We start from the raw sequence: 288358 nt of genomic DNA, 5'->3' as shown, positions 1-288358 counted from the left end.
GTTGTAGTCACCCAACGCCAATCCTGAGCATTGGATCCCAAGTGACAGAAGTGTCCATGTGTACTTTATGAAATTAGTTCTTTCTGTGTGGTTAAAATTGTGGGCCCTCTAATGTACTAGCCAAGATCAGAGGCCTCTTCTGCTCTGGCTTAAGGAAGATACTGATTGAAGTATATATGGGATACCTTAAAGGCAAATAAGAGACTTATTCAAGACTTTGTGGAAAAAAGAAACATTCATAATTGTTTCTTAGAAGGAGTAAAACTTCAGATGAGCTTTGGAGAGTGGGTAGAGAAGTATCTGTGGATCTACACAAGTACTTAGGCACAGGGCATAGGTAAACAAGACCTTGTGTGTCATGCTAACCAGCTTGGACTTTAATCCTTAAGTTTGCAGGAAGTTGTGTTATTATTTTTAGTGGCAAAAGAGCAATAATTAAAAGGATGATTGCCAGTCATGAAAGACTGGAGAGAAGCAAATCTGGGTGCAGGAGAAGAGCTAAGGAGCAGTTGCAAAAGTTTTGGTGAGAAAGATAAAGACTTGAGCTAAAGCAAGGTCAGTGGTGTTGGACAAGGAGGCATTTAAAGAAATACATGAAGCAGTTACTAGACTTTTTCTGTGGTGAGATCTCATTAGTTCTTTTCAGAGCCACATTATACTGTATATTTTGATAATCGATCTTACAGTAAACTAAACTTTAAATTTATTATACATGTAAGAGATTAAAAATGCCTTATTTAAATTGCAGCATATATAATGATACACACTAATAATTTTCTGAGGGAAAGTGCCTTAGAACATAAGCACTCAGAATCTAATATTTAAAGACGAAAGGAAAAGTAAAAATCTAGTACATCCTTCTCAGTTTAAAGATGAGCACATTGAATATCAGAGAGGTGAATAGATTCATCCCAGATTCTGCAGAAAAATAATGCCACAGTCATGACAAAATCCTGGTTCCCCTCAGTCTAAGTCCCAGACGTCTATTCAATTCACAATAATATTTTCTATAAATAGCATCAAAATCTGGGAAAGCTAATTTTATAGACAGAATATTTAACATTCTACAAATACTAAGTATGTATAATTTATTAAATATTTACCTAATTTTCCAGTAATTCAGTATATGGTTTATAATTTATTATACAGTACATTAATCTTGGTCAAATGTTTTAAAGAACAATAAGAAGAACTAACAACAACAACAACAAAAAAGGCACAATAAGGCAAAACTGCTGAAATCAGCCCTATAAGCAGTTCCCATAAGAAACCAAACCTTGAATTAAATCAAAATCAGAACAAAGAAATTTGAAGAGCTAGAAATACCTCAATACCAAGAGAAAATGTTGTGATAACCTTGGGGAGATATGATTTCTTAAAAAGTGTGCCCTTGAAAATATATGCTGCATTATAAAGATGAATATGTATATTTCTGAAGAAAATACAAAGTTAAAATTTTAAACTAATTCCCAGTTTCCTTAAATTCCCATGTCAAAAATATCAGATTATCAAAGCTAAGGTAAAACAAAACTAGGATCAAACTCTGCCATTTTTAACACTGCAGTTAAAAATGAAAGAGTAAAATAGTTGCTAGTAGAGATTGGCAGGGGAAGGAGGAAGGTAGCATGGGTAGAAGGTGATCAGTGTATATAAAATGACAGAGAGCTAGGGAGAATGGAATCTAGGGTTCTATAGTAATATAGGGAGACTGCAATTAACGACAAAATACAGGGTATCTTTGAATAGCTAGTTGAGATGATGTTGAATGCTCCTAACACAAAGAAGCAACAAATGTTTGAGGTGATGGATATACTAAGCACTTTGGTATGATCATTGCATGAAGTATGAACATACCCAATTATCATATTTTACTGCATAAAATACATCTATAATGGGTCAATTAAGAAAAATAAATTAAAAAGAGAGAAAAAAGAGGGAGAAATAGAGAGTAGAATAGTGGTTACCAGAAGCAGGGAAAAGGAGGGGTGGAGGGGAGAACAGGGAAAGGTTGGTGACTGGTACAAAGTTACAAAGTTACAGATAGATAGGAAGAATAAGTTCTGGTGCTCTGGGGTGACAATAGCTAATAATATTGCATTGCATATCTCAAGATAGCCAGAAAAGAGGATCTTGAATGTTATAACCACAAAGAAATGATAAATATTTAGGTGATAGATATGCTAACTATTCTAATAGGATCACTATACAATATGTGCATGTGCTGAAACAACAAACTGTACCTCATAAACATGTACAATAAAAAAATTAAAATTTTAAAAAAATTTAAATAAATGAAAGAAAGTAATTTATCAACACCATGTAAATTCATGTAACAGTAACAGAATGTGATTCCAGGCAATTATGGTTATTTTTCAAAATATGTTATACCACGAGACATTTATATTGACCAAACATTGAGTAAATTTCTATAGATGAGAAAAAAATATATGTACAATATTGGTTTCTGTGACTTTATTAATGAGGATAATAACAACTGTTACTAAAACTATTCCATATCATGCAAGGTCCTATTGCCTTGAGTTTAAATCACATTTAACAACCTTTTCCAACCGTGAAAATGTTGCCTTAGGAGAAATAAGTTAAAATGAATATGCTTTTATGATTCAAAATGTAAACTGCTAAAAAAAAAAAAACCTCAAATTCAGAGATGTGTTTGAAAATTTTATGTTATCAAGTATGTTTATCACATGTTCCCTGGTATTTTTATTAATAGGAATGTTACCAAAATCCCAAGGGTCCATTTGCTCGCCACTCAATAGGCAATAATTGAGAGACAAGTGTTTGTGTAAGGAAAGGTAGCCTTTAATCAGGAAACTGGCAGCCTGAGGAAATGGTGGACTCACGTTTCAAAGACCATCTCCACTTTTCCCAGATTTGCCAAAGGGTTTTACAGAGACAGGTGGTAGGGGGCTGATTCATGTGACCATCCTCCATGAAATCAAGGCACGGATTCAGTTCCTGTTTACCCCAGAAAGATCTAGTTAGTAAGCTAGTGAAGAATGGCCACCTGGGTTAATAATTTCTTGTATAATTATTCTGTGTACAATGTGAGCAAAAGTCATCATGTTATAGCAATCATATGAACAAGAATCATTGTACTCTAATGTCTGGCTGCTGCAGGCTATGAGGTTCAGATTACAAAGTAAGAAAAAAATTTTTTTAATTTAGAAGTTTAACAAAATGGAGTCATTTCTGTTCAGCCTGTTACAGGAACATTGCAACTACTCTACTAGTATGATCTATGAATACATAATGTTTTAAGAATTAAAAGTGTTAGATGATAAGCAAGTAATACCTGCTTTGTCTTAAAAACTAGGAAATACTAACTGCACTTTACCTATCATCTTAGACAAAGATCTTCATTTCTAAAACTTTAATATAAAGTCAGAACAGGGCCTCAAAAGAAGAGTACTAACAAATTAGTTCTTTGATGGTTACATATTGCTCATATTAACAGTGACTTTTTCAGTTCCTATATGAGCCACTTATATTCTGCTGTGGTACAGATACTAATAACAGAAATCATGTTGAAAAAAACAAATGCTCCACTGAGTAAGCCGTTCCGTTCATGTAGTATATGGTGTACACTACAGAAGCTATTACAACATTGCACCATCAGAACAGGAAGGACCTTAGGGACCAACCAGCCCAAACCCCTCGTTTTACCTATGCAGCTGTTGGACCTCAGGGAGGCCCAGTGACTTGCCAGAGGTGACAGGTAGTGCCTAAACAAGAATCAGGGCTCTGTATCCCAGTGTCATGTCAGTAGTCTCTTTGTTAATGTTTTTTTAACAAATTTTCCTGCCTCCAGTCATGCCCATAACCCATCCATTCTCCACACTGCTGCCAGAATGAGCTTTCATAAGTACAAATCTGACCAACTTATTCCCTTGCTTAAAAGCCTTTAATCGGCCCTATTACTCACAAGACAGAATTCAAATTTCTTAGCATTGATTACAGGGCTCTAGTGCCTGCTTTATTTTCTAGTTCTTTTGTCACTAATTCTTAGAATCTAGAACCTAACTCATCTGCATAAACTTTAGCAAATGCATTATGCTTTCTATGTCTAGAAAAGACTTAATTTCTCTGAGGGAAAAATCCAAACTGTCTTTGTCCTTCTGTGTTATCACACAGTCACCCAACACTTCTGACACCAGGTATGTGGGTATTTTCCCCACACAGTAAGCAATTCTGTGGCAGATTCTCCAGAGGACACTAGCTAGGAATCCTCTAATTCAATTCAATTCTGACTTTATTTACCTGGAGATAAAGTCAGATCCCACAGGTTGGGGGCTCAGGTCCACAAGACTGCCCCTCACTTCAGATGCCAATTGGTGAAAGCACCAGGTTGTGACCTGTGCTTCTGACTGACTGGCTATAAGCTGGGGTTCCTCTGGTCCCCTTCTTGGGTTTGATAATTTGCTAGAGTGGCACACAAAACTCAAGAAAATACTTACAATTATTTGTTTAATTATAAATAAATTATGAAGGATGCAGATGTACAGCCAGATGGAAGAGATGCATAAGGGCAGAGTATATGGGAGGGGACACAGAGCTTCCATTCTCTTCCCAGGTGTGCCAAGGCACCTCCACCTACCAAGCTATCTGCCTTCTCTAGGAACTGCATCCTTTTGTGGTTTTATGAAGGCTTCATTAAGTAGGCATGATAGATTAAATCATTGGCATTGGAGAACAACTTAACCTGCAGCTCCTCTCCCCTCCCCAAAGGTTGGGGGGCGGTTGAGCTGAAAGTCTCAATCAGTCATACCTTGGTCTTTCTGGTGACTAGCTCCCATACTGAAGCTATTAGGAGCCCCCAGCCACCAGTCATCTCATTGTCATACAAAAGATAAAAGATATTCTTACTTCCTAGATTCCAAGTATTTTAAGAGCTGTTTGTAAGGAAAAGGGGCAGAGGGATGAGGAGAAGACCAAATATATATTTGACAATATCGCCAATTTCAATGTGACATTTTCTTGTTATCTTAATTATCACATAGCAAGCTTCAGAAGCAAATTGTTATTTTATTTTATTTTATTTTATTTTTTCTAAAAGAGAAGATATCTCTCTTCCCTAAATGTGTATTCCTGGTTGTTGACTGATTTAAAGCAACAACCAACATGATTTTGGGTTTGGCATCTTTACCATGATCATAATAACCATGAACAGAAAAATCAAAGATATAATAATCTATTATCTTGGAAGACAAATTTGCCAAGATCAGCATGAGCAGTTTAATATAATTTATAAAAAGGAAATGTTAATCAGTTGTTCAATTTATTATCTGATTTGATTTTTTTTCAGATAGTGAGAGAGTTTAGTATTATTTATTCTGTTTTAAAAAATAAGGATTCAATATTAATGTAAAGAACTTTGAATTTTTTGTAGAGTAGTTTGCCCAAATTTAGATTTCACTCCAAACTTAATGTTTAAGTAAAATCACTGTATATCCTTTTTTACTTTTAAATTGGGAATATGAAACAACAGGATAAAGCATCACAAAAACAAAAACAAAAACAAAACAAAACAGTAATTTGAATGGATTCTGACCACATTTAGAGGAAGAACTGTAGGTATTTTTAAAAGAATATATTTAGAAAACCAATTTGAGGACAATTATGTGAGAAGGTTTACATTAAAATTTTAATAAGAAAGCTAAGAAAATTACTTATTAAATAAATTGGCAATTATGTAAGTTTGATAATCATTTGGTATCTTATGTATGTATATATGTGAAATTTTTTTACAAACAGCCTAATTTCTCTAATGAGTTCTGTTTAGCGCTCTAGTAATAAAATAACTAAAAAAAATTGAAAAGCATGGATTCATCAAATACTTTAGAAAGTAAACAAGTAATAAATATGTGATTTTGTTAAGTGATGTAGTAAATGATACATTTTGTATATTTTTAAAAAGCATAAATCTGTGAAAAATCAAATAAATACATTATTTTGTTTATGAAATAAATGTTTAAAGCAATCTTTGACTTGTAAATAGCCTAATGATATAATTAAAAATATATAAAAAGACAGTTTTGAAATCTATTTATGATAAACATAAGCTACATAAAATGTAAAAGATGAATCTACAAAAGGCTCTTTAAAATAGCATAGTTGTTTACATTGTGTGATATTACCTTATTTTTATTTTATTTATAATTGTATTTATTACAAAAATTTGTTGGGTCGTTTCAAATAAATATTTTTTTACTAAACTCCTAACTAAGCAAGGTGAGGTAAACTTACACAAAGCAATGATTCTATTGACTACACCCTGGCCAACATCAGAGGGAAGTTATGAAACAAATTATCTCTTGGGTCTCATGATAGAGGTACAGCTATCATATAAAAGAGAATGAAAAATTATTTTTAAAATGATAAGTGAGCTTTTGAATTCAGAATGTTTTAATAATTTAAGTGAAAATTAAAATTTGATCTTTAGCATTTCATCAGTGTATGTGTAAATATTTTTCCAATGAATTTAAAAATATTTAAGGTGCTGGCCTAAGTTTGTATTAGGTTACTACTTTTAACCTAAGTGAAAAATGCTGAATAAAAAAGTTTCTCAATTAAAATATCTGCCTTGAAATAATGACATTTACATCCCAAAGTGTGATATTTTAATATTTATTTTGTATATGAGGTACTTATCCCATACGTTACATATGTAACAGGTATTTACAGTAAATAATGAAGATTGGTTCCTTCAAGTTTGTCCTACTGTATGAAAATCTACTACTCAAAAATTCAAACTTCTAAAATAATGTTGTATGTCCTTCAGGTTCCTCATTATACATTGCATACCGTACATGTATTTATATTACAGAGGAAGGAAATGAAATGTATATGAAAAAATACACCAACAGAACTCAGAAACATGAGATTCTAAATCTGATATTTGTGACTTTTGGAAAGTCTAAGTTTCTTAGTTTCTCTTATTACTTTCTTGTAACCTCAAATATTTAGAGCAAATTACTTGTAAGGCCATTTACCAGCTTCATTATTCCACAATTCTACAATTATTCTTTAACAGAAGGATTTTCTCCACAATTCCCACTGGTAATGCTGTTATTAACTGTTGATTTAGAGATGTTTAACTGTTTGACAAAATGATTATTGAAGGTTCTTGCTTTTAAATGTTGTTAGCAGTCTTTTTCAATGAAATATTAATAAAACTTCAAAGAGAAATATTATTAACATTAAAAGTCATTAACAGCAAAACCATTCATTTTACAAAAATCAATTTGTAAACATATTAACACTTTCAGTATATAAAGCAAAATATAATTTTAAAATCCTTATTTCTTTAATGAAAATACAAGCTTTTGTTAATAAAATATTTTTAATAATTGTCTAAAATATTTTGGTTTAATTTATTTCTGTAATGTTGGATAACATTGAAATGGGATAAAATTGATGTACATTTGAAGAAAATATACATATAACTTGGAAATCTATAAATATATTTCCAAAATTATTCTTTCTTGTAGTTTCTTAATATAGTAAAAGAGCATGCCTTTTATGGAAATTCATGGAAGTGCTTCCTTGATAGTCATGGCAGTGGCTGGCTCTGTTGACTGGAGCATGGTCCTATGACTCCCAGGGCCCACAGTGTCCTTGCTTGTGAAAAAGGGCCAATGATACTCACCCGTGATGTGTTTTTTCTGTTTCTTTATCAGAAATTAGAAAAAAAGGAAACATTTGGCCTATTTCCATTCCCATTTTTCTTATTTTAGTGACAACTCCAATCGTGTGTGCCTGGACTATTGAAATATCACATACCTAGTACTTCCTCTTTTAATATCCTACTTTTTCTAGTAATTAATTTTGTAGACTAGTACCAAATTATTATCGCACAAACCCAGGTTTGACTAAGACAGGTTTTTTGGTTTTTAATTAATTAATTTATTTTGGGGACATAGTTGTTTGTACACGTCTATGGGGTACAGCATTGAATATCAATTCCTGTGTGCAAAATGTGTTTGTCAAATCAAGATAATTAGTATATTCTTCATTATACAATGTAATCAATTTTCATAATTCTCTTCCCACCCTCCCTCCCACTTTCTTACCTCTGGTAACTGACTAAGACATGTTTTGATCAAATATTGATATCTCACTACCCTCAGAAATAAATAAAAAAATCTTATCCTGAGAGTAAAGGTCCTCCACAATCTAAAGTTACTTTATTGTTAGTTTACTGTTTACAGTTAATTTACTATTAGTTTTCTTTAGTCACCATTGCTGCAACAAAATTCAACAGCATATTGCACCTTTACTCTTCACCAGTCTTTGTTCACGTCTTTTCTCTGCTTAAAATAACTTCTGCCAACTTTGTATGGCATATTCATTGAGGCTTGCCTCAAAAATGTCCTATATTGGTGTAAAGACTTTCCACTTAAGTAACCCATTACCCTAAAATATTTTCTGCACACAATTTAAAAAATCACGAGAGAGTATTTAATTCAACCTTATACTTTCTTCTTTTTTCATGACCCAATGCAATGATAATATAGTTGTCTTAAATCTTGCATGAGTTTAATTAAAAACCAGTGTATAGAATATGATAACACATAAATGTACCAAAAAAATGACTTTGACATGGTAGGAAATTTTTATAGGTGAATTATTTTATTTAAAAAGAGTTACTTCCAAATATGAGTTATGTGAGAAAATACACAAATTCTTTGACCAAATACATATACTTTAAATAATATAATTCTATGCATCAAATATTTCTACTATTAATGCACTTCCTACCATAAATCTTAAACACTGAATTTCACCTTCACTTTCAGTTCCTGAAAAAAAAATGTTTATAATGAAATTGTCTAAAGACCTTAACCAAGAGTGCAAAATTTGCAGGAACAAGAAGTTTGGCTATTTACTCTGTAAGTGTGCCACCAAGTACATTTTCCAAAATCATTGTTGATTTGAAAGCCTTTCAAATTGTTAAGTTCTATACACAAAGGAAATTGTATATGATGTAAAATGTCCTAAAAATGTTTGTACCTCACCTCTGCAAGTTTCGGTATACAACGTGGGGTTACAGTTTCTGCTGAATGCATTTTGCTTTCACACTATGGTTAAGTCCAGAAGTTGTAAGTTAGGGACCATCTGCTGTGTTACCAGCATTAAGTGCATTTTGAACTTACAATATTTTCAACTTATGGTGAGTTTATGGGTTACCCCATTGTAAGTTGAGAAGCATCTGTATTAGTTTCTTGACTCTGGGTTTTGGAGGTACTCGTTCTAATGCTCTAGGAATGACTGTGATGCCCAGTCAAGAATTAGTCATTAAATTCTACCTCTAATGATTGTAACCTCAATTGATAAAGCCACCTTTTTTCTTACCAAAATGATTTGTTCTTGATTCAATCATTTATCTTCCATCCTAAAGATCATTTATCAATTGTAAAAAGAGGGAAGATTTACACATCAATCTAGTCCATGGTGAAACTAATCCCTTCTATTATAAATATCTAAAAGTAATAGTAGGTTTGTTCATTTGTTTTAATAAAAGCAGGATTACATTTGAAAACTAGGAAAGGAAAACTCTTAAGTAAGAGAAAGAAGAGTAAAAGAGAAACTATGGTGAGTAAAATTGCATCTCTAAGGATTCAGGTAGAACTGAAATGGAATTAAAAGTTTGGGTAAAGGACTGGGATCTTACCATCAGCAGTCAAGGTCCAGAGCAATGTTGACAACCCTGAAATAGTATAACTACATTAATTGTATTAATATATATATATATATATATTATATTAAAGGATAAGATAAATTTAAAGAAAAATATTTAAATTATAAATTAAGAATGTTACTACACATTATTAAATGTTAAAAGTTTCAATTAGCCAGGAAGATGTAACTCTTTCATATATATGTGCTCCATATGAAAATAAATAGCATCAAAATGTTAAAATATGAAATATTAGAATATTTTATGCAAATATAATATTTTAATAAAATATGAAATATAAAAATAAAAGATAATTAATATAACTATGGAGAAAAATAAAATCCATAAAGTAAGATTTTTTATGTGCATCTCTTGATTTTTGATAGGAGGAAGAGATTAAATATTAACAATAATGTAGGAGAAATAAATAATGCAATTAACAAGTTTGCCTTTTGGACACAAAGGGAGTTCTAATCATAATTTAGATAGTGCATACTTTTCTTAAGTACACATAAATAATATGAAAAGTCATAAATTAGACTTAAAAAAAAGCCTCAGCAAATTTCAAAAATAGGCATCACATATATCATATCTAATAACAATAAAATAAAGTTGGAAACAAATAACAGCAATTTAAAAATCCTTTTACTTGGAAATGAAAGGATATGAATGCACAAAGACTCATGCTGATATACATCTTGTGGTTTAAGGAGAAACCATAATGAAAATTTTAAAATCAGTAGATCTGAATGGCTAAAGAAAAAATAAGAAGAAAATCTCAGGAAAAAAATAGAAGTTATAAAAAATAACTAATTGATATATACTACTGAAAACTCAAGTAAAATACCTCACTGGATGAACTCAATAGTAGAGTGAAAACAACAGAAGATAAAATTGGCAAACATGAAGACAGATCAATGGAATTTACCCATGCAAAACAAAAGAGAGAAAATAGATTTTAAAAAAAAGTGAACAAACCCTCAGGAAACTGCGAGACAATAGCAGACAAGTTAATATTTGAATCACCATTGTCCCAGAAAGGAGAGACAGAGTGGGGCTGAAAGACTGCCATAGTCCCCCAACACCCCCAACACCCCATCCACTGTTTCATACAATAAGATATTTTGAGAGTGAATGAGTGAGAGAGAGAGAGAGAGAGAGCATTCACATAGTTTTTATTACAGAATATTGTTATACTTGATTTATTTTAAGGTTAATTATTGTTAACCTCTAACTGTGCTAATTTATAAATTAAACTTTATCATAGGTATGTTTGTATAGAAAAAACATAGTACATATAGGCTTTCAGGCTATTTATATAGCTTACTATCAGTATGGTGATATATAGTATATATCAGTACATACAGGCTTACCATACAAGCTTTCAGGCATACACTCGGCGTCTTGGAACACATCCCCCACAGATGAGGGGATTACAGTATCTAAAGAAAATAAAATATTTCCCAAATTTGTTGAAAGACCTATACTAGGCTTACGAAGCCTAGCAAACCCCAAATAAGATAGAACCAAAGAATTCTACCTCAAAAAAAAAATCATAGTTAAATCCTGAAAACAAATGATGAAGAAAAAACTTAAAAGCAGTCAGAGAGAAATGAAGTACTTACTAAGTTGAGACCAATGTGAAAATCAGTGGATTTTTCATCTGAAACCATGGGGGCCAGAAGCAAGTAGCACACATAATATTCTTTAAGTACTGAAAGAAAAGATTTGCAAACCATGAATTCTATAACCAGCAAAAGTATTCTTCAAGAACGAAAGCAACATAAAGAGAATCTCAGAAATATGGAGATTTTAACTGACCCTTCACCTCATGTGAGAACTTGTTGTTAACAAACTTATCCTTAACGAATGGCTAAAGAAGCCATTTCTTTCTTAAGAAGAAAGAAAATGATAATGCGAGAGGATTGGGACCACAGAAAGGAAAGGAGAACATCAGAAAGAGAAAAATAAGGGTAAATGCAATAGATTATTTACTTCTCATGAGTATTGTAAATTATATTTGATGACTGAAATAATGTTGCAGCACCATTTGATTCAATATTCAACATACAGAGAGAAAATACATAAGACGATTATATTTTTAAAAATGTAAAATTATGTAGGATGCATGGGTTTTATTCATATAATCAGTTGTTCCAGTATATCTACTGAACAGTACATTTGTTCCATTAAAGTGAACTACTGCTTTATCATATATTAGCTTCTCTTCTACATGAGGAACTAATCTGGCTTCTCTATTCTATGATTCTGATCTATTTCAAAATTATACTTATGGCATTTAAGTGTGCACTGATACATGTAAGTCTTTTATTATTACTGTTTTATACTTATCATCTCGAATATTTATTCTTCATTTGAACTTTAAATTCACCTTGTCCAAATTAAAAAAAAAAAATCTGCTCAGATTCTAATAGGATTTGCATTAAATGTGTATATTAGTATGAGGATAATCAAATGCTTAAATGCTTATTATATTAAATCTTACATCTAGAACATTTTAAATATTTATTCAGCTCCTCTATCAAATGACTTGAAATGGGTGTATCCTGGTTACAGACCATATAACCAGATTGTGATTATACAATATTGTATGGAATTTGACAATTGTGAGAATTGTGGTGCCATGAACTGAACTGGGTAATGTAGTGGAAATGAAGGTTTTATTTCAGCTTCAGAGATAAAACTTGTCTCAGTAATAGAAATGGTGCATGACACAAGGGGAATTGATGGGTCATTTTCCAAATGTTTTAAATAATAAAATAGCATTTGGGAAATTTAAATGATTCGACATCAATTAATGTAAAGTCTTTGCATATAAATTAAAGATGTCATTAAATGGGATGGAGGACATTTTGTTTGACAGCAGTTTGTATAAAATATGGGGATTTTAATTGACCTTTAGCACCTTAGGAGATACTTAGAGTTTGCTATGCTGTTGTCTGCTGATATAATCAGAGCATATTAGCACAGAGTATCCCAGTCAAGTCAAGAAATAATCAAGTCAAGAAATAAGCCTATGAAGGCTTGATGATATCTGGAAAATCGCTTTCAGTTATGTGCGTATTAGAGTGTCTCAGTCATAATAGAGTAGAATACTTTCAGAGGGAGGGAAAGGATGAAGAGGGATGTGAAAGCCCTGCATTCGGGGGAGTGTCAAGAAACAGAGATGTCAAATGGGAGAAGAGAATCTACATCGGAGAAGTAGGGGTATGAAAAACTTGGAAGCTACTGTTACATATTTGAAAAACTATTATGAGATACAAACTTTCTTACTTTTCCTGTAGATTTAGATTTTGAAGGGAACATTTCAGCTGAATAAAAAATAAAAAGAAAAAAGAAAGAAAGAATTGCCATTGTTTCCCATCTTGGTGTAGAGCTGAATTTTCTCTAGAAAAGCTAGTCTTAAATACACTTTTAAAATTTTTTATTGTATTACTTGAAAAACGTTAAAAGTGATCCAGTTCATAATTCTGATTAATGCTCAAAATTCCTTTTTCTCTAATTTCCAATTGCTTACACCTAGCAGCTGCTCTGGAGATTCTCACTCTTTACTATCCCGGCATGTTGTGGGGCAGTGCTAGCTACTTTTCCTCCTCTTGGCTTAGTTCTTCATTAGGTAGATAAGTTTATTTACTTTTCTTTTAGTTATTCTCTAAGAAATAGGACATCCCAAGAGTCGATCAAGCAAATGAGAAACTTTCTCCATGTTTGCAGGGGGAGGTGGTTGTAGGGAAGGGTTATGTTTGATAGTACTCATACACCATTGTGCATGGAACGTGAAATATCCAACTCTCTATGAAAGATATAGGCTCTTTATGATGCATTGCATCTTTTGTTATTCTAAGTTACCAAGAAATATTCCAGAGGAACAATTATTGGCAATAGTGTCGAAAAGATTATTTCTGGGCACAATAAATGATAAAATTCTTTCAAACATTTTCCTCTACAGGAAGTATGATAATTACTATTTATATATGTTTACTTTAGAAATTGGGGGAACATTTTTTCCTATTTACTTGAAAGCAGAGTTAGTGCAATGAAGGCCTTATGAGTTATTTACTTTTTTGAAAAGTTAATAAAATGCCTCAATATTATTTTATTTCTCTGTTTATAAAAACCTAGGCATAGATTTTAAATTATTTTAATTCCATAGTACCCTGGATTTGTTCTGACATATATTTCAAGATAAATACAATATATAAAGTACGATGGTATTTATTTGATAATTAGCATAAGCATAGCAAACACATTTTTTGTTTTGTTTTTATTTTTTAAATAGATAAGTCATTTCATTGTTTTATTTTAAGACTTTGGTAAAGCTGGGTTTTGATTCTAATTTTTCTGGATAATTGCTTTATCTTTGTGGCATATATAAACCAGTAATGTGTATACACACACACACACACACATACACACACACACACACATACACACAAGTACACACACTGTGTGTGTATTTACTTATGCAGGATGAAGGTATTAATTCTATAGTTAATACATTGATGTTTAGAAACTATAATTGAACAGTTCATTGCCAAGCTAATTATTTCTAATGTCTTGTCAACTGAACCTGATAGTGATAAGTTCCATTCCATGCTAACATATACAAATATTGGTAACAGTGATTGAGATATACAAGTGCTACTCTGGCAATTTTAAATTCAAAGTTCAGGGACTTTGTTATATACATGAAGTCAGGAATATACTGCAATCTGTTGAAACTAACAGTATATTTGATTCATGTGAAAAAGTCAATCAAGAGAACTTGAATTTTTAAAATATTTTACTTTATTTTGAAAGGTTTTTTAAACTAAAGTATTAGTTATTAATATTTCTATTTCATTTTATCTTATTTCAGCTAATGAAGTCAGAAACTTAGAAATATATCACATTTTTAAAAATGTTACACTTGAAATCACTTTAAGTTAGGCATTTTGTTAATTTTGTGCAAAAAAACTTCTTGAAATAATTCAAATGAAACCTAAGATCTCTTTTATTTTTCAATTTATACTTTATTTTATTCCATAAAGAAATTAAGATAGCAAGGTCAATTCTTACCATGTAGTTTTGCAATACCAAATATATGAAACCGCATGAAGTTTTGAAATTATGCAAGTTCTATCTTTAGGTCTATCTTTTTAGTTTAACTTACACTTTTACAAAATGTTCTTTGGGAAGGCAAAAATCAAATGAAAGCTGACATGAGGAAAATATCTCAATGTGTCATAAAAATAAAGCATATTTAGCACTAGTGGGAGAATATACACCTATTTATAGATCCCCTCCAATCATTTAACAAGGAAAATAGATGATAAGCATTGGCCTATAAAGTTTTCCAAAGAGAAAATAGTTTTCTTTAGCGATTAAGCTTATTCTGTCAAATTATGATATCAGTGTAACTCAATCTGCTTTAAAAATACATATCCCATTCCTCCTACACTTCTCTAATTTTAAGCAGGTGATTTTCCAACCTTATAAAATAGCAGATCATTTGAGGCATGGTTAATATGTATATGTACACATTTTGTAAGAATTTAACATGTAAATAAGTGATTTCTTCATATAGAATTTGCACTTTTAGAGGATAATTCCAGTTGGTAGTGGGGAGGAGAGGAAGCTGTCTAATAAGAACAAACTAAATTCAGAAATATGTAGCATTGTCTTCTCTTATTCAATCTGGAGGCTCTGATATAGCCACAGGCAGGATTCAGCGTCTGGCTCAGAGGTCAGAGGTGGCTGTCTCTCCAAAGTCGCTGTTTCTCAAATTAGTCTCCCTCATGGGGAACCCAAGTGCTTTTCCAGGGGCTCATCTTGAATTCTAAGTTTTGGTAATTAAAGCATAAGTTCAACTTAAACAGAAAGGAAAATTTTAAAAGATATTTGAGAAAATTTTTATGTTTTATGGATAACATGTAAGACTGTTCTCACTATATGTCCATACCACCATATTTAAAGATACTGTTATTAAAGACCATAGAGTTTATAAGCCAAATAGATAAAAATATTATGTGTGAGATAAAAGATTGGAATGTCAGGATTGTATATACCTGTAACAACAGATTATCTTTTGCTTTAAATTTCTCATCAGTGGAGCACTTTAAATGAGATGATAGAAAAAAAAAATGCATGTGTACCTAGTGCATGCATTTATCTCAGGGGTGTGTGTGTGTGTGTGTGTGTGTGTGTGTGTGTGTGTGTGTGTGTGTGTGTGTGTGTGTGTGTGTGTGTGTGTGTGTGTGAATGTACTTTCAGGCTGGTTGTACTGTGGTCCCTAATTCAGCAGTTTTTGTTATAGCTTCCCTAGTGAAGTCAAAGGGCCAGACACACTCAGTCAAGGTACTTTCAGTGAATGCATGTGTGTGAGTTGGGCTAATCTCAAACCTATTCAGTAGGCCACAACAACCAGCTGAATCTGAAATCATCTTGTGGCCTATCCCAGGGATGAGAAGGCAGAAAGCACATTCCAGGAATCTCAGGGGAGGGTAATTTTAGATGTTTATAATACTGTTGCTTAATTAATGAATTCAACCATTTTTTGGCCTTTCCTTCTTGTCAGTTCTCTACTCCTTTGAAATCATTTTCCCTTGCTTTTATTCTGTATAGCTTATCTATTCCATAGCATTTTCTAAACCATTGATTCTGTCATTTTAAACTTTGATTTAATCATGGCCCATATCTAAATTATGTTCTCAATCATTATTTAGTAATTACATAATTTTCTTATATTTCCTAATACAGTGTTCTGAAAACTGAGATTCAAACCAATTTAAGAATAGGTTTTTATGGTACACCCTCCAGTGACTTCTGCCAAGCCTATTGAATGGTATTTGTAGTGGATTGAATTATGTACCCCCAAAACTCATGGAAGCTTGAATTGTATCCTCCACTTTTTATGTATTAGAACTTAGATTCCACGGTGACTGTTAACAGGGTGTGAAATCCTATTATAGTAATTGAAAGGTTGAGCCTTGAAGAGACGATTGAATTGTAGGACTGTGCAGTAGTGAATGGATTAAAAATGGTGGTCAGGGGCATGGTTCTTAGGGCTTTAAAAGAAGAGGAGAGTCTGTCTTTCTCTCTCTCTGCTTCCACCATCTTGCAATGTGAGACCCCTGGTCACTGCTACCACCACCAGATGGACTTTGGACTTCCCGGCCTCAAAAACTGTAAGCCAAATAAACATCTGTTCTTTATAAATTACCCAGTATCAGGTATTCTGTTATAGCAACACAAAATGGACTAATATAGTATCTTTACCTCGGATACACACCACTGATTCAGTTTTCTTCACCTGGGGTATCAGAGTGAAGAATTTACAAGCAAATTTGGTTTGTAGAGCTACCCGTCCTCAGTAAGCACTACAAACATGTATTCGTCATAAGAGATTGAAGCACAGCAGGCTCAGTGAGTATCCTGAAATTAGAAGATTAAAGCTTGTGTTCTCTCACTGAACAAAACAGAAAGGCAAATATCCGCATTGGCTTTCTCTTAAGAGAAGTTATAGAGGTTTGAAAATAAATTTGCTAATACTTAAGCCATTTGCTAAGACTTGCCAAAGAGCCTTGACACACTCTGCTACTATCGGTGGGCAGGAGTTAAAGAGAGGTTGCTGTCACAATGTAAAGGATGAAATGCTCTGACAGATGCAGAAAAAGAACATCGGGCATAGTAATTCTGAGCAACAACAATGAACAAAACAAATGTATTCACAAATACTACTGAAAATTTACCTGAACACTCAAGATAAACCTCTGTGGGACTGGCCAGTTAGCTCAGTTGGTTAGAGCACCACCTAGTGACACCAAGATCAAGGGTTTGGATCCTTGTAACCTCCCCCCCCAAAAAAACCCAGAAAACTTGAACCTTTGTAAAACTTCAATTACCATACAGCATGAAAAAAGGATATCTTTAAAAAAAAAAGAACTTGCATCAGAATTGATACCACCAGAAAATAACTGAAAAAAATATTTTTACACTTAAAAGAAAAATTAACCAAGCTATATGAACTAATTTTGTTATTTAAGAGAATTCAGCTAGACGGAATAATTATAAAAGGAGTAGTTAAGAGTCCAGCAGCCCACACAGGCTGATAAACAGCGAGAGTTCATCCAGGTTGGTGGCATAAAGCTTGAGTGAGTGCAGGCAGAATGGGCAAAACAAATACCTGTTGAGGCCATTATTTTGGACAGTGGAAACTCCAGCCTAGCATTTATCTGCTCGACAGAAAACAGAAGAATCCTCTGAGGACACAGAATTGCTTAAAAGAAAGCACATACTGATAATGACATTTGTGGGACAGGTAAATCCAGTACTATAACCAAGGCAGGGAAGAATAAAAACAGTGTTAAGAGGAAGGTTTAAGTTATAAAAATAAAAGAGGCAGGGTGAAACTTAAAGATAAGTTATATAAGATTACAGGTGAGCAAAAAGAGTAATGCTGATAGTGTTATTAACCAAGCCCCAATATTATACAGAGATACTGATGCAAATGGCAAATCAGAAGCAAGTTTACTAGTTTTCCATATTTGTGTCATTAGAAAAGACTTTGTATGTATAAACAATAGTTCAGGACCATCCCTCAATCATATCTGAGGTTTTAAAATAACAGACAATATTGGGAAAAGCTATGCAGAGATTAAGAGGTTAAAGTTTCTATAACTAAAAATAATAACTTTTAAAAGCTTAGTTAGCATTCTGTATTATATTTCTCAGATAGCACTAAATCTGTATTAATGCACCTGTACTATCACTCCCTCTATGTTTCCTATGCATTCAGCCCTAATAAAGAAATCACAGATTTTCAAAACAGCAACATCGAATCTATTGCATTTAGCCTTGAAGATTGCCCCCTCCCTGCCCCCATCTATGCAATGTGTTGGGAACCAGGATAGGGTGAAGAGGAAGAAAGAAAGAAAGATAAAGAAGAAATCTAAATTGCAAATGCTTACTTTACCTATAGGTGATGATGTATATTATTAATCTATTATTACATGTCGGTACAGAATGATCAAACGTATATTAAGAAAAAATATAAAATAGGGTTGAAGATAACCATTGATCTGGATTCAGACTGTGGTTTCAAATCCTGACTCTTGCTAGCTTGTGTGAGCTACTTATCCTGTGTTCTCCATCTTTAAAGGAAGATAATAATGTTACTATTGCATAGTGTTTTTGTGAAAATTAAATGAATGTTTGTAAGGCTCTTAGAAGAGTGTTTGGCACATAGCTAGCACTATGTGTTTGTTAAAGAAATAAATATTTTAAAATTAAATGTATGTCAAATTAAACATGAAATATAAAATGGTAGAATTATTTGCAGGTATAATTCCACATAATTATATGTGCATGCAAATTTTCTTCTATCTCCATATAAAATATGACATTACTCTGTCAATAATAAACAGATAATGACATTTAAATCAGCGTAGAGAGTTTTGCTGATGTTTGTATTGTTTGAAATCAATTATTCTACACTAAAATGCATGGAATATACAAAAAGGTTAATTTTTAAATCGTTAATATTTGTTATAGGGTATTTGCATGTACAAGAACACTTAACAAAGTTTGTGGGAAAATATAGTTAAAAGAGAATATAAATCTTTCCATGAACTTTTTGAAGACCCCCTCATACTTTGCAGTATGTGATAAATCTATAACTTCCAACACTTAAAAGTCAAATTTTGTGCTTTGACAATCTTATATAATACACAATAAAATAAATACGTAATAAAATGTCTTCTTGTCATTTGTGATATTTATAGCTGAGACTGAAATTTAAAGTGGATCATTACATTTCCTAAAACTTGTACATTAGCTAAAAGTCATTATAGTATTTCAATTACTTTCCCTCTTTATCTTATTGGATTTAAACAATTTTCAAATTATATGCTTTTGTGTAATTAAAGTCTCCAAATACATTTTAATCATTCTAATCATGCATAAAAATTTTCAAAAATTAAATATGCTTGTAATGATCTGTGAGCTCATATTCCAACAATCTATTTTACATGTTTCTCATCATTATTTATGATAAACAATCATTAAGAGTTGAAATGTCTTTATTTTGTACCCGTAAATCAAAAGCACATATGAGAAAAGATACTAAGGAAATATATTAATGAAATTATCATCTATCTGAATACTTTTAGATATCCATAAAATGGCATTTTTTTGGTGCAATAATAATGAATAAGTACTAATATTAGTATAAAACTTCCAGAGATATTTTCAAATAAAGATCAGGAAAGGCTACTTCACCTTATTATTACTTCCATTTATAGGGAGCCCCTTTTGAAATCTTAAGTATAATAAAATTTACAATGTTAAATTTATACATCTAACATAAAAATAATTGAAAATATCTTTCTATTAAGTGTTTAAGGTATACATTCACTTTGGTCAAATAGTAGGGAAGAATATTTATATTTGAACAAAATAAAGTTCAGGATATACTTACACTGTATTTTAAATTATTGTCAGCATTTTTTTTTTTTCTCTTCTGAGGTCTTTGGTTATCCATGCTAACTGGCAATTACAGAGCCTAATATACATATCAAATTTAACAGCGTTAGAGTCACATTATGTTTCAAATTGTCACCAAACATCACCTTGGTCTTTTCAATCACATTATTTGTGACTCTACCGTCCTCTCTCTGGAATGCTTAGGCAACAGCACCACCTTCTTCAAGTCCAGGCTTATAGTATTCTCCCTCTGCTTTCCGTAACATCTCCAGGAATTTAGCTTTTTCATCCTAGGAGCTCCTAGAACACTTGATTCAAACGTCTGTCATATGGTATTTTATATTTCTGCCAATCCTCACTAGATTGTATGCTCTAAATTGGGGATAGACACATGAGTTATTTACCTCTATATTCCCAGCAGTTATCACAGCTTTTTTTCACATGACAAGCACTTGATAATTTTCGATAAATAAATACTACACATGGCAATTTAAATCAGTACCATCTTTTACACTGATATAAGTAATTGGCTGTGAGTCTGTTTTAATGTATATAGAGAAAAACTAAGCATTCTAACAATACCATCAAATGAATTTAATAATGCTATATTATCTGTATTATAACAGTGAATCAAAATCTTGTGTGGTCCCATAGCATAAAATAATTCTCTGTAGAACTTGACTGAAGGATAAATATGTTTATTTTCAAGAGAGAAGCCACAACATACTTTGATATATTCTATTTTAAAAGATACTGTACAAAATAAACAAATACAAAGCCTTGCCAACTTACAATCCTCTTAAAGTATTTAATTTCTTACAGTGAGTGGCAGTCAACAATAGAGGGGAGATCACTATAGTATGTATCTTTTGCCAATAGCAACAACAAATAAAATCATCCTAAAAATGTGAACTATCAAAGTTAACACTTTTAATTTCTTTTTTAATTCATTTTTACTATTATTAGCACATTCATTATTACAAATCATGATTTTTCTTTATGCCCTTTACCCAACCTGTCCCTCCCCAAATGCTGTCCCTCCCTCCCCCCATGTCCAGCAACCTTAGGTTTCTTCTCTCCTTCTGGAAGTTCAATGAATTGTGATCTTTCTTTCTTTCTTTCTTTCTTTCTTTCTTTCTTTCTTTCTTTCTTTCTTTCTTTCTTTCTTTCTTTCTTTCCTTCCTTCCTTCCTTCCTTCCTTCCTTCCTTCCTTCCTTCCTTCCTTCCTTCCTTCCTTCCTTCCTTCCTTCCTTCCTTCCTTCCTTCCTTCCTTTCTTTCTTTCTTTCTTTCTTCCCTCTCTCCCCCCCCTTTCTTCCTTTCTTTGCACCCAGTTATAAGTAAGAATGTGGTATTTCTCATTCCTAGTTTGGCTTATTTCACTTAACATAATTTTCTCCATGTTGCTGAAGATGGCAGGATTTCATTCTCTTTTATGGCTGGATAGTATTTCATTGTTTATATATACCACATTTTCTGTATCAAGTTGTGCATTGATGGACATTTAGGTTGATTGCATATTTTGGCTGTTGTAAAAAGAGCTGCAATGAACAGGGGAGTGCAGGTATCCGTTCGACATGATGATCTCCATTCCTTTCAATATATGCCCAGTAGTGGGATTACTGGATCATATGGTAGCTTTATCTGTGTAGTTGTTTGAGAAACCTCCATAACATTTTCCATAATGGCTGTGCTAATTTACAGTCCCACCAACAGTGTAGAAGAGTTCTTCTCGGTCTTTTTAATAATGGTGAGTCTAACTGGAGTGCGATGATATCTCAGTGTGGTTTGATTTGCATTTCTCTGATGGCTAGTGATGCTGAGTATTTTTCATGTACCTTTTGGCCATTTGTATGTCTTCTTTTGAAAAGTGTCTATTCATCTCCTTTGCCCGTTTTTTAAATGTGTTATTTGTGTTTTTCTACAGTACAGTTGTTTGACTTTGTTGTATATTCTGCATATTAAATGCTTGTTGGATGTATAGTGTGCAAATGTTTTCTTTCATTCTGTAGGTTGTCTTTCCATTCTGTTCATTGTTTCCTTCACTGTGCAAAAGCTTTTCAGTTTGATATAATTCCACTTTTTTTATGTTTTTCTTTTGTTGCTTGGGCTTTTGGTGTCCTATTCATAAAGTCTTTGCCCAGTCCTATTACCTGGAGTGTTTCCCCCATATTTTCCTTTAGTAATTTTATGGTTTCAGGTGTTATATTTAAGTCTTTAATCCATTTTTAGTTGATTTTGGTATACAGTGAGAGGTACAGGTTCTGTTTCATTTTCTGCATATGGATATCCAATTTTCCCAGCACTATTTATTAAAGATGCAGACTTTCCCCCAATGTATGTTCTTGCTGCCTTTGTCAAAGATCAGTTGGCTGTAAGTATGTGGGTTGATTGCAGGGTTTTCTATTCTGTTCCATTGGTTCAAATGTCTGTTTTTATTCCAGTACCATGCCATTTTGTTTACAACAGCTTTGTAATATAATTTGAGGCTGGGTTTGATGTAGAAAATGCCTTTGTCAAAATTCAGCATCCCTTCATGATTAAGACTGTCAAGAAATTAGGTAGAAGGAAATGATTTCAATACAATAAAAGCCATTAATGACAAATCAATCACCAATATCATCCTGAATGGGATAAGAACAGGAGCAAGACAAGGATGCCCTCTCTCACCACTCCTATTTAACATAGTATCTGAAGTACTAGCCAAGGCAATCAGGCAAGAGAAGGAAATAAAAAGCATCCAGAGTAGAGAGGATTAAGTCAAACTGTCCTTATTTGCTGATGACAAGATCTTATACAAAGAAAAACCTATAGACTCTACCAAAAAACTCTTACAGCTGATTAACAATTTTGGTAATGTTGTGGGATACAAAATTAACACCCCCAAATCAATAACGTTTTAATACTCCAATAACAAACTAGCAGAAAATGAAATCAAGAAAGCAAACCCATATACAATACTCACCAAAAAAATAAAATACCTAGGTAACAATTTAACCAAGAAAGTGAAGGATCTCTACAATGAGAACTACAAAACACTACTGAAAGAAATTAAAGAGGACACAAAAAGTGGAAAGACATACCATGCTCTTGGATTGGAAGAATTAACATCATGAAAATGTCCATTCTATCCAAAGTAATCTACATATTCAATGCAATTCCTATCAAAATAACAATGACGCTCTTCACAGAAATAGAAAAAGTAATCCAAACACTCATATGGAACAATAAGACCCCAAATAGCCAAAGGCAATTCTAAGAAAAAAAAAAAGAAAGAAAAGAAACTTTTAATTTCTTGCATAATGTGTCCACGCTTGGCTACTTCCAAAAATTACCTTTCCCTTCTAGACTAAAAAATAATGGAATGTTGTGAGATGAAATACAAAATTATTGAGATACCTGAAGACATATTTGCTTTAGGAAATTTTTTGTTATGTAATTTATAAATCTTAAATACAAAAAGATGACTTCACTGTGCGTCACCATGATCTAAGCAGAAAATAAGCTGTGCTGTTAAGGAAGATTCCTCACTCCACCATTTACTGGTTGTGAAACCTTAGGCAATACATTAAATCTCTTTGTCTCATTTTAGCTCTCTTTGTAAAATTAAAATACTAGTACTTATGCTGTCATTATGATGTAAATGAAATAGAATAACTACCACAAAACTCTCCCTTGCACATGTCCAACTGGAATAGATTTCAATAAACAAAATAAAAATTTAAAACAATTTTGTGTTCAAGTCATATCTTACTACAATTTCTACTATCCACGTTGTGCATCTTTGTTCATTTTAAGACAACATACTTATTTGGGTTTATACTTGCTTGCCATGAAATTATTAATGATTTGGATGATGTCTTTATTGAAGATGTCTCAGATTACTATTATTCACTTTAACATCATTGTGTATACCCCCAAAGCTTCCCAAATAATTTTATAATCTGTATTTATTTTTAAAGATTTGTCTATCTGTAATTCTCTAACATTGTCTTTGAAATCCATGAGCCTACAGAAATTAGGACATACTTTCTCAAAAATGGCACTAAACACACAATGCAATAGTTTGGTATTAAAGCACTTCCCATTTCTAAAACAGTTGCCTCTTTCATCTTCTCTGTAAGAGTTTTGAAATTTTTAAATCATAGCCTATATCTCAAGCCTTAAATGTTTTTCTCAGAGATTGCCTTGTTTCTGGGCCTTATAAAAGTTAATTTTTAATCTTACTAAGACAGCAGACAAATAAAGTTTACTTTTTCATAATCCAAGAAAATAAGTGTTGTATGTAAATTGTATGAGCATTATTCAAAATATATAACAGGAAACATAAGTTGGCATTTATTTTTACACAAAGGGAGCAAAGTTAAATTATAATTATTCATTCATTAGAGCACATCTGATAGATTCATCTGTTATCTGTTTGTCTAAACTTTCAACCATTTCTCCTCATTTATTTGTTTTTTGGTAATAGCTCACAGTCCTTCTTTCCAAATTGGATTCCAAAGTCCATGTTAATGCTCCATACAACATCTTGACTTTTTGATTTCCAACCTTTCTTGTCCTCTTCATTGCTAGTGAACTTTTCCAATCAACGTCTAGCACTAGCCATCAAGTTTATACTCTGAGGCATTACAACTGCCTTATCTCCAAAGTGACAATCTCAAGCACCCCTTCTCTTTGAATATTTACTAAGAAAATTTGTGCATTGGCTCAAAAAGGAAGCCAATATCACTTCAGTTTTCCTAAAAAAGCCTGGTGATCTGATAAATAATACTTAAACTATGTTTTACTACTTATAGGGTTTTAATTTTTCATTTATAAAAAATTCCAAGCCTGATAGTGTACATGCAAACCTTACACTTAATTAACAAAATATTCCTGATTATAATCACAAGTTTTTCATCAAAAATGAATTAAAAATATGTATATACATCCAAAGTTGTGAAAATAGCCACATGCCAGTAAATAATAAAACTTTATTAATATGTCTCTTTGAATTTAAGATATGTTTTATGCTGCAAACCATGACTAACTTTTTGAAATATCCATCAAAAAACTTTAAATAATAAAAAATGTATAACCATATGGCAAACACCAATCTAATCTTATCATTTGAATATATAATATTTTTCCTCTGTTACATTTTCATGTGTAATAAATATGCATTTTATGCTATGGTGTATCTCATTCATGAGAATTTGTTTGACAAAAGTGATTCAATCTGCATTAGGAAGGATTTGAAGCTCCTTTCACTATCATTGAATGTGTTAATATATGTTTCTCACAATCCTGCAGTTACTTACCAAGCTATCATCTATGTATACAACACTTAAATAAGAATAATTCAAGTAAGAATTCATATGGCCTGATTTGTAAATCTGATTGATACAAATAAAAAGAAACTATCTTCCCTTATACTCTAACAGGATAATATCTATGTCAATAACATCATTCGAAATTATGTATAATTTAGGTTAACTTGCTTGGATTTTATGTAAAATTATGTTCTCATATTTGGAACTTGGGAATTGTCTTTAACTCCTTTTTTTTTTGTAACATAATTGGTGTTAGCCTTTGCACAATTATCAAACCGGAAACTTCTAATTATTCTCCACATTTTTCTTTCTTTTTCTCATCTACCATAGCTATTCCTTTACTAGATTCTTAATTTCTACATTCTGATTTCTTATGCATCTTTTCTTTTTGACCCATCCCTAATCCATCCCTACTACCACAGTCTACAGTATACATCCCCATCTCATCTCATCTATTTCAATGGTTTTTAATTGCCCTATATTTGATCAATAGACATACAGCATGAACAGTTACCTTTCTATGAAACAAATCACTTACTATAAAAATATTTTAAATTTCTTATTCTGGCATTAAATAGTTTTAATAATCAGGCCTCATCCTAATTTTGCCTCCCAACTTTCTCTCTCTGCTTTTACTAATTTCTTATTTCAATAAAAGTAATATCACACAGTCCTTTGATAAGTCATTATGTCTCACAATTGCAATAGCCTTTAGATGTGATCACCTCATCTGTATTCTATTTTGTCTGGTAAACTTCATCTTTATATCATTAGTTCTTCATACTGTATTCAAATTACAATATTTACTCATAATTTTTTAAAAATAAAATGTAATTTTATTAATATATATTTTTTACATTTTAGCATGTTGTTGCAGAGCAGTTGGGAGGGAGGGGGAGAAGGGAAAGGGGAAGGAAATGGGATGGATGAAGGAGGAAGGAGGAAGGGGGAGATTGAGGCCTGCGGCAGACCCCTCATTCCCACAGGGGGCTTCCAGCAGTGTTTCGGTCATTGCCAGCCTGGATGCAGATGTCGGGGGGGGTGGCAAAAGCTCTCGCCCCCCCCACCACCCCAGCTCAGGAACGTAGGGCCCTTCTTGCTTCAGCTTGGTAGTCACCACTGGGCTGGTTGCACATGTCAGGGGAGCATTGCCAAGGCCCTCAGTCCCCCGCTACCCCAGCTCGGGAGAGCTCAGGCACTTCCTGTGGTGGCTTGGTGCTTTCTGCAGCACTGGGCTGGCTGCAAGTGTCAGGGGGACATTCCCAAGGCCTGAGGCCCCACACTGCTCCAGCTTGGGAGAGCCTGGAGTGCTTCCTGCTGCAGCTTGGTGGTTGTCACGGGGGTGGTTGTGCACACCAGGGAGATGTGGCCAGGCCCTCAACCTACACCCTTGGGACTGGTTGCAGGTGTCAGGGGGCATTGCTGAGGCCCCTGGCCCTCCCCTCTTTCTGGCTTGATAGCCCAGAGAACTTCTGGTCCTTCTAGGTGTTATAGGTGTTCCTTCTTGAAATAAGACCTTTACTAGTTAATATCAAACTTTGCCTCTTGTTGGGGGTACTTTGTTTTTTACTTTCAGTTCTGTGTTGGATTATTTGCTGTTCCCACCACTTAAACTCTGTGCTGGAACTAATCTATTGTCCTTTGCTTCCTTCTAAAATGGGGGAACTTCCTGTGGGGAACAGTATTTGAACTGTGTGATTGAGCTAAATTCCTGCTTTGCTGCTGATTCCCTGGGGAAGGCTTTTTGTGCAGCTCAGATTTTAATGGTTGATTTTACAGGTACTTCCAGGTCTAGTGAAATCTGGTACACCTGGGTTGTGTAGAAACTCTGTTCTGGGCCTGAGTCTTTCCATCACGTTGCACCCCATGCAATTCGATATTCCTGACCAGTCTCCTCTGAGTGGTCCTGAACTGATTGCTGGGCAGATCAGCTGTCCTTGCTATGCCCTTGTATTCCTCTAGTGGGCCCATCTCCCCCACTGCCTGTGCTGCAAGGGATAAGCTGTGTGCCAGTCCCTTGTGATGACTCACCGGCCTCTGAGTGGCTCCTTTTTTTTTCAGTTGTTGTGGCTCCTTGCTCCTATGTGGGTCCACGGGAACCAATTCATGGTATTGCTGGACTGGGGGCCACCGAGGCCCTCTTCTACCCTGCTGCCTCTAAGCAACTCCCTCTGAAGGGCACAGCTGCGGCTTTTGCCAACTCCTGCTCCGTGTGCTCACCAGGACCAGCCCTGAAGTGGCCAGGGCTCAAAACGGTCGGAGTGGTTTTTTCTTTCTCTCTTCATGGCTTCTCCTGCCTTCATGCACTTCATAGGTCTCTCCTTCTCTTCCCCTGAGCTCTAGCAGCCCCAGCTTGGGTGTCATTGCTTTTTTATAGTTGTAAATTGGTTGATTTGTTGAAGAGAGTGACTCCGGGGACCATCTATTCTGCTGTATTGACTGGAAGTTCCCTCATGTATTTTTAAATATATTTTTAATTAGATAATGTCAAGGTTTCTACCTAAAACCTCATTAGATTTTAGTTTACAGCTATTCCTATATCTCCCAGAATTACATTGGCTATTTCTCTTGCTTTTTTAGTTTGTTTGCTGGTTGGCTTGTTTGTTCTTAAGGTTATGTTTTTCAACAAAGAAATACATGTAAGTTGCCAAAACTAAATAGTATTAAAGTGCCTCTAGTGAAGTGTGACATACCTCACATCTAATCTGCAGAAACAATCATTTGAACTGTTTCTGGTGAGGGAGATTTGATGGTTACATACAGACTTCTAAATCGTGTTTATACCACCCGTAATTTTTTAATTTAGCAGCTATAGACATTAGCTATTGACTCTCACTCAAAAAGGTGGGAATCAGCTAAAATTATGCATCTCCTCTTCCTCTTTTATTTCTTCCATTTTTGTAAAGTTAAATTAATCATCTGTTTTGTACAGAAATCTACTTCTTCATTAGTTCTGGAAACTTAATTCTGATGCATAACAATTTATTTGCAATGTAATCTTTTATTTAGATGTTAAGGCATTGAAACACCCAGTTATCTGTAATAGTATGCTAGGTATCATGGAATTGAAATACTAAAAGTTTTAACTTTGGCCTCTGAGAGCTTCCTATCCATAATACAAACTCTTCTGGTGATAGCAGTAAAAACAAACAACAAAACAACAATTAGAATTTATATAGCCTACATATTGAATGACTATAAGCTATAGATTTGTGTATGATTCTGAGGCTATGATATTTATAATTGTTGGAATTTACAAGGTGTTAGAAGTTACTTCCGTAAAGCACAATACAATATAGTTGATATTTTCAGTAATTCTGACTTACTGACAATGACTTTTACATCCCAAAATAAGTTTAGTTTTCATCAATTTTGTTTTGTCAATTTATTGGTTTTTGATTGTTTGTTTTCCATTTTTATTTACAAGTCAATAAAATTGTCTGAATTCTAAACTAGTAAAATGTTAAAAATTTAACAAAGTTGTCTTTACAGACAATTCTTTTTACCCAGCTTACCAAATACATTTTTATTCTCGTATGCTCTATCTTTTCTCTATCTTTGCCTCATGCGATCATTGTGATTGGCAACCTGGTAAAAGAGGATTGTGGTAGAAGAAGAAGACAATTTTTAATCCTGTCAACTTAATTCATCTTCGCAAACCTAATGTTCAAATACTTTCTCTCTCTCTCTCTCTCTCTCTCTCTCTCTCTTTCTCTCTCTCTCTCTCAGCCTTTCTGGCCTCAGTGCCTAGCTCTGTCTTTTTCTTTATAAATGTTCAGGCTAAAGTAAATTTAGTCCTATATATTCTATATATTGGTAATATTTTTCGAAGTTTTCTTTGTTGGCTTTTGAACTCTTTAAATTTATAATTTATTTCAAAGCACTATTTGAAACATATTATAAATTACTTATTTATTTATTTTTGCAGTAGAAATTCAGTTAAAAATAATACAGTATAAGCCCTAGTGGAAGATAAGATTATGCTAAAAGCTTCATTTTTAAAGTTGGCTTTCTTTTCTTTTACACAGCATGACCATAGCTTTCAAATGCATTTTGCTCTTGGCAATGCCAACTTTTACCTATCACTTCTGATTAAAAATCATGTGTCCCTTGTGTGCATTCATGTGCAAACCTTATTGGAATAGTAAAGAAGCATGGTTCCTATTTATATTTTATTTGATCATTTTCTCTTTCCTGAATAATTTTGTTGGAAATTCGAGAGAGATAAAACTTAACAGAGAAATAAATTTCCCATTTATTTTATATATTTCCATAAATGCATTTCAGATCTGAATTATTCTTTTCTGTTTTTGATAATTGAATGTGTAGATTTTTTTAAATAAATGCCTTCATTCACTAATAACAATATCTGTATTTGTGCTTTCGAATGAATTTTGTTTTATAAAAAATTATCTCAGTGTTCCCAATAATATACAGATGACTTCCCTCATCATTGTCCAAATGCAAAAATAACAAATAGTGAGAAGAGCAAAGGTTATTCTATTGCATATTTTATTATCTTAATTAATTTATAAATATATTTCTGGTCTTAAATATCTCCCCTCATCTACTTAAGGAGAATACTGGAAAATTTTTAAAGCTGGAGGCATTTTATTAAATTAATGATATGTTATTTAATCAAACAAATATTTTTCAAGCAAAGTATTTATAACCTTGGTAATGTAATCATGAATAAATATAAATTTTTATGGACAATGGCCCACATAGAACTAATTTTAAGCAGATGTAGAATGTAAATCTTTAATTCCTTTACTGCAATTAAAAAAACTTGGATTTTGCTTATTATAAAGCTTACTGTAAAAACTTTCCCTAGCTTAGTGCTTCAGGTTTTCAAAAGGGTTAGAATCTCCCTCTTTGGTTACTCTCAGGCAAAAGGAAAATTATAAACAATTATCATTAACCACTAAACAAAGGTACATAGTATCTCTCTTGAGATTGCTCATTTCAATTTAGAATCCCCTAAAAATGTGATAATCTAGTAAATTCTGAATTTATTATTCATAATTTTTACACCTGTCTCTTTGGTGCCATCTTAGATCTCTTAGGGAACTGGATGTGAAGAATCCCTGACTTAATAGATCCTCATTTTCTGTATCACTGATTTACAGTATCATCCTTTGGAGTTTGACATCAGGCACATAAAACAACATCCAAAAAAAAAAAAAAAAAAAAAAGGAAGAAGAAGAAGTAAAAGAAGAAGAAAAACAGCACATGCTTTCTAAATTAAAAAAAAAAACACATTAGTGATTTTCTTTGGGAAAAAAAAAATCCTTAGCACAGAGTAGAGTAAGGGGATGCAAGTTAGGTAAGGACACATTTGATGGAGAAACTTCTCTTAAAGCAGACAGCACTCTTTTCCACTCCCCATTACAAAGTATTGAAATAAATGTCAAACCCACTCATTTTTACTCTGATTTATGCCACCTACTTGACAGGGAGCTCCAATAGTCAAATTGAGATATATCAGTCAGAATGACTTTTGACAAATTAATACTAATCTAAAGTGGTTTTATTATATATAATGTAGAATTTTATAAAAAAATGAATTTTTAAAGCAATATGATTTTTATGATCATACGTCAATGCAACTAGAAATGACAAAGTTCACTCTACACGGTCGTGTTTGTTAAAAGAAAAAAATTAGGGTACAAATTGTTTCTGGCTTTTTGGAAAATATACTCATATACTTTAAAGTGGTTAAGTCTTTAAATATTTTGAAGGTAAAGAGCTGAAAGTACTTTTAGGATGGTTTGTTATCTTTAGAAATTTAGCTTTTACCTACCCCATTGAGAAAAATATGGTGGAATCAAAAGTAAAATATCATTTACATGATACGTTATGCTATAAACTGAATGTGCCCCCCCCAAATTCATATATTTGGAGGTAGAACCTCTCAGAGGTGATTCAGTCATCAGGGCTGAGCTCTCCTGAGTGGGATTAGCACCCTTATAAAAAGAACACCAGAGAGACCCTCATTCCTTCTGTCATGTGAGGACACAGCAAGCAGGTGCCATCTATGATCCAGAAAATAAGCCCTCACTAGACATCAAATCTGCTAATACGTTAATCTTGAACTTCCCAGCCTCCAGAGCTGTGAGATATAAATGTCTATCATTTATAAGCCACTAGATTTTTGGTACTTTGGTTACAGCACCCCAAACAGACTAAGATATGGGATATGATAATAAATTCACCAGAGAAAACAACCCCGTGACTAACTCTTCACCAGGATCTTAGAATCCATATGTGGCAAGAAAAGTATCTCCTGATCTAAGCACAATTCTTCACTGTTTTTCTTTTCAAGAATATTATTCTATTTTTTCAGATCTAAGATATTATCCAACAAAAAATCATTCTGAGTTTATACCTATTAAAATGTGAATAAATGTAAATAAATTTTAGGAATGATTAAAGATAGTAGAAAAGGCGCTACTACAAGACTTTAGTAGAAACAAACAGCAATGTCAACAACACAAGAATTTATGTACTTAATGTGGTAAATAGCCACCAAAAAAGAGAAAAAGAGAAACCAGTGGCAGCATGTATTCACTGTATTTTTCATCATGGAATTGTAACTCTCCCCTCAAAACCCATAGTTTTCACATAACCATTTGTGTTTTTAGAAGATTGTGGTAGTTCAAGGCACAGAGTAAAAATATATCTCCTGAACATTTTAGACAATAAAAAGTTGAAAGACATATTTTAACGAGCACACCCACAGCTGTCACAGTTTCGAAGAAAATGTGATTCCTGCAGCAAGTATCATTACATTTGCTTTTTGTTTATAGAAAATACATTTAGAGCAGTTGCTTGAAATATCTAACTTACTCCTACTTTTGTAATTTCTCATATATTAATTTTTCATCTATTAAGAAAGGAAAATAATAGTAAATCTGATATGAAAGATTTGTCATTTAGCCTGTTAGTTTTACTTAATATGAATAAAAGACAGATGTTATTTCTGGTTGTTAGAAGCTAGCTTTAAAAAGGAATTTCCTATAATATATTGCTTTCTTGAGTAATATATAATATATTGCTTCAAGACCACTGATCATAGACCAGTTTTGTTTGCATATTTAGGATAATTATTGAGAAGTAAATTAACAAGAATGTTTTGTCATCTTTCATAAAATATTATTAAATATTATTAACTAGATCCCCTGGTGTTTCTTTTCATATGAAGTTTGAAAAAAGATAAGGCAAAACTACTCCGATGGGTGTTTGACTTAAGGACTTCCCAGCAGCCTAGCCAAAATATCCTATTAACTGCATTGTGGTCTGAGCCTCTACCTATGCAACACTTTTGTTCCCTCCACCCTCCACAAAGTTCAGAACTGCATCTCAGCTGGCTCTCCTTGTCTCCTGTTCCCCTCTTCACACTCAGAAGAATTATTTTCTGATAACCCTCCTACACATCTCATGTCATCTTGGTGTCTGCCTCGCAGAGGACTGGAACTAATGCAATAACATATTTAAAAACAGAACAACAACAAAAGTACATATTGTATGATTCCATGTATATGAAATATCCAGAATAGGCAAGTAGAATCAGCAAGCATTTAATGGTTTCCCTAGGGTTGGTGAAGGAGGAAATGGGAAACGCCTGACTACTTAATGGGGACAGGGTTTCCTTTTGGAGTAACGGAAGTGTTCTTGAACTAGATAATGGTGATGGTTGAACAACAATTGTGAATGTGCTACATCTTACTATTGGAAATGTTATGGGGTGTATATTTTACCACAATGAAAAATGCATTAAATTGAAAAAGGTTGTTCCTCATGGTATATGTGTGGATTCCATTTCCATTATATATTTTAATGATTTCTTGTTAAAAGGGATGATATAATCAGACAATAACAAAAAAACCTTAGTTCAATAAAGTTAAATAGGTATTTAGTTTTAAAATAGCAATGACAAACAAAAAAAGTGGGTATGCCATGACCTTCTCACACCTTCAGATTTTCTTATTTTAAAATAATTCTAATGTATTGTTTGATAGTGAATCATAGAGTATAAATTGTATCATAATTTTTCATATTTTTTAGCAAATTATAACGATTCCTTCTTCACACTTAATAAGTTTGATTCTTATGCTATGATATTTGTATGACAGTCTACAAGTTCAAATTAATTATTCTAACAATTTGTATTATTTTTATACAATGCAATCAGATGATATGCAATAAACAGCATGTGTTCTTTATTTTATGTGAAATAACTGTGCGATCTTTAAAAAATAAACGGCAGGCTATGTTTCCTGTTTATTTTTCATTTCACTATGAAATTTGCTAGAGATTCCTCAGGAGAGTCTACATACTGGCAATCAAGTCTCAGATGGCCTGCAGTCTTACATAGGACAGAAATTTTTGAACATTTCTCAGTAGAAAATCTGGTCTATTTGTTGTTTCTGTTATTCAGTGAAAATTTTTATTATTTAGTATTCATTCGGCACACTTTTGATGATGCTAGCATATACATAACAGGCACCTAGTCTCTTCTAGTCTGCAACTGATAGGACCTTAATTGTTTTGTTTTAAAGCCTCTTATTTTCTGTACAAATTTGAAAAGGGAGAAAAATGTTTGAGAAAAGACTTGGTTCATCACCTTTGAAATGTTTTTCTAATAGGCATTTGTAATTATGGAAATAAATGTTAACCTGAGTGTAATAATTGTCTTGTTCAGATATCACTTTCAAAGTGCAGATTAAAGCCAAATCGTGACAATTTTTTTTTTTAAATAGATGTCTCTGGAATTCTGATTCAGTCACATCAATTGGTCCTACAGAGCAATGTTGATATATACAATTCTCCAACTTAATTTCTTTCTTGTGACATTTGTAACTATGAGCTTTACATAAAACAATTTCTATTTTGTACCAGGACAACATAAGAAATCACAATCTCATAAAGTAACTATTTAGTAAGTAAATATGATTATATCGTCATAACCTTATACCATCATAACCCTTATATAGAAAAAAAACAAGAAAACTGAGGATTAATATTACAAAAAGAATATACAATTATTTTTTAAAATATGGAAATTCTGAAATCCATAAAAAAAAAGATGAGGGGAAGAATGTCAATGGAAGAAAGAATACATTTCTGGAGACTAAAAGATTATGCAAAATGTTGATAGATTTAAGAGAACATATGGTCCAGATGAAAGAGAAAAGAGGAATAAAATCTACCCTGCAGAAACTTAGAGAAAATCTGTTTTTAGAGCAGATTGGGCCAACTTTGGTTGGTTATATTAGATGAAGCATATAGCTGAGGTTTAACTGAAGTTTGACTTATACAGCAGTCATCCACTGTGCTTCTCTCAAAGTATCACATAATTTTTTATCAGTGACTCTACCAAAAAAGAAAAAAAAGCCCCCTGAAAAAATTGAGCAAATATCTTGGAGAAAATTGGAAGAGATCATGTGGATATTGAATTCAGAATAAAATTCTCTTCCTTTTAGCATTTCTAGAAGCACCAAACAAAACAAAACAAACAAAATAAGACACACATATGATTATCCTAAAAGTAGCCTACTACTGACAAAAATTTCAAGGCTTCCTGTTTCTTGTCTGATATTTGAAGAAAATATGAGTGGGTCTTCAAAAAGTTCGTGGAAAGTGAGTACTATGAAAAAAGCTATGCATGGATTGCAATTTTTTTTGCATCAATATAAAGTTGTATTAACTTGTTATATCATGTCTATACAGAATCTGGTTTGAGGCACCAATAAGGATTAGACCTGAGTTTGAAAAAGCCCCTATCAGAGCAACATGAATTCTGCTATAACAGAGTCTAAAATAAACACCAAATTTATGAGGAAGCTTGAGTGGAAGAAGGAGGAGATCACTGATGCTTTACGAAAAGTTTATGAAGAAAAGGTCCCCAATAAATCAGCAGTTTACAAATGGATAACTCATTTTAGGAAGGGACAAGATGATGTTGAAGATGAAGGCTACAGTAGCAGACCGTCCACATCAATTTGTGGGGAAAAAATTAGTCTTGATTGTGCCCTATTTGAAGAGGACAGATGATTAACAACAGAAACAATAGCCCACACCATAGACACATAAATCAGTTTACCTTACACAATTCTGACTGTAAAATTATAGTTCAGTAAATTTTCTGCTTGATGGGTGCCAAAACTGTTGCACACAGATCAGCTATAGACAAGAGTAGAACTTCCAATGGAAATTTTAAGAGTGAGATCAAGATCCAGAAACATTTCTTCCAAGAATTCCAACAGGAAATAAAACATGGCTTTACCAGTACAATCCCGCAGACAAAGTACGATCAGAGTAATGGCTTCCAAGAGGTGGAAGTGGTCCAGTAAAAGCAAAAGCAGACTGGTCAAGAGCAAAAAGTCATGGCAACAGTTTTTTGTGACATTCAAGGCATTTTTCTTGTTGAATTTCTGGAGGCCAAAGAACAATAACATCTGCTAATTATGAGAGTGTTTTGAGAAAGTTTGTCAAAGCTTTCTCAGAAAAACACCTAGGAAAACTTTACCATAGAGTTCTTTTTCACCAAAACAATGTTTCTGCTCATTCTTTTCATAACACAAGGGCAATTTTGCAAGAGTTTTGATGGGAAATTGTTAGGCATCCACTTTGCAGTCCTGTTTTGGCTCCTTCTGACTTATTTTTGTATCCTAACCTTAAAAATATTTTTAAAAGGCACCCATTTTTCTTCAGTTAGTAACACAAAAAAAGACTGCATTGGCATGGTTAAATTCTCAGGACCCTCATTTTTTAAGCAATGGACTAAATGGCTGATATCATTGCTTGCAAAAGTGTCTTGAACTTGATAGATCTTGTGTTGAGAAATAAAGTTTATATTTTTTATTTTTATCTTTTAATTCTATTTTTCCATGAACTTTTTATAAGTCCCTTTATAACAGCATGGACAAAGAAGGCCAGGATATAGACACAAAAATCAAACAAAAACCAAAGAGGAAGTAATAACTTAAGAAACAGAGAAAATAGTGAATTAAAAAGAAAACAACACCACCACCCATAGAACATTGAGGAGACAATATTTCAATGAAACAAGGAGGGGATGCTAATTTTAAAATAAATATAAAATGTAAAAATCAATGAAATTAAGGAAAGGTAAATTTGAGGAACACAACTGTTAAATGACAAAAATATATAAAATATCAAAGGTATACATTACAGTTCCAGAAATGTCAGCTCTCAGACTGTACTCGACTTCCACAAAGAAAAGATATAAATATATATATATATAGAGAGAGAGAGAGAGAGAGAGTGTGTATGTGTGTGTGTGTGTGTGTGTGTGTGTGTGAGAGAGAGAGAGAGAGAGAGAATGTTTTAGTCCAAATGGTCTACCATGGATGGACTAAAGTGAGTAAAATATTAATTGACCATAGGCATATCATTATGAAAATTTAAAAATATATGCATCCTTATTGAGATGTAATTAACATGTCATGCAATTCACCCATTTAAAGTGTAGCATTTAATGGTCTTTAGTATATTTGCACACCTGTGCAATCATCATAGCACTCAATTTTAGGCATTTTTATCACCCTACAAGAAAAACTTATATCCATTGATATAGTTTGGATATGTTTGTTTTCCCAACCTTTGTTCCCCAAAGCTCGTGTTGAAATTTGATCTCCAATGGGGCAGTGTTGGGAGGTGTTTGTTGCCTTCCTCTCATTGTTGTGGCTGTTAGCACCAGGCTGCCTCATAGCCATGCTAATGTCTTTAGCAACCAGTCTATCTGCTCCACTCTTGAATTCTTCCCCGGAAAATGCTGTCTCATTATCTGCCACAGGGCCAGGCTGCAGTAGATTTTTCAATGTTTACGCTCTGCTTCTCTTTTAATTATAAATTCTGGCTTTATATCATGGCTTTGCCTCTGTAACTGGGCATGGGCTGTTAGAAGTAGCCATGCAGCTGTCTGAATGCTCTGCTGCTTAGAAATTTCTTCCGCCAAATATTCTTGTTCACAACTCTTAAGTCCTGCCTTCCAAAAAGTGCTAGGGCATGGACAAAATGCAGCCAAGTTCCTCGCTATGGTGTAGCAAGTCTGATCTTTTGTCCAATTCCCAATAAGTTCTTCATTTGTATCTGAGACCCCATTAGAATGCCTTTTACTGTTCACATTTCTATCAACATTCTGATCATAACCATCTGACCAATCTCTAAGAAGTTCCAAACATTCCCTCATCTTTTTGTCTTCTGAGTCCTCCAAATTCCTGCAATCTTTGACCATTACCCAGTTCCAAAGCTGCTGCCTCATTGTGTATCTGTATAGCAACACCCCACTCCTCAGTACCACTTTTCTGTATTAGTCCATTTTTGTGTTGCTATAACAGAATACCAGAAATAAGGTAATTCATGAGGAAACAAGGTTTATTTGGCTCACAGTTCTGGGACATCTGCATCTGGTGCAGGCCTCAGTTTGCTTCTACTCATGGTGGAAAGTGGCAGGGCTGCCAGGGGGTGCAAGGAGATTGAGAACTGAAGCAGGGCCTGAGACCAGGAGAGCCACAGGAGCAGAGCTGCCAGAGATCACATAATGAGAGGGAGGAGAAGCGCCAGGTTCCTTCTAACAAACAGCTCTTAGGGTGACTCACTGAGTACCCCTCCCAGGGTGGGCATAAATATATTTATAAGGGATGCATCCCACCATGACCCGAACAGCCCCTAGCACTTCCACATTAAGGACCAGATTTCAACATGAGCTTTGGGGTGACAAAGGTTGGGGGAACAAACACATATAAATGTGGAGTATGCTAACATTTATAAAGCAAATGCATTTCACAGGGCCTAGTTTCCAAAGCTCTGTAGTTTCACGTATAGCCTAACCTTTTAAAACTACATATAGAAATGTTAACCTTGCAAAAGAAAGGAAACTTTCCCCGGGCTAAAGTCTCTGTTGTGGATATAGAAATGTAACACAGCAAGGTTGCTGACTCCAAGGGCAGATGTCCTTGAGAGCAGGCTAATCTACTGATTAATATGTTAAAAGAGTTGCTCATCATTACGTAAAAATACTGAGGAAACTGCTACAGGAAAACACAGTATTTGCTAAGGAAAAGCTTTTGTTGGTGGATCGACTTAACCTTTTGCAAATTGCATTATGGAATGTCACTTTGCTTATTTCGTTGATGTTACTAGTTTTCCATTTGTTAGCCATAATTCTGCCCATATCCTTGTGTCTTTGTAATGGTTAAATCAACTGAATTTTCTTGTAAAACATCCTTGTCTTTTTAAGGGTGAGGCTAACTTTTGGAGGGGGCTGACACATTCAGTTTTGCTCCTCCTAAAGGGGAAATTACTGAAGTGCAGTCCATCCGGGCCTCAATGCATACATAGTGCTTGAGTAATCACATAATTCTTTTTTTCATCTCCGTTACACAGGGGAGAGAGGTGTAACATACAAACCGTATCACCCATTAACAGTTACTCCTAATACCCCCCGCTCTGCAACCAATCCCACAGCCGTAGGCAAGCACTAGTTTACTCTCTGTCTCTATAGATTTGCTGCTCTGAACATTTTAAATAAATGGAATCATACAATATATTGTCTTTTGGAATGGCTTTCTTCACTTAGGGTAATATTTTCAAGGTTTATTTATGCTGCAATGTATTATCAGTACTTCATTTCCTTTTTTTGCCAATTAACATTTCATTGTATGTATATCCCACATTTTATTTTTCATTTCAACAGTTTGGTGGTTATTTGTGTGGTTTCCACTTTCTGACTAGTAATGCAACTTTAAAGACTTATGTATAAGATTTTTTTTGTGTTTGTGGTTGTATGTTTTCATGCCAGTTGGGTGTATACCTAAAAGTACAATTTCTGGATTACATAGTTACTCTATGCTTAGTATTTTGAGAAAATGTCAGAACATTTTCCTAGATGACTACATTATTTTACATCCTGATCAGCAATATCTTGAGTTCCCTTTTCTTTACATCATCACAAGCACTTGATACTCAATGCCTTTTTATTATAGCCATCCTAATGAATGTTAGATGATATCTCATTCTAGTTTTGATTTGCATTTCCCTGATGACTAGTAATCTTAAACATTTTGTGCATGTGTTTATTAACCACTTTTATATCATTTTTAGAAAAAGAGTCTATTCAGATGCATTGCCAATTTTTTCTTGTAACATAATTGACTATACATATTTGTGGGGTGCAGAGTTGACTGTCAGTATTTCTGTACAATATGTGATCATCAAACCAGGATAATTAGCATATTCATCATTACAAAACATACTTATACTTTGTGTCCATTAGTCAATTTCTCCCTAATCCTCCTCCACCTTTCCCCTCTCTAATAAGCACAGTTCTGTTTTCTCCTTCTGAAAGTTCAGCATTTTACTGTTGTTGCTTCTTCCTTTGTTTCTTCTTTCTTTTCTCTTTCCTTCCCTTCTTCCTTCCTTCCTCTCTTTCTTTTCTCAGCTCCCACTTGTGACTGAGGACATGTTATATTTCTCTTTCTGTACCAGCCTTATTTCCTGAACATGATTTTCTCCAAGCTCTTCCATTTTGCTGAGAATGGCATAATTTCATTCTTTTTATGGCTGAGTAATATTTCATTGTGTACATATACCATGTTTTCTTTATCCAGTCATCCATTGATGGACATTTAGGTTGGTTCCATATCTTGGTTATTGTAAATAGTGGTATGATAAACATGAGAGTAAATATTTTCCTTTGACACGACGATTTCTAGTCTTTGGGGTATATACTCAGAAGTGGGATTGCTGGATTATATGGTAGTTCTATCTGTAGTAGTTTAAGAAGCCTCCATGCTCTTTTCCATAGTGGCTGTACTAATTTACAATCCCACCAATAGTGTAGAAAGGTTCTCCTTTTTCTAAATCCTCAACAACATTTGTCATTCTCTGCCTTTTTGATAATAGCCAGTCTAGCTGGGTGAGATGAAATGTTGCTGTTGTTTTGACTTGCATTTCCCTGATGCTTAGTGATGTTGAACAATTTTTATGTACCTTTTATCCATTTGTATGTCTTCCTTTGAGAAATATATACTCAGCTCCTTTGCCCATTTTTTAATCCATTTTGTTGTTGTTGTTGTTGCTTTAATGTTATATTGTTTGAATTCCTTGTATATTCTGGTTATTAATCCCAAGTCAGATGCATAGTTTGCAAATGTTTTCTCCCATTCTTAGGTTGCCTTTTCATTTGGTTGATTGTTTCTTTTACTGTGCAGAACTTTTTAATTTGATATAATCCTACTTTTTAAAATTTTATTTTGTTGCCTTTGCCTTTGGGGTGTTATTTACAAAGTCTTTGCTCAGTCCTACATTCTGAAATGTTTTCACTATGTTTCTATCAAGTAGTTTTATTGTTTCAGGTCTTGTATGTAAGTCTTTCATCCATTTTTGAGTTGATTTTGGTATATGGTGAGAGGTACCAGCCTAATTTCATTATTCTACATATGTCAATCCAATTTTCCCAGAACCATGTATTGAAGAATCTGTCCTTTCCCTAATGTATGTTCTTGGTGTTTTGTCAAAGATCAGTTGGCTGTAAGTAAGTTGATTGATCTTTAGGTTCTCTATTCTGTTCCATTGGTCCATGTGTCTATTTTTTTGCCATTTCCATGCTGTTTTGATTACTATAGCTTTGTAGTGTAATTTGAAGTCAGGTAGTATAATGCCTTGGCTTTATATTTTTTTGCTTAGGATTGCTTTTGCTATTCAGGATCTTTTGTTGTTCCATATGAAAGTTAGGATGGCTTTTCTGTTTCTATGAAGAATGCCATTGGTATTTTGACAGGGATTGCATTGAATCTGCAGATCACTTTGGGTAGTATCGACATTTTCACATTGTTAATTCTCCCAATCCATGAAAATATATGTCTTTTCATCTTTTTTGTCCTCTTTAATTTCTTTCAGCAGTGATTAGTAGTTCTTGTAGAGATCTTTCACCTCGTTGGTTACAATTATTCCTATTTTTAAAAATTTTTTTGGTAACTACTGTAAATGGGCTTGCTTTCTTGATTTCTTTTTCTGCTAGTTCAATTTTGGAGGTAACAAATACAACTGACTTTTGTATATTGATGTGGAATTCTGTAATTTTACTGAAATAATTTGTCAACTCTAGGAGTTTTTGGGTAGCATCTTTACGTTTGTCTATATTCAGGATCATGACATCATCAAACAGGGACAGTTTGACTTTGTCTTTTCTAACTTGATGCCCTTTATTTCTTTCTCTTGCCTGATTGCTCTGGCTAGTACTTCCAATATAATGTTAAATACGAGTGGCAAGAGTGGGCATCCTTGTCTTGTTCTTGATTTTAAAGAAAAAATATTTGGCTTTTCCCGACTCAGGATGATATTGGCGGTGTTTTTGTCATATATGGCATCTGTTATGTTGAGATACCTTCCTTCTATACCTGATTGGTTGAGATTATCACAAAGGGATGTGAATTGTGTCAAATGCTTATTCTGTGGTCATTGAGATGATCGTATGGTTTTTGTTCTTGATACTGTTATTATGGTGTTTCACATTTATTGATTTTGTGTATGCTGAGCCATCTTTGCTTCCCTGGGATGAATCCTATTTCATCATGATGTATAATCTTTTTGAAGTGCTGCTGTATTCCGGTTGCTAAATTTTATTTGAGTTGTCCATCAATCTATTTGTATTAGTCCATTTTTGTTGCTTATAACAAAGTACACTGAACTGGGTGATTTATAAAGAAAATGAAATTTATTGCTTACAGTTTCTGAGGCTGAGAAGTCCGAAGTCCATCTGGTGGTGGCGACAGTGACCCAGGGGTCTCATATTGCAAGATGGTGGAAGCAGAGAATGCAGAGACAGAGAGAGACAGACAGACTTTCCTCTTCTTTTAAATCCATCCAAACCACAGCCCTGACCATCATTGTTAATCCATTTGCTACTGCATGGTCCTACGATCCAATCACTTCTTCAGGGCTCCACCTTTCAATTACCATAATAGGATTTCCCACCCTTTTAACAATCATAGTGGGGGCTAAGTTTCTAATACATAAAACTTTGGGAACACAGTTCAAGCTCCAGTGAATTCTGGGGGGACATAATTCAATCCACTACACTATTATTAAGTTTTAAATGTTTGTTATGTATTCTAGATATAAGCCCCTTATCATATGGATGATTTGCTAATAGTTTCTCTTATTTTGTAAATTGTCTTTTCAATTTCTTGTTGATGGTCTCTGGAACACAAAGCTGTTTAATTTTGATAGTTACAATTTATCTTTTTTGTTTGTTTGTTTTTTGTTATTTGTACTTTTGGTGTGATATTTAAGAAGGGTTTGACTAACCCAAATTCATGAAGATTTACTCTTATATTTTTCTCTAAAAGTTGTATTTTTTAGCTGTACATTTAGACCTATGAACTGTTTTGAGATAATTGTTGTGTATGCTTTTGCTAGGTGCCAATTTAATTTAATTCTTAAACATATGGGTATTCACTTATCCTAGCACTATTGGTTTGAAATACTATTTTTCCCATTGAGTTGTCCTGTCATGTTTATCAAAATTCAGTTGACAATAAATGTGTGAGTTTAGTTCTGGAATTTCAATTTCACTCCATTAAATTATATGTCTGTCCTTGTACTAGGACCACATTCTCTTTATTACTGAAGCTTTGGGGTATGTTTTGAAATTGGAAAATGTGAGTACTCACAATTTTTTTTCTTTTTTTTCCCAAGATGATTTGGTTATTTTTAGTCCCTTATAATTCCATATAAATTTTAGGATCAGCTTGCCACTTGCTTCAAAAAAGCCAGCTGGGACCTTGGTAGGGAAAGCATTAAATTTGTAGATAGATTATGGAGTATTGTCACCTTAACAGTATTAAGTGTTCTGATCCACAAACAGGTAATATCTTTCTGTTTACTTAGACATTCTTTTCATTCTTTCAACATTTTTTTTCAACATTTTCAGGGTATGTTTTACTTTTCTTTTGTTACATTTCCTAAGTATTAATTCTTTTGATACTGTTATAAATGGAATTGATTTTAAGTTTATTTATGGTTTGTCCCTTGTTAGTAGTTAATTGCTCTTGATTCAATTAATATTTTATATTGATCTTATGTACTGCAATCTTGCTAAAGTCATTTATTAGTTGGAAATTCTTCTGATGAATTCATTAGGATTTTTTTTATATGCAAGATTCGGTTATCTATGTGAATAGCAGTTATTTCAATTATTCCTTTCCCATTTGGATGCTTTTATTCTTTTTTCTTGAGCAATTGCCATGGCTATATTCTCCAGTACAATGTTGTAAGAATTAGTGAAAGTGGGCATCCTTCTTTTGTTCACTATGTTAGGAAGAAAGCATTCAGCCTTTCACTGTTAAATACATTTTACTTATGGATTTTATATAGATGTTCTATATCAGTTTGAGAAAATTTCTTTTTATTCTTAGTTGTTTAATGTTTTCTATCATTAAGGAGTAATAAGTTTTGTCATTCTTTTTTTACATCTATTGAGATGGACATTTTTTGTCCTTTATTCTCCTGATATGATGTATTACATGAACTGACTTATAGACATTAAACCAACTTTGCCAAATCCCACTTAGCTATCATAATTATTTTAATATTTAATATATTGCTGATATCATTGTATGACTATGTTGTTGAGATTTTTTTGTGTGTGACTATATTCAAAGTGATATTGGTGGGTAATTTTTGATGTGAAAGCTTTTTCTAGTTTTGATATTGAAATAATACAGTCTTCATAAATTGAGTTGAGGAGAGTTCTTTCCTCTTCTAATTTTTTACAATTTTTATTATTTATATCAGCATATTAACTCTTAAAAATTGTGATATTTATTTATGCCCTTTACCCAGCCTATCACTTCCCAAAGCCCCCCCCACAACTCTAGTATCCTTAGGTTGGTTCTCACCTTCTGAGAGTTCAACATATTGTTGCTGTCTTTCTTTTTTTCCTTCCTTTCCTCCCTCCTTCCACTCCTTCATAGCAGCCAGTTATGAGTGAGAGTATATGATATTTCTTTCTTTGTCTGGCTTATTTCACTTAACATAACTTTCTCCAGACTCATCCATGTTGCTGCAAATGGTAGAATTTCATTCTTTTTTTTATGGCTGAGTAGTATCCCATTGTGTATATGTGCCACATTTTCTTTATCCAGTCATCCATCGATGGTCACTTAGGTTGGTTACATATTTTGGCTATTGTAAATAAAGCTGCAATGAACATGGGAATGCAGGTATCCCTTTGACATGATGATTTCCATTCCTTTAGGTAAATATCCAGTAGTGGGATTGCTGGATCATATGGTAGTTCTATCTGTAGTTGTTTAAGGAAACTCCATACTGTTTTCCATAATGGCTGTGTTAATTTACAGTCCTACCAAGTGTTGAAATGTTCCCCTTTCCCTGCATCCTTGCTAGCATTTGTTATTCTCTGCCTTTTTAAAAATGACCAGTCTCACTGGGATAAGATTGTATCTCAATGTGATTTTGATTTGCATTTCTTTCATAACTAGTGATGCTGAGCACTTTTTCACATACCTGTTGGCCATTTGTATGTCTTCCTTAGAAAAATGTCTATTAATCTCCTTTGATCTTTGGTAACAGTTTTTCTTAAATGTTTGGTAAAATTTCCCAGTGAAGCCATTTTGATGGGCTTCTTTTTCTTTTTCTTTTTTTTTTTTTTTTGGTTGTATTTTTTTTTTGAGTCAGTTTAATAGTTTGTAGCTTTTAGGAATGTGCTTGTTGTGATTTGAGTGCTTCCCCTTCAAAATTCAGTTGTTAAAACTTAATGGCCAATGTGAGAGTATTAATAGGTAGAACCATTAAGAGGTGATTAGGCCATAAGGGTTCCTCCTTTTGTGAATGGGATTAAGACCCTTAAAAAATAAACTTCATGAAGCATTTGGCTTCTTTTTACTTTCCCTTCTGCCATTGACATTAAGGCACCATGTTGGAAGAGGAAAGAAGCCCGTAACAAACAACAATTCTGCTGAAGCCTGGTTCTTGAAACTCCCAGCCTCCAGAACTGTGAGAAAATAAATTATTGTTCTATATAAATTACCTAGTCTCAAGCACTTTGTTATATCATCAGAGACAAATTAAGACAGTGTCCATTTCATTTAAGTTATAAAGTTTGTTGTCATGCAGTAATTCATATTATTTTATTTCTGTAATGTCTGTAGTAAAGTCCTGTCTTTTATCTATAACTTAAGTTACTGAGTTTTTGGAGTTTTTTCCTTGGCAAATGAAGATAATGTTTTGTCAAATTGGTTGATCTTCTAAAACACCCAAATTTGGCTTAGTAGATTGTTATAATTGTTCAATTCTCTATTTTATTTAACTCTTTTTTGATCTCTCCCCTCTGCTTATTTTATGTTTAGTTTATTCTTTTTTGAGTTACCTAGTTGGATGATTAGGGTATGACACAAGCTGTTTCTTCTTTTTTAATATTGATGTTTACAGGTATGTTTCCCTCTAACTACTGCTTTAGCTGTACATCATAAATTTGTGTGTGTGTGTTGTACTCATTTTCATTTATCCAGAGTATTTCCAATTTATATGGCTTATTCTTGACAATGTTTTATGTGAACTAGAGAAAAATGTTTATTCTGCTGTTATTCAGTAGATAGTTCTACACATGTATATTAGATCTAGTTGATTTATAGTCTTGTTCAATTCTTCTATTTTCTTCTTGATCTTCTGCCTAGTACTATTTATTATTAAAAGTGAGTTACTTAGATATATATCAATGTTAAATTGTCTTTTTCTCTTTAATTCTGTCATTTTTTGCTTTATGTATTGTGGGACATAGTTGCTAAGTCAGTACACATTCATTACAACCTTTGTCAGTACTTATTTTGTGTTTCTGATTTGAATTACTACCTGGGGTCCGTTTATTTCAGTATGAAGCTTGGAGTTGCTAGCAACAACTTATCTCAGATTTTGTTTATCTGGGAATTCTTTTATTGTTCCTTCAATTTTGAAAGATAGATTTGGTGAAATAAGATTACTGATTGACTCTCTGTTGTTTCAGCACTTTGAATATATCATCTCACTGCACTCATCTTTCATTGTCTTTGATGAGAAATCAGCTGTTAATCTTAATGTGGCTCCCTTGTACACAGTGTTCTTGTTTCTTTTAAGATTTTTCTCTTTATCTTTGGCTTACTGCAATTTTACTATAGTGCTCTGGATATTAATATTTGAGTTTATTCTACATTGACTTCATTGAGCATTTTAAATATGTACATTAATGTTTCTCAACAAATTGGGGAAGATTTCAAGCATTATTTCTTTGATTGTTTTTCTCCCCATTTCTTTTTATTTATTTATTTATTTATTAAGAATACTCATGAGATACAAAGCTAATTGTCACCCCTCCTGCCCAAGGTGTGAGGGCCAGATTCACACTGGGGCACACCCACCACCAGAAATAACGCTTGCAACCCTAGCCCCCCTCAATTATCTCCCAACCTCCCTTTCCTCTCCCTCTCCCCTGACACCTCTTTGTAGCCCCAGGAATGTTCCCTCCCTCTGTTAGACCATGGCACTACTGTGGTCTTTCTTTCCTTCCTTCCTTTCTCTCTTAGCTCACACATATGAGTGAGCACATGTGGTATTTATCTCTCTGTGCTTTATTTATTTCACTCAACAGAAGTTTCTCCAGTTTCATCCATGTTGCTGCAAATGGGAATATTTCATTATTTTTTATGGCAGAGTAGTATTTCATAGGGTATACATACAATAGTTTCCTTATCCAGTCATTCATTGATGGATATTTAGGTTGGTTCCATAACTTGGCTATTGTAAACAGAGCTTCGCTGAACATGGGATTGCAGGTATCTCTTCGACATGATGATTTCCATTCCTCTAGATATATACCCAGAAGAGGGATTGTTGGATCATATGGAAGATCTATCTGTAGTTGTTTGAGAAAACTCCTTATTGTTTTCCATAGTGGTTGTACTAATTTATAGTCCCACTGGCAGTGCAGTAGTGTTCCTGCCTCTCCACACCCTTGCCAGCATTTGTTAGTCACTAACTTTTTGATTATAGCCAGTCTAACTGGCATGAGATGGTATCTCAATGTGGCTTTAATTTGCATTTCCCTGATGACTACTGATGTTGAGCATTTTTTCATGCATCTGTTGGCCATTCATATGTCTTCCTTTGAAAACTGGCAATTCAGCTCCTTTGACCATATTTTAATTGGGTCATCCTCTTTTTTTTTTTTTTTTTTTTACTGTTTAATTGTTTGAGTTCTATGTATATTCTGAATATTAATCCCTTGTCAGATGCATAGTTATCAAAATTTTTTTCCCACTCTATAGGTTGTCATTTTACTCTGTTGATTGTTTCTTTTGCTGTGCAGAAACTTTTTAGTTTGATATAGTCCCATTTGTTTATTTTTTCTTTTGCTGCTTGTGCTTTCAGGCTCATGCTCATAAAGCCTGTGCCCTGACCTAACTTCTGAAGTGTTTCACCTATATTTTCACTTAGTAATTTTACAGTTTCAGGTCTTATACCTGGGTATTTAATCCATTTTGAGTTAATTTTAGTGTATGGTGAGAGATGCATTTCTAGTTTCATTTGTCTGCATATGGATATCCAGTTTTCCCAGCACCACTTGTTGAAGAGGCAATCTTTTCCCAATCTTTTTGTTGCCTTTGTCTAATATCAGATGGCTATAAGCCTGAGGAGTGATTTCTGGGTTCTCTATTCTATTCCAGTGGTCTGAATGTCTATTTTATACCAGTACCATGCAGTATTGGTTACAACAGCTTTGTAGTATAAATTGAAGTAAGGCAGAGTTATGCCTCCAGCTTTGGTTTTTTTTTTTTTTTTTTTTTTTTTTGTTGTTGTTGTTGTTGTTGTTTTTTGCTCAGGATTGCTTTGGCTATGCAGGGTCTTTTATTTTTCCATATGTAGGGTAAAATTGTTTTTTCCATTTCTATGAAGAATGTCATTGGTACTTTGATGGGGATTGCGTTGAATCTGTAGATCGCTTTGGGTAGTATAGACATTTTCACAGTGTTAATTGTTCCAACCTAAGAACATGGAATATCTTTCCATCTTTTTGTGTCTTCTTTAATTTCTTTCACAAGTGGTTTGTCATTCTCATTGTAGAGGTCTTTCACCTCCTTGGTTAAATTGACCCCTAGATATCTTATTTTTTCATGACATTTGTAAATCATATTTATTGACTTTTGTATGTTAAACCATCCTTGCATCTCTGGAAAGAATCCCATGTTATCATAGTGTATAATTTTTTTAATATATTGCTCTATTCTGATTGCTAGTATTTTGTTGAGGATTTTAGCATCTAGGTTCATCAAGGATATTGGCCTATAATTTTCTTTTTATGTTGTGTCTTTATCTGTTTTTGGTATCAGAGTCATGTTGGCCTCATAGAAGGAGTTTGGGAGAGTAGTCTGTTTCAGTTGTTTGGAATAGTTAGAGAAGAATTGGTATTAACTCCTCTTTAAAAGTTTGATAAAATTCAGCTGTAAAGCCATCCCGACCCATACTTTTTTTTGTTGGAATATTGCTAATTACTGCTTCAATCTCCTTGCTTGTTATTGGTCTGTTTAGGCTTTCTCTCTCTTCTTGGTTCAGTCTTGATAATTTACGTGGGTCTAGAAACTTACCCATATCTTCCAGATTTTGAAATTTGTTGTCATACAGTTGTTTATAATAGTCTCTAGTGATTCTTTGTATTTCTGTGGTATCAGTTGTAATGTCTCCCTTCTTGTTTCCAATTTTTGTTATTTGGGTCTTCTCTCTACTTTTTTTTTTGTTAATCCAGCTAATGATATGTCTATTTTGTTTATCTTCTCAAAAAAACAACTTTTAGTTTTGTTGATCTTTTCTATTGTTTTTTGGGTGTCTATTTCATTTTGATCTGCTTTATCTTAATTATTTTTCTCCATCTGCCTTTAGGTTTGGATTGTTGTTGTTTTTCAAATTCTTTGAGGCATAATGTTAGGTCATTTATATGAAGTCTTTCCATTTTTTTAATATAAGAATTTACTGCAATAAATTTGCCTCTTAGTACTGCTTTTGCAGTATACCAGAGGTTTTGGTATGATGTATCTTTATTTTCATTAGTTTCTAGGAATTTTTGATTTCCTGTTTAATTTCTTCTTGGACCCATAGGTTATTCAGGAGCCTATTATTTATTTTCTATGTATTTGTATATATTCCAGCAATTTGCTTATTGTTTATGTCCAGTTTTAGTCCATTGTGGTCTGAAAAAATTGTTGGCATGATTTCAATTTTTTTAAATTTGCTGAGACTAGATTTGTGATCTAATATGTGGTCTATCCTAGAGAATGTACCATGAGCTGATGAGAAGAAAGTATATTCTTTAGCTGTTGTGTGAAATGTTCTGTATATATCTGCCATGTCCAGTTGATCTAGGTTGTAGATTAAATCCTGTGTCTCTTTGTTGACTTGTTGCCTAGAAGTCCTGTCCCACACAGAGAGGGGTGTTCAGATCACCCACTATTAATGTATTAAGTCCTATCTTTTTCTGTAGGTCTAAGAGTGTTTGCTTAATATATCTGGGTGCTCCTGTATTGGGCGCATGCATGTTTATGATTCTTATGTCTTCTAGCCGGATAGTTCCCTTTATCATTATATAGTGGCCTTCTTTGTCTTTTCTTTATGTTTTTTTATTTAAAGTCTATTTTGTCCAATATAAGAATAGCTATTCCTGCTCGTTTTTGGTTTCCATTTGTATGTTATATCTTTTTCCATCCTTTCACTTTTAGTCTATGTGTGTCTCTACAGGTGAAATGGGTCTCTTGAAGACAGCATATACTTGTGTCTAGCTTTTAAATCTACTCATTCAGTCTGTGTCTTTTGAGTGGGGAATTTAGTCCATTCACATTTAGAGTAGTTATTGACAAGTGTTGCTTAATTTCTGTCACTTAATTGCTTCTCGTTTAGATCATTTAAATATCTTTTGATAATTATTTCCCCTTTTATTTCTCTTCTTCAATTTTAGTTGGGAATTTATCATGGAATAATTTAGCTTCCTTCTCTTTCTTGCTGGCATTTTTGTTTTAACTGTGGGTTTTACTCTTTCTTGTGTATTTGTGTTAGTGGTCACCTTTATTCAGATTCCAGATGAATGATTCTTTTGAGAATTTCTTGCAGGGCTGGTCATGTGTTGGTGAACTCCCACAACTTTGGTTTATCTGGGAAGTATACTATTTCTCCCTCATTTCTGAAGGAGAGCCTTTCTAGGTAAAGAATTCTTGGCTGGCAATTTTTTTCTCTTAGTATTTTGATTATATCATTCTATTTTCTTCTGGCCTGTAGGGTTTCAGTTGAGAAGTCTGCTGTTAGTTTAATGGGGGTTCCCCTGTAAGTGACCTGATGCTTTTCTCTTGCTGCTTGTAGTATTCATTCTTTGTCTTTGAGCTTTGCAAATTTAACTATAATATGTCTTGGGGAGGATCTTTTGGGGTTGAATATGTTGGTGGACCTTTGAGCTTTCTGTGTCTGAAGGTCTGTATCCTGTCCTACACCTGGGAAGTTTTCTGTTACTATTTCCTTCAGCAGGTTTTCAATACCTTTTCCTTTCTCCTTCCCTTTAAGAATACCCACAATTGGGGTCTTACAGCCCTGAGGTTGTCTTCTATCTCTCTTAGATTTTCCTCATTTTTTCAAAATCTTTTTTCCCTTTTTTTGTCTGCCTGAGTTATTTCAAATAGACGATCTTCAAGCTCTGATATTCTTTCTTCTGCTTGCTCTACCCTCCTCCTCAAGCTCTCAGTTGCATTTTTTATTTCATTGAGTGAGTCTTTCATTTCTAGAAGTTCTGCTACACTCTTTTTTTAAGTATTAATCACTTTGTAGATTTCCTCCTTCATATTCTGGATTTTTTGTTTGTTTGTTTCATTGTGTTCTCTAATTGAGTCTTCCTTTATTTCTTCAAGTTTTCTTAAAATCATTGCTTGAAATTCTTTTTCAGACATTTCAAGGATTCCCTGTTCCATGGAGTCTGACTTTGGAGCATTACTATATTATTTTGGTGGTGTCTTTTCTTCCTGATTGTTTGTACTTCTAGTATTTTTTCACTGATGCTTGGTCATTTGGTAAAGGTTTTGCTTCTTCTGTTACATTGAGCTTGGCTGTGGATTGCCACTGGTTGCTACTGTGGAGGTGAATTATCTTTGATTGACAGTAGGTGTGGTGGTGGTTATGTTAAACCACCTTGGTTCCTGTTCCAGACTCTGTAGTCATAGAATGAGCTGCTAGTGTCATTTGGTTCTGCTGGGCCAAGCTAGGCAGGTTGAACCTGTAGGCTGGTGGTGCTCCCTCTTGGATTTGAGGAAGGGTGAGTGCTGTGTCCAACCACACAGTTCCTCTAGTTGCTGCTGCCGCCGCCGCTGCCACCACTGCCAGGAGGCTCAGCTGGGCAGCACCAGTTTGGGGCATGGGAGCAGGGCCTGGTGCTCACCCCTGCCAGAGTCTGAGGTGGGCTGAGGGGCTGTGTCCTGCCACATGGTTCCACTGGCTGCTGCTGTCCCCAATTTCTTTCTCTTCTTTTGTTCTGGTAATTTTTTCACATGTACATTAATGTACTTAATGGTGTTCCACATTTTTTGAGGTTCTGGTTATTTTTCTTCATTTCTTACTCTGTTCTTCAGATTGCATAGTCTCTGTTGAACTATATTTAAGTTTGCTGATCATTTTTGCCTACCACTTCAAATTTATCATTGAATCACTCTAGTAAAGTTTTAATTTTGTTTATTATATTTTTGAACTGAAGAATTTCATTTTGATTTCCTTTTCTACTCTCTATATTTTTATAGATAGACTTTATTTGGTGAGACATTGTCATTTCACTTTATTTGTAATGGTTGTTTTGAAGTTTTTGTGTGTTAAATCCTGCATCTTAGCTCTCTCATTTAGTTTCTGCTGTCTGCTTTGTTTTTTCATGTGTGTGTGTATTGGTAGGTTTTGTATTTCTTTGCATGTCTTTTTGTTGTTGTTGAAGCAGGACATTTTAAATAATATATTGTAGTAATTTTTGATACTCATTACACCAGGGTTTATTGTTTTTTGTTGTTTGCTTGTTTGTTTATTTAGTGACTTGACTGGACAATTTTAGCAGAGTTTATTTCTCACAAAGTGAAGTCTCAGATATTGTTCTTCAGGGGGCATTGCTTCAGGTGTGTACACAGTTACCTCAGAATGGCAGTGGTTTTAGCAGGGTTCTCTTTGTCTTTTTCTGTGATTTCTCTGTTAAGCTGTTTGCCTCCAGTAATATCATACCAAGGAGTTAGGCTCCTCCCACAATGACCCACTTATCTTGGAGTGATACATCTACCTTGCAACTATGTTTTTGGACAAGAGTGGTAGCCGCAGTCTCCTTAGCTTGCTTCTCTTACTGTAGGACCTCTTCTCTTTGAGTGAGCTAACAAAGGTAATCCAGGACACAATATCACTGACATAACATACCTAAGATAGAGCTCTATGAATGGGACTACCTGAAGGAAAGAATCCCCTGACCTCTAAGTCACATTTACCTACAACTTATCCTTTGTGACACGGAAATAAGAAAGATAAGATCTGTTGAAAATTACTGGGGAGAAACAATAACCCTTAATTGAAAGCTGGCAGAAGAGGGAGCCCTATATTTTGATCATACTTGTCCAGAATGCAAATCCTGTTATACTGAGATGTGGTAGTGAAGTGGAGAACTGAGTTAAGGCTTAAGTATCACAGACTTGGTAAAAAGTCTTTACCAAGATTTATTAGATTTTCTTAAATAAATGTGTTTTTATTTGCTCTATGCCCTTGGGTCAATTTCCAGGGATTTAAATTTCTTTTGCTATTATTATTAAAATTTATTTTTACTGGGTTGCTGGTGAATGTGTTCATGGAGCTCTTCATGCAGAGTCCATTCCAACAGTCTTCCCCCATTACAAAATTTTAATTCTCTAAATATATATAACATATTTTAAAATCCTTTAGAAACATTTTTTTAAGTGGACAATTACAAAAGACTGAAAATTTAGTCTGTCATCCATATTTTTCATGAATTGTCGTAGACATAAAAAGTTCTTCACATTTCTTAGAATGAACTATTTTAATTCTTGAACTTTTCCCAAACCAATTATCCATCAGTCATAAAAGCAGTGTAGAGCCATTTTCAGACATACCAGGACTCAGATATTCTCCCACTCACCATTTTGAGTAGGTGACTTAACCAGGAATATAAAGAAAACTAACAAATAGAGATGTGTGGTATACAAATAGGGGTGAAGATATATCTACCAGAATAATAGTTAAGCAGTAGGCCCAGAGAGCATTTGGTCCAGAAGTTATCAAAAAGTTCCAATATTTCTAGAAGTAAGTTAAATGGATGTTATCCAGTAGATAAAATGAAGAAAAGCAAGCTAATGATGCTTCCCCTTCAATTAAACAAAGATATTCAGAAACTATAAAAACATAAAATTTTAACCTGCTTCTTATAATTGATTAGAAATTATAAAAAGATTTGCCATTTAAACTGAATGCTGGGGACAACATCTTTAAATAAACCAAATGTAACAGCTTTGTAGTAAGCTGTTTAAGTATTTATTGCATTGTAATGAAAGTCTTGTTGTCATTGTCATTTTCAACATTTAACATTAATACTCAAAGTATGATACAGTTATGGTTATGGAGCAGAATTCACATAATAAAAAATGACTATAAGAAAGGTAGAGTTGATTGAAATTGTCAGTGAATACAGTGAGGATCAAAAATGTAATTTTGCCTATGTAAATTTTTGATCATATTAAATATGAAATTAGAGAAGCAAATCAATAATGAAATTAAATTATAATTTATTTATTCAAACTATACTCTGTAAATCTACCCCAGATATCTACTGGATACTGAGATCACTTTTGGAGAGCAAAATCACATGTGCTTTTTTAGAGAAAACATGAGAAGGGAAATCTGAGCTTTTATGGAAATCTTCCAGTCACGAGCATTCCAAAGGTGTAACGTGTCCCTACTGCTCACTTATGGAACATGGAGATTCCAAGTCCCAGACTATCCATGGAATATTGGTTACTTGTAGAGCAACAGGGGAAGAGAGAGTGGTTAGGATCATCTGGTATTATGGAGTTACACAGATTTGCTTTCCTAAAACAAGCATGGTCTTTGACAAAACTCCTTAGATGTGCATTTTTTAACAAAATGCTCTTGTTTTTAAGCTAATTGATGTAAAGAATTTTACAGATACCAAAACAATATAAGCTCTCTATGCATCTAATTATTATCCATATATGTTTAATAAAGCATTTAGAATTGTGATGATTCCAGGAATATAACTTTGGTAGTTTGAACTGGAAAACATTTGAGGAGCCCTAAAAGTGCCAACAAAATAATAGTTGATTCTCACCACTAGCAGAGATCATTGCAATACTTGGTTAAGTTTGCTGATTAGATAAACTTATCCTTGATAAGAGAAGATAACAGAAGTAAAAAAAGAAAAAAGAATTCAAAAGGAAAAACTTTAAGAATGTTATTTCATAGCAATGCCAAGACTGACTATTGTGGCTCTTGCAATTGGAAGTGGCAGATAAACTACAGTTGAAGTGAATTTGACTGCTTAGAGACTCCAGTTGTCATATGTTATTAAGAAAAAAGGAGGAGGGTGAGGAAGAGGAGGAGGGAAAAGAGGAGAGAAAGAAGAAAAAGAAGAAGCCAGGGACAGAGCTATGGACACAGCTACGGACAGAGCTGTGTTAAAAAAAAAGTCTATCAGGAGAGATCAAAGCTGGTGACAATTGAGAGTGACAATAATATTAGTGATGGTGACAATAATATTAGTATAGGAGACTAAAGGAAAAAAAACACACAAAAATTGGAATTGAAATTGTAAAAGGGAGTAGAGCCATTGTCAGGAATTGGCACAGGCAAGAAGAAACCAAGAATACATAGAGAGATTTTAAATGGGCTTCATCCATTTTTTTTTCTTTTTTTTACTCTTAAAGTTTCAAGTTTGGTACTTTCCCATTTGTAGTGTTATCTAAATTATAAGAATAATCTCAAAGCTAAAACAATTTCTTCCATCATAACTCCGAGGTGAGTTATTTTGGCAGGACAGTGTACTCACTCACTTGCCATCATTTGCAATCTTGGCATAGAATGAGCAAATGTTAGGCACTGCTATTTTCACCTGTTTCCTACTAGAAGGATTAGTGGTAATAGTAATAGTATTATTTAATCTTGGGGAAATATATATTTTTTTCCCCATAGAAATAAAATTCTTGCTTGCTAAGAATTTCATTTTTCAATTTAGGGTTACTATGGTAATTTTACATCTTCCTACAGTTTCCAACTTAATTTTAGTTTAAAATTGACATGAAGTAATTTAAAGGAAGATTTTAAAACTAATTACATGAGAAAGATTGTTTTGAATTTCACACTCTTTTTAAGTTCATATAAAGTGTATAATGGAAAACTGGAGTTTTTTTTTATTCAAAAGAGTAACTTTTTATTGTTTTCATATACATTTATTTTCCCTTTTTAATTTTTTCTGTTTTTTTATGTACAGTTGCTAGAGGTTATGTTAGGATACCAGTATCATGTGAACATAAAAGTATATAAAATATTATTAAAACAAATATATTCAGGAAATATTAGTTTGTCAAATTTCTGAAAGAAATTATCCTTTCTTTTAGATAGAGAATCAACCTCTCTACTCAATTTTCTTCCTTTATGTGTGAGGTAGGCATGCTTGTACAAAAATATCCACCTATTGACATTTCTATTTGTGTAAAATTCTACTTCAATGATTAATTACATATTAAAAATATTAAGCAACTCACAAATCGATTTTTAAATCCTATACACATACACAAATGCTCCCCACAAATAAAAAGGCAGAGCTTTTTGTTAGTCATTGCCACAAGTATTTCTGTCACATACAGCAAATTGTTATATGTAAATATGCATTTAAATGTATGTAGAGTATATCTATGTATTTAAAGATTGAAAAATTGTTTCATCAGAGACAAAATGGCTGAGTCACAAAATGGAGGTAGAGCAGGAATGCAGGATTTTCAACTCATAATTTAATATTTTCTTTTTTTTTCACCAGTGGTTTTCAGAAATATTTTAGCCACATCACTTTTTTTTTTCAAAAGAATACTAACATATAAGCCTCATGAATAAGAATAGAACTATGCTAGTTGAAATCACAATAACCTATCAGTCTACCTATTTTTTTTCGCATATCCACCACACTGTTTTGTGGTATCTGGGGATGGTTAGTGCTCCTTGGAGAACTTTGAAAACATTTTATTGTGCCAAGCTGACAACGCAGATAGGATGGGTTTTCAGTATATGTTCATTGTAAAAGTAATATTTTCAAAATTATCACAATTAATGCATATAAATAAGTGAATTCAGGAATCAGAAATATTTCAGCAGCAAATAACACAAAACCAGACATATTGCTTTTTTTAAAAATAGAGTCTTTTTTCTCTCATAGAATAGGAGAACTGCAAGGAGTTAGATATTGACATTAATTCAGCAGCTCAGAATTTCAGGTGATTCTCTTAGCTGTCTCTCACGGTCACAAAAAGGTGCTTACAGGCCTTGTGTCCTCACTTAAAACAGGAAGAAAGTTCTTTTATTAGGAAGATCCCTCTCCAGGAAGCACCCTAACAGATTTCTGTGTATACAATATAATTCTTATCTGTGATGCATGGCAAATTCTACTGAAAATGGCGACTGACAATGTGCGCATACTTAGCTTTTTCATTCCACATAGTGGAGGTGAGAAAAAGATGAGAAAATCGACATTTTAAAATAACCAATCAATGATGTCTAACAAAGTGACATTCAGAATATTTAAACTAAAGTAGAATTTATTAGGTGACATAGTCTTTTGTACTTAGGAAGTAATTTTTTTTTCTAGTCTGATGGTGATAAGGATGCTGTTGTTGATTCAATACTCTATATTAATTTACAATTATTTAGATTCTGAGATTTCTGAAAATAAACTTTAAAATCTTAGAATATTTATTTTATGGGTAACTTTTAGTTCTTGGATTTTAAAAAATCCAGAATTTTATGTCTGAAAACTAAACATAACCCTTATTTTTGTATTAGGTGTATTTTTATAGTCCATCTGCATTTGGGAAGATGTCCTTCTGCACTGTTTACAATTCTCTACAGACAGATTTGTCATACCCTGAAGGTTCCAAGTCTCTACGAATCTATTTTTCTTTAGTTATTTTCCCCTTAGGTTGTTATGCAGCTTTCAAATCTGATAAGTGATAATGTCTCATAAGATATGTATATCTGAGCCATATATACAAATCCGAATGACTGTGCTGAAGTAAATGATTAAGCCAACAGACAACTCCAGATGTCAGCCTAGTTTAATATTTTAAAATTGCATTACCTCTCCAACACAAGATGTTCTATAATCCCTTCTCCTAGTCCTGATTTGTCTGATTAATATGGATTAAATGATATAACTGTGACATACACTTTTACATAGAAGGCACCACGCACTTCTGAAATACAGAAAACTCTAAGTAACAATTTGGATAATATTAATTTTTTGGTAGATTGAAAAAGTAATACTCTGATAATTTCTTAGGTTGAGAAATGGTTTCAAAAAGACATAAAGCCGTATCTACATTATCAGTCATGATGAGTTGCATGGATCGCATGTCAAACAACCATCCAGTGGTCAATCTCAGCAAGGCGTAAAATCATTGAGAGCTGCAAAGGGTGGTCCAGATGTGCTGTGTTGCTCCTGTTGCATTTAATGATGCATTCAATGGAGTAGTTGACACTGATCCATTGCTGAGAACTCACTTGTTATGACAGTGGGTGTGTCCAAGTGTGTTTGTTGGGGTTGGGGGTGAAACTTCTTGCCTTCATAAAACTGAGAGTCCTTTTATGCTCACAGCATATAGCAGTGGAGCGGTGAGCACTAGATTAGGGGACAAAAGGCTGCTCTGAAAGATATTTTAGTTGCAAATTTTAATTTCTAGCTTGCATAATCAGAATTATTTTATAAACCATAATTATCACTAAGATTTCTATTTCTGTTTTTTTGGCATAATGGCATGGTGATAAAATATGTGTACACCTCAACTCATGCATGCTCAGACTTAAAATACCTACACTTACACAAACAGATCAATCAGAAATTGATCACCAACTCTACAACTGATTCATGACAGAGTTCTCGGCCTCATATGCTTATGCCTTTTTAACTTTATGTAGACAAACATTTAACAAAAGGTTAGTGCCCTGCAACTTGGTAGATTGTAGTGGCTAAGGGAATGTGCCAAAAATATGGGACTATGAAAAAATTACCTTCCTCTTTTTCTGTCTTAATATTTGTTGAATACCTATTAGGTATATACAATTTCATTTATAGTATCTAATAGAATCCTCACAGCAATCCCAGGTATTTTGGAATTGCTATAATCACATAATAAAGGAGTACATTAAGGGCCAGATATTTTAAGGGACTTGCCAAATGGCATGCAGCTTGTAAGTAGCAGAACTGGGACTGGAGCCTGTGTTCATCAGCTGCCAGACCTGCAACTATTTTCATAGATGCCAAGGAAGTGAGTATCAGAAGCCAAATAAGCATTGACCTTTTGCAAAATACAATAACCAGAAAACCAAATAAGATGGGATGAGCAAAGTATATGTCATCTTCTCTCCTTCCCAAAACTCATACAGGCAATTTAGCAAAGACAGCAGATTTCAACTGGTAAGAAAACCAGAAGTTTCACTTGAAACAAAAAGATAGTATAGAACAGGCAAGTGTATGCAGCTCAGCTTCAAAAGCAGATACTTAATGTAAAAGCATTTTAGCACCATGAGTACTTTTTGCTTGTCTCACCATTCAAGCACCAGCTGATCTTGACAAAATAGCTCATTGCTGATGATACTTGCAAATAACTGGATGTGAGTGTAAGGATGAGGAGACAGATATTTTTATAATGCTACAAAAGAGACAAAGTAATACCTTAAATATCACTTAATTCAAAAATATGTATAAATAAAAAAATCTCCTCCAAAGGTAACAGAAAAGGAATATTTTACAAAGTTTAAGAAAAAAAAGACCTACTGGTCAAGATGATAGAATAGGCAGTACCCAGCATTACTCTCTTCCACAGTCAACTGATTTACAACTATTTAAAAGCAATGACTACCGAGCTAGGGCTGCTAGAGCTCCGGGGAAGAGGAGGAGAGACCTACAAAGTTCATGAAGGTGGGAGAAGTTGCAATGAGAGAAAGAAAGAACTGCTCCAACTGTTTCAAGCCCCAGCCACTTCAAGCCTAGCCCTGGTGAGCACACAGAGAAAGAGTTGGCAAAAGCCACTGCTGTGCCATTCATATGAAATTGCTTGGAGGCTGTAGTGGAGAAGAGGTCCTTAGTGGCCCCCAGACCAGCTAGAAACTGATAGAGTTCCCATGGACCCACATAGGAGTGAGGGGCCACAGAAAACTGAAACAAGGAGCCACTCAGAGGCAGCTGAGTCATTGCAAGGATCAGCACGTGGCCTGTCCTATGGGAAATGTTTGGAGTGTGGGCAGTGAGGGAGACAGGCCCACTGGGGGAATATTGGGGCACAGCAAGGACAGCTGATCTGCCCTCCTATCAGCACAAGACCACTCAGTGGAGACTGGTCAGGAATATAGAACAGCAGAGGTGCAGTTTGCTGAAAAGTCTCAGTCCCAGACCAGAGTTTCCACACAACCCAGGTACACCAGACCCCCGGAAGTGCTTACAAGGTCAACAATTAAAACCTGAGCTGCACAAAAAGCCTTCCCCAGAAAATCAGCAGCAAAACAACAATTTAACTCAACCACAGAGCTCAAGTGCTGGTCCCCACAGGAATTTCCCCCATTTTAGAGGTAAGCAAAGGACAGCAAATTATTTCCAGTGAAGAGTTTAAGTGGTGGAAATAGTGAATAATCCAAGACAGAACTGAAAGAAAACACAGAACACCCACAGATCAGAGATAAAGTTCTGATATCAACCAGTCAAGATCTAACACTACCAAAGAACAACTATAAAATTCAGAAGTATGGATGTTGGGAAGAGGGCTGAGGGCCTTAGACATGCCCTGCCAATGTCCACATCCAGCCCAGTGATGACCACCAGGCCATGCCAGAAGAGCCCCAGGCTCACAAGCTGGGGTGGAGGGGGACAAGGGCCTCAGCCACACACCTCCGTCATCTGTACCCAGCCCAGCGACAAACACCAGGCTGCCACCAGGAGTGCCCTGGGCTCCTAAGCAGGGGTGAGAGGGGCTGAGGGCCTCATTTACATCCCCCTGACATCTACATCCAGCCCAGCCATGACCAAGCTGCTGCTGGAAGCCCCTTGGGCTCCTCTGATAGAATGAGGGGGTGCCATGGGCCTTGACTATGTCCTCTCTCCCCACTTCCTCATCCTCCCACCCTCTACTCCTCTTCCCTCCCCTGTTCCCCTCTACTTCAGCTGTTCCAGCCACAATATCTTAGAATGCTAAAAAAAATAATAATAAATGAATTAATTAAAAGCAAACAAACAAAATTATAGAAACGGACAGTAGAAAGGTGGTTGTCAAAGGCTGGGAGAAAGCATAGGAAAAGTTAATGTTTAATGCGTATAATAGAGTTTAAGCTTTGTAAAATGGAAAGTTCTGGAAGTTTTTTTGTGCAGCAATGTACTAAACAGTACTGAACTGAACACCTAAAGATGTTCAAGTTAGTAAAATTCATGCTATGTGTTTGTTACCGCAGTTAAAATAGAAATTAAATTCAAAAGTTGAATCTAAAAAGAGTGTAAAAATGTTAGACAAAAGGATACTTTTATTTTTTTTTATTTTTTTTTTATTTTTTATTTTTTTTAATTAATTAATTAATTTTTTTTATTTTTATTTTTTTTTTATTTTATTTTGTCGATATACATTGTGGCTGATTATTGCTCCCCATCACCAAAACCTCCCTCCCTCCCTTCTCCCTCCCCCCCTCCCCCAACAACGTCCTTTCTGTTTGCTTGTCATATCAACTTCAAGAAGTTGTGGTTGTTATATCTTCTTCCCCCCGCCCCGGTTTGTTTGTGTGTGTGTGTGTGTGTGTGTGTGTGTGTGTGTGTGTGTGTGTGTGAATTTATGTATTAATTTTTAGCTCCCGCCAATAAGTGAGAACATGTGGTATTTCTCTTTCTGTGCCTGACTTGTTTCACTTAATATAATTCTCTCAAGGTCCATCCATGTTGTTGCAAATGGCAGTATTTCATTTGTTTTTATAGCTGAGTAGTATTCCATTGTGTAGATATACCACATTTTCCGTATCCACTCGTCTGATGATGGACATTTGGGCTGGTTCCAACTCTTGGCTATTGTAAAGAGGGCTGCGATGAACATTGGGGAACAGGTATACCTTCGACTTGATGATTTCCATTCCTCTGGGTATATTCCCAACAGTGGGATAGCTGGGTAGTATAGTAGATCTATCTGCAATTGTTTGAGGAACCTCCATACCATTTTCCATAGAGGCTGCACCATTTTGCAGTCCCACGAACAATGTATGAGAGTTCCTTTTTCTCCGCAACCTCGCCAGCATTTATCGTTCAGAGTCTTTTGGATTTTAGCCATCCTAACTGGGGTTAGATGGTATCTCAGTGTGGTTTTGATTTGCATTTCCCAGATGCTGAGTGATGTTGAGCATTTTTTCATATGTCTGTTGGCCATTTGTATATATTCCTTAGAGAAATGCCTACTTAGCTCTTTTGCCCATTTTTTAATTGGGTTGCTTGTTTTCTTCTTGTAAAGTTGTTTGAGTTCCTTATATATTCTGGATAGGGATGTATATTTTGCAAATATTTTCTCCCACTCTGTTGGTTGTCTTTTAACTCTGTTAATTGTTTCTTTTGCTGTGCAGAAGCTTTTTAGTTTGATATAATCCCATTTGTTTATTTTTCCTTTGGTTGCCCGTGCTTTTGGGGTCGTATTCATGAAGTCTGTGCCCAGTCCTATTTCCTGAAGTGTTTCTCCTATGTTTTCTTTCAGAAGTTTTATTGTTTCAGGGTGTATATTTAAATCCTTAATCCATTTTCAGTTGATTTTAGTATACGGTGAGAGGTATGGATCTAGTTTCATTCTCCTGCATATGAATATCCAGTTATCCCAGCACCATTTGCTGAAGAGGCAGTCCCTTCCCCAGTGAATAGGCTTGGTGCTTTTGTCAAAGATCAGCTGGCAGTAAGTGTGTGGGTTGATTTCTGGATTCTCTATTCTATTCCATTGGTCGGTGTGTCTGTTTTTATGCCAGTACCATACTGTTTTGGTTATTATAGCCTTGTAGTATAGCTTAAAGTCCGGTAGTGTTATGCCTCCAGCTTTATTTTTTTTGCTCAGCATTGCTTTGGCTATGCGTGGTCTTTTATTGTTCCATATAAATGTCTGGATAGTTTTTTCCATTTCTGAGAAAAATGTTTTTGGAATTTTGATGGGGATTACATTGAATTTGTATATCACTTTGGGTAGTATGGACATTTTCACTCTGTTGATTCTTCCAATCCAAGAGCATGGGATATCTTTCCATCTTCTTGTATCCTCTCTAATTTCTCTCAGCAGTGGTTTGTAGTTCTCATTATAGAGATTTTTCACCTCCTTGGTTAACTCAAATCCTACGTATTTTATTTTTTTGGTGGCTATTGTAAATGGGTAGGCTTTCTTAATTTCTCGTTCTGCATGTTCATTATTGGAGAAAAGAAATGCAACTGATTTTTGTCCGTTGATTTTGTATCCTGCTACTGTGTTGAAATCATTTATCAATTCCAACAGTTTTTTTGTAGAGGTTTTAGGCTGTTCGATATATAGGATCATGTCATCTGCAAACAGGGACAGTTTGACTTCATCTTTTCCAATCTGGATGCCCTTTATTTCCTTCTCTTCTCTGATGGCTCTGGCTAGTACTTCCAACACTATGTTGAATAGGAGTGGTGAGAGTGGGCATCCTTGTCTAGTTCCTGTTCTTAAAGGAAAAGCTTTCAGCTTTTCCCCATTCAGGATGATATTGGCAGTGGGTTTGGCATATATGGCTTTGATTATGTTGAGATAGTTTCCCTCTATACCTAACTTATAGAGGGTCTTTGTCATGAATGAGTGCTGAACTTTATCAAATGCTTTTTCAGCATCTATAGAGATGATCATATGGTCCTTGTCTTTGAGTTTATTAATATGGTGTATCACATTTATTGATTTGCGTATGTTGAACTAACCTTGCATCCCTGGGATGAATCCCACTTGGTCGTGATGAATAATTTTACGTATGTGTTGCTGTATTCTGTTTGCTAGTATTTTAGTGAGGATTTTTGCATCTATATTCATCAAGGATATCGGCCTGTAGTTTTCTTTTTTGGTTATATCTTTACCTGGTTTTGGTATCAGGATGATGTTTGCTTCATAGAATGAGTTTGGGAGATTTGCGTCCGTTTCAATCTTTTGGAATAGTTTGTAAAGAATCGGTGTCAATTCCTCTTTGAATGTTTGGTAAAATTCGGCTGTGAATCCATCTGGTCTTGGGCTTTTCTTTGTTGGGAGCCTTCTGATAACAGCTTCAATCTCCTTTATTGTTATTGGTCTGTTCAAATTTTCTACGTCTTCATGGTTCAGTTTTGGGAGCTTGTGTGTGTCCAGAAATTTATCCATTTCCTCCAGATTTTCAAATTTGTTGGCGTATAGTTGTTTATAGTAGTCTCGAATGATTCCTTGTATTTCAGATGAATCAGTTGTAATATCGCCATTTTCATTGCTAATTTTTGTTATTTGAGTCTTCTCTCTTCTTTTTTTTTTGTTAGCCATGCTAATGGTTTGTCAATTTTATTTATCTTTTCAAAAAAACAACTTTTTGATTCATTGATCTTTTGAATTGTTTCTTGGTTTTCCATTTCATTCAGTTCTGCTCTGATCTTAATGATTTCTTTCCTTCTACTAACTTTAGGTTTGGATTGTTCTTGTTTTTCTAGTTCTTTAAGGTGAAGTGTTAGGTTGTTCACTTGCCATCTTTCCATTCTTCTGAAGTGAGCGTTTAATGCAATAAATTTCCCCCTCAATACTGCTTTTGCAGTATCCCACAGGTTTTGGTATGATGTATCATTGTTTTCATTAGTTTCAATAAATTTTTTGATTTTCTGCTTGATTTCTTCTTGGACCCATATGTCATGAAGTAGAATGCTGTTTAATTTCCATGTGTTTGTATAGTTTCCAGAGTTTCGTTTGTTATTAATTTCTAGTTTTAATCCATTGTGGTCTGAGAAAATACATGGGATAATTCCAATTTTTTTGAATTTATTGAGACTTGATTTGTGACCTAATATGTGATCTGTCCTGGAGAATGATCCATGTGCTGCTGAGAAGAATGAATATTCTGAGGTTGTTGGGTGGAATGTTCTGTAGATATCTGCCAATTCCAATTGGTCTAGAGTCTTGTTTAGATCTTGTGTTTCTCTGCTGATTCTTTGCCTAGATGATCTGTCTAATATTGACAGTGGGGTGTTCAGGTCCCCTGCTATTATGGTATTAGTGTCTATTTCCTTCTTTAGGTCTAATAGCATTTGTTTTATAAATCTGGCTGCTCCAACATTGGGTGTGTACATATTTATGATTGTTATGTCTTCTTGATGGATCAGTCCTTTTATCATTAAGTAGTGTCCCTCATTGTCTCTTTTTATGGTTTTCAGTTTAAAGTCTATTTTGTCAGATATAAGACTAGCTACTCCAGCTCGTTTTTCTTTTCTGTTTGCATGGTAAATCTTTTTCCATCCTTTCACTCTTAGTCTGTGTGAATCTTTATGGGTGAGGTGGGTCTCTTGAAGGCAGCATATAGTTGGGTCCTCCTTTTTGATCCAGTCAGCCAGTCTGTGTCTTTTGGTTGGGGAATTTAAGCCTTTTACATTAAGAGTTTTTATTGAAAGGTATTGATTTATTCCTAGCATTTTCTTGGTTGTTTGGTTGTCTTAGGTGTCTTTTGTTCCTTGCTTTCTGATTTACTGTTTGGTTTCTGTGTTTGTTGGTTCCTTAGGTTGTAGATAGTGTTTTTGTTTGCTTTTTTTCTCTTCATCGATGCCATTTTATTATACTAATGGGTATTGATTTTTTTTGGGTTTTTATGGCAGTGGTAGTTATTTTTCAGGAACCAAACCCAGTACTCCCTTGAGGATTTCTTGTAAGGGTGGTCGTGTGGTAGTGAACTCCCACAGTTTTTGTTTGTCTGAGAAATATACTATTTGTCCTTCATTTCGGAAGGATAGCCTTGCAGGGTAGAGTATTCTTGGCTGGCAATCTTTGTCTTTTAGTATTTTGAAAATATCATTCCATTCCTTTCTAGCTTTTAGGGTTTGTGATGAGAAGTCTGATGTTAGCCTGATTGGGGCTCCCTTATAGGTGATTTGACGCCTCTCTCTTGCAGCTTTTAAGATTCTCTCTTTGTCTCTGAGTTTTGCCAATTTGACTATGACATGTCTTGGAGAAGGCCTTTTTGGGTTGAATACGTTTGGAGATCGTTGAGCTTCCTGGATCTGAAGATTTGTGATTTTTCCTATACCTGGGAAGTTTTCTGCCACTATTTTGTTGAATATGTTTTCAATGGAATCTCCATTTTCCTCCCCTTCTGGAATACCCATGACTCGGATATTTGAGTGCTTAAGGTTGTCTGATATCTCTCTCAGATTTTCTTCAATGTCCTTGATTCTTTTTTCTTTCTTTTTGTCTGCTTGTGTTATTTCAAACAGCCCATCTTCAAGTTGAGAGGTTCTCTCTTCAACTTTGACAAGCCTGCTGGTTAAACTCTCCGTTGTGTTTTTTATTTCGCTGAATAACTTCTTCAGTTCAGCAAGTTCTGCTACATTTTTATTCAGGACATTGATTTCCTTGTACATTTCCTCTTTCAGATCCTGTATAGTTTTCCTCGTTTCATCATGATGTCTAGCTGAGTTTTCTTGTATCTCATTCAGTTTCCTTAGTATTATCACTCGAAATTCCTTGTCAGTTATTTCAGTGGCTTCTTGTTCTATAGGATCTAGAGTTTGAAATTTATTAACTTTTGGTGGTGTACTTTCTTGATTTTTTGTATTTCTGGTATCTTTTTTTTGGTGTTTATTCATTGTGGCAGGGGGTTTCACAGACCACCAGTTTGAGACTAATGACTAACTAGGATGTTGCTGTGGTTGCCAATTTCGTATGGCTCCCTCTGTGACTGCTCAGTTGGTCTCTAGTGCCTTGTGTGTGTGGTTGCCTCGGGTCTTGGGCTTTTCCGGGGAGCCACCTTTCTGGTCAGCTTGGACTCTGCTGGGCTGGTGGATCACGTACCACAGGGTGTGTGATCTCTGTTGAGCTTTCACTTCCTGTGCAGGACTTCTCCCTGTTCCGTGTGCTCTGGCCCAGGCTGTTGGATCGTGCAGTGGCGACCCCACCAGGTGTGTGGTTTCTGTCGAGTCTCCGCCTCCCAGGTTGCACGTCTCCCCACTCTGTGCGCACTGTGGTGGGCTGGGGCGTGTCTTCTGCGCCCCTGTTCTATCAGCTGGGCCTTCAAGACCCTGCTCGGCACCGCCTCGCCCAGGAAGTCTACCAGGTTTCTGCTAGGCACAGATGACCGGTCTCTCTGGGTGCCTTTGTAGCACTGTGTAGATCTTTCTCGGGTCTTGTTCACCTTTGTATAACCCCAGCATAGACCGAATCTAGCGCCCACCTGCAGCCTGGTCTCCGGCAGGTTCAAGTGGACCTGGGAACTCTCCTACCCCGCTATTCCCACCCAGACATTGGTTAGGCTTTTTTCCAAACTGGTGGCTGCAGAGATGGTATCTGCCTCCCAGTAACAGGAAGTTTACTGCGGGCCGGAGTCCAGGGTGTGGGGGAGTGACAGACGGCCCGCCCGTACTTCCTTGCTCTCCCGACACTGGCCGGGGACGCCCCACGCCACCAACCCGCCAGAGAACCGCGGAGTGAGTGGGAGGGGAGGCCGGCGCGCAGGCTCCGCAAAGCCCCCGCGCCGGGCCAGGCAAGTGGGAAGGCTCAGTGAGGGCGGAGCCAGGCGGAGCTGCCCGCTCCTGGGAAAATGGAGGCCGCCCTGGGGCGGTGAGTGGCCTGGTGGTGCAGGCGGGAGCCGGGTGGGCGTAATCCCCCCGAACAGAGCTGGACCAAGGGTCACTCACAGGGCTGTGCCAGGTCGGGTGTTCACTCTCTGTCTCTGGTTTGTTGCCTTCCCTGTTCTCGGCCACTGCCTACTTTTAAATGTCTTTCAAAATTTCTACAAGCTATATAGTCTTGTTGGAATAAGACATACATGGCATAGAAAAAATAGCACAAATTCAACTTACTTCTTTTAGAAATAACTAGAAGAAATTTAATTAATTATCCCAAATCAGACTAACAAATATCACAATATGAAAGTAAGTATTTAATACTTCCAATAACTATCTTTCAAAAGGCACAGTGTATCTAAAGAGATTGTAATTAGTTTTAGTTGTATAAAAATCTTTAAAATAGCAAATTTGTCTCCCTACAATAGAACTTGACATTTATCCATCTTTTATGGCTGCATCCAATAAGATTTGATCTCTAATGCACTAGGTTGGTGAGAAATTTACAAGTAACTCATTTTAATTAACATAAATGTACATGCATCATAATATTAAAACAATGGGATTTGCAAGCCATCAGCAAATAAATGTGGTAAATATAATTGGACTAAAAACCAAAAAAAAATTTTAAAAATGACCTTTAAAAATTTTAAAAAGTGATCCTTTTAAAAATATTTATTAATCATGCTAAACATGCAATGTATATTACATATATCTTATGGATTATGTGTTGACTTTAAACATCAAATAGCCCCTTATTTGCTTCACATATAAATATTATATAGGAACATCTGTTATTTAGTTCATCAATTAATTCCTCAATTCAATTACAGCTACATTCTCTAGACTTACAGTGAAAGTGTGGATCATATTACCAATCATACTGTAGGGGAAAAAAATTCTGAAAATCCCTAAAATCATTTTCCTGCATTTTGACAATGAATAATGCTATATTTAAGCAACCAATCAAATCATTTAGAAACAGTCTGCAAACTTACATATTAAACAATTTAAACACTTTATAAAGATGCATAAACTATTTTATATTACAAGAATATAAATAATAGTTTCATAATATAATTAATACACTATGCTTCCCTGAGGTTTCCATTAGAGAAGTACCAAAATCTTAGTGACTTAAAACAACAGAAATTTATCACCTCATAGTTCTGTAGACTAGAAGTCTGAAATCAAGTTGTCAGCAGGGCCATGCTCTTTCCGATGGATGGCTCTAGGGGTCAATCCTTTCCTGTCTCTTAAAGCTTGTGGTTCTTTCCAACAATCCTTGTCATTCCTTAGCTTGCAAATGCATCGGTCTAGTCATATGGCTGTCTTCTCACTGTATGTTTTCACATTTTCTTCCTTCTGTGTATGTCTGTGTTTAAATTTCTCTTTTTATGATGCTAGTTATATTGGATTATGGATCACCATAATTACCTCATTTTAACTTGGTTACTCTGTTACACCTTACTTCCAAATAAAGTCACATTCTGTGGTACTGGGTGTTAGGACTTCAACATGTATCTTCTGGGGGGGGACACAATTCACTAAAAACATAGTTTGCAACTAAAACACTAGATTATAGTTCAAGGGCTTTCAACATTAAACTTATTTTTAAAAGCTATGATAAAAATAGCTTGATTGAAGAAATTGTATCAATGCAGCTAAATGCAGCCTAAATTTGTATGAATAATGATGAAATAATTTATATTCTATATTTGTTTAAAATACAGAAATCCATTTGGAAAAATAAAATGTCTAAAATTTGTCTTTTGAAACTCTAAATTGTGTTTGTCATAGAGACAGGGATACATATTATTAATGATTAAATGATTAATTTAGCACATTGTTGTGGTTTACATAGTTCCTCCCTAAAATTCATGTCTATCCTTAACCTCCAAATACGATTATATTTAGTTATAAAGTCTTTGAAGAGGTCGTACGGTAAGGATTGAGAGGAGATCATATTGGGTTAGAGTGGGTCCTAAGTCCAAGGAAAGTGTACTCATAACAGACGGAAAAGGATACACAGGTTCATAGAGAAAACGGTCATGTGAAGATAGAGGTAGAGATTAGAATTACACCTTCACAAACCTAGGGCACCAGGAGCCATCAGAAGCTAGAAAAGTCAAGGAAGAATCCTCTCCTACAGTATCTGCAGAAAGAGTGGCAATGCCAACACCTTGATTTTGGATTTCTATCTTTGAGAACTGTAAGAGAATAAATTTCTGTTGTTTTAAGCACCAGGTTTGTGGTAATTTGTTATAGCAGCCACAGAAAACTAATACATACCTCTTATGTTCTAATGTACAAATGTATACAACATGACAAATAGTGAAATTTTTGTCAAGCAGATTTATAATAAAATAAAGCAAAACTAATGAGTATATAAATATTGGCCAGCCAAACTGTCTAAAACTTCTGGGCAGTTCATGAACATCCATCCTTCAGTCCATCTTTTCCTTCACACAGGAGGGTAACCAAATGTAGTATTCCTCGCTCTGGCCACTGGAATATTTTCCCTTTCACATTTTTGTTCAAGGCCTTGCTTGTTTGGGCAGTATCAAGGCAGCAGTTCATTTTCAATCAACCAAAGTAGTGAGCCAAACCATCTGTAAACCATATTCAATTTATTTCTCCTTTGTTAATTGATCATAAGTAAACCCTCCTGTTGCCATGGGAGTTAGCTGATAAAAAGGTTTCTATAAGAGATATGTGACCAAGGAATCTGGACCACCATTCATGTAACTTACTTGTGCCCTCTGTATCTGCTCAGGCGCAGTGCTGAGTGTAGCACTTCTGTTAAGTCCAGCTTTAGAACTTGATGCAACTCATGATGAGAATTTTCAGCCACTTACACACTCGCTGAATAGTTGGGCATTCTGTTTCTACCACAGGCTACTCCTATACCAGAGCTGCTTCTCAAAGACTGAGTGATTTATTTTTCCCCACGGAAGACACAGTCTTGTCTAGAACCTTAAATATCTATAATGACCAAGAATCTCCTATGGGACTTACCAGAGATGGCACATCAGTAACATATTAGAACATTCAGATCTGCTGAGTAGTAAGACTTAAGCACAAAGGTCAGTTTGCACTACAGTCTTAAGAGGTTGCAGTGTCCTAACTTACTCTGGTCCCCACTCTAAACTGACAGAATTTTGAGTCACCCAACAAATAAGTGAGCAGTATTTTTAAGCAGTGTATATAGGTTGTGTTCAGAATTTAAAATGTCTCATCCAGCACAGTGCCTCTTTTTTAATGGTTGAGGATGTAAAATATAATATCTTGCCTTTTGAGTAGAGAAGAAGTTCCTGAAAACCGTCCCTCATTTGTCTTCTAAAAAGTTTAAAGTTTACTGATATGGTAGGCCACCAAATCTATGTAAGGTTTATCTCCCACTGTGTAACACATAATGTAAATATATCTTATAAGGGATCTAGGATACTTGTCACTTTCTTAATAAATTATCCAATTAGCATGATGTCATTAATATAGAGTGGACCAATATTATGTTCTCTGGAATATCAAGAAGTTCAAAGCCCCTGCAGGCTATATTGTGACAGAGAACAGAAGAGACTGCACAACCTAGGAAAAGAGGGTCAATCTGTTCCACTGACCTTTTAATGAATGTGCAAATAACTTATGATGTTCTCTACTGACAGGAATTGAAAAGAATGCATTCACCAGATCAATAATACTATGGCAAATGCCAGAGGCAGTGTTGATATGTTCTTGTAAATATGTATCACCTGTCATAACACCTGCTGTGATAAAAACACCACCTTATGTTTACAGTAGCCCATTATCATCCACCATAATCTGTGGATTTTTAGGCACCAGAAAGAGAAATTGAATGGGGTTAATATGAGGACCACCGCTCTTGTGTCTTTTCAGTCTTTGATGTCATGTGTTCCCTTGGAGATGACACATTTGCTTCTGATTTACCATCGTGGCTGGCGAAGTGCGCAGATGCAAGAGTTCCTCTTAATTTCTCTTAGTATAATAGTTCTTACTCATGATTCCTATTGTTATCCATACTAATTCTCAATTCCTATTGTTATCCATACTAATAATGCACTAGTAGCTGCAAAAATGATTCTATAGTAGGTCAGTAAATACTGTGGGCTGGTTGTGAGATCAGCTGAGACAGAACTCTATTAAACATCTAGGTTCTTTTACCCCTGCTCTAAGAGGAGAGCTATGGTGACCTTATAGGTCCTTTCACTTAATATATGCCCTAGACATGTCTGAATATGTTCCTTTCCTCAAAGTAAAATTAGTCAATTGGCGACAAGCTACTTTACAAAATATGAATAAAATATTTGTAAAAATACTTATGGTGCTGTTGTACAGTCCCTTTTCAAGGAAACGTACTTTCTCATCAATCAATGAACTGTAGCCCTAAGAACTTACTCATATCTAAAAACTGGATAAAGAATTATAATTTTATACTGTATCAAAGGACATCAACTTTTCACTCTCCAGGTGTAGACTATTTTTGGTAATACAAATCAAGTAATACACCTCCTTTAACCTTCTTATTTCCTCCATGATTCACTGCTAAGGCAATTCTGGAATCTCTATTTCTTAAATTTTACTTTAACATTTACTTGTACATATTTGTGGGGTGCAGTGTGTTGTTTCAATACATGAATATACTGTGCAACAATTCACTTAGGGTAGACAGCATAGTTTTGTACCTGTTAGTCCACCACTTCTCCTCCTCCCCCTACCCCCTTCCTCCACCCCCTTCTCCCTGGCCTCTGGTAACCATTGTTCCATTATCGTATGCTGTATTTCTATGAGAACCACTTTTCACTTTTTTTTTTATTTTAGATTTTACATATGAGTGAGATCATGCAGTATTTATCTTTTTGTGCCAAACTTACTTTGCTTAACATGATGGTTTCCATTTCCATCCATGTTGCTGCAAATGGCATCTCTATTTCATTTACCATTAGCCATCATCACATTCAGGCTTTAACTGGACATCCCAACAGCATATTAAAATCAGTACCTGTTCCTTGCCAGGACATAAAATCCTGAGTCACAAAGGAGTCAATAATACTCCCCTATCCAGCCTTATATTCTACATTTTCATGTTCAGTAACTTCAATATCAGCTCACATATGTGTTCACTTAGGTCCTGCCAGGCACATATTGGGCAGTTCTTAAAATTCTCTGGGTATACATACTATTACCTCCCACAACTGGAATTGTGTTATGCTTCAGGCTGTGCGATGATTTGACCCTGTTATTGATCTGGAGGCAATGAATAGAAGTAGAGGAGAATCTTGATGAGGGCAAGCAGGAACTTGTGAGCCCTTACAGGATTTCTAGGCAAGGGAATTGTGTGTGAGAGAAGAGTCTCCTTCTGTCTCAATGGGTGGCAGCTTATATCAGCACGGAGATTCAAGGCAAAATATTGATTTATGAATCTGAGGTCTCTCACTCAAATATCCTCATCCTAGAAAGGTCTCAGAGTCCTAGACTTTTCTGATTGGGGACCTGAATTAAATAAGAGATCTGCATGTGCTATGAATTCAGTATCCTCCACTACCCTTACAATTAATTCCTGAGCCCAATTCTCAGCTTAGTTAACTCTGTAGAATACAATGTCTTTAAAACTTTGCTGTGGAGGCCTTTTGACTTTTACAGTATGGCTTGCATTTTAAGTTTCACAATCTAAATGTGTCCTTTTCTTTTTTCAAGGCTTTCAAGCCATCAACCAAAAAATCATCTAAATTTACATCCTTATAATTACCATTACCCCCATTTTTTTCAATGGCCAACTATCACGTAAGCCTACACTTCAACTTACACCTGCCTCAAAAACTAAATCACTTCCAGAGAAAATACTAATTGTAATTCTACTGCATTCGAGGGGTTATCACCTCTCTAATTATCACTAGTAATATGGTTCTTAACATCATCGTCTGACAGATGAGTGACCCAATTCTAGCATACCAACTCAGGATGGGACTTAAGTGCATCCTCTGTTTCTAAATCTCTTAACTTCTGTTATTCATGAAAAGCAGAGCCGGAAGATTTTATGAAGCTAGATTATTTGGGGAAATAATTTCAGGGAAGGGAAATGGGCATCTAGAAAGAATATAAAGAAAAGAGAGAAATCTAATCCAATGGTTCATTATTGAACTAGTCTTTATTGTTGCCAATAAGGGTTCAATCCTGCTATCTCCCTCTGAAGAATTTTTAAAATGTTCCTGTGAATTGTGCAATTAAAGTACTAAAAGGGGAATAGTTTTCTGCTAGTTACTTTTCCTCATTTTTAGAGTGCTGTCCCAGGAAGTAATAACCCTCCTGGAACTCTCAGGTTTGTATATGAGAGAGCAAGCATTCTCCATAGAGGCAGATAATCCTTAAACAGAAAGTTAAACATATGAGGTACAGCTCATCTAAGGTATTTCAAGTTTTGCCTATACACAAATAGTAGAAATGGCAACTTCTAAAATGAAATAAGTTCTAGAGCATTGGTTTTCATACTTTATTGCACATCAGAGTCACTAGGAAGACTTGCTTGTTAAAACACATAGTTCTGGGCTCTACCCTCATATTTTCTATTTAGTTGGCCTGTGGAATGGCAGGATAATTTGAATTTCTTACAAGTTTCCTGGAGATACTGATGATGCTGGGACCACATTTTGACAACTGTCCTAGAGTACATATAAAGTGGAAAACAAGAGTTGCCCAATTTTCAAATGTATAATTTATTTAAGCAATATCATTAATGAACACAAAATTAATTGAGTAAATATACTGAGATTTAGAATATGCACATAATCTCAAAATACCACTTCACAAATTGTATACTAATTGAAAAGGGACCATACATATTTGAGAGACTTGGTGGAAACCATTTAGCCAAATAAACAGATTTTGCATCACTGATAATGGGCATACTAATATTGTATGTAATCTAGTGTGATGAATAGGCAGTTTTGTTACCAAATGTCTAATTTGAATCTTAAAATGAGGAAGACAACAGACATAGATTTTGCAAAAAATACATATATAAATATGTATCTCAGATAAGGCAAAGATGGGAAGGCACTGCTATGGAAAAAGACACCAAAGAAACATAACAATAAATTCAACGTATAAACCTTAATAAAATCCTGGGGAGAAGTACAGATGTAAAAGATACCATTGGTACAAATAGGCAAATTTTTAAAAAGATTGTATTTTAGTTAATATTATTGTGCCAATGCTAAATTTTGGAGGTATGATAATGGTACTGTTATGATATAGAAAAATAACCTTGTTCTAGGCAGTGCGTACAGAAGTATTTATGGAGAAATGCCATGACACCTTCAATTTACTTTTAGATACTCAGCACAAAAATAATAGAAAATGTCTATAATAGACAAGACAAAGTACTAACAATTACTGAATCTAAGTGAAGGGTGCATAGGCATTCATTATACCATTCCTTCAATTTTCTGTAGATTTCAAATATTTGAAGATAAAATAAATCTGTTAAAATACAAAATATAACATAATGAGCACCATCAAATAAACCTTAGGAACTTTCTAAACGTATTCGAAGAAATAAGAGACAATTCCTAGAATGAGAAATTGGAAGAAGTTTTAACAAGACTGACACATTTGTATTGGGTCTTGCAAATTGTAGATTTTTTGACAGGCAAACATGGAAGAGAAAGACACTCTTGGTAGGATAATGATATGAGCAAAACATAAAAAGTTAATGCTCAGTATTATTATTATTGCTATTGACAGTAAAAGCTACAAATCATAACTAATATGTTCAAGACACTAAAGGATTCAAAGAAAATTGAGATAAATTAGCTAGTGCTTTCAAAGAATTAGGAATAGTTTTGCTCAGTTGCATTAGGTGGGAGCAATATATTATTTATATACAGAGAAATAATTTATACATCATCCAGAGCTATGACTAGACCTCAAAGAAAAGCAAATGAAATTAGAAATGGCATTGAATGAGTTAATTAATATTGTCCCAATTCTAATATAGCCATGCCAAGCACAGAATCTTACTTTCTATTAATATCTATCATATAAACACAGTAGGTAATATGTCACCTTAGGGCATAATTTTGTAAATAAAATAAATAAATTAATTAATTAATATTAGAAAAATTTGCTGGAGAATCTCAACTAGTGTATTTAATGCATTAGTTCAAAATACCATCAAAAAATTTTGACCATCAATGAAACACAATTACTCTATTTATTTTAAAACAAAAGCATTCCACCAAAGATGTATACAATCAAATAATGTTACCATCTAAGGTATTAGTGAAAAGATTGTGAAGTTCTTGAACCTTAGTTTTGAAGTCAAAGATGTATTGTTAAGCTGATTTTTAAGGACAGAAAAGCATAGTGAATAAGAGTTCAGGTTCTAGTGTCAGACAACCTGGGTTTAAATTCTAGTTCTGCAAGAGTTTTGTTGGATATTCTATAACACATTTCCCATCTCTAAGATAGAGATAATAGCACCAAACTCATAAAGTTGTGTAAAGATTGAGTGAAGCACAGCAGAGTTGTCAGCACAGAGTAAATACCCAATAGACATTTTTATCATGTATTTGAGCTAGTGATTGTATTGGGTATTAAATAAATAAATAAATAAATAAATAAATAAATAAATAAACAAACAAACGCAATGCTAGATTCAATGGCCTAAGAAATAATTGTTTGTTATTATAGCTCTCATAGCTTGTTAGTGATGAGGCTGGAAATTGGCTAATCTCAACTGGGTTTGGCTTATATCATATAGGCTCACCTAAATAAATTGAATAGACTCTGATATTCACCACTTATCCTTCCCCTGTAACCAATGAGATATCCTAGAAATGTTTTTTTTTAATGAAGATAAAAATTCAAAGAAGAGAAGTCCAATTGCACAAGCATTTTCAAGGCTGCATTTGAATCATGCTTGCTAGCATCCCATTGACCAAAGCAGAGTACATGACTGAGCCTACAGTCTAAGTTACAAGGCAAAGGATCTGAATGTAGGGAAAGTTTGGGAATTGAGGATATTTTTACAATCTACCTAAGGAAACGGAGATTTATTTACCTTGAGAAAGCAGACAATTTTATAATAGATTTGGTATTTTCAAGCAGCTCTCCTTTCAATAAGATTCTTGAGAGTTAAGTATAAGACACATAATCATGGAAAACTGATATACCTGTTTTTTCTTAGCTATTTTATCACACTTCTACCAACATAGTACACACTCTCAGAACTCTTTTGAAAAGTGTCCACAGGTACAGAAGAAATGATCTTATATTGTATAAGGAAGCTGCCTTTGTAATGCATGAGTCCTGCCTCTGAGTGTGGAGTGAGTGGAGTCATTCTCTACTTCCCAGCAGTTACCATCTTGGTGGTGGAATTGATCAACTCCTAAAGCTTCCAAAGAAAATAAAATGCATAATTGTGAAAAGTGAGCAAAAACAATCTCACTAAATTGAGAGATAATAAAGTACTAGACAATTCTCAAAAATATAAAATCAGGTAGATCTACATAAGAGTCAGCAAACTAAATCTATCAGCTTTTTTTTTTTTTTTTTGTATAGCCTTCATTATAAGATTGGTTTTTACATTTTTTAATTTTTCTAAAAATTCAGAGAAAGTATACTATTTTGTGATGTGAAAATTATATAAAATTCAGGTTTTAATATTCATAAATAAAGTTATGTGTTTGGTATCATAATAGAGTAGGCTGTTTTGGCATTACATCAGGGTGAGTAGTTGCAAAAGAGAACATATTTGCTGTTCTTCTCTATTTATATTAGTGTTCAGTTTACTACAAATTTCAGTGACACAGTTATAAATTGATAATTTCAAGGGACATGAGTAGCCAATCAATACCACATCCTATTTATTTATTTATTTTTTACCAGTGTATGCTCATTCATTCCAAAACAAGGAAAGAAGAAAATGCGTACTTTGAATGTTAAACTTTTAAGACACTTTTAAGAATGCACTATTTCGTTATTAAATTAGGTGGCAAAGTACTGTGTTTATTATACAATGATTCTACAGCAGTGCTAAAGACAATTACCAAACTAAGCGTTCATCACAATATTGGCAGTAGAAAAGCAATGGTCAGATAAATTAGAAAATTTAAAATGCAGTAGCTTAGCACTGCAAAATTCCCTCGCAAAAAAATAAAAAGAAATATAGAATGAAAGAAAAGAAAATAGAGAGAGGAAGAAAGAGGGAAAATGACAAAAAAAAAGAAAGGAAATGAAAAGAAAGCAAGAAAAGAAAGAAAGAGGAAAGAAGGAAGGAAATAAAGCTGCAAGCTAAAATTCAAAGTGGTTCTCATAAATAGGTTTGAGCCAGTTCCAACAACATACATCATTTCTAATCCCATTAGACATTATCAGCAGCAAAATGCTGAGTTGCAAATTATCTTTGAATTGGTAAGATGGGATTATAACTGATTATTTTCTATTTTTAAATTTAACTAGAAGCATCTATTTCTTTTAGAGTCTAAAAAGAAAATGTTAATATATTACCAAAATTATCCCTTTTAAAAAGAGTAGCTAACAGCAAATAAGTCTTTCACATATTAGGTGTCTTAGCTTCAAGGCATAAACCAGTATATTACATGTTCAAGTGAAGTCTTTGTAATTCTTGTTATATATACTGTATTTCTAAGCTTTTTAAAAATTATCTATTATATTTAGCCATAGTTCTTTCCCCAGAAATTAATAAATTATATATTGAGTGAATATTAAAAAATGGATGTGTTGATAATCTCTGTAGATTGGCTATGGTTGTGCGGAGAGTTGAATACATTCCCTAGATATATTCAATTTTGTTTTTGCAAATGTTTTCTTCCATTGCTAAGTGTGCTGTTTACAGAGAAAAGCACTTTGCATTCGGTCATTAGCTATTATAGGTGCTATCAAATGTGATTCCTAGGTATTTGGTTTGGGGTACAAGGAATGAAGTAAAGACAAGCACTATTTTTGACAGGATGATATAATTAACATAAATTTAGGACAAGGATAAATTAATGAAATCTTAGGCTTTAGGGTCTGAATCAACATCTGCCCCCGTAGGTAGACTATTTTGCCCAGGTTGATAGAAGATTGCAATTAAACAAAAGGTGTGGAAAGTCTTGAGTCTGACTTTATAAGGGTTTCTAATGAAGATAAGAGTTACTCTCAGATGGTCAGAAAGCAATTAGAACTAGTCAAATGTTCTCTGAAGGTTGTTTGCTGTATATGGATGACAAGGTCACAGAAAGAGATGCACAGAGTAGAATCTCTAAGGAACCAAGACACAGGGCAAAACACAAAGCAAACTCAAGCAGCTTCCCTTACAAAAGACAATAAAAAAACAAAAGTCTTTTTGTTCACTTTCTGGACACTTAAAAGCATTGTTTTCAAAACTTCCATGTGGTCACTTACTATTTAAATGTCCTGCAGGACTATTTACTATCTCATTCACTTGTATTTAAAATTTGTGAGTGTAATTTCATTAACATCGGCGTTCCAGATCTTAGCATGGCGCCTAACACAAAATAGCATCTAATAAATATGTTTAATTCATTCATTCTTTCAACAAATACTTGATAGCTTACTGTGATCCAGGTGCCGATAGAGCAGTGAACAAGGAGACAAGATTTATGAAGCTTATATTCTACTGGGAGAAAATAGATAAATAATCAAACATGTGAATACACGATGTCTCTACATCTTGTCATAAGTGCTATGAAGGTGATATGATAGAGAATATTGCTGGAGAGGCTAAAGGACTTGATGTAGTATTAGAAGTACAGTCTTTACACTGATTCCTGAAGGGCTAGAATAATCTATACAAGATAAGTAAGTAGGTATTATTAAGCCAGTTTTGATCTGCAATTCACACCCAGATCATACTTTTTTTTTTATTTATTGGGAACAATTTGGGAGGCCTTCTTTAAGAAAAGTGACTCAAAATTATAAATATAAGACCACTAGATGCCTTCCCAGGGTCTTGGAAGAATTTTTTCAAAATTGGGGGATCAAAGCACATGTTTTATTTGCTTCATGGATAATAATTAAGGTTGCCAGATTTAGCAAATAAAATACATAAAAACCGGTTAAATTTTAATTTCAGACAAAGAGTAATTTTTAGCTTAAGTATGTCCTAAATAATGCATAAGACATACTTACACTAAAAAGAAAAAGTGTTGTTCATCTGAAATTCAAGTTTAAATAGCTGGCTGGTATTTAACTGTCAACATAATGGAGAGTTGGTGAATCTCCTCCTTATTGCAGGCATGGGGAAGGTGCGAACTCCACAGAGAAACAGCATCTAAACCAGATTAGTGGGAGAAGGAGATTTTAGAAAAGAACCTTGTTTTAAGTGACTATTTTCCATGGGTCTCTTACATTTCTGCACATCTAGGCATTACTGCCTAGCTCGTTCTGGACAATTTTTTCACAGATTTCATATTAACAAATAATCTTGAAAGATAGAGCTGATTTTCTTACATTCTGAGTTAATAAACATAATGTGCTTCTCCAGATGGGGATATTATGTTTTAACAGGGTCCTCTTATGTAATATTGGGACTTCCTAATATTAGTGTTCTCCTATAACACACGCCTACTCACAAGCTACCTGTTGCTAGAGTACTGAATGGATACTGCTTGGCATGCCATGAAACATCTTCCCCAAGCTCCACCCATTAAAATTCCCCTTAACATATAATTTGTGCTCTAATAAAGCAAACTCTGCGTACACACGTACACCCCACCCTCCCCCCACACACACTACTGGTGCTGCTGCTGCTGCTAAGAAACGTCTTGGCTTTGCAGAAGTTGCTTTCACTTCCTTTCATTAAGCAGCCTAGAACAGTAAAATGCCCTCACCTCACAGCATTGATTTCAGGAAGTGACAGCTGGCAGATGCTTTAGATTATTTTGGATTTTTATAGGCTTTTTGGGTATAAGTCCTGCGTCACATACTAGATAAATAGCACAAGGTCAGATATGTATTATAACTTGTCGAAGTCCCAGAACTAGCATTGTAAATTATATATGACAAATGTTTATTGCTCAAATATTTGAATGCACCCTTTTAGTCTACTATAACACTTGGAAAGATGCTATAGAGTTGAAAACTGGTTTTCTTCCTTCCTAAACTGGCTTGTCTCAAGCACTGCAACACAAAAAGCATATACATAGGAGAAGAAACTCCTTCGTAAGCTTGATTGTCTTTTGAGTTTCTCTCCATTCTCCATGTCCAGGCAACTCTGAGCACACTCCTTTTAAGAAAGGGTTGGTTCTCTTGGAAGTGATGCAGAAAGACCTTTCTTTACCTACTCTTTTTCGTAAGTGGCACAAAACAGGCTTTTAACCTCTGAAGAGTATAATACTAAGTGTCCTGTTCCGATAAATTTACTTCATTACAGTGGATCATAAATTTCCCTAGACCTCCAAAAGGTAAACCACCCAAAGACCAAGTCTCCTTCTCTCTCTCTCTTGCGTTTGTCTACCAAAGACTCCTTCAAACATTGTCTGTTAACTTTCTTCTCTGAAGGAAAGAGCACACTGAAAAATCACGCTGAGCACATCAGCAGCAGAGAGCACAGCTACCTTATCGGTGCCTCCTATGACCCAGTGTTTTTGCTCTACCAAGACCCCATAGTTTCTATCACTCCATCAATTTGTTTATCTCTGAAGTTCGCAGTTTTAGATTTGTCTTCACTATTATCATTGCTATTGTCCTCAGGGAATGTCATACTTTCCAAAGCAGATATTATTACACTTTGATGAACTGTCACTGCTTCCCGCATTTGAAAAATATAGAGACACTCTTTACTCCAGCTCTTTTAAATTAACCCTTGAGGAAGTCCCTGATTTACTGATTCAGCATTGTTCACCAGACTAAAATTTCATAGTCATGATATTTAATAACACTATCAAATGCATTAAACTGTTTAATGATCATAAATCATGCATGTATTTTTCCATAATCTTTATGGTGCACACTTACAATGAGTCCTATTCAAATATATTTCTCAGAAGCTTTCTTATACTGCATTCCTTTCTTTCACTTAATCACAATTGCTAAATCAAGAAAAAGAGCAAGATGTTTGACTTAACTCATCTCAATGCAAAGCTCAAACCTGGACAGAAAAGAACTCAATTTGACCCATGTGGCAGCATACTGTCTTCCACACTGTAGACTGTGTTGCTCTTTACATTATTCAAAGTATTCATTCTGTAGCATCATTGCCCAAGGATTTACGTACTCTGTCATAAAACACACATGAACAGGACTGCCTAGGGACCATCTCTTAACCATGCCAAAGGATTTAAATAAATAAGCAAGCAAATGAATAAATAAGTAGTTGCATTTATTATTCCAACTCTGTTTGCAAATGCACAGGGAATATTCACTAGCTTACAGAGCTGATGTAAGAAGTAGGACACCAAGAGGTCAAAAACCAACTTCATGTAGAGTAGAATTTGCCAAAGGCCAGTATTCCTCATGCTTAACAGACATGGACCTAAGATAATTAAAAAAAAAAAAAAAAGTCTGCAAACTGAATTTCTCTTTCATTGTAGTTGAAACAAGAACAATAATACATGATTCCTAAAAAACGATCATATGGGTCATTAGTTTCACCTCATGCTGATGCATACTAGAATTCATTCTTTAAGTTTAAATCATACATTTTCTTTCAGAATTTTAAAACTGTGGTGCATGAAAACTGAGTGACATGTATTGTCTCTAGTGCAATTGTCCAGTTGTGGTTCTCTATTTTTGAAACCATGCATCAACTATTTTTTAAATATTTTTTGTTACTAGATTCCGATAGGATTAAACGATCCAGGATAATATATCTTTTTGCTTTGAAAATATTTTTTTTTCAACCTTTAAGTTTATAGTACATGGAAAGGGTTATATGTCTACTTACTTTCTAAGTATTTGTATGTGTTCCAATTATTTCAAAAACTTCTGGTAGAAACGTGGTTGCTCAGTTGAATATCTTTCTCCTTATTCTCCCAGAAAATATTTTTTTAAAAATGACGGAGAGAATAAGAAAAATAGCAACCCCATCAAAAAAATAAAAATAAATTAAAAAACATAAATGAATTTAAGAAACATTAAGAGAACAGTTAAAATTTTTAGATTCCAAAACAAGCAAAAGGGCTACCAAAAACATGATATGTGGTTCAAATCTTGAAGAAGGAAGTAAAATAAAGAATTAGGGAAAGTAATGAGACAGTCCAGCTGTATAACATCTTACAAATATTTTCTGAAGGAAAGGACTTCATTTAGCAGTGCAAAAACATGTCTTTCATTTGTAATAATAGATACAGAAACCAAATGGGAAGGACTGACAGTAGAAGCATTTTTGGACCAAATTTACATTAGAAGAAAAAAATTAGTGGACTTCCCCCAAAAAACATAGAGAATGCAAATCCACTTGTGGAAGCAAAGAAGTAGCGAGCAAGGCCACTGTGACCTCAGTACACACATACGAACACAGAAACTTCTTGAAAACCACTACTTTGTAAAATCTTTCAACTACGTGTAAGAATAAAACTAACATGAACATAATCAACCAAAGTATGATGAGAAAAAATATGTGTGAATATGAATGAGCATTAAATCTTACCATCAGATGAAGAGCACTTACTAGAAATCTGTTGCCAAGCAGCAAGTGAAACTAATAGAACATTTACCATTAAATAAGCAACCAAACAAATAAGTGAGGCTTTACCTGTGTAAAGACTGAAATTCAGAAATATAAATTTCGTAGGAGAGAGGGTAATAATGACAATAATTATAGAAAAAGAGGAAATAGAAGAAGCATTCAATAAAGAAAGAAGAGAAAAATCACTAACATAAAGATTGAACTTGAAGGAGCACAAGAAAGAGAAACAAGTATAGGAAGCAGACAAAAGCCATAATAACTGTAAATGGTTACATAAATACAAAATAAACACCAAAAATGGTAGGAGAAATTATTCAACTCAAAAAGATTAAAAATTCATACAAAATAATTTACGCAATTGAAATGAAAAACTAAGCTAAAACCCCAAACCACTAATATTCGTTATAGAAAATCTTAAAATTAATGGATACAAACAAAAGCTGATCCTTGGGGTAAATATATATGTATGTATGTGTATGTATATATATCATTTTATATATATCCTGGAAAGGCTATATATAAAAAGATGTGATGATTCACTATTCACCCTAATGAAGGAAAACCTGGAGTAAGATCAAAAAACAAAAATCATTTGAAGAAAATAATTGAAAATAAGAAACTTTGCAAAAATCTGCTTTCTCAATTATACAAATATGCTTCTTCATAAATATCAGTGGAAAATATATCAAAATGTACCACATATAAGATAGTAAAGATAAACATCAAGTTTTTGGACATACACTTCTTATAAAGTCCAAGCAGTTTCACAGAATGATATTATTCTTTTCAATTACAGAAATTCAATGCTATAAAAACTGTCAAGGTATATGAAAAGAAGAAACATTTCTAAATGATTTTTAAGAACAAAATTTAATAAATCATTGATTTTATATCTCACAAAGATTATACTAAAAAGAAAACTACATACTGTCAATAGTTTTTTTTTAATTCTTAAATAAATTATAGTATAGAAATTTAATAGCACGTTAAAATATAATGCATTATGAAAAACGTGGATTTTCCAGGAATGAAAGCATAGTTCAATGCCAGGAAATGTATTAATATAATGTTCATTATGATAGATGCATGGAGACAGATTGTACAAGCATCTCCATAAATGCTGTTATAATACAAAGTGTTGAACTAACAAACATGGACTATTCAAATCATATACGAATGTTGATGTTTCAAAACTCACATGCAATTGCTATGCTCAGGAGTTAAAAACATACCTGTTTTGGAGAAATATGAGGCTATCAGACATAGTTCCATAGAATGCCCCTTTTCTTCCATAAGGATGTATTTTCATTGTAGATTAACAGACAAGATTTTATTGAGCAAAGTACGTAGAGACATACATCACACAAAAGCAGCCATTTCCATTTAAAAAATGATCGATTTTATATTTCATTAATTGCACAGCATTACAGAACTTTAAAACTAACAATGCTCTATACATCCATATATCCCAGCGTTATTTACAATAAGCAATCTAGAAAAATGTGGTGTGTCCTACTAGAAACATTTCCCTGAAAAGTATTCTCCATTCTCTTTTTACTAGTAAATACCATTAGAATGCTCACCAGGAAGATTGTTCTGTGGTCATTAGCTTGTTTATGAGGGTATTTGACTGAGATCATTTATACCTCTATGGTGTCCTAGTAGAGAAGGAGGGGGTGAAGAATGGCAGACCTTTCACCAGATTCATGAATATTGTGCAATAATTACGTTTTTTCTCTCTAAATATACATTTACATTTTTTCCCTAAAACATTTGAAAGAAAGTCACAAACATCAAGACCCTCACACCTAGTACTTTAGGACATATCTTTTAGAACAAAATAAATAGGAGAGCAAACCAGAAAATTTTTCTTTCCTTTTTTTTTTTTTTTTTTGTCCTTTTTGTGACTGGTAAGAGGATCGCAACCCTTGGCTTGGTGCCGCCTGCACTACGGTCAGCCAGTGAGCGCACCGGCCATCCCTATATGGGATCCAAACCCGCGGCGGGAGCGTCGCTGCGCTCCCAGCGCCACAATCTCCCAAGTGCGCCACGGCTAGGCCCAAAATTTTTATTTTCTAATAGCCACATTAAAAGAAGCAGAAACATAAAGGACATGGGACAGTTCATAGTGTGAATAAAACAGTTTCCAATGACTCTTTAATTTTTTTGCCCCTCCTAATGTTCTTGATAGTAGAGATTTGGAGGATGATGTTGAAGCTACCCTTGCTGCAGACTTTGAAACTGTTCACTTTTTATGTGAACATAGAATCCCAAGATCACTGTTATACTTTACTGGAGAAGATATTGAAGAAGAAGATGATGATTATGATAATGGTGAATTAGCAGATGGGGAAGGGGAAGATGAAGGAGAGAGATGAGGAAAATGATCCAGACTATGACATGAAGAGGGATCAAAACCCAGCAGGGGACAGGCAGCAGTAAGGCAGGATGTTTGTGGCCTTGAGGATAACCTGCACCCTGATAGCCTAAACACAACTATTTATTTACTGCTTATGTTTTTGTATTTTCTTGGTGGGCTTAGCAATTATTTTAAAGGAAAGGAACTGGTATTTTAAAGACCAATTTGTTTTACCTAGAATTTTAAGTATAGTTTTTCTGCCTGATATGTTGAAACATAGAAATTCTCTCATGCCTGTTCATTTACTGCTACACAGTTTGGTTCTTCTGGAATATTTTTATCATGTAGCTATAAGGGTACATCTATGAAAATTAACAACTGTTGAAACACATTTTTTGTTTTGCTAATTTTTTTCCTGAAGAATCAAAGTATTTTTTTCAGCTGGTAGTTGGATGGGTTTAAGTTTGCTTGCATTAGCTGTGCTTTTCATTAATTTGTTAAAGACATGCAGCAATTTATACTAATTTATTGGTTAAAAAAAATGAACTTGACAAGACAACTATATGGCTAAAAATTTTCAGTAAGACCACACTTAATAACTGTTAGATTATTCATAGATTTTGTATTTTAGGCGACAAAGTTAATTATAAAGAAACCTTATTCATAATATGGTTATTGGTCCAACAGGGAGGTGAATAAAACCTAGGATTTTCAGAATTTAGCCTGATATTATTTAACTGTACTTTTAAATTTAACCTTCGTTAACTAAGCTTTTTTTCCTTGTGGTAGGGTCTACCTTATGCTTCCCTGGAAAGGATGAATTTACACCATTTGACAAGGCTATTTCAAGTTTTTTTGTTTTGTTTTGTTTGGTTTTTTTGCTTGTTTTTGTTTTTGCCTAAAATAAAAATGTCAAATACAAAAAAAAAAGGGTAAAAATAAACTAATAAAATTAACTTGGATAATATATTTTATTTAACCCATTATGTACCTAAGAGGTCATAATTTCAATTTGTAGTCCATATGAAAAAATATTAATGAGATACTTCACATTATTTTTTAAACTAATTCCAGTATGGAATTTTGCACTCAGAGGATGTTTCAATTTGGACTTAACCATGTTTCAAGTGCTCAACAGCCATGTGTGGCTAGTGTCTACCAAATTGAATAGTATAGTTCTTGAGTCGTGCTATGGTCAAAGCAGAGAATGGCAAAATAAATTGCTTTCCAATTTTCTGCCAAACATTTTCACCTGTGAGACAAGAGAGTGTAGCCTATAGTGTTTGACCCAAGTGTTTTAAAACATCTCTTGAAATGGTGGCCCTCACCATGCCTACTGAAATTATTAATTAATACATAAAATAAGAATATTAATTTATAAGCCATCCTGCAACCAGAGAAGGTCAGTTCAGTCCAGAGAGGCAGACAGTAATTATGTGTCCTTATCTGTCTTTTATTGTCCACATCTTCACATACTCAACATTTTTTCTCCCAGAGCAACCCAAAATGCCCAAATACATCATTTACTTTCTTGGTACCATATCTTCTTCTTTTTTTTTTTTTTTTTTCTTTTTTTAAGCAGTAAATGTTCTCTTTGCTTATGCACAACTAAAACTGTTACTAATGAGATTGTTTTCCTAGCCTGAGTTCCCTGAAAGTAGGTCCCTGAAAGAAAAAAACTTGTCTGCAAATGTTAACATTTGCAAATGTTATCCCAGGGAGCAGGAATATAGGGCAGAGGAAGTAAACAGAGATTGAGAGAAAGTCAGTACAATGATGTGATATTGAGCTGGCATTCCATTGGCAAATGATTTTCCATCCTGCCAGAGCCTAACAATCAGTTTTATGAAACTGCCTATTCAGGAAAGAAAGGAGGGAAGCATTTATTCATCAGTTCTTGATGCCCATTCATCAAGGGTGTTAACATGCCTGCAGGGGTTCACTGATCTTGGCTTTCAGGCTACACATGCCTACATGAGTGCAGAGCAGATTCCCTTGACATCCTATTATAGCAGAGAAGCCCAAAAGGGAAAGTGGCCTGGGTGAAGCAAGGGTTGTCCAATTTTATTTGCACTAAACTGAGCAAAGCTTGTATAAAACTAGTCACCATACAGCACAGCAGGCTAGAAGAATTAGGCAGGAGGATTTTGAAATAGTGCACAAATGTTTTTGTTTTTCTCTTTCACTTTTCTTCTGTTTTTTCTGGAACAAGGAATGTTTTCAAAATGAATTCAGGTTTCAAGCCCTTATAAAAAAAAAGAGAGATAATAGATTATTTGGAATACGTTTTCTGATTTTTGACCTCCCTATGAATGTCTTATGATATTAGTATACAATTTATTCAGTTTCCTGGTTTCCCCCACCCCACTTCTTCATATCCTGTTCAAGTCCCACAAGCACATATGAATATTTGACAAACCCATCACTCCAAAGATGTGAAGCTGTGAGAACAGGGCAGTCAATGGTGTGCGTCTCGTGGTTCTTGGTATTAAAAAAAAAAAAAAAAAGGAAAGAAAACAATCTTGGTCTTGATTATAATATACAACGATGGACTATTACTGCCTTAGCTAATTCAGAGGGCTTGAGGTATATATACTTCAATCCTCATTTCCATTCACAGTATATTTTCTGGAGAACTGATCTAAATGAAATACTTCTTAGTCACTTTCAGCATCTCAACTATTATGACTTAAAAGTTAAATTCACACACACACACACACACACACACACACACACACACACACACACACACACACACACACAAAACCGGGGGGCGGGGGAAGAAGATATAACAACCACAATTACTTGAAGTTGATACGACAAGCAAACAGAAAGGACATTGTTGGGGGGGAGGGGGGAGGGAGAAGAGAGGGAGGTTTTGGTGATGGGGAGCAATAATCAGCCACAATGTATATCGACAAAATAAAATTAAAAAAATAAATAAATAAAAATAAAAATAAAATGAAAAAATAAAATAAAATAAAATACAGCTTTCCTATTTAAAAAAAATGAATAAAATAGGTGGTTAAATAAAAAAAAAAAGTTAACTCTTAGTAATATACTTATTTTGAAGTCCATTAGTGCAAAATTTAACTTTCATTAAAACTGTGCCCACCTTTTTCATATCCTAATGGAGGTATCTGTTGTCAAAGAAGTTTAGGATCCTAGAACTTCACAAATAGAATGTAATATTGTTATCAAATCTACCTAACTGCTTATGTATCCTATTTTACTCTGTTTTTTCTGTCATATTGGAATGAGCCTGGGCCCATGCTATTTTGCATTCTTGGTTTATAAGTTTAAATGATTATTAGAGATAGAAAAATGCTGAAATTATGCTCATGCTATGTATTTCTCATGTAAAAATGATATTCTTGCTTCAATGTATCCTTCAATTCAAATTTAATACTTGAATAATAGAAACTGAAGTTTTACTTCAATAGTGCCACCCCCAGCCTTCTGCCAACAGATCAACATTAAAACCTTATTCTACTTATGTCAGGTTCTATCCTGATTGAGGAGGCAGGCATTGCTCATCGTAAGCACAAAGCTTTTGACATTTAAAGTAATTGGAGCAAATGAATGTGACTTTTTTCAAATGCTTCATATATATTATCTTTACTTTAAAACCGAAACTGCTTATGCCTTAAGGAGGCTAAATCTTTTTCAACTATCAGTGAAAGAATACAATAGGAGTATTAACAAGTAGAGAAAGAAAATAAAATTGACTGAAAGTTTCCTGCCTTTGAATTACTCAAAAAATATTAAGTGGCACTTAAATTTTAGGCCAAGATAAAACTTTTGTATGTATTTTTTCCCTTCAGCTATCTTATTTTATCTGAGCTATTAACTCAAAACAAATGAAAAAGTGACGGATTTCTAGCGGTATAACTCTGAATATTTGACTGTGTGTCTATATGCTTGTGCACTGTGTGTCTATGACCTTGTATATTTTCAAGGTTAAACCAGGACAACTCCTAGAAAGTGAGCCCTAAGAGAGCAAGGATATTCAGTTGTACATGAGGTTTGGAGTCAGTGAGAAAACTATTGTCTACAAGTTCTATATATAAGATCCTTCTTGGTCTTATGCACCACTATGAGGGGTCTTCAAAAAGCTCGTGGAAAGGTTCATATTATCTTTTAATTCTACTTTTACACAAACTTTGTGAAGTACCTGTGTATATGCACGGGACCTACAACAATGCAGTGAGATAGGCATTGTGCAGATATTTACTGAATAAATTAGTAGATTACTTTCTCATTGTATTATTAAAACATTAATCCATTGATTCACATACAGACACAGTGAAGTGTTTTTGTGACTTTGATACCGAGGAAGACCCTAAAATACAAAGATGAAAAAATTCTCTAGGCTCTGTTGTGAATAATCACACAGTTTTGAAAAGGCATTGTTATATACATAACTATTAGAATTATGCCCAAGAAGCCATTCTTTAAGCTTCTTGAATATACTCAGGGTAAGTATTAATAAAAAGAAAATGCTTGAACTATTTTATCATATTGCAGTTATAAAGAAATTTATTCCACCAGGGCATTGGCCAAATTGGTAAAGCAGTAGAATGGGGAGAAGTGGGAGTTTGAGGACATTAAAAGAACTCCCAGCCACCTGCCAGCCTTGACAGTAGTGCAGAGACTCTAAAGAAGAAAATGCAGATCAGTAGATGTGGTCAATCAGCTAATCAACTTTCTGACACTGACACTATCGAAAGGATTTTGTTAAAATTATATGTACTATAAATGATGTGAATTTGAAGTGGCCAGTTCATAGAAATTCTAGTTGTTTCTTACTAACTGCATTTCTCAACACTTTCCTCTAATCAAGGTTACTAGTGTCTACTGATAAAACGGGTACTGAAATCTGTTTATTTTCTAAAATATTTATTTGAAATAGACTCATTATTTATGGCCGTATATGTCATATTAAAATAACATATGAGGAAACATTAGTAATTAGATATCTTTTACAAAAAACTTCTGATGTGCCTCAGAACTCTAAGAGGGCAAAAATGTTTTGAATTTGTGCAAACATATTGCTTGCGAATTTTATTGTAAATCGCATCATTCAGTTAAATTCATAATGACCAGAGACAGGAATATAAATTTGGTTTATTCCTACACTTTTCTTTACAGCTTTTATCACGTTATTTATTTTGCTTTATTATAACAATTTGAAAATTACTTGTCTTTGTATTGTTTCTTTTTTCCTTTTAAATAAATTCTGTTTGTTGCAAGAAACTTAAAAATCCAGTCCCTAGTACTGCATTTTATAATTCTTATTTCTTCTTTGCTAAATCCCTCATTATTTTACTTTAATGCTTCTTTTGCTATTGTCTTTTTCTCAATGAAAAGCACAATGCAGTCTTTTTATTTTTTCTTTCCTTTTCCCAAAGGCTGGGTTTACAATATAAAGTCTTAGAAATATTCCGTGTTGACAATTTGACAATGCATATCTTGCTAAAGAGAAAACTTTTCTCACTAATAAATGCATATAAACTAAGTTAACATTAAAGCCCTTAACGCTATGTCCCAATTATGTCAATGACTATTTATTGTTGTTTGCCAACCTGCTGTATGATTTATAGTGCATAAAGTTATTAAATCCATTTACGTAAGGATATTATCCATTTCACAGGTGATATCTGAGGCACATATAGATTAAATAACTTGTTCATGGGAGTAACAAGCCAAGGAAATAGAGCAGGATTTGAACTTAGACATTGTGGTCCCAGAAACTAAATACTAATGATTATGCTCTGAAAATGCAAAATAGTTTTTTAGAATAAAGTGAAATAAAAGTATTATTTTGTAAAAACTCATGTTGTTTCCAGAAATCAATTCTTTTTTGTATTAGCTATACCTAAGATATTTTAATCTTTTTTGTCATCTAATATGTTTATATTCCAATTTATCCTTAAACCTTGGTACCATAATTCATATTTGCCTTAAATTCATAAATAAGCAAATACTGGCACGTCAGTGGCCATGCTGTATGGTGAAAAGCAGAATGCCTTCTATGGATGCTAGTGTTGAGACTTCTGAGGCTAAGAATCAGTAGTCAGGGAAATCTACTGGAATCAGAAGATGGATTTGTGCTAAAAGCCAGCATTTATAGCACATGAACAGTCGGCAGGACAAATACAAATACCAGGGCTTGGGATAGACTAAGAATCAGAATTTGAGTAATATGGGCAGTTAAGAAGGTAAGTCTCCCTTACTAATATAAAGTGAAGGGATATGTTTAATTAGAATAAAACAGGACAAATTATTAGTACAAACTTAATATCCTACCAGGACTTGTACTCTATATGAGAAAATTACTCCTCTGCAGGTAGAAGAAAACCAATTTGTTTTCTTTTATTTTAAAAATATTACATATAGATTTTATTGTGTATATGCTTGAAAATTCACCCAGAAGCAATTTTTAAATGAAACTCAAAATTAATATTTTAGGACAAAGTTCTAAATGAAATGGTATAATTAGTACAAAATAAACTACCAATTGTAACGCAGAGCATTTAGTGGATATAGCTACTGGATTGTAGGTCAAGGTCATACCTCTGGGATTTTAATTTGTCAGCAGTCAACACGAGAGAGTGCTTAAGAAAACCAATATATTCTTCACATTTAGGAAATTGATTTGCTGATTTGTCTTGATCTTCATTTTTCACAGGCATTATGAGATTTTTTTTTTTTTTACTTTGTTATAACCTTTGCACACAGATTCTAAAGTGAACTTTTACTGATACGTGTTAGAAAATGAAGTATATATGAACATTAACCGGTAAAGAAATTAGATTTACTTGATCTTCTGTTTGTATCTACCGATTAAAGAGAACTTGGAGAAATGCTCCATAAGGAATAAAATCTATTTATATACTGAATAGCTTGAAAAAGGTAGTTATAGTTATACATGAAATAAAAATTTCTAGGAAACTTGTAGACGTGGAATTTTCTTTTCAGAAGGATGTAACACAAAAGCTTATAGGAAAATAGCATCATATTTTGAACAATATTTCAATATCACATAATTGAAATGTCATTATTGGATATACTTGTATTTGATGAAAATTTAGTAGTTGATCATCTCTTCTGAATGGTAAACTTTGTTTTATATTCCTAAAATGAACAAATTGTTAATGTAAAAAGCATCACATGGTTTTGTCTGTATTGAAATATTATGAAACAGTTTATCACCACCGTAATATTAGATATTAAAAAGAGATGTGCTAACACATTCAACTGTGAAGTTAAATTTATAAATTCAGTTCTTATAATTAAATTTACATTGAAATTTCAATGAGGATTTCATATTTTTACAATAATATATTTCCTATAATATGTGATGTTGATATCAAAATTCTTACAGTAGGATAATTTATATTTTATTAAATTACTAAAAAAAATAAAAATCTTACGAATTTTCCCCTCTGAATTCCTTTGTCTGTTATCTACTTTTCCTTTTTGCGGGGGAGGGGAGTAGCATTAAACATTTAAGTTTCACCATAACGCTATGCAAATACGTCTTACTGGAAAAGGTGGAAGCACAAACGAATGACTGTTTTTTAATTGAAAGTGAGTTTAAAAAGCTTAAGTAACCTTTTTGTAGTGATCTAGTGCTTCCTTTTTCAGTGCCCTAATTCATTACAGTGATTATTAAACACCTCCTTTAAAAAATTTTGCCATCATTAACTTTAGATTGTTATATTTCATATCTTTAATTGAGTAGAAGACCATTCAATGAAGACTAAACATCAAGTGCAGTGTGATCCAAAACTGAATTATGCTGCAATTCCTCAAGTGCAGAAATCCCCCAGGAATATCTTTAAATGGTGGATTAACATATTTGGATCCTGTTCCGGTAATGAATTTTGTAAATTTGGGTTCATGATAAGATTAAAAAAAAATAATGAAATGTTCTTCAGTGTCTCACTTTTACTTACAAGAAACTTCCCATAAGAAGAATGTTTCTATAAAATTCTTAAACAGTAAAAAAAAAAAAAAAAAAATTGAACTTTGACAACTTTTTACCAAATTAAAAGGTCAAATAAAAGGAGTTAATTATGCATGGAAGTTAAATAAAAATAATCTAACATTTAGCAAGTGTGTACAATATGCCCCAGACTGTTCTAAAGGGCTTTAGGTTTATTATTATTATTTTTAGTTATCAAATTGATTTCTTTAAATTGGTATGAGTATTATCTCCAAGTTACAGGTGATGCTTCTGAGGCACAGAGTAAAGAAACTTGTCAGAGACTGTCAAATTTATAGGTGGCAGAGCCAGATTTTGAATCATGACAGTTTGGCTCCAGAGCTTATACATATTAACAGTACATAACAGAAATAAAATTCTTAAACAAAAAACAGACTAAAAAGGAGGACCAAGAAGTAATATCAGAAGTAAATGTAATAATTTTGTTAGATTTAAAAGATAATATTAAGCATGAGTAAAAGATAAAAATATGTATCATGGGTACATAAGCCAATGAATAATACTGAGTACTAGAATACAATTATTCACAAAACTGTATTATTTACGAGTGATATAAATATAATACATGTTAGCTTATATATGTTAGGGAACAGATTGGCTACAGTTTGATATAATAATCTATTACAGTTACAAAATGAAAAAAATGGCCCTTAACAAATAAATGACTCATCTATTTTTGTTTCCTGGATAGTAGATATCTTATTTAATCTTTTAGCAGAAGAGAAAACACATTTGATTAAAAAGCAGAGTGAGAAAATCTATCTCATGTCACATTAGGCTCTTTTGACAAATGAGGATTATAAACTAAAGGATATACTTTCCTCTAGATATGCCTTTAATGTAGATTCAGTCCTTGGTCTTTTTCTCCTTTACCTCGTTACGCTTTAGGGAGCTTAAACTTCTCATATAATTTCACTTTATATCATAAGAATTCTAAATCTCTTCCATTTTTCTTTGTACTAACACTAATTCTTTATCTCTGTGTGTCTATAACATAGTGTCGATTTTCTTAAGAATTTATAGTAATTTTCAGGTAGTTACAATCAGTCTCTGATTCATCAGGTGGAAATTAAGGGCTTTCTAAATAATCAAAATCAATTTGAATATATTGTATCCCCAATGTTGCTATCAAGTATTTTAAAGATGGATTGCTTCAAATGGGCTTACAAAATATTATGCTGCTATTAAAACTTATTTAAAAATCAATTTCTGATACATACGTTTTATATAAAGACATACACAAAACACACACATGCATATAATAGAAAATATTTGTGTTATATTTTAGCTAGTTTTGTCATCTTTAGACATTTAAAGAATGAAAAACCTGAAGTCGAGATCAAAACATAGCAAATGAACTTATCTAATATGTCTGATAACAACTATAATCAATTTTTATTAAATCTTTATTATAAAACTGTTACTAGAATGGAATGTAAGCTTTCTCTAGCACGTGGTAAGAATTCATTAACAGTTGTTGAATAAACAAATGAGAGCATCAATCAATGTGAAAGTTACATATTTTTACACTTTCATTCTTAAAAAAAAACCTCAATGTTTCATTATTTCTAGTATCAATTGTAAAATTATAACAAATGACAGTTTTGGGATTTTATATGGGGTTCCCATACATTAAAATAACAAAAACAAGAATGATTTGAGTGAAGCATGGTATTTTGCTCAAAATCATACTAAGCATTTGGTCCTAGGGAACATTTACACTGAGATGTAATTTTAGATAAAATAATGCCTTAAGAGATGTTTATTGTTGTTTAACAACTATTTTGTCATGGATCATATTCAGGTGAAATTTTATTGACTAGCACTTTCAATAAAGAAAATGGCACTTTATTTATATATGTTTTATAAATATTTTAGATATATTTATTTCATATATAGAGTGTATTTTACCAATTCAAAAAATTTTACTTTGTACGTTTGCTTTTACTGAAGTTTGAAGTTCAGTTTCACGTCTTAAAATCTAGGACAAGGAATAGCCAATCTGTAAAATGAACCTCTAGGGCATCACCTCTTTTAACTGCTCATTTTTATTCTTGTAATCAGGGACACAACCGAATCAGCACATGCTGACAACTGTGCTTATTTACACACGCTTCATAGACACTGTCCAGAGCTAGACTGGGAGAGTAATTCTGACATAAAACATGTAGGCTTTTTCTCTAACTAGTTTTCTCCATGTTTGTCACTTTTGCCTTTCTTGTTTGATCATTAGTCTTTGTTCAAGGATGCTAGATAATCAATGAAGGCAGAAGAGCCAGGAGCCCATAGTTAGTTAGTCAAGAAAAATACTGTATCACAGAGTGCAAGCACAAATTGGCATTTTAAATAGGCTTTCTGAAATTGTTCACTGGAAAAATAATGATCATCAGTGCTAGAACTGGACTTTATACACAGTAGGTACCTGATAACTATGCATACATAGTGAGGTGGAAAGTCATCATAAGATGTCCCAAGAAATGAAATTTATTTCTGTCAGTTGAACTGGACACTCAGAAAACTTTGTCAATATATAATGGCTCTGAGGCCAAAGAAAAGTTATATCATTTTAACATATTTCACATTTAAAGATATATGAACAGTTAAACGTGAGAAAATGTTCATCTTTTGCAACCTCTTGTTTCAAGATGCCAACTATTCTGACTTGTAATACCATAGATTGACTTTTTCTCTTTTTGATTTTTATATAAATAGAAACATGAACTTTAATTCTTTTATGTTGTGCTACTTTTGTGTGACAGCTCATATATGAGATTCACCCTTATTGTTGTAGCAGTAGCTGCTTTATTTCTTTATCCATTCTGTTGCTTATATGCATTTAGACTGTTTGCAATTTGGAACTACAAAAATTATATCACTTTGAAAGGTTTTGCACATGTATTTTAGTGTACATATGTACACATATCTGTTTGGTACATACCTACAAGTGTAATGCTGGTTCATGGGGCATATGCACTTTAACATTTAGTAAACATTGCAAAAGTTTCCTAATGTAGTTGCAGCAGTTAACTACTCAGGCAGTTAAGAAAGTTATAAAACTTTCAGTGTATTTTCTGGATTACTGATCTAGAGAAAATGCTTCTCAATCACTTGAGATTATTCACTCTTTAGAATTTTATCCTTTTAGGTGGGTATAAAGTAGTACTCTATATGGTATTAATTTGTATTTTTCTTATACTAAGGAGGCTGAGAAACTTTCATATACTTATAGGTTGTTACATATCGTCAGTTTTGAAGTTCCTGCTCAAATATTTTACTCATTTTAAACTTGAATATTGTGGGGTTTTTTTGTGGGTTTTTTTGCTGTTTAGTCACAATGTTACATAACAATGCCCCACTATCATAGTGGATTTGTTTCATTTTTCCTTTTAATTTTGACATTTTGTTCTTTATGTATTTGGGGGTTAAATTATTAAGTTTAGGATTTCTATATCTTCTTGGTAGAATCATTATTTTATCATCAGGAAATGTCCCTTTTTTCTGTAGACTCTGGTGAAAATGGGGATCATTGTATTTTTCCTGACTGTAATATAAATTCTTCTTGCATCATCAATTGCTATGATGCTGACTTTTCTGTTAATATTATGAAAATATCAATCTATTCTTATTCTGATCTCATTTCTAAAAAGAAGTAAATACTGAAATTTACCATACATATTTTTAACATCTATTTAGATTTTTTTATTCACTTATTAAATTGGTTAGTATATGGGTAATTTAACTAATATTGGATTAACTTTTCATTCCTACATTGAAACATTTGTCAATGTTTTATTATTCTTGAAATTTGGTGATGGATTCTTATTAGTATTTTATTCAATTTTTCTGCATTCATTTACGAGTGATATCATTTGGTAGTTTTTTAAATATTGGTTTGTCAATAAAGTTATAAAACATATTTAAAAACTTTTATATTTTTTCATATTGACATAATGGTCAAATGTTAGCTTAATAAAAAATAAATTGGTCCAGGAAAAGAAAATTTTAAGAATAAATAAATAATAGTACATTTTAAAAGTATTTCTACCTAAATAAGCTAAAATCAATCAAAACTGTGAAAACAACTTAAACAGAATACTAGAATTTAAATGTGAATCTTTTATCTGGAAGGCTACCTATACTAAATGTGCTAGAAAATATTTTACTTTTATGTAATTTTATCCATAAAAGGATACAAAAGAACTTGAAAGAAAATAATAACTAAATTATACTGCTTTTTTACTTATACTATAGGATAACACTACCAAGGCACTATTATATGTATGTTGAGATTTTATGGTTATTTTAAACTTTTCTCCCAGTTGTTGGGGTAAAATCACACTTACCCATTATGCGGTAAGGTAAACTACAGATGAGATTAGGATTGCAAATTGAAAAACAGAGAAACTTGAATGAACTGCCATTAGTAAACAATTTAGCCATCAACATGTAAACATATATATTTATGATTTTTATTCTGATAATATTTTATGAGATATTAACATTTTAGTAAAACAATTACAATAGTTACCCAAACCATTGTTTACTACTTTTTACACTTACTTATATATACACAAGAAAGATACAAATTATTTCCAAACTCAATTAACCATTTAGTAACCTTTTATTATGTATGTTAAAAGCTCATCAAGAGGTTATAAGAATCATAAAGCTAAAAAAATCTTTTATCTACTGACATCGTAAAGCAATTCTATGGTATGCAGATACATTTAATTATAAGCCAAAATTCAGATAACTGACCAGAACAGACATAGTCACATATCCATGTCATGTATGTAAGAAAAGTCTTGAGATATCTATCTCACCAAGGATCATATATAAGCATTCCTCAAAGCTGTATTCTTGCATCATCTCAAAGTAATGCTCCTTCAGAGAGTTTTGTGATTATTCTCAAGATGTAGCTAGAATTTGTTCAAAGAAGTATACAGTTTTCAGAAATGGATTTCTTAATTTTCTTTATGAATTCTATGTTTTCTCTCAGTTCCAAAACCTTTCTGCCATAAAAGAGGTATTTGAGATGTTATCTATAAAACCAACTCCCAGCAGCCTAGGTTAGAAAAGCAAAAAAAAAAAAAAAAAAAAAGAACAAGTACTCAGAATAATTTAAGGTAAAATCTATTGTGTGTAACTTGAAGTTTCATTATGTGCTTACAATAATTTGAGAAAACTAAAGATGAAGCTATATAACTTTCCTTTTATTGATTCTTCCCTGGTACATTTGGCTACTTCGTCCTTGGTTTAACCTATCACCATGGAATTCTTGCTTAATAACACAATTATCTTTAAGTGTCTCTGATGGCCATTATTGAACCATAGTTAAAATGTTAATTTTCTGTTTTATAAACCAGCACATATTTTCATTTATATTAGAATATTCTGCTTATCTTACTTGGTTTTCTCTTTCACACTTTTTTCATATTAGACAGTGAATAAGAGTGTTGTTTCTCTTCTCTAAATTTTATAGAGTGTACTCAGAATTGCTACCACCGTCAATGTTAAACTAAAAATGAGACTAAATGTTCTACTTGGCCATCCAAAATTGTCACTGCTAGCCTAGTTAGCTGATTTTTTTCATTTTTAAATTCTCGCTCCTGGGTGAATTTTACCTTTTGGTGTTTAGACTATTTCTTTTACAAACCAGCTGAAGATAATATCTAATCCTATTGCATGCTATTAAGTATCAATTATGTCTTAACAAACATATGTCACTAAATTTCATTGTTTATTTCATTACATTTTTCAACTGAACAATAGATCACAAATTAACACAGTCAAAGCTAGCATATTTAGCAAAACACAATGCAAATTAAAATTTTCACATAACATTAAACTAGCACATTATTTATTTACCCACAATAAATTTTCCACTTACTCTAAAACTCTATCTATCTATTCATTATTTAAATTTTCTTACTGGTCCTAAGAAAGAATATCAACTGTATGACTAACTAGAGATTAGTAATAGCAATTATATAGTATGATATCACTTTCTCAAATTATTAACTAGAATTACATATATTACAAGAAAAACATTATGTATTACATAGTTCTTAGCTAAATGTCATAAATAGCTCAATAGTTACTATCTGGCTAAATTAATGATTAAGTAGATTTATAGAAACTGAAATGTAGCTTGTACATATAAGCTCTCTTGTTATTTAGCTGAGCATATTCTTGTGAGCTGTAAACTAAACACAAAACTGCCTTGAAATTCTTGAATAAAGTAGGAGAAATGAATTCAAAACTGTGTTCATGGTTACCAGATTTGATGATATACCACATGAGGGCATTAATCTATATCTATGTGATTTAATTTGTGTACAAATAACTCCCTATTACATACAGAATAAAGTAAAACTCCTAAACCTAAAATACAACTTCTCTATAACTTGGAACAATAAATCATGCCATTAATTTCCTCTAACTTCCTTTATTTTCTGCCACACCACAATACAAAAATACAATACATACACACATAGACACACTATTTTTTCTAAAATCCAGATAAATTGAGTATAATCTCTAGATCTTGATGCTATTTCATTTAGCCACGCTATTCCCAGATTATGCTTTTCTATCATTTACCTCAGAAAAAATTCTACCTGCTCTTATAAAATTTATCTCACATAAAGTTATCTTTAAATACTTAACAAAAAATTGATTTCATTATTCTCTGTATCTCTATAAGGTTTTATGATGTCTAGGATGTAGTTTGTATCTAATAGTTTATTTTAAGACTAGATTTACAAATACATACATGTGCACACATATACACACATTCAATTTCTTACAGTAAAACAATCCAGATCATCAGTTCTCATATATCTTATAATTAATCATGGTGGGAGTTCTTTAAGAATATTAATGCTGGTGTTTAAATCCCAGAGATTCTTATTTAATTTCAGTGGCAGAACCAAGATGCCAGTAGTTTTAAAAATCAATCTGGCTGTTCCTAATGTACATCAGGGCATGACCCACTGCAGTAGACATGTTTTTTTTTGTGAAAATTAAAGTACTTGAATAATTAGGAGAAGCTATTCTCTTTTTATCCTTCGTAGAGACTTGCATAGAGACTTGCACAGGGTATTTGCTCTATTAATATGTGCATTAGTGCAAGTGTTGTAGTTACCTAAGTGGTAAGTACTTGAGGAGAATATGGTCTCTTTGGTTCCTCTAACTATCAAGGTTACTGGCTCAACATAGATCATACCAACATCTATCTCAGGTAACAGAAATAGAAAAATAATTTTAAAAAAGAAAGATACAAACAAAAACATAAAGACTTATGCTTCTAGCCAAGATGGAGTATCAGAGATTTACTTTTCTGCCTGAAACAAAACACATGAGCTCACAATCACAAGAACTTCTTGCTTGAAGAAAGTTTGCAGGCCATGGCCAAAGAAGAGGAAATCAATGCAGAATGCAGAGGTCTCTCTGAATTGAGGATATGGAGCATGTGGTGCAGTGTGGGCAGAGTGGTGTAGCTCACAGAACAGAGTAGTGGAGAAGAAACAGCTGCACAGAGAGATAGCTCTGGGCATCTTCAGAGGTCCTCAAGTTGTCAGGTGAGTACTGATCACTGCATAAATGTTAGAAAGGCCAGAAGAAAAAAAATCACCCCCCAAAGCAAAAGGGAACAATCACAGATGTTCACATGTGGCCAGAAATAGTTCCTCTTCCCATCAGCTAAAAAAGAAAAACTCATAATTCATGGGGACTCTGATAGATTGCTCAGTATTTTACCTCAGTAGTAGGGCAAAAGTAACCCTAGACTAAATATTTTTTCCATGCTTCTTAACAAAACTTAAAAGCAAGATCCACCTCTCTAGCACTAATGGTGGAAATGTAAAATGGTACAGAAACGTTATGGAAAAAAATTTGGCAGTTTTTTAAACATTATCCAGTGGTTCTACTTCTCACTTTTTATCAGGAGAAATTAAACATTATATTTATACAAAGTCTTCTATAAGAATGTTTATAGAAGTTTTATTTCTATTAGCCATAAACTGTAGAGAACCTAAATGTCTATCAACAGATTAATAAACAAATTTATTATGTCATATCCATATAGTGAAACACCACTCATCAATAAGAAGAAACAAGCTATTTATCTGTGAAGCAACATGGAAGAAATTTATATTAATAATTCTGTGTGAAGGAAACCAGACAAAAATGGTTATATAGTTGTATTAGTCAGGGTTCTCCAGAGAAACAGAATCAATAGATGTGTGTGTGTGTGTGTGTGTGTGTGTGTGTGTGTGTGTGTGTGTGTGTGTGTGAGAGAGAGAGAGAGAGAGATTAAAGGTACTGATTTGTTCACATTAACTATGGAGGCTGAGGAGTTTTACAATCTTTTCTCTGAAACGTGGACCCAGGAAGTCTGATGGTATAGTTCAAAGTCCTGAGAGATGGAGAGCTAAGCGTGTAGATACCAGTTCAAGTCTGAAAGCCCAAGAACCAGAACTGAGGGTAGAAGATCAATGTCTCAGCTCAAGCAGTCAGGCAGAGGCAGTGAGTGAATCCTCACTTTCTCCAACATTTAGTTCTATTCAGTCCCTTCAATTGATTAGATGATGCCCACCAAAATTGGAGAAGACAATCTGCTCTACTGAGTCTACCAATTCAAATGTTAATCTGTTCCAGAAACACCTTCATAGATACATGTAGAAGTAATGTTTAACCAGATATCTGGGCAACCTGTGATCCAGCTGACATGTAAAATTAACGTGCCTGCCCACCTCTTGTCAACTTGGTACTTACATTCATCTCCTTAAACCTTACCTAATCACCAAATAAAGATAATAACAAGATCATGATTCTGCTAACATGATACAACTATCCTGTGTACAACTGAAAATGCACTAACCCCTTCCCATTAAAGAAGAGGTAAAGTCCTTGAGTGATGTTCACTCTTCTTGACATCCCATAACTTAAATACTATGATGTAAAATTAAGAGTACTTAAATATTATGATATAATGTTATATGATAAAAAAGAGGGAAGAAAAATATGTATACACACAAACACACAAATACACATATGCAAACATGTTCATGAAAATACAAGGAGAAATACTCATGAAAATTGCAATCCTTATTTTTGAAACTGGTCACATGGTTATAGCTGGTATGCGTAACTCTCTTCTTTCGCTATCCATTCTGCAAACCCCTTGACTTCAGCAAGCACCTCAGCTGGTTTGTTTTTTTATCTGGTGATATAATCCAAGCCTTCATTCCTAAAGGTGTCCAAAGGAGCCAAGTGACAATTTTAACTTTCAATTCAATGGACTCATTGTTCTGTCTCTTGATGGAAACATTTCTCTCTTTAAAACAAAAGCCTCTATACCTCTTCTAAAATAGAAAGAAAGAATTTTGATAGCAGGTCCCTAGCGGTAATAATGACTAGTGCCACTCTTATTTCCACTCCCTGATTCCTGGACTTGTGAATCCTGGCTATCAGAGAAATAGCACCATATATTGGATGCTGAGTCAGAGCATACAGCCTCTTATAGAAACTTGTTTCAGCCCTGCAAGATATTGCCACCTAACTGGAGCTTTAAAAGAGTCTTCAAAAGGCCATTCCATTATTCTGAGATAGGAGGTGCTCAGTTTCCATAGGGTCAGGTTTTGGGACACACCTCTGGGTTTCAGGCCACGCCCCAAGGTCAGAGGTCCCTCCTCTAGGCCCACCCCTAAAGGAAAGTTACTGTTGCTAGTTGGGCCTATTTTTGGCACCAATAGGAGACCTCAGGGGGCTGACTTATGCTAATCCAGCAGTGGGGCATGCTCAGTAGAAATGGGTTATATAACCATGATAGCCAAGCATGCTCAGTAAAGTGGAATTTATATTCATTAGATAGCATGCATATGTATCAGATAGCAAAACTATAAAAGTTGAAGCCCAGCAGAAGGCGGGTTGTTGATCACCTTCCTGGAGCCAACCTGCACTTCACTGTCTGAGGTATGTATGATTTCTTTTGTATCATACTTACTTTTGGCAAGTGGCTGCTCACTGTCTTGAGCAAGCCTGCACTCTGTAGTAAAAGCATGTATTTCTTATTTTATATTAAACCTGATGTGGGCACTGCTCGGTATCTAGAGGTAGGCCACGCTCTCTCTCAGAAATCTGTACCTCATACTTGTTGCATTAAACCTGTTCTCATGTTCTACTGTGACTCTGCCCTTGAATCCTTTCCTGTAGAAAAGTCAAGAACATGACAAGAAGACTGGGTGGGTTGGGACTGACTATCATACCTTCCCAGACCCCTTCTCCTCTAGCATCAATTTTATCAAGGCAGCTGCTTGAGAATGGTAGGTGACATGGAAAGACCAGTGACTTTTATGAACATGATCCCACAGCTGTGCTTCTTTGGCTGTGAAATGAGTTTCTTGCTCAGATGTAATGCTGTGTGGAATATAATGGTGGATTCGTCATTCTCTAAGTTCACAGCTGGTAGTTCCTGCAGAAGCATTGCATGCTGGGAACACAAATTCAAGCCAGAGTAAATGTCTATTTTAATGAGAAGAAAATGATCTCTTTTCCATGACATAAGCTATTCAATGTAATCAACCTGCCACCAAGTAGCTGGCCTATCACCCCGGAAAATAGTGCCATATCTGTGACTCACAGTTGGTCTTAGCTTCTAGCAGTTTGGAGACTCAGCAGTACCGATATCCAGGTCAGCCTTGGTGAGTAGAAATCCATGTTGCTAAGTGTATGCTTAATCTCCATACTTGCCACCATGGCCACTTGGTTCATGAGCAAATGGGTGATGACAGGGATGGCTAGAGAAAAAGGTTGACTGGTATCTACAGAATGAGTCATCCTGTCCATTTGTTACTAAAATACTACTCTGCTGAGGTCACCCTTTAGTAAGCACGCACATAGGACACTAATATCTTCATGTGTTTAGCCCATTCAGAGAGGTCTATTCACATGTGTCTTTCCATAATTTCCTTGTCACTAATTTTCTAATGTTTCTTCCAAGTCCCTGACCATGTAGCCAAACCATTGGCAACAGTCCATGAGTCAGTGTATAATTATATATCTTGCCATTTCTCCTTCCAAGTAAAGTGAACAACTAGGAAAACTGCTTAAAATTCTGCCCACTGGGAGGATTTCCACACACCACCATCCTTCAGGGATGTCCCAGAAATGAGCTGTAATGCTGCAGTGGTCCTCTTTGTGATGGTGCTACATGTCATCCAGAACCATCTGTAAGCCAGGCCAGAGTCTTCTCTTTCCCTGTCAACTAGTCTCAGGAACTTCCCTGAGGCCAAAGATGCAGATAGTGTAGGAGGAGTGGGGACCATGGGCATTTGGGCCAGTTTTTCATGTAACTCACTGGTGCCTTCAGGGTATATGTTGCCCAATCCCATATATACCACTTCCACTTGATGATGAAGGCTGCTGTGCATACCTGATTTATGGCTTGGTAGGTCAGTAACAACTAGTTTAAAATTGGCAGCTTAGTTCATGTGGTAACTCGGTGACCTATAGCTAATCAAGTGAGCTCTACTGAGTTCTGGTAACAGGTCAAGAACTGTTTCCCCAAAGGAGAGCAGTTACCTGCAGAGGATGGCAGGGCTTTGCTGAAAAGTCTTAAGGACCGATGCTGTGATTTACCTATAGGGGCCTGTCAAAAGTTCTAAAAAGCATTTCTATCTCCCACTGCCATTTCAAACACGATTTAACTTTCACTATAGTTTATGATTCCACTTATATAAAATTATAGAAAACTGGAACTAATCTACATAAGAGAAAGAAAATTGGTATTGTCTGTACTTGGGGGGAGGGAGACAGGGTGCGTTGAAAGGAAAGGATTACAAAGGGGCAAGAGAAGTTTTTGGGATAAAAAATCCCTTAAGAAATCTAAGTCATCCTAAGAATGGCATATGTGAAAGGAAAGTTTTTTTCCTGGATTGAAATGTAGTCTAACATTTCAATGGAAATCAGTCTTATGTGCCATTTTAAACCCCCTTTCATGAGTTGTACTTCAATTACACTGATTTGAATCCTAAACCAGAAATAGGCATCATATATTAAGTGAGATTATTTTTTTCTAAAGCACCCATTACTTGTTAATTTTTTCTAAACAATGTAATCTCTGTTCTTTTTTCCTAACAAAGTAACATAAACAAATGTATAACACAACAAAGTTTCCGTTATTATTCTGCAAAAATTCAAAAACGTCTTTTAAATCCACAGCCTTCTCTTTTGCACCTTGCTGCTGCCTTTATTTAAAAGTTTTTCATCATTACTAGGTCAGGTTATCTTTCAATGCCCAGTAGAGCTTTTATTCCACACAAAACCTCACCTTCAAATGACATACCGTGAGTTTTATTACCCATAATTGCTGCTACCTCTCAAAATAAAATTAAGAGGTTTAATAAATCTTTAATGATTGCATAAAATACAAACAACCAGACTGCACATAATTTTTTCTTTGACCCTCTGTTGAGTCCTTTCACTTGAGGATTTGTTTGTATTTATATTATGCTTACGTTTATATTTATTTGAGGTGGAAATTTCCTTCAAGAAAGAAAAAGATAAATCAACAGAGAACTAAATGTCTTCTCAGTCGGTACTTACAATGATTCTCATAATTATCAGGTAAATTAACTGGAAGATATAATGATTTTTAATTATGACAAAAATTAGTTATGAACTGTTTTAAAAAATCTTATTTTATAACTAAGTTAATAAAAATAAACATTATAAAACAAAATATAAGATTGAATTTTAAAATGTATGTATTACTTATATTTCAAAGCATGATTTCATATTATAATACAAATTTAAAAACCACTTCCCTCAAATGATTTTAAAAAACTTAGAATTTATAAAAAAGTCAAATAAATTTGGGGCAAATAGATGTAGGTGAGTTTTGACAGTAATTTTGAAAATGCTAGAAGAAATGAAAACAGAAATTAGTGGACTTACAGTCAAAAGCCCTAGGTCAGTGAAAGAATATACACTTCTTTATCATTTGAGTGTTTTCTCTATTATGTCATATGATTTTTTCATATCTGGGAATAAAATAAAATAAATGAGATAGCTAATAATTATATATCGTTTTTGTAGATGATAAGTGTTTTCATTTAGATTGTATACTTTTAGTATACTAGGAATATAGTACTTGATTATTAGAATTACCTTACAGCTAATAAAAACGAAGCTTAGAAACATGAAATAAATAGCTCAATACCACCGCACTGATAAGATTAACATCAGATTTCAGGCCTATATTTGCAAATGACAAAAGGTACGCGCAGGAAGATTGGGGAGTGGTGTTGTGAAGCACAGGAGGGAGACGAAATAGGCGCTGCCCTGACACACCAGGCACAGTATTGACACATTGATTTCTGCTAGTGTTGAACGGAGCCTAGGTACATTCTTTCCCATACTTCTTAAATAGTTGCAATTTAATACTTAAAAGGGAGAGAGAGAGAGAGGTGGGGGTGAGTATTGCCTGAAATGTTTTGACAAATTAAGGGAAATCAGCCAAATGTTTCCATATTATTAGATCACAGGTGAGTATCAAAAACAAAACAGTCCGAAAAGCGGATTTTAGTGGGAAGTAGTACTTATGTCCTATACCCTTGTACATATTTAGCAGTATTGAAGTGTAACTTCTTTTAATTTGCCTCACCACAATTAAGAGGCAAAATATCAATCAAACATTTATAATCTTACAAAGAGTTTTTACTTAGGTAGAAAGCCGTAATGGGCAGAGTTATTCAAAAATTACAGTAAAATTACGGTATCATTTCTTCTGTTTCATAATACTGTTATGAAACTGAAGGTGTAGTTATTTTTTCATCCATTGCTTTCCAAATCCTGTAGGTTAAGACCTGTAAGTCAATGAAGTCATGAGGCTAAAATTTATTTTTGGCATGCGTTGTCACTGTATCCTGGAAGGATACAGAAGCTGACTATTTGAAAACAAATGAATAGGGACTATTTAGTACCATGGAGGCTGGATATAGTGACCAACAAGAAATGTTGAGGGACATAGGCACTGGCAATAGTAGAAAGTCATTACCTCCATAACCCTGAAGGAGCAAGCAGAAGAAATGGTGTCCTGAGAGCCCAGTGAGTCCTGGTATATTGGAAGGAAGACAACTTGATAGGAGCTATGGTCAATGTGTATCTTGGACATTGTTAAAAACCCAAAACTGAGTGAGTAAATAAGAACCTTTGCTTTCTTCCAACCCCCTAAGCTCCTGCCACTACTGTTCTTTGGTCAAATCTATCTGGAAGGAAGAAGGCAAGGGCACTGTGATGTTGCAGTCCATAATAGTCTCCCAAGACACAGAGCAGGGCAGAGCATGTCAGGAAGGTTAACTAGACGGTTCTAGACCACCACCACTATGTATCATGATGCAAGATCATCCACAGAAGGCCAATAGGGAAAGGAAGTGATTGATGCAGTGTTCACATGCTTGTGTACAGAGTACTTGAGTTCAATAAGTACACATTCCCATTAGGTCATTTATTTTTAGTAAATTTCAGAAAAAGGAGACTTGACACGAGGAACCAAATGACAGGAAACAGCTCTTACTCTCTCTGGAACTATTTTGAAGTAAGGCTTTAAAGAGAAGAGTGAATGTGTTTCTTGTTAACCTGTAACCACATTTCATCAAATGCTCATATTACTCTTTTTCCTGACTGCCGAGAAGAAACCAACTCCAGTGCTCTGAAGTAGCCCACTGTTTAGTTGTATTTTAAGCCTTCAGACGTATTATGAATTGCTGCTCCCACATGGTATTGATGGCTATATTTGGAGGACAACTTTTACTCTTGCCATTAGTCCAACAGTTCATGGCTTTAAGGTTATATTGGTTATTACTTCTGCCTCCACTGCAGAAGCAGTCTACTTTATACTTTATCTTCCTAGATTTATCATAAAACAACTAAATTATTTTTATATTACTCAAAACTAAAAACAACTTCTAAATTAGATGTCAGCTTCGCCAATTAAATGTAAATCATTTTATCTCATCTTATTTAGTTAGTTATTGAGAGAGAGTCAGGGGATGAGAATGCTAAAAACCTCCACATGTCTTCCAAAATTTAAGCAAAGAGCAGTTAGCCATGATGGGTGTACCCAGAATATAGTACTCACCCAGAAGATAGTATGTTTAAGTAAGAAATATTTGAGATTAATTCTGCAGCTTTGGTCTTTCCAATTAAAGAATTTGTTCCCACATCTTTTATTTCTTCCTAACCACCAAGGCCATTTCCTTTCAGTTTTATTCTCTTCTAAAAGTTCTCCCGTTTAACATTCCTATTTCTTTCTGTCCTTATTTTCTGATCTTTTTTTGCACAATCCTTCTTTCCTTCTTTCCTATTTTTCTTCTTCTTTTGTACCTTCTTTTTCTTTCTTGTCATCTTAGTATCACCTTTCTTTTTTTCACCTTTCTTTTTTTCTCCTTAATTTCCTGATTTATAAAATAATATTTTATGTAGCATCCAAAAATAATAATAGAAACATTTATTAAATATGTGTGGGCATTAAAACATAAAAAAATAAGGATAATGACCTTCTAAAGACCAAAATGTATTCAAATAGTGCTATAAATTTGCTGAATATGGAACAAGTATTTGACCTTCAGCCTCTTAGTTGTCCGAAGAAGAGATCATTTTATAATACCCATAGTGTCTGTGATGTATACTAAAAAATCAGTTGAGATCCAAGAAGATATTTTATTGACACATTCATTCTTTGTACAGATGTATATTGAGCATTCATCATGTGCCAGAAATTGGTCTAGGGTCCAGAATATACAATTAATTTGTAATAGTAAACAAAATCCATGCCTTCATGATGCTTAATTTTTAGAGCGACAGAAAACAACAAATGTAATAAATAAAAATAAAGTATGATAGAATGTGATAAATGACATAGAGAAAAACATAAAGGGTAAAAATCATTTGACTTAATTAAGAATAAGATGCAGTTTCTCTAGAGAATTCGTGAACAGCATGTCCTTCAAGAATTCATGCCAAATACTTTTTTTCAAACTGTTAATCACTAACAATTGAACTTAAGGCCTAAAATGCCAACATTATTTGCTGCTAATTAAGAAAAACAACAATTCTGGAAATATGGCATGGCTCTTTTTATGAAAAATTAAGAATTTTAACCAAGTTCCAGGCCTACATTAATGATCACTCCATTGGCTTTCTGTTCTGAAGATTTATCCAGATTTTATGAATCGCAGAAATTAATACACTTAACTGTTCAATTCTTTTTATGGCAAATTTGTAACATTTCTTCTGACATTTACCATTTTACAAAGACAAGAAAGCAACATCAAATACACTTAAAGTAAAATGTGTTGCAATCTCTTCCAATCATTCAATGAAATGTAAATTTTTTATAGGTTTACAGTACTGATTTTTTTTCAGACAATGAAGCTAATGCTTTTTTTAGTTTTCTATTTTAAAAATGTAGATTTATCCACATTAATAAAAGCACATTTATGTAGAAATATATACATATTTAAATTTATATATGTTGAATTTCTGGCATTCAAAAGATAGAGAACAAATGCACATGAGGCTTTTTGTGCCAGTCCCTACTGATTGCTGAAAAGGAAACAGGAATCACAAAACATACACCCTTTTGTAATACACTTTTTAATTTTTGTAGTGGTGGTGGTCACATTTTTCTTTATTTTCCAATTTGAAGGTGAAGTTTGAGGAGTGTGTTATCACTTTCAAAACTGAATACATAATTAATAATGAATAGCACATTGTGTATTACTATACTCCAACAAAGAATTATCGTACGTGCTTGTGGCAAGGAGAAAAAAGCTTCTGACTTCTTCCCTGGCTCTCTTCCAATTTAGATCCTACATACAGCTCTATTAGGCTGTCATTTCCACCTACACACCATCACGATTCTAGTAAAAGAACATCAAAAATATAGGCATTAATGTACAGAAAAGTTTCCTCGTACTCTCATTAGTCTTATTATATTCTAAATTGCCTAATTTCATATACACCACAATGTAGACACACTGACTGTGCTGGAAAACCTCACTAGAAGAAGTCACTTGACACTGAGAGTTGAAGGGGAAAGGCAGTAAGAATTGCAGGATCTGAGACAAAGGCAGAGCACAGCATTAGCCACACTCTGTTCTTACAGTGGAAATTATCCACACTGAGCACCAAGTTTAATTGCCGCAAACAGCTCCAGAAGGCTGCACTTTCATCCCCACAATAGGTCAATGAGCATATTTGCATGGTAGAAATTATTAGAAACTAGACCTGTCCCCAGGAGAGTATACATGATGCTATTCACAGACCATTAACAGCAGAGTTCACCCATGACCAGCAGAGGAGGTGAAGAAATGTTCTTTCCCTAGAAACGAACATTAGTGGGTGAACACCTTTCTCTTTAGATATATTTCTTATATACTTGTGCGACCCTTACAGATTTTTAATAAAAATTTGTAATAAACTATTCATGAACAGGTGTGTTACTGGACTATTAGTTGTTTTTTTCGTTTGTTTGTTTTTAAATAAAGCCATTTCATAACGCTTACGATATAGAAAAATGTTTAGATCTCTGTTTCATTTTTCTTTGTTTCCATTTTCTTTTTATTTTATTTATTTTTATTTATTTTAAAGGTAGAATCACCGAGTGAAAGCATTTAACGAATTTGAGCAAATCTGGAAATGAATTGTCCTTTAATAAGGATATTTCTTTGTTTTATTTTTTCACCAAATGTCAACATTTATTTACTTTCCTTAACAAATACTTATTATTGTTACCATCTACCAAGTACTGTGTTCTTCACCACTGATACAGTGGTAAACACGACGGGCCTGGAACATGCCTTCCTGAAGCTTATGCACTAGTTACTACATTCATGTCTCTGGCTGACAGAACTGCAGTGTGATTATTTTTTCTTTCTTTTTAATTATATTTTATTGTGATAAGAACACTTAACATGAGATCTACTCTCTTAACAAAATGTTAAGTGTGCAAGACAATACTGTTGACTACAGGTACGATGTTGTGCAGCAGCTCTCTGCAGCTTATTCGTCTTGCTTAACTGAAACTCTATGCCGATTGATAAGTAACTGCCCCTTTCTCCCTCCCCACAGCTTCTGGCAACCACCACTTCCTTCCTGACACCAACAGTATAAGTCTCCCTAAACAGATTGAAATGAAACAAAGTTAGTACCCTGAGAAAAAATGTTGATCAATACCCAATATCCAGAATGTAGCACACTGGCTTATGACATACAATTCCCGAATTGGTTCAGTGCAAAGGAATGGAATGCCTCCTTCAATTCAAATATTACAAATAAGTGTAGGGCTCATAATCTATGTCATTCAATATTACATTTATATTTGGAATAGAAATATGTTCAGTAGGAATGTTGTTCCTTTAGTCAAAGTTTTTTACATACAAACAGAAAAAGAGTAGAATGAAAGTTACCTGGAGAAAAAAAAAAGGGAGTGACTTTGCTCATCTATATCAGACAAATAAATTGTTTGAATAAATACTCACTTATGCTTTAAGGTAGACATAACAGAGAAACTTTTCTTGTTGTTGTTGTTGTTTTTCTGGAAATCTTCTGATGGGCCAGGAAAAGGTGAATTGAATCACTCCCCAAACCTGTCCTACCCACTCCAGGAAGAAGTCTGAAAGGAAAAGGGAAAACAAGAAGTGTACATTGTTTTGTATAAAAATGTAACAATAGTCATATTTGGGAATTGTTACTCACAATAGCTGCAGCTTTGGGTACATTAGGCTTGAAGGGTTATTTCTGGTAGGTAAGACATTTATCAGGATAAAGAGAGGAAAGAAAATCATTCAGCAAGAAAACAGAGGGACAATTGAGATAATTTCTGTGATGAGAAAATAAAAATACGTTTCTAGGATGTGAAGAATTTAAAGTTGCGTTATGTCCTGTGTTGGATTTATACTCTGCCATCCGGAAACATTTAGCATGTTTCATACATACAAGGAAACTATGGAGGAAGGAAAGAAAGAGATGCTCATATATCCTGAGCATAAAGAAAGAGGTAAGAAGCATTAGCAGATGGTGGTCACTGGACAGGATCACTGAAACTAGAGTAACAGTGATTATTGGCATCAGAGGAGAAAGTGGCTAAATGGACCAATTCAGGATAAATTTTAGTCACTCATCTGTATTTTATCACCACAAGAACTCTTCAGAAATATGGAAATATTTGCAACTTCACCAATGATATAGAATGAGGTTTTGTGATATTCTGTCTGAAATTTGAAAGAAAATGTATCTTTAAAAACTAGAAGTTTGGTGACATGTATGTCTCTCTATGTACATGGGTTTATGGTTCATGTGTGTGTGTGGAAAGGTGTTTTTCACTCAAAGCCATTTATGATTAGATCATCTCTTTAACATTCATATTTGAGTCCACACATACTATTTTGAATTAAAGATGTTCTAGGGGAATTTGTGACAGGAGAAGTGATGGTAGAGAACTATTGAAAGATTTTTAAAAGCTGGATTATCATATGCATTTTCTGATTTAGTTCAGAAACCTAAATTTTTATACTCTTCTACAAAAACTTAGACCAGATAGCAGTACCATTTTTAAAAAAAAAACATTTATTGCCATAATAATGTTTTTATTGGAAAAATGCCTCAGTGGCATACAATAATAATATTCACTGGTCATTAATCTAGGGATGTTGGTTATATGGGTCTGTTGATATAGACTAGACTTGCTCACATCCAATAAGCAACTAGCTGTTGGTTAATCTTGCAGGCCTCAGCTGGGGTGATGAGGGCAATTTGACGGCTCAATGTGGATCACATTCTTTACTAATCTAGTTGGTATGTCCTTCTCATAGTAATGGCAGAGGAAAAAGCACAAACGGAAATATTCAAATATTTTAAGCCTCTGCTTGTAGCCTAACTTCTACAATTTCATTAACAAAAATAAATCATGTGACCAAGACCAGAGTCAGAATGGGAGAGCATTGCAAAGTTACATGACAAAAGGCAAGAGTCCAGGGAGGTATGAAAAGAAGAGCCTTTAATGAAATTACTCTACCACTTTATACAATATTTTTATTTCTTTTTATTCCAATATATATCTAGTCTAGAAAAGAGAAATACTGTATAAGGGAAGAGTATATATCACCCATGTTTTTTGAAAAATCTCTGTCCTTCACAACGTAAAGAACAATAGTAAAAACACAGTAGGCATATAGTCATATATATAGTATATTATTGATATTTTTGGAATTCAGAGCTTTTTATAAAATTTACTTGAGTCTCAGAAAGTGGAGGCAGATGCAGCCAGACTTCTTCTGGTACTGTTGAATGCAGTGGTTCAGATTTAGCTGCTTCTGGTTCTCACAGTCATACATTCTAAGGTGGAGAATTAACAGGAAAAAAAAAAAAAAAAAAAAAAAAAAGGTTGAATATCACCAAACTGATCTCTTGCTACATCAGCATCAAAAGGACTGAGCAAAAAATATCTAAATTTAGAAAGCCTAGTTCAGCAAGTGACTTCTCAACTCTGTCACCTACAGGTCATGTTATTATTCTCATTCATTTTACTAAGAACTAGACCATTAAAAATGGGGCAGAGCTCCTTAGAAGTCTAACCATGCAGGAATCTTGATCCAGTATACAACGCATTCTTGTGATAAATTGAGGAAAGTCAGGAGGCCTGTTTTAGGGTTCTGCTTTCTACCTTAACAACAGTAAATTATGTCTTTTTATGTCACTCATCTTTAAAAAAGGATAGGGTCAAAACATTTTTTTAATATATATTTCTACTGATACAGCATTCGTCATTTAAATGGGAAATGGAAAGAGAAACGATCAATTTAAATTACACTTTGAATATTTCAGCACCTACTTATCTCATTTGAAGGCATTAAAAATATCAGAAATGGAAATAGCTCATGCTTTTTTACTATTAAATTTAACACAATAAATTATACCTGAATTCACCTTTACTGTTTTTGTATATGTTTAACAGGTGCCAGAGGGTAATTAATTAAGGAAAAAAAATAAAATTAAAGCATACAACATATCTTTAATCTTAATATGATATTAGTCATAGGGAAAATAAAATAGACTAATCAGGACAAAAGAATTAACTGTTAAATCTGGTAAAATTGTGAATAGGAGGTCATAAGGAACAGGAACTTCTAGAACAATTGTGGAAGATTTCCTGGAAAACAAAACTTGTTGCAAAATTGAGATCAATCGTCAAAGCAATCTAGAATTCTCATCTTTTTAAGCTAGGGAGGGGGAAATAAGCTATGTTTTGTAAGAACAAAATCTAGGATTGATAAATTTGACTAAAGAGAAACAAACATTTAGGGAAAGAACAACACATATCTTAAAGTGTTTGAGTATTATATGCAGAAAGTTAGTGCTTTATTATGCTGTTCTTCCTGACCTTTTCAGTACAAATATTAAATATATCTCTTCTGAGACATTACTTCTCAAAACAGAAGGAATAACTGTTATCCACCAATAGTGTTAGTAGAGGTTTCTCACCACTAAATTTGATGAGAAATTATGTGGGGGAAAAAAAACAACTATGAATACTTTCTACATTTTGTGTAACTTTATGTTTTTTAGTTCTCTGATGCTCTCTTTGCGGACTAATCCAGCATGAAGAACTAGTTAACCAGCCATTTGATATTCGGCCCTAGTGTGTTCAAAAGCAAGAAGTATATCATGGGTTTATTCACACTACAAGACTTAGAACACAGTACCATTCTTGCTACTTCACTCTTTAGTTCAGGATGCGGTATACTACAAGACTGTGTCAATTTTCACCCATTCTAAGTTTTCTAATATCATATCTTCCTATCAACCTAAGAACGAACTGCCTTTCTACCTTACTGCAACATGATCATTCCACAGTTTCCCTGTGCTATGCCATTTCATTCAATTTCTACCTCAGGAATAAAGCATTATTCTAAACTCCAGACAAAGGGTGAAGCACTGGCATCCTGGAGAATCTCCCTCTCTTGGATGGATCTTGCCTGATTACTAATACAGAACCTAAAATGCATAGAAAGTTTTCTTAGGATGATTTTTGCCATCTTCTCGCCACTCCTCAATAATTTCATTGATGGGTAGGAGAATCAAGATGGCAGAATAGACAATCCCCAGCATCACTCTCTCCCACAACTGACCAATTTACAACTATTAAAAGGCAAAGACTGCAAAGCTAGGGCTGTTTGAGTTCAGGGGAAGAGGAAGAGAGACCTACAGAATTTATCAAGGTGAGAGGAGCTATGATGAGAGAAAGAAGGGATTGCTCTGACCATTTTGAGCCCTAGCCATTTCAAGGCTGGCCCTGGTGGCACATGAAGCAAGAGCTGGCAAAAGCTACAGCTGTGCCTTTTGTGTGAAGTTTCTTGGAGACTACAGGGGAGAGGAGGGCCTGGGTGCCCTCAGGCTAGCAAAACCACTGACAGCATTAGTGTGGAACCACATAGGAGTGAGGGTCCACAGATAACTGAAAAAGGAGTCACTCAGAGGCCAGTGAGTCATCACAAGGGACCAGTGCATGGCCCATCCCATGGGAAGTGTTTTGCATGTAGGGGTTGGGGGAGACAGGCCCACTAGGGGAAAATTGGGGTATAGCATGGACAGTTGATCTGTCCTCCAATCAGCACATGTCCACTCAGTGGAGACTGGACAAGAATATAGAACTACAGGGTGTGCAGTTTGTTGGAAAGACTGAAGCCCAGACCAGATTTTCCACACAACCCAGCTATACCAGACCTCGCAAGACCTGGAAGTGCTTAAAAGGTCAACTGTTAAAACCTGAGCTTCACAAAAACCTTTCCCCAGAGAGTCAGCAGTAAAACAGCAATTTAGCTCAACCACAGAGCTCAAGTGCTGGTCCCCACAGGAAGTTCCTCCATTTTAGAAGTAAGCAAAGGACAACAAGTCAGTTTCAGTGCAGAGTTTAAGTGGTGGACATAGCTAATGATCCAACACAGAATCAAAAGAAAACACAAAAAATCCACAGATCAGAGACAAAGTTCTGATGTTAACCAGTAAAAGTCTAACACCACCAAAGAACACCTATAAAACCTAGAAGAGCCGAAAGCTGCCCAGGATCCCTAGCCAGGTTGAGGGGGGCCCAAGGACCTCAACCAAGCCCCCTGATGTTCATATCCAACCCAGGGATGACTATGTTGCTGCTAGAAGCCCCCAGGCTCCCCAGTCAGAGTGGGGGAAGATGAAGGCCTCAGCCACACCCCCGTACCTTCCACAACCGGGCCTGCAAAGGAGCAGGCAGTGGGCTAGCCCTGCACTCCCAACCCTATCTCTGCCCCCCTCCCCTCTCTCCCTCTCCATCTGCTCCACAACAAAATCTTAGGATGTAAAATAATAATAATATATATTTTTTAAATTGCATGTCAAAAACAATATTCTTACACCTTTAAGATCCCTCAGGGAATTTGAGACACCACCACCAACTTTCAGAGGTCTTAGCAGAGGGTTTTATAGTCACAGTTTTGGCTTCCACTTTAGACCATGCTTTTCTGGCAGCACCCTGGATTCGATCTTTTCTCGCAGCCATTTATTAACATTATTTGACTATTTGACATGTGGTGAGACTGCTAATAACAAACAGATATGTGAACCCAGAAAGTCCGTTTCCTTTTTATTTAAGAGTCTTTATTTAGGTTCTCTCTCACATCTGTTTTATTTTTGGCTTCTTTAAAGTAAGAGTCACTTTCCTCCAGGCTTCAGTATCATCTTCTTCATGGCCTTGAAGCCCTGCCTGTCAGCTTCTTCAAGGGCCATCAGGCTCCCACAAACAGTCTTTTTAAAGCCCTTTTGATTTCCATTCTTACTCTTCTCTAGGTCCTTTCAGCTTCCAGGAACTCCTGGTCCTATATATATCTATATAGATATAGATTATAGATAGATATAGATATAGATATAGATATAGATATAGATATAGATGTATAGATATGCTTTGTAGAATGACTTGGACCTCTAGTAGTTATTAGGAGTATCTAGACCAAAAGTGGAAGAGCAAATCTCAAAGGCAGAATTAAAAAAAAAAAAAAAAAAAATGCCTGTGATGAAGTGACAGTGCTGGTGCCATGACCTAGATTGGTTCTGGAAGTTGTGAGAAAAAGAAAAAGGATTAAAGAGTAGTCAGAGATAATTGGAAAGAAATAAACCTGCCTCAAACTGGAGGGGTAAATTGAGAATATAAGAAATAAGCCAAGAATGTCAGAGCCAAATTATCAAAGAGGTAATAACAACCAAGACTATTGACTTGGTTAGACCAAGGAATTATAGATGGAATATAGAAGTATCAAAGTTAAAAAAAAATTAAGGTGACATCATCAGCATGTTTGATTATAATTTATTTCATAAAAAGCCTAATATATTTTGTCAAGTGAGGGTATTTTATTAGTGGCAAATGACAGAGATACCTGGCAGGTCTCGTTCAAACTCTGAGTCTGAACACTTATTCCACTAGTACTGCCACCAGGATAGACTGGACTAAGCAAAATTAGAGTTGGGGTCTCTGAAGGAGAGATTATTTAAGGTAAGTTTTAAGTTTTTGATTAAGAAATAAATTGTTTGAAAAATGGATACAATTGTATATGTGAGCTGAATAAAATAAGGGATGATAGTACCACCCTCATTTCTGCACAATGGTCTGTACAATAACACCTTCAGCAAAAAAAATAAGGTATATTTGGACCTCACCGCTACTGTACATTTCAGGAGCTGAAAATTATTTATCCTTATCTAGATACTGGATTACTATGATCCAATAGAGCCAAATATAGGAAACATTGTCATGGAGACAATTCTACGAGATCTTCAAAAATGTATCCTTCAACCACAGTCATATGTTAAGTCAATACAGCTGAGTTTACTCTGAATAATAAAAAAAAGGATTTACTCTGTTTAAAAAAATAAAAAATCAACTACAGTCTAATACTTTAAAAATACCCCTCTTTGCTCGGAACACATGCATTAAGTAAGAATGTGGAAAAATTGGTCTCAAAGAAGAACATGGATCCAAGGACCTTGTTGAAGCCCAGACCACAGGAGGAGCTAGTTAGCCAGTAGAGAAAATCTCTAAATTTTGTCCCAGCTAGTGAAATGACCTACTACAGATTTTTTCCAGATAAACATCAAGGGAACAGTCTGTCACTTAAGCTATATTCCCAAGAGGTAGAGGAGGCCTCCCAAGAGGCAGAGGAGGCTGCCCAATCTTAATTAGCTTATGCTTCAAACAAACAAACAAACAAACAAATAAATAAAATAAGTGTGTACATTGTTATGAATGTACATACTCAGGGGGTCTGTGGAGGGGGCCTATTCTACCATAGGAATAAGCTAAGAATGAGTTGTACTGGAGGAAGTTAATGTACAGGACTATGTTTCCAACATGGCAGAGCTATGATGGGCCACAGAGCTGATAAACAAACCACACAGACTGATGTCCCAATCCTTTCATTTCCAAAAATGGTATGCTTTCCTATTCTTGATAAAGAATATAGTATTTTACTGAATCCCAAATCATTACAAAAATGTACCATTCTATTTATCATGGAATCTTCCAGTATCCACATAGTATTCACTCATCTTTTGTCTAATTATGCATGCAGTTCTTTTCCTTTGCTTCTCTTTCCTTCTTACCCTGCCCTTTATCTTCTCTCACTCTTTTGTTTTCTTTCCTTCTATTCTTTCTTCAGAATACTTATTTAGCACATACTGGGGTTCACCTACCAGTCTGGTCAATTGTGTCATATCTCTAAACATATATTTCTTTTTCTAAATCTTATTTTTGCCATTACATTAGTTGCTCAAATAACTGTTCTTGATTGAATGTGTGTATGTGTGTGTGTATAGAAATACAATATATACAGACACATTTATTTATATTATATTTATATTTACTATAGAAATATTTACCATTTATACATTTATACACATTTTGCTATATATGTATATACATATATACACTATGTGTATGTGTATATATGTATATAAACATAAACACATAGTATAAATACATATATTCACATATGCACACACACTTGTACATACACATAAAGCCAGAACTTATTGTCTAGTTAAGATCCAAGCCACTGCCTGTTTCTGTAAATAAATCTTTATTGGACCTCATTCACACCCATTATTTTGGTAATGTTTGTCTATGACTTCTTTTGTGTTACAATGACAGAGTTGAGTAGTTGTGACAAATAGTTAATAGCCTTCTAAACCCAAAACATTTACTACTTATTCCTTTCCTTTAAAAGTTTGCCCACCACTGGTCTAGTTATTTCTAAGAGAAGCAGTATTTTCATATACAATATGTTCTTCGTTCATTTACTAATTTAATTGCAAAAAATATTAATGGCAAACTAGATTCCATCAGATATTAAAAAGTTGAATTGGCAATGATCCTTGCCTTCAATCAATATATCCTGGCTGAATATAGAGACACTAAAGACAGGCTGAAAACTGCACACAGGGTAACCTGCCAAGGCACTCCCTGAATTGAATCAGTCATACTGAAACATTCTACTTTAATGTTGGCCCCAATATGTGTATTTCCATTACATATGTGCATATATGATGTATATACAAATATACATATACCCGCTTATATAATAGAAAAACATATTAGAAAGATATGTGTATGCATATATACACATATATTTTGTTTTCAGTTTTCTTCAAAACAATTTAAGAAGATTGTGCTTTTATCTCCAGAAGGGCAACTTTGTAAGCCTCGTGTACCAGGGATTTTGAAATCTACTTAGTCCCTTAGGAAGATATCACTTTAAGACTAACAATGGAAAGGAAACTCAAAACTTTCATCAGACATTTCTCCTTATAAATTCAAAATAATATTTTTTCTTCCTGATATGACTCAAAGATAAAAATAGACTCTAAAATCTCATTTGAGTCTGCAAAGTATAAGGTACAGATTTTAATGCAATGAGCTAAGGTATTAGAATGAGAATTTACTTAATTTAGAACACAAGAACCATGGTTACTGTTTTTTATCAGGATCAGTCCTGATAGAAGTGCTTTCACTGGTATTAGGGCAGAAATAATTTTCGTAATTTAGGTTCTTCGCAAAACTTGATTCTTGTGTTTTTACGTATAGAAGTAGTTGTAGGAAAAATCTCATAACTTTACTAGGATTTCCTACTTGTCTCCCTCAGGGAAGAAGCAGAAAGCAAGTAGGTAATATTTTGGTTAATGTTTTTGGTTTCTGCCAAACATAAGTGTATTCCTGAGTTTTCTTCCTGTGTCAAACATTTTGTAAATCCAGTGAAGCAAAGTGTTATTGCAACATTATTCATTGTTTCTACATAGGTGACAAAGACCTCCTAGATACACTACCTTCTAGGCAAAATATTTAAATTTGTTGTTTTCATCTGTTAGGGATCAGAGAATTAGGAGAATAAAATAAGGATTTAATTTTTAAAAAGTTAGGTTTTGTAGGAGATCACTCAGTAAATAGATCTACCTGTTTTTTGCCTTGTTGAAACAATTTGTGACTGCTGCAAAGCTATCGATCCTATTTCCTAATTTACATAGTGATTGTTGAATTTCATGTGATTTTGACCATTCTGTTGTTTCCGCTTTGCAATACCAAATTTTTGTAACAGGATTTAGCATGGGGAGAGGGTGGGTCTCAAGTGAACTGGTGTTTGGACACATACATACTCTCATTATCTGCTATGAATATTTCCAGTATTATATAGATTTTAAAATGGCCTTATTTTTTAACATCTAGAAGAGACATAATCAAGAATTTCTAAACAACTACTATGTACTAAGTACCCCAGGTAAAGTAAGTGAAAATCTCTATTACTGCTTTTGAAGCTAAGACTGAGTGGCTATCAAAGATTTGTGTATTTAAAGACATAGACTAGAAGGCTTCTATAGGCATTTATGGTAGCAAATTCTTTAATTTCAATTACATACTGTTGGTTTACTTTAGATCAGCAAATGTAGTATTAAGTACACATTTATTTATGTAACACTTGTAATAGCATGTTTTATGTGGTTATGTAATGTGTTAAACACTTTCATGTGTTTTAACTCTCATTTCATTTGAGTCTCCCATGCATGCTAGAGTTTAATGTAGAGAATATGCTGTTACTATTCTGTCATATTGATGAGGAAACAAAGGCTCAGATATGTTAACTAACATGATCAAGGCTCTATAGTAACACTGAAGATAAAATAACATATGGTATATTAAAACTATTTTTAAACTACATATATAATGAGTTAGAGCTAGAACTCTAATCACCTTTTGTATATAGACTTCTCTATCGCAAAGTTTTAAGTGAATAATTCTATGTATTGTGTATTATATAATTCTGTGTATTCTATATATTTAGCAGACATGATGCTTTCCTGATAAACATTTTAGCCAGTACCAGGAGTCTCTTTTTGATTTAAAAAATGTGCCCAGATATTGAACTTAACAGTGATCAATCTAAATAACACACTTTGAAATAAATAAATAAATAACACACTTTGAGCAATTTATCCTGAAAGCAAATAAACTAGTGCATTTTTTAAATTATAGTTTCACTAATTTCACCTTGGTAAGAATTCTCCGTTGTCCTCCCACTAGCTTCCTTTTCCTCTAAAATAATTAAAGTTTAGACATCTCAATTTCCAGAAGGTCTGTTGCTCCCATGCATAAAAAAGTGCTTGTCAATAGAGCCAGAATAAATTTTCTAATTATGATACCTCAAACATCTTCACTATACTCCTTCCTTATTAAAAAAATTAAAAAATGACACCATTGACAGTGATTACACGTTTCCATTCCATCTCGAACTTCACGGTAGACATCTTTGAAAGAATACCTAGTACAACAATGTTTGCATTTCCCTCTATCATCAGGCATTAGCAAATACTTTACATCTCATCAAATATTTTACTGAGTAATGTGTATTTTTGAAAATGGACATCAGTCACCAGATTACACTAAAACTGAAAAAGCTACAAGAAAGCAACAGGCTGCCAGCTACTGGTCATACACAGAAATGGAGATTTGAGAAACAATATATTATCCTTGATTAACAAAAAATATGTTAATCAAAACTTTGCATTTGGTGATAGACATCATTTACATCTGTTGAAGAAACTGGCTACAAATGGCAAGAAATTTCTAGTCTATGCAGACAGTGAATAAAAGAAATAGCTTCAGACCGTGATTCCAGTTCAAAATTCTCCAAAACAATAAAAAAAAGAAACCTGTCAAAAGGTAATTAAACACTGTTACTAAATTTGAATAACACAGAAACAATACTGAAAACAAATGCTGTCATTAGCAGAAAGACATTTTATAAATACTACATAATCTTGTGATGACATGAAAATTTGAAGACCATATACAATGTGCAATAGGGGTAATACAAATTCCTTCACAAATTCAAGAGTTAAATTGAATCAGTATCAAAAAGGTACAATTTGAATAATTTTTTTTAAACGAAAAATTTTACTATGAAAGATCTGAAAGCTTACCTATCTATAGATGGCATATTCCTATCTAAGAAATGATACAACCAAAAGTTTATGGTTCTCATCTCTCAGAAGACATTGATCCAACTATTTCCAGACTAATGTAAACAAATGAAATAGGCATTCTTCAAAGTTTGTTATCTGAGGCTTAACTCTCCAATATATGGGATCTATGACTTTGGGCATGTTCATAACATGTCTGTGCCTGAGCATTGCTCTGATAAGTGTGGATAGTAACCAATTTCACATACTGGTAGATGTGAATTTTATATAACATAATATATATAAAAAAATTTATAGAGCTCTAAACTACCATACGTATCTGTGCTGATTCTTTTTATTTTTTTCAGTTTTCCTTTGTAGTTAACGTTGAGCGTGTTGATACTGACAATTTCTTTCTGTTGTTATGGAAGATTATTTACTTTGTTCTGTTTTTGTGGAGATGGATAGCTTCCAATATTAAGTTTAAATGATTCTGTTTAAATACTTTGTCACTAAACTAGAAATCCAGTTGTTTTGAGAGAAAGGAAAACAGTACTCAAAGAGGATAGATAAAATAATTGATGATAATGATTCTAAATTACACATTTTTTTGGTAAAATTATTCCTGTACTGCATATATAGCCAACAGTAATATTTTTTATTTCTTTCAGTTTATTGCACTTTTAGAGGTATTGTTATATGAAAATGTTCTGAAAATATTAGCTCTTAACCAGAAAGTAATTTTGTTGTAATGTAGTCTATCGAATGGCATAAAGATTGCAAAAGTCTGAGAACTTTTACTCCAAAGAAAAGACTAAGATTAAACATACATACATAAAATGTAGCTGATATTACATGTATTTCAAAATATAAATAATAATGTATGTATCAATATTTCATTTTATATAGTTAACATATATAATATCTCTCATAATAATGAATAGGAGTTTTAATTACAAACCTACTTATTTCATTACTAATTTTTTCAATTCCCCTGAAAGTATTTTAGATAAGGTCTAGGACTAACTTTTGTTTCTACTGATTCTCTAAATATGCCTGTTAATTTTAATGTTTCATGGTTTTATTTGTTTTCCTGCTAGTATTATTCCAATCCTTAGCCTGTCTGTAGTTTTCAAAACGATGTCCTATTGTGACTTTATATGTTATTAACTTAGTAGGGACATGCTTAAGTCTCTTTCTTCCTAATACATTACTGTATTAGATTTTATATTTTAGAATAATTCCTTTCTACATACCAAATTCATTAATAATTTATCAGTTTTTGATGGCCACCAATAAAAGTATGTTAATCTTCTCTTCAGAATTTTATTTTAAATTTTTGTAATTTAATTTCTTTATTGAAACATAATTAATTATATATATTTGTGGGACTATCAATACTTGTGTACAATATTTGATGATCAAAACAGGATAATTAACATATCCATCATGAAAAAACATAATTATTCCTAATGTCCATTAACCAATTTCTCACTAAAAAATTTAGGTAAGTGTTACATTTAATGAAATTTTTGCATAACATTTCCAAAAGAGATGCTTTTTCTTAATACCATAGTAGTATGCTATTTATGTCTTCCATGTGTTGTGCAAAATACAGTACTGATGGGCCCAAACAAGAGAATTATTTTATCAGGTTTAACCCTCTCTATAAGATATCCTTGGGCATCTGAAATAATGCAATGCAATAAAACAAATTAGCAACTTTTCTGGGCATAAGATGACATAGGTTGACATACGGTTGAATATTTTGGGAGGTGTCAAGAATTAACTCAGGTTCATTGTTCTTAGATTTTAATAGTTTAATTAGAGGAGTTTGGCTACTTACACGTCACAATTAAGTAACAGTCAAAAACAGACACTGTAGGAAATAATGCCTACATGATGTTTGCAGGCCAGTATCTTTACCTGAAAAAAGTAACTGTAATTTTCTTTTGGAAATTGCTTCTCCCCAAAATCTCATCCATGTGCTTTACATGGAATGTATGCCATTCCCCATTACAGTGGTCAGCCATAGTTAACTTAAGGCAATAAGGGTAATCCTTCCTTGGCCATGATGGTAATTGATTCATGAGTGAATATATAACATAAGTTGATTCAATAAAGTGAATGCCTTGACTTTTTCTGGGAATGCTTGCACATAATTCTGTTTTTTCATGAAAAACCAATGCCAAAGTAGTTAGAGCTAACTGCCACTGGCAGTAATCTTAGAACTGGTAGAACAATTTTTTTAAAAGAAAAAATTAAAGTTAGAAGGTGATGTTAACTTAGCAGGAACGGGTCAAGAGATAAATTTTGGTAACAATGATGGAGTATTTCATCAAACTATACCTGAACTACATATGTCTCTATGTTTTTCAGTTATGCTATATGAGCCAATTAACTTCTCTTTTTAATTTAAGCTAGCTTGAGTTGAATAACTTGCACCCAAAATAATCTTAATATATAAGACTAGAACTTATTTTGGCAGAACAGGTTTGAGGACAGAACTCTTCTAAACTTGGAATGCCTAGAGAAGTTATTCTAAAACAAACAATGAGAAAATATTGAAGAATTATAAAAAAGATACTTAAAATTAAAATAAATTGTGATTTCTCTAGCAGTATTTTGCAAAATAAATTAAATAGGAATTATACTATGGAAAAAAGAAAATTATTCATGTTTGAAATTCTGAGAGATTGAGATAAAGTTGGAAAGGAAGGGATTAATGTGAGATATAATTTGAAAATATGATAAGAAATATATACTGCAATGCTTATAAGAACCTAAAATTAAATGAATTAAAATATTACAATTGTTTTAAAATGTATGTATATTTTTGTACTATATTCTTTTATTTTGCTAATTGAGAAATTTATAGGGCTTGTCATTTAAGTATATTTGTGTAATCCTAAAACTATGTATAATACATGGTTTGTATTTGCCAAAAAACATTTCAACAATTAGATGAATTTACTGTTTTAGTATCTGCTAATGTTGATGAATCTTAGTATCACATTTTAAATAACTAAACTCTATTTATCTAGCTAAATATATCATTGGAGGTTGTACACACAGGAAAACAGGACTGTCTGATACCTCCTCAAATATATGTGGCATAAGCTGCATAGTTAAAGATGGTAAATAAAGAGCAAGCACAGGTACTGTATTGCAATGAGTGGATAATTTCATAACCCCAGAATTTGAATGATTCTTTATCACCTAAGCATGAAAAAACCTTCATCTACAATACTTTTTTCCTTTTTCCTTCTCTTTGGTAGTTGTTTTTTGTGGTGGTGGTTTTCATCTTTCCACTTCTGTTAGGTAATGAAAAGATGAAGGACAGCTCTCTAGTGGTCTTGTTTGATGACAACAGATATAAAGAAGTCAGATGGAAAGGAAAAAACAAAACAAAACAAAACAGAGATGAAGACAAAAAGAGTGCATTAAGAAATAACTTGAGACAGGGGAAAACAATACTTTCTCTAGACTCTAAAATGAAAATGACAAATTGCAGTCACATATAATCAGAATAGCTAAATTACAAAAGTTTATGAAGTATATTTTGTTATATTGATGTATGCCATATAGCACACAATGTGTGCCTATGATGAAGTATATCCTCCTTATGAAAAGGAAAACAAAAGTGAACCTAGGCATACCAAATTTTAATATGGCTACATTTAAGAGATAAAATTGTCTCTAAATAAATAAAAGATGATTAAATAATTAAAAAGAAAAGAAATGAAAGAATGTTATATGCAACAGATTATCAAAAAGATCTGCACATTAATATTGTATTTGTATATGTATAAGTGGATGCTGAAAACAGAGTGTTGATTAAAGCTAAGAAACAGTATAGGCACTTGACCAGAAGAATAAAGTAGTTTTGTGAGTGTGAATGTCACAGCCCTATTTGGTGGAAGAAAGCCCAGGTTTGAATGTTTGCAGGCTTGAACTCGTGGACTCCTGCCAATCTCATGCCATGTGGCTTTGGGTGAGTAACACAAGACTTGAAAGTTTATCCTCATCTCTAGTATAAAGTAATTAAGTGATATAGCTATTGAGACCAACCTAACAGCAAAGATCTAACTATCAATCTGTCTGCTGTCTATCTATCAATCTGAATACCTAGCCATCCACTTGTAATCCTTGCCTCAAACATACCTGTTTATCCAGAGTCTGAGTGTTACAGGCTAGCTTCCCCAGAAAGCAAAAACTAAGGTAGAGTTTAACACTCTGGGGAACGATATTCTTGGGGAGAAGAAAGTGTAGCAAGATTGAGCAGAGAGATGGTTTTGTAGTGCAGATACAACCAGACCTTAGTTGACCTCACAGAGATGGCTGATGCTGGGGTAGCTCTTTAACGTGTTTCCCACCTACAGTGAGGGGGCCTGGACTCCAGAGCATATGTCTGGAAGTCAATGAACACAGATTGCCAGGGCAGAGGACATGTCTTTGGAAAAAGTAATCTCGAGCTGAGGCAATTCCTGTAGAGGACTGATATTTGAGGATTGTTAGACAAGAACCTTCATTTCTACAAGTTCTTTAGTTCTGAGGAAGAGATCTGTGCAGTGCAGCACAGTGACACAATATAGTAATGTTGAGGTTTCCCAGATTTTCAGATAAATCTACCTATCTTCCTGAATATTTAGGGTATGAGGAGCAATAACTGGGGTGTTCAAAGCCCTTTAACAAATCATTTTAAGTTTGGTTTTAGTATAAATTCCTCAGAATTTATAAAGTCTATGAGTCAGAACCGTCCAGTGTCCTTCTAGAAAGATTCCTCTATTATATTAAGTAGTTTTTGCAGACCCAACACATTTTTTCATTAAAAAAATAATAATTTTAATGCCTTTTTTATTACCATGCAATGAAATTCATAGATATTATAGCCTACATGTAAATGTAATTTCAAAAGATCAATATAATGCCATAGCTATAATATAAAGGAGAAATAAGAGAAAAGTCATTTATAATAAAATAACATACATTTTACTATGTAAATTTTCAGATATGACAAAATTAGAATACATGATAAAGTAGTTAGATGCATGCACTATAAATTAACAGCTACATGGAGAAAATTATGTTAAGTGAAATAAGCCAGGCATGGAAAAAGAAATACTACATGCTCTCACTCACATGTGGGAGCTAAAAAAGAATAATAAATAATAATAATAAGTTGAACTTTCTGTAGTAGAGAGTAGAACTGTGATTACGAGAGGCAAGAATGGGGAAGGGGAGGGAGAATGATGAGATCGGTTAATGGACACAAAATTGCAGCTAGAAAAGAAGAGTAAGTTCTAGTGGTGTACAGTAGTGCTAGGCATCTATAATTAACAATAATTTATTGTATGTTGTCAAATGGCTAAAAGAGGGGATTGAATGTTCTCATCACAAAGAAATGATAAATTTTTATGGCGGTGAATTTGCTAACTACGTTGATTTGATCAGTATGCATTGTATACATGTTAAAATATAACTCTGTACCCCCAAATATGTACGATCAATATGTTTCAATTAAATAAAAAGTAAAATAAAATATAATATAATTAATTAATTAATTAACAGTTACAAACACAGCCTTATACAAGTATCTTGTACTGGAAAATCAAATAGCACTAGGACAGTTGCTATCAGTGACCTAGCACTCAAAACCGAGGACAATTCTAAGTAAAATCCTGAACCAAACAAATTAAAATTTTCTTTCTATTTTACTAATATTTGCATTTCCTGAAAATTTATTGTATATTGCAACTGTAAAAATATGAATTTATACGTAAAGACAGTTAAATTCTAAATCAGTTGATTATGAACTTTTTCATCTTTATAAATATCTAGTAGGACATAAAAAGCATATATGAGTCAAAGGATAGTTCTTCCTTATGTGAGAATGATTGTAAACTGCATTACTCACCGGCTGCTAGTATCCCACAATGGCTGGGATAAAACAAAACACTCCTTGTATGTGCTTCGTTTCTCCAAGGGTGATCACCTCCCCAGTTAAGCATTACTCCAGAGTGTCTGTTCTTCCTATATAGCAGGCAGGAACTGCTGAACATGGGTTCTATTTCTGGTTTGTACATATGAAATTTCAGCCAAGACTTCATATCTTACCTCTCTCTCTTAAAGGGATGAGCACACTGATACCTTATTTGTTAAGGTGTTTACAAAGTATCCCCTTAATTTATTCTCATTGAACGTAAAGACAATCAAATTGCTTGTGCTTCTTGTGATGACATGAGTGCTGTTCATATAGAGTGGAAATCTAGGTTTAAACCTCAACTTTCTGCTTAAGATTGCTACAATCAGTAGGTCGATTAAACATTCTGAATGCCAATTGTCTGATCTTTTAATAAAAATGTTACTGCCATCCAAAGTTATTCTGAGAATTAGAAGAAATAATGTGTAGAATATGTGGAAATTTGCTTAGGGTATGAACAGCACATAGTTACTGATGCTAGAATATTGAACTCCAACATAAAAGAAGATATAACAAATGATAAACAAATAGTAAAGTACCTAAATAGACAAGAGTGTTAGATTTACCTTTAGACAGATCCTTATATTGATGGGATTCATAGATAGACATTGATAGAAGGGAAAACGTGAGGAGAGAGAATTAGATTCTAGCATTAATGTGTGATGATGTCTAATTATCTCCCTGATCCAAACTCTGACATATCGCTAGGATGTCTGATAGTTGAGGAGACCATATGATTTATCATCCAACCTGGGATAGTTTGGAGGGAAAGAGGATGCTATTAACAATTGCATTAGGAAAAAAGGCATACCCTAAGAGGGGACTATGCAAATCAGGACCTATTGTCACCTTGATCATGTCTTACCATCTGACTACATTGATGCCTGGGGGGTTAAAATTACCTAGACATATTTGTCATTCTTCTATTTTAGTTTTTTAAAAATTTTTTCAGCTACTTAACTGATCAGATTTAATTTATTTATATCTGTTTCTTTTTAGTTTAACTTTTATGTATTAGTGTCATTTTTATATTTTATGTTATGTTATACTCTTTGATCCAAAATTGAATAACTTGGAAAATTTGAATAGGCATATTTTATTGTTGTCTTTTGTATGTGTAACATATAAACCATTACCTTCAAAAATTGCAATCAGGTACTATATTTAATTTTTTAGACTCAAGAACTAGGTAAAATTTTATTTTTGTTAATTCATTATTTCCTAACAGCTTTGTCTTAATAAAGATTAAGGTAATTAATTATGTACTCAAAATACTGTAAGCTTTAAAGTCATATTGACTTAGTTAAAATGTCTGCCCCTCTACTTTCTTACTAGCTGCACAACCTTGTCAAATCGATTGTGCTCAACTAATTTTAATTTCTTAGTTGGAAAATGGGGATCATAACATCTACCTTCTAAAGCTGTTGAAAAGAATATTAAGATATTTATCTATAGATGATTTCTTTAAACACACAATGGCTTCATTCTTTATATTTAAACTGTGAGTGTAAATGGGGTTTGTAAAATCATTGCAATTTAGGTCTGATATCTTTTCATGCTTATATACTTGCAGAATCATTGCATCTACTCCCATGAATTCAGCTACCATTTCTATACCAATAGATTAAAAACATTTATCTTCCACAAACTTCACCTATTACCGAATTCCTGTGTAACATATCCAACTCTACACCTCAGAGTTCTTTCTATTGTATATTGTACTACCACCATAAATTCAACATGTGCAGAGTTGAACTCACTATCTGTCTCTCAACACTACCCTGCAGGCATTCCAAAGCTCAGTAAATGGCATCATTACTTTCTCTGTTGCCCAAACAAGAAATCTAGAAGAGTTTCTTTATTTTCCCCTCATCTTTACTGCTCTACATCTACTTGGTAAATGAAGCCAGCAAATTTATATTTCTGTAATAAATTAAAGCCTGTTTTCTTCTTTCTGTACTCCTCTAAGACCACTTTTCACATTTCTGCACATAACGATTTTGTTTGTTTGTGTTTTATGTTTCAGGCTCATAACTGACCACTCTATTTTCAATTACACCCTCCTAATTCCTTTGTCCTTGTTGTTGCCAGAATAATTTTCCAAAATGCCAGCATGTCTGTGCTCTGATTTCTTAATTCCATACAGTCAACAAAATGTTCAGACTTCTTTCCACATCATACAGAATCTACACCTCATTTGGTCTCCACCATCATAATTTCCTGCTCCCCCAATTCTATATTTTGCTGTCTACTATGAATAAATTCAATGATATAATTTTTATGTTTTACTTTTATTATGAAATAATGTGGCCTCACATCTCATTTAATTTATTTCTGCAAAGTTTGACTACTGACTCACCTCCTCAGTAGGAAAACCAGAAAATAATACAAGATTCTCTGTGAAATTTGAATTTCAGATGAAGAACAATAATACATTAGTATAAGTATGTCTTATGCAATATTTGGAAAATGATTATACCAAAAAAATTATCCATACTGTATTTTTATTTGTTAAATCTGGCAACACTTCTCTTCGAGGAAGTCTTTTCTGAGAAAACTTCAAGGTTACTTGTCATAACTGTGCAGTAAAAGCACATCTATCCTTTATTTATTTATTTTTAGCTCCCACAAATAAGTGAGAACATGTGATATTTCTCTTTCTGTACCTGACTTGTTTCACTTAATATAATTCTCTCTAGGTCCATCCATGTTGTTGCCAATGGCAGTATTTCATTCTTTTTTATAGCAGAGTAGTATTCCATTGTGTAGATATACCACAGTTTCCTTATCCACTCATCTGATGATGGACATTTGGGCTGGTTCACAAATAAACTGTGGGGGGGAAGGAGGGAAGAAGACACAACAATTACAACTCCTTGAAGTTGTTACAACAAACAAACAGATATGAGGTTGTTGGGGGGGAGGGGAGAGAGGGAGGGGGGAGGGAGGTTTCGGTGATTGGCCACAGTAATCAACCACATCGTATATTGACAAAATAAAATAATTTTTTTTTTAAAAAGCACATCTATCCTATCATATATTTGACTGCGTTGATGTATTTAAATGTTTTTACCTGCCAATGAACTTTCTAGAGGAAGCACCCTAAATTGTGAAATTTATGCATCTCTGTTAAGCTTCCTGAATGAAAAGGGAACTTTAATCTGGAAAAGATGAATTGAATTGTAAATGCAACTTTGCTATTCTATACTGATACTTATTTCTCATGATTAATATTTTAAACAATTTGGTTTTGCATGACCTTCATTATTTTTCCTCTAAAAGCATAGAAACTATGAATATTAATCCTGATTTATTTTTTATAAGTATCTTCAAGGCTTGTAAGACATTATAAATGATTTTTCTGAAACACTGTAATGTCTTTAGGACACAAAGACAAATGTCAAAACTATAAGTCAATTTATGTACAAATGAGTACTCTTTAAAGATAGTAGTTTGAAGGTGGGTGGGGAGGATGGGATTGGGTAAGGAGCATAAAGAATAAGTATGATTTATAACAATGAACATGCTAATTAAAAAAAGAAAAAAGAAAAGAATATCTTTCATAATTAAAAAAATAAAGATAGTGGTTTATTGTTATGAATAAAATATTATGGGTAATATGATTAAATGGAGGATATAAGCTATGAATACTAGTATATACAATTAAATGTGGTTTCAGAAAATAAGTCTTTACAGGAGGCAGTTCTAAACTAGCATGGTTGGATATTTGCTACCAAATACTCTTTGTCCTATGTGTATCATGACCCACTTGTACCAGCCTTCTCAGCATGATTACTGAGAATCTCTGTATGATTACTGCGGGATCTCAGTGCACAAGCGTAAAACATATCCTTCATGGAACTAAAATTATGGCCTTGCTATTTTGGGATTTTTATGGTCCAACAGAGAAAGGAGGACATCTGTCCTGGCCAGAGTGATTGATACTAATAATCAAGGAAGACAAGGTTGATATTAAACCACAGAAACAAGGCACACTATATTTGGAATCTAGAAGATTCACTGGAAGAGGTCTTGGCACTCCCTTGTTCAATTATTCTGGTCAATACACTGACCCAATAAAAACAAGACAATCAAGGATTCTGATCCTAAAGGAAAGAAGATGAGGGTTGGCAAAACAGGTAAAGATCCCTGTTCACCAACATGATGCCAAAGGATAAGAAAAACTAAGAATTAAAAATATTAAAAGGGTGGCAGGCAGGTTAGCTCAGTTGGTTAGCACATGGTGTTGATAACACCAAGGTCAAGAGTTTGGATCCCCATACTGTCCAGCCACCCCAAACCTCCCCCTCCCAAAAAACTCCCTCTCTCTATATATGTGCTTTTTCCTAGTTTTTTTTTTTACATATATGCATATGTAAAGGCAGCTATGACTTCATTTTTATCGTCTATGAAGTGAAAACTGTAACTGCTATATTCTATAAAGTATTTCTCCCCTACACATTAACAATGGTAGATAGTATTTTAGAATTCAAGTGAAAATGTAACAAATTTAATATTTCTGTCCCATTGTGTTGAGTACCCATATTTTAAACCAGACAGAAGGTGAGTGCAAAATGAGGAGCTAAAAATTGGTAGATTTTATGGGATATTTTCAATTTGCTGTGAGAGGTTGACATATATACATATATACATACACACGTACACACACATATCATATATTCATACAGCAACTGACTATGTTGCTCTCTGGATGCTGCTTGGGTTTGGTCACTGGGCAGTACCAGAAGGATATTAGAAAAATGAAAGAATCAGATCAGGTCTTTATGCCTCCTACTTACTTTTCATAAGTGTCTTTTCTTGCCTCTGAGAAGTTTCATTCAGTTATTTGAGTCTCTTAACCTAAGATCTCCCTCTGTCAGGTGTCCAATTCCACTCAAGCTTCTCTATGTCAAAGTTCTGGAAATTGTCCCCTCCATATTGCCTTTATCTGTAGCTGTGCTAGTAGAGCCCCAGCCTTGCTATTACTTGCTCCTGTACTGCAGTATTCCTTTTTATTCCCTTATGTATCACATAACCCATTGTAGATACTTTATTAAACTATCTTCATATTATCTCAATATGAGTGTATTATATATATATATATTCTATTGAAATAAATAATAAAATTTCTATCCCCAAGAGACTTCCTTTTGCTAAAAGGAAGTCTTGAGTAAAATCTGCCAAAATTAGCATAATCATATAATTTACCTTTTGAACAGAGGTATAGTCAAGAATGAAAGGGAGACACTATTAATTATCACATTAGGACACCAGATGTCCACAGAGACTGTCTGTCCTAAGCAAACCAGGGTGTGTGGGAAATCTAGTCAGAACCCTTTGCATTTACATAAACAGTGTCAACAAAATCTCAAATGTGTATTATGTAAAAAGAAATGATCCTGATTTGAATATATCATCTGACCATTACTAGCTCTGGTTTGGTCAGGATCTGGAACACAGATAATCAGAAGTTCTGAATTCAACATCAACACTATGGATCTATAATATAAAGACCTCCTTTCAATCTGCCATTATTAACTAATAATTCTAGTGATCTGTAGGAAATAAATTCATGCACTTTGGCTATATAAGTCTGTATTAAAAACATGTTAACAGGTGTTATGATGCAGTACTTTATTTCAATTGGGATGAAAAGTTTGGGGAGGAGTTAGGGTGAGGAGAAAGGAGTTAGGGTGATGGATAAAGCAGAACAACAAAAAGGAATAGTTGATTTGAAAGTACGTTTTTGGCATAATGTGGAATTAATGATATAAATTTATTCTAAATCCTTTATTTTTCCCACTCAGAGATTTTCTGATATATTTTAATGAACTTAAGATTCCACTTATCAAAACCATATATCTTATAGTACTGTCCATACTTGTAATATTGACCATTTTAATATATTTTTAACTGTTATAAATCATAAGAGAGCGTGTTCCCCATATTTCTGTGTTAAACTTGTCTCATTTAAATACATATATATATATATAAATTTAACAGAGATGACATGAATAATCTAATTACCCAATTAGTATTCTTCCAATGCCAGAAAGTATTAGGAAATCATCCTATACAAAGGAAATAATAGTTAAGCAATTATTGATTTATATTAACCTTTCTGAGAAACAAAGAGCAAAACATAAAAAAAATAAAAATAAATTGTATAATGTGGCCTAACTTTACATTAATTAATTTAAAACTATCATACATTTATGTGTAAATTAATTTTATATTAATTAATTCAAAATACATTACTTTACCATCATTGCAACTTTATGAGTTATGAACATTGGGTGAGAAAAATAATTATCACCAAGTCTAAATATTCAAGAAATAAGTTAGGACATAACAGTTAAAAAGAAAAACAAGAACAACAATTTATCAGGACACTGATGTGAATGTAATTAAATGAAAATAAGCTTTGTTATTTTATTTAACAATTCTGTTTTTTTCCCTTATATTTTAAACCTTATTCTTTTTTGCATTCTCAATGTATGAAATGAATCTAGGGTAGGAATTTCATTATATTCCTTAGCCGCCATGATCCAGTTTATTGCTCTGTTTGCAGTCACCCACATAGTCTGAAGGTAGGCTGAAGGACAGTGGTGAGAAAAGCAGCAAGCTGTTACCTTACTCATAGGTGAACATATGTATTATGAGCATTAGAATTTGATTTGAAGAGAGTGCACTTCCAGTTTATACAGTTAAAATCCATTTTAAGAAAAGGAGAATATTAACCTTGAACTGTCCTAAAGTATAAAAATGGTTGATTAAGAAATATTACACAAGAATAAAGTAATAGTCAAATTTGTATATCCATGGTTAAAGAGATCAAAATGCATTAATAAAATTATGCTTTAGTTTTTATGGATGTAATATTTGCCTGCAAGTTAATTTTCTTTTTAATTTTGTTATATCTCACACTAATTTTTGACAAAATATTAAAACATTAAGGTCAAAATAGCTCTACTGAAAGAGAATAATTTCATGCTTAGATTCAGCAACTAGTGTATACTTGATTCAGAAATATTTACAGACATTATCTGCAACAGATAGAAAATGTTATATTCTTTATCATATATTAATGGCTAATTTTTCATAAAAGGTGACAGTTATGAGAGATTAAGAGGAGAACTACTACACTATTTTCTCCTGAACTCTCAAGTCTGGAGCATAACAGGAAATTTGAGAAAAAGACAAGATTAAAAACAACAACAACAACAAAAAACAGAAGAAAGTAATTTTTTTCTCCTGTTATTTTTATTTTCTCCTGTTATTTTCTCCTGCAATTCCTCAGCTGACTTTGAAACATTAAGGTGCTGCCATGAGGAGAAAGTATGATTTAAAGCCATTTTGTTTTCCTGAAATATAAACTTCTAAAAACTTCTCTTTCTTATGAGAATCAAACAAACAGCTAAATAAAAGGGATAAATACATCCCTTTTCAGAAATGGATGTTTATCTATATGAGATAATTATCTCTTCAAGGCAGATTTTTGTGGCATCACATTTATATAACATCTCTTCTATTAAACAATGTATTATTTCCCTGCTTGAATCATTAAATACTAGAGCAATTAGAGTATTTATTCCATTCACCAAAATAAATATTTTTGCATTGACCATAAAATGAAATATTATCACATTTTAAACCTTGCAATTAAGGCTTTTCAACTTTAGTTTGGTAAATCAATTTGAAGCTTTCTCTATAAAATAGAAATGTTGGAATTATTTGTTGGAATTATTTTGCACATTACTAGTAAGCTTTCTGTTATCTGATCAAAGCATTTGTGTTATGTAATTAGCTAAAGTGTCAATATCATTCTAATTGTATTCACTCTTCCCACACTGTGAACTTTAGCATTGACTATCTAGCAGGAACCTTCTGAACCACTTTTATACTAGAATCAAATTAACTTTAATTATATTGTCAACGTCTCTTACAATTTTAATTTCTTTGATACATCAAATGTTGTAGATAACTATTTAGAGGCCACTGGGGGAGAACTATTCAAAGAGAAAGTTTTTATTTTGTATCATTTTTTATTTGTAATATTGAATTTTTGTATTGTTATAATATTAAAGTTCTAAAGATGCCATTAATGGCTCAATTTTAGCCCCTCCCATTTTCCTTTGGTCTATATCAGGAGTTACTAACAGGCTGTTCCCATATAGGCTGACAACATCCTGTGACTCTCTCTGAGAGAGTACTTGGGCCTTTGGAGTACGATCTGCCTGCACTCCAAGAAACTCAGAAATGGCAAGGAATAAAAGCACCAGAGAAAATCCTCAAAAATGAGTGATGAGTGTTGATAGATAAATACCCCAATTTCCTCACCCTTAAATATGATTCTGAAACATGTGCCACAAGGTTTCATAGAATGTTCTCAGTGAAGTTAAATCCTAGTTGAGCATATCAATAACTCTCTTCTATATAGCCTTTCTTGGTTATCCTTTTTCTTGTCTCTATTTCCCACTGCCTCACAGCTCTTCCTGGTATCACTTTTAAACAATCTCCTTGTACTCAATCCTTTCCTCAGGATCTGCATTTGAAGAACCCAAACAGAGACCATAAGTCTTGAAATATTTTTGGTTGATTTTTATTAGGGGGTGCTATAATTTGAATGTTCCTCAAAACTCATATTAAAACTTAATTCCCAATGTGGCCATATTGAAAGGTAGGGCCTTTGAGAAGTGATTGATAGTGAGGATTAATCTGCCCTCATGAATGGATTAATCTGTTCATGTATTAATTGGTCAAGGCATAAGTGGGTTATCATGAGAGTAGCGCTGCTGGCTTTATAAGGAAAGCAAATGAGCAAATTAGGACACTTAGCTCTCTTGCCATGTGATTCTCTGTACTGCCTCAGGACTCTTCAGAGAGTGCTTACCAGGAAGAAAGTCCTCACCAGATGCATCCCTACACCTTAGATTTCACAACCTACAAAATTGTGAGAAATATATTTTGTTCCTTTATAAATTACCTAGTTTAAGGTATTCTGTTATAGCAACAGAAAACTGACTGATACAGGTGACATTTGATTAAAACTCTTGACAGGCAAACATATTCATTGCTGCTGTGGGGAGCAATAGATAACAGCTGAGGCAAACAATAGACTAACAAAAATATTGGGAAAGACTGAGGATGAAATGCTTTGGGAGAGTGCTCGCTTCGGCAGCACATATACGAAATGCTTTGGGAGATCAGGGCTTTGAAAAGCTCCAACAAACTTTTAGAAAGCTAAAAAGTTAAGTGCATGCCCAAGGCTGTGTGCATGCTCAAGACAGACATGAGAAGGCACTAAGGTTTTACTTTTGACTGTCATTTAAGTTCTGTGAAAGCAGGAAATAAAAGTTAATATACAGTTATAAACAATCTGGATTAAATGTTAAACACATGCCCTAACACACACACAAAGCAGATTTGCAAAAAAAAGACAGGGATGTTTTTATTTTTTGTTCCAGACATTAAAAAAAAAAAAATAATAATAATAAATTGTTCAATCTCTAGTTGACCATTAAGCTAATAAAACATAAATTTCACAGGCTACACTAAAAAAAATACATATTTTACATAATTTGTTTGAAAAAATCACTAAAAAATTATAACAGTCAGCAAAAACAAACCTTGGGAAAGAAGAGAATCTCATTTCCAGAGTTACCACATTGTAATATTTAAAATGTCTAGTTTTCAAAAAAACATTGTGAGGCATGTAAAGAAACAAGAAAATATGACCCAAACATATATATATATATACACACACACATACACATAAGCAACTAATAGAAACCATTCCTAAGAATGCCCAAACATTGAACTTACTAAAGACTTTAAATCATGTATTTAAAATATGTTCAAAAAGAACAGGATCAAGATGGCAGAATAGATGGTCCCCAGCATCACTCTCTCCCACAAATCAACCAATTTACAACTGTAAAAAATCAATGGCAGCTAATCTGGGGCTGCTAGAGCTCAGGGGAAGAGGAGGAGATACCTACAGAGTGTGTGAAGGAGGGAGAAGCTACAATGAGAGAAAGAAGAAACTGCTCTGACTGTTGTGAGCTCTGGCCACTTCCAGGCTGGAGCTGCTGAGCACACAGAGCAGGAGATGGCAAAAGCCACAGCTGTGCCCTTTGGATGAAGTTGCTTGGAAGTGGCAGGAGAGAAGAGGTCCTTGGTGGTCTCCAGGCCAGCAAGATCACTAATAGGGTTCCTGTGGACCCAAACAGGAGCAAGGAGCCACAACTGAAAAAAACGAGTCAGTCAGGGGCCAGTGAGTCATTGCAAGGGACCTAAGCATGGCTGTCCCATGGGAATTGTTTGCAGCATGGGCAATGGGGGAGACAGGCCCACCAGCAGAACACGAGGGCACAGCAAAGACAGCTGATTTGCCCCCAAATCAGCATAGGACCATTCAGAGGAGACCAGTCATGACTATAGAATTGCATGGGGTGCAACTTGATGAAAAGACTAAGGCCTGAGTTTCTACACAACCCAGGTGTACTGAATTTCACTAGACCTGGAACTACCTATAAAGTCAACCATTAAAACCTGAGCTGCACAAAAAGCCTTCCCTAGGAAATCAGTAGCAAAGCAGCAATTTAGCTCAACCACAGAGTTCAAGTACTGGTCCCTACAGGAAGCTCCCCCATTTTAGAAGTAAGCAAAGGACAACAAATTAGTTCCAGCACAGAGTTTAAGTGATGGGAACAGCAAATAAGTCAACATAGATCTGAAAGAAAAAACAACATACCCACAACCAGAGGCAAAGTTTCATGTTAACTAGTAAAGGTCTCATTTCATCAAAGAACACCTATAACACCTAGAAGGACTGGAAGTCTCCTGGGCTACCAAGCCAGAAACGGGGGAGGACTGGGGGCCTCAGCAATGCCCCCTGACACCTTCAACCAGTCCTGAGGATGGGGGATGAGGGCCTTGGCCACACCCCCCCATGCACAGCTAGCCCAGCGGCAAACACCAATCTGCCATAGGAAGTGCCCCAGGCTCTCCTGAACCAGGGTGGTGGGGGGCCTTGGGCCTCGACCATCCTCCCTTGACACCCACAACCAGCCCAGTGGCAATCACCAAGCTGCCATAGGTAGCACCCCTGAGCTGGGGTGGTGGGGTCTCTGGCCTTGGCCAGGACCCCATGACACACATAGCCAGCCCAGTGAGGACCACTGAGCCACTACAGGAAGTGCCCTGGTCTCTCCCAAACCAGGGTGGTGGGGGGCCTCAGGACTTGGCCACACACCCCCAGGACCCGCAACCAGTCCAGTGATGACCACCAAGCTGTCACAGGAAGTGACCCTGGCTCTCCTGAGACAGGGCAGTGGGAGGACTTGGATCTCTGCCATGCCCCCAGATACACACAGTCAACCCAGCGACAATCACTGAGCTACTTTAGGAAGCACCCCAGTCTCTCCCAAACCAGAGTGGTGGGAGCGTCTCAGTCCTTGGCCACACCCTCCAACACCCACAACCAGCCAGCAGTGACCACCAAGCCAACACAAGAAGCACCCTGGTCTCTCCTGAGCCAGGGTGGTGGGGGGCTGAGGTCCTTGGCCACTCCCTCCTGAAATGCACAGCCAGCCCAGCAATGACTACCAAGCATCAGCAAGAAGGGCCCTGGGTTCCCAAGCTGGGCTGGTGGGGGATGAGGACTTTTGCCACAGCCCTGTGACATCTGCACCCAATCTGGCAATGAACCCCCTGGTTTCCCCTTCAGGAGTAAGGTGGGTGCAACTGGCCTCAATTCTGCCCTTCCTTCTTCCTCCTTCTTCCATCACATTTCCTTCCCCTTTCCACTCTCCCCATTCCACCCAACTGCCCAAATGCTCTACAACAATATCCTAGAATTCATAAAATAATATTAATAAAACTACATTTTCTTTAAAATAAATAAATAAAATAGCTCAACAGAAAAAAAAGATAAAATAAAATATGTTAAAAAATTTAAAGGAAACTGTGTAAAAATAACAACAATAACAAAAAGATAAGAATAGACGTAGAAGTAATAAAAAGGAACAAAATAAAAATTATGGAACTGAAAAACATGAAAAATTCAATTAGACGGCTAAATGACAGATTGGAGCAGGCAGGTGAAAGAATGGTCAGCTGAAGATAGATAGGTCAATTGAGATTATCCAGCTTGAGGAACAGAAAAAAAAAAAGTTAAATAAACAAATCTTAAGAGTCACATGGGACCACATCAAGGGTACTAACATACACGTATTGGAAGTATCAGGCCAGTGAAAGGAGAGAAATGTGCATAACCAATATTTGAAAAAATTATGGCCCAAAACTTTACAAATTTAATTTTTAAAAAACATTAATCTACACATTCAAAAAGCTCAAAAGACTCCAAATAGGATAAACACAAAGAAATCCAAACTGAGGCAAAGTTTAATCAAACTGTGGAAAGTGAAAATCAAAGACAGAATCTTGAAAGCTGCGTGATAAAAGTAATAAATCATATAGAAGAGACCCTCAATAGATTAACGATTGGTTCTCAGAAATCATGGAGGCCAGAGGCAGTAAATTCACATATCAAAGTGCTGAAAGAAAAAACAAGCAAACAAACAAACAAAAAAACCCAAAAAGCAAGACAAACTGTCATCAAAGAATTTTGTATTCAACCCAACTATCCTTCAACAGTGGAGAAATTAATACATTTCTAGATAAACAATAATTAAGAGAGTTTGTTCCTCAAAGATCTGTGCTACAAAAAATACTAAAAGTATTCCAGCTAACATGAATAACACTAGAAAGTTACACTATTCCATATAAAGAGATTAAAAATAAATGAATAAATAAAGGTAAATATATAGGTAAAAATAAAAAATAAAAGTCAGCATTAATATTTTCTTATAGTTTGTAACTCCTCTTTTTTCCTATCTGATTTAAAATAAAACTGCATTAAACATTAATTATATATTTATCTTTATTGGTATATATTATATATTATATATATGTAATTTGAGACAATAAAATAAAAAGGAGAGGAAAGGAGTGACATAGGAGCAATATTTTATAGTACTGGAATTAAGTTGGTATTAATCTGAGATAATTGTGATAAATTAAGATGTTAATGTAATCCCCAGGGAAACCACTAATAAAATAACTCAAAAATATTTAGTAAAAGAAACAAATACACTTTTTAAATGATATACTAGAAAACATATATTTAAAACTAAAAAAAGCAGTAATTAAGCAATTGAGGAACAAAAAAGGCATATGATACATGGGACACTTAAAACATTTGTGGAAAAATACAATTAAAAAATAAAATATAAACTTTATTACTTGGCATATGCTTCATAAAGTACAAGACACCTTTGTAAGCAATGATACCACCCATTTAGTCCATCCCTAAAGAACTGAGGATCCTGAAAATTTAGCCATGTCAACATAGTCTTTTTTATATTACTAATTAAAGAAAAACAGATCTCCTTTAAAGACTTTAATATTAGAAAACAAAAAACAATTCAGAAAAAGTCAAATCAGGACTGTAAAGTGTATGTCTAATGATTTCCCACTGAAACGCTCCAAATTTGCCCTTGTTTGATGAGAGGAACGAGCAGGAGCATTGTCATAATAGAGAAGGATACTCTGATAGAGATTTCCTGGAATTTTTTCTGCTAAAACTGTGGGTAATTTCTCAAAACACTCTCTTAATAAATAGATGTTACTGTTCTTTGGTCCTCCAGATAGGCAATAAGCAAAATGCCTTGAGCATCATTAAGAGCTGTTGCTGTGATCTTTGCTCTTGAACTGTTCACTTTTGTTTTGATTAGACAACTTCCACCTCTTGGCAGCTACTGCTTTCATTGTCTTTGTCTTCAGAATAATATTGGTAAAGCCATGTTTCATCTCATGTTACAAGTCATGGGTGAAATGCTTTAGAATCTTGATATTACTTGTTTAAGCTTTCTATTGAAAGCTCTGCCCTTGTCTGTAGCTGTGCTGAGTGCAACAGTTTTGGCAATTATCAGTTGGAAAGTTTGTTCAACTGTAGTTTTTCAGTCAGAATTGTTAATCTGAACCAATTGAGATATCTAGTGTTGGCTATTGTTTCTGCTGTTAATCATTGGTCCTCTTCAATTATTACACAAATAAGATTTTTTTTTTTCCCTCACAAATTGGTGTGGGTGGTCTGCCACTGAGGGCTTCATCTTCCACATTGTCTTGTTACTTCTTAAAAATGAGTTATCCATTTGTAAACTGCTGATTTCTTTGAGAATTATCTCCATAAACTTATGAAGCATCAGTAATTTTACCCTTCCTCCACGCAAGCTTCTCCATAAAATTAATGTTTGTTCTTGCTTCAGTTAAAGCAGAATTTATGTTACTCTCATAAGGGCTCTTTTAAAACTGTTGTCTTGTCTTTTTTAGTGCCTAAAACTAGATTTTGTTCACACATGTTACAACAAGTTAGTACAAGTTTATTTTGGTGCAGAAATTTTTGCAATCCATGCATATTTTTTTTTCCTAATGTCATATTCTAAGGACCTTTTGAAGACCCCTTATATAGCAAACAAATTGAAATATAGCAGAAGTAAATTGTTTCTTATCAGTAATTGTGTTAAATGTAAATTCACTAAATTCTCCAATGGAAAGGCCAGGCATTAGAAAAATGTAGAGAAAAAATATAGTTCAATTTTATACTCTTAATGAGATTTACTTTACATTTAAAACACAATAGATTAAAAATAGAAGGATAAAAAGATATTCCACTCAAGTAGTAACCAAAAGAGAGCTGTAGTCACTATAGTAATATCTAACCAAATATACTTTATGACAAAAAGTGCTGTAAGATACAAAGAAGAACACTGTATAATAATCAATATAGTCAGAAGATATAAAAATAATAGACATATATACACCTAACAATAGAGCCCCAAAATAAATGAAGCAAATACTGACAGAATTAAAAGAAGAAATAGATGATTTAATACTAATATTTAAAGACTTCAATAGCCCACTTTCAATAATGAATGTAACAACTAGGTGGAAAATAAGAAAGAAGATAGAAAACTTGAACACTACATACCAACTGATCCTAACAGTCATCTATAAAATGCTCTACATATTAACAGAGACAAATCTGGAGGACACACTTCTCAATGACAAAATATATTAGTAAAATATATTAGTAAACTATAGTAATCAAAACAATGTGGTACTGGTAAAACATAGGCAGACATATTGATCAATGGAGAACTGAGGGTCCAAAACTAAACCCATGCATCCATCTATGGGCAATTGGTTCTCAACAAAGGTAACAACAATTTTAAGTGGGGTAAAGAATAGTCATTTCAACAAATGGTGCTGAGACAACTGCATGTTCACAAGCAAAATAACAAATTTGGACCCCTACCTCACACCATGTACTAAAATTAAATCAAAGTAAATCAAAGACTTAAATGTAAGAGCTTAAACTCTAAAACTCATAGAAGAAAACATGTGCAAATCTTTGTCACTTTGTCACTAGGCAATGTTTGTTTAGACACAAAAAGTACAATAAACAAATAAAAATAAATAGAGAAATTGGCTTTACTGAAATACAACACTGTGCATAAATATATACAATCAATATGCGTGATAAAATTTTTTAAAATAAATAAATTGTACTTTATCAAAATTAAAACCTTTTTTTCATCAAAAGATATTATGAAAAAATTGAAAGGACAACCCACAGAGTAAAAGAAAATATTTCTGTACCATATATCTGATAAGAGGCTAGTATTCAGAATATATAATGAACTTTCATAACTTAACAATAAAAAGATAAACAGCCTGATTTAAAAATGGTCAAAGGGCTTAGATATTTTTTTGGAAAGATAAACAGTCAATAAGCACTTGAAACAATGCTCAAAATCATGTCATTACGGAAATGAAAATCAAAAACTATTTTATACCCACTAGATTGGCAAGAAGAAGAGGAGGAGGAGGAAGAAGTATAAGAATGAAAAGAGGGAGAAGAGGAGAAAAAATAGAAAGTGCTCACAAGGATGTAGAGAAATTTGGAAACTTCCTACATTTCTGGTGGGAAATAATGTAAAATAATGCAGCCCCTTTGGAAAACAGTATGACTTTTCCTCAAACATTTAAATGTAAAGTTACCTTGTGATCCTGCAATTCCACACCTAGGTATATACCTAAGAGGACTGAACACATATATTTACATGAAAATTTGCACACAAATGTTCATAGCAGCATTATTAATAGTCTTAAAGTGGAAATAACCCAAAATTCATCAATTGATGAGCAGATAAACAACAGCAATATAACCATACAATAAAATATTATTTAGCCATATAAAGAAATAAAGTATTGTTGAGCCTCAAAAAACATGCTAAGTGAAAGCCAGATAAAAAATCTTATGTCATATTATTCCTTTATATGAAATGTCTATAATAACCAAATTCATAGAGTCAAAAAATAGATTAGGAGTTGCCAGGGACTGAGAGTAGAAGGAATAGTGACTGACTGTTTAACGGGTGTAGTTTTTTTCTTTATTTTCTTTATTTTCTTTATTTTATTTTTTGTAGTGATGATAATTAAGTAGATAGTGACAATAGTTGTACAACATCTGCATATACTACAAACTTCTGAATTTTACACATCAATATGGTTAAAATCTTTAAGATTATGTTATGTGAATTTTATCCTCCAACTTATTTTGTAATAAAATAATTGGTATTAATCTATTCACTGTGCCTATTATAAGACCTTACTGACATCTACACCAAATGTATATATGATGCGTCTTCAAAGAACTCACAGAGAGATTTGTATTATCTCTTTTGGGATTATCTTTTAAATATGTTTTTCCATGAGCATTTTGAAGTACTCTCATATATACCTACCTACATACATACATATATATAGTTCTTTAAACCAGCATCTCCATTTTTGTAAACAAGATGTTATAACATATCTTGTTCCATTTACTTGTTGCTTTACTCTGAGTCTTTAATTTGTCTGACCTTCATCTTTCCTAGCTCTAAAAAAGGGTACAAATTTGGCCCTAAATCACAATGGTCCATGGGAAGGCAATCTAAAGTAAAGCTTGTGAGTCATTTTTGAATCTTTATAAGTCTTACTATTTTCTAACACTTCAAAATGGAAAGATACATATTTTGACAGAAAAAATGTTTCCAAGTATTAGCACTAGAATTAAAGTTTTATTGGAAGTATATATTATTTCAAAATTTACACTAAATATTTGGAAATATCTGAAAATATTTTTTCTTGTTTTTACAATGCATAAATGACATAGAAGAAAATAAAAGTGATAGAATATTTTGTCCATTGGAAAAAGAAATGCATGTATCTAACTCCTAACCATATACAAAATTCAACTTCAGATAAAATATGGAATTATCTTTAAAGATGAAATTATAGAAAAAAATTATCATGATCTTGGTCTAGAGAAGGATTTCACAGACAACACAGAAAGACACACACATGCACACACACAAATACTAAGTTTAAAAGAAAGCCCTCTACCATGTGACCTTATCTACCTCTCTACCCTTAGTTCATATAATTTTCTCCCAGGCCTTCTAAGATCTAGTTCCCAGGGACTTTTTCTGCCCTTGCATGAATCATGGACTCTCTGCCTTAGATATCTTGCAATCCTGGCTGTTCTTCCATGTATTTTATTCTGTTGTTCACGCACTTGACTCCTTATTTTTCTGAATGCAGCCCAAATCTTTTTGGTACCTTAATTGACCATTCTCTCTCAAGTATCTCTCTCCACTCCACAACTTTGTTTTCTGTCATGCCATACTATTTATTCTCTTCCATAGCCTCTTTATTCTAGAAAATTGCATAATTATTTAGCCAGTTGAAGAAATCAGATATGGGTTACTCTTGATACTTCTCTCTTCCTTACCCATCCCATTCTATCAGGAGCACTCATCAAAACTACTCCTAACACACGTTCTACATTTATTTAATCATATTTAACCCCACTTCCCTTAATCTACTCTATGCCTGCTATTACTTCTTATTTATATTTTAGAAATAGTATGTGAATCAACTGAATAAATTTTACTGCACATTCAGTGTGCTTTACTTTTTAAAAGGTATTAGTTTAAATTCTGTGTCTATACCCTTTGCCCTTTAACTTCTGTTTAGCTTTTTCATATTCTATTTCTTCTTTCTAGAATATTCAGCCTTGCTCTCCTACGTCCCTCATCCATTTATGCTCACTTGATTCCACTCAACTGGTAATTCTTGCTATGACACTTGATCCCCCAAGATGCTTTTCCTGACCCGTTTTGTCTATCTTAACATAGGATTGTTTCCCCTCCTTTGTATTCCTTTATATTTTATTCTTATCATATCAAAGTACTGACAAACCCAGTTACAAATTTATTTTTCAAATGCATACTTACCACCTACATATAGGTGTGTGAAGATAGGAACCACCTCATTGGTGTTCAGAGTTTGATCACTGATTTGGAACAATATATCTAACCCATTGTAGGAACTCAATAAATATTTGTTGAAAGAAAAATAAATGGTTGGCCTCGGACTTCTGTCTTGCCCTTGAAAAGTCTTAATAAATTGTAGTGAATGGCACAGAATATAATAATATAATTAACCAAGTAATAACCCAATTTTCAGCTGATGTGTTGCATGTGATATCTTCACAGCCTCTGGTACTTGTGTGACTATTGACTAGTAGATGCATTCTTTTTAATAGCAATCAGGAGAAAGTACCAGATGCAATTTGTTCACATGGGACAGACAACAATAAACGTCCAAAATCTCATCCCAGTGGCAGTTTAATTTTCTAGCTCTTTGTCACAATACATTCTAAAGGAATCAAGACCATCAGGACATTCTGCAGAACATTACACCGATACATGATGTTAAAGGTACAATGAAATCAGACAAGATAAATACAAAGACAAAAATTATTTACATTCTTTGGTAATGCACTTGTGCTCCAGTGTAAACCTTACATAAATTCATGTATGTACTATGCTAGAAAATTCATAAGGGCCTAAAGATCTGAAGTTCACTTCAAAATAAAGGACTAGATATTGTGCCTTGCACTACCTTCCACTAATAAAAGAGTATAATGCCTGCAACACTGATTTATTTATTTATTTTTTTTAGAAAACATTCCATAATTGGGAATAGTTATCAGATACATTTGTCAGTTGATACTAAGGTCTGATCATTTTTAGTGGAACCAGAGCAAAAATGGGCTTTTTAGCAAGTCCAGGACCATATGACCTGGTAGATTCCATGGTATTAGAGACATCTGCACTAGAGAAATATTCCATGTTAAACCTCTGAAAAGCTTCCATTTATTCTGGAGCTTGGCATCCAGGGTGTACACCATTAAAGAATGAGCTTAAGAGGGTTCAAAATATGTTAGCTAATACACACATGTGTACTGCTATTTTACCAAGTCCTTTATTTATATTTCAGCTATAGTCCAGTTTCATGGGCTGGAAAGAGGGCTTATCTGACCAGCTAATGATAGGAAAATTCTTGAAACAACTCACAGATGATTTAACTCAGAATGTGGTACATGACACAGATGAACTGCTGCTAAACTAAGACTCCACTTAGAATTGCCCTGAGAGACAGCGTTGAGGAAAAATTTTCCTATTAAGCAGATATTCAGGCAATTTGTTTTGTTATTCAAATTAACTGGAAAAGGAAGTGCCCTAAGGTAAGGATATATTTAGAACCACTGGCAGTGGAATTTGAATTAACTGGTTTGGGTGTCTAGAAGTAGCAATATTCGAAGATTGTAGATGGTAAAGTCTGGAGAAGAATGTGTGTGGATTAATAAGAATAGATAGAAAAAAAGAAAATATTTTAATACATGTTAATGTCCATCAGAGGCATCAACTGCAGTAGAGGCAACAAACAATAAAGAGAACAGGATGATTGCACCAATAAATACCAACCAGACACTGCCTTCAGTCACTTATTTCTCAGTGTGCTTATTAATGGACTAACCATGCTGGCAAATATGGAAGCTATGCATTTGGACAACCTCATGGCTTTACAATGGACTGCAAAATTGGCCGTAAATTCTTTTTCTCTCATCAATCAAAAAGTGATGTGTATTTCTTGGTTTATTAATATGCATTGGCCATGAGATGCATTTTGGCCAATTTGCAATCAACAAATGTAATGCAAGCAGAGGCTTGAAAAAGAATTGCATATCAGGAGTTTTGCTGTCTCACTGTTTTTGCAACGTTAGAATCATTCTGCTGGAAAATAAGAGGCCATCTGGAGGATAACCATAGTGACCCAACCAAAAGCCTGCCCCTGTCAGATATGAAAGTCCACTCTAGGCAATCCAGATTTCATCTGATCTTCCATCTGACAATAAACACATAAGATATCCCAGAAAAAAATAGCTATGTCATCCCAGACCCACAGAATTATGAGCTATAATAAATAATAATCTTTTAATTCATTAAGTTTTGGAGTGGTTCATAATGCAGACATAGGTAACAGATATAGAAATTGTACCAAGAATTGAAGTGCTGGTGAAAAACAAAACAAAACAAAACAAAACAAAACAAAACAAAACAAAACAAAAAACCTTTCCATGCAAAAGCAGCAAAAGCAGCAAAAGTAGCAATGGAATCTTACTATACCAGCTGGAAAAGATGATCAACAGTTACATAGTTGCAAATAATTGAAAATAATGTATTCTGATTAAAGTTGGAAGGTAGAAAATGTGCCTAATTAACTATGGATGGACCTTGGCAGAAAACTTTCCAGGTAAAACTTTGAAAATGGGAATTAACTTCTCTTAATTCTATATGACAAGGTATGGGAGAAGGAAATAAACTTCAGAAATAGGATCGTGTATGCATCACATTTGACTAAAAGATTGACTTTACCAAAAACAAGTGTGATTCGGGTGCATGATCTAAGGACCTACTTGTCCTTCCACATACTGCATCATCAAAAAAGGTACCAGCCAGATAAAGCAATGCAATAAGCATTGAAAGATAGCTGAGAATACAACTCAGTAATGACACCCTGAAGGAAAAGGGCATAAATTCAAAATATGGTAGACAATTTAAGAAACAGCCATTTTATGGTCATTATCCCCAGTAGGTAGAATACATGGATACAGGAGCAGAAGAGTCTAAGTAGGATTTGTCTGTCTTACACTCACTGAGTATTTCATTTGGAAAAATATTACTTCTCATTACTGCATACTTAGACTCTAAATACAGGAATAGATGCTGTAATAGTTCTCCTGGTCACTTTTAGGTCTTAATGTCAGTAAACCAGAAGTCAACAAAAAAGTTGTCATATCAGTAGGGGTAATATGTTATGGTCAAATTGAAGGCATAGGGCTGTTGCAAGATAATAAGGGTGGGGAAATATGTTTGGCACTCACACGATCTACTTTGTCTTCTACCACCCAGTTTTAATGGTAAATGTACGAATATAGCTGCCATTGTCTGAAAAATATATGGTAATTAGAGACTCAAACCCTCTCAGGTATGAAGGCATGAATCGCACAACTAGACAAGCTACTTAGACCAACAGAAGTATTAGCCAAGAGAAATTATATCTAAAATACGTAAGAAAGAAAGAAGACAGTGACTATCAGTTACAGTCTCAGAAAGAACTATAGAAGAAGCTACAGTTCATCCAATTAATTTTCACCTTACTCATTTTTGCAGAATGTATGACCAATCAGAATCCTAGAGAAGCTATGAGTATATAAAGTGAACATGTTAGGAGCAAATAAGCCTGATTGAAATAGGAGATGGATTTTAGTGAATGCTGTTGGTGCACCCCCCTGTTCACTTTTATTAGGCCAGTGCATTCGTTCTCCAACTGCTATAAGTTTTAGCTGTTGATGGATCAAAACAGCCTTTTTTCTGTGGAAAATATACTTCACATAAACAGAAGCTGCTTTGCCTTGTATTTATATAGCCATACCTCTTTACTATTCTTACAATTTGCATTATATATCTTTTTTATTTTCCTGTTTGCTTTCAATCTTACCTGTGCCTTTACACTTAAAGTGCATTTCTTAAGGGGCTGGTTGATTAGTTTATGTGGTTAGAGCAAAGTGTTATAACACCAAGGTCAAGGGTTCAGATCTCCCTACCGGCCAGCCTCCAAAAAAACAAACAAAAAAACTACCTCCCAACCTTTAAAAATAAGATAAAATTCACTTCTTAAATTCAAAAATAAACAAATAAAAATTTTTAAAGGGCTGTATAAAGCAAGAGGTAAATTTTGTCCTTTGGTGGGATTCCTAAAATATATGTGTATTATAATTCTCGTTTTTATGATAATATATATTTTTGCAATTGTACAGTAAACCCAAAAGTCTCTCTGTTTAATTCCTTTTACTTAGGAACTTTTCAAAATGACAGAACAGTTATTGGGATAAATAGATCTACAGCAAAATTTATGAAATTTATACAAAAGAAAAAGAAAAGACTATGAGCAATATACTCCAGTAATTAAAAAGTATTCGAGTAATCAACAAAGCATCATACAAAGTCAGAAGCAAAAATCTCAAACAGGAAAGGACAATATAGACTGAGGAAAGGGGTGGGAGTAGAAAGTAGAAGAAAAACACAGAGAAAGGTAGAGAAAGAATAAAGGAGAGTAAGACAGAGCGAGAGAGAGAAAGAGAATTAAGCTATTTTTTGATATCTGAGAAAAATATGGGGTGTGAACGTGGTGTTGGGATAAATAGCTATCACTTTTAAAATAAATAAGAGTTTATCACTATTTAAATACATTTTTGGATTAGTAATCTGCAAAATGGAGATAAACAAACTATTTTTCTTCATTAGATTGAAGAGGGAAAACAGTAAAAATTCCAATGATGATGTAGAAATAATGCTGTGGGAATGTAATTTGGAGTGACATATGTAAAAGGCAAGTGGCAATAAACAAAATGATTAAAATCTGCATATAATCTGACTCACCAACTTCACTTCAAGTCCTTAATCTTAAAATGTATGAAGACATACATATGTACAGACATATTAGATACTGTGTTGATTCTAATGGCCAAATCTTGAAAACAAATCATATGCTCGTATTTAAAAGATTTCGTTAAATACCTGTATATTATGGGAAAGCCACTTGAATATTTTGCAGCTATTTAAGACATTAAGTAAATGTGTTTATTTATGTAAGATTTTTAGCTTTCATTGTGATACATTATATTTTGACATAGTATCACCAGCATGACAGTGGACCTTACTATGACACTTTTTCAATAATTCTAATGAATCAGAGAAACTAAAGTGATTCATTTTTTCAGAAATTGAAATAGAATAATAATCACATAAGCCAGAAAAAAGACAATACAAACATATTAAGTTTTCCCTGATTGTACCACTTCTTAATCTTACATATTAAAATATATATTGTATGCAGATTTAAGTCACTGCCTAAATTTACCATCCTTGCTGGTACTCTGTAGAAGTAAATGAAGCTAAAAGTAGTTTAAAGAGCTTATTCTGCCATGTTTTATATTAGGGTAATATCCTTAACAAATATAACTGAGAAGAAACTTGAGTTGGATAGATGTGATCCATTTGTTTTCTCCTGCTAAATGCATTTCACTATACCTATAAATTAACTATTGTTGTAGAAGTTTTGTGGATTTTTTTTTTCAATTAATTGCAGACATCACAAAGCGATCATATAGTTATTTCATGTGACTGAAGAACTTTGTGAAATAAAAATTACTACAAAAATTCTTAATAACAGTCCAAAACATTATTAGGTGTTAGGTAGGAACACTGGAACAGTAGATATAATAATACTGCCTCTTTTAACAGCATAGACACCTATGAGAAGCTGCGCTAGAAATACTTCCTTAGGTAATGGAAAGACCCTAATATTGTCTAAAACATTCAGCATATGCAACGAACAGAAACAACTGTTTGAAATCTAATACCCCCAGAGGGTATAATAAAATATAAAACCATTTATTCATGTGAAATGCTCTGTGGGAATGAGAAACATTTACAAAAAAAATCTAGATTTTAAAACATTGTAATTGAAGAAAAGCGTTAAGAAGTATGTCCACTATGCTACATTTTATTCCCAAAGTTTAAATACAGATTTAATTTTTATTATAATATAAAATTAAAAACGTATAAGTTTGACCACCAGAAGAAAACATTACAACAGAAGATGAAATGCCATATTATTATAAGCAAAATTCATGGCTGTGTTTAAAAATGGTATTTTTTGTGTTCATGTCAATTTTTCTCTTTTTCAGCATATGGATCCTTGGCACAACCTAACATTAACTGTTAACTTTCTAAATGTATTTATATTCTGCTGAATCGCATGATTTAAAAGAAAAATGAAGTGTCAATGCTTCTATCCCTATTTTAAAGCTAATTCCTGCCATGTTTACAAAAATATATTTCATTTATATCTTCCTATTTTAAATCTGACCAAAATCTAAATTTTCTCCTTTATAAAAGTCTTATTAAGGGGTCACTTTAAGGTGAGTGATGGTTTTAAGCAAAAACAAATAACCCAGGAAATAAATCCATTGGTTTTAACTGACTTTTGCTTTCACTGCAACTGTATACAATTGCTGTCTTTCCAGAGCTATAATGAACAAAAAGAAATCATTGCAATAATGATAATTTTTAAGTCAAGAATCATGCTAATGCTGACCATCAATCTTATATGAATTGAGAAAAAAGAAAAAAAATAATTAGGAGTGACTGTTCCCATACCAGTTATCGATTGTATCTGGACTCATTGGATTTTTCATGCAAAACAAATTGAGTGTCATTTAGCCAAACTTTATAGAGGTAATTTCATTCAGAATACTCTTGTGAATATTTTATACAGGAAACTAAAGAAATAGGGTAAATTATATTTACAGAAGAAATAAGATGAATGTCAAATATATTAAAGATTTAACTATCACAACTAACATAGATAAAATTAATAGGGTACATTTTTAATTTATATTTCACTGTTTTCACTTACGTATTTTAAGATGTCATAAAAATATCATTGTGTCTTTAAAACAAAATGCTTATCACATGGAAGTGGAATGGGACATACGTGTCATAAAAACAGAAACAACAAATGACTTCATAAAGGACAGTTTAAAGAAAAGCAAGCTAAAACATAAAGTACTCAAAATTAAAGCACATAAGTAAAGATAACTAAGCAGTAAAAAATTAACTGTGGTATGCAGGAAAAAGATAAGAACCATAGCTCTTTCAGTCAAAGGGGATAAGAATAGTTTTAACAAATCTATCACAAAAGGAGAAACACCAGGACAAATAATAATATTCAGTAAGAGATATACAATGAAAATAATTTTTAAGTTTGAGCCTTTAGACTTTCAGCTTCCTATTATTTTAGTATAAGAAAAGAAAAAGTCTGAAAAAAATAGGAAAATTATACAAAAGAAATTTTCAAAATCGAATGGAACATTTTCTAGCTGAGGGTTTCAGTTTTTTTTCTTCACAGATGTGTAGTAAATTGCTATGTAGGAAGAAACAGAAAAATATCTGCAAAATAATAAATGCATAAACACAAATTCAATGGTATATCTGCCTTAAAATTAATGGTCAAATATTTTTTAAATTTTTGTTAATTCTACATTTATTTGTCGTATGTATTTTTCTTAAAAGTTGAGAGCTACAAAAGAATGTCAATTCAAAAAAGTTACAAAAGATTGCAAATATCCTGAAGGGCTATAAATGAACCATAAAAATAAATGGTACTTTTTAAAGTCATATTGAGCATTCTAATGAGATACTCTGGGAATAAAGGCTAAACTGAGCTTTGCAACTTCATCATTAATGAAAAAGAGAAAATAAATAGGATATTATTTTAAATCTTAAATTTTGCTAAATAAGGATTTGTTTAAAACAACAACAAAAAGATTACAATGAGATCTAACCCAGATAAAAATAAATTAAGGTAATAAATGGCAAAATATTAGCAAACTTAGCTTGGTTTTATGTGGACTGTGTGCAAAATTATGAATAAAATCCAAATTCATATTTCACTTTATTTTCTATAAGTAAACATTGAACTAGTGTCTGTGGTTCAGTAGAGGTAATGGATCCATATGAATCATTTAGAATCTGGCTTGTCATCAATTTTTTATTTGAACACAGTCTTCTTAAAGACTGTCTGATTAAAGACAATAAAGATTATAAATACTTTTACTTAAGTTCAAGAGCTCTTTGTCCTCAAGTCAACATTTTTTATTTTTCAAAGAAGTAGAGGTGGTCATATAACTTTAATTAACAAATGGATTCAAGCTAAAATATTAATATTATTTTTAAACAGCTTGGTAAAGAAAAGACAAAATAAGAAAAAAAATATTTGGTTAAATATATTATTATAATACCTAATCTATGAACAATACTATAACTATGCTGTGTGAAATGTACACCTTATATATATAAACTATTTTATTCCTCACAAGGACGTAACAAAATAGGTATCATTATAGTCACCTTCATTTTACAAATGACAAATTTTAGATATAGAAATGCTAAGTGGCTTAAAGTCAACCAGCCAACTAGTGATAGTATTTAAACTCAGAAAATCTGGCTGCAGAATCTGTGCTCATAATCAGTATACTGGACGCTTTCTTTTAAATATTTGTTATAGGCCCCTTAAAATTGTCAAGCACAAATGGATGCTTGACCAAATACAAGCAAAAATGTAAATTGGAGACCAGGATCTCTCTGAATTCACTTAAGCATTATCATGGCCGTTCACATTTAGAATACAATTTCTACTGTAGGGTGAATGATATACTGGGTTGAATGGTTGGAGGAATTACTTGATAAACCCAGAAGTTCTCACAAAGGCACATAATTTTGTGAAAAAAAACATACATCACATCAAATTCCAAACATAATATCACACTGTATGGGGTTGCCAATTTTAGGGTATGGAGTGAAGCAATTCCTTATAAATTTACATTCATGGTTTTATGAGTTCATGCTTTTATTTACATTCAGGAAAACCTGGAAGTCATACAAATGAGTATTTTCTTTTTCCTTTTCTTTTTCTTTCTCTCTCTCTTTATTTACTTATTTTTTTTTTTTTTAGTTTGAGATAGCTTCCTAAAGAAGTAACAAGTTTGAAAGAATTTACAACTGTCCTGGAAAATGTAGGTAACAATTGTTTACTCTATGAGCTTGCTCACCTAACAACACTTTTTATTTCTAATTTCTCAGGGATTTATCTCCACCATTTCTAATTTCCACATTTTAGCTATGTAAAGACTTTCACTAGCAGAAAGGTTAATATTTAAGTGAGTGTGATGTATTACTTAATATAGTACAATATTCTTGTCTTTAAATAATAATGAAATGACATTTAGAATATCAATTTCTTAAATATCTGGTCTGTGCTTTGAAATAAAAAAAAGAATAATTTAGCATTTTAGCTCTAGTAGTTAGTATTAAATTGCTAAAAATATTTTTACCAAGGTGACCTTCCTTTGAATTAGAAACATGTACATTTCGTACAATAAGTAAAGAATAATCACTTCACCTTAGGCTATGATAACTTCTCAAATGCATTACTAAACAAGTTTATAGGTGGCATGCATTTTAGAGAAAGAATCCCATTTAAAACTTTATTCAATTTATATGTATGCCAATGATATGTGTTACTAGGGGAGATTGATTGATTGATTGATTGATTGATTTTTGGTCCAGTACTACTTTTGATTGTTAATTATATTGGAATATGTGAACCAGTCCATCCATTAAAATATGCACTGAACCATGCGTTTATGGTCCAAAAGAAATCAGGGCAGCCTAACAAAAAGCAGGTAAAGGGCCTCATGAGAATAAGGAAGTAGGTGGAAGGAAACAATGCCTGTTGATTCTCTTTTCTAGTGCTCTTTATATAAATGTAGAAAAGCCTCCACACATTCATGTATATGTTATAGAAATGTTTGTTTTCCCTTTATAGCTCTCCCTCAATGATCAACTGAGATTGTATCAAAAAGAAGACATCCTGTCTCACCCAATGCATCTCTCAAAGCAGGAAGCAGCTGTCCATTACACTTGAAGATCCTGTACACATGACTCAAAGCATACCGATTCATCCGATACATTTACCTACATAATCCCCAGTCCTCGGTCAATCAAGGAAGCAGTTGGAACTTTATCCTTTGTCTGCTGGTCAACATCTTCCGAATTAAAAAGCTTTTCCTTTAAGTTCTGTCTAGCTAGAGTGACTGGAGATCCTATATCTGCCAGCATTCAGAACACACAGGTTAGGGATTCCTCCAACTAAGCCGGCCTCTCACTGGTTGGCTGACTGTGAAGGGGAATCCTACAGGGCTCATTTGTTACCATTGATGTTGGTGTTTATGGGGATCTGTAGGGGGATTTTGAATATGCCTAGTAGATACACCAGTGCTTTCTCATTTTTAAAAAATTACTTGAAAGCTTAAGAGGACTAAAAATATAGGAGAGTCAACGAGTCAACTTGAACATAAGCAGTTGCAATACAAATTTCAGAAATCAAGTCATGTTTCTCCACAATCATTATTTTACGTATATCAAACTTTAAAGCATTTTATATACCATATCTTTAAACTAAGACACCTGACAGATAGATATAAGATACTCCATTGATTGGTAGATACTAAAATTCATGAGAGCAACAGTTGTTGAAAATGATCCAAATGCATTTTTATAAAAGGTGGTTAATAATTAGGCTTTAAAAATACTATGACAATGATATAATAATTATCTCAAAAATGAATTTCTGTGTTTGTAATTGAGTACCATCTTTGTATTCACAGAAAGTGATTTTTCTTAGATACAGCTAGTGGCTAGACCTTCATGCAAGAAGGAGTACAAACAGATTCATTATATTGAGAAGAGATTTGGTAGGGTACATGTGGAAGACAAAGAGAGGACTCCGAGCTCTGTCCTGGTATTTGATCTTAGCAACTTCACTCTTAAATTTTGTGTACCTTCTGTATATATTGGAATGTGATTAGAGGAATTGATGGGTGAGAAAGGAATATGGAATTTAAATTAATAATGCTTCTTTTTTCCCAGTTTTAAAGATAAACTCAGATATAATATAATATGTTACTCATGAGCAAGGAAAAGGAGATATAGAATTCTCAAAGCATATAAGCTAAGATCCGCTTACAATTTGTGTGCCTCAAAGTACTGCCTGCTATACTCTAATTTTTCACCATGATGTCATTTATTTACATAGAAAAATATAAAATTTCTTACTCAAAGAAAAGATTTGATAATTGTAAAACAGTAACCAACATCACAACAACAAAAACCTAGAACTTAAACTTGTCCCATTTTTATCAAAGAATGTCTCTCCCTTTAAATAAACACAACCACATAAAAAGAATAAAAGAATCAGAATTATTCATAAGTCTGACTCTCAGAAAAAAGCCATAGAAGTGGCAAGTAGAATATCCCTTAAGCAAAGGAAGTCAGAAAAAAGTAATATAACAAAAATGCATTTACTTTTTTAAAAAATGTAAACAGACTGTTACTTTTGTTAAATGTCTCAACTTGTTGCATTTTTATACACAAGCACCTAATTTTAAAACAGCACTGGGCTTCACCAGTTGCTCAACAGCATTATTTTATATGACATATTGGTCTAGATTGCTATTTAGATGTAAAATATTTAGAATGGCTCTGTCCATTGCTTGGAGGAGTTACTTTGTATGAACTAGAAATGTGTGCTGAAACTGCCAGCTACTGCGCAAAATATTTCATTGACATCGTGACCTCATTTGTTAGACTGAATTGCAGTCTTTTTGCCAAATTTCCCCCCAACAGATATATTCTATTTTAGAAAAATCAAATAAAAACAACAAAATAACAAGATGATTAATTCATATCTGTGAAATTCCAAATGCTTAGAATACAGCCATTAACACTGAATATGATACAGAATTGCAAGTTTTTAAGCTTCCTTCATCACAAAGTTTCATTCAAATTACATGCTTTAACTCTCTCTTTTTACATATATACATGCACATACATTTGTGTGTGCACACATACACACACGTAGATAAGTTTATACACATATAAACTTACGCATATAGGGGCAAATTGAATGAAAATTAGTGTTATTTGCTGGGGAGATACTTTAGATATTCTAAGACTATTTTTTATCGTTTTTAGAATATAACTTCTAGGTAAGACCTATTATTATTAAATTTATATGTCACATATAATGAACTTGCCATATGCCTATTTTATACAATATTGGGAATCTTGACTTGAGCTGTGCTTGCTACTATGATCAAACCTATCTGATAAAGTGGAAGATTACTCCCAATAATCAATTTTAAAACATAGGTTGGCTTGAGGGCTCCTTGGACTCAGAGTGAGTCTCTGAAAGATCCTATATAGCAGATAAGAGGACGGAGGAGATTCTCCATTCTCTAACCATGGAGTACTCTTTGAATTTAATGGAAGGTAAAGCTGTAGAAAACACTTCCAGGAAGTGTTCTGGAAAATTTAGAAATATGTACTGATTTTTGTTCACACCTGACAATGTGCAATGTTAAGGGGCAAAAGAGGTATTCTTAATAATCCTGGATAGTCAGGAAAATAGCCTCAGTATGTGGAGGATCCTAGTGAAGAAGAATGTCAGTAGGTGGAAGAAAGCAAAAACAGTGCCCAAGGAATGTGCTGGATGTGATAATACACACCAAAAAGAAGAAGGTAGCTGGCAGATGAGACTACAACACATGGAAGATGACTTGGCACCTGAACATACATATTTATAAACACATAGGGGATGGGATATTCTCAAGGCTTGCCACAAATATGTGTATTAGACTATGATGAAGATGAAATAACCTGGCTTAAAACTGAATGACTAGACAGATTCATCTACAAAATGAATACGAAAGAGAAGACAACAATGCCAAGGACTGAGATTTTGAGGTGTTTAGAAGGGGAGAAGGAGAAGCTATGGGAATACATGTTCTAAAAGAAGAATAAATGCCTATAGCTTTGAGACTCTATAAATAAAGCAATTATTTTTAAATTCACCATTAAAAACTAAGTGTATGATCTAATAACACTGCAATTTCCTTCTCCTTTTTCATTTACATGTACACACACACACACACACAAAATCTAGAAATGTTTTTGAGAAGTACTTACTTCTATTTCATAGCTTCTTTGTTAATTTTTCTTCCATTTCAGTCTCCTAATTAACTGTGATAAAATCCTTTTGGTAGAGAGAGACTCTTCCCAGTTTTCTAGCTAGTGTCTGAAAGTATGACTAGGTTGGCATGTCTACCTCTGTCCATTTATTTAAAACTTCACCTGTGATAGTATGTGTGAGAGAGGAGGGAGGTGTGAGGAAAAAGCTCCAGGGCAAAGTTATGACTTTGTTAATGACAGATCTTGTAGCTCTTTTTATTCAATAACAGAATTTTCTACAGAAATTTTGAGTTTGGCATCACATCAGAAATGCATTTCCTATATTTTAAAAATAAATGAATAGAGAAATATGTGGTCTTGCTGAGGTAGATGATCTGAGCTGACCTGTGGCCCCTGGGAGGAGGCTTTGTGGTTCCCAAATTCTACAAGCTCAGGGATGGCTAAGACGTCAGGCTGCTTACCCCCGCCTTCTTCACAACATCAGCCTCCAGGACCCGAACTTCAACTTGTGTTGTCCTCATAGCATTTTTTTCCTAATTCTAATAATTACCTATAGTCTCTATTTTATGGTACTTCACATGAATTAATTACGTTAGCAGTGAAAGTTCCAAAGCCCACAGGCCAATTTTTAAGCATGAGGTTTTTTAGCAATGCTAGATTGTAAATGTTTCCCAACAAAACTAGGCTATGTTCCTTGTTACTCCCTATTTTGGTCCTGATACCAGTTTCTTCCCTCTTATTAAAAAGAAAAATCAAATTTTTTCATAATCTATTTTGTTTAGGAAGTCAATGCATTCTTTACATAGTCAGATCCCTGGCAAACAAATAGACATACTTAGAGACTACACATCTGTCATAGGTAATTTTTAAGCAATCTCATGTAATTAACATTTACAGATTTCTCTAAAAGTCTTCCAGTTTCCATTCTGAAATGCTCTTTTCTTTCTGTGCTTAAACCCAATTCAAAACCTCTCTTCCTAGAATTGTGCTCTGAACTCCTGGCAGTTATTTTCAGTTTATCGTATATAGTGATCAATCACAGACGTTACCATGTTCTTGGTGTTCTCCTGGAGAAGTTACCAGTTGTTAGCTGTCTCTTTGGGTGTCTAATCCAGCCAAAATTTATTAGTCATGGACTGACGTTTTACCTAAAAGATTGATTTGGTTTCCGTTGAGAATTTTTTGTGATATGGACTTACATGTCCAGACTTTAATGATATTTTTTTAGGAGTCTCTGGCAAAAAAATCCAGTGCCGAAACATCTCTGGCACTGCTTGGTCCTAGTTTTCTGTTTGGAACATTCAATCCTATATGCTTCACCTCTTCACAGGATCTGGTGCCAAGGGATCTGCTATCACTCATAGAAGTCAGAAAGGTTATTTCTAGCATCTTTACTGTCTAAACCACAGCCACATTTACCAGTTGAAAACAGTGCTAAGAGATTAGCTGTTGTGGCTGTGTGCACCTCTGGCTCAGCTACAAGTTTTTAATTCAGGTAACCTGGATGCTGTATTATGTTTTAAAGATGCAAGGCAAGAGATAAAAATGTCACATAACTGCTGGGATCTTCACATTTAAAGAGAAGAATGAGTATGACTGTCTTCTGGGGTTGGCGAGATGATAGTGTAATCAGATTTAGTTCTACCAAGTTGTCTAGCAGATTCCATAGATGCTTAACTTCAGTTGGGTTGGTGTGGGGTAGAGTAATGTTATGATCATGGCTCCTAAGCTCAGGTATCCTGATTGTTGCCACAAAGAGCTGCCTAGAAAAAAATGAGGCGATAGCACATATGCAGTAAAGCCGAAAAGTGTAGGTAAGGGAAATTTTTCAAGGGGTTATGCATTCCATTCTAAGAATTTTGACACTACTTAAAAAAAAAAAAAAAAAAAAAAAAACACAGGAGACATTTAAAGGTTTTGACATTTTAAACAAAAGCCAGGTTTACTTTTTAGAGTGATTTATTTGTTAGCAATGTGGAGCTTTATGTCAGGGATGGGGTGGAATGATCAAAGTTGTAGTTATAAAGTCAGTGGCAAGAGTCCAGAAGACAAATGACAAATATTAGAAAAAGAAGAAAGTTTGAGATAAGGTTTTTAACTATTTGGTAGACATTAGGAATAAAGTGAGTGCATGGTAAATTGAACTTAGTTAATGGAGGAATATTTTGATCTAAATATACCAAAATGCTATTATAATATTCTGCCTCTGCAAATTTGCTCCACCATGGAGGAGTTTCACCTTGAACTAGAGATGGGAATGAGGAGAGAATTGGCTGAGTTCCTAATATTCAGGCAAGTAGTGGGCATGTAGTGGGCAAATCAAGTGAGACTGGATTTTTTTCAAATATCTATCAGACAGGCTCATTGGGCATAATGGAATTATGTATTGAAAAAATTATGGAAATGGGTTTAGGATATTTCAAAATAGAACGCTGAGTATCTTTTAATAGCTATACATACAGTGTAAAAAACTAAGAACGTGTTTTTTACAACATTAAAAAATTAATTATTGAGAATACTATCATACTTTTCTCTCTATTGCGTCTAATAATATATTTTGTGGAGAAATGACACAATTGTTATTTCAATATAGAGCTATTTTTAAAATGTCAACCCCAATTTGGCAAAAGACATAAGGAAAGTGCTTTACATAAAAAGAAAACCCTGGAGGCAGAAGGTTTAGAAAGAAAAACGTACCTAAATCTTGATTTGTTGTCAAGGTGAAAAAAGAACATTCAGAATTTTGTGTCATCAAACTTAATCTTTAATTTAAATTACAACTTAATTTCTTCCAAACCTAAAGGCTTTTGAAGAATGAAGCAATCTTTATGAATATTTTGAATTTTGCCAGTCATAAGGCACAACTAGAACCTTTTGCTTTTGTAACATCTTGAAATCATTCAGGGATATTTTAAAATGAGTTCCTACCATATCTTCAATGCAGCTAACCTTCAAAATACTCACTTGCTCATGAGTGTAGCAGGATATACATTACTTTGCAATATTCATCAAACTCAGTGTGTGATGAGAACTGCCTATTCAACTTATATCTATTTACAGGCAAATTTTAGATAAAGCAGAGAACATGTTTCTCTATTGATCTTTATTATTGCTGAATACATAATCGCTTAGTTATACAGACCAAATAACAAGAGAATATCATGCAATGATATCCCATTTACATAGAAATCATATCCATTCTTTACTTTAAGATCCTGTTTATCTAGGTATTACTTTGCATTACAAAATTTAGACATGCAGGTTAACTCTCATAGAAGGCATACTGAATAGCTCCCACCCTGAAACCCTAGAGAAAGCAGCAACCATTTGTGCAGTTTACAATTGTCACCTCCAATCCCCACCAATAGGTTTTATCACGGAATTCATTTTCACTGTCTTTTCAAGGATATGAGATTGCTTGAATTGCTGTCTGCAGGGATCCCGGTAATCTTTCTCACGCACTAGCCCTGCAAAATTCACCCCCTACACAGGAAGATGGCTCAAGAAATAAAGGGGTAGCGAGGATTTCGAACTCTCACAGAGAGGAAAACCATTTGTTTTTAATTGTGTTTTTGTTTGTGCTATAATAGAAATCATCTCTATTGCTATGTGATATGTACACAATAAATAGGTTTTCAGAATGATTAAACGCTTTAGCCTCACTTCAACTATTATTTTCAAAAACCATTTTTTCTGGGCAGAGTAGAAAACCATAGCAAATATTTATGAAATCATTTGACTCCAACGCAGTTGCTATGAGTACCTTCAAAATTCTCATTTTTCCTAAAGAGTGTGTAGGTTTTGTTTTCAACGTAATTACTAGAAGACAATTCATGCCTTTACAGATTATTTATTAATAACATATATTTTCTATATATTATTACAAAATAAAATATATGATTCTTACAGAATTTGTAACCTGTTTATTTTTTATCATCAAAAAATTACAATTTAGGAGATTTTTAATAGAAAATGACTGAAAACATAAAGTAATTCATTTTAGAGAATTTAGTAGTCAGTTGAACTTCAAAAAAGATACTCCACGGAATGAACCAAGAAAGCATTATAGCACATGATCTGTGGATAACAAAGATATTGATTTAATTTTATAAACCTTCAAGTTAAAAAAATAATGAAGCATTATTTGTGTGTAAAAAGTTATAGTGAAGTTATTCTTAAAAACATAATTTTTCTTGATTAATTACCTAATGATTTACTTCTTGAACAAAGATAATTTATAGTTTTCTTCCCTTTATCATTATTTCTTCATCTAGATTTTGATGAGTATATAAGTTTGTGCCTTAGATTTAAAAAAACAAAAACAAAAACATCTCAAATTGTAGTGACTTAAAACAACAGAGATTTATTTCTTTACTATGCTACTTATTCATACTATTTGACTGGTGGCTCTGCTCCATATATTCCTGAGAAATCTAAGCAGACATAAGCTTCACCTTCATACACCTGTTCTATCTGAAAAATCTAGATCTATATATCAGAATAAGGAATGACTGGAGAGGTATGTGCCAAATCATTTTAGTTTTGGCTGGTGATACACATCTTTTCTGATCATGACCCATTGCCAAAACTTATGACATAATTACCTCCAACTAATTACATGAATGTTAAAAAAATATTGGTGAGCTAACAAATATTTGTTGGCCATTCTATTCCTGACATAGCCATTAAGAAGAGGTAAGACTAGACATATCAAGTTCCTGCAATTATAACTCTATGTGATCTTACACTTTCATATCATGCCATTCCCACCCTTATTGGCTAATAAACCCCATAGATTCTCTCACAGATCCTTAAGTTTTGCACATGTCTCTCCATGGTTTCAGGATATAGTTTACTTGCATCACACCGATATGTTCACAAAGATCCCCCTGTTCACACATCCACACGCACTGTTCTCAAACTGATTTATTTCCAAAAGGTGAATTTTTGTTCTTCTTTCCCACTATGATATCTCTATCTTTAGAATAAAATGTCTTAAATTCTTAATAATGCATCACTAAATCTCAACTAAATAAGATAATCAGAGAAAACATTTTGTGTACTACATAATAACTTTATTAGTATGTGGTTCATCAAGGACCAATTTAGTTTGCTTGATTCTGTTCATTCTTCATAAAATTTTACAGAAATATAAAGTGTAAGTCTATTTGTGGAATATAAAGTTGTTTTTATTAGATTAGGAGATGTAATATACCCACATCATGCCTTTAATATGCTTCACAGTAAATGCTAGCAGCGAGCATATCAAATGAATTACCTCCAATTTTTCTCTTGCCAGTGTTTGTTTCTTTATATTCCCAATTAATTAATTGACCGCCCCTGTATTTTAGGATTATTAGCATGAAATGGTAATTCTTCATTCCCAGAAGTAAAATGATCTCTCTAGAGACGATAGCTAAGGGTTACCGTAAACAGTAACATTTTCATTATCACAGCAAGTATGGTTGAGCATCTAAGCAGTTACTTCCACTGCCCTTTCCACTAAGGTGTTTTTGCTCTGATGGAGCATTTTCTTTGGGAAATAACAACTTACTTCCAAGATGTGATTCACAGTGAGTTTCTTAGTATTAATAAGATTTGGAAAAAAACAAAACAAAACAAAACTGAACTTCCAGTTTAAAGATAGTATTAATTTTTATATCAAGTCTTTTTTTCTTTTTTCTTTCTTTCTTTTTTTTTTTTTTGTAACTATGTATGAGGTGGTTTTCTCACAGATATAACCTCATCTTCACATTTTGGAAACCAAAAAACTGGCTGACCATTTAATTTATAGAAAAAAAACTTATCCTTTGATCACACACATTGAACTCCATGTTTCTTTATATTTACTTAAACAATTACAAACTATATTATGCAACGATTTGTTATATTGTTATATATTGTGGCCGAAGTAACTGACCAAAATTCTTCTGTCCAGGCAAGTTAACTCATCAACTCCAAGAAATCTGACTCATAGTCATGTAGTTTTAGAATGTTTATCAAGATTAAATTATTTTACTGCTATTGATTTGATGGTATTCTGAAAGTATTTTCCTAATCTCTGTTTATGTTACATTTAAGTATTTTAAAAGAAATTACTCAGCTTTATGGTTAAAACATTTACATATTAAAGTAATGAATACAAAAAATTATAAACTTTTCTACCTCTTGAACTTGAAAAATTAAAATTTTTCCACCTCTTGAGAGTAAAACATAATAAGGTAATAAAAATGAGGGCAGCAGTGTACTCAATGGCAAAATATTTCTCACATGAAGAGAATAATTCTCTGTATATGGCATATTCAAGTGAATTGTAATTATGGTGTTATGGTAGAGGCTTGATTCTTTGGGACCAATTTTTAAAGAGTTTTTCTCCTGAATCCACTAGAAAATCCATGGACAATTAATTTCAGTCCTGTTCCTACCTAAGCATACATGTATAAATGTGAACCTCTTATTGTTATCACACCAAAAGCACCTAAGAATATGCTTGAAACTTTTTCCTATTTACAGGTGCACTGAACTAAACATATGTTTTAATTGCCTTATGTGTTCTCACTTGTACTGCGGTTAAGGAGCTTTTAAAAATAATGTATTTCTTCCCCTAATGGATAGACTTTAAACTAAGTGTTTCAGAAGATACAAATCAAGTGTACATTCAACAATATTCTTAGAGACATTTAATCATGTTATTTCATCAAACATTCATGGAAAAAGATCACCAAAGTTGTCCTAAAACCTCAAACATAATTACAAAAGCTAAACTGTCTTAAGTAGTACTTTCACAATATATCAGGAGGCTTAGTTTCCATGATGTGAGGCTTTATCAAACGTAAAGCCACATAATCAAGTAATCTCTGAGCACTGAATCCTGTTCATTGAGTTGATCAAATTTAGATACAACTATAGTTTACCTTAAGACATGTTTCATTGCTTTTTATCACCTTCATTTCCTGATATAAAGAAAAGTTCTGAATTATAGCAGAGTAGTAGTGAAACTAAGTTTCTAAATGTTTTTCTTAAGATGGCTTTATGTTTTAATTACAAGCATTAATCTCTTTTCCTTTTCACTTAAAATTATGTACTTTATAAAAGTCTTACAGTATTTATTACAGTCCTTCATTAACCTCAAATTTTATCAGAAACTGGCAACTTATGATTTCTTTGAACTGATGACAGTTTTTGCTACCTATAGGAAGTAGTCATTTCAAATGATGATCCTATCAACCCATTCTAGTCTGTAATTCATACAAATAACTCTTTATGCTTTGCTTCTAGAAAGCTTGACTCCAAAGTTTTATTTTTAGCTTTCTACATTGGCAGTCAGACATTTTTGTGAAGGGGCATCCACCATAATTATTCCATACCAAGTGTAGTCCAAGCACTGCTCATGAATTCAATCATCATTACTCCCACCCAACAATCCTGGCATCCTTATTCTTCATGGAATAAATTAGAAACACAGATGGATAATCTGGGAAATATTCCACATGAATATTTTTAAAAGTACAGATTTTGTCAAGAACAGATTTTATGTTATAGTTTATCATTTTAATAAACAGGCTTCTGATTATTAATTGTAACATTTTCAAAATCAAATAAAATATTAGATCTTTTACAGAAAGAATATTTACACAACTCTACTAAAAGGCTAAATTTGAAATCTAAATTGTTGTTTTTATCATGGAGTTGAAAGCTAAAGGGAGTTTGACTCAGAAAAAAGAAAATGCTTTTCTATTCAGAAGTTCAAGGGCCACATTTAGGTCTATTTCTTTAGAAATAGGGCCAGCCCGGTGGCGCACTCGGGAGAATGCAGCGCCTGGGAGCTCAGCGGAGCTCCCGCAGCGGGGTTCGGATCCTATATAGGGATGGCCGGTGCACTCACTGGCTGAGCGCGGTGAGGGCGACACCAAGCCAAGGGTTGCGATCCCCTTACCAGTCACAAAAAGACAAAAAAAAAGAAATATACTCTCTTCCCTGGAAAAATATTAATCAAATTTAAGAGAAACATTGTAGTTCTTATATTTCAATTGATCTTTTGGTGCTTTAGTAGTGATACTATCTTTTCTTCGTAATGGTTTTCTCCAGTCACATGCTTTATTCCAATTATATTATTTCCTCTTTACTTTTCTGCTTGATCTTTGAAAATGTAATGGATTAGTTCTCTTTCTTTAAATATAGCTCCACAGAATGATGAACTAGCAACAGAAATATTCCCCAAAATTGGAAACTGCAGAATGGCACAAAATCCCTCACATGCTAACACACCATCATCTATAATCTGTATGAACATGCAATTCTAACAGTGAAGTGGAAGTCTCATACTACTTCTATGTCTTTCCTTAAACAGCTTTAGAAATAAACCATGGTGACAATATTAGTTAGAAAATTCATTAAGTGTATTTATAAAGGACTCAGTCCTCTATAACTGGGGGAGGCATTCAAACCAGTCACAGACAGATGATTAAGGCATAAGCAGTGGCTTTCTTTCCTTAATATTCTCCTAAATACCCATATCATAGGGTCTTACAGAAAATAAACCTCAGCAAAGGTAAAAAATAAGAGATCTATTATCCTCGATAGGTGAATAGGGGTGACAGTGTTAGAATGGAGGGTTACAGAGCTACTAGTTGGGACTGCACGAGTTCCTGAAGTGTTCATAAACCTCAAATGTAGCATAGACTAAGGTTACTTAACACGTACTCTTAGGATGCAGAAAGCAGGAATAAGTGCTCTCTTAAATCTAACATGCAGAAAGAGCCCAATAATTTCTAAGTCAAAAAATATTTTTGAATGCATCAGACAGCTAATGTTGTTGGACACCAAAATAGGCTGACATCTAAGCAGAGACAGGTACCTCTAAGGAAAGATGGGATGATAAAACTTGCATAACTACAGCAGTAGAATGAAGACAGAGCTGCAAAGCAAGTGAATAAGAATATAGATAAAAAAAAAAAATTATGAATTTCTAAAGGCTAAATGTTGTCTTTCCTGATGATATAGAATCCCAGGGATCCAAAGACACAGGGGAGTTTTCACCATTCACAGGCTCTTCTTCATTAACTTTAACTACTCACAAGAAATACGAGAGGCAGGAAAGGAAGTCAAACACAGCTTCTCTCAGTGGTGCTTGCCCAGGAGAGAAGAATGCTTCTTTTGAAAAAAAAAAAAAAAAAAAAAAAAAGCAGGAGCCCTACAAACCTTCCCCTAGAAAGAATAAGAAGTAGAATAAACTCTTATACCTCAGGGGTTAAAGCTGAAACCCCTTTCTCCTTCAGGTGATAGATAAATATCTATTGTTGCTGAGGGGAGTAAAAACAAAGGTGGAGGGATGTAGAAGAACTTAACATCTAGGGCAGAGGCAGTAAATTGCCCTAAAGCCACTTGATTAGTGATATACCAACATTGCAAAAGGGGTGGATCACTGAGAAAGGCCCACCTCTGAGACCCAGAGACACTGGACGTGCCTACTACTGAGTCTGTACCAGGACACAGAACAACCAAAAAAAACCTCCCCAGTAGCTAGCAAACTCTCTAAAATAAAGGCCTAGAAGAAGGAGGGACATGCCAGTTTCTAGGCATTTATATTTTGTATCTCAGTGTCTCCTACCTTACACATGATGATAGTCTTTCAACCTAAAGTTACCTCTCTCACACACACACACTCACCCCAAAATCCACTGGAAAGAGACAAAAAAAATCAATATAATTAGACTCATAAAAGACTCATATAAGCCCCCATATAAGCTTAAACTATGAGAAACATAATTTAAAATAACTATAAAAAAATATGTTAAAAACTCTAGTTGAAAAAGTCGATAATATGCATGAACAAAAGGGAAAATACAGGACACTGATAGAAAATATAAGAAATATTAGATGAAGTTCTTCAGATAGAAAAAAAACTGACACAAAACAGATACATGTATCCACTCAATGAAATAGAGATCTCTATAAGTGGTTAAAAAGAAGGTAAGTATAAAAGATATAGTTTTAAATGCTATATAAGATTATAGACTTATTAAAGAAAATTACAGTAGCAATGATTTTCAAGCTTATACCATTTGTGGAAGGAAAGCATATGGCAAAAGTAGCACAAAAGATAGGAGGGAAGAATTACATATATATTACCCTAAGAGCATTCCACTACATGTGGAGTAGTATGTAACTATTTGAAAATAGACTGTGATTAATCAAATGTGTGTATTGCAAACTCTATGAAAACAAATAAATAACTCTATTAAAAATTGGTGTATATAATAAGACAATAGTTGAAGTAAAATGGAATTTTGGAAAACAATAGTTCAAAAGCAAGCAGAAAAGAAGCAAAACAAAGAACAGCAACCAAAACAACAACAACCAAAGAAACAATGGTCAGAACAAATAGAAAACAATTAACAAGATGTTAGATTTCATTTCAAGGAGATATCTATATATATATATACTTGAATTAAATATAATTGATATAAAAACACTAGCTAAAATAATGTCCTATTGGATTCAACAAAAAATGACCCAATTATGTGTTATCTACAAGAACCCATTTTAAGTAATCCATTTCATTTATTTATTTATTTATTTGGCTCTTGATAAATTGTCAAATATTTCTGATACTTGCTTGATTGTTAGATATTCAAAAAGTTAATTCATAAAGTAACTGAGAAATTAACCTCTATAAATAATCTGCATAGAACTACTACAGAAAAAATATTTTCAGAGTAGTTGAAAAAACACTAATTTAGTACTACCTGAAGTGGTATCTACTAAGATATGTTACTACTACACACGTGAAGCAAAATTATATATTTAGTTAAGCAAATTTTCAAAGCATGTGTGAATGTCAGCCTTCATTATTCAGTGTGTATTTACCAGCAAATACTTTGAAGAAATATATGTTATGTGTAACTGTAATTAAACTGGATGTGTAATAATGAACATCATTCATTCTCATAGACTCAACCACCAACAGTAATACAAATGTTTCTTATAAATATTCTAAATTGCCCTACAGCACAGAATTTTATGTTTAGATGTAGTAAAGTTTTATTTTGACTTAATGTGTTATTTTGTGTGTTTTTCTAAGAAAAATGACTTCAACCACTCTTAGAAAACACTAATTTCTTTGGAAGTTAGCTTTTTCTAAAGATGTGATAATATTCCTGAATAAATTTGACCAATAACAACATGAAAAAGCAATTCATATATGTAAAAGTTATATCATGGTAGTCATTTAGAAGACAATTAATGTTTGAATTGTAAATAATATCAAGATTTTAATGCATTTTAGTGCTTTCACAAAAAAAAAAGCAATGAGATCTATACTATAAACTTTATACAAGCCTTTCAAATAATAAAAATTATAACTAATAGGTGAAAAAAATATAAAATTAAAACATTAAAAGATTAATTAATCCCAAAGAAAACAAAAAAAGAGGAACTGAAAATAAATATCAAGAAGAAATTAAAAAACAAAAGCAAGATGATAGACTTATTCTTAATAAAAGAAACCACATTAGTGAAAATAGTTTAAATTTGAAAATTAAAAGACAGATATTGACAAAATCAAATTAAAAAGCAAGACCTAATTATATGCTACCAACAACAAACATTTTAAATATAAAGATAGAATGCAAAAGAATGGAAAAACATATACTGGGATAAATTTTAAAAACATGGAAAATAATGGAACAGGATAGAGAAACCAGAAACAAATTCGAACATATATGATCACCTACTTTTGACAAGGGCACCAAGAGGACACAATGGGAAAGGACATTCTTTTCAATAAATTATATTGAGAAAAATAGATAATCACATTTAAAAGAATAAAATTGAATCCTTATCTTACACCAAATTCAATTTTTAACTCAAAATAGATTTAAGACCTAAACCTAAGACCTGAAATTATAAAACTCCTACAATAAAACATGGGGGAAACCTTCTTGACATTGACCTTGGAAATAATTTTTTGGATATCACAACAAAAGCTCAGGCTATCAAAAAAATAAATAAATAAACAAGTGAAACTACATAAAACTAAAAATCTTCTGCATAGCAAAGAAAAGTCAACAAAAAGCCATCATTGGATAGCAAAAAATAGTTTCAAACCATATGCTATGGTTTAAATGTCCCCTTAAGTTCATGTTAAAACTTAATATGGTATTTGAAAGGTGGAGCCTTTAAGAGGTGAGATTGGATTATATGAGGGTTATGCCATCATAAATGGATTAATTCATTCATGGGTTAATGGGTTAATAAGTTACTGGTTGAATGGGTTATCTGGGAAGAGACAGGGGGCTTTATAAAAAAAACAAGTAAGTGCATAAAACATTCTTGCTCAGCTCTCATTCTGTGATACCTTGCATCACCACAGGGCTCTGTAGAAAGTCCCCACCAGACAAAAGGCCCTCACCAGACCTGGCATCTTGACCTTGCACGTCCCAGCCTCCAAAACTGTGAGAAATAAATTCTTCTTCTATATAAATTAATCAGTTTCAGGTATTCTGCTATAAGCAACAAAAATCAGACTAATATAGATAATTGGTACCAAGAAGTAGGGTGCTGCTAATAACAAACACTTGAAAATGTGGAAGCAGCTTTGAAACTGGGTAACGGCTAGAGGCTGGAATAATTTGCAAGGTCAGGCTATAAAAATCCTAGGTTCTGGTGAGGGCCTAAAAGATAAGGAGGCTAGAGAAAGTTTTGATCTTTTTCAATATTGGTGGAATGGTGGTGACCAGAATGCTGATAGAAGTATGGACAGTAAAGGCCATTCTGAGGAAGTCTTAAAGGAAATGAGGAGGAGCTTATTAAATATCAGAGTAAAGTTCACCTTTCCTACAGAGTTGCAAAGAACTTGGCTAGATTTTGTCCATTCCTGAGAGCTTTACGGAAGGCAGAACTTAAGAGTGATAAACCAGGGTATTTGGTAGACAAAATGTCTAAGCAGCAGAGCATTCAGGCAGATGTATGGCTACTTCTAGCAGCTTGCACTAAACTACAGCAACAAAGGCATAACATAAATGCAAAATTTATAATTAAAAAGGAAGCAGATCAGAAAAGATTGGAAAACAGTCATTGTGACCACATACAGTGAAAAGGTGTGTTTGGGAAAGAAAACCAATGATGTAGCCCAGTGACAATCTGCTAAAGAGGTTAGTATAGAGAGAAGGGATTATCAAGAGACTGGAAGAAAGATCCAGAAGGCATGTCAGAAATTTTACATGCTGCCTCTCTCAACACAGGCTCAGAGGCTTAGAAGACAGAATTCTTTCAGGGAAGAGGCCCATGGGGCTCTCCATGGGCTCACTGTCTAGGGCTGCCTCAGGAAGCTACTCCCTGTATTCTGGCACAGCATTTGTTGGCTGCCCCAGTCAGAGGTAAAATGGACCCAGATGCAGCTAGGAAGATAAAAACCATAAGCACTGGTGACATCCACATGTGTTAAGTCTGCAGGCATGAAGAATGCATGAGCAGTGGAGGCATGGCAGCCTCCATCTAGATTTTAAAGGATATATGAAAAAGCCTGTGGGACCAGACAAAGATTTGTTGTAGGGATGGAATCCCCTCACACAACATTCATGAGAGCCATGCTGAGTGGGAATGTGGGGTTAGTGTTGCAGCAAGAACCCCAACCAGTACCATGCCTAGTGGAACCATGGGAGTGGGATTTCTACCGAGAAGGCAAATCTGTAAACCTACAGCAAGAAATTATATAACCTGATTAAAAAATGGGCAAAGGATATGAATAGACATTTCTTTAAGTGACCTAAAATGGCCAGCAGATATATGAAAAATGCTCATCATCACTAATCATCATAGGAGCTGAACAGACATTTCTTAAAAGAAGATTAACAAATGGCCAACAAGTATAAGAAAAAGATGCTCACATCACTAATTATCAGAGAAATGCAAATCAAAACCACATTAAGATATCATCTCACCCCAGTTAAACTGGCTATATCAAAAAGAAGAGAATAACAAATGCTGGTGAGAATGTGGAGAAAGGGGAGCACTTCTACACTGTTGGTGGGACTGTAAATTAGTGCAGTCATTATGAAAAACAGTGTGGAGGTTTCTCAAACAACTGCAGATAAAACTACCATATGATCCAGCAATCCCAGTACTGGGTATATATCCAAAGGAACGGAAATCATCATGTTGGAAGGATACCTGCATTCCCGTGTTTACACAGCTCTATTTACAATAGCTGAGACATGGAATTGACCTATATGCTGATCAACCGATGATTGGATAAGGAAAACATGGTGTATTTATACAGTGGGATACTATGTTTGCATTAAAAAGAATGAAATTCTGCCATTTGCACCTACATGGATGAGCTTGGAAAAAATAGGTTAAGTGAAACAAGCTTAGCACAGAAAGAGAAATACCACGTCTTCACTCATAAGTGGGAACAGGAAGGAAGGAAGGAAGGAAGGAAGGAAGGAAGGAAGGAAGGAAGGAAGGAAGGAAGGAAGGAAGGAAGGAAGGAAAAGAACGAACAATTGTGCACTGAACTTTCAGAACAAGAGAACAAATCTGGGGTTACTAGAGGTGGGAAGGTGGGAAAGTGGGATGGGGAGGTGGGTTAGCTAGGAATTGGTTAATGGACACATGAAATGATTACATTCTGTAATGATGAACATGCTAATCATCCTGATTTGATCATCTCACATTGTACACAGGTATTGATATTCAACTCTGTATCCCACAAACATGTTTAATCAATAATTTTATGATTAAAAAAACTGAAAAAAAAATTCAAATTTAAACAACTATGAGATACACCTCACACTCATTAGGATAGTTATTATCAATCAAAAAGGTGAGATAACAAGTATTGTCAAGGATGTGAAGAAATGGGAACACTTGTACACTGTTGGTGGGAATGTAGATTGGTGCAGTCATTATGAAAAACAATATGGAGGTTTGTAAAATTAAAAATAGAACTACCACATCACCCAGTAATCCCTCTTCTGGGTATATACCCAAAGGAAATGACATCAGCACCTCGCAAGGATATCTGCTGTCCCATGTTAATTGCAGCATTATTCATAATAGCCAAGATATGGAAACAACCTAAGGGTCTGTTGACAAAAGAATGAATAATAAAGCTGTGGAATTTATATGAATATTACATATTATGTATATATTTTATTATTTATACATATTATTCATATAAATATTATTAATCCTTTAAAAAGTAGATCCTGCCATTTGCTATACCATACATCAACCTGGAGAACATTATGCTAAGGGAAATGTGAAGGTAATTCCAAAAATTCAGAGAAAGATTTGTATTATCTTTTATTTCTATTTTTCCATGAAGTTTTGGATGTACCCTCATAAACCAGACACAAAAAGAAAAATATTTCGTGGTTTTTAAAAAAGTCAAATATATAGAGATAGAGAATAAAACAGTGGTTGCCAGGGGCAGGGGTGGGGAGAGGCATGAAATGGGAGATAAAGGTCAAATGATACAAAGTAGCAAATATGAAGGATGAACAAAGCAAAGGATCTAATATATATGAGAGCTATAGTTAATACCAGAGTTACTGTATTGCATTTGGAATTTTTGCTACATGAGTAGATTGTAGACACTCTTTCCATAAAAAAAAAAAAAATGGGTAACTATGTGAGATGATAAATATGTTAACTTTTAAGAATATAGTAATCATTTTATTATCTATGTGTATCTCATAATGTCACTGTATTATGACATTTATGAGATACACATAGATAATAAATGTATTATAGACATTTACATTGCTATAACGAAATAGCTAGGACTGAGTATTTTGTAAGAAAATGAAATTTGTTATTTACAGTTTCTAAGGCTGGAAAGTCGAAAGTCCAGGGAACACATCTGGTGAAGGTCTTCGTTGTGGTGGCTTCAGCAACACAAGATACTGCATTGTGAGATGGTAGAAGCAGAGAGAACTCATGTTTTCTTTCTTCTTTTAAAGTCCTCACAACCACGCCCCTGACCACCATTATTAAGCCATTCACTACTGCATGGTCCTACAACCTAATCACCTCACCAAGGCCCCACTTTTCAATTACCATAATAGGATTTCCCACCCTCAACAGTTACAGTAGGTCCCAAGTTTCCAATACCTGTAACTTTGGGGGTCAGAATTTAAGCTTCAGTGAGCTTGGGGAGGACATTCAATCCACAGCAGTCATGTTGAGATTTTAAATCTACATGGCAAAATGTATTTAAAAAAAAAAAAAAAAAAGAACTTAAGAAATCTGGAGTGGTTATTTTAATATTACAAAAAAGTAGACTTCAGATCAAAGGAAATTATCAGAAATAAAAAAAAGAAAATTATTCAACAATTGATAAAGTGGTCAAAATTCCTCAAGAGCACATAAAAATTTTAAACCTTTACACAGCCAGTAATAGAATTTAAAATTACAAGAAACAGAAGATAGTATAATTGCAAGCTGAATAGACAAATCCACAAAAAATAGTAAAAAAATTTCAGAACTCCTTTCTCAATAATAGAGAAGAAAAGTAGACAGAAAATCAGTAAGTACTGTGAATTGAATGTCCCATTCAAAACTCATTGAAATTTCACCTCTATTTTAACAATGTTAAGAGGGTGGGAAATTTGATTATGGTATTTGAAAGGTGGAGACTTTAAGAAGTGATTGGATTGGAAGAACTGTCCTCCTGTGAATGGATTAATCCATTCTTGAAGTGTATTTAATTCTTATAACAGAATACCTGAAACTGGGTAATTTATAAAGTAATAGAATTCTTATAGTTTTGGAGGTTAGGAAGTCCAAGATCCAGGAGTGCATCTGGTAAAGGCTTTCTTTGTGGTGGTGACTCCTCTAAAGTGTCCTATGGTGACCAGGGTATGACATGACGAGATTGGCCCGAGAAAGAGCTCCTTTACACGTAGTCACTTTTCTCCTTATAAAGCCATCAGAACCACTTTCTGATAACCCATTAAACAATTAACCCATTCCTCCAAGAATGAATTAATTTATTCATCATGGCACTGATCTCATGATCTAATCACTTCTTAAAGGTTCCACCTTTCACATACCATAATGAAATTTCCCATCCTCTTAACACTGTTATAGTGGGGATCAAGTTTCCAACACATGAACTTTTGTGGGACTCCAACCCATAGCATGGACATTTGGAGGACTCCAACCCACAGCATTGGTTAATGGTTTAATGGGTTATCAGCAAGTGGTTTTAATAGCTTTACAAGGACAGCAAGTGAGCATGTTCTCTCTCTCTCTCACTCATGCCATTCTTGCCAACCTTGTGTTGCTATAGAGAGTCAACTCCAAGAAGAAGACCATCACCAGATGTGTTCGCTGGACCTTAAACTTCCCAGTTTTCTAAAGTGTAAGAAATGAATTTCATTTTCTTTATAAAATACCCAGTTTCAGGTATTCTGTTATCAATGACAGAAAAGGGACTAATACACTAAGTATATAAAATATTTGAACAATGATGTCAACCAGCTTGACCTAATTGGTAATTATAGAAGATTTCATCCCAAAACAGAGATCACATGGTTTTCAAGGGCACAGCGAACAACTACAGAGATGAATCATATTGTGAACCATAAAATACGTCTTAAAAATGTCAAATCATTCAAACTATTTTCTCTTATAACAATGTAATAAAATTTGAAATAACAGAAATATCTCTAGAAACTTTCCAAATATTTAAAAAATAAATCTGTATTTCCAAATAATCTAAAGGTCAAAAAGAAAATTAGAAAGGCATTAAAAAGTATTTTAAACTGAATAAAAATTTTTAAAAATTTTCTAAAATTTTCTGATTCCACTAAAGCTGTATTTAGGAGAAGAATATTGACATCCTCTAATTGCTTGATTTAATAATTCTACAAAGTATACATATTTGTTTATCAAAACATTGTATTGTACTACTTAAATATATATAATAAAAAAGTGCTACTTTCTCACCATGTTGAAAACAAATTAAAACTAGTGTAAGTAGAAGAAAGAAAATAGTAAACATCAGAAGGTAAATCAATGAAACTGCAATAAAAAATAATAGAGAAAATCATTAAAATACAGATCAGTTTCTTTAAGATGAATAAAACTGATGAAACTCTAGTAACACTGATCCAAATAAAAGGGAGAAGAAACAAATTATCTATAACATAAATGAGAGAGAGGTGACATCCCCACATTTCTTATAGATAACTTCATGTATAAACATATTAAAATTACACATGTCAATAAATTTTCTACCATTGGTAAAATAAACATATTTCTCGAACAACTTGTAGTACCAGTGCTCACTCCAAAAGAAACAGATACAATGACTAGTAGATAATCAAAAACCTTGCCTAAAAAAACTTTAGTTTCAGATGGCTTTAATGCTGAACTCTACTAAATACTTAAGGAAAGAAATAGTAGCAATTTCATACAACCAGGCACACTGCCACTGACATGGGGCCCTCCTGGGGTCCTGAGGTATGAAGCTGGGGACCAACCTGCAACCAGGCAAGGAGCATGCCAAAAACACCTCTTCCATGTGGGTGGCCCACCATAGCCACCACAATAGCTACAGCTGCCGCAAAAGTGGCTAGACACCACAACCGCCATGCAGATGGCCCACCAGCCACTCTAGTGCATTGACACAAGAAGAGTTACCAGTGGACGCCAAAGAAAAAAAGAAGATGTCTCTCTCCACAAAGCCCATTCCAGAGTGATAGAAGAAGCATCTGCTCTATGATAGTAGCGGGGGATCTTAACTCACCTCTCTCAGCACTGGACAGATCATGTAGGCAACAAATCAATAGAGTAACCATTACACTTTCAGAGGGAGAGAAGAAATCTAGGGTTATCACAGGTGGGAGGGGGGAGAGAGAGAGGGATGAGGAGAGATTGGATAAGGGGCATATAGAATAAGTACAATTTGTAATAATACATATGGTAATAATATTGATTTGATGAACATGTCAACACTGAACCCCCAAAAATAGGAAAAAAATTATTCCATAAAATTAAAAAGGGTGAAATAACTTCCAATTTATTCTAGCAGGCCAGCATTACCCTGATACCAAAATCAGAGAAAAATATAACACAAAATGAAAACTACAGGCTAATATCCCTCATGAATATGAATGCAGATATTTAAAAATAATATTTAAAAAAGAAAATCTAATGAGATACAAAACTGGAAAGAACTCAAATGTCCAACAACACATGAATGGTTACATAATCTGTGGTGTATCCATACAAGGAAATACTACTTGACATTAAAATGGAATATGTCGTTAATATAAATTAACAATGGATTGAATTTCAATATAATTTTGCTAAGTGAAAAAGTTCAGACTAAAAATATATTGAACGATTCCATAGCTACATACTGCTAGGATGTGCAAATTAACACTTAGTAGTAGAAAACAGGTGGTTGCCTCTGGTATGCAGAGCAAGGAGTAAGGTAGAGAGTAGTGGGTGGGAGAGAATAAATGGACACAAGGAAACCTTTGGATAGAAGGCCTATTTTAATTTTTTCGATTATGGTGATGGTTTTATGGCTTCACTACAGTTTAACAGTTAGTCATAAGACATAGCACTGGATACTTCAAATATATTAAATTTACTATATTTAAATTATTCCTCTGTAAAGCTCTTTTTAAAAAATCCATATAAAAGGTCTCATGAAAGTCATGACGTCTCTCAAAGCAAAGAGCAAAGTGTAAAAATAACCATAAAGTTTTTATTATGAAACAACACTATATGTATAAAGGAATGTCTAATGTGGATCCTATAATTTTAAAATATGTGTCTAACAATGCTAAAGTGAGTCAAGTTTCCTCAGGATCTTGGGAAAATCTACTAGTAGCTTCTAAATATAACTTAACTAAAATGTTGCCATTTTCCAGTAACTTCCTAAGTGGCTCATTATTTAAAGAGATAATGACAATATTTACTGGGGAAAGCTGTCCCTTTTAAGACAACAGAAAAGAGAGAGGACTTACCCATGTACCCATCTAAATAACAGAAGATTCACCAAGAAAAAACACAGAATTAGGCAAAAATTTATATTTCTAATATTCTAGAAGTAAAATTTTTCTTCTAAAATTTTTAAAAATTGGTTGACTTCTTCTTGCTCCCCCACGATTAGAATCATGGAGCTTTTAACTAATCTGAAAAATAGGAAGCAATGTGCATATAATCTGCCATCACCACTTCTCAGTGTAGTGTAACAAACACATATTTCTCTACAAACGTTCTTTCAAATTGTATCAATGTAACAGAAATAACTGATACTATCTTTTCTGGAGAACTGAAGTGACACCAGGAAAGGAGTATTTGAAGCAATACAGTTAGGCAAGGCCAAGGTCAATATATAAGTTTTTACAAAGATCAAAGAGAGAAGTAATGGAGGCCTGAATTAAGCTAGCTGCATTAGGAATTAAAAGACTGATATATTTGAGATTAGACTATAAACAGGATGTGATACATATAATTTTATCACCCAGGACTAAAAACTTTCTCTCTTTGAATTTTCCATGTCAGTGTCATTACTTTATTACTTTGTCCTATGATGATGCACTCCTCCTAGAGCTTGTAAAGTGCCATTTGGTTCAAATTATTAATTCCTACATAGGTCATAAAATAGACTATCCTCCCTTCCACCAGGATCTGAAAAAAAAAAAAGCACAGGATATGTTTATGCAACACAGATTGGATATCCATAACTGTAAACTTGTCTAAAAACATCCTTGGCATATTTGTGTACACACACACACACACACACACACACACACACACACACACATCCATACATGCATGCACAGATGCATTTATTTATAAAGTTATATATACATCTTTACATACGTGTGCATCTGTATATAAAACGTTAATTACAAAGCTTCCTACAATATTGGCTCATTTAAACGATAGCAACAGGTATCAAATATATATGTGTATTAAGCACATTTTGAGATAAGATATCAAATCTCAATCAGATGAAACAACGTATAAGAGGACTCAGGTCACATACATCTTCTACTAGTACCTAATTAATGATAGTGATTCCAAATGAAGCATTTCATTTAGATTATGTTTGTTTTTTAGCTTTGATAAATAAGTAAAGCAATGAGAAAACAGTACGTAAGTTTGTATGTAAAGTATGCTTTATAATTTTTTAAGTGTTGTTAAAAAGGTTTACATTTAGCCATTTCAATAATATGTTTTCTTTCTTTTCTTAATGAAGAAAGCATGTTTATTTCAGTTTTAGGAAAGCAGAATTTTAACTTAGGGCTAAGAGTGTGGTCCATTACATGGTGGTGGTATGAATATTATCTACTTCTGGCAAAACCCTCAAATTTCAGGTTCTTATCTTTTTTAGAGTGAACAATGTGTGGAAGAAATGCTCATGCACAATTGAGACCTAGAAGTATAAAGTCATACAATTTTTGGTAATGCTATACAAGGCAATTTTTCTTGAGATAATATCTAAAGTTCTTAGCAAGGCCCAAAAACCATGCATGAAATGACCATGGCCAATTTCTTGTTTTCTTTTCTCATATATTTAAGATAACTATAAATAAACAAATAGATACATAAATAAATAAATATCCCACTTAATGCTGTTAAAGCTAATCTAAGAAAGCAAAAGTGACCATAGTAATTTGAAATATAGTTGTCAATGCCAAACAGATAATGGTTGTTCCAATGTAGTAGTGAAACAAAGTAGCAGAGGTTAGGGAAGTATTTTGATGTAAGTAACTATAAACAAATGTTTGTTGTGAGGGGGAGTGAAAATGGAACGTTAGCTAAGGACAGATGTACATTTGAAGGAAATATATTTTTGGTTGAGTATGCAAACATATTTTGATCAGTCTATATTTCAATCATTTATTACTTTGTTTATTCAACAAATATGCCAGACTTTGTTTATGCCTTCATGGAACTTACTATGCAGGGTATATATGGCTTTGTGGGTCTTGTTAAGAATTATGAATTTTATTTGAAAGATGGCTTTAAATCATATTTATTGCTGAGATAGGGATAGCTGGAGGAGAAGTAGATCAAGAGTACAGTTTGTACATAGTAAATTTAAGATGTTTGTAAGATATTTGAGTGCTGCTGTGAAATAGCTGTATATATAATAAGAGATGACAAGAGCTGTTTGAGATAGGGATACAAATCTGTGACATTTTGCTATAACTGGTGCACTTGAAATATCTGCTAATTTCATTCACTTATTTACTCATGTATTATATAACATTTTGCAAAAGGCATTGAATGAGGCAAAAGGGTAAACACATGAATAAAACAGATATCCATTTTCTTATGCAATGTCTCTGCTTTAGTTTAACCTCATATATTATATCTGAACTACATTTTTAGACCCTTGTCCATTTTCTTTACTTTATATCTCTTACTGTTAGGGACTTATTGTAAATACGGATTTTTTAAAGGGGCAAAGGAGATGATTTTTATAACAATACCAGAAAAACAAGACAAAAGAAAATAGTCCTTCTCTTTACCTTCCAATTCATTTTTTCCCATGTTCTGTGTCTGTATCAACTTCAGAACCTACAAAAACAACCCATTGTCTAGAAAAGGAAGTGTGTATATATATATATATATATATATATGTATGTCTTCCCTAAGGCATTAATTGAGTGGCTTCAACCCACCTTTCCAATCTAAATTCTTAGCATTCTGCCGTAGAGTACACTACTTCATATTCCTAATAAACATTTTCTTAATAATATATTGCCTTTTACATTTTCTTTTTACTGATGTATAATGTAATATTTACTTGCCTGATATATTTTATTAATCAATTAAATACATTGAATATATTTAACAGATTAATTATTGGTCTGAAACACACCCAAACAAATATGCACACATGAGGGTACTTCAAAAAGTTTATGAAAAATGAAATTCAAAGATAATATGAATCTTTTCATGAACTTCTTGATGTACACATATATACATGTGTGACTAGGCACCCATCTTCATATATGTAAAGATTATTAAAATTAGATGACAATATAAATTAGCAATATATTTTAAATGAAGCTGTCAATAACACTTAAGGTATAATTTAGTATAGTTTTAGGAATAAGCACATTTATTTTTAATGTTATTAATAAGGAGAAATAGTAATAATCTTTAATAAATTTTGGTTAAGACTAATTAAATCTGTTTTATGGTCATATAAAAATCATGGAATTAGGTACAAAGGTAAAGTGAGTGAGAAAATGAGACTGCAAGTTATTAAGAATAAGGTTAATATTTCAAATGTTCATAAAAATAATAAAATTAATATTATTTATTTTATAAATAATATATCTTATATTGCTATTATTAATATAACATTATGATTTACATTTATTAATTAGATTGATAATACTTTTTTAAAAGAATAAGATTAATTCTATGTGCCTATGTATGAATGTTGCCAAAATAATAGTGAAACTTCCCAGGTATTGGTAGAGATATGGATTCCAGATCTAAGAGGCTCAAAGATCTCCTCAAATATTCAATTTATAAAGGTCCTTTCCAAGACACATTGTAGTCAATGAGTCAAAAGTCAAAGATAAAGAGAGAATCCTAAAAACAACAGGATTATAGAATCCTATAAAGGAGTACCCATCAAACTAACAGCAATCTTCTCAGCAGAAGCCCTATAGGCCAGAAGAGGATGGGATGATGTATTCAAACTACTAAAAGAAAAAAAAAAAAAAACTGGAAGCCAAGAATGCTAAACCTGACAAGACTATCCTTCAGAAATGAAGGGGAAATAATGTATTTTCCATTCAAACAAAAGCTACAGAAGTTCATCACCACACAACCAGCTCTACAAAATTCCTTAAGGGAGTCCTGCACCTGGAACCCCCAAAATGATAATTACCACCATGAATACATGGGAGAGCACAAACACTACTGGTAGAATAAAAATGCAAGTGATAAAAAGAAAGAAACTGTACCAAACCATCTCAAAAAAAAAAAAAAAAAAAAAAGGAAAGAAATGAAGACAAACAATAAAAAGAAAGAAAAAATATTTAAATCAACCATAAAAAAAGCAATTAAATGTCAGGAGTAAGACAATAACTTTCAATAACAACCCTAAATGTAAATGGATTAAATTCCCCACTCAAAAGACACAGACTGACTGTTTGAATTAAAAAGCTAACACTATTAGACCTAATAGTGATGTTTAGTGATATTCAGTATATTTTCATAAACCCACTGGCCATTTGTATGTCCCCTTTGTTGAAACGTCTTTTCAAATACTTTGTTTTAATTGAGTTATTTTGTTTTTTCCCTATTGATTTATGGAAGTTCTTTTTATATTTTGGATATTAACCCCTATCAAATGTATGATTTGCAAATATTTTCTTCCATTCTTTAGACTGCCTTTAACTCTGTTGATTGCTTCCTTTGCTCTGCTGAAGCTTTATAATTTGATGTAGTCCCAAATATCTATTTTTGCTTTTGTTGCCCATGCGTTTGGTGTCATATCCAAAGAATTATTGACAAAACCAATGTCATGGAGCTTTGCACTTTAGTGGATTTCCTGCTCAGCAGGTCTTCCTGCTCATCTGGGGGTGGGGGAGTGAGTGCTGAATGAGTTCAGACATGAATCCCGAAAAGACTGGGGAGACTCCTCCAAGACGGGGGGCACTGGTTTGTCGTGGCAGTGGGAATAGCTGGGGTATTTTCCAGCTTACCCCCTCTCTGCCTGTTTTCAGGCCAGTACCTGTATGGGGGCTGAGACTGGATATCCTGTTCTGCTGTCTATTGTGTTGTTCCCTTGTTTCCCACTTCACAAGAATCTCCTCACTTCCCTGGTGCTCTGCCCCATGTTTTCTCAGGTTCCAGTCAAAATATATTTGTTGTCTGTTGTTTTGGTCTCTTTTTATGGGGAATGGGCCAGGGCCAGACCTCTGTAGTTGGCCACCTTGGGGGAAAAAAATTAAAACTAAGCATTTTCTTTATCATGGAAATATTCGCATTTCAGTAAGAAAAGAAAAACATGATGTCATTTATATAAAATAATTAAATAAAAGTAATTATTAATTTTTAAATAAAAATATTAATTGATAAAGACAAAAATGAGGGGTTCTGATCAATAAGTAAGTATACTCAAATGTATTTTCACAGATTCAAAGGACAAATTTTTGGTACTAGACATGAATGAAAATTATTTTTAAAGTAATTTCAGAATATAGTTTTTTTCAAATAAAACATTGTAATGTTTCATAATGCAAAATCTAATGTATTTTTTATTTTATTTTAAGTATTTTTTAAATTAAGCAGCAAAGCAAATTACAAAATGATTCTTGAGTCCTTTTTTTCATGAAGGATAAGATAAAATTATCAGAATCAGATTTTGAAATGTAATAGGATGATAGTTGCTTTATAAGAAAAGAAAGATATGTATATTGATGCTTCCTGTCTGTACTTCAGATTTCAATGCACATACTACTTCCAGTACAAGTCTCCATCAACTTCAGCAACAGAAACTTTCTTAAGTCACTTCTGCCAGACTAAGTATGCAGTAAAGCTCTTTCCATTTGGGGAGATGAATAGTCACAGCACAGAACATAAAATGCCTCAGCAGTGCTAAACTAATTCACTTCCAGATTTACAGCTGCCATTAGCCAGCCAAATTGGTGAAATTTTTAAAAATAATGATAATAATAATAATAAAATAAGAAAGACTTGTATAACCTGTATTAAGGTCGAACATTTTACAGATTTGCACCTCACACTCAAGTCTGGACTTGGTGGATTAGTTGAAAACCTCAAAAGTGTTGCCATGATGAATTTTCAGTGAAATAATCACAACCCCCTACAAATGAAACATAATTTTGTAACTTAGAATATTCAAAAAACCGTATATTAAAGAATCATCATGCTCTTAGAAAAGCTGGGCTAAATTAAAATATATTACATTACGTTCTCATTCTGGATAAGCTAATAAAACTTTGCTCAAAGATGATGTAATATTCATATCTTCTGATTGAATTAAGTATTTCTGGTAGGCTCAAAAAAAATTGAAAAGTAAGGTGCAATCTTAACATTCTTAATAACAAAGCAGTCTCAGGTCCACAAATTGAAGATATATGTGTATGCTTTTAACATTAGTGAAGAGTTAATACATACAGGTAAAAAGTTTCCTAAAATCCTGTTGTAAGATCTAATGGTTTATCAGAAAAATAATATTTGGATTATGTAGTGACATGCAGCTTTATGAAAGATGTGTATTTCATCCCTGAATTTTGCTATCAGAATTAACTGCTTTGATAATTCATAATTCAAAGCAGCAATATTTTAAAGTAAGGATTAAATTAGAAAACATTTCTATTCTAATGATAGAATTAATCTGGGTCAAAATTTTAAACTGTTAAGCATTAGAAGGACTTGTAGTTGCTTTTGCTTATTTCAGTCTGGCTATTTTTAGTTGATACAGTATACTATTTTTTTTATATCCATGGCCTAGGATACATCCAGGGTAAGTTTAATGCACCGATAAACCAGGTTTGCTTTTTCTGAGCAGCACTTAATATTCAAGCCATGATGGCTCCTTTATCCAATCCAATTTTTTTTTCTGTGAAAGTAATAGTAACTAACTTTTTTTTTTTTTTAACATTTACTTGTACAGATTTGTATATACATGCATATACTGCACAATGTTTCAATTAGGGTAGATAGCATAGTTCTGTACCCATTAGTCTGCGATTTCTCCTCTCCCCTGCTCCCATTCTCCTTCTGGCCTCTAGAACCATTATTCTGCTCTCTACTTCTATGAGAACCAATTTGTTTTTCTCTTTTTTTTTAAGATTTCACATGTAAGTTGTATGCAGTATTTGTCTTTCTGTGCCAGACTTGCTTCACTTAACATGATGGTTTCCAGTTCTATCCATGTTGCTACAAATGATAGGATAACATTTTTTTCTATAGCTGAATAGTAGTCCATTGTGTATGTATACCACTGTTTTTGTTTTATTTTGTTTTGTTTTTAAATCCATTCATCTGTTGATGGGCACTGAGGTTGATTCCATCTCTCCGCTAATGTGAGTATCATTGTGATGAACGTGGGAGTGCAGGTGTCTTTTTGATATATTGATTTCATTTCCTTTAGGTATATACCCAGTAGTGGGATAGCTGGGTCATAACGTAGATCTATTTTTAATTTTCTGTGGAGTCTCCATCTGTCTTCCACAATGGCTGTACCAATTTCTATTCCCACCAACAATGTAGGAGAGTCCTTTTTTCTCTGCATCCTCTCCAGCATTTATTTTCTGACTTGTTGATAATAGTCATTCCAACTGGAATGAAATGATATCTCATTGTGATTTTAATTTACATTTCCCTGATGATTTGTGATTTTGAGCATTTTTTCATGTGCCTGTTGGCCATTTGTATGTTTTTGAGAAATGTCTGTTCAGGTCCTTTGCCTATTTTTTAATTGGTTTATTTGTTTTTTTTCCTAATGAGTTGTTTGAATTCCTTATATATTCTGGATATTAGCCCTTCGTCTGATATGAAGTTTGCAAACACTTTCTCATATTCTGTAGTTTATCTTCACTTTTCTGATAGCAGAAGCATTTCGGTTTGGTGTAGTCCCACTGATGTATTTTTGTTTTAGTTGCCTGTGCCTTTACAGTCTTCTCAAAAAACACTATGCACTCCTGTTTTGTGTAGGGTTTCCCCTCTGCTTTCTTCTAGTAGTTTCACAGTTTGGGGGTCATTCAAATTTAAATGTTGTAAAATCCTTTTTTGCTTATTAAAGGAACAGCTCTTTTTTGATAACAACGCTATCCATTTTGAAGGTAGTACAACCTACATCATACTGGACTTCTCGTATGTTTGCATCTTACTATTCAGGAGGACAGCACAAGATTCTGTATACAGTAGGCTCCATAAAAGTTATTAGAAGTTAATTGAATTCAACTTGTTAAAGAAGCAAAGAAGCTTTAAGATACATTTTCTTCTCAGTTTGTACTTCTGTTTTGTCTAGAATAAAAAAGACATTTTGATCTGGACTAGGAGGAATTCTGATGTAGTTGTAGCAGGTGAAAGAAATAGCTAGCAGCTGGATAAAAAAAAAGAAGAAAAATAATTAAGATCAGCGTATTACCTTTCTATCACCCTTCCTTTATAGTTCCCTCAAGGCTTCTTTTTCTTTAAAAGAATATTCTCCTGTCTGTTATTTTCACCTATTCACCTGTAGTTTCTGTTTTGTATTATGTAGATTCTATGTTATGTCTGTATTATCATCACTGTCCAAATAAAAGAGAAGCCAAAAAACTATTGATACCAAATATTTGAAAGTTGAGTATGTTCCAAAATTTATGAAAAATTAATACTTTATATATAAATGCTACCAAGTTATCTATGTTACTTATAATGAGAACATTTAAAATAATAAATATTAATTTTATTGCCCCACATTCTCCTAATGTGTTTGATTAGAAAATAAACTATACCTGCACTGACAACCAGAGAGCTTACCCTTGAAGGTCTTAAATGCAAAACCGTGAAGATAAAGAAAGAAACAGAGAAGATCTCTTGTTTCTAAATTATTTTCAGTCTTGAGTTGCAGCCAAGAATTTTGATTTTGTAAGCAATCACCTCACCAGCTGTCTTGATATACCCCTGCCATGCCCTTGCTATTTCTTTTCTCAGCGGTACATGTGCTCACATGTAAATAATAGATAGGGTACATTAAGACATGGGGTAAATTGAACAGGTTTATTTGGCACTGAGCAAACATCTGCTGTATAAAATCAAAATTAATCGCCATCATGAGTTTCTGCACTAACTTATTGTCATCCATTTAGAAAATATCCATTGCTCTAAATAATGATAATAAAACACTCAGAGACATAAACATTCATTAGAACTTGATCCCTCAGCTCTCAGGTCAGAATTCTGTGACACTGAGCTCCAAAGCAATTGCATTTCTCATCATTTTCTGATCTCTGGGAGTAAGGTAGGGCTAAATAAAAATAGCTCAGAATGAGTACAGAAGTCTTCCTCCTTTGCAGAGCCTTCAGTAATTCTCCAAGAACCACTGATGTGAGTTCTGAGTTTCAGGAAGTGTACCTTTTCAATTTCTAACTACTCTCCACCAAACTGCATGTATTCTTTAATGATGGAGCATTTAAGGCCAATGATATTAACAACTGATAGGCCCAAGCTTCATTTGAATGGAAATATAAACACCCATTCTGAATTTTTCAAGTATAATCAAAATGAAATTCAAATATTATTTTAAAAAATACTGGATATTTCTCAATAGAGGTGCATTATTTTTTCTAAAGACAATATAACATGAATTTGAAATAATATTTGCTGTGTATAACCTTACTGGCACAAGAAATTTCTATGTCTCCCTGAGCATTAACATTAAAACTCCAGGGCCATGTAAATACCAAATATAATGATTCAGACCACTAGGTCTTGCCAGTTGCTGCCAGTTGCTTTTCTACACATAGACCACATAACCCACATAAAGGACTAGGGCCACATTCTTCAAGAGATGATGTCCTCATAGCTGATATTAGCTTCTACCCAATTTCTTCTAAAATTCTCATAAAATGATCTTCCCTCCCTATGAAAATTCTGGCCTATGAAGAGATGATTTTAGTTTTTATAATTATTTGATAAAAGAAATTTTAAGTTTCTTCTTCAAAAAGTTCATATGGAAAGAAAACCTGTTTAATTAAAAAAAAGTGGATTATAAAAACTAAAGATAATATATCAAGAAAATAATAGAAAAATTCAAGTTCTAATGTCCTTCATTTTTCATGAAATATAATTCAGTAATTGTAGGCACAGTATAGATTTCTTAAGTTCAGAATTATGTCACAGAAATATTTTTGTTTTATGTGATTCCAACATGTTCACTACAAGATTACTTCTGTGACTTTTCTGCTTAACTGCTTATCAGCTAATTATATAATTTGCCTCCCTGCTTAGCAAATTAAAACACCAATTCTTCTTCTCATAGTGCACTCACTCCAGATGAGTCAACATCTGTACAGAAAGGATAGCGACCATTCAGCAAGGATACTGCTGTTTCTGAGAGTGAAATACTGAAAATGTCAGCAGCACTTAGCACAGAGGTGAGCTCTGCACTGTGCAGGTGCCAACAAGCCAAAAATATTTAACCAAGTGTATTGTACATAAAACATATTCTATGTTAAATCAGTAACTTTACGCTTTTTATCCTTTTTGAAAAGTTTGTCTTAGTCACAGAAATAGTTTCTCTGTCCCAACTAGGACAGAACCTCATCTTTGCATAGTAATTTTTAACTTTAAAAGGGTTTCTATTACCTTGATCATCTGTACCTTATGGCACTCCTGTGAAGCAGGAAGGGCCAATATTAATATCTTTAATTTGAATTTAAGGAAACTGAAGATCTCAGCAGCTATTAGATGGTGATGCTGAATATTAAGGTTTCTTTTCTTTTTTCTTTTTTCCCTGATCCTCATACAGTGTTGTTTCCACAATATCGTGCCTCCCAAAATACCTTATACTGTATTTACATTTATAAAGCCCCGAACCTATTACTTTGGTTATTTTGGTAATTGCCTTCTAATTTCTGTAGCTTTGGAATGGGGGATGGGAGAATGAATTTTATAAGAATTTGGAAATAAATGCATAAGTGGGTCAGGGCAGATTACAGAATAAAAAGAGAAAAGTGGATTCTAATTGTGTGAACACGGTAAATGAGGGAGATGCTGCAAAAGTAAACCTGGGTCATCAGATTCTATAATTTGCTTTCCTTTCTTGCTGTTGGATGCAAAACCCTGCCCTAGTAGCTCATTATTTTTATTTTATTTTATTTAATCCTTCAATCATCAGGAAGTGAACATTTCTTACTCTAAAACACTCAGACCCTCTACTCTTACTTTTTCTTCCCCAAAGTACTTAAAATCAACCTTTTCTTCTCTTATGTCTCCTCACACATGCCCCCCTAACTGAGTAATGAAAGATTGCCCCAAGCTGCTTTAAGGTCCTTTGACAATTTTTTTTTCCTTTCCTGATCAGAAAACATGCTGACATTCAAGTATCCAATCTTTCCTCTATCACAGAGCACTTTTCAGAGTGTTTTCGAGTAAGAGGCTGAGCAGCACTGACTTGTAGAGTATTATGGTGGCTCTCCACCAGGAGAGAAGAGGTGGAATTGCCCTACAGGGTTTTGGATAGGACACTAGAAAGTGGTCTAATGTGATAATGATTTAGTGATAGCTCTAATTATAGCACAGCTCAGCCCAGCAAATGTGTATTGAACACAAAGTCATTTAGCAGGAAGTTGCAGGCTTCTCTGATGGCAGAAATAAAACTGCACATTACTGTGTTTGGTAGTAATAGGTCATCATTCTCCTGACTCAAAAGTCTTTTTCTTTTCACTGAATGTGAGTGTATGAAGTACCACTAGCTCAAATTTGCTATTATTATAGCAAATTTCCAAAAGCAAAAAGTGGCGAGCTTTAAAGGTTTCATAGTGTTAGGGAGCACAGTGAACCGCTCATTAAACTTTAGTTGGAAAAAAAGTAATCAGGAAGCCATTTTGGGATCTTTGAATAAAATAAAAGCAAGACTATTATAATTATTGTTGTCATTTTAGAATCTAGAAGTCCAAGATGAGATTTATCCTGAAATTAATAAAGTTGTTTAATTCTTAATTCTTGTTTCTCTATAATTTCAAATATTATGTATGTTTCTGTAAGGTGACTATATTGTCATTCTTTGGGGAATATTATAAATCATCCCTCAAGAACTAAAAAATTAGGAAAATACTGTTTCCCTGTTATACTAAATATGAACTAGAATAATGGATCAGCATGAAGCTCTTCGAGGTTACTTAAAATATTTCTGGATCTCTCCAAGAATGGAATTTTACTTGTTAAATGTTGAGATTCCATAAAAGAATGTGTCAGTGTGAATGCTGGTTTTGTCAGATAAGAAACATAGAACAAAAGAACCACTGAGACTAAAGTTGGCATCCCCATCCATAGAAAGAGGACTTTAAATCCAATAGTCTCCCAATGTTCTTCTGCCATTTGCAACGGGCTCACCTTGTAAAATGGATGAGGTTGTACATCGTAGTTTCATGCGATCAAGTATTTGATTAATCTGTGCATTTAATATTTTCATGTAATTACATATTTAATTAACATGCAATGCCAATGTTCTCAGCTAATATTCATTAAACACCTTCCAGTTTTTATGAGAGTTACATTTCTGCTCTTCTTATATGGATACCAGTATTGGATTCAGAGCCCAACCTAACCCAGAAAGACCTCATCTTAATCACATCTGCAAAAACCCTATTTTGAAATAAGGTCACATTCTGAGGTCCCAAGTAAGTATGAGTTTTGGGGGACAAAATTCAACCCACTATCTTTTCATTCAGAGATGTGCCATTAATAGGCCCATAATGTGTATCAGGATATGGGAAGTATTCTCTATACTATAGTTTGATAACAGAGAGTATGACATAAGGAAGAAAAAGACATCAGAAGTACCTAAGGCATGTACAACCTTACAAGAATCTTTCCTAATTATTCAGGAGACACAAATGTTTTAGAATTTTGATAGTCAAAATGACTTAAATGACAGCTCTGAGTTTCAAAGCAGGTTTCTCATTCAGGACAGCAAGACTCTATCCTGACTTAATATTGGGGACATACTGAACTAATTCTGCTGTAGACTGGATGTCACCTTACTCAGTGAAACAGAATTTGTTTGAAAGGAAAACAATGCATAAATATTTGGGCCAATACTGATAGAAAATGAACAATATGTTTTAAACATATATTTCCCACCTCAGCACAATGAAGGCCAAATATAGGGCTGGATGCTTAGCCAGTTGGTTACAGTACAGCCTTATAACACCAAGGTCATGAGTTAGGGTCCCTGTACCAACCAGCTGCCAAAAATAAATAAATAAAGCCAAATATGACAGACTCACAGCTAACATATTGAATGGGAAAAAACTGAAAACTTAGCTTTTTCTCTAAGAACAGGAACAAGACAAGGATGCCCGCTTCTACCTCTTTTAGTCAACATAGTGCTGAAAGTCATAGCCAGAGCAATTAGGTAAGAAAAAGAAATAAAAGGCACTCAAATGGGAAAGGAGGCAGTTAAATTGTCCCTGTTTGTAGATGATATAATCATATATATAGAAAACCCTAAAGACTATGTAAAAACTGCTAGAACTGATAAACAAACTCAGTAAAGTTTCAGGATACAAAATCAACATACACAATTCAGGAGTATTTCTTTATGCTAACAACAATCTGAAAAAGAAATCAAGAAAATAATTCCATTTACAATAGCTTCAAATACATAACTAGGAATAAATTTAACCAAGAAAGTAAAAGATCTCTACAATAAAAACTATAAAACACTGATTAAAAAATTGAAGGCACAAATAGCATGAAATGGTAAGACACTTCATGTTCATGGATTTTAAGAATTAATATTGTTAAAATATATATACTACCCAAAGTGATCTACAGATTCAATGCAATCATTATCAAAATACCAAAGAAATTTTTTACAGAAATAGAAAAATAATCCCCAAATTTGTATGGAGCCACAAAAGACCCTTAATAGCCAAAACAATGTTAAGCAAAAAGAGCAAATCTGGAGGCATCACTCTTCTTGACTTCAAAATATACTATAAAGCTATAGTAACCAAAACGGCATGGCACTGGCATTAAAACAGCACATAGACCAATACAACAGAATAGAGAGCCAACAATACATCCAACACATTTACAGCCAACAGATTTTCAACAAAGGTGCCAAGATCACACATAGGGGAAAGGACAGTTTTTTAGATAAATTTTGGGAAAACTGGATATCCAAATGTAGAAGAATGTAATTAGATGTTGATCTCTCATTTTTTACAAGAATCAACTCAAAATGGGTTAAAAACTTAAATGTAATACATGAAACTATAAAACTGCTAGAAGGAAACACAAGGGAAGCACTCCAAGACATTGCTCTGTGCAAGGATTTTTTTAGATAAGTTCAAAAGCACAGGCAACAAAAGCAAAAATGGACAGATGGGATTACACCAAATGAAAAAGCTTCTGCACAGCAAAGGAAACAACAAAATGAAGAGCCAGCTTACAGAATGTGAGGAAATATTTGCAAACTATACGTCTGACAAGGGGCTAATATTTAAAATACATAAGGAATTCAACTTTACAGCAAACAGACAGCCTGATGACAAAATGGGCAAAAGACCTGGATAAACATTTCTCAAAATAAGACATATGAATAACCAACAGGTATATAAAAAATGTTTAACATGATTTAACATCAGGGAAATGCAGAATAAAACCACAATGAGATATGACCTCACTCCAGTTACAATGGCTATTATCAAGAAGACAAAAGATAATAAGCATTGATGAAGATGTGGAGAAAACGGAACCCTTATACACTGCTGGTGGGGATGTAACTTAGTACAACCATTATTGAGAACAGTATGAAAAACAGTATGTAGTTTCTTCAATAAATTAGAAAATAGAACTACCATGTAATCCTGGGAATGTATCCAAAGGAAATAAAATCAGTATGTAGGAGAGTTATTTGCACTCCCATGTTTATTTATCACAGCACTATTCACAGTAGCAAAGACATGGAATCAGCCAGTGTCCACCAACAAATGAATGGATAAAGAAAATGTGACATGTATACCTAATGAAATACTAATCACAGTCATTAAAAAGAATAAAATCCTGTCATCTGTGATAACTTTTATGAGCCTGGAAGACATTATGTTAAGTTAAATAAGCCAGGCATGGAAAGACAAGTACTGTATGACCATATTCTTAGGTGGAATCTAGAAAAGTTGATCTCATAGAAGTAGAGAGTATTATGATTACCAGAGGCTTAGATGATTGGGTTAGGAGAGGGGAGAAATGTTGGTCAAAGGATGCATAATTACAGTTATATAGGAGGAATAAATTTCAAGACATCTATTGTATAGCCAGGTAACTACAGTTAATGACTATATGTTGCATTCTTGAAAAATGTAAAGAGAGTGGAAGTTATGTGCTCTCCCCACAAAAATGATAATTATGTCAGGTAATGCATTGTTACTTAGCTAGATTTAACCATTCCACAATGTGCATATACTTCAAAACATCATGTTGTACCTGATATAGACATACGTTATCTGTCAACTTAAAAAATTTTATTTTTTAGAATTAAAAAGTTAAAAAACAAACTTATCAATAAAAACATATTTCACAAATGTGGCTCTGGAATACAATAAAATTAATGATTCAATGTTCAAAAATGAATAGTAAGTCATTTACATCCATTCAAGAGAGGCAATATTTGGTGCTGAAGCCACAGAAATTTTTTATAGGACCTAAAAGATAATATTTTGTAATTTTGTAAGCACATTATTTAACATTATACTTCAAGCAAATATGAAATGAGCTTCATTGCACTGTTTCTTATAACAGCTGTTGCTGCAAAATTTAGTAACTCTGTGACCTTGAGCCAGTTTCGAAACCTCTTTAAGGTTTATTTTTCACTTCCATAATTGGGCTTCATAGATTTGTTCTGATGACCTAATAAAGTGATTCTTTAATAAATATAATACAAGATTTGGCCATTGTCAAGTTATCATTAAATGATAAGTATTTATTTCATTAAAGTAAATTGTATATTTATTAACATAATAAAGTACGTGCATTCCCAGTATCCAGAAGTGTTTTTTTATGGACTTAGTCATTTGGGACTAATTAATAAACAGAATAGTTCAGAATACAGGGAGGCAGGGTGGTATTAAAAAGTATTTTAAATAAGCCCCAATTAAATCTATCAAACCCTTTTCCCACACAACTGAGTAGACTTTTGCAGTAATACAAAGTTTGAACCTACCAGACATCTTGTCTTTCTATCTTTACCAAACAGGATGAATAAAAGAAAGCACTGGTTCTTTGAGATAATCTTTTTTAATTTAATGAAAACCACTAATCTATTAGACATAACGTACTGTGTCTTGAAACAGGCTGCAAACAATTGTTTAAACTTTTATATTCATTCTTGTCTTAGTTTCTTAAGGCAAATTTACCTTATTATATGTGGCAATTCCAAAACCCTCTCAGGTTTTATTTAAAACAATTTATTGTTGCTACTTCTATAATAATGACATCATTTAGATGTTAATTCTAACTAGCTTCTTCATTTTTTGAATCATCTTACCATATCATGTCTTGACCACAGTTTATAAAGAGTAAAAAATCAAGAAAACTATAGTATTGATAGGAGTTACTCAGTATTGTAAATTAATGTACTAACAATTGTGACTATGGCAGCAATTCTTTTTTCACTCTTATGGTATCTCAAAAATGTTCATGTCACTTTCATTAGAAAAAAATACTTTTAAAAAGCCATTTTTAATTGTTTATCTTTAGAAAATGTGTTTTCAAGTTTAAAGTATATTAATGATGTGGACAGAAAAAAAATCATGTACCACTGTAAAATTTATTATTATTAGCATATTCATTATTATAAATCATGACTTTTTCTATTCCCTTTACCCGACCTATCCCTCCCCAAACCCCCTCCCTGTAATAACCTTAGGTTTGTTCTTTTCTCTCTCTCTCTCTCTCTCTCTCTCTGTGTGTGTGTCTCTGCCCCCTCTCTCTTTCTTTATTTCTGTCCTTCTTTCTTAGCACCCAGTTATAAGTGAGAACATGTGGTATTTCTCTTTCCTAGTCTGGCTTATTCCATTTAGCATAATTTTCTCCAGACTCATCCATGTTACTGCAAATGGCAGAATTTCATACTTTTTTATAGCTGAGTAGTACTCCATTGTGTACACACATTTTCTACATTTTCCTTATCCAGTCATCTCTTGAAGGACACTTAGATTGGTTCCATATTTTAGCTATTGTAAATAGAGTGTGATGAACATGGGAGTGCAGGTGTCCATTTGGCATGATAATTTCCATTCCTTTGGATATACACCCAGTAGTGGGATTGTTGGATCATATGGCAGCTCTATCTGTAGTTGTTTGAGGAACCTCCATACTGTTTTCCTTAACAACTGTGCTAATTTACAGTCCCACCAACAATCCAGAAGAGTACCTCTTTCCCTGCATCTTCGCCAGCATTTGTTTTTCATGGTCTTTTTAATAATGGCCAGTTTAACTAGGGTGAGATTATTTCTCAATGTGGTTTTGATTTGCATTTCTCTGATGACTACTGATGTCGAACATTTTTCATGTACTTGCTGGCCATTTGTATGTCTTCTTTTAAAAAGTATCTATTCATCTCCTTTGCCCATTTTTTAATTGGATTATTTGTTGTTTTACTGTATAGTTGTTCGAGTTCTTTGTATATTCTGGATATTAAACTCTTGTCAGATGTATAGCTTGCAAACATTTTCTCCCATTCCATAAGTTGTCTGTCCACTCTGTTGATTGTCTCCTTTGCTGTGCAGAAGCTTTTTAGTTTGATATAATCCCATTTGTTTATTTTTTGTTGCTTTTACTTTTGAAGTTTTATTCATAAAGCCTGTGCCCAGTCCTACTTCCTAGAGTGTTTTCCCTATGTTTTCCTTTAGTAATTTTATGGTTTAGGGTCTTATATTAAGATCTTTAATCCATTTTGAGTTGATTTTTGTATATAGATAGAAGTACAGGTCCAGTTTCATTCTTCTGCATATGGATGTCCAATTTTCTCAGCACCATGTATTGAAGAGGCAGTCTTTTCCCCAATGTATGTTCTTGTTGCCTTTGTCAAAGATCAGTTGGCTGTAAGTATGTGGGTTTATTCCTGGGTTTTCTATTCTGTTCCAGTGGTCTGAGAGTCTGGTTTTATTCCAGTACCATGCTATTTTGGTCACAATAGCTTTGTAATATAATTTGAAGTTATGTAGTGCTAGGCCTCCAGTTTTATTTATATTTTGCTCAGGATTGCTTTGGCTATTCACTGTCTTCTGTTATTCCATATGAATGTTAGAATTGCTTTCTCTATTTCTGTGAAGAATGTCATCAGTATTTTGGTGCAGATTACATTGAATCTGTAGATTGCTTTGGGTAGAATGGACATTTTTATGAGGTTAATTTTTCCCATCCAAGAGCATGGAATGTCTTTTCACCTTTTTGAGTCCTCCTTAATTTCTTTCAGTAGTGTTTTGTATTTCTCATTGTAGTGATCTTTCACCTCCTTTGTTAAACTGATTCCTAGGTATTTTATTTTTGGAGCCACTATTGTAAATGGGCTAGCTTCCTTGATTTCTTTTTCTGTTAGTTCATTACTAGAGTATAAAAACACTATTGATTTTGTACCCTGCAACATTACTGAAATTGTTAATCAACTCTATGAGTTTTTTGGTAGAATCTTTAGGTTTTTCTCTATATAAGATCATGTCATGTGCAAACAGGAACAATTTGACTTTGTCCTTTCTGATCTGGATGCCTCTTATTTCTTATTTCTTATTAGGAGTGGTGAGTGGGCAATCTTGTCTTGTTCCTTTTCTCATGGGAAAAGCTTTCAGCTTTTTCCCATTCAGGATGATATTGGTGATTGGTTTGTTGTAAATGGCTTTTATTGTGTTGAGATAATTTCCTTCTATACCTAATTTGCTGAGAGTCTTTATCATGAAAGGATGTTGAATTTTGGTGGAATGCTTTTTCTGCATTTATTCAGATAATCCATACGGTTTTTGTTCTAGGTTTTGTTGATGTGGTGTATCACATTTATTGACTTGTGTATGTTGAACTAGACTTGCATCCCTGGGATGAAACCCACTTGATCATGGTGTATAATTCTTCTAATGTGTTGCTGTGTTATGGCTGCAAATATTTTTTTGAGGATTTTTGCATGTAAATTCATCAAGGATATTGGTCTGTAATTTTCTTTTTTTGTTCTATCTTTATCTGGTTTTGTTAATAGGTTGATGCTGACCTCACACCACTCCAAAATTCTGTCACAAAAAAAAAAAAGAAAAGAAAAGAAACAAGTCCTAAGTTGATCTGCCAAGTATTTTGAGAAAAAAAAGTAGGTAAAAAAATACAGAACATATATAATATTTAAGTTATTGGATCTTTATTGTATTATTTTTGTGGAATCTTCAGAAATTCAGCAGGATAGGTAAAAAGCACACATGATATGAAAGAAAGCAGCACATGTGTGGTAATTGTAGCTATAATAATGAAACATGGCAGTGTTTTATATAATCTCAAATAACAGATACATTGCAAAGAACTTGAGAATTTCTGAACCCATATATCTGCTCTATGCTTTGGGATAAAATGTGTTGTGTATTATGCAAAGCTCACTATCCTGAGAGTCAAAATGTCTTGCTTTGAGTTTTGTACCTGCCACTTACTGACTGTATGATCTTGAATGAGTCATGTATCTTTTTATAGCATCAGTTTCCTCCTCTGAAGTTACAAGGTTAAAAAAAATCAACAAGGTTACTATGAGGATTAAAAGAAGCACTATACACAAAATTACCTTATAAACATAGAAACCACAAAATGTCATCACAATACATGGCTTTATTGCTATGATAAAATATAAGAAAATAATTTGCAAATCTACTGAAGACTCAGACAAAAGTTAAACCATCATCTCACGATTTTTAAAATGGCATTTTTATTTTACTATTTCAAGAACAGTATTACCTGTAAAGAATTCAAAACAGAATCCTTTCAAATCAGATGATCTCTGAGATCCTTTTTAGTTTTCCCCCTGTTAATAGTCTATTTGATTTCAAGGCTTTATTACATTTGAACATGAAAATAGTGCACGTGAAATCATGTATTAAAATTACAAAATGTCCATATTGATTGTTACAGAAACCATTTACATTACAGTTTTCTTCCTGGGTTTAGAAAGCAACACTAACATAAAATTGTGTTCAGTAGAAAAAATTTACACAAGCTTTATGACGCACAAAATAAAACAACTGCTGCTGAAAGTATAAAATATCCTTCTTGTGAGGTTCTTTGGACAAAATTTTACTTGGAGCATAATTTAAAAGTTATTACTTATCCACAGAAACTATCTACTTATGCTGTTTTGGAATTTTAAAAAAGAACCCTAATACGCAAATAAGTCAATATAAATAGTATTGTAGGATCTTATGGTATTAATAATTAGATATAGATATAAAATATCACTCAAGTTCATGTTATGTGTTAAGAATCACACCAAGTCCAAAATGTATTTTTTCAGATCAAATAGAAGACAGTTATTAAAAGTCATCAAATTATGGGATTCTAAACAATTTTTTACTCCAGTTAAATGAGCACGATCATTCATATAAGTATCACATATTGCCAACAGGTTAAAATACATAAATAAAAAATGCAGATGAGTCAGATGGCCAACACATTCCTTTGAAATGCTTTTAACATGCAGGAAATAATAATTCACTACTTGCTTATCTTTTTTATTTTACTTCATCATGATTTAAAGCAATGGCATGTCTATTTTCACAGATTAACTAGATTACATACAGATACTTATTTTGATGGTGTTGTTCCCATATAGAATAAAGTCCACATTGGTTATCTTTATTTTTATAAGTACACATTTATCCTAATAAACAACTCATAAAACCTGTCTAAAGCCTATTGTTTTAATGATAATCATTTAATGTAATTCACCAGTATACTTATTATTATTAATTTTTTTTTTGACAGCTGGCCCACGTGGGGATCAGAATCCTTGATCTTGGTATTATCAGCACCAAGATGCACCAAGTAAGCTAAACAGCCAGCTCTAATTCACAAGTATACTTACGTACCTATCATTTTTTTATTCCAACATCATTTCTGCCTTCTCTACTTCATGTGTTATAATTACCTTTGTCATAACAATTATCAGAAACTAACTACATTCTTAAGAAGCTAAAATAAAGAAGTGAAAAGTTCAATTGCTGTTTATCAAAATTTCTAAGGATAGAATAAAAATTTAAAAAATGTATTCAATCATTTAGTGAAATTCTACCTGGTCTTTTAAAAAAATTTAATTTAGATTTAATTTAAAAATTGTTAAGACTTGACACTTTACCTAATAAGACTCATGTGCTCACTCACATGTTGGCTCTACATGCACAAATTTTCTCCACATTACTTGGAATGTTTTCCATGATCTTCAGCACATAGTCAACTTTACACTTAGTCTATGGAAGTGGGAATATAGAATAGGGGATGCACTTGTGATGTTCTGGAGATAGAATATTTTGAATAGAGATTAGAATTGAGAATGTGGAAAAAAAGTTACTACAAAGTGTTGTCTCATAATAGATATCTAATAAATACTCATTGAGTAAAATAATAAATAGACTTTTAGACTATTTAATTCAAACCAGTGTTGACAAGTTTTATAGATTACGTAACAATGGAAAATACACCATTCCTTTTGTAGGAAACATCTGCATAGTTTAATAATGAATAAAATATCGATGTAATTATTGTCTTAAAATTGTATACTTTTCCTCATGAATTTTGGTATTCTATAATTAATTAAGTTAGTTAAATCAAAGAGTAATTGAAAACCTTGTTTTCTGGCTTACTCTAAAGTATTTCAGAATTTAACATGTACTAATAATAGTTTTTCTACTGACTATTTATATAACTTGGTATACCTTTTGTGAAGAGGTTTTAAATTAAGATAAAAATTCTTTGAGTTAGAATTATGTTAGTACAAACCAACTCCTTGAATGTCAATCTTTAAACTCTTGAGGTGTCAAAGAGCATCTCACACTGTTGATTTTTCTCCACAAAAGTGCATCCATACTAGAGAAAGGATTTCCAATATATTGCTGGGAATGGTATTCTTTTACCACAAGCTCTTGCTAGACTCCTTGTTCTTGCATGCTAATAAGATGAATCCCAAGGGCCACATCTTTTCCCATTGAATTCTGAAATGGTTTTACTGTTCCTAGGATGCATATGCAAATCACACTAATTTACAAAGAACATGCAATCCACTGTCAAATTTTATAGACTAATGATCAAGACTGCTAAAGTGAATCTACAAAAAAAATATGTAAAATGTAGAAGGAAATTTGAATTTTAGTTCAGACTTTATAAAGCTTTTATTGATTAAGATAAAATAATACACTAAACACCAGTAGTCTATAGAAATTATAATTTTTGTTAAATAATAAGTGTTATTCATCTTTTCCTTTTGTTGTCTCTTCCAACTACCAGATGAAGATGAGCAACAGAAAATAGATCCTAATAGATAATAATTTCAAGTATTTATTTAACACATAAAATATGATTTTCTTTGTACTATATGCTTTATATATGTTATCTCATGTTAAGAGATCTGTGAGGTAGATATCGTAATCCCTTGTTCACATAAGATTAAACTGAAATTTACAAATGTTAAGAAGGTCTCTCAACATTGCTGTTAGTAAGTAAAGCAAAAAAAAGATCTAAAACTTTTTATCTTACTCCAGAATGAATATTCCCAGTCATTATTCTATACTGCTGCATGAGAAAATAAGTTACATCCCAAGAATATAGAAATATTGTGTTTAGAGTATGCATCAACATAAGTACTCTCAAATAGAGGTTAGAGAAGAATAAGATAATAACTGTTAACACAGATTTCTGATATTAATTCAAAATAAAATTAGAAAATCATAAAAACCACCAATGAATCACTCTTCCCTGTGTCAATCTTCACTGCTCTTACCAGTAAAGGATGTCACACCGCAGCTACTCCCAGTAAAGGATGAATACTATCTTTCCACTGTTAAATAAAAGGTATTAAAAGCCATTGTTTTGGCCTGAGTTCCTGCACTAGACCCCAAAAGACCAGACAAAAAACCAAAATCGAGTTACCTCTGCTAAGTTCTATGTCACTTATATTGAAGTCTGACCTTTGGAGAAGTCAGAAGAAAGAGATAACCAATTTCCAGAATAGATCAGTTTATATCTTCAATGGATATGATAATTAAATTCTCTCTGCTTTAATCCTTACACAAAACAGAGCGCCTGAAGTAACCTATTAACTAGTCAGCCATTTTCCTATTGTTCTGTCTCCCTGTCCCCACCTCACAAGGGAAGTAACTTTTGTCGGGTCCATTGCCGGCCGACGCGAACAGCCCTAGCCTCGTTCCTTTAGGTGGGCGAGCGAATGGCCCGGATTCCTCAATCCCTCCTGTCCCCTTTGGAAGGAGACAGGGGAAGAGAGCCGTGAAGAGAGGTGAGCACACTGCCGGCCCCAACCAGCCCAGTTAAAGGACACTCAGATGTGGTGGGGGTTCTGTCGAGCAATTCCGTTTATTATCACACAAGTACTTGCTTTTAAAGGCAAATGGAGAAGGGAGGTTTTTTACATAATCCTATCAACTTAAAGGTCAAGGGCATGCATCCTATCTCAATTCCTAGCTGTTGCAACCACGCAGTGTTCACGAGTGCAGAAGCACATATTTGGCCAATAAGGGCTAAGGCAAGGTTCCCGCAGACACCCCCACCCTACTTCCTCCCAGCGCTGTCTTAGGCTGCCACATTAATATGCCCTTGTGAGCCCATAATGGCGCCACTTGTAATGTCACATAAGGTGGCGTTAGTTTTTAAGGCCCGACAAACTTTGAAATGACTAATCTGCTTTTTGTTCTTTGTTTCTGCTTTCTTCAGCCTTTTCTGCCTATAAAGCCTTTTTTCATTTGCCGTAGACTTCAGAGCACTTCTCTGACTCTGTCAGAATGGCATTTTCCTGGTTGATCCTCACATTTGGCTCCCAATAAACTTTACAAAGTTATTTCTGCCTTGACAGCTTAATTTCAGTTGACACCACCTTGCTCAATCTGTGCTGGCCTCTGACCTCTGATTTGCTTTCACCAAGAAAGTGTAGTAAAAGTTGTATGACTTTTGGACCCTACACCTTAAGAGGTATTGCATCTTCTGCTTTCACCTTCTCACAACTCTGAGTCCACCTTCCTGTGCAGATCATTTTGCCTACTAGAGAATGAAAGACCATGGTGAAAGAAACTAAATGCACACCAATTAGCAACCAGCACCACTTTCCCAACAGTAAGAGTGAAGCCGCCTTGGACCCTCCAGTTTCAATTGAACTGTCAGATGACTACATCCACAGGTAATCCCAGGGGATACTAGCAGAAGGAGTAACCCAGATTGCCAGACCATAGAATCATGAGAAAGTGTAAATCATGCTCTCTAAGCCACTAAGATTTTGGAGTTTGTTACACAAAAATGAATTACTGATGCAAAAAGAGTGCTTCCTTCCCACAATATGTAATTATTTCAAATCACCATACAATATAGTACTTAATAGTGAAGCATTAGCAAATTTCAGAGTAAGGTGAAGAACATAAATGGGCTGGTAATGTATTGAAATACATAAGTTTGACTGCCAACTCCTATGGAAGACACTGGTTATATTGTCAGCAGAAGCATTTTCACTTTCTCACCACAAAGCTAAATAGGATTTCCAAGTCACATTACATCTATGTGGGTCCCTGTGATTAGTTCTTATCAATGAAATATAAGCATGAATGACATACCAATTTCATGCACAAGCAAATTTATTTTCTTCTTCTTTTCTTATTTTTTCCCTCCTTCTACTCCTCCATGGCTTCCAGCTAAAATACTTTGAGACATTTAGCCATTTGTGGAAGATGACAGATTCAAAATTTAGAAGGATCCTAGGTCCCTAAGTCACTGCAGGAAGCAGATCTCCCATAACCACCACCACCACTAATCCTATTGGATAATAATATATGAGGACAGTAAGCTGTATTTCTGTTAATCTCCTGAAATATACGGTTTATTTTTTGCTGACATCTAGCATAGCCTACCTAGTATTTCCCATTTGAAAACCAACTTTCTCATATTCCATATGCTTTATAGGAGGCTGACTATCTTCCTCATCTTCCATGATGAATACGTGACCTAGATTTGATCAGTAAAAGTCCATCAGTATCCTGGCTAAACATGGTGAGTGATCAAGAGTGACACTTGACCCAAGTGGGGACAATCAGCACATGCACTGGGGCATTTATGCAGGGTATACAGAGCAGACCCTTGCCATGTTTAGGGTCATCAGCAGAATGGGTGTTTTAAATTGAAGTGGCTGACATCTATTCTTCCATGCTTAATGAAAGAATTCATTTGTTGTAGGAATGAATAAGGGCAGCATGCACATGAAAACAGAATTGAGTGATGTGAAAAGAAAGAAATATCACACAAAGCATCCTTTTTGAGGTTAGAGTTTTAGTCATGTCTAAAGTCACTTCCTCCTCTGGAATTTTAGTTGAGAGCTGATTCATTTTATTTATTTATTTTTTATTTTTTTACATATAAGTGAATTTGAATTGGATTCACTTCAGTTGTAAACAGAGCTCCGATAGTGCTTACCATTCCTTTTATTTAATATTTTGTTGAAGTCTTATCCAATGCAATAAGAAAAACAGTATAAATTTTGGAAGAAAAAGACAAAAAAAAATTTAAGATTATATAGTTACTCACCTCAAATTTGATTAAATAAAATAATAAATTAATCAATCTAATGAGGATTTTTTTCAAAGGGAACATTGTAATGTAAAGTATAGATTCAAATAACATACTTTAAATGAAATTCATTTAAAATATGCAGGTGTGATTATGTTTCTATTCTATTTTACCTCAATTGTCTAGTCTAAATCTGTCATGGTAATTCCACTAATTTGTTAGTATTCGCTAGTGGAGCATTCTTGTGACTTATTTAGGAACAGGCAAGTGAGTTTTAATTCTTGACAATAAGAAGAAAGACAAATTTGGCCAGTTTTGATCAGTGCGTTGTTAAAAGTTTCTTAACTACTAAGAATGAAATAATGCATAGTCTGCACCGCCTCAAGTCTCCCTGTGTGTTTTTTGTTTGTTTTGTCTATTGGTTTGTTTTTTTGCTTGCTTGTTTGTTTTGTCCTCTCTCATCCTGTTTTGGCTAATGTGAGGCAGCTTGCAACCAAAAATAACATGTCAGGGCTCATTCCCTTGAAAGCACTGAAAGTATATTTTACCACGGATGCCCCAATACAACATTTTAGGTATAGACTTAAAGGTAGGCTCAGAATAAGCCGTAGTACGTTCTTGAAAGATTTTAGAGACATCTGGGAGATTTGAACAACTCTTCCCCCTTTTATTTTTTCTGAGGTTGTTTCTTGTAAGCCAAATGTTACAGGGAAACACTTTCTTGATATTATTGATGTTAGTCCAAAAGACATAGACAGATCAGAAAAAAATCACTAGTAAAATCAACACCTGAAAATCACGTGTGTTTGTGTTTGCGTATCTGTGAGTGGTTCATTCCACTTTTGACAGCCACAAACATTCAAGAGAATATAGTTGAAACATGTCATACCAGAGATGGATCAGAAAATAAAGGAAACTCTAAGTAGAAAGAGACACCCCTAGTTGTGGAAAATGTGCCATATCTTACTCTAAAGATTTATTTAAGGATACAGAGCTATGTAGACTGACCTGTGCATAAAGGACTGCCTCCGTACCTAGAGTGAATGAGTGGCAGTCAGAATTGTGATTAGGATTTATATGCCGCATTCAGAAGCCTGTGGCAGCTGTCTGATTTTGTCTGTTTGGGAAAATAAAGGAGGCTTGCCAATTCTAAACTATGTAATTTTAATCTTCATAGGGGTTATAAAGAGTAAATATTGGATATTTGAACAACTGCTAGAAGAAACCATCTAGCAAACAATGGACAGGAATGAACATATGAAACACATGGGAAATTGTAAGAAAGGAAATATTTCTTGTTGGACAAAACAGACTCTAGAATGTGGCACTGATGGAGGACATAGATGGATGGCAATGAGGACCCCTAAATGGAAAGTTAAAGATAAAAAATTAAAGATTAAGCAGGTTTTCAAAACTGTATTAGAGAATTAGCTGGACTCAGCCCAGTATCCATTTGCATCTGAGGTAGAATCATAGACCCATTCTACCATTCACCTTGTGGCATCTTGCAGAACCTGTGTAAGTGGTGCCTTTCTTTGGCCTAAACATAATTCTCATACTTTTAAAAGGGAATATAGCAAAAATCTCATATGTTCAAGGGGCCCATAGACTAAGGTGCTATCCATTACCCCATATAAGGCAAAATCTATTGAAAGACCTTTTTCTGAACTTCAGCAGCAATATTTAACAGCAAGTCAGCAAAACATAAGTAAATCTGTTTATTAAGGGAACTCTGCAAGCAATACAGGTTTAATATCTTACCATAATATGAAATATATCTTTCTGAGAAGCATACACATAGCCTTTGGTGTGATTTACTTCAGGACAAGTATAGCAGACACTATTGGTTTCCTGTCCATATCCCCTTGGCCTACTCCAGAGGTCACAATGCTGGCAAAAACTCAGCTTGTGGAGATCAACCATCTTCTGTCCTTGTTTACCTCAGGGCTTGCCCATGAACACAGCAGCCATATTGCAAGGATTGTTACCAAACCCAAGTCCAGCTGCCCACCACCAAACAGAAACAAACTCAAAGACAGATGTTAGTGAAAAGAAAAGGAAACGCAGCTTTATTCAGGACCAGTAACCTTAAGAGAAATAGCAAACTAACCCATCTCCCTGGCTCAGATTTACTTAGGAGTTTTTAAAGAGGAGGTGGAGGGAATGGAAAGCTGGAGGGGGAGATGTGAGCTGCGGGAGCTACATGAAAGGGACCAGGTGCACATTCTTGTCAAGGCTTCATTTGGCTTCTGTTCCTGTCTGGCTTCTGTTCTCATTCTTGTCATTATCTTAGGGTCCTGCAGGATTTTGATTGCTTCAGGATAGAGTCAGCAAAGCTTTATTGATGTCTTCCTTGGTTTCTCAGGGTCTGGAAAACAGCTCTACACTTATGTTAATATTGTCATCCTGTCCTGTAACCAAGGTTCAGGATATCAGGTTAAAAAAAGGGAACTCAGAAAAATGCACAGTAAGAAATAAACTGCGTCTTTTAAAATTTTTCTAAAGCCTATGTGGTTTTAGGTCACCAGATGACAACACTAGCCCAGCATCGTAGGCTCTTTCTTGCAGAGAACGACCTTACTAATGCCACTGCTAATGTCTAGACTCTGTGCAGCAAACAACACGGTGCTTCCATACAGAACCCTTTCTCAAAGAAACCAACCAGGCACTTGAGGGCAAGGTGATTTCATCTGACTTCTTTGCCTTCGAAAGTAGAGCACAATTTTCTCAATGGAATCAATGTGTCTTCTGAATATGGATTGCCTGTCTTGACTGCAGTCCCTCAGTCCTTCAACCTATTGAGGATTCTTCCTATGGCAGAAGCTCTCATACCCATCCAGAAATTCCTCAGTTACTATGTAAAATGTAACTCAATCACTCTATTATTTTAACTCTCAAAAAAACACCAAAAAAAAAAAAAAAGTAAATACACACTATACTCTTTTTAGTCCCCAAATACTGCCGTCTAGAAATACTGAAAAAGTCTGCAACTGATAAAATGACACTTTGCCATATAAAATTTTAGTATACATCTATTTGGTTGATAGAAATTGGAAGATGCTTCTTCTAAATAAATATTTCCCTTATCCAGAATGTGCTAAGTGACATTAATTAATAGGCGTTTTGGGGTTTTTTTGGCTAGTAATTGAAGTTGTGATTATAGTATTAACTATTCTATAAAAATTGGTAGTCAGAAACTGTAATAAAATTAGAAAACATTTTTAACCCTAATAAATAATCCTTCACTAATTCTCCAAGTCTGAGCAAGCTACTTTGTTAAATTAATGACAATCAGATTTTTATTATAACGAAACTAGTATAAATCCTCACTTCTAACAGCAACATTTTTAAAACCTTAAAATTAGTACAGATAATGTCAACATTAGAAATACATTTATTTTTATTTTAGTATTTTATATTAGCTATTTATCATTTTTCAATTTATTTTCGACTTCAAGCCAAGTTGTATCCACAAGTGGAAGGAAGCTAAGGGGAAAAAAAGTTTATGATTGACACAAAATAATAGTTATAATAAAAATTAAAGTGTTTAGTTTCATTATTTTTTTCTTTGCCATAATTAAATCTTTAATAAGGTTTCATGAAAATCAGTCATATTGGATTGACCCATTATTTTTCTATTTTGATTAGAATAAATGTATTTATTCAACAAAAGGTACTCCAAAAAAATGATAACTTGGATCTACAGAAATTAGATCTCAGCCAAGAGGACTTGTGTGACTAACACTGATTAGTTTAAATAATGAGAACAGTATATCAAGTGTATAAACAGGAAATCTGAGCATAATCAGCATTTCGTACTTTAGCTTACTATTAGGATTCTCAGTAACCTGGCCAGAAATGGGTTACTGAGAAATTGATGTGGGTTGGTCTAGATTTTTAGTTAAAATCTCTCCAATGATAATTGAAGCATCACATAACTCCAGACATAAAATGTTTAGTTTCATTAAGAAGAGCTAATAATTTGTATAACTTCACAGATATATTTTGAGCCACAGAGTTTGTTCTGTTTTAAGTGGTCAAACTATAGATATTTATATATCTACTTGATTCCTTCTTATATGTTTGAATTCCTTTTCCCAAGTTCCCATTTTAAAATTTAATTTTCTCTTTGTTTTTCACTATTTCTTGACGATACTGAATGAATTAAAGTTATTTTGAAGTTCCTCTCTGATAGCTCTAATGATTGTATCACATGTAGGTCTCCATGTATTTTGTTCCTTTCGAACTGTTGAATAACTCGATTATATCAAGGCTTGCTTTTTGCTTTCTTACATCTAAACAATTCAATTTTGTCCTTCCTCCTAGAATGACAGCTTTGCTTCTTGGATGTAGCTGTAAAACTAGGATGTGGCCTTTTTGTGGACTCAACTGAAAGCCTGGAGTAGACACAAAAAATCAATACACTAGATAAAAAGAACAATTTTTTTTCTTTTATGTTTTAAAAAAAAAATTATTATCTATTATTACAACATGGAAATTTTATGATCACTAAACAATAAATGTTAGTAAATACAAATGTAAGATCAATGGGTCAAAAATAGACAACAAATCACATAAAGACTAAATATTATATGGGTAAGAAAATACAGAAATAACTTATATTCTTGAAGAATGTAATCAGTGGAGAGGTAAGACTAGAATTATTAAAGATAACAAGTGCTGTGTGAAAATTCTAAATTTGTGCTTAAACTATTAACTTATGACAATGTTTCTATAAGGGAAATTTCACATTTATTTCTTTTTTCTTTTTTTATTGAAACGATTATACATATCTGTGGAGTAGAGAGTTGCATATCAATACCTATGTGCAGTATACAATGTTCAAATCAGGATAATTAATATATTCAATATTATCCAATGTAATTGTTTTTTGTGGGCCTTTATTGATTCCTCCCTCACCCCACCCTCCCACTCCCCCACATCTGGTAACCTCATTGTGTATATATACCACCTTTTCCTTATCCAATCATCCATTCATGAACATTTAGGTTGGTTCCAACTCTTGACTATTGTAAATGGAACTGTGATAAAAATAGGAGTGCAGGTATCCCTTCAAGACGATGATTTTCATTCCTTTGGATACATACCCAGCACTGGGATTGCTAGATCGTATGGCAGTTCTATCAGTATTTATTTGAGAGATCTCCATACTGTTTTTCACGAAGGCCACACTGATTTACAGTCCCACCAACAGGGTCAGAGGGTTTCAAACAATGAACATGCAAACTACTAACTTTATTTCAAGAAAGAGTAGGATTATTGTCTTAAGTCAATTAATAATTACGGAGAAATTGAAGTTGGTAAAAATGCTTCCTCAATCGAATATATCTTTCCTGAATGAAATCATGTGTGAATAAATTCGAAATTTGAAAAGCCATAGCAAGACTAAGTGATCTAAAATTTTCTAGAGCCCAGGGATACAGGTAGTACTTTTTTCAGTTATTTCTAGGAAGTTAGTGTCTCCATGATACCAAAATCTCAAAAGAGAAAACCACAAACCGAAGCACACACCAATATCACCTTTCCATTTTAACGTGAATTCTTCAATAAAATGCCAGCACTAAAATATCCCAATATATTAAAAATAATAAAAAATCACCATGAAGATTTATAATATGAAGTCAGAGGTAATTTAACTTCAAAGCAGTTCCCTACAGCTGAGCACAAGGCCCAGTGAGGAACCCAACTGCGAAAAGTTAGGAAATGATGTTCATTGTTACTGCAGGACGGGTGGGTTGGTGGGGCAGTGGGAGGAGAAAATCCACTTGGCCTTTGAACAATTTTACTTTAACTTATAATTTGATATTAATATTGTCATTCACCTAAAAATCTGCCTGAAATATAGTTGCCTTAAAAAATTTTTTTTCTTAAACTTTCTTTGTAATTGTGTCTTTTATAAAGAGACTATAATTTACTTTTTGGATAAAAATTTTACTGACATTTAACATAAATATATATAGAAAAGTGTACAAGGCACAAGTTTACTTGTGAAATTACTATATATTATATATAAACAATAACTGAAACTCCTATCAAAAAGAAAAAAAAGAATTTTAACACAGTGGTTCATAAACTGTCCCAGTTACAACCCCATATATTTTTAATGACTTTTCATAATGACATAATTATTTTCATGATGACTTTTATATTATAGGTTAAGTTTTCCTGTTTTATTTTAAATATAAATTGAATCATAGTTTTTTAAAAAAATCCATATATAGTTTTGGTTTTCATATTTCTCTATCCTTGAATAAATATTACACTACAAATAACTACAGATTTATACTTACTATTGCATGATCTCTTGTGTAAATTCTCCAATTTTGAATTTTTTTTTCAATATTGTCAAGTATTATTGCCTTGTAGCATTGAAAAAAAAATTATTAAGGTGTAACATGCTCATCAGTCTGCAAAAAATAAGTAAAAGCTCAACTATTTTAAATATGCATATACAATGTTACATTACTCACATCAAGATAAAGGGTGTCTTCTTTAGACATATTTGAGTTCTCTTCTCTTCTCTTCTTCATTATTATTAAGAGAAGAAGGAAAAGTAGTAGTATTCAGTGTGAAAATCTTAGTTTTTAAATTGAAACATTTGGCTAACTTACAGTTAATGGGATTGTTGATACATCTGGGTCAATTTTCACAATATTACAATTTGAGCTCTATTTGATCTGCTGCTCTTTTATTACTGTTTTTCTGAGTTTTACCTTCTTTATGATCATTTACTTATTTTTAGTGATTTATTTGTCTTCTATTCTGTTTTTATTATTTGTTATTTTTATGAACCTTGGAGATTACAAATTGTATCCTTGAGTTACTAAATACAAATTATCATTTTATCATTCTAGAACCTTAGAACACTTTAAACTTTGTGCCAGTTTTAACTTTTTTTCCTATTACACTTTTTATCCTGTATATATGTAAACCTTAACAAGTAATTGCTATTTTTAATTTTAATGATAAATTCTTATTTATATTTACAGCAATATTTACTCATTCCTTTTTTATTTATTTACTTTTTAATTGACAAATAAAAATTGTATATATTTATAGTGTATAACATGATGTTTTATAATATATATACATTGTAAAGTGGCTAAATGGAGCTAGCTGATGTATGTATTACCTCACATACTTATTTTTTTGGCAGTAAGAATACTTAAAATTCTACCCTAATGATTTTCCTACTATCCTAGTGATTTTCAAGTATACAGTACATTTTTATTAACTCATTCCTTCTTGTATTTCTCTATGGAATCATTTCTGCTTGGAGACATGATTTAGTATTTCTTTTAGTATGTGACTGCTGGTGGTAAATTATTTCAGTCTTTGTTTTCTAAAAGTACCTTTACTTCCCTTCATTATTGAGTGACATTTTCAATGAGTATAAACAACAAATCTGCCACTTATTTAATTTCAGCTCTTCCAAGAAGGAATTCCATTTTCTATCATTTTCATCATTTCTGTTAAGAATTAGCTGTAAGTCTGTTGTTCCTTTGATATGAATGTGTCATTCTTGGCCTGTCTTCTCTTAAAATTTCTCCTTGTTTTTGTAAAAAAAAAGAAAAAAAATCTTTTACTCTGATGTGCCAATGTATGATTTTCTTTTTGTTTGTATCCCATAGGGTTTATACATTCTAATTTACTATGTTTATCCTCCTACATACTCGTCTTCATACTTTTGCAAATGTTTTAAAGAGAAGTGGGTTGGTCTCCTGAAGATCATCACATCACCTTTTATTATTTTTTTTAATCCTAAAACACAGTTGAAAACACTATTTGTTTCTCTGTCCTTAAGGAACTAACATCTGCCTGAGTAAAGTCCACCATTTTAGAGTCTTGCTCTGGTCCCCAAATCAGCAAATGCCTGAGAAAAGATACAGCTTTTAACTATTTGTTTACCTCTCTGTCTTCCTCACCTCCTCACAATCTTCACCCCATAATAATAATTCCTTAAGTAACTCTATGACGCCTGCCTTCAAGCAGATATAGTTTTAATTATCCAGCTTTTTAAATTATTCTTATTGGAAATACTGGTCTGTCACAAGCTTTCTCATCTGCAACAATCACAAGAGTTCTTTTCAATTTCTACTAAACATCCCAGCTCATAACTCTACTATAAGCTATATGTGCAACAAGTTTACTCAAAGGGATATTGACAGAAAACAAATCAACAAACAGCATTTTAGTAGAACAATGTCAGGAGACATTGTCAACAGGAAGAGAACCAGAAGCACTTAAAATGCAGATTTCCACAGAGGTACAGTGAGATGTTCTACACATCATATAGACACAAGGGTTGCCCCAACTTAAACCTCACTGATATAAAGGCTTTATGCTCTACAGGAGCCACTTTTTTGTGTAATAATTCCACAGGCCTAGCTTTCATTATCTCTACAAGTGACATGCTAGTTATAAAAATACAACACATGACATATCATTAGGTATTTATATTTTATTTATAGACCCTCCCATTCTATATGTGATTTACCACTGAGAAATTATGCTATCAGAATGTTGCTTAGTAATATTTTTGACATATACCATCTTATCATTTTAACAGGGGAATAGAGATAAAAAGTTTAACCAGAGATTAGATTTTCATAAAGCAGGGGGAAGGGCCATAGCATTCTAACCAGAATCAGCATTGTTTTTCATGTCACTTTATATATTCCAAAATAAGATGAAATCATTATTATTAACAAATGGTATAGCTAGTGTTAAGTCTTTCATATTGCTTTATCATTTAGGTTTTCAGAGTTTTCACTATATTCTTTTTGTTTGTTTTCTAAAATTTTGCTGTATTGCTCAGGTTTTTCTTTCATTCTTTTTGTTTTTTTTCAATGAGTTGGTAGTTACCTAACCAATTATTGTTTTATTATTATTTTTTTAATATACAACTGATTGTATTAAACCTTTATCAACATCTACATTTTTCTCTTCTAATATAATTTTTGAAAAATATAAACATGTAAAACTACAGCATTTAAAACAATAGGCTATATGAAACTAAAAGTATAAATTATAAAGCATTTAAAACTATGAACATCCTCTAAGAACTGTTTTAGGTGCATCCTAAAATGTTTTGATGTGTCATATTTTTATTTTATTCAGTTCAATATCTTTTCTAATTTCCATTGTAATTTCCCTTTGACTCATTCCATGAATTATGTAGAAACTCATTTTTTAATATTGAAATAGTTGGGCATTTTCAAGCCATGATTTTGTTATAGAATTTTACCAAAATCTACTTTAATGAGAAATATACTCTGTATTATTTCCATTTGTGATATTTGATGAGTTTGGCTCTAGGGCTCATTATCTGCTCATTTTTAATAATAAATCCATAAGCAGTTGAAAAGAATATACTGCAGTTATTAAATGATCAGTACCTGTCATTGATGTCAATATATTTAGTCATATTGTTAAAAACATCTATATTCTTTTTCATTCTATTCTTTGTATTTTTATTATCAGTTATTGAAAGATATTTGTTAAAAAAACAACAACAACAACAACAGCATAATTTTGGTTTTTCCACTTTTTCTTTTTATTCTCCAGGGAAGCTGAGACAGTATAGTGAGTATTGAAACAGGAGAAATAATTGTTGGCACAGAAATACAAAAGAAGCTATTTCTTTCCTTGAATGCACCGTTAGTGTTTGTCTAACCTAAGTAGTAGCTCAAGTGACATTTGGAGTTTTTGCATTTTTTAAAAAATACATTGGAGTAAGTATGTTAACTACTGGAGTAAGACAGTTTTTTCTTTGTTTGTCTGACTATAAATTACAGAAGGGCTTTTTATTTCCTAAGATTAAATACCAGTAGATTCATAGATCATGCTCTAATTTTATTGAGACAGGTAATAATTAGCACCCTAGAGAATCATAGACTTGTATGTATAATGGAGGTTAAAGAATGAAGTTATTCAACTTGTTTGATTGAGTGGTAAACTTGCTAAATCTGATGAACATATCTATATTCATCTTATTTGAACTTTTGTGACATTGATTGAGTTGGTAATTTTTCTTTTAGATTACACAATGCTAATATTCTCTTGATTTTTCTCCTATAATTCTTGATACTTCTCTTTTTATTTTTTACTGAAAAGCTGCTCAAGACTAGTAACATTGTCTTGTTTAGTACTGTACTTTTAGTGCCTAGACTATGTCTAGAAGAAAATAAATACTCATTAAATATTTCATGAAACATTTCCTTATTGACAAGCTAGCTAACTATTAGAGTTCCTCAAACTTAGATATTGAATCTTATTCTCTACTAATCTACATCTTCTCACTAGGTAAATGCAACTTTATGGTAGTATAGAATATCATGTGTATACTGGTTTTTCTTGTAACTGGATTTTTTCTGATTTCATAGCCAGAATTGAGCATACCTTTAACATTGTATTGCAGGTCTAGACCAAGCCCTTTGGACTCAGTTCCTTGTAATGGAAGAGAAAACTAATTGTGCATGCCTATGAAATGCTCATAACTGTACAGTAGCAAGGCAATTGCACATGTGACATGTCTAGTCATTAAACTATATCTTGTGAACAATGTAGAAAGCTTCTGCTGTTGACCACATGTATAACTGAACTGAGGCACTCATACTTACCCGGCTGTGTCTCACCCAGCTGTGGCTGTTAGATACCTGTGCTGTGCCACACTATGCTATAACCAAGACCCCTGCCCATATATCATACTGACCCAGCTGCAGTTGCACCCCTGCCTTGTCTCACACGGCGGTTACAACACCCTGTCATAACAGAATTTTCTACCCTGCTTCTGCTTCTCCCCTGCTGTAATTTGCCACCCTGAGACAGAATCATAACCACATAAGATCATAAGATAACCTCTCTTGCCCTGTTGCAATAAAACCAGAAATGCTATGATATAAAAATAACAGCCCCACTGCGTTCAGAGCTCAGCCTTTGGATGACAGTCCGCTGAGCTGGTGCCGACATATCAACAAACTCCATTTCCTGCCACAAGCCTGGGTGTTTCCTGCCTCTCCCTGTGAGTTTGCATAGCCCACTGCAACAGAACCACAAATTCAAATGTAATGCAAGTGATTTGCTATTTATTTTAAAATGAGAATGATTTTAAATGCTACTTTGAATATTCTTATTCTAATTTGAAACTTATTTCTAATTTGAGTTTGAGTTGAATTCTAATTCAAAAATTCTAATTCCAATTTGAACTCTACTTCTAAATTTAATTTAAATATTCTCATCTACTTTATTTTTTTTCTTTTAACTACTTTTATCTGTCTTTCCAGTTATACATATGTTAGATTTCTTGTCTCTTTCATCTAAACTAGTTATATGCTCAATTATGATTGTTTTTATTTTCCTTAGAAGTCTAGAAAACATTATTGAGACAACTGACTTAATTTCCCAAACAGTATTCTGCTTTATTATTAAACATTTTCACTATATCTTAACTCAAAAATTGTACTTCTGAATGTAGTTTTTTATACTTTCAGAGAGTTTTACCTTCTGATAAATTTAGGGTCCTCTCAAGTTTCAATAAAATACTGTTTATGCATTTTTGAAAGTTTAGTTTCTTATCATAATGTAAATCTATTTTTATGGGTGACAGTAATTCTTATATTTTCAAATGATCCCCATCCTTATAAGACTAAACTTTTCATACGTATTTCTGCTGTTTTCCTCACCTTTTCTTCTGATGTGAAAAAGGAAAAAGTCCTTTTCCTGATATTGGATATTTTTAGAAATATGAAATCTTCTTCAAATATTTTCTTCCCTAATAGAAGGGTAAAGATTATACTAGGGTAATTTCTCTAAAATTTAAGTATGCTAGATCATAACAGACTTGGCTGTGAATTTATGCAATGAACTGTGGAAAAAAAAATGTTTTTTGTTTTTGTGGACAACCAAGTTGTTGAAGACTTTACTTGTCCCTTCAAATGAAAGGGATAGGTTGAGATTTGTTTTCTGCATCCTGTTTTCTTTTCTGCTTTCAATTTCATTTATTTCTTCTTGATTCTTCTGAATGTTTGTTCTACCCAAGTCAAGCCTACTGGGAAATTAACAATTCTACCAAGTGTATTAGGGCAATGACAGCTCTGCTGAGCAATTTTTTTTTTTATTTGTTGTTGTTTTGTGTTTGTTTGCTTTTTTTTTTATCATTGTGATGACCTACATTTAACTATGATCTTACACTCCTCTCTATCCCCATAGCTTAGAAGATTGGGATAAGTATGTTATTGTGTTTTGTATGATATGTTAGCACTTAGCTATCACACAAAGTAAAACAAAGCCATTGCTAGATAATCTTAAAAATACAGGCACTCATAGAGTAACAGAAGGTTTTATAGCTTTCTCTACCTATGATCTCTGATTTTACTCCATACACCTGCTACTGGCAGTACAATAGTTTTCCAGACCTGGCTAGAAAACCCTCTACAGATAAATCTTTTATTTGTTTCTGGAAGCTGACTCACAGTAAACAACCTCAAATTTGTACAAACTTCATAATGTTTATCAGATATTCATGACCATTCAGTATTACAACTTTATTATTTTATAGGGGTTTGACAATGGCACATTATTTTGTGAGAAAAGGATTTTAATATGTGAGGTAGTTCTCTCTTGAGGTTAGTCCTTTATATGATCATAAGATTAGATATTGGCATTAAGAAAAATATCTATTTTTAAATTTGGTATGGCAAGAGCTTGCGTATTCACTTAATTTAGAAGCCAAATCAGATTATCAAAGTTTAAATTCAGTTAGGATGGTCTTGAAACTAAAATGCAAGATTTTCTGAGCCAAATAAAATTGTAATCTGATTTGCTAATATCATCTAAACCGAAGCACTTCTGGTCTTATCTTTCTCCATCATCAAGCCAAGGAGAAGAAAACATATGAAAAAAACTAATGTCAAGATTTATCATTCCACTTTCTGTGTCACCCTTAAAACTCATACTCCAATTAGAGAAGAAAAATATGAACCTTACCGTACCCTATCACTTAGCCTGTTTTCTTCCACATATTACAGCCAATTTTCACTGCCGAGTTTCACGCGTTCTCTATGGAATAACACATAAGAACTCTCACTAAGCCCCCTACCTCCCTTTTTCTATCCCATGTACAGTTTGCATTACAACGTGCCACTTCTGTCTACAGAGATGTGAATTTACACAGAAACATCACTTATGCAGGTGAACATGAATCCAGGAATTTTTATCCTTCTTCAAAAACCTGCTTTTTGAAGTGAACCACTTTGACAATGTTATCTTCTTGTCTCTGTACTCAGTGTCATCTAATTACTTTATGATTAGCCCTCACAATTCATTTAAAATGTTGGCATAAGACTGATAGTCATTCTAATAAAAGTCGATCCTTAATCCAGGTGAATTTCTTTCATAATAATCTAGGAAAACATCTGCTTGGTAAATCCCACACTGTCTTCATTAGTAAGAACTTCCTTTTTTTCATTCACGATGCATCTTGTATCACATTCCCTTAATTTTACAACCATTCTATCATTCTGCTAATAAATACTGAGAACATGCTATAGCATATTTCAGGTAATATTCTAGGCCAGGGCATTTAGTGACTGGATTAGTCCGTTTTGGGTTGCTATAACAGAAATACCTGAGGCTGGGTAATTTATTAAGAACAGAGGTTTATTTGGCTTATGATTCTGGGACAGCTTCATCTGTCAGGGGCCTCAGGCTGCTTCTACTCATGGTGGAAAGTGGCAGGCAGCCAGTGGGTATAAGCAGATCACATGATGAGAGGAAGAGAGAGAGAGGAAAAGAGAGAGAGAGAGAGAGAGAGACAGAGACAGAGACAGAGACAGAGGAGGTGCCAGGGTCTTCAAAAAAAAACAACAGCTCTTGTGGGAACTAATAGAGCGAGAACTCACTCATTAATCCCCCCTCCCCCAGGGGGAGCATTAATACATTCATGAGTGATCCACCACGAATCAATCAGTTTCCAACACTGCCACGCTGGGGATCAAATTTCCACATGAGTTTTTGGAGGGGACAACACATCCAAACTCCATCAGTGATGAATAAGACAGAGATTATATTTTTATGAGGAGCAGAGAGGAAATAATAAATAAATAAATAAATAAATAAATAAATAAATAAATAAATAGCACCATTATTAATTTAACGTTTACAATATTTATTTCTACTTCATTTTTCTAGTCAAATTTCTCACATATTTTTAGTAACAGTTATTTTCAAATTTTGACTCTCCAATCACTAATTTACTGCTTTTAGGCACAAATGCAAATGTCTTTTTAATAAACTTTATATTTTTGAAAAGTTTTATATTTATACAAAGGCAGTGAAAATATTTCCATTTCCATTCACCCCACAGCCCATTTCTACAGTTATTAGCATCTTACATTACTATGGTACATTTAATGGACAAATATTTATACATTATTAGTAACTAAAGTCCACACTTTATTTAGACATCCTTAGTTTTTACCTAGTATCGTTTTTCTGTTCCAGGATCCTAATTAGGATACATAGTTGCTCTTAGTTGTCCTGTCTCCTAATTTTCTCTCAGCAGAGATGGTTTCTTTGACTTTCCTAGATTTTGAGGACCTTGACAGTTTTAAGAAGTAACAATAAGGTACTTAGTAGAATGTTCTTCACTGAGATTTGTCTGATGATTTTTACATAATTAGATTGGTGTTATAGGCTTTGGGAGGAAGACCCCAAAGGTAAAGTGTTACTTTCATCATATCTTATCAAGGGTACATATTATAACTTCACTCATTAACATGCTGACCTGGCTGTTAGTGTTTGTCAGGTTTCTTCATTGTGAAGTTATTCTTTCCCTCCTAATATTCATAGTGTACTCTTTGCAAGGATGTCACTGTGTAGATCACATTCTGACCTACCTCCTACAGGAGAGAGTATTTGCTAAATTGTATATTTTTCTCTATTCATTAATTTATTTATATAAGCATGAGCTTAAAAATGAAAAGAATCGTAAGAGACTGTTGTAGACGATTATATGTCAACAAATTGGATAACTTACAGAAAATAGGTAAATTCTTAGAAACATACAATCTACCAATATTGAATAAGGAAGTAAGATGTTGGGGGGCAGCTACCTTCCCGGCACAGATGGTTGCTACACCTGATGACCACTGCTTGTTCCCTTCTTTGTTCTTCACACATGTTCAGGATGGCGCCTGGAGGATGTAAAGGGGGATTGACTATGGTGTCGGTAAAACCTCACCCCATTTACAGGGCTTAGCATCATTGGTGCAGAGAGCCTTCCTGGCTCGTGGACACTTCACGATCTTTACTATAAGCATAGGCAGGAGCCATGCATGCACACATGACCTATAGGGTGACTGGCTTGTTAGGTGGAGACCCCCGCCAGAATCCCCCGCCCATTTGGCCCATTTATGCATAAATATGTAGGCTTTGAGTTGAATAAATGGAACTGCTTGACAGAACCCCCACCGCGTTTGAGTGCTCCTTTGCGAGCCAGGTTGGAGCCGGTGGCTGCACTTATCTCCTGGGCTCTCCCTCCCGCTCCCTCTAGCACAGGGAGAAAGAGGCAGGGAGTCATCTTCCGCTTTGTTCCCTTGAGCCGGGCGTGGTTTAGGTAGTTGTCGGGGCGCCGGCGCGGACGCCGACTCCCCCCGACCCCGACAGTAAGAGAAAGCCTGAATAGCCCAAAAACAAATAAAATGATTAAAGTAGTAATTAAAACTCTCTTAACTAAGAAAAGCTCAGGGCCATATGGCTTTATGACTGAATGCTTTCAAGCATTCAAAGAAAACTTAATGCCACTCTTTCTTAAACTCTTTCAAAAAATAGAACTAGAGGGAATAATTCCAAATTCATGTTAAGGGACCAGCATCACACTGATACTAAAGCCAGAGGAAGAAACCACAAGAAAAAAGAAAAACAAGAAAACAAACAAAAAAACTACAAGCTGGTATCTCTGATGAACATAGATGCAAAAATACTCACTAACGTACTAGCAAACCAGATTCAACAACATATTGAAAAGATTATACTTTATGCCTAAGAGGGCTACCTTGGATGCAAAGTTGGGTTAATATATTTAAATCAATGTGATATATCACATTAAGAGAATGAAAGATAAAAACATCTCAACTGATGCAGAAGAAGCATTTGACATAGTTTAACATCCTTCCTTGATAAAAAATGTTCCACAGTTTAGGTGTAGAAAGGCCCGTAGCTAACATCACAATCAATAAGAACAAATTGAAATTTTTTCCTCTAAGATTGGCACAAGGCAAAAATGCCCACTCTTGCCATTTCCATTAAACATAGTACTGAAAATACTAGCAAGAGCAATCAGAAAAGAAAAAGAAATAAAAGACATTCAAATTGGAGGGAAGAAATAAAATTACCCCATTTACAGATGACATTATTCTATATGTAAAAACCCTTAGAGAATCCATTAAAAAACCTGTTAGATGATAACAATAAATGAATTCAATAAATAAATTCAGTAATGTTGCAGGATATAAAATCGACATTAAAAAATCAGCTGTATTTCTTTATGCCAGTGACAATCTATCTGAAAAAAAAAATCAAGAAAATAATTCCATTTATGAGAGTGTCAAAAATAATAAAATACTTAGGAATAAATTTAACCAAGGAAGTGAAAGATTTGTACACTGAAAACTATAAAATATTGCCCATAGTAGCTAAAGAAAACACAAATACATAGAAAGATATTCATGTTTATGGATTAGAAGAGTTAATACTATTAAAATGTATTACTGCCCAAGGCAATATACAGAACCAATGTGACTCCTATCAAAATTCCAATGGTATTCTTCACAGAACTAGAAAAAACAATTGTAAAATTTGTAAGGAACTTCAAAAGACGCTGAATAGCTGCGGTAAGTTTGAGAAAGAAAAGCAAAGCTGGAGGCAACACACTTCCTGATTTCAATTTATATTACAAAGTTATAGTAATCAAAACAGTACATTACTAACATCAAAACAGACACATAGACCAGTAGACCAGAATAGACAACCCAGAAAAAAACCCAAGTGCATATAGTCAACTAATTTTTGACAAGGGCATCAAGAAGACACAATGGGGAAAGGATTTCCTCTTTAATGAAGGGTAGTGGTAGATATCCACATTTAAAAGAATAATATGGGATCCTTATCTCAAATGATATGTAAAAACCAACTCAAATTAGATTAAAGACTTAGATGTACAACCTGAAACCATATGCTCCTAACATAGAGGAAAAAACTCTTTGATACTGGCTTTGGCAATGATTTTCTGGATACTGCACCAAAAGCTCAGAAAACTATTTGGAAATATTTGAAGGAAGAACTATAGCAGTGTAAAAAGGAATTATATGATTGCAATACTTTTATACTGCTATAATTCTCACATTGCTTATATGATAGCATCATAATATTTAAAAGATAAGCTGTGGTAATCACTAAAGGTATATTGCAATCTCTTGTACAACCACTAATCAAATAACATGAACAAGTATATAGGGGGAAAAAAAAGACAGAGAGGTCATACAGTGCAATACTTTAGAGAAAACTAAGTGCACAAGTTATATAAAATGAAGCAGAATAAAAATACCAGAGAGAAAAATACACTTAGGAAAAATAGAAAACAAATTCCAAGACTGTATACTTAAACACAAATGCAAAAAATATGCATTAATCAAATGAACAATTTTTAAAGGGCAGAGATTTGTTAGATATTGCTTTTATTCAAGATAAAAAAAAGGACATCAAATTTATTCTCCTACACTAAAAAACCTAGAAAAAAATATAGGAGACTCTCATTAGCATCATTTGATATTAGACACTGAGAGAAGAGAAACAAACGAGGTGAGTCATATCATTAGTGCCATTTTCTCCTGAAGGCACTTTCAAAGATTTAGAACAAATAAGGGGAATTCACAGGGTTAAGGCATCACACAAGATTAAGAAGTCAATAATCATGGTGTGAGGAGTCTAAGGTGGCTGCATCTGTGTACAGAGTTTTAAAGAGAATGTTATTGCTCAGATAGAAAGTCTGCATATGTGCAGAAGGGTTCATTAAGTTCTTAGCTGAGTATAGATCTCAGTAAGAGCAAACTACCTGAATCTGGAAAAAGAATCACCAAAAAGAAGATTCAGAACATTTAAGAGGTTTTAAACAGCTAGCAATAATTTGTGATCCTACCAGCCAGAATAGAAAAGCCTCATAAAATAAAGGGGGGTAGGCAAAATATTCAAGGTGCTATCACTTTAGTGATGGGTAAATTAGTCCTAGATTAAAGTTTTCTCTCGATCTACTCTAACAAATCTTAAAGGCAAACCCTGAAAAATTTCACTTACTCTAAGTATCCTGTGTGACAAAAGAATGTCCAAAATTATAGATAAGAATTTTAAAAAACTGCGAACAACATAAAATCTAAACTGTTAAGCATTAAATCACTAGGGAAGAAAAGGAGCAATAAAATATAAGAAATTAATAGGAAACAGTTTAATGAATGAAAATATACCCATAAATGACCAAAATGATGGAAATTAGCAGAGTATGACATTAAAGCATTTATGAGAAATACAAACTACAATAAAAACTTAAATGAAAAGTCTAGAGATGAAAATAAAATATCTTAACTGAAAAAATGCAACAAACCTGAAACTGGTTAATTTGTGGAGAAACAATACTTATTGATTACAGTTTCAGAGTCTGGGAAGTCCAAAGTCCAGGGAACACACCTGGTGAAGTCCTTCTTTGGTGGTGGCTTTAGAGCAATGCAGGACATCACATGACAAATAAGACATGAGCAGAGAGCGAGCTCACTCCTGACTCCTCCTTTTAAAGCCCTCAGGACCATGCCCACAGCCACCACTAAACCATCATTGGATTAACCCATTCACTAGGGCATGGTCCTCACATTCTAATCACCTCTTCAAGGCCCCAACTTCCAATTACCATCATAGGATTTCCCACCCTGTTAACCCTGTGACAGTGCAGGTTAAGTTTCTAATACATGGACTTTAGGGGACAAAATTCAATCCACAGCAATAACATAATCAAAAGTGGAAATAAACAAAGAAATAAACTTGATGACAAAGCCACAGATATCATACAAAATGAAAAAAAGACAGAAAAAATCATGAGGAAAAAATGAATAAAGCATCAGTGGCCTGAAAGACAACGCCCAAAGATCTTACATGTGCTAAGTTGCACCTCCAGAAGAAAGGTGGATGGCAGAAAAATACTGAAATAGTTACTGGATAAAATGTTTCCAATTTGACATAAACAATAACGCCAAAGGCCTAAGAAATTCAATGAACCTGCATCAGAAAAAACCTCAAGAATTCATGTCAAGGCATGTTATGACTAAAATTCTGAAAACCGATGCCATGAGAAAAATTTTAAAACAGACAGACAAGAATAAAAAAACGAACAAAAACTTATTTTGAAGAAAGCAGAAAATATAAGAAAGACAGTATGCTTCTTGACAAAAACCACGTAAGTCAGGAAAAAAAAAATAGACATATACATTTAAAGTACTGAAGTAAGAAAACTAGCAATCTATAATTCTTTACCCAGCATAAGTATCATCCAATAATGAAAGCAAAAGAAAAATATTCTCATAAAAAAATAATGCTGATAGAATTCATTACCAGCCATCACTGTAAGAAAAGTTGAATCAAACTGTCCAAGCAGAAGAAATAAAACACAGTAGAAATTTGGGATCTATACAAAAATGTGAAGAACATTGGAAAAGGTATGGGTGTGAGTAAATATAAAAATTAACACTTTATTATTTATAGCATATTATTATAAACTATTGTAAGTTTCTTACACTATTTAAAAATGGAATAATACTATTTGAATGTACAGTATGATAATGTATAGATGTATATGGTAAAGCATAGAAAGATTGCTAAAAATACAAGAAAAAGTTATAGCCAATAAACCAATACTGATCATAAAAAAAATAAAAATTAATTTTATTAATTCAAAAGATGTCAGAGTAAGAGAGGAAAGAAAAATATATAAGATGAGAAAAATAGAAAGCAAACAGTAATGTGGTAGATTTATTTCCAAACATACAAATAATTACTTAAACTTAAATGGCTTAATTACTTCACCTCAAGGAAAAGGCAGAAATTTTCAGATTTTATAAAATAACAGGCCCAGAATACACACTGTCTATAAGAAAACCACTCTAAACATAAAAATGCAGACACAAAATAAAAAGATAGAAAAACATATATTATATAAATTATAATCCAAAGAAAGCTGGAGTGGCTGTATAAATAACAATAAATGTAGATTTCAGAATAAGAATTATAACCAGAAATAAAAAGTGTCCATACATACTATTATGAGATTAATTTTTCAAAAAGACATAACAATCTTAAAAGTATATGCATCTAAAAATTAAGGTTTAAATACATGAAACAAAAATAGATGAAACTGGAAGGAGAAATATACAAAATCAAAATAACATGGAGACTTCAACTCTTCTCTCTCAGTAATAGCAAAGTTAAACAGAGACCAACAGGAATATAGAACATCTAAATGACATTATCAATTTATCTTAACTTAATTGGCATAAAAATAATACTCTACCCAACAAGAGCAGAACACACATTTTTTTTAAGTGCACATAGAAAAATCACAAATATGGACCATATTCTGGGCCATAAAAAATTGAAAATATCTTTGTTATTGGATTATAAAAAACTTAAAATATATTTAAAAATTATCAGAACCATAGTCAAATATTTGGAAATGAAATAACATAATTCTAAATAAACCATGGGTCAAATAGGAGCTCACAAAGGAAATTAGAAAGTAGTTTGATTAAATAAAAATGTAAATACAACATATCAAAATGTGAGAGATGTAGCTAACACAGCGTTTAGAGGGAATTTATAGCATTAAATGCTTGTATTTAAAAAAACGTTTCATATCAATTATCTAATATTCCAACTTAAGAAATTAGAAAAGAGAGCCAATAAAACCTAAACAAATAAATAAAAAAAGATCAGAAATTAATAAAATTAAGCATAGATAAGCAATGCAGAAAATATAAAATAAAACCAAATGTTGGTTCTTTGAAAAGATAAATAAAATTGATAAACTTCTAGACAGATTCACCAAGTTAAAAATGAGAGTTTCCAAGTATAAATAATAGCACAGAACATGGGGAAGCCCTTACATACAGATTAAATGGATAATAAAAAAATTTATGAACCACTATATGCCCATGATTTGACAGCTTTTACAAAATGGACATATTCCTTGAAAGAAGTATATTGAAAAAGTTCATTCAAACAATCCCATATTTATTAAAGTAATTGAATTCACAATTCAATTCCTTTCTCCTACAAAGAAAACTTCAGATTCTGACGGCTACAATGGTATATCCTAACAAATATTTATAGTAGAAATTATACCAATTCTATAAAACTTCTTAAGAATATAGAAAAAAAAAAGGAACTTACCCCAAATCATTTCTGAGGCCAGCATTACTTTGATACGTGAAAAAGACAAAGATGTTACAAGAGGGGGAGAAAAATAAAAACAGACTAATGGCTCTCATAAATATATACACAAAAATACTTTAAAAATACTGGAAAATTAATCCATTGTCTATCATAATAAGCGGATTTTACCCCAGGGATGCAAGTTTGGTTCCAAGTTCAGAAAAGCATCAACATAATTTATCATATTGACACACTAAAGAAGAAAACTCACATATGCATCTCAATAGAAGCAGAAAAATCACTTAACAGAATTCAACATCAATTCATGATTTTAAAAACCCTCATGATAAAAACTCAGAAAACTACAAAAAGAATGGATGGAATTTCCTCAAACTAAAAACAGCCATCTTTATAAGTTCAGTAGAAATGGCAAGTACATCTGCTTGAACTGTGCTGATTGAAAAGAATACTAGAGGTCCTAGCCAGAGCAATAAGTCAAGGGAAAAAAACAAAGAAAATACATACAGTTTGCAAAGAAAGAAATAAAACTATCTCTATTGATATATAGCACAATTTTATATTTTGAAAATCACACAAAATCTACAGAAAAGCTAATAGAATGAGTTTAGCAAAGTTGTAGCAAAATAATATGATATAAAATATAAATTATTTTATATAGGTATATTAAAAATAAAACTTAAAGTAAAACATTAACATTTACAATAGCAGCAAAAACATGACTTACATAGATATACGCAAGATCTTCATGCCAAAAGCTATAAACACCGGTAAAAATATGTCGAAATAGTCCTAAATAAATTTAGAAATATATCATATTCATGGATAGAAAGATTCCATACAGTTAGGAGGTCATTTCTCCCCAAACAGAATCTTAAATTAATGACATCTCAATGAAAATGCTAGCACGTTTTTCCTGTCGATATCCAGAAGCTAATTCTAAAGGTTATATGGAAAGGCAAAGCAATTTAAATAGCCAAAACAATACTGAAATAAAAAATGGATGGAGGCCTCATTCTACCTAATATCAAAGTTTACTATAAGGCCACAGATGTTAAGACTGAGAAGTTTTGGAGGAAAGATTTAGAGTAATGGACAAAAATAAGTTAAAGTTCAGAAATAGGCCCAAACATATACAATTATGATATGGTTAGTTAACTTTTGACCAAGAAACAATGACAATTTAATGGAGAACGTATATTCTATTCAATAAATTGGACAAGTGACAAAAAAAATTGACATTCATCCATATATAATATGTGTGCGTATATAAATGGATCAAAAACTAATGTAAAACATAAAATTGTAAAACTTCTAGAAAGCAACATAGGAGGAAATCTTTATGGCCTTGAGTTAAACAAAGATTTCTTAGATTGAAAAAAGAAAAAAAATGATAAATTGATTTTCGTGAAAATTAAGATCTCTTTTTGAATGTCACCTTTCAAAGAATGAAAAGTCAGGCCACAGGCTAAAAGAAAATATCTCTAATTTATACTTCTGACATAAATACTTGTCTTACTTCATTTTGTGCTGCTGTAACAGAATACCTAAGAGTGTAATTTATAAGGACAGAAATGTATTGGCTCATGGTTCTGAAGATGGAAAGTGCAACCAAGATCAAGGTGCCAGCAGGTTAGGGCCAAGTTTCTCTGCTTCCAAGATAGTATCTTGCACACTGCATCTTCAGGGAGTGGAGGAAGGAGGAGTATGCTGGATCCTCACGTGGTAGGACTGCAGAAGGACTAAGAGAGGAGAAGACTGAACTCGCTCTTCCATAAAGACATCGGTCTCACCCACAAGTGTGGAGACTTTGGCCTAATCACCTCTTAAAGGTCCCACTTCATAATACTGTTACAACAGCAATTAAATTTCAACAGAATTTTAGATGAGAAAAGCATTCAAACTGTAGTAGTACTTGAATCCAGAAAAGAACTCAAGACTAAGAAAACAAACAACCACGTCTTAGAAATGGGTAAAAAAGATATGAATAGGCAGTAAAAAGATATACACATATATTATATGCATACATACACACACACACACACACACATAATATATGGCAAATAAGCACATTAAAACATGCTGAACATCATTTCTGACTAGGGAAATCAAAATTAAAATCACAATGAGACACCACTCCATACATCTTGGAATAGCTAAAATTTTAAAACTAGTAACAGTAAAGCTGTCAAGGTTTTAAAGGACTATACACTCATACTTTGTTGAAAGAAATGTAAAATGCTAGCCATTTTGAAAAATAATTTGCAGTTTTTAATAAAGTTAAACATACTTTAACTACTCCTAGTAGCCTACTCCTAGCCATTTAACAAGGTGAACTAAAAACTTATCTTTACATAAAAGCCTATATGTGAACACTTATAGCAGCTTTGATTTTTAATTGCCAAAACCTTGCAACAACCCTAATGTTCCTCAGTGGGGTAATAAATAAATAAATGCAATAAATCCATGTAATGGAATAATACTACACAGAAACAAAGCAGAACACACTGCAGATAAACACACCCACATGGATGACATCAAAATGCATTATGCTAAGTGAACTAAGTCAGGCCTGAAAGGCTACATACTGGATGATTCCGTACATATTATGTTCTAGAAAAGGACAAACTGTGGTAGCACAAATTAGACTAGTGGCTGACATTATGGTAGAAGAGAGAGGAGCTGACTATAACAAGGCAGAGGAATCGTGCAGTGTTGGAACTATTGTATATTGTGATTGTGTTCCGGTTACATGACTGCATGCATTTATCAAAACTTGCAGATATATGCAATAAAAAGGGTGAATTTTATCATATGTAAATTATACCGGATGAAACTGGTGAAAAAATGGTTAAAGTTGTTATTATAAAATTATTTTTTAAAATAGATTTTTGCTATTGAATAAAATAGTAATGTGTAGTTAACATTATGAGAAAAGTCTACATAAAATTTTATGTGGTTTCAAATAATGAATATGTGCACAAGTAGTAAGTTCATAGGAATATTATAAGAAATACTATATCATCCAAAAAGTCCTGAAAAGACTTAAAATATAGAAGATTCAGTGGTGGAGGCAGAGAAAGGTTTGTAGGGCAAAAACTTTACAGCAGATATTTTTTCCATCATGCAAGGCATTAAAAAAAAAATAGGTAAAGAATATAAACATACCTCACAAAAGAAAATAAATAGTTGGCAAATAAGCATATGAAAAAATCCTCACATCATATATTATTAGAGAATTGCAAATTAGAACAATGAGATCCCACTGCATACCAATTAGAATGGCTAAAATCCAAAACACTGGTAATTCCCAGTATTGGTAAGGATGTGTAGCAACGAGAGCTCTCATTCCTTATTGATGGGAATGCAAAATGGTACAACCACCATGGAAAACAGTTTGGCAGTTTCTTATAAAGCTAAAAGCATTCTTATCATATGATCCAGCAATTGTGATTCTTGATACTTACTTAAAGGAATTTAAAACTTTTTGTTGGCACAATGAGCTGCACACATGCCCATAGCATCTGTGTTAGTCCATTTTTGTTGCTTATAACAAAATACACCAAACTGGTTATTTTATAAAGAAAATGAAATTTATTTGCTTACAGTTTCTGAGGCTGGGAGGTCCAAAGTCCAGGAAACTCATCATGCAATGGTCTTTGTGGTGGTGACAATGATGGCAGGGTACCAGGTTGCAGAAATAATGGAGCAAAGACTGTGAGAAACCATCCTCCTCATTCATTCACCTTTTAAAGCCCTCCAAACCCTGCCCATGACAACCGTTTTTAATCCAATCACTACGGTATGGCCCTACAACCTAACACCTCTTCAAGGCCCCACCTTTCAATTACCATAATAGGATTTCCCATCCTCAACAGTTACAATGGGGATTAAGCTTCTAATATATGAAATTTGGGGAACACGATTCAATCAATTCACAGCAGCATCTCTATTCATAATTGCCAAAACCTGGAAGCAGCCTAGATGTCCCTTAATAGATGAAAGTATAAACTAACTGTGACACCTCCATACAGTGGAATACAAAATGAAATGAACTATAGAGCCATGAGCAAACGTGGAGGAAACATAAATGCATTTTGCTAAGTGAAAGAAATCCAATCTGAAAAGGCTACATACTGTATGATTCCAACTATATGACATTTTGGAAAAGGCAGAATCATGGAGAGAATAAAAAGATCAGTTGTTGCCAGGGTTCCCAGGGGAGGAAAGAAGAAATGAATAGGTGAAACACAGGGAATTTTTAAGGCAGTGAAACTATTCTGTATGATACTGTAATGATGGATACATGCCATTATACATTTATGACAACCCATAGAACGTACAACACAAAGAGTGAATCCTAATGTAATCTACGGACCTTAGTTAATAGTAGTACATCAATAATAGCTCATCAATTATAACAAATAGATCACACTAATACAAAACAATAAAAGGGGAAACTAGGAGGAGGGGAAATTTGGAGGAGGGGGATGACAGGATCTATGGGAACTCTCAGCACAATATCTCTGTAAACTAAAAAAGTGCTACCCCCCCAAAAAAAAGTAAAAATAAAGTCTATTAATCCAAACTGAACCAATATAAAAAAAGTTGGGTCTGTGTTGATCAAACAGAGTCGGATTCCACATAGATACAAGTTTCCTTTGTCAAGGTAAAAATTAAATTTATAACACATAAACAAGAATGGAGCAGTTCCAAAATATGCTTAAGCTAATGGAGGACAATTTTCACCCAAAATAAACACTGGAATTGCTTGAGGATGTGGTCATATAGGAATAGTTCTTTGCACCTCACAGCAGGCAGTCAGCAACAAACGTGCTTGAAGGACTAGGAATCAGTGGTAATAGAGCATGAATAATATTTCTTGTTGTTTACAGAGAGTTAATTGTTTAGAAATTTCAGCAAGCATGGAAAAGACACAACTAATGCACAAGGGAGTTATGCTTCTCATGGAAACATGATAATATAAATCATTATATACGAAATAAAGAAATCAAGCACCCCGTCTTTTAGACATCTGAGTAACATAGAAGGAGTACAAAAGACAGCAGCAACAGCAAAGTAAAATATATGAAAGATAACTAAAAAGGACACTGATAAACTGCAAAGAACAGGAAGTTAAAGGTGATTACAGCTGTATGCCTTTCATTAGAAACACAGGTGGGAGAAGTTCAAAATTAAAACTTCTTAAGGTAGATAAAAATGGAAAATCTCAATCAAAGTGATAAGTAAAAAGGCCTTTTTCAAGGGAGCTCCCTCTTTACAGAAGGTGCTCATCTATCTTGGAGTCATTGAGCTAGAGTCACTTTCAACACAGATACAAGTTGGCTTTGTCAAGGAGGGAGGAAAGATTGCAGAGAAGGAGTTATTTGGGCATTGAATGATATGTACAGTTGGATTTAATTAGGGCAAAGTGATAAGCGATGGTTTTAGCACAAGAATTAACACAGATGGTTGAAAAAGACAAATTTAGTATCTTCAATCTGGAAAATGTCAGGCTTAGCATAGATAATGAAGTCCTAGAAAATAAAGAATGAAATAAAGGGTCTACTTGAAATGGCAAATGATTCTAGGAAGGAAATCATGCACACACTATACTTAGAATTCCTAAATAGATAATGACTGTATCAGTTTAACTCAGGTTCTCTTGCTCTCGTGCTATGGTAACCTAATGACTCCAAAAATTGAAGACTTCTGGTAGGGTAATGAATATTAAGCTAAAAATTTTAGATTTTTATTTTGGAACCAAAATAATAAAGTATAATAACCACAGTTCAAGTTTTATATTACTTGCTATTAAATATCTTGCCTCAAAAATAGATAACCTAGTCTATTTAAGATGGTTACTAGACCTATAGTAATATTTAGTGAAGCTAAGCTTTAACTATTATTTACTTCTTGGAATAATCTGCTAATTAACACTGAAAAAAATTAAATTAGTTATCTGTATTTTCTATGCAATATCAATTCTAAGACAAATTCTATCATAGATATAATTGATTTACTACTATTTAAATTTGAGGTATCTAAAAGGCAATATTATCAACAGAAAACACTTGCAATTTTGAACTAAAGTAAAAAAGAAAATAGTACTGGCTTTTTAATGGAAGATCAAAAAATTTATCTTTTATTATACCTGAAACACCTGAGATATTTAGATTTTTCATTTGAACACCATGAACATTTCAGAACCTATAATTTTACACTGAATGGTCAGTGACATAGTGTCTCATCAAGGACCTTGCTTAATAGAGGTCTGTCTAGGTAAATGATGATTGGTTTAAAAAAAACTGTCAAGGCTTTTGGGTAGTGCAATGATGCAAAATAAAATATACATAGAGAGATATATTGATGCCAACAAACACAAGATAAATATCTTTGTAGCCAAGATACAGAACAAAAATGCAAGCAGTAACCAGAACTGCAGCCTCAGGACTACCAGAGTCTAGGTTCATACACAAAATGTTAGAATTGTATTCCTTTTGTAATAAAGCTGTCTCTAGTTATTCAGAGTATTAGAACCAGGCTCACCACATTTAAATCAGAGCAGCTATTGATATCCTCTGCTTAGAAAGGAGTCCCCCAAAATTTGTAACCAATTTGTCCCTAGAATTTTTGACTGTATGAATTGATGGAAGCCAGGTTCACCTGACTGTATCTTCAATATCCTCGTCCTTACCATTGAAATCAACATCAAACCACATACAAATGATTTGAGAATCTAGGGAGAGGCTATAGAGAAAGAAAAAACAAAACAAAACAAAAACAAAAGAAAAAAAAACACAAAGGAAAAGAAACAAACAAAACAATAGGTGAGCTGAGGAGGGAGAGAGAGGAAAAAATTAGTTTTGATAAATCTGAACATGAATATCAAAAAAAGTGAATAAAACTAAAAAAGTAAAAAATTAATAATTACATTTTAATATCAGTAAATGAAAATAATGAAGAAATTTGAAAGTTATTTAGAAAAAATAAAATAAATAGGCAGATAATACCATGTGCATGGATGACATACAAGCCACCTGGAATTATTTTTTTCTGTATACGGTGAGGTGGATATAGTTTTATTTTTCCTGTATAGATGATTAATTGTCCCAGAACAAGTTTGTGAAATGATGTTCCTTTTTTTCACTGCTATGCAGAGCCAAACTGGTCAAAAATCAAGAAACAATGTGTTTTTGAGTTTGTTTATGGGCTCCCTGTTTTACTGGTTTGGTTTATTTCCCTCTTCTCATGCAGTGTATTTCAATGGCTATAACTTTCTTCTGAATTTGGGTATCAAGTAGACTAAATCCTCTTTCCTTATTTCTTTCCGTATAACTTTATTATAAATTTGGATATTAAGTACAGTAAATCCTTCCTTCTTGTTTCCATCTTAAATTTTCACGGTCATTTGTGCTACCAGGTGAATTTTGCAATCAGCTTGTTTAGTTCAATGTAATTTTTTTGAGATTTTGATTGTGATTTTATTGTATCCTAAAGCAATATGAGGAAAATTTACATCTTTAAAACAAAGATATTCCCAACACAAAAGCAATTTCTGTCTCTCCGTTTAATAAGATATTCTTTCTTGTGTAGTTCCCTAGAATTTTCCTGTTATTTAATATTGTTGGTAATATTGAAAATAGCATCATTTTAAAATATGTGCTTTTGTAAATTAACTGTTACACATATGTCAATTTTTTAAATAAACATCAATATAATAATAATTATTTATTTATTTATTTATTTATTACTTATTTATTTTCAGTTGCTCTCACTAAAATATTAGCTTCCTTGGCTTTTTTGCCTTATTTCTTATTCTATCTTCAGTACCTTAAAAGTACCTGGCATATAACTGATGTTAATAAATATCATCTGAACAAATAATTTGTTGAATTAATTAATGGATGTATGAACAAATAAAAGACCATTCTTAAAAATTCAATTAGTAATGTCTCATAAACAATTTTACTCAATTCTCATTTTTTAATTGTTTACATTTCTTGTCCATTTTAACAACCTTAATTCAGCACTTCCACCACCACTACAGTTTTAAACATGGACTTTGATCCACCTACATACTGTGTGGATTATCACTTCCTTTCCCTTCATTTCTTCCTTCCCCAGTGCATTCTAGTCATGGCTGGTTCTCTATACAGAACATGATAATGAAGATAGATGGGGAATATGGGATATTTAAGGAAAGAGAAGTGAGAAAAGGGAAAGGGAAAGTGGCCAGGATTTACAAATAGACAATTATTTCAATTCTTTCTTTTATTATCTATTCCCAGAAACTCTTTGAAAATGAGTAAACACTTAAAGGTCTGGAAATGCACACTTCTATGCTACAAACGCCAAGTTTGGATTGATTTTTATACTCATACTATTAAAAATGAACAACGACAAAATCTCTCAAAGTGAAAAGAGGCACAAACAAACCCAAAGTATCAAACATGTTAATTCATGCTTCTCCTCATGAACATCACAGGATATCTCCTTAAGTTAATGTTGACCCATCTTTCTTTTTTCTTTTTTTCTCTGGCAGACATTTAAATTGGTGCTCAACAGCTAAGGAGAGTTGAGATCCACTCTCTCATTGACATGCTTCACCTTTGGTAAATACTGTAGCTGAGTGTAACTCTTCGCCAAGGATTAACAGCCAGTTTTCAATATCTTTCTAGACCTGCAGAAAGCAATTATAAGATATTGCTATTCACAAAATATTTTGCAATTCTTCTATATAGCACAAACAAAATCTCCTGAAGTCATGGACTTCCCAAGTTGTTAGTGGCCTCATATTAACTGTTCTTCTAAACATACTTGACATTAATTTTCTTTGAATGAATAAAGAAAGCAAGCACACCAGCAGGACAAAAAACTATTTTGCAGTTCTAGCTGAGAAGGAAAGAATGCCAGTTTATATATCAATCAAATGATAGGCCTCTCTACTGAGACTTCCAACAAAGGTGTTAAATGCATCTCAAAAGACTTGATACAGTTCCATTCATACAACTGACCTCCTTTTTCATCTTTGAAAATAAATTCAATAATATGAAAATAATGGAAATTAAAGAGAATTGTTGGGAAGTTAGGCTTTTCACGTGATTAAATTGCTCACCATCTTTTTTAAAAAAGTGGAGTACAAAGTAAAACTGAAAAATATATAAACTAGAAAATAAATCCAGTATTGAGAATGTAAATTAGTTTGGACTATACATAGAAAGTGAAAATTAGAAAGCCTGATTCCTTGAATTATTAAAGTAGGATAATGACTGTGTGGCTATTTCAGGATACCAAATTAGGAAATTGCCTAGTCATAAAACCTTAAACAGGTTTAATTCTATGTAAACCAACTTAAGGAAAAAACATAAACACATAGAAATCTGAACTGCAGGATTATTTTCTGTTATTAATAACTTTTAATGTCATACTTTAAAAAAAAATAACAAGGTTATGCACATTTATTTGTTCAAATAATAAATACATAAACTGAATAACAGATGAATAACAAAATAATCGATAGAAAGTAGGGCTCCCAATTCTAACAAATACTGGAGATGTAAAACTTATTAAAATTTCCATATTCCATTTTATAATCTCTAAAACTATTTGAAGTAGCTTTCTAAAGTCTTCCAAAAGCATGCAAATATCAAATTAACTTCAACAGAGGAAGATGAATAAACTTTCCAAAGGCAAATTAATTTTTCAGCCAATCAATATGTCCTCTTAATAAAAAGAAATCAAGAATAGAAATTAAATATGGAAGTTTAGAAACATAAATTGCATAAAAAATCGATGAGACATAACATAAATACAAGGGCACTTTCAAAAGTTCATGGAAAAATAGAATTGAAAGATAATGGAAATCTTTCCATGAACTTTTTTTGTTTGCTTAAATTTTTCCTTAAAAAAAAAACAATGATCGTAGAAAACATGATCTCTGACCACATTCATAGAAGAAAATTTAGAAAACTCACAAATGTGTGGAAATCAAACAACACTCTCCTAAATAAACAATGAGTAAAAAGAAAAATCACAGGGAAATTAGAGAGTACTTTGAGATAAGGATCAAAGAGCAACATATCAAAATTTATAGGGTGCAGGGCTCATGAAGTACTTAGAAGAAAATTGACACTCGTGAACCCCTATATTAAAAGTAAGAAAAATCTCAAATCAGTAATATAAACTTCTATCTTAAGAAAATAGAAAAAGTAGAACAAACTAAACCCAAAGCAAATATAAGTAGGAAATAATAAAGATTACAACAGAAATATATGAAATAGGAAATTAAAAAACAATAGAGATAATCAACAAAAACCAGAGGTGATTCTTTAAAAAGATTGACAAAATTTGCAAACCTTTATCTAGACTGACCAAGAAAAAAGACAGAAGACTGAAATTACTAAAATCAGAAATAAAGTAGGGGCATTATTACACTGCCACTGTGGTTTTTTGTGGTGGTGAGATTTAGTTTCTTTCTACTTCTCATGTGCATTTTTGTTCTACCAGTGTCTTTTGATCTTTCTTGTGGACTCATGGTAGTGATTATCGTTTTTCATATTCCAGATGCAGGACTCCCTTGAGGATTTTTGGTACATAGAAAAAAAACGTGTGGTGTGAACTCCTGCAGCTTTTATTCACCTGGAAAATACACTACTTTTCCCTCATTTTTGAAGGGTAACTTTGCTGGATGTAGTATTTTTTGCTGGCAGTTTTTTTTTTCTTTTAGTATTTTGAATATGTTAGCCCACTTTCTTCCGACTTGTAGAGTTTCTTTTGAGAACTATGCTGTTAGTTTGATAGGGGCTCCCTTATAGGAGACTTGACACTTTTTCATCCTTCTTGTAAGATTCTCTCTTCTGAGGGGGAAAAAAAAAAAAGATTCTCTCTTTGTCTTTGAGCTTTGCCAGTTTGACTATCATGTGTCTCGGAGAGAATCTTTTTGAGTTGAATCTGTTTGGGGATCTTTGAGCCTCCTAGATCTGAAGGTTTGTATCTCTCCCTATATCTGGGAAGTTTTCCATTATTATTTCATTGAATAGGTTTTCCATGTCTTTCCTGTCTCTTCCCGTTATGAAACACCCATGATTTGAGTGTTTGTGTGCTTAGTGGTGACTGCTAGCTCTTGTAGATTTTCTTCATTTTTTAAAATTCTTTTTTCTTTTTTGTGGTCCACCTGGGTTATTTCAAAAAGACTATCTTCAGATCAGAAATTTTTTTCTTCTGCATGTTCTAGCATGCTGCTTAAGCTATCGGTTGTGTTTTTTGTTTTATTGAGTGAATCTTTCAGTTCCATGAGTCCTACTACATTTTTTTTTAAGGTATTAATCTCTTTGTAAATTTCGTCCTTCATAGCCTGGATTTTTGTTTATTTGTTTCTTTCATGTGTTGTCTAACTGAGTCTTCTTGTATCTCAGTGAGTTTCCTTAAGATTGTTGCTTGGAATTCCTTTCTAGGCATTTCAAGGGTTTCCTGCTCTATAGGGTCTGGCATTTGAGAATTACTGTATTCTTTTGGTGGTGTCATATTTTCTTGGCTTTTCATATTTCTGATATCTCTACATTGATGTTGGGTCATCAGGTAGAGCAGCTGCTTCTTCTATTACTCTGGAATGGGCTTTGAGGAGAGAGATGTCCTCTTCTTTTTCCAGTCTCTGCTGGTGACTCTCCTTGTGTCAATGCAGTTGAGTGTCTGGTGGGCCATTTGAACAGTGGCAGTGGCTGCTGCTGTCATTGAGCCATTCTGTCAGGAGCAGTGGGTGTGGTGGTGTCTATGGCAAGTCACCTACATGGAAGTGGTGTTTTCGGCGTGCTCTCTTGTCTGCTTCTGGGTAAAGGGGTATGTAACCGTCAGCTTCTTGCCTTGGCATGTTATCTTGCCAGCTTCCAGGTGGAGCAGACTGCAGCCCAAGGCTCCTTGTCTAGGACCCCAGCCATGCTGATGCACCTGCTTCCAGGCAAAGGGGGCTGTGGCCCTCATCTCCTTGGCTAGGACTCTGAGTATTTAATGTCATACTACTACCCTCAGATGACATCAGTTCAGAAAAAAATATACAAATTACCAAACATTTCCAGTGGCTTTGTGACTATGAAGAGGTGTATGAAGTTTTTATTTCATCTTCACTACTTCAGTACTCTTTCATTTATTTATTCCTTCGTTCAGAAAAAAAAAAAAAATGCACTTAGCGACTATGAGTACGGAATTTATATTCTTCGCATATACACAAAAGAACATAGTCATTTTTTTGAGATCTTTAAATTTTATTTAGAGAGATTAAACATATGGATTAGAAAAATTAGGATTTTTAAAAAATATTAAATGAGTTAAAATTGTATGGCTAAGTATTGACAGCACTGTGTTCCAAACTTTTTCACACAGCACATGCAAAAAATGATGATTTTTATGGAACACTAAGATAGAAAGCAACTTGTAGCTAGCTGGACAAATTCAGGGCCACAGTAGTTTCCATCTGGATGCTGAGGGGAGTTGTTGCTCAGCACACCTACAATCTGTTCATGGTACACCCATGTTTATTGCACACTTCACACAAGCTGACAAGCTCTGAATTAGGGATTACCCAAGTGAGAAGAGATTGGGAGGAAGTGTCTTCCTGGTTTTGACTACTGCATTTATGTGTGTGTGTGTGTGTGTGTGTTAATAGATGAACATTATAGATTTCAATAATAATATAAAAAATAACAATAACAACAACAATAATAACAATAATAGAAGAATGCATGGAAAGAAGGTGTGGGTCAGAAAGAAAATCACGCATGAAGAAAATAAGTCAAAACTGAGGATGTTAAGAATATGGTGAGAAAATCTGTCACTTTAGTAAAAGCCATGATTCAATATAATGAAATAAAATGTTATGTGATCCACAATTACAAATTGTACAGAAATCATTTAGAATATTTGAGAATCATCTGAAAGTTTTGTGAAATAATTTGTGCATTTCGAGTTGTTACAGCAGAAGTCGTGTACTGTCCTACTACTAAAATCCATAAACGTTTCTGCAAGCTCATTAAAACTTATCAGCAAATTCTGTGTTGAGCATGTTATTAAATGAACTAAACAGTGTCTCCTCACCAAAGCAAAACCTTGAGCCAGAATTACAAGTCCATGACAGTAGCCATTTAGAATATAATTTTGTTGTAGCTTATTCACTCTAGAGCATCATTACACATATCAAGTAAAATTAAATGCTACTTTAATTTACTTTAGTAAAATTAAGTATTACCAAATTTGAAAAAAGCAAATAAAGCATAATTTCAGATAAACATTTTATACTTGAAAAAAATTGTTAGTTGGCTGGCTGTCTTAGGAATGCAAATCTTATCTATTAAGATGAGCATGTTCTTGATCTGACCCACTGTCTGGAATTGTCAACATTTTCTCATATTTGCAAGCACAGGCACATACAAAATTGAAATAGAGCAGTAAAAGTCTTCATTGTAGTTCTTTACTCTACAAGACCAAGCCCATGGCCATATGGTTAGAAGAAAACATATACTAAGGCTTTACCTTTATTCTTCTTATTATTCAAATTAGGCATTAAATCTTAACATTTTTTGTGAACTCTTAGGAAATGTTCACAAATTATGCTGATTTCTTTTGTATGGCTTCATATAAGTTATGAAAGGAAACAGGAATTTCTGTTAAGCTGTGTTACTTAAGTTACCTAGGACATTAATATAAGACAATTTTATAAAACATTACTAGGATTGATGATACCCTGTGAAATTAGTATGAATTACTATAAAAAGTAATCATCTATGTGAAAATTAATAAATTTATGTTCTAAAAAAAGAGAAAATATAAGAAGTACCTTTGAGAAGCATTGATTCAAATTCTGGAAAATAAGAGGTTTTCAAATTTTTTAAACTATGTGAATAGATAAATAGACATAGGATCTTTGTGGAAAAATTAATTAAAATTTATTTTGGATTTTCATTACCATCATTGACCAGCATACTTCAAACATAAAAACAGGTTTTAAATATTTAATTTTCTATGCTGCATGAAAGATTTTACAACAAAAACTTCAATGTAAAAAAGAATTTCTTTTTGATCATTTACTCCTGTATGACCCTATACATTTAAAATTCTTGATAAATATAACCTTTAAAAGTGTCTATGTCTGGCATGCAGATTTTGTGTGCCCTTAAGTTTTTATTCTACTGCTGACTTTATCTTACCACACGTAAAAGTGATTCCTCACGTAAGCTACAATAAGTTCTAGTTTGAACCAGAGCATGGATAAGTACTGCTTTTTAAGTTTTTCCAATTAACCTTATCTCAAGACATCTGATCACAAACTACAATACCTAAATAAAGCCTGTGAATGTAAGGAGATAAAACAATATGATAGGGGAATACAAATATGTTTTATTGGGATGATTTGTATGTCAGAGCAGCTGGATAAAGCTGTCCAACGTTATAGTACTAATAGGGTGGGAGGCAGAGCAATCATGTCCTGTGTTCCTTTATAGAATGAATCGTTGTTCCACATTGAATCTTTGCAATGCAGTGTGAAGGATGCTGACACAATCAATAATTCCCTCTTGGAAAAAAACGTTCAGAGATTTGATGTGAATAACATTATCCTATTTTCTCAAAAGTGCTTTCCTGCATCAAGTAATATGGCTTCAGACAGGGATTCCAACTGAGTTGTGGCATAAAAAAAGATTACGAGGATTCAGTAGATCAGCAGGAAGCACAGAAAGACAGCATCCTTTCTTGCAACTAGCTTGATTAAACCTAATGATCTAAGACAAAATTAAGATAACTAACTTATTATCAATATCTCCCCTAAGATTTTGCTTTCTTATTTGTCCAAAGTTAACAAACACCTGCTACATTTTTGAGAAGGTTCTGTTCTCAAATATTATATAGACTTAAGAATCTTTATTCTTTTATTTTCTTTTATTTTTAGAAGTTTTATTAAATTTTAATATTTACTTCTACATTTTTGTGGGGTACAGCATGTTGTTTCAATACATGCATATATTGCACAATGAGAATCTTTATTCTTGATTGGTTCTTAAAGTATCAATTATGAAAACACAAACGATTTCCTCCTATGCTTTTAGTGGAAAGTATTTATCCTTGGTTAATACTTGATAAAAATTAAACAAATGTTATTTTATTTGCTTACTTTCAGATCAAATATTCTCATATATTTTAAGCCTTGATTCACTTGAAAATAAATAGGTGGCTGTGTGTAAATAAGAAAAAGAAATGTACTTCTTAGGTAAAAGTTACACATTAAAGTTTTGCACATATAATCATTCCTTATAATTCTAGATCTTAATGGTTTTTCCCTTTTCCTTTATATGTCATAATATATGTGAAAAGAAATTGGACACAGTTACAGCAGATGATTTTGAGCCAAAAAATTTTGGCATCATCTACAGTCATACTGATAACCCCATTAACTGAGCCATTGCTTCTGATCATTATGAAGATATTGCCATGAAAATCCCAGCCAATACTTGAAATAGGATATGAGCCATAGTGTCTAGGATAATCAAGAAGCAAAATTCTCACCCCTGGAAATGACCCAATTATATTTCACTATAAATAACATCTTTCAGAGCAACACCTGGTAGCAATATAGATATTAATACAGACTTTTTTTTTTTCCAAAATAGTCTTTTCCATTATTTCAAAAAAATTGATTTCTCTCACATGGTTGTCCGACCAAATGGTGCTCAGTTGGTATCTAATGCAACTTGGAAATAAATTGAATTTGCACAACTAGACACCAGAATGCTAAAATGAGTTGATGCCGTCTTAGCCTAATGCACATGAACTAGCAAACATAGAGGTTTATTCTAGGCTATTTTATTATAAAGCTTACATACCTATATCTCTTACTTGTGGACATATCTATATTCCATTTGGGGATTATAAGTCATAGGCTCTGTATCATGTATAGATTTCCAAAGTAGTCAATTTTTATTTACGCATTGTTGACTTCCCTTGAAACCATAGATTAATTCTTTGAATTAAACATAAAACCCAACAGATAATGCTGGCTAAGAGTTCCTGAAAGAGTTCAAACTTCATGTGATTCTGGCATCATATGAATGATTTCTATGCTATCTTCCTGAGACCAAGAATGCCTAATGTAGTATTATTTTTGAAATAAAGGATTACTGATATCTCTTTATACTTCCTCAAATAATGTCTAGCACGTGATGCACACATAATCTGCTAATGATGCTTACCTACTCAAGTGATCATGTAATATTTGGAAAATAGACTTCAACCTTTAAAAATATGTAACAATAATTATAACTATGGAATAAATATATGTTTATATGCACCAACTATAAAAGGAGAATTTAAATGGAGATAGGAGTTTTGTGAATAGATATATTGGATTTTTTATCTTTGCTACAGTCAAAATTCATCATTTGCATTTTTTTGGGGGGGTTAATTTTGCCTTTTGTGTTTTCTTTCTTTTTTTTTTTTTTGTCTTTGGACCTCTGCTGCTATGAAACTTAATGCAAATATGTTTAAATCAATATAAATCTACATATTAAATTATTTTGGTCAAATTTGCATTTTGAGATTTATCTGTAATTGCACATCAAAATAATTTTGCATTTATCAAAGGTTTTCGTGACATTAATTTTGAGAAGGAAAAAATATTTGAGGGGAAGGGCAGAAGCCGTGCAAACAACTTTGATAGCTTACTAGAAGGATATTTTGAAATCAGAATCAAAACAAATCCTTCATTTGTTAATTTAATCAACATATAATTAGTGTGACAAACCTTTTTTTTGATCTAACAATACAAAGATAATAAAGTATGGATCATACCACCAAGAAGCTCACAGTGTACAGAATAGCTCATAATCCTCCCAGAAACATAAACCTGTCTCTCATTCTGACCAGCTTGTAACACTTTAGAATCCAGGAAAACTTGCTTTCCTTAACAGATACTATTTTTTATGGATATATATATATATAGTATTATAAGAAAGACAAAAATTTCTCCTGCATTAGTTAGTTTAATAGATAATGTTGGCAAGAAACTGATAGATATTTCCAATGTAGGGCATGGAATATCCAAAATATGTTATGCTTTGAGGAAATAAGCTGAATATAAAAATTGATACAGAAATCTTGACTTAAAAGAAATAAATATTACCTTTAGACATTAAGTAAAGCTTTGGGCTTTCTTTAAGAGGCAATCAGAAATGACTGGACATGAAATATTTCCTATAAATTCAGACAAAGAAAACAACTGACTGAGAGTTAGACAATATTTACAATCAACAGACATTAGTATCACTGCTTATGGATTAAAATATTCAAAACATGCAACAATGACTCTAAAACTGGACAGAGACACAAATTTATTCCAAGTTTCTACAATAACTTTTAGTATCAAAGATACTAACTTTTAGTATCAAAATATAGATAAAAATTATACAGATATATATATAAATGACAGTAATCTACTTTTGAGCTCACAACATTTTAATAACATTAGTGTGAAAAATATAACTATAATCATATTCTTAACATGTCACTTGTTCGTTTTTCCAGAATTACAGTTAACATTATTATATGTGAAAGAATGTCAGGCAACCTTGAATTTTTTTTTTCACTTTCTCTTAGAAAAGTATAAAAATATCCTGATTTTCACCCTGCATGAGCAACAATTGAAAACTTAAAAAGAATTTTGCAATAACTTCTAAGAATTTTCCCAGGGATGGCTGAATTTATGAAATATCAAGAATAACAGTAGCAACGAGAATAAACTTATTATATTTTCATGAGATACCTAACAAGGTTAACCAAAAAACAGCTTTCTAAATTATTACAGCTTTAAAGAGGTAAATACTATTAATAGCTCCATAAAAATAATTTTAAAAAATAGATTAAAAGGCATTCCAGTGTTTCTTTCAGATCGAGGAAGATTAAAATAAAAAACAAAAGCTATGAAAATTTTAAACTTTCAAAACTTAAATGGACAGACATCTAATAACACTTCAAGGATTGCACCCCTTCCTAATATCCCCCAAAGTCTCAACCCATTACAGCATCAACTCAATGTCCATTTAAATTTTATCAGCTTAAAAATCTGAAATCTTATTATGTAAATTATCTAAATTTGGTATGGGTGGAACTCAGGGTGTAATACGTTTTGGGGCAAAATTTCTCTCCATCAGCAACAGAATGTATTATTTGTGAAACTAAACAAACAAATTTTCTAATCCCAAAACATAATCATGGGATAGGCATAGGATAACAGTCATAGGAAAAAAAGAAAGGTAAAAAAGTATAACATGTCCCAAGCAATTTTGTAATCCAGTTGAGACAACTCTTTTAAGTTTCAAGGTCAGAGAATAATCCTCTGTGGTCTGCTGCTGTACCCCAAGGTTTCAAAGCTCTGCATTCTAATTGTTTTTATTTTTCATGAAAAGTAGTGCTTGTTTGTCACTGAGTAGTTTCATCAGTCAGTTTCCTACAAGTTAAATTTCTCTAAGGAAGATATCCAAATGGCCAACAGACATATGAAAAAATGCTCAACATCATTCAGCATCCGGGAAATGCAAATCAAAACCACATTGAGATACCATCTAACCCCAGTTAGGATGGCTAAAATCCAAAAGACTATGAACGATAAATGCTGGCGAGGCTGCGGAGAAAAAGGAACTCTCATACATTGTTGGTGGGACTGCAAAATGGTGCAGCCTCTATGGAAAATGGTATGGAGGTTCCTTAAACAATTGCAAATAGATCTACCATACGACCCAGCCATCCCACTGTTGGGAATATACCCAGAGGAATGGAAATCATCAAGTCGAAGGTATACCTGTTCCCCAATGTTCATCGCAGCACTCTTTACAATAGCCAAGAGTTGGAACCAGCCCAAATGCCCATCATCAGATGAGTGGATATGGAAAATGTGGTACATCTACACAATGGAATACTACTCAGCTATAAAAACGAATGAAATACTGCCATTTGCAACAACATGGATGGACCTTGAGAGAATTATATTAAGTGAAACAAGTCAGGCACAGAAAGAGAAATACCACATGTTCTCACTTATTGGTGGGAGCTAAAAATTAATATATAAATTCACACACACACACACACACACACACACACACACACACACACACACACACACAAACGGGGGGGGGAAGAAGATATAACAACCACAATTATTTGAAGTTGATATGACAAGCAAACAGAAAGGACATTGTTGGGGGGAGGGGGGAGGGAGAAGGGAGGGAGGTTTTGGTGATGGGGAGCAATAATTAGCTACAATGTATATCGACAAAATAAAATTTAAAATAAAAAATAAATAAATAAATAAATAAATAAAAATAAATAAATTTCGGGATCTACAAGCCTTTTTTATTTCTTTCTCTGTTTCTTTCATTCCAAGACTGTAGTGTTTCTGGTAGAACAAATATCTCAAGAATTTTATGGGTCTCCTGTGTTTGTCACAGGGATTCACTACATTAGACAGGAGGCTAGTCCCCAGATATTTTCTAGACAATTCAACTTCTCTTTTTGGCATTTTCTAAGATGGCTGAGATAAAAGTATACTTCAAAAAGTCCGTGGAAAATGGAATTAAAAGATAATACAAATGTTTTCATAAACTTTTTGAAGACCCTTTGTATTTAATGTATAATTAGGTTTATTATCGGCCTTTGCAGTCATTTTAAGAAAGACGTGAATGAATTTAAGGAACGCAAGTTTACGGATAAAAAAAGTTAAAAAATAAAAAATGAATTAGGTAAAAGATTGAAGATGTAGGAATATTTCAATGGAAAAAAGGGATGAAAAGCTCTAAGAAAATTCCCCATGTATATAAAAGCCATTATATGATCACAGAAGACATGGCTTCCAAACAATAAATGCAAACAACTTAGAAATTTTAATTTATCATAAGCTCAATATGCATTTTTTTTTGTTATAGCAATCAAAAGAATAACAATCATAAACTAAACCTCCTTTGGTAAGTGTACAATATATAAACTAATTAAAAACAGTGACAATGATACTTAACTATAATAATCAGGTTACAACTGAACTATTGATATGTAATAAATGTTACCAGTACTTAATGGTAACAGTGGTTTGTTCTCAGCACATACTCTCAACTACCTAGAAATAAGACAATATTTCCCACTAAGAGTTAAGTATATGCACAAAGCTAAATAGCTGATTCAAATATGCTATCTCCTAAAGGAGATAGAATATGAGGTCTAATAATAATTTAATTAATATGTGTAAAGAAATAATAGTTTAATCCTAAATGTAGTTAGTTAGTTTAGAAGCAAAGCAAATGAAAACTCAAAACCAAAAAACAGTGTTTTGAGGCCTGGCCCATACATTCAACGTCCAGGTGAAAGGGTGTGTTTCCAAAGAGGTTTCTTTTTTCATAATATTTGTTGGGGGTGGAGTTTTATACAGAGAATTTAGAAAATTTCTCAACCTGTTGAATTTCTTATTAGCGTTAAATTTAACAAGTTAGAGTGAAGCCATTAAATATTCAACTTATCTCCCCTAGCTATAAATCTATAGTCAGAAAAAACTCCAGTTAATGTTTTTTGCTTGTTTGTTTTTGTTTTGTTTTGTTTGTTGTTTGTTTTCCACAGAGATCTGCACTTCAGGGGAAAAATATATCATCACATGGCATTTTTGAGTTTCTGGTCATTGTAATGGTAATTTTTCATGCTAAATAAATAAACTTCTGTTAAAGATATGGTTTCCCAGTTCGTTTGAACACATCGGTAATTCTATTATGGCAAACGAGTACGTTTCAATTTGGTGCCTTCTGCAGTCTAATTGCTAGACTCGTTCAGCACAAGACATTGGCAATAAAAAGTCCCTGGGCCTTGTAGGCACAAAGTCTGGGTGTAGGACCCTATTCCAAGCAACCAGCAATTGTGCCATGGGACAAATTACTGATGGAACTGAATAATCAAAGGATGAAGAATCAAACATGAGATAAGAAGAGTAGCATTTTTTCTGTCTTTAGCTATTTCATGGATTTAGTACAGACAACGATTAGATTTGCTCTGCTTGGTAGTTTGTTGCAAAGCAGTAGATTAAATAGTTAAGAAGATAGTATGCCAGTTAAGTTACTAACATTAAGTGTTTTACAAGAAAGGCCCCAGTTTTGAAAATCTTGAGGCATGTTTGATGTTGGAGAAGGTGTTCAAGAACAATATTGAAGTCAATATTTTTCATATACTTTGAAATGATGCTTCAATTAGATGTGACTTTAAATTTCTATGAGTTCTAATGTTGATTTACCTGAATCTTATAGTAAAAAAAGCAAGAAAACAAAAATATTCTACATATTTGTTTTAAAGGAACAATTTCTAATATTTTGATATTAAAAGAAAAATATGTTCTATCTCTCCTTTAATTTAATTTACTAAAATTCACTTCAAGTTGAGAAAAAAAATGGAATGGAATTGGGCAGATATTGTTTCAGCATTTTCTATACAGGTAATCGCAGGGAAATTGTCAGGAAAACACACAAAATCATTTAAGAAAAGTTCTTAGGAAAAGAAAGAAACAGATTAAGGAAATAATGAAGCCAACACCAAAATTTAAAGTTTGGATGTAAAACACGTTTTGGAAAAGTAAATAAGATATAAACAGAGAGGTAATATCTCCATTAATTTGAACAAAATAAGAATGGTAGTCATCTTGGTGAGACCTTTATCAGTGACGTTAAGAGAACAGAAATCAGATTGCAGAAAGTTGAGAGAAGCAGTAGAGGGAGGAGTAGGAACACTGGTTACGAACAGTCTTTAAATAAATTTGTGATACGAAGGAGAGGTTAGCACAGTTACCTTAGGAGAAGTTAAGTTACAAGAAGAAGCGTTGCTTTCAAGATGGTTGGGTTTTTCTCTTTGTTTTTCTGTGGAGTTTTGTTGTTGTTGTTAAAGCAGGTTGTGTGCTAAAGAGAAAAAAAAGAAATGAAAGAGAAAAGGAAGAAAGGCAGATACATTATGATATGTCATCCTTTACATAATGAGAGAGAACAGCATTTATTGTACAGGATTAGCTGTGAAGAGTTATTGAGTTAGAGTATATTTCTTCCATAGGGATATGAAAGAAGGTGTTAGAATTTACTTCATTTCACATGATCAGGTTTCTCAGAAATTTTGTTAATAGGTACAATTTCCTATAATGTTTATAGTGTCTGATAAAACTGCTTTGACATTCTAATATTTTATTCTTTAACAGTGAGCTATAATGGATGCCCAAACAGAGGGGCAAATATACAGTTTTTAGAGAACACATCTTTAAATACTTACTCACAATCATTTATTCTTCTCAAAGGTATGAAACAGTAGGAAAACATCTCTTTGTACTAATTAGACTCATGTAATTAACATGATATAATGAGATTAGTTATACACACGATGTTTCAAGAGTAGAACTACAGTCATTAAGAGATATAGCTCAGACTTAATGATTAAATATGGAGTACCAGGAATAATAATAGAGTGGGTTTAGGAAAAATTGCAGCTAGCAGGTAATAGTTTTCTCCTTTAAATTCAAGAAAAAAATATTTTGCATCCTGCAACATTATTGAAATTATTAACCAGCTCTAGTTTTTGATAGAGTCTTTAGGTTTTTCTATTCTCCAATAATGAGCTAACAGAAAGTGAAATCAAGAAAGCAAGCCCATTTACAACAGTCACACAAAAGATAAAATACCTAGGAATCAATTTAACCAAGGAGGTGAAAGATCGCTACAATGAGAACTACAAACCACTAGTGAAAGAAATTAAAAAGACACAAAAAAATGGAAAGACATTCCATGCTCTTGGATTAAGAGAATTAACATTGTAAAAATGTCTATACAACCCAAAGTGATTTACAGAGTCAATGCAATCCCCATCAAAATATCAATGACATTCTTCACAGAACAATGGAATAGAATAGAGAATCCAGAAATCAACTCACACACTTACTGCCATCTGATCTTTGACAAAGGCACCAAGCCTATTCACTGGGGAAGGGACTGCCTCTTCAGCAAATGATGCTGGGATAACTGGATATCCATATGCAGGAGAATGAAACTAGATCCATACCTCTCACCGTATACTAAAATCAACTCAAAATGGATTAAGGATTTAAATATACACCCTGAAACAATAAAACTTCTTAAAGAAAACATAGGAGAAACACTTCAGGAAATAGGACTGGACACAGACTTCATGAATACGACCCCAAAAGCACGGGCAACCAAAGGAAAAATAAACAAATGGGATTATATCAAACTAAAAAGCTTCTGCACAGCAAAAGAAACAATTAACAGAGTTAAAAGACAACCAACAGAGTGGGAGAAAATATTTGCAAAATATACATCTGACAAAGGATTAATATCCAGAATATATAAGGAACTCAAACAACTTTACAAGAAGAAAACAAGCAACCCAATTAAAAAATGGGCAAAAGAGCTAAGTAGGCATTTCTCTAAGGAAGATATACAAATGGCCAACAGACATATGAAAAAATGCACATCACTCAGCATCCGGGAAATGCAAATCAAAACCACATTGAGATACCATCTAACCCCAGTTAGGATGGCTAAAATCCAAAAGACTCTGAACGATAAATGCTGGCGAGGTTGCGGAGAAAAAGGAACTCTCATACACTGTTGGTGGGACCGCAAAATGGTGCAGCCTCTATGGAAAATGGTATGGAGGTTCCTCAAACAATTACAGATAGATCTACCATACGACCCAGCTATCCCACTGTTGGGAATATACCCAGAGGAATGGAAATCATCAAGTCGAAGGTATACCTGTTCCCCAATGTTTATCACAGCACTCTTTACAATAGCCAAGAGTTGGAACCAGCCCAAATGCCCATCATCAGATGAGTGGATACGGAAAATGTGGTACATCTACACAATGGAATACTACTCAGCTATAAAAACGAATGAAATACTGCCATTTGCAACAACATGGATGGACCTTGAGAGAATTATATTAAGTGAAACAAGTCAGGCACAGAAAGAGAAATACCACATGTTCTCACTTATTGGTGGGAGCTAAAAATTAATATATAAATGCACACACACACACACACACACACACAAAACGGGGGGGGGAGAAGATATAACAACCACAATTACTTGAAGTTGATACGACAAGCAAACAGAAAGGATATTGTTGGGGGGGAGGGGGAGAGGGAGAAGGGAGGGAGGTTTTGGTGATGGGGAGCAATAATCAGCCACAATGTATATCGACAAAAAAAAAAAAAAAAATGGAAAAAACAATTTGACCATTCATATGGAACAACAAAAGACCCTGAACAGCCAAAGCAGTCCTGAGCAAAACAAATAAATAAATAAAGCCAGAGGCATAACACTACCAGACTTCAAATTATGTTACAAAGGTATAGTAACCAAAACAAGATGTCACTGGCATAAAAACAGGCACTCAGACCAGCGGAGCAGAATAGAGAACCCAGAAATCACCCCTTAGGCTTATAGCCATCTGATATTTTACAAAGGGAACAAAAACATATATTGGGGAAAAGACTGCCTCTTCAATAAATGGTCCTGGGAAACTTGGATATCCATATGCAGAAGCATGAAACTAGACATGCACCTCTCACCATATACTAAAATAAACTCAAAATGGATTAAAGACTTAAGTATAAAACCTGAAACTGTAAAATTATTAAGGGAAAATATAGGTGAAACACTTCAGCGACTAGCTCTGGGCACAGACATTATAAACAAGACCCCGAAAGCACAAGCAACAAAAGAAAAACAAACAAATGGGACTACATCAAACTCAAAATCTTCTGCACAGCAAAGGATACAATCAACAGAATGAAATGACATCCTATAGAGTGGGAGAAAATTTTTGCTAACTATGCATTAGCATGGGATTAATATCCATAATATACAAGGAACTCACGCAATTATACAATAAAAAGACAAGTTACCCAATTAAAAAATAGGCAAAAGAATGAATAGACATTTTTCAAAGGGAGACATACTAATGGCTAAGAGGTACATGAAAAAAATACTCAACATCACTAGTCATCAAGGAAATGCAAATTAAAACCACATTGAGATATCATCTCACCCCATTTAGACTGGCTATAACCAAAAGACAGAGAATAACAAATGCTGGTGACGATGTGGAGAGAAAGAAATGCTCCTACATTGTTGGTGGGATTGTAAATTAGTATAACCACTATGGAAAACATTATGGATGTTTCTCAAACAACTACAGACAGATCCTCCATATGATCCAGCAATCCCTCTGCTGGGTATATACTCAAAGGAATGGAAATCATCATGTTGAAGGGATACCTGCACTCTCATGTTTATTGCAGTTCTGTTCACAATAGCCAAGACATAGAACCAACCTAAATGTCCATCAGAGGATGATTGAATATAAGGAAAATGTGGTATATATACACCATGGAATACTACTCTGCCATAAAAAAGAATGAAATTTCCCCATTCGCAACAACATGGATGAGCTTGGAGAAACTTAATGTTGAGTGAAATAAGCAAAGCACAGAGAGATAAATACCATATGTACTCTCTCATAAGTGGGAGCTAAGAGATAAAGAGAAAGGAAAGAAAGACCACAGTGGTGCGTTGGACTTGCAGAGGGAAAGAACATACCTAGGGATACAAAGTGGAGTGGGGAAAGGGGGATGGGGAGGGATAATTGGGTGGGGGACATGGGGATAATCACATTTTGTGGCAAAGGACATGCCACCAGTATGGATCTGGCCATCACATCTTAGGCACAAGGGGTGACAATTTGCTTTGTACCCCATGAATATTCATAGCCAATAAAAACAAAACAAAACATTTAAAATAATTAAAAAACTATACAGTATATAGAGTTTTAGAATTTCCTTATTAAATTTAATTATTAGAATTTCAAAGAAAATTAAAAATAAATAAATTCAAGAAAAAATATTTTCTACAGTATATCTTTCACTTTTATATACTTCTAAAAGTGATTTTTTCCTGGAGTCTAGAAATTGGCTCTTTTTATTCTCCATTTATTCTGCACATATCAATGCTTTTGATTTGAAACTGGCTTGATATAAATCAATGTGCCTAACAACAATATAGAAATGATTTATGAAGCCAGTTTTGATTCAATCCATTATTTGAAATATTTTTATATTCTAAATAGCTATTATTTCATTTGTGTTTTTTATAGGCATGATCATCACCCTTTAATGTATATAAATGCCATTTTTTAGTTTATAAAATATAATTACCAAATCTAAAACATTTAACTAACAAAAGTAACTAACAAATTTAAAATTAACTAACAAATTTAAAACATTCAAATATACAAGAAACATTTAAGTATCTATAACTATAATGATTTCTAGCATAATATGCTGCACGATAACATAGGCAGGGAAGAGCAAAAATTTTTTTGGAGGGGATGAGTGATTCCTGTAGAATAATGTTACAGATGAAATACATTAGCATACCCAAGAAAGTAAATATATTAAAACTTATTGCACTTATGTGACTTAATCAATTCAAACCTTTAATATTATATTTTTAATTAATCAAAATGTCCAAATTTTGACCAAGATTTTTTTTTTTTAGTTCCAAAGAGTTTGTGTGTATAAATTCAAAATTAAAAAAACAAAAATCACATTTTTTTGTATCCATATTGAGGAAAGTAAGAAAACATTTTTATATGCTTTTCTGAAAACTAAAAAGCACTACCTGACAGAAAGCCTAGAGGAACATAGAATATGTATATTTTACTTTCTTCATTCAGCACCTAGTAAAGGAGCACATACCTGTGGGTGCTAAATAAATAATTTTGACAAAGATAATGATGACTGCATATAGACACTGAGAAGAAACTTATAAAATTTGAATTGTGTTTTGTAGTAAAAAAAATTGCAATTCCCTGTTTCATGATTCAACTGCCAGTACTTCTCTCTAATCCTACTGTTTTCTGCACTGTTTTCATGCCTTTCCCCTGCCTTCAGTTTTCAATGCCATAAGGTGATTCCACAAGCAATACAAATTAGAATAAGTTCATTTGGTTGCTTCATTATCTTTTAGCATGAAGCCATAGTTGAGTAACATATTAAATCTACTCTAAAGTTGATTATACTGTGGTGGGATACCAATGCACATTGCTGTTCATTGTGGGTAATAAAAACCTGTAGATTGAGCTAAGACAGCACCTGTTAAAACTCCTCAAATTAGGGATCTCCTCTACAATATTACTGATAAATAGATGTTTACCTACCACCTATTTGAATATTTCTACTTAAATAAAATATTGACTTTCAACATATTATATTTTGTTTGGCTGTCTCCAACTGTTGGAAAATATTTCATTATTGAACCAAATCCCAAATTCAATTAATTCCTAGTTCTTTCACCTTGTTCATTTTCTGAAAACATACAAAGACTAAACGGCATCTTTCTTCAGTGTTACAGCTTTACCAATAGTTAAGGACTCTGAGTTTCTTACAAATAGTGTAACCAGGTGTCCTGTTTGCCTTGGAAAGTCCTAGTTATGTCTGTTTTTATGAAAGAGCATTTTTTCACTATAGGAATTGTCCCGCATTTTTTATTTTTTTAAAAAATGAAATATTAGTATTAAGAATTGTATAAAATAAGCCAGAATCAGTTCAGTAGACTCTTAATTAGCCCTCCCATCCTTTGGCAAGATATCATCTAATAGTGTATATGATATATAAGCAGTAACAGTGTTATCGATTTAACATGTGATTAATTAGAAAAATGACCAAAGATAACTCTTCATTCTTTTTCTGAGGGCACATGCTGATAGAAACACAACTAAGGTGTAGCATAAGCTAGGGGCAGCTCTTTCCAGCACTGCATAGTGGCAAAAAAATTATTCAAGCATGATGTCCTTGTAAACCACTTGATGTGTCAGTCAACTGTGCCATGGTCTATGCCACAGCTCATAACATGCAGGAAGCTTCCAGGCTACTAGTTAATATAGTCAGTCGAAAATGTGGGAAATCATAAACTGGATACATGGGAAACATATATGGGAAATAGAGAGAAAATACGGAAAAGTACAGAAAATACCACCATAGAGAAAATACAGAAAAATCTGAATGCTTTTGCGGTAGCTGTTTAGTAAACTTGATGCATGATGTAAATTTACAACTATTTTGCTGTTTAATGACACTTTATTTTGCTTTCAGATATCAGCAGTTCAAAAAATTTAAAGTGATTTGTAATTAAAATTAAGAACTGAATTTCTCTCTCAATAAAATGGATAATAAGTATGGATTTGCAAAAATTTTGAAAAAATGAATGATGTTTACTGAAAATATGCCATTGCAGAACATGCATTTCCATATTACTCTGATATATGGCTTTTTAGTTAGATCAAACATTTATTCTCCTAAATTAATTTAGCTCATTTTCAACTCCAAACTTTTGAATGTTTTGTAAATTTAGTTAAAAATTTGCACATTGAGCATTTTCTTTTTATGTGCCTGTTGGCTATTTGTATGTCTTCTTTGAGAAATGTCTATGCAGCTTGTTTGCTCATTTTTAATTTAATTATTTGTTTTTTTACTAAACTGGTTGAGTTACTTATTAGTCCCCAACTGGATGTATAGTGTGCAAATACTTTTTCCCACTCTGTAGGTTTTCTTTTCACTCTGTTAATTGTTTCTTTTGCTGTGCAGAAGCTTTTTAGTTTTATATAATTCCATCCTATTTGTTTATTTTTCCCTTTATTGCTTGCACTTTTGGAGTCTTATTGATAAGTCTTTGCCCAGTCCTACTTGTTTCCCATATGTTTTCTTCTAAGCATTTTATAGTTTCAGATCTTATACCTAAGTCTTTAATACATTTTGAGTTGATTTGGGTATATGGCAAGAAGTATGGGTATAGTTTAATTCCTCTGCACATGGATATCTTGTTTTTCCAGCACTGTTTACTGAAGAGGCTGTCCTTACCCCATTGTATGTTCTTACTGCCTTGGTTGAAGATCAGATGGCTGTAACTGCATTGGTTGATTTATGGGTTCTCTACTCTGTTCCATTGGTCCATGTGTCTGTTTTTATGCCAGTTACATAAAAACATGCTTTTTTTGTTACCATACCTTTGTAGTATACTTTGAAGTTAGGTCATATAACGCCTCCAGTTTTATATTTTTTGCTCAGGGTTGCTTTGGCTTTTAGGGTCTTTTGTTGTTTCATATGAATTTTAGGAATTTTTTCTCTATTTCTGTGAAAAATGTCATTGGTGTTTTGATGGGGATTGCATCGAATCTGTACATTGCTTAGGGTAATACATTTTCACAAAGTTAGTTCTCCCAATCCAAGAGCATGGGATGCCTTTCCATTTTTTGGTGTTCTCTTTAATTTCATTCAGTAGAATTTTATGGTTCTCATTATAGAGATCTTTCTCCTCTTTGGTTAACTTTATTTCTAAGTATTTTATTCTTTTGGTAGCTATTGCAAATGGGCTTACTTTGTTGATTTCTTTTTCTGTTTGTTTGTTGGTGGTGTATAAGAATACTACTGATTTTGTATATTGATTTTGTGTCCTGCAACTTTAATGAACTTATTTATTAGCTCTAGGAATTTTTTGGTAGAGGTTATGGGTTTTTCTATACGTAGGATCTTGTCATCTGTGAACAGTGACAATTTGACTTTGTCTTTTCCAATTTGGTTATCTTTTATTACTTCCTCTTGACTGATTGCTCTAGCTAATACTTCCAATGCTATGTTAAATAGGTGTGGTGAGAGGGCACATGCTTGTATTATTCTTGTTCTTAAAGCAAAAGCTTTCAGCTTTTTCCCATTTGTTATGCTGTGGGCAGTGGGTTTGTCATACATGGCTTTCATTGTGTTGAGATACTTTTTTTCCAAACCTAATTTGTTGAGGGTCTTTATGATGAAGGGATGCTGAAAATTGTCAAATGCTTTGTCTGTGTCTATCAAGATAATAATATGGTATTTGTCCTTGCTTTTGTTAATGTGGTGTATCACATTTATTGATTTGTAGTTTTTGAACCATTCTTGCATCTCTTGGGTGAATCCCACTTGATCATGGTGTATTATCTTTTGATGTGCTTTTGATGTGCTATAGTATTCTGTTTGCTAACATCTTGTTGAAGATTTTTGTGTCAATGTTCATCAAGTTCATTGACATGTAGCTTTATTTTTTGTTGTGTCTTTGTATGATTTTGGTATAAGGGTGATACTGGCCTCATAGAATAAGTTTGGGAAAATGGCCTCTCTTTCAATATTTTGGAATAGTTTTAAAAGGGATTGGTGTTAATTTTTCTTTAAAGGTTTGGTAGAGTTCAGCAGTGAAGCCATCTGGTCCTGGTTTTTGTTGTTGTTGTTCAGAGACTGCTGATTACTGCTTCAATCTTGTTGCTTATCATTGGTCTGTTCAGGTTTTCTACAACATGACTAATCATCAAGAAAATGTAAATGAAACCTGCATTGAGATATCATCTCACCCCAGTTAGACTGGCTATTATCAAAAAGACAGAATAACAAATACTGGCAAGGATGCAGAGAAAGGGGACTCTTCTATGCTGTTGGTGGGACTGTAAATTAGTACAACCATTATAGAAAACAGTATGGAGGTTTCTCAAACTACAAATAGATCTACCATATGATCCAGCAATCCCACCACTGTGCACATATCCAAAGGAATGGAAATCATCATGTCAAAGGGACACCTGCACTCCATGTTCATCACAGATCTATTTACAATAGCCAGGAGTTAGAACCAATTTAAATGTCCGTCAATGGATGATTGAATAAGGAAAATGAGGTATATATACAAAAAAGGAAATAAAAAAAAGAATTAAATTCTGCCATTTGCATTAACATGGATGAGCTTGGAGAAAATTATATTAAGTGAAATAAGCCAGGCGCAGAAAGAGAAATACCATGTGTACTTACTCATGGGAGCTAAAAATGAAAGAAAACAAGAAAGCAAGAGGAAAGGAAAAAGGAAAGGGAGGAAGGAAAGATGAACCACAATAATGCATGAACTTTCAGAAGGAGAGAAATTATCTATGCTCACTAGAATTGGGAAAGGGGTAGAGGGTTAGGAGAAATTAGGGAATGGACATGAAGAATAATTATGATTTGTAATTATGAACATGCTCATAATACTGATTTGATCATTAAAAAACCCTGATGCTCTATATTATTCTCTGAAAAATAATAATATTCTCTTAGCTTGTTTTTTGTGAAATAAAATTTTTTGTGAAGTGCCTAAAAAAAAAAAGTTGCACATTGAAGAAAAAGTAATTATATACATGTGGTAGCAATATTAGTAGCAATATTGAAACCAACAAAGCAAATTTTTATGAATCACAATTGGTTTTGTGAGTGAATAACTCATAATTGAATTCAAATGAGCACTGATATTTTAGCAATTAAAATAAACTTTATAATCGTCAAAAATTATGTACACAAGAATAACTAAACTACATATTTTTTGTGATGAATTGAAAGCTTAATAATAATCAATATTACAAGATAATAATAATCCCTTTAGCATGGCAGTACATAATTTTACTCTTTGCTGCTTTGCATCAATTGCATTTTAGAAATTACAAAAAAGTATTTCGCAAATCAACTTCAGTAGGCTATAATTCCCACTTTTTGTAAATCTGTCCTTCATAATTTGGTCATATTTGTTTCAAAATCTGTTTAAAATCTTCAATCAAATAATTTCCAATATTTATTCTTTTCACTTGCATATTTTGAGATAAACTCAACGGAGTTATGATATATTATCATTTTTAAATATTGTTGGATTTTGTGCTATTTTGTTACAGAGCTTTGCATTTATGCTCCTGAGGGACACTTTTCTGTGATGCTTTTTCTTCTTTTTTAAATAAGGATTTATCAGCCTCTCTTACAGGATTCATGCTGGCCAGCCCCATCAACTTAATTGGGAATCCATAAATAACAATAATAAAGTCACAATCATTTCTAAAAAAATTGAATTGACTAGAAGAAGTCAACTTGGGTATGAATGCCATCTATTCAAAGAAGTGTATATCCATGGGTGGTAAATTATTTAACACTCTGTACCCATGCTTGCTTTATAAGTAATGTGAGTTTAATTATTATGTAAAATGATGGGCTGCATCAACATTCTTCAGGGATTGCATCAACTGAAGAGAGCCACCTTGTTTCATATCAAATTCCATTCACAGGGCAGCCTGTGTCCACTGACTCATCAACAGGGAATATGACACCAAGCTTTAGGATCCCAGATGGAAACAACTGTGAAGAGCCATTCCAGCTCCAGAACTCTCCACAAGGTGGACCAATACTGTTGGGGGAAGGGTATCACAAATAATCTCCCTGTGCTCAATACCGCTTATTCTTCTTCCTTCCAGAGATGAGGACCCCAAGAGCTTCCTCCTATAAACAACCTTCTTACTAACTTCTTATTCTAAGGAATCTAACTTTCAACAATTATAATACAAAGAAAGGATATTGTGAAAGTAATATTATATTCTACAAATAAAGCACTTAGAACAGTGCCTGCAACATAGTAAGCACTGAATTCCTGTGATGAATAATTAATATATTTGAAAATGGCCTATTTAAAGGCCTAGCTTTAGGATAAGAGGGAGCAATCAATAGATATGCCAAGAATGGCTTCTCAAAGTGAGAAGTTTAAGGAGCACATTTATTTAATACTATTTTTTGAGAACATAGAAAAATGAATTTTACTTATGCTATGATGCCTTGAGAAGGATAAGGACTGCAGCTCTGACTTACTAGTAGGGCCATATTCTACTGATTCAAGACAGAAAACCTAGATTAATTCATGGTTACACTAATTTTACTAAATGTAATAAAGAAAGACAAGTTCCAGTTACATATTTATCTATTGGTGTATGCTCATAATAAATAACTCCAAATTTTAGTGGCTAAAAAAATCTATTTTACTTTAGAGTTTTGTGGGTCAGACAATTAGAAAGGAATTCAGCTGGACGGTGTGTTTCTATTTCACGTGGCATCAGCTGGCATGACCAGGGCTAGAGGATCCACTTCTGAGACAGCTTTCTTACTCACTTGGTTGGCACTTCTAAGCCTTTAGCCACTCTTTCTTTCTCCACATGGCATTTTATCCTTGAGAGCCGCTCTAACCATCCCCATATCCCCAGTTTCTTTTTTTTCTTTTCTTAATTTTATTTTGTCAATATACAATGTGGTTGATTACTGTGGCCCTTTACCGAAACCCCCCCTCTCTCCTCCCTCTCCCCACTCCCACCCAACAATGTCCTTTCTGTTTGCTTGTCATATCAACGTCAATGAATTGTAGTTGTTATGTCTTCTTCCCCCCCCCCCGGGGGGGGTTGTGTGTGTGTGTGTGTGTGTGTGTGTGAATTTATTTATTTATTTTTAGCTCCCACCAATAAGTGAGAACATGTGGTATTTCTCTTCCTGTGCCTGACTTGTTTCACTTAATATAATTCTCTCAAGGTCTATCCATGTTGTTGCAAATGGCAGTATTTCATTTCTTTTTTATAGCTGAGTAGTATTCCATTGTGTAGTTGTACCACATTTTCCGTATCCACTCATCCAATGATGGACATTTGGGCTGGTTCCAACGCTTGGCTATTGTAAAGAGTCCTGCAATGAACATTGGTGAACAGGTATAACTTCAGCTTGATGATTTCCATTCCTCTGGGTATATTCCCAGCAGTGGGATAGCTGGGTCATACGGCAGATCTATCTGCAATTGTTTGAGGAACTTCCATACCATTTTCCATAGAGGCTGCACCATTTTGCAGTCCCACCAACAGTGTATGAGAGTTCCTTTTTCTCCGCAACCTCGCCAGCATTTATCGTTCAGAGTCTTTTGGATTTTAGCCATCCAAACTGGGGAGAGATGGTATCTCAGTGTGGTTTTGATTTGCATTTCCCGAATGCTGAGTGATGTTGAGCATTTTTTTTCATATGTCTGCTGGCCATTTGTATATCTTCCTTAGAGAAATGCCTACTTAGCTCTTTTGCCCATTTTTTAATTGGGTTGCTTTTTTTTTTCTTGTAAAGTTGTTTGAGTTCCTTATATATTCTGGATATTAATCCTTTGTCAGATGTATATTTTGCAAATATTTTCTCCCACTCTGTTGGTTGTCTTTTAACTCTGTTAATTGTTTCTTTTGCTGTGCAGAAGCTCTTTAGTTTGATATAATCCCATTTGTTTATTTTTCCTTTGGTTGCCCATGCTTTTGGGGTCATATTCATGAAGTCTGTGTCCAGTCCTATTTCCAGAAGTGTTTCTCCTATATTTTCTTTAAGAAGTTTTATTGTTTCAGGGTGTATATTTAATTCTTTAATCCATTTTGAGTTGAGTTTAGTGTATGGTGAAAGGTATGGGTCTAGTTTCATTCTCCTGCATATTGATATCCAGTTCTCCCAGCACCATTTGCTAAAGAGGCAGTCTCTTCCCCAGTGTATAGGCTTGGTGCCTTTGTCAAAGACCAGATAGCTATAGGTGTGTGAGTTGATTTCTGGATTCTCCATTCTATTCCATTGATCAGTGTGCCTGTTTTTATGCCAGTATCATATTGTTTTGTTTATTACAGCTTTATAGTATAGTTGAAAGTCAGGAAGTGTTATGCCTCCAGCTTTATTTATTTATTTTTTTTGCTCAGCATTGCTTTGGCTATGTGTGGTCTTTTGTTATTCCATATAAATGTCTGGATAGTTCTTTCCATTTCTGAGAAAAATGTCTTTGGAATTTTCATGGGGATTGCATTGAATTTGTATATCACTTTGGGTAGTATGGACATTTTTGCTATGTTGATTCTTGCAATCCAAGAGCATGGGATATCTTTCCATCTTCTTGTATCCTCTCTAATTTCTCTCAGCAGTGGTTTGTAGTTCTCATTATAGAGATTTTTCATGTCCTTGGTTAACTCAATTCCTTGGTATTTTATTTTTTTGGTGGCTATTGTAAATGGGCAGGCTTTCTTGATTTCTCTTTCTGCATGTTCACTGTTGGAGAATAGAAATGCTACTGATTTTTGTGTGTTGATTTTGTATCCTGCTACTGTGCTGAAATCATTTATCAACTCCAAGAGTTTTTTTTGTAGAGGCTTTAGGCTGTTCGATATATAGGATCATGTCATCTGCAAACAGGGACAGTTTGACTTCATCTTTTCCAATCTGGATGCCCTTTATTTCCTTCTCTTCTCTGATTGCTCTGGCTAGTACTTCCAACACTATGTTGAAAAGGAGTGGTGAGAGTGGGCATCCTTGTCTAGTTCCTGTTCTTAAAGGAAAAGCTTTCAGCTTTTCCCCATTCAGGATGATATTGGCAGTAGGTTATCATATATGGCTTTGATTATGTTGAGATACTTTCCCTCTATACCTAACTTATAGAGGGTCTTTGTCATGAATGAGTGTTGAATTTTATCAAAAGCTTTTTCAGCATCTATAAAGATGATCATATGGTCCTTATGGTTGATTTTATTAATATGGTGTATCACATTTATTGATTTGCGTATGTTGAACCAACCTTGCATCCCTGGGATGAATCCCACTTGATCATAGTGAATAATTTTATGTATGTGTTGTTGTATTCTGTTTGCTAATATTTTAGTGAGGATTTTTGCATCTATATTCATCAAGGATATCTGCCTGTAGTTTTCTTTTTTGGTTATATCTTTACCTGGTTTTGGTATCAGGATGATGTTTGCTTCATAGAATGAGTTTGGGAGATTTGCGTCTGTTTCAATCTTTCGGAATAGTTTGCAAAGAATCGGGGTCAATTCCTCTTTGAATGTTTGGTAAAATTCTGCTGTGAATCCATCTGGTCCTGGGCTTTTCTTTGTTGAGAGCTTTCTGATAACAGCTTCAATCTCCTTTATTGTTATTGGTCTGTTCAGATTTTCTACATCTTCATGGCTCAGTTTTGGGAGCTTGTGTATGTCCAGAAATTTATCCATTTTCTCCAGATTTTCAAACTTGTTGGCGTATAGTTGTTTATAGTAGTCTTGAATGATTCCTTTTATTTCAGATGAATCAGTTGTAATATCACCTTTTTCATTTCTAATTTTTGTTATTTGAATCTTCTCTCTTCTTTTTTTTGTTAGCCATGCTGATGGTTTGTCAATTTTATTTATCTTTTCAAAAAACCAACTTTTTGATTCGTTGATCTTTTGTATTGTTTTTTGGGTTTCAATTTCGTTAAGTTCTGCTCTGATCTTAATGATTTCTTTCCATCTGCTAACTTTAGGTTTGGATTTTTCTTGTTTTTCTAGATCTTTAAGGTGAAGTGTTAGGTTGTTCACTTGCCATCTTTCCATTCTTTTGAGGTGAGCATTTAATGCAATAAATTTCCCCCTTAATACTGCTTTTGCAGTATCCCACAGGTTTTGGTATGATGTATCATTATTTTCATTAGTTTCAATACATTTTTTGATTTCCTGCTTGATTTTTTCTTGGACCCATATGTCATTAAGTAGAATGCTGTTTAATTTCCATGTGTTTGTATAGTTTCCAGAATTTCGTTTGTTATTGATTTCTAGTTTTAATCCATTATGGTCTGAGAAAATACATGGGATAATTCCAATTTTTTTGAATTTGTTGAGACTTGATTTGTGACCTAATATGTGATCTATCTTGGAGAATGATCCATGTGCTGATGAGAAGAATGAATATTCTGAGGTTGTTGGATGGAATGTTCTGTAGATATCTGCCATGTCCAGTTGGTCTAGAGTCTTGTTTAGATCTTGTGTTTCTCTGCTGATTCTTTGCCTAGATGATCTGTCTAATATTGACAGTGGGGTGTTCAGGTCCCCTGGTATTATGGTATTAGTGTCTATTTCCTTCTTTAGGTCTAATAGAGTTTGTTTTATAAATTTGGCTGCTGAAACATTGGGTGTGTACATATTTATGATTGTTATGTCTTCTTGATGGATCAGTCCTTTTATCATTATGTAGTGTGCCTCATTGTCTCTTTTTATGGTTTTTAGTTTAAAGTCTAGTTTGTCAGATATAAGAATTGCTACTCCAGCTCGTTTTTCTTTTCTGTTTGCATGGTAAATCTTTTTCCATCCTTTCACACTTAGTCTATTTGAGTCTTTATGGGTGAGATGGTTCTCTTGAAGGCAGCATATAGTTGGGTCCTCCTTTTTAATCCAGTCAGCCAGTCTGTGTCTTTTGATTGGGGAATTTAAGCCTTTTACATTAAGAGATGTTATTGAAAAATGTTGATTTATTCCTAGCATTTTATTGATTGTTGTTTGGTTGTCTTAGGTGTCTTTTGTTCCTTGCTTTCTGATTTACAGTTTGTTTTCTGTGTTTGTTGGTTCCTAGGTTGTAGATAGCCTTTTTGTTCGTTTGTTTTCTCTTCATGAGTGCCATTTTTATGTCTCCAGTTTCTTGATTAGGATTCTGACAATAATTTTCCCTTTTTCTTTGTTTTGCTTTATGAGCTCTTAGTTCTGCCCTTCCTTTTTCATAAGAAATAAACCATATTCATAATGAAATAAGCATTTCAGCCTATTTCCTGCCTAAAGAAGTTTAAAGATTCAAACTCCTCTTTGTATCTCATATCATCTTAATTTCTTTCTGTTTAAACTAGCATAATGCCTTTAACACTTTGTGAGTTTGCACTGTGTGAGATTTTAATACACTTCATTATATAAAGTCCTATCCACATCTCATTCCAAGATAGGACATTGTGGAGAAAATAGAATAGTTTGGTCAGGGCCCTCACCTCGGGTCCAGTTGGGTGTGGTTCTGCTGCAAACTGATTGAGATTTGTGGCAGAAAGCAGAGTTGTTGGAAGCATGGGTAAGTGTCCTAGAGGACGATGTGCAGCAACTGGCCACTCCTGCCTCTCACACCAGGGAAGATGACCAACCTAGTGGTGAGTTGGGGAAACTGTGTATCTCCAGGCAGAATCTGTTGTGCATGAGAAATTGAGACAGTAAAGCAGCAGAAACAGAGAGAGCCCCTGGTGGTTCCAGCTATGAGACCTAGGGGTGGATGGTGTAACGTGCTTCAGAGATGATATAGTAAGTGCGCATTGCATTTGTCTGAAGGCAAATGGGTTGAAACGTGCCACTTAAATCTGAAGGCCAGCTGGGTGCCATAAAACCCTACAAAAGAGTGCCACATGCAGATGGGCAGATGAACCAAGGATGGTGCCCCTACAGAATTTCAAGTATGTTTTCACCTGATAAAAAGGTGGAAAAGTTAGTCCCCATTACTACACACCTGTCTCGGTTGCAGCGGTTACAGGATAGCCACAGAAATGCACAGGGGCAGGGCAGCCACTCCTTGATGGACTGGGAAAATGCAGCTGTTTGAACTGTGTGGGCAAATGCTGCAAAACTGCCTGAGACTGAGCAAGCAGCTGTTGTAAGCTGAGCTGATTGAAGTAATTCAAAAGTCAGAATGTAAAGGGAAGCAGAGCATAAAGATTTGGAAGATTTTCAGCCTGGCCATGCAGTAGAGAAGCAGAAAGCTGGAGAAAAATGCAAGGGTGAAGCAGATAAACTGTTTGCTAAAGACATTATCTTGGCAGTGAGGCAGCCAGATGCTAATAATCAGGAAAACTGGAAAAAAAAAGCCCTAAACGCATTTGAGAAGTCTGGATGGATGCCCAACCCATCACAGGCCCTGAGGGCATTTGAGAAGTTTGGGAGAGCACCCCTTCATCCTAGAAAGACTGAGTTGTCCCGGAGGGCAGACCTGAGGTGTCATTGCTTTTGGCAAACTGCTCCCTGCATCCCAGCTACTCTGGCTGGAGCAATCCTGCCTCAGCACCTCTGAAGAAAAAAAGCCGAAAACCTGGTGGTAATCATGTTGTGTTAAGTTTGCAGGTCAGCAGTGTGTGAGGGCAGTGGAGGTGTGGCAGCCTCCACTTAGATTTGGGAAGATGTATGAAAAAGCTGGGGCACTCAGGCACAGACCTGCTGCAGGGGTGGAGCTGCTGCAGAGGTCATCCACAGAGCAATGTGGAGCAGAAAACTGGGGTCGGATCCTCCACAGAGAACCCCCACTGAGGAAATGTCTAGTGGAGCCAGGATGGTGGGACTGCCCCCAGGAGCCCAGAACTGTGGAGCTGATGGCAACGTGCAGCACTGGCTTGGAAAAGCTGCAGGCACCAGGCAGCTCAATGGTCTGCACTTGGCAGAGCTGTAGGAGCAAGGTTGCCCAATGCTCTCGGGGTCCAGATGCCCCAGTGTGCTTAATGTTTGCCCTGTTTGGGTTTTGGATTTGTTTGGGGCCTGTTTTTCCTTTCTATTACTCCCTTCTGGAATGGGAATGTGTACCCAATGTCTGTCCCACTGTATATTGGAAGTAGATAAACTTGTTTTTGACTCTTTACAGGTTCATGGCTGGAAGGACTTTTGCTTTTGGTCTCAGATGAGACTTTGGACATTTAAGTTGGTGTTGCAACAAGCTAAAGACTTTTGGGACTGGGATGGAATGTGTAGTATGTAAATGTAAGGGTCATTTATCTTCGCTAAGGGAACATCACAGAAGATTCTGAACTTGTAGATTATACGGCAAGGACCCTGAAGGGGTGGATTGTTGGGAAAATAGAATAGTTTGGTCATGGCCCTCACCTTGGGTTCAGTTGGGTGTGGTTTTAGCACATCCTTTGTAAGCAAATTGTGTGTGTGGGTGTGGGTGGGTGGAGTTAGTGCACATGCACGCCAATGTGTCTTTTTAGTTTTGTTGCTATTCTTGTGTTCTTGAGAGAGGGAGAGAGAGAGAGAGAGAGAGTTTTACTGAGGCAAGCGGGCGGGCGTCTGCCTCTGGTGTCTGCCTGGCGTAGTCATGCTTTCCAACCTACTGCTTCCAAGAATCTTTTGGCTCGTTACCTAGCTCATAGACCTGCATGTAAGGGGTCTGGTGACCCAGCCTGGCATATGAAGGGTTTGTGACCCAGTCTGTGAATGGGCTTGAGGGGTCTGAGAGCTCCAGACCCAGCCCTAGCTTGACAATCGGCCCAGTCAGTGCAGGATTACCAGCAGGTAAAAAAGCCCGACAACGGGCATAGTCGAGTAGCTAGACAATTGGCATCACAAACAGGATAAGATAGCTACAATTGGCAATGTAGACAGGATTCCAGGCCTTAGCCCTGGCACCATAGCCATGCTCTACCTTGTGTCAAAAGTCAAGTTGCTAGGTGACACTTCCCTTAAGGTTCCTACAAGTATTTTTGTCTAGTTGAAAGAGTTAACATGGCATGCACTTAAGATTCTTTGAGACACTGTTGGCAGAGAAATTCTAAGAATACTCTTGTAAGATTGTTAGAAGCTTTAATAGGTAAGTCCTTACATTTTTCTGAGGTCTCAACACAGGGTTTTAGAGGCATTCTATTGTGAAATTTACCCTGTAGCCTGCTTTATTGATACCACACTCTATTTGATTATTTTCTTGAAACCACTCCTTACCTAGAGAATCTTTATTAAGAGGTACTGGAGACGAAAACTAACTTTATTTCTGAAATCAGCAAGTCTGGATTATGTATGTTTCCTATAAGTTCTGCTCAAACACTCAACAGCTTCTTCTTTAGTTGCTCTGTCTCCTCAGTTTTATCTTAGGCATCTAGAAGAAGACAATTGGAACATTCAAGCCAGAAAAATGTTCATCATTTACCCTTTTCTGTTTTGCACATTACAGCAGCTAACAGTGTGGCCAAAATATCTTCTACCACATTTGAATGTCCCCTTTTCTCCAGCCCCTGGTAATATTTTCCTCACTCTCTTCAAAAATAATTATCAAGGTTTCCCAGCTTTCACCTTCAAACTGGCACATAATGTCTAAGCAATGCAACCTGTTTTAGGTTTTACTTATAGAAACAGACTGATTGAAATTACCGAATTATCTTCCAGTTATCAATTATTGCATTAAAACTACTCTAAAATGTACTGGCTTAATATAACTATTTTATTTTGCTCATAATTTTGTGGTTCAGTAATTAGGGATGGTTTCTGCTGGGCTATTTATCTTCAATACATATAACATCAGCTGCTGTGGCTGAGGCTTAGAATCCACCTAAAAGATAACTTTTTAAACTCTTATCTGGTGTCTTGATGTTCCTTAGCTTGTCCCTCTATCCACATAGTATCTCCTCCTCCCTGACCTCCACATGACTCGAGTTTCTCACCCAGGATCTTACAGTATTTCAACTTTTAATATGCTGGCTTACATTTCCTAGAACAAATTTTCCATTAATAAGAATTCTAAGAGGTTCAGGCAGAGACTGTGAAACTTCTTACTAACTAGCTATAATATCACTTCTGCTGAATTCCGTGGGTCAAGCAAGTTTCTAGGATCAGGCTACATTCAAGGATAGGGAAAAAACTCTGCCTCCCAATGGAGAAATGGCTTGCATTTACAAGAAAGAAGATAATTCAGTACAATCATGTAAGCAATAAGCTAAAAAAAGTTGTCGGAATCACGAAACTGAAACAAAATTTAATACATATATTATAAGCAAACAAAACCATTATTGTTTAATATGGTACAAGCATGGATTTTATAATAATTTGCAACTGCTTTATGTGAATAATTTGCTTGAATTAACTCAATCCACTTACATATGTGGTTTAATACATTTGTAATACAAAGAGATAGGAGAGACTATTCCCAATAAAATTTTGGACAATCATATTACCAAAAAAATATCATTTAGAAACTACCTGCCCTAGTAAATTTTAATATTCATTTACTTCTTGGAGTCAAGAGAGAGCTCCACTAAAAACAGATCCAACCTCTGTAAAACCTCAACTAGTATAAGGACTATAAACCAAAGATCGATTCACTTAAGAAATCTGGATCTCAAATGCATTGGGTTAAGAATAAAGTTCAGAGCAACTTCTCTCACAAATGCAAAGAATTAATGACAACCAATTTCTTATTTGCCAAGACTGATCTTCTCCTGGGAAGAAAAAGGGAACCTGAACAAATGCTAACCGGTCTGTGCCCTCAAGGCAAGGTTGGCCTTTCAGTGGTTTGGAGTTTCACATACTGTTTCACTGAGCATTTAAAAAATAAATTCACACTCTGAATCCAGGCATTTTCTCAAAAATGTGGAATTTCTTTACTTCACTCTACGAAACTTGGTGTCAAGGGACAAGACTAAATCTTTAGACTTTCCTTGTTATAATGAGGAAAAAATAATACTCATTATTTCTACCCTACTGTCAGAAGCTTATAAAACAGGAAAAGACCTGGTTGGTTTCTAGACATTTGACATTGAAATCTCTATCCAGAAACTTATAAATTCACTCTCCTAAAAATGTGTACAAGCAATCCGGAGGTGAGGAGAGTATCAGTAAAGAAACACGGACCCCAAATCTGCAACACTATGTGATATTATTAACAGAAATAATAATTTAAGATTTCTAAACTAATCTACTATTTTTGGTTTCAATTTACTGCCCACAATGTTGGCCCATTTTAGGATATGGTCTGTCCTCAAAAGGTTCACTGTTCCATTGTGATTGTTCTGAGTTCCTAATCAGTGATTTGCTTTTTACCTGTCTTAGACTTCATTTGTATTATCCTACTCCTCTTTCTCCCCAATTCTCTTCCTCCTCTTCCGATAAAATCAGACTATGATTGTTGATTTAATTATTGGCAGCAGCAGTGTTACTGTCATTTATAGAAAATGTGCTATGAAGCCTGCTCTGTACTAAATGATTTACATACATATTTTACAACTCTGTAAGGTAAGTACTATGGGGAATGAAGAAAGAAACAACCAAAAGCCATTAACTCAAGCATTTATTAAGAACGCTGCAAATGGGAAGCAGTTTATGATGAGTATTCTGCAGACAGCAAGTAGATGAAGGATTTTATAGAGTTGATTACAGGAGATCACTCAAAGTTCAGTTTTGTTCTGAGAATTGTTTACTGTTCAAATTCTTGGAAAGCACAGGGAAAATAAGTTATGTTAATCAGGGAACAGAATGCAGGAATAGGAAGATCAGACCTTAGTTTAACAGGTGTTTGCTGCTCAATTTGCATTTAGGAATAGGGCTGAGGAACATTTGGAAGCTAAGATTCTTGGGGGATGGCTAAGGTTTGGTGTTTTGATTTTCAATGATGGCTGTAATCATCTCTTGAGTTAGCAGCTGTACATAGAATCATTCAAGATTCTGGGCATACATGAATAATTGTCACTGATTGTCCCCAATTAAAATATTACTAATATTTAGAAATAAAAATTAATTTGTAGATAGTTATTACATCACTTTGTGTACTTGAATTTGAGTATTTTTTTAATGTAAGTGCACAATCATTAAAACATTTATATTAATAAATCTTACTTTAATATAAAAAAGCTATGAAGACCACATTTCTGTCACAGTTTGCTAGATTTTTTTGTTCTTTGTTTTTTTCCTTTTAAGTTTAGTAAAGTTAAATTCTCACAATAGTTAGGTGTTACATAAAATTTAGAGAATTTTTATTAACATTATTATTTTTTTTTTGTGGGTGGTTGGCTAGTACAGGGATTGAACCCTGGGCCTTGGTGTTTTCGGCACCATAGTCTAACCAAATGAGCAATCCAGCCAGCCCTTAATGTTCCTTTTAAAGGTGAAGAAACAAATATTTCTGTTGCATTGTGACTATTACAGCAAAACCAAAGAGAGTTTTATACATAAAGGGTGTCTTAATAGTTGTACACTTCTGAATTTTAGCTTGAATGTAGGAAAAGTAACATTGAAGAAGAATTAACTAGAAGAAATAGTTATTGGAAAATCATAGCATTGAGATTAATATTCATAACAAACTTAACTTTTTAAAAAATAACAAACGTTTGTTTTCATGGCAAGAATGACTTATTTTATACAGAAAAAATAAATAAATTGTACTCTTTTATATTATCTAGCAATGTTTTGCAATAAAAATTTTATAAATTTTTCCTTATGAATAAATACTTTACTATTGAATCATCTGAGTCAAAAATTTAATATATGCATGGTTTTTATATTAAAGCATAGTATTTATACCTTCATAAACCATAATTTTAGATTTATGATAAAGTTATATAAATAACTTTATCAGAGCATGCCCAAGGACCTCAGCAGGAGCCATGAGCAGCCCCTTGCCAATGCTGCCAAAACACCATTTCCATGTGAGTGGTCCACCACAGCCATTGCCACAGCTACTGGCTCCACAGCAGCTGCTTGCCTGCCACTGTGCAAGTGGCCTGCTGAGCACTTGACTGCATTGACACAAGGAGAGTTACCAGCAGAGCCCTGGGAAAGAGGTGAGTGAGCACAGACCCGCAACCTAGTGGCCCCAACCACAGGAAGAATTACGCTGCTATATGCATTAGCACACCTGGGGGTGGGAGGTACATATGCAGCCCTCGCGACTGCCTTAATCCCGGGAGGGATACATGCAGAACCTTCTGAGATTGCAGAAACCAAGGATGTCCAAATAGAGCAAGAAAGAAAATTCCCAATCAACGCAAGTCACCTATAAGGGAATCTCTATCACACTAACAGCAGGCTCCTCAACAGAAAGTCTACAGACCAGAAAAGAATGGGATGATATTTTCAAAATGTTAAAAGAAAAAAAAACCCTGCCAGCCAAAAACCTATACCCAACAAGGCTATCCTTTAAAAATAGGGGAGAAATACTGTATTTTCCAAGCAAACAAAATCTGCAGGACTTTACCAGTAAATGACCAGCACTACATGAAATCTTCAAGGGAGTCCTTCATATGGAATCTGAAAAATGATAATCAATACCATGAATACACAAGAAAGAAGAAAACTCATTTGTACAACAAAAACATAAATGAGAGAGAGAAAGAAATTATATCTTACCATCTCAAAAAAAACATGAAATTATATCTTACCATCTCAAAAAAACATGAAACACCAAGGGCATTAAAAGGGGAAGAAAGGAACAAAAGGTATTTAAAACATCCAAAGAAAAATCGATAAAAAGCCAGGAGTAAGATAATACCTTTCAATAACAGCCCTGAATGTAAATGGATCAAATTCCCGACTTGAAAGATGCAGACTGACTGATTGGATTCAAAAGCTAGACCCGACTATATGCTATCTATAGGAGACTCACCTCACTTATAAAGACACACACAGACTAATAGTGAAGAGATGAAAAATAAAGATAAAACAAAAAAACGGAAACCAAAAGTGAGCAGAAATAGCAGTTTTCACATTGGATAAAATACACTTTAAACCAAAAACCATAAAAAGAGGACAAGAAGGCTGTTATATAATGATAAGGGGATCTATTCAGCAAGAAGACATAACAGTCATAAATGTATATGCACCCAACACCAGAACACCCAGATATATAAAGCAAAAACTATTAGACCGAAATAAAGAGATAAAACCCAATATGATAATAGTTGGGGACCTGAACATCTCTCTGTCAGCACTGATCATCTAGGCAACAAATCAACAGAGAAACACAGGATATAAACTACCCTTTAGACCCTTTAGATCAACTAGATCTGCCAAGAATGTACACAACTTTTCATCCAACAACTGCAGATATACAATCTTCTAATTAGCACATGGAATATTCTCCAAGATAAACCACATGATATATCACAAATCAAGTCTCAACAAATTGAAAATAAAAATGACATCATTTCAAGTATCTCCACAGGCCACAATGGATTAAAACTAGAAATCAATAAAAAGCAGAACTCTGGAAACAATACAAATATGTGAAAATCAAGCACCATGCTCCTGAACGATCTATGGTCCAAGGAGAAATAAAACAGAAAATCAAAACACTTTTTTAAACTAATGAAAATAAAGATACACCATACCAAAACCTATGGGACACTACAAAAGCAATACCAAAAGGAAGGATTATTGCAATAAACACACATACCAAAAGAATAGAAAAGGTTCAAATAAAAAACTCAACATGACACTGAAAGAAGTGAAAAAATAACAATTCAATCACAGATTTAGTAGATGGAAAGAAAGAATTAAGATCAAAGCAAAACTAAATGAAATAGAGACCCCCCCCAAAATGATACAAAAGATCAATAAAACAAACAGTTGTGTTGTTTTTTTGAGAATATAAACAAAATACACAAACCATTTGCTAGGCTAGCTAAAAAAAGAGAGAAGACTCAAATAGCAAAAATCATAAATGATTAAAGAAACATTACAACCAATACTACAGAAATACAAAGTAATCATCAGAGACAGTCATAAACTATATGTCAACAAATTTGAAAACCTGGAGGAAATGGATAAATTTCTGGACACACACTAATTACCAAAAATGAACCGAGAAGACAGAAAACCCACACAGGCCAATAATAAGCAATGAGACTGAAGCAGTCATCAGCAGTCTCCCAACAAAGAAAAACCCAGGACTAGATTGCTTTACTGCTGAATTCTACCAAACCTAGAAAGAATTAATACCAATTCTCATCAAACTATTCCAGAAAATTAAAACAGAAGCTATTTTCCCAAACTCATTGTATAAGCCCAGCATCACACTTGTACCCAAACCAGACAAACACACAACAAAAAAAGAAAACTTACAGGCCAATATTTCTGATGAACATAGATGCAAAAATCCTCAGCAAAAAAAATTAGCAAACAGAATACAGCAACGCATCAAAAATATTATACACCATGAACAAGTGGGATTTATTCTAGGGATGCAAGGATGGTCCAACATATATAAGTCAATAAATGTGATACATCACATCAACAAATCAAGGACAATGTCGGGTCCGCCACCTGCCTACCTGAACAGCCCCAGCCTCGTTCCTTTTGGTGGGCAAGCGAATGGCCCGGATTCCTCTTTCCCTCCTGTCCGCTTTGGAAGGAGACGGGGGAAGAGAGACGTGAAGAGAGGTGCGCACAGCTGCCGGCCCCAAACCAGCCCGGGTTAAAGGACACTCAGACGGGGCGGGGGTTCTGTCAAGCAGTTCCATTTATTCACACAAGCACTTGCTTTTAAAGGCAAATGGGGAAGGGAGGTTTTTACATCCTCCAATCAGCTTAAAGGTTACGAGAGCATGCATCCTGTCTCAGTGCCTAGCTATTGCAATCACGCAGTGTTCACAAGCACGGAAACACATATTTGACCAATAAGGGCCAAGGCAAGGTTCCCGCAGACACCCCCACCCTACTTCCTCCCGGTGCCATCTTAGGCTGCCACATTAATATGCCCTTGTGGGCCCATAATGGCCCCGCTTGTAATGTCACTTAAGGTGGCATTAGTTTTTAAGGCCTGACAGTACAACAACAATCTGATTATCTTAACAGATGCCGAAAAAGCATTTGACAAAATTCAACCTCATTTATGATAAAGACTCTCAGCAAATTAGATATAGAAGGAAATTTTCTCAACACAATAAAAGCCATATATGATAAATCCACCACAAATATCCTGAATGGGGAGAAGCTTAAGCTTGTAGCTTTAGAACAGGAGCAAGACAAGAATGCCCACTCTCACCACTCCTATTCAACACCATATTGAAAAAGTACTAGCCAGAGCAACAGTCAATTAAAAGAAATAAAAGACATCCAGACTGGAAAAGATGAGGTTTGGAGATGACACGATCCTACACATAGAAAAACGTAAAGGTTTCCTCAAAATCTCTTGCAGCTGATAAATGATTATAATAAAGTTGAAGTTTACAAAATCAACACACAAAAATCACTAGTGTTTTTATACTCCAATAACAAACTAGCAGAAAAAGAAATCAAGAAAGTAAGCCTATTTACAATAGTGACCAAAAAAACCCAAAAAACAAAAAGCAAAAAAACAAAAAATAAAAAATAAAAACTTAGGAAAAAATTCACCAAGGAGATCTCTATAACAAGAACTACAAATAAGTGCTGAAAGAAATGAAAGAGGACAGAGAAAGAAGGAAAGACATTCCATACTCTTGGATTGGAAGAATTAAGAATATAAAACTGTCCATACTACCCAAAGCAATCTACAGATTCAATGAAATCTCCATCAAAATACCAATGACATTCTTCACAGAAATAGAAAAAAACAATCCTAACATTCATACAGAACAACAAAAGACCCTGAATAGCCAAAGCAATACTGAGAAAAAAAAAAAGTAAATAAATGAATAAATGAATGAATGAAGGAATGAATAAATAAATAAACAAACAAATAGACAAACAAATAAATAAATAATAAAGCTGGAGGCAAAACACTAGAAAGCTATAGTAACAAAAACAACATGGTACTGGCATAAAAATAGACACTTAGACCAATGGACGAGAATAGAGAACCTAAAATTCAACCGAAATATTTACAGACAAAGGCAACACAACATGCATTGTGGAAAAGACTGCCTTTTCAATAAATGGTACTGAGATAACTGGACATCCATATGTAGAAGAATGAAACTAGACCCGTACCTCTCACGATATACCAAAATCAATTCAAAATGGATTAGAGACTTAAGTATAAGACCTGAAACTATAAAAGTCCTAAAAGAAAACATAGGGGAAACATCAGGAAGTAGCACTGGGCAAAGACTTTATGAATAAGACCCCAAAAGCACAAGCAACAAAAGAAAGAAATAAACGAATGGGATTATATCAAACTAAAAAGCTTCTTCTGTACAGCCAAAGAAACAACAGCATGAAAATTCAGCCTTCATAATGGGAGAAAATATTTTCATCCAACAAAGGATTAATATCCAGAATATATAAGGAATCCAAACAACTTAACATTAGAAAACAAGTTATCAAAAAAGGGCAATGGAGCTAAATAGGCATTTCTCAAAGTAAGATATACAAATGGCCAATAGACACATGAAAAAATGTTCACTATCACTAGTCATCAGAGAGATGCAAATCAAAACCTCATTGATTTAGAATCTCACCCCAGTTAGACTGCCTATTATCAAAAAGAGAGAATAACAAATGCTGGCAAGGATGCATAGAAAGGAGAACGCTCCTACACTGTTGTTGGGGCTTTAAATTAGTGCAACCATTATGGAAAACAGTGTGGAGCTTTCTCAAACAACTACAGATAGAACTACCATACAATCCAGCAATCCCACTGCTGGGCATATGCCCAAAGGAATAGAAATCATCATGTTGAAGGGATGCCTGCACTACCATGTTCCTTGCAGTTCTATTTACAATAGCCAAGAGCTGTAACCAACTTAAATATCCATCAACAGATGACTGAATAAGGAAAATGTGGCATATATACACAATGGAATATTACTCTGCCATAAAAAAGAATGAAATATTGTCATTTGTAGTAACGTGGATAACTCAGAGAAAATGATGTTAAGTGAAATAAGTCAGGCAAAGCAAGAGAAATACTGAATGTCCTCTCTCATAAGTGGAAGGAAGGAAGGAACAAGGAAGGAAAGAAGGAAGGAAGGAAGGAAGGAAGGAAGGAAGGAAGGAGAGAGAAAAAGAAAGAAAGAAAGAAAGAAAGAAAGAAAGAAAGAAAGACCACAGTGATACGTTGAATTTTCAGAAGGAGAGAATAGATCTATGGTTAATGGAGGTGGAAAAGGGGGCAGGGGGTTAGGGAGTAACTGGGTAAGGGACAGAAAGAATAGTTACAATTTGTAATAATGGATGTCCTAATAATATTGATTCAATAATCACAAATGATTGTCACAAATGCTGATAGTCAACTCTGTACCCTATAAATATGTATAATCAATTATGTTTCAATTAAAAAATAAATAAATAAATAAATAAATTTAGGTTTACACACACAAAAGTAACTTTATCAAAATTTTAAAAACTGCATATTTATATTACATTTTCCATATCAATAAACTCTAATAATTGTTTTTAAGAAATAGCCAACCCATATCAAATATTTTCTATACTCATAATTTTCTGTAATTTTTATATTGAGGAATTCACTATAAAAACTCCCTAATTCTTTGTTTTGAGCATACATTTTATACCAACTTTACAAATGTTGAGATAGCAAAAGAGATAAATATGTACCATATATTCAGAAGTTATCTGAACACTCTACAATGTATTGGAAAAAGGTAAATTAAAACAAAGTTTAATCACTAAAATTTTTAACTTTGTCTTTCTTTGAAAGTGTTCAGATACCCGAAGATATTTTTATTAATTAATTCAATTTAATTAGCCTAATGTCTTAAAATTAATTAAAAATATAAAAATTATAATTTAAATTAACACATTAAGCCCTTATTACAAGTATTTGTAACATTTTAAGAATTTAGTCCTGAAGGGCTGGCTGGTTACCTCAGTAGGTTAGAGGGGGATGTTGTAACTCAAGGTTAAGGGTTCAGATCCCTATACAAGCCACCAGCAAAAATAAAATAAAGTAAAACAATTTAGTTGTGAGATTAACCCTTTAAAAAAAAAGCCATTATTATAAGTCAATTTAAACATAATTTTTTGTATTCAAAATCTTAAATGATCATGAAAACAATGACAACTCATTTGACTCAAGATCAACATAGAAACTTTATAAAGATGGAATCATGAGAAGTTTAATCTTAATCTCACATACACTAGAATATTGAGTTGCCATTAATTTTATGTAAAATTTAGGAGACAGTAATCCTTAAATCAATATAATTTAATAATCTTAAATTACCCGAAGATTCATATATTTATCAGGAATATAACACAAAACTTTTGTTTATATAATTTACAGGTGTACATAAAGTAAAATGTTTCTTTAAATTGAGCTTAGAAGTATACTTCCTGTTGAGATCAACAGCTGTTTTTCTCATCTCGTTACTACTAAATAAGGCTATTATTAATTTACATCCCCAGCTAAAGGTTTCTTCTTTTTTAAGCATAGACCAATATTTCTAAGCAAATTTTAAAAATGCAGCATAATATTTTTGATTTAATTCTTTAAGAAACTCTCAAATTTTATTGGAACTAGATATTCTTAGATTGCATCCATAATAACAAAAACAAAATTTGACAAATTAATATTGAGAATACCCAAGAATAAGGAATAAAAATAGAAAAAAGTATACACTGATACACACACACACACACACACACACACACACACACACACACACACACACACACTAGACAAAATAGACTTTAGACAAAAATAGAATTACTGTTGTAGAAGCTAATTATCTTTCCTAAGCAAGAAAAAAAGATTAGATGCAGAAAGCCCATTTTGAAACCTACACACACACACTCACTCACCACACAGAAGAGAGTTATTATAGCTTACTTAAGTAATCTTTCTCTTAAGTGAAATTTCTTTTAGATAGATCTGACTATGCAGTCTTCTCATGAGAGGTTCTACCATTTTGTTCTAAGGCACCTCTGAAGTGAACAAACTTACTTATGTCCAAAGTTCCTTAAAATTGCTATTTTAATTATAAAAGTTCCCAGTGAAATGCCTCTAAGAATTCAAATGACTTGGCGAATGGGCACCAATACAAATAATACACCAGCTTAGTGTGAGCTTTTCAACTGATAGTTGACTATTGCCTTCCAGTGTGAGAAATGAAAAATACAAGTGAGCTCCCCCTAAAAATGAAGCAAATCCTTACACTCTTGCCTCACCTTAAAGGGCTCTAGCAGTGAAAAAACAAATAATGGGTTCTCATCCAAGGATGATAATGACAATGATGATTATACAAAGGCTTGAGCAGCACTCTAACAAAAAAGGGCGGAATGTCAAACGGAAACTCAGTGAACTTTCCAGCCCCAGAGGCCCACAGTTAAGGTAGATAACAAAGGATCTTCAGCATATCCTATTCTAGTCAATATTTTTCTAAGCACTAGATCTGCAAAAGGAGAAAAATCAAATGAAAATCAATTAGTTTAAGCCTTTATTAAAAACTTTTTAATGTGAGAACAGTGCCAGATGATTATCATAGTCAGCTCAGGGCTATAACAATATACCACAGACGCAGTGGAAACAACAGACATCTATTTCTCACAGTTCTTGAGGCTAGCAAGTACAAGATCAAGACTCCAGTTGATTTTGTTCCTGGTGAAAGTCCTCTTTCTAGCTTGCAGAAAACCACCTTCTGGCTGTATCCACACATGGCCCAAAGAGAGCAAGCTCAGGTCTCTTTCTCTTTTTATGAGGACACTAGTCTTAGCATGGAGACTCCACCCATATGACATCTTCTAAACCTAATTACTTCCCCATGACCCTCACCTCCTAATACAATCACATTAGGGAATAGGGCTTCAACATATGAATTTAGGGGGATCACAAACATTCATCCCATAACAAAGGGGTATTGTGTGCAAAAAAGTAACTTACAGATTTTATAGGGTTGATTGGGGAACGTTAGTCAAGGTTTAGTTTGGTTCTGAGACTTATTAAGTCTTCAAAATCTCAGAAGGCATGTGGAAATGGAGGTTTTGTGCACCATGAAACAGGAGGCACAGACAGCTGTATTAGAGACTTTTGTAGTGATTAGTTGGTTAATTTGGGTATAGCAAGGATATGGGGGAACAATATTCCTTAAACTATAGTTTGGAGACTAAGATCTTACGAGCACTAGTGGGAAATGCTCATTGTTCAGCATTATTTAGACAAATATTTGCATTTTATAGATAAAAAATAAAACTTAGACTGGTTAAGCAGGTATCTTAGCGATATCTAACTGATGCAACTAGTAGCTCAACTCTTTTCAACATAATTCTACAATACTTTAATGTTTTGCTTTTTTTCTCTTCAGAGACCTCATTACCAAACGCAGGTGGAGATATATTCCTGAAACTCATGTGGAAAAAAAAGAGAGAAATTCAAAAAGATCATGAAAAACTGAAATTAAAAGTCAAAAATGTAAAATATAAACTTATTTCTCAACATAAGCGCCATCAAGTTTGAGACACTTTTGTAAGTGATGTTACCAGCCATTTAGTCTATTTCTAAAGAACTGAGGGTCCTGGGAATTTAACCACATCAGTGCAGTCTTTTTTACATTACTAACTGAAGAAAAATAGGTTCCCTTTAAAGATTTTGTAAGATTAAGAAACAAAAGAAGTTGGAAGGAGCCAAATCATGACTTTAAGGTGCCTGATGATTTCCCACTGAATTTCACAAAATTGCCTTTGGTTGATGAGAGGAATGAGCAGGAGCATTATTGTGGTGGAGAAGGCCTCCCTGGTAAAACTTCCCTGGACATTTTTCTGCTAAGGGTTTGGCTAACTTTCTCCAAACACTCATAATAATAAGAAGATGTTATTCTTCTTTGGCCCTCGAGAAAGTCAACTAGCAAAATTCCTTGAGCATTCCAAAAAACTATTGCCATGACCTGTCCACATTTGCTTTGATGGACCATTTCCACCTCTTGGTGGCCATCATTTTGATTGTGCTTTGTCTCTAGGGTGATACTGGTAAAGCCATGTACCATTTCTTATTACAATTCTTGGAAGAAATGCCTCAGGATCTGGACCCACTTTTAGAAATTTTCCCATGAAAGCTCTGCTATCATCTGTAGCTGATCTGGGCGCCACAGTTTTGGCACCCATCAAGTGGAAAGTTTGCTCAATTGTAATTTTTCATTCAGAATTGTGTAAGCTGAACCGACTGAGATGTCTGTGGTGTCAGCTACTGTTTCTGCCATTAATTGTCCATTCTCTTAAATTAGGGGATAAACAAGTTTAATTTTTTCCTTGGAAATTTATGTGGATAGTCTGTGTCTACAGGCTTTATCTGCATCACCAAGTCCCTTCATAAAAGGATTGATTGATTTGTAAATTGCTGATTTCTTTGGGGTATTGTCCCTAAAAACTTTTTGTAACACATGATTTCACCATTTTTCTACCCAAGCTACACCATCAATTCAATGTTTGTTCTTGCTTCAATTGCAGCAGAATTCATGTTGCTCTGAGAGGAGCTCTTTTCAAACTGATGTCTTGTCCTTCTCAGTACTTTAATATAGATCCTGTTCAGACATGTTATAACAAGTTGTACAAGCCTGCAGTTTTTCATAACATGTATTTTCCATAAACTTTTGAAGACCTCTTTTAAAGCAGACATTAAATTGACTGTTTAGAATTATAAGATTCCCCACACTCTAGTTCAATTTTTCATTGTTATTTCACCATTAGAGTTTGCTTCCATTTTCGGTGTCACTTTTCTGGGGTGCACATGCCTTTTATCTGGTCTAGGAACTTTCTCTCCAACAAGGAATGCAAACCTGTCACAGAAAACTCGGAAAAAAACATTTTTATAAAAACACTAAAGCCACATATATCCCCACAGTAAATATGATTAGTTCATTTTAATACCATTAATATTTAACATATTAGTAGAAGTCTTGACAAATACTTAGAAAAAAGAGACAGAAAAAGAGGTTCAAAGATTAGAATGGAAGTGGTAACTATCACGTTCTTTGAAGAATATATAAGCTTGTACATAAAAACACACAGCAGAACTAAGGAACAAATATTAGAACTAAAAGTAGTATTTAGCTAGGTTATAATACATGAACACATAAGAAACAAATTTACTAGAAAATTCCCATCACTGTAAAAACATGTTCGTAAGTATTTCATCTTTATTTAAAAAAAGAAAAACAAAATCTATATGGTGATGTCACCTCACTCACTGTCACGTTTTTTTTTTTTTTCACATTTGCAGCATAACTGCCTTTTAGGAGATGTCCAAATTTTCTTTACTCTTTTTCCCATCCCCTGTTAAAGAAACTACACAGGCTTTCACAGTCAAAGATTACTAACATCTTTCCTGTCAAGGCCATCAATGACCATAATATTATCAAATCCATTTCTCAATTCTTAGTCTTCATCTTTCTCTACATCATACTGTCTTATTTTCCCTCATTTTCTTATCATTCATTCTCAGTCTCCTTTGCTGTTTTCTTCTGCTTTCCTTAACCTTTTAATGTTGTCTAGCCCAAGAACATAGGCATGTTTCCCCCATCTAACTCACTACTTTGGTGACCTCATCAGGTCTTATGAATGTCATTAACATGATGACTCACACATTTATGGCTTCAGCCTTGACTTTTCTTTTGAACTACATTCTCATAGAACCAATACAGCATTTTATACTACAGAATGACAAGATAAGATCTGCATTTTTCTTTAAAAATCACTCTTACAGTAGTGTGAAAGATTAATTGTTGGGAATAAAATGTCTCTTCTTGGTGACTTGTTTAATAATGTGCCCAGTTACCAAATACAAGAGAGTAATATTTCTGGGAAGGAAGGTATTGAGTTTGACTTGGCATAGATGGTGTTCAAATGATCATAAGGATTTTAAGAAGATATGTCCAATATGTATAAGGGGGGTTAGAGCATAGTGAGAATAAATATTTTGAATTGTCTAGGACTATTTTGGGTGTTAAAGTCATGTGGCTTAATAGGATTTTCTGAAAATGGGGAGCTTTCTTAAAATGAGAAATGAGATCGCCCTATAACACCATACAATAAAAATAGATTGCAAAGGAAAAGCAGAATGTATTTACAAAGCAATTTTGGGGAAAATGAAGAAGGTGAACTAAAGAAATAGTCTGATGTGTTTCCATGGCTTCAATAAGTCATAACTATTACATGATTTATGATGAATGCAAAACATGAAGAAAAGCATTAGACTTAGACAATAAAAAACAAAACAAAAACAGCAACAAATAAATCTATTCTATTTGTTGTCTTTGTTGTTTTCCCCTGCCAAACTCTATTTCAATAAGGATTGGTGAAGGTGTGATATTGGTGTTAAGACCATTGAAATATTATTGCATCTCAGGGCTAAATGAGATTTCTTTATGCAATTATAAGGTAGATTTGCTTGAGAAAAAAGGAAAAGAGGAGAGAGGAAGGGAGAGATTAATGATGAGGTAAGTAAAGAATAGTTTCAGTGGGGGAGCAAACAAGCAAACTTTCCAAAGGGCTGGCAATAGTAAGCAGAAGATGGATTAAAAAGAGTCCTGGATAATTTATAAACTACACAGTCAATCCTGAACAATGAAGATAAGGCTATAAATTAAAATAAATGCACAGCTTCTTTCCATGTTTGCAAAATAGCTTACTAAGAGTAGTCAGCACTAACATATGCAGGAAAAGCATATTTTATATTATGTCATTCTAAACATCAATTATGTTACTGACTTAAAATTAATTAAACTGATCCATATAGTAATACACTGAAATTTTATAAACTTCAAGATCAAATACTTAAATCCATTTATGACTACAAATCTTTTTAAAAGTCCAATACATAAATTTTTTAATGCTAAATTAACAGTTTGATATGCCTAATCATGAAAACGTCAGTATTATATTTTGATTTATTTGTAGTCTGGAGATTTCATGGTCTAAATCACTTGAGAAATTATGAAAAAAACCAATGTTGAATCATGGCTCTTATCTATTACCATTAATTCTGAAGGACTTAGTTATTACAAAGGCTTCTCTGCATGATAATCTGTTCTTGCACAAACATAAGAACATCTGATTGATAACTTTTGACTTATTTACTATGTAAAGAGTCCAATTAAATACATTATTTAGATGCACTGTTGCCTCTGAAGATATTAGGCCTCTAATGGTAATGCAAGGATTTTTCAATTTTTTTAAAATTTGCAATTAGTACACAAATAATGTAACTACAAAGAATATCTGATAATGTGACCTGGTATTACAAATGAAAAAAAAAAAAATTCCCAAAGCTAAAATAACAACAAAAACAAAAACTTTAAACTCTGGAAAAATCTTTATGAGCTGAACTTTTAACCCAATAATATTTTCAATAGAGTGTAAATGCTCAAATATTTAGCTAACGTTCTCCTTCCCTTTAATTTATTCAACATTTTATATGGTTATTTGCTTTTGATTTATATAAAAATAATATATTTTACCCCTTCTATTTTTTATTCCACATGTCTTTTGGAATAGTAGTGTGTGACTAGATGAATATAACCCAAAGACTGGGATATAAGTTTAGTTTCATTGAACATAAATGGAGATGGGATAACAGAAAAGTTTAAGAAGGATTTTCTTATCACAGAAGTCTATACTAGAATCTCCCCAATCACCTTTTGCAGACTGTAATCACTTCAATTGCAATAAAATGTTACAAATTAATATATTTATTAATAATATATTTATTAATTACATATGTTCCCTAGAGTTCAGGTAAAAACAATAAAAAAGCAATACTATTAGTAATATTCAAAAGGATTACATATTTGCAAGACATATACAAAGTGTTTTCACATTCATTTTCATGTGAGCGACATACCAAGCAGCTGGGGTAAATAGAACAGTTATTGTTTTTATGTCTCCAAATAAGGAAACACAGACTTAGAAAAATTAGGTTATCTATCCCATACAAATTAATACAACATCTGGAAAACACATAGGTTTTTACTCAGACTCTGTTAAGTATCACAGAATATATGGCAAACTCCAGATATTGCAAAACATATCCTTGAACACTGGAAAGTTAATGACCAAAATATTGTTTTTATTGATCACATCATATTTTAGTTCTGCATTAATTTCCTATTTTGTGTGTGTGTGAAGTGACAAATAACTTTTAAAGAGTGCCCAATCATACTAAGTTTTAAAAAATGGTATACAAGACACTTTTAAGAAAAAAAGAATGACAATTATTCAATTTTCAAATAATTATTATTGGAATCAAATAATGCTGAAACCATGGAATATCAAATACCTTTTTTATGATACTTAACACAGTGTTAAGTACATGAAAAACACCTATCCCTAATTTTGTACTTTAAGATTTGAGATCTGTTGCAGGTTTTGATTATCCTCAAAAGTAATTTATTAAGACTATTTGATGAAGACAAAGTAATTATCCCCTGGAAACAGAAAGTAGAATAATTCCAAGGACTATGCAAGCAGAATGAATGAACTAGAAAGAAGATACAAGTAAAAAATTGCACATGTCTTATTCACCCTATATTTGTATAAAACTTTATGGTTTTTCTAACAGCTATTTAATTTAATAAACAGTTGAACTAAGGACAATGAGAAAAATATTCAAGTTATCCAATCAAGTTTCTAAAGGTTTCTCAACTTCCTTTTACTAAACAGTTCCATGAAACAAATTTGAAATAAAGCTGACAATTGAATGGATTTTTCAATTTAATGACAGAGCCAAAGATTCTTAAAGTACGCATTTTATTAAGCACTATTTTGACTATATTTCTCCTTTTTTTATTGCATTTCTTTTTGAAGTTAATAGATTATAAAAGTTTTTAAAAGTTAGTTCACAAAAAAAAATTAGTAATATGGGATCTATAGAAATCTCTGATTTATTTGAACATTGACAACGATTTTTGCATGGTTCTAAGAATAGTTATGTTTTAAATATTGATATAAAGATAAAAATATAAATGTTTAGAGATTAAATTTAAAATAGCCTTACATCTTCTGAAGTTATTTCCCTCCTACAAGAAAATTATAAAATCTTCAATACAAAATAACTGACTTAGATGATAGAAAATACTCTATTAATTGTAAGACTTTTAACATATTACACATTGAATATTTTATGACAAAAACATCTCAATAAGCTAAACATTGATCATTTATATTCTAGAATAATATATATTTATATTCTATTTATTTATATTTATATATTTATATTGTAGAATAATACATATATTTATATTTATATATTTATATTGTAGAATAATACATATATTTATATTATATTTATATTTATATTATATTCTAGAATAATATATATATTTTAGGATACATATTCAATAAATATATAAACTGGAAAATATATTTTAATTATTATTTTAAGGTATAGACTCCTATTTGTTTTTATTATAAATAATTTCAAACTTACAATAAAGTTGAAGGAAGCATACAAGTAATTATTTTTTCTACTTGAGACTAAATTGCAGACATGATTCTCTATTGCTCCATGCATACTTTAATGCATATATTCTACAAACCAGAACACTCTCCTACATAACCACAGAGCAAACATCAAAATCAGTTAATTGAGATTGATTCATTACTACAGTCTAATCAATAGACCCTGTTCAAATTTCAATTATTTATTTTACACCAAAACAATTCAATTTAGTGCAATGTGAAGATTTTGTTGTCTGTATCTTTAGTAGCCTTCAATCTGGAAGATTCTGGAATCTTTTATTTATCTTAAAACATTCTGTAGAAACTCCCTCAATTTTTGCCCATCTGACATTTGTTATACACAAAATCAGGTTATGAAGTTTTGGTAGGAATATTGCAGAAGCAACATTGTATTCTTCTCATTCCATTTTACTTGATTTATCCTATCACTCTCAATGTTATCTTTGATGGCTTCATTAAGGTGATATCTACTAGGTTGTACCATTGCAAAGTCGCTTTTTCTCCATTTTATTAAATACATACTTCATGGGGAGACATTTTGAGGCTGTGTAATGTCTTATTTCCTATCAAATATTTACAAGCTAGTTTTAGTGTACATTCACAAATCTTTTTCTGCACTCAATACTACACTGAAGGTTTCTAACTGATAATTTTTAAATTTCCATTCTTTTTTCTACCCTTATTAGTTGGCATTTCAGTATAAAGTAGAACTTTGTTTTCTTCTAGTTTATGTGTTCATTTATTTCTCCATATTAGACATATAGATTCTTTATGCAATGAGTCATAATCCACTAATACCATTATTTTAACAGTCAAATCATCCCAGTTTTGGCCAGTGGGTGTCCTTTTAAACAGCTTCTATATTCTTTAGATTTTCCCCCATCTTAATTTGAGCACTGCCTTAATTTCCAATGCAACGAGATATTCCAGGATCATATTGTACTTTCTCTGCTCAGCTCTCAAATTAGCCATCTCTCCAAGGAGTCCTGGCAACTTATAGTGATGAATAATATTTAGAATACAAAATCTGTGTATTTTCTCTTTGCTCTTCATTATTGTAGTAGTACTTATCCTAGGCCTTCTTAGTGGACAGAGCTAGTATATATACATTTATAACTATATTTATTTTATATCAACATTTATTTTCACACATATTTATATCAATATTTATTTCTATTTATGTCTCTATACATCATCATCCTCTGTGCACACCTTTGGACATGGCTCCTGATAACTTTCTGAATTCTTACACTCTGTGTAAGAAGAGATGGCTTACTCGACCCCTGGATCTCAAGATCTTTCAGATGGAATTATGCAGGAGAAAAGAGGAAAAAGGAAGAAAGAAAAAAAAAAGGAAGGAAAGTCAACTTTTCATTTTTGGATACTTTTTGTATCCCATAATGCAAGCAAATAGTGTTATTTATTATTTACAAACTATAGCATAAATCAATGAAATATATGATCTCCCATTGAAATTCCTTCACTCCCCACTTCAACTGCAGCCGACAAAAAAAAGAGGAAGGAAAGAAAAGTAAATGTCAACCTAACCACTACAACAGAGAGCTGAGATTAATAAAATATTGCTTATACAACATAGAAGTCTGTATTTTCAATATACTTCAACCTAGATACTAACCATGCTTTTTTTAATAAATAGCTTCAGACTTTCATAAAATTTACGCTGGGATGTTCAAAATTTGCTTTATTGGCTTTGTATCCTGGACCATCCTTCTTCATTGATATCCAGTTTATTAAAAAGCTAATTGTGTCAAGGAAAACACGTCACACTTTCTTCAGTAAGACTGTTTGATTTTCAAATTTTCAAAAGACTCATTTTATTTCAGTATAATTTAAATACAGTAGCACATTTCATTAAACATCAAGGATTAAGAATGACCTTTCATTAAGCAAAATTATAACAGCTGAATATTTTACATATTTACTTTCAATATCTGAAGTATCAATAGTTATATTTCCATCTTTCCCAATTTACACTTCTAAAAGTAATAAGTCTTTCAAATTTGGGGTTTTAAGAAAGCTGAGTTTTATAATAAGAATCATTGCCTTATTTTATAAAATAAGCATTAGACTAGTATAATTTTTTTTCTTGAGTAATTTTATGCTCTGGACTGAATAGTAGTAGTTCATTCAGTTTAGCAGCTCAAGATACGGAA

The sequence above is a fragment of the Cynocephalus volans genome, chromosome 1 (assembly GCF_027409185.1).
Source record: "Cynocephalus volans isolate mCynVol1 chromosome 1, mCynVol1.pri, whole genome shotgun sequence".
Classification (NCBI taxonomy): Eukaryota; Metazoa; Chordata; class Mammalia; order Dermoptera; family Cynocephalidae; genus Cynocephalus; species Cynocephalus volans.
Note: the sequence above shows the minus strand (reverse complement) of the source record.